This window comes from Rhipicephalus sanguineus, chromosome 5 (genome assembly GCF_013339695.2).
Source record: "Rhipicephalus sanguineus isolate Rsan-2018 chromosome 5, BIME_Rsan_1.4, whole genome shotgun sequence".
Taxonomy (NCBI): domain Eukaryota; kingdom Metazoa; phylum Arthropoda; class Arachnida; order Ixodida; family Ixodidae; genus Rhipicephalus; species Rhipicephalus sanguineus.
Genome location: NC_051180.1, coordinates 128062319 through 128350676, shown reverse-complemented (window position 1 = coordinate 128350676; position 288358 = coordinate 128062319). Strand labels below are relative to the sequence as shown.

At 45.8% G+C, this 288358-nt stretch overlaps 3 protein-coding genes, 2 long non-coding RNA genes and 1 other non-coding gene across 6 annotated transcripts; 3 read left to right on the top strand and 3 right to left on the bottom strand.

The window, feature by feature from the left end:
* Positions 1–27669: 27669 nt before the first annotated feature.
* LOC119394959 (acetylcholinesterase) lies at positions 27670–41771 on the top strand. The gene is made up of 6 exons (XM_037662254.1): positions 27670–27709; positions 29331–29484; positions 32279–32515; positions 33479–33931; positions 38332–39153; positions 41603–41771. The coding sequence occupies exons 1-6, from the start codon at positions 27670–27672 to the stop codon at positions 41769–41771; spliced, it is 1875 nt and encodes a 624-aa protein (XP_037518182.1).
* Positions 41772–61976: 20205 nt separating this feature from the next.
* LOC119394234 (probable cytochrome P450 49a1) lies at positions 61977–144030 on the top strand. Its single transcript, XM_037661521.2, has 9 exons — positions 61977–62233; positions 115013–115250; positions 117595–117785; positions 122559–122760; positions 128002–128161; positions 131580–131749; positions 140823–140901; positions 142827–143039; positions 143867–144030. The coding sequence occupies exons 1-9, from the start codon at positions 62041–62043 to the stop codon at positions 143984–143986; spliced, it is 1566 nt and encodes a 521-aa protein (XP_037517449.1). The 5' UTR covers positions 61977–62040; the 3' UTR covers positions 143987–144030.
* Positions 65926–70232, top strand: LOC119394235 (putative nuclease HARBI1). Its single transcript, XM_037661522.2, has 4 exons — positions 65926–66223; positions 66332–66473; positions 67544–68563; positions 69171–70232. Exons 1-3 carry the CDS (start codon positions 65963–65965, stop codon positions 68050–68052), a joined length of 912 nt encoding a protein of 303 aa, XP_037517450.1. The 5' UTR covers positions 65926–65962; the 3' UTR covers positions 68053–68563; positions 69171–70232.
* On the bottom strand, positions 76444–77972 carry LOC125758456 (uncharacterized). Its single transcript, XR_007416089.1, has 3 exons — positions 77499–77972; positions 76842–76953; positions 76444–76504 (listed from the first exon to the last, which is right to left on the bottom strand). It is a non-coding gene; the product is annotated as an uncharacterized LOC125758456 (long non-coding RNA).
* Positions 144031–154016: 9986 nt separating the features above from the next.
* On the bottom strand, positions 154017–154090 carry Trnap-cgg (transfer RNA proline (anticodon CGG)). Its single transcript has one exon. It is a non-coding gene; the product is annotated as a tRNA-Pro (tRNA).
* Positions 154091–211395: 57305 nt separating this feature from the next.
* LOC125758561 (uncharacterized) lies at positions 211396–217337 on the bottom strand. The gene is made up of 3 exons (XR_007416222.1): positions 217244–217337; positions 216477–216647; positions 211396–211543 (listed from the first exon to the last, which is right to left on the bottom strand). It is a non-coding gene; the product is annotated as an uncharacterized LOC125758561 (long non-coding RNA).
* Between the last annotated feature and the right edge of the window lie 71021 nt (positions 217338–288358).

Below are 288358 nucleotides of genomic sequence, written 5' to 3'. Positions count from 1 at the left end.
TAGCGAATTTATGCTTCTTGAGTCAGATTACTCTAAAACACGTTAACTGTTCGTGCGTTAAATAGAAACGAATAATTGACTATCAGTAACGATATGTGGCTAATTAGATTTTTTTCTAGTTAAATTACGGAACCTATTTGACCGTACCAACTGTAGCCATCGACATTGGAAGTGTCATCCACTGGTGTGAATTCTATGATGGCACCAGTCTGTAGGTATGTGCTATTCAAGGCATTGGTGGAGCACTTTCTGAACTCCAAATAATAAAAGCACTCTTTCGTAAAGAAGGAATGAACGGAACAACAATGCGTTCTTACCGCAGGTTTGGCCGCCTTTATCTCAAAGTTGGTGCTAGTTTGAACTCTTTATCAAAAAAAAAAAAATGTAAACTTTCAAATAACTGGTTTGACTTCCTACATCGAGATATGTGCCCTATAGTAATTTATTAATCAGGTGGTTAGCGATAGCTTTTAACTAGTAATTCATACACGTTGAATTGCCGTGTGCATAGTGTTCGCCTGCTCACGTATGCAACGGAGTGGGTAGATATATGTGTTATATGCTACTGATTATATTAAAGAAATTCTATTAACGACGAAATTGAAGCACCTTTTGTTATGATCGATAGTATCACGCGTCAGTTTCAGGACGCCGGTATGTTAGCTCTGCTAGTTCGAAAACACAGCTTGAATGTGCTTGAACTTTTCTGATATATACACCCTTATTTTAATTATTTTCTTGTTAATACGTTTCGCTGTGTTCTGTACTTATTGCTCACGTTGGGATATCACATCTAATATAATTTTCCACTCACCAGCCTTGGTTTCTTTTGGTTATGTGCATTTAAAAGTGAATAACATGGAAATCACTGAATTAACCAATCTCAGATTTGGTGAAATGCGTTGAGGCGCACTTATGATTAAATGCTTCGAAATGTAATCTTCGTGTTTTTACAAGAAGATAGTTAATAAAGCCCGATATACTAATTTAATATGCCTCTCGGTTCACCGTGTGCAACGATTAGCGTGCTTGATATTTCTAAGAGAAACCTATTTTCAGGATAGTTGCAAACAACGAAAAAGAAAATAAAATAAGAACGCGGATCGTCGTTGATTCATTAAACTTTCTGCTCCCATCAAGTGACTCCTGGTACGGAACCTTCTGTCCATGTTCGTTGTTTCTGCGGTTTTCGAACGCTCGATTTCCGCCCATGCGATTGACCAGAATGCAGATTCGCGACGACGTCAGTTGGCTTCTTGAAAAGCACGTGAATCACAACCGAACGTTCGAAAAGCGAACAAAAAGCGAACATGTCCAGAATTCCATCACTATTTACTTCATACTGCAAGGAGTTATAGCATAAAGGACCGCAGTCACCTGTGTCGGGATGTCCGACGTACGACTTTGCGTCCGCAAAGCTAAAATGCTAGTTTTTTCCTTCTACGTATTGACTGCCGCTGATAATTAGCTAATGTACGTAGTCTGGGTTAGTAATTATTGTCTCACTAACCTGATAATTCCTGACTACTGCAACAAGTCAAAATATTAATTACCATCTACTTGCGCAAAGTCTTGAGAAGATGAAGACATAACTGTTAATCTGTATAACTCTTTCAATAGAGCCCCAGAATGTGCAGCATCATGATGTACAATAATCTGATTTTGACGCACTTATCCACAATGCGTATTCATTCTTTGCCGAAAGATATGCGAGAAGGATGCTTGCAGGATCTTTAAGTTTATAAGCTAGCACCTCGGCTGAAGTATTCTGCCGAGCACGCGTTTATTCGACATTGAGGTAAGAAAAAAAAAAGAGCTAAAAAAGTGACAGTAACACATAAAACCGCTGCGCGAATGCCTAGCGTGAAGGAAAAGCTGACAACAATCCACAAATGGCAGCAATTCTGCGCCTTTGTGAGTGCATCACTTTATATGATTCAGCTTTTTTGCCAGCTCCTTAACGCCTTTCTTCTTTTTCACTCCTACTAGAAAAGCCGCACGCACCTTGAAGATGAGCGTAAACAAGCATTTTAACCTCTGCGCGCACCTCTGCGGTGACGGCGCGCCGTAATTTTCCGCACTTTATGGCTGCCCGTGGCGAGGTTCTTTACCTTTTCCTCGTTCGCCCATTCTGGTGCTCAAGACGAACGAAAAAAAAAAAGTTTTCCACATTCAGAATGAAAGACACAAAAGTGTATATACGGTTGAACAAACTAAGAAAATTACTGTGGTTAACAACGCACAAATCACATAAACGATCAAGAAACACGTCGCGTTTTGTTTTGTTAATTCTCGGTGAAACAACGAGGTACGAGGGCCAACTGTCAGTACTGACCACTGGACATGACTGGGCGCCTCAGAAACGCTTCCTATTTTGCGCATGCACGGTCGGCCGCGCAGAATAGAGGATCTCCCGCTGCGAGGGTAGCCGAGGCTTTCTTTCCTCTGCCGCCAAGTTGAACGCAACGTTCCGTGGAGGTCTTCAAACCTTGGCAGAGCGCTGTTATTTTTGTCGGAGCCCCGCGGCGTTTCAGTCGCTCACACGTTTTTTAATTTGCCGCCTCCCCGGAATATTCCCCCCGCGGCAGAGTGTGAGAAAATGTGTGCACGCTGAATAAAAAGGTATCATTTTTTTTCCTACAAAGCTTCTTGGGCAAAAAGGCATCTACGTGGTGTTAAACTTGCTTCTTACAAACTATCGCAGCTTTTAGAACATTTGATCGTTGTAAACAAACCCTTAACTATTGTAAACTGGCAATTAATGAAACAATGCGAGCGACACCCCGCGCAAGAGGATATGCGCGAAACGTAACCGCCAACGCCTCTCAGTCATTATCAGCATGCATTAGAAAGCAGTTAACGATATATTCCAACATATGTTGAAAATGTTTATGATGCTGAGTGTTCTTAAGGTGAGGTTTAGTAGCCACAGTTGAGTGTCCGGCAAAAAAAAGCGTGTGCGTGTGCGTGCGTGTGTGTGTGTGTGTGTGGTGTGTGTGTGTGTGTGTGTGTGTGCGTGCGTGCGTGCGTGCGTGTGTGTGTGTGTGTGTGTGTGCGTGCGTGCGTGTGTGTGTGTGTGTGTGTGTGTGTGTGTGTGTGTGTGTGTGTGTGTGTGTGTGTGTGTGTGTGTGTGTGTGTGTGTGTGTGTGTGCGTGCGTGCGTGCGTGCGCGCGCGCGCGCGCGCGCGCGCCAGTGGATCCTGATGCAGAGGATCGACTAAATAAGACAGTAATACGCTGGAAGTTCCTTACTGTGCGCCCTGAGAGCACGAGAAGGACATCCGCAGAGTTTTGGCTAATGCGGCGCATTGGTCGCATAATTATTAGATGAATTATTAAATTTTCAATAGCCATTTGACGTATACGCAGGTAATGGAAGAGTACAAAGTAAAAAAATTACAGCAATACCATTTACAAATGCAACGTTTATGAGAAGTTGCATTTTGAATTACCGCTAGTATTTCAGTACAAGCAGTCATACCAGTCACATAATTTGAGAACGGAGAGGCGTGAAGGTGTAAGTTACTATCACGGCTGCCTCTTTTACATTATTTTTAAGCAACCTGGAGCCCAATATTGGGTTTACAAGAGCAGTGGCATATGATTCGGGATAAAATGAGGCATATAAATAAGGAAAAAAACTTGGTTGCAGTTGAATGATCTAGGTAACATAAAAAGAGAGAAAATTTTCTGTCCTAGGACCAACACGTTCTTGCTTTGAGGCAGAAGCGTGGCTGTTCAAACGGGAGGTGTTAATCAACATATAAATACTCCAGACGTTGACGTTTTATTTGTTCGAACACACGGGTATGAGAAGCCGAGGGTAAATGTGGCTATACATTTCATGCCTGGATTTCACTATACTGTCGGTTTCAATTTATAAATGTGGCTGGTTGCACCTACATTAATATGGTGCAGCTGTTGCGTGGGTATTTCATGATTCTGGAAGTAATGCGACAACACAGACGTAATTTTGCTAAACTAACCAGATGATAATGAAAGCAGGTAAGTGGCACATCAATAAATTGTTTTCATTATTTGATAAAGTGGTGTGTTGGGTGAATCGGTCTTTCAACCGTGAAGTAACAGAAGGTAATAAAATACAGTGCAGCTGGGTGTCCTTTGTGTAAGCACGCCATACATTGCCCTCACCAAAAACGAAACGTGTTATTTGGTTATTATGTTTGTGCAACAGGCTGTGCGGTATCATGCACAGGTTTCTACTCTTCTCATGCCTGTGTCTTGTGTATGTATTTCTGGCGGTTTCGCTGATGAAGCTTGGTTGATGTTAGCGCCTGTGTTGCGTGCTCTCCTCTGTCCTCGCTCCATTCGCACTGTGCAATTATGTCAATCTTGTTCCATTCGCACTGTGCAATTATGTCAATGTTCATTATTAGTTGGTTCCGCAAAGAAGCTTTGATAATGTTTATTCTGCCCTTGTATTTTCGTTTAATAGGTGAAGCACACGCGTTCCTTCCATAGCAGGTAAATTTTAGTAGCCAAAAAACAATGTAAGAAAGTAATGAACTTAGTATAATGGCCAAAGCACTTTGCATCCGTACCAATGACGTTGCAATGACTAGCTGTACATGTTACTACTTCTAACACGCCCATTAACTTTACCTCGCCGAGATGAGGCAGGCGTCGCAACTGGACACGGGATCCGAGAACTTTTGTTGAGAATGATAACGTGATGCCTAGTGTATCCCTTCAAGATTGCCATCTCGTAAAACTGATTGATTTTGCGACAGGGAAAAAATCGAACATGGCAAAGGAAAGACAAGTGATATCGTTTCACCGCGGTGGCATCCTGCACTGTGCGCAGTCTTCATTAAGAAAATAGTATTTGCAACCGCGCATAAAATAAGCAAAGCTAGAAATGGATCCAGCTTTTGCAGCTTCATCTTTACGTTGCCACAACGTCACATAGAGAAGAAATTACAACCGCGAGTTTAAGCTTATTTAAAGTGGATGGTCAGACATTTTACGGTATACATTGAAATTCATTCAAACTATGCATTCCCGAGAAGACTAAAGGAAGCCTAAACTCTCCAAGTGGGACTGAAGCGTGGATGATAGGCCTATATCTGCTCGAAATTGCAACTTGTGACACCCGTGGAAACATTACCACGAGACGTAACTATAGAGAATATGCGCTTTGTCGTCATGGTGAAACACGCTGCGGGAAAACTCGTGTGAATTTTTCAATGGCTCCGCACTTAACGATTCATATATCCACACAGTTTCACAGTTTCACCTACTAACGCACGAGGTACATGTTCATAATACGAGAAATAGTGACACAAGAATAGTGTCTCAATCGACGAAAAAACAGGTGTCTCATTCGTCTCACTCGCGACATCGTTCCTGAATGCGAAGTGGGCCGCAAAGGCGCGCTCTTTACCGTACGCATACACGTTGCAAACGGCGACATGATAGGCGTGCACTGACGACTTCGAGCGATAAGATTGACAGACGAAGCTGAGGCGACGACACGAAAGTAACCAGAACAAAAAGAAGAAGCAACGCGATATGCCGCGGTCACGTCTCCGTAGAAGCGCCGCCGAATCGACGCACCATTAGCCGAGGAATACAACACGCGAAGCAAGCGCAGGGTAGAGAGGGCAAGGGTTGAAGAGAAGAAGGCTTTCGCGGGCAATAGCGGAAGAGTATCCCCTGGACGCTTTGTAATTAGTTTCCTGAAGGCCTTCATGCGGGGTGACGGGGATACGAACACCGACAGGGCCTGCGGTCACTTTGTTTTGTACTGATTTGCTTCCCTTTTGACACTATCCCTTTCTTTTTACTTTGCGGCAAAGGGTGCCTCCTGAGCTGACGGGCTCGCTGAGTGGGAAACCCTCGTCCAAGACGTTTCGGACGTGCGTGGCTAAAGATGTCCGCCGCGTTTCGCTCTCTGAACGTCTTGACGCGGGACGCGTCGCTCAACCCTGAAAAGGAAGACGTCATCAAGGTTGTCTCGGCGAGCGGGCGCTCGCAGGTCCGAATTTTAAAAAGGGCGCGAGTTTCCCAAATTAAGTCTATACACTCCGCGACGCCTTCTGCGGTGTCGACAGAGCAGCAAGAGAAGACATTAAACAAATTCTGTTCTATCTGTATTGTCCATTTTATTTTGTATGCACCTCACAAGAGCACAACCGGTGGGACTACGCGATATATCTACAAACAAAAAACATGTTGTGTTACTTTTTCTTAATTTAGCTACCGTCCGAAGAATAACAATGTAGTGAAAAGGACGACAGCACCTCATCACGAAACCCGGCACTTAAAAATGTTTCTATTGAGATTGTTTGGACCTTATGCCTGGAAATTTGTGCGCAGACGTTCAGCAACCCCACCTCATACTACTACATCGAGCCCGCCCGCCATATATATGCAAACCTCAACTCCTGAGCTCCGTAGAGCAAGCGTGCAAGCTAGGGCAAGAAATACGGAAGTGACTTTCCTTGACGTCCAAGCCCGTCTTGTTTATGTCGGGGCAGAGTCCACTTTACTCTGCAGTCTTCATCGTGATTTAATAAAGATAGCTTAGAACGAACAGGAAATTGCCAAGAGGAGCAAGATACAAGGTGGTACGCGAGTTTTGCTGAGAGCGACGTAAAAAAACAAGAAAAAACGGGCTCATAGCGACTTCCAGAGAAAACGACGAATTCATGTAGTCGGATTCGGTGCTAGGGATTCCGAGTCTTTTTAAGGTTTTCGTTGCGCCGGGTAGCGCGAACAGAATAGAGTAGAGTAGACCCTGGAAGCTGCGGCTCATACCCACACTGGGGGATTGGCCAAGAACCGGTTAGTTTTAAAGGTAAATTTGGAATTGAAGTTCAAACTTTGTTTAATTAATACAAAAGAGGTATAAATGAATTAGGGTTATAATTACACTAATAATAATATAGAATAGAATTGAATCGATAAAACCGATAGTTTGGGGGAAAAATAGAAATAATACTTTGGAAAGGTAAATTTTACAATCTAAATCTTTTTGAACCTTTAATAAACTCCTGCAATGCATCAGCAATCTTCCCGTCACTGTGGCCCAGAGAAAACGCCCCGAAAGACAGCACATTTTGTTCATTTAATTCTAATCTAAGCAGACGGAAAACGACACCTAAGGTATTTTTGCGCAAGGTAGAGTACCTCTTGCAGGAAATGAGAAAGTGCTTCGTTGTCTCACGTATTCCGCAAAAAGGACAATTTGGCGAAGCTGCCAGACCAGCTCTCTGTAGATAAAAATTTAGATAGGGAGTCTGACAACGTAGTCTTGTGATTGCGACTTCTATTGCTCGTGATTGACATACTTTACTATTCTACTGATGATTTAAATGCTGGAATTCTAATATGGTCGTTAATGGCGGTGCGGAAAATTCCTCTAACATCATTTTCTTCCTAAATCTAGCACCTGATGAATTTGGATGCGGGCAATACCTGAATTACCGGGCCATTCAATGGTGACCTGGCTAGCGCATCTGCCATTTCATTCATAAATAGGCCCTTATGCCCAGGAACCCACACTAACTTGATGAACTTTATGTGCAGTGGAACTAATGATTTGAACGCATCCAAAACATACGAGTCCTCGTTTGCAGTGAGGGAGGAACATGCTGATAGTGAGTACGTCAAAATTATTGCTGAGCTTATTGATGCTTCTAATTTACGTAGGGCTAGACTGGTGCCTAAAAATTCTGCTACAAAGAGCGGCACAAAATCTGGAAGGCGAAGTGAAAACGACCAGTCTAGAGTAGGAGAGAAAATCCCAATTCCACATTTTTCTTCATTTTGGGAAGCATCCATCGCTATCACTGTCTTAATTGGCATATGTTCCAGGTAATCACTTAATATAGCGTTTAATAAGCGGTATGACATTAGTTTTGCATTTTTTTAGAAAAATGTCATCAAACTGTATTTTAATAAAGTTGTTACTATTACTGATTATACACAGATCATTAATTTGAACGTTTATTTTGTCAAGAAGGCTTTCTATAACTAAAATTTGGGGCTTATGAAATCGCGGCCCATATAATACAAAATACAAGTCAGGACGTGCAATAAAAACTGTTTCGGAACGTCTAACGGGGGATTCATACAGCCTTAGAAATGTCTGTACTGCTAACAATTTAAACCGGGTCGCAAGTGAGGGGAGTCTAGCTTCCACATACAGGACCTTTATTGCAACAAATTTAGGAAGACCTAGGCATAATCTCAAAGCTTGTCTCTCGAGAACTACAAGAGGATGAAGCTTGTAAGCAGCAGCCCAGCGTATAAGATGCACCCGAATTTAAGCACTGGACGAACATACATGCAGTATATTGATATAAGTGTGTGTCACCTCATACGTAATCGTGAATGGCTGATCTTCCTTAATAGTCCGACTGCTCGAACACCCTTTGTTTCGATGTTTTCAATATGAGCCTTCCACGTCATAGATCGGTCATATATGACACCGAGATATTTTACTTTCTCTGCTTATGGAATAGGCTCGAGATGATAGGAAAGTGACATATGGATAGGGTCTTTTAATGGAAACGTTAGCACGGCGCATTTACTGACATTCAAATGTAGATGTATACTATCAAGCCAGCTTTCTAGTGCGTACGACTGTAATATTTGGAACAGTTCGGGAATATCACCTGCTGATGAAAAAAATGCGATGTCATCAGCATATGCATAAGTGGGGACATCGTCATGTAGTGGGATAGAACTCATTAGGATATTAAATAATACTGGGGAAAGGGCTGCGCCTTGCGGGACCTCTCTAGTTTGAGCGTACATAGAAGACGAGATGCCGTTTTGGAAGCAATAGAATGTTCTATTTCTTAAGAATTCCGCAATCCACGCCTGAATATACTTTGGAAAGTTAAGGTGAAACTAGCACAACCATCAATCAGCACGCACTGTCTTCGTCCTCTTCTTCCTCTCAGTCCTCTTCTTCATCTTCTGTTTCGCTTCCGAAATACGTGCGCCTATTCCTCCGGCGCGGAATCTAACAACTCTGATTGGTGAGACAACGAGTACAGAGAGAGAAAGAAAGATAAAAAAAAACAGAGACATAAAGAAATAAAGGAAGCGAAAATCTTGGCGAAAAGAAACACCTTCATGAGGCGGCGGGATTCGAACCCGCTTACCCACGATCCGAAGGAGAGCGTCGTAATCACTCGGCTATCCAGGCACGTGGACAGAACAAAGCATAGCCTTGTAGCCTTGTATAGTATAGTATAGGAAGGTGGCGAGAATGGGAAGTGAGGGTGAGGAGGAGGGAAAGTAGGAGGAGAGATAGTAAAGCGCAGCACTGAAAGAGAAATATATAAACAGAGAGAAAGAAAGGGAAGACAGAACGAGAAAGTGCGAGAGAGAAAAGAGAGACAAAGCAGGCCGCCCAGCTCCGCACTTCCTTCAGGCTTGGCGCCACCAGTGCGAAGCTGCCTTAAGTTTTTATTCTAAGTCGATGTATTGAACCACTCACGCCCCCCTCCGAAAGCTTTCTGCTACTAGCGTGGTTTTGCAGTGCCTCCAGGACCGGAGGCAATTTAAGCTTAATGCACCTCAGCTTGCTTTGCACTGCCTCCGGGATCGGCCCACTTTTGACCAAGCAATGATGTCATCTGATGACGCCACCATGTGACACCATGAGGACGTCACAAATTTTGGCGATCTGTGACGTCATGATGAAGTGAACATGTGACGATTACGTTTTGCATCACTCGTTTTGACGCCGGCCAATTTTCGCGTTTTATGAAGCATCTGAGGGTTTCGCCTTGTTTAGAAAAATTTATTGTATCACAAACGGTTAACATCAATAACAATTGAACATGACGTTTTCTTGCTAGAAATACGTTCACGAGAAAGACAAAACATAATTCAGTAACATGGGCATAAATAAACACATAGAATGACGCGGAGGCAACACGTACAATTGATTTTTAGCACATTTACACACACATACATATGTCACAAAAAGCTAGGTATATTTATGCACATTATATGGTAAAACAGAAAGCACAAATAAAACATCAATATGTACATCTTGTGTATTTACATGGCGCTTCTGCCGACACCAACCGAGACATCAGCATACCAAAACCAGGCAGGCCGAAAAACAAGCTTTACGCGTCTGTCACACACCAACACAAAGGGGCAAGACCAGTGCCGAAGGAATTCCTCTTCACCGAGGAAGAAGAGCTATAAAATAAAGTGAATGAAAGTGGACGAAACAAGACGTCTTGCCGTCGGCAAATCTATCTTAAGTTATCATCAAAAGCCTCCGTGCTCTATCTGGTTACAATGCCAGCTTGGCAGCCTACCTAAATGGTTCCACTTTGTGCCCGTACAAGAAAATGTCGTGCCAGAAAGGAAATTAAGGTTCTGCTCTATCCTTTAAGCAAACGTGTCCGCCATCAAGATAGAGAAAATGCCTCAAATCAGTGAGCCGAGGAAGCAGCCAAGGGTCAGCAACCCTTGGCCGAAGCATAGGCGGGATCCAGGCCCATCCCACCAATTGGCAGAGCACTCAATAAAGTTATTTCATCTTATCTGAACTCAGTCGTGGTCGTCGTCGCCAGCCTGTCATATCTGCACTGCAGGGTGAAGGCCTCTATTAACGATGTGCACCACCCTCCCTTGCCTTGCGCGAGCTAATTCCATTTTATGCGTTCAAAATTTTCAGTTTACTCGCTCCATCGGACACTTTGGCGCCCTAGGCAGCGCTTTCAGCTCTAACAGACCATCGGTTGTCTGTGCGTATGAGGTGCACTCTTTGCAGTGCATCGCCAAGTGCGAGTACGCGGCCCCTTTTAGTGAACTCTCATGTTCGCGAAGGCGTACATTCAGGCAACGTCCTGTTTGACCCACGTATTCCTTTCCACATGTGAAAGGAATACCGTACACTACTTCTTTTTTGCACTCAACATACCTCCTGCCATGTTTAATTTGACATGCATCCGTTTTTTCCCCGCTTTTCTTTGTGGCCAACCTTTCCACTGCCGGGCAAATCTTAGATAATCTGTTTTTGGCTGAAAAAACAACCCGCACCCCATACCTTGAAGCAACTTTTTTCAACCAATGTGAGACGTTATGCAGATACGGGATAACCACTAATCGCTCTTTGCCGCCCTCGACTTGTTTGTCTTCTTCACTAGCGCTGCTTATTGTTTTCTTTACTTCTCGGCGATTCTTTTCACAAGCCGAGAGGAGACACTCGCCTGGATACCCAGCTCCCCTTAAGCGCTTAGTCTGCTCGGAAACACTTTCATTTATCGAATGTACACATGATTTTGTGAGGGAGGATTTTATGCATGAAGTGGCGATCCCGTTCTTAACTATCTTTGAATGAGCTGAATGATAGCTGAGCAAATGTTTTACTGATCTGGAGCGATACATCCAACACGTGTGAAAGGAACAAAACTTAATCTCAAGGTCTAGAAACTGAATACGTTGTTCATTTGGCACTTCAAAGGTATACTGTAAGCCGCACCCAATTTTCTTGAAAGTTTTCAGAACGTTCACTAGCGTGCCCGTGCGCGGATTGTCTTTTACCAAAACAAGGTAATCGTCCACGAATCTGAACAGCTTCAGACCCATGCCCTCTAGCTCTTTCTCCATAGCTGTGTCGAGTTTGCTCAAAAAAAATATTACACAGGATCGGAGCGACACTAGACCCAATACAAATTCCATCCTTTTGGACGTACACTTTGTCACCCCACCCCACTAGCGTGGAACTTAAATACATTGACAGAATTTCCATAAAACCTTCTACGGACACCCCACTGGCTTTACAAAAAGCCACTTCATCATTGTTGTTTGTGATGCACTCTTTTACACTTTATAGCAAAGGACCATGCGGAACGGAATAGTATAAATCCACAACATCAATACTGAAGGCATCGCAAACCACTTCACTGTCCCCCTTTAGGTATTCTACGACTTCCATGGAGTTCGAAACTAAAGACGGGTCAAAAAACCGGAGCAAATCCAAATGCTTTTGTAAAAAAACCAGACACTAGGTGTAGCCAAGTACCCCTTTCTGATACAATTGTACAGAACGGAAGGTCTGGTTTGTGTGTTTTACCGTAAAAAATGCTTCTAACAACAGACCGTTTTCGTTTTTCACGGCTGAAGATAACCTGCTCAGGTTCAAGTCAGCTAGCTTCCTAACGGCCCGACGTTTCACAAGACTGGCCTTCTCTTCAATTCTCCGGAAATTCTTATCTATAGCGACTTGGGCCTTTTCCAAATAAACCTCCCCCGGCAAAATCACAAAGAAGCCCTCCTTATCCGAAACAGCGATACGACTACCGCTATTGGACAGAAACCTAATCACCGGTCCAAGTTTCTTTCCTATGTTTGGTCTTACATTGCTAGATGAAAACACATTTACGCAATCAGTACTGCACCTCAGTTTGTCCTCGTCCTTCACCCGACTTGCCACAGACCTCGCCACTTCCCTGCCAGCCAAAACTTTGGGACACAGAGATAATCGATATGCACAGAAAGCGAACGACAAGAGAGATAATTCAAGCATTTCGAATTAAGAAAGGAGGTGAGAAGTGTGTTAGCCAGGCGTCTGTTGTGCTAACCGATTCTGAGTTTTTTAGATATGACATGAACCAGTGCAAAATTTTTTCTTGTTTTGAGGGTGGGGGGGGGGGGGAGGGCTTAACACGTGTTTACTTGATGTATGCGATGGGTTATCGTAGTGGTGTTTTGTTGATTCACTCTGTGATAACAAGGGTGGTGTGTGGTGACGAGGATGCATGTTATGCATATAAAAGATTGTTCTTTCCAAAATAAATTTTCAGTTGCTAGTAAGCTCTCCGTCCTCTGTCCTTTCTGAGTCTTCGTACATTTTGCGCTTGTTTCATCATGAACCTATACCAACACGCCCAACTGGCAGTCATCCTAAAATGAATGAATGAATGAATGAAGGGCTGGGATTGTTTCGGCCCCTGGCTGAGCAGATCTTAACCATGCTCTTCTTTCTACGTGGCCTCCGTGATCCGCTTCCGCAGGACGACAGCGCGCGGTCAGTAAATATTATTTATTTTGGGGTTTTACGTCCCAAAAGCACGATATGATTACGAGAGAAGCCTTATTGGAGGGCTCCGGAAATTTCGACCCCCTGCGGTTCTTCAACGTGCACCTAAATGTAAGCATATGGTTCTCCAACATATCGCCTCCATCGAAACGCGGCCGCAGAGGTCCGGATTCGATCCCGCGACTTTCGGGTCAGCAGTCGAGCAGCACAACCGCTAGACCATCGGGGCGGGTGGCGCGCTGCTAGAATTGATAGCAAAGGCTACGCAGAGTTAAGCGCAGCTGAGCTCGTTCAGTCCGTTTAAATTAATTGAATGATTTCATTGACATAACAGGCTGGCCCACTCAAGGGCGCGAGGGTTAACTATCCGCGACGATGGAATACCTCTGGGTCACCCTGGAGGATTGGTACCAACCGACCACGTACAATGAAATTACTCTAAATTTCGCTATGGGTCCACCTCCAGCTCGGAAGTTATACAGGGCGCAGGCTTTGACACTGAGATTGCTGCAAACTGAAACGTATTCTAACCCTGCCTTTCTGCACAAGCGTTATCCTGATGTTTACTTAACTAACTCATGTACGAAATGTGGCGGTTTAGCCACCTTACACCACATGCTCTGTGAGTGCCCCTCGGTACGTGGCACTGATACAGCATCGGCCAGAAAGTGGGGCTCCTCTCTGAGGAGTCCGGACAATCAGTCACAACTTTGGGCTGTCCAGAGGGCTCACGATGCGGCGGTAGGTGTCGGCCTGACTGTGCCGTCGTGGGAGCGGCCCGCCGTGTGCTAAGGCACACGCCTCCGGACTTTGTTATTAAAGTTTTTCCAATCCAATCCAACACTTGTTTTCGTAGGTATATGCCATCAAGATGGCACATACCCGCTACAGAATTGTTTTCTTGCCATCTAAAACCTGCCCAATTGAACCACAAGTTCACCAAATGCAAGGGATTAGCGCCATTAAAGACACTTGAATGTAAAAATAAGGTGTCTTAAAGATTTTTTCTACAGATTCTCACGAATTTTAACTGCAGGTAGCCTGTACTGAGTCTCTTATCTCACGACAGGGAGTTGCCTAGGTGCTATTTTTCCCCCTTAGCCTTTTTTAAGAATTTCGGCGAATGAAGTGAGAATCACGTACCTTTCCCGAAACGCGAGAAGCGTTAGTAATATACTACTATAGATGCAGTTACACCGCACAAGGAGGTTTTAGAAATATTGGCTGAGCTTTAACACTTGTAAACATAGTTATAATGAGCGAAATGTATGTTTGGCTTGTTTTTGCAACTACTATGCACACAAGTGGCGGCTGCAGTAGCGTCGGTCTTGGCAAGCTTCCGTGCTTGGTAAGCTTCTCTATAATACGCTAACTTGGCCTCCATTTGATCCGGTGTATAAGCAGGCAACTTTGCCATTGTTTGAGGCTTCGCAGGCTGTCATCCAGCTATATATCTGTGTGATTGGATTCTGCCTGTCGCTTGAGATAAGGCGCACGAACAGATGGCCCAGCCTGCGCACCATCCATGGCGACTGAAAGACCAAGCGCTTAGACACTCGCCTAATCCCGTGGTACCGCAGCTGCGATGCCTTTCGGCAGCGGATCACGTGGAGTGAGTTGGAGCGAGGGAGACGCACTAGTGATGCAGAACTATCGATGGTACTATCGATATTATCGATAGCTGAGTTACTATCGAACTATAGATGGTGAAAAGTACTATCGATAGCGCTATCGATAGCGAAAAATTCGATGGTACTATCGATAGTATAAAATCAACAGCACGGACTCACTGCATAATAAACTTGGTTCCCTGCGCGCGTTGTACATAGTGAAGCCGGAGGAGCAGGCTGAAGGGCGAGAAAGTTGATATGCTTGTGTTCTTCACCAGAGTGCTTTGCTGACACATGATCATAAAGTCAAACTGTTCATCTGTAGCGGAAAGGAAGCCTTTACATGTGGTGGGACTGCGCGGCTTCAAATTGATAGTGCATTTTATGATTTCAAAATAAAAAAGAAATATCAAGAAGTTAATTGTAAGGTTTAACTGGTTACTTTTGGATACGAATTTATTTATGGATAAATTCCGCCATTTTCACTACGGAAATAATTAATTTCTCTGCCAAAAATTGTTCATAAATTAAGCGAAACTGGCAGTAGACTATCGCAAATATTGTGGCAATATGGCCGGCCAGCAACCGCATCACTATTCACACCACATATCTATAGTATTGTCACGTGGTTGTGATGCTGAAGAATGCTGCAGCAAGACTGGGAAATACGGAGCTCTTTATTTGTCCGAACTTGTGCCCAGAAAATCAACTCAAAATACAAGCGATACACACTGCGCACTGATAGCGGTGGGAGCAATCGTCAGCCGTTCAGTAATCTGATCATTGGTGGAACGCGTTGTCCTTTATACACCAGTCATCAAACCTTCCCGAGTTATCACTGGTGCTCGCGTAAGCTCTCGAATAAACTTGACTATTCGCGTCCGGCGCGTAATCTTAACAGAATGATCTCAAACAATTGTCAAGCTTCTCAAACATTACGGCGCAGTCTGCGTCAAACGTTGCTAACAGTCTTTGTGGGTGAAACCCGAATACGTCAACACGAAGCAATGAACACGGGTGGCAGTAATATCACTGGTGGTATTACCGATTGCACTATCGATAGTTTGTCGATAGTAGCACTATCGATAGTTTGTTTATACTATCGATAGTTTCAGAAAAACTATCGATACTATCGATAGTCAATTTATCGATAGTTCTGCATCACTAAGACGCACACATATGAAAGAGAAGCAGCCGCAGCTGTAGTGTCCCAGCTAGCCGACAGCCAAGAGCTTTCTCCTATTTCTCTGTGTTGTGCCTCGAGCCACATCTCGTAGTCATGTCAGGCCATTACAGCCTTACCCCCAACGCAAAATCCTACAGCGGAGTGATGGGAAGAGTTGCAGGCCAGTGAGAACCTGGAAGATCAGCTGAGTCTGATTGACTGGGCCCGCAGGGCGGCTGCTGCAAGCGGAGCCCTGCAGTAAGGACCCCCACACACTGCAAGCCAAGAACCCCCGAGTACCCGGAGCTTCTCCGCAGCAAATTTACTGTAAATAAACGTTTTCACCACCACCACCATACGGCCCTTCTTATTTTGCCAAGACCGGCTGGACACACTTTGCTTTGCGCTCCGGCGGCTCAATGTCATTGCGACAAGATGAACGACCTTGCGAGACATGGAGTAGTAGAACGTTCGCTCTAAAAAAATTTGGAGTGGAAACTCCCGCAAGATGACGGAAGTCTGGCTTGACTTTCGCCACGTAATTTCTAGTCCGGAATTTTTCGCAAACCTCCTTGACACCGCCACAATTTTCATACTAAACGTTGAAGTGCCGATATATGAGGACCTCAAAGACCGTTAAATATACCAACTGCGAATTCTGCATAATTTGGATGCCTTACAGAACAATTCGGAAAGGAAACGGAAAATGAAAACTCTTTAATGCTGAATTACATGGATGCGTATTTAACAGCGGTGTAACCTCCCCATCAACCACTTCAATTTGACGCCACATAAAAGTTTCAGTCTTAGTTCGCATACAGATCGTAACGATATTAAGGTTACTCCCTGAAATAGTAACCATAATATATGTTCATATTTGCAGAGAGCCCTACATTTAAACGGGATAATTTTCGTCACTGCTGGTTAAAAGAAATCGTCAATTTCCCTTCTTGAAAACTTCTCTGGGGATTATTAGATGAAGCAGTGAACGCCGGGGACGTGATTAATGACTGATATTATCCCAACAACAATTACAAAGAATGAATGGCAAGATTTGGTTTTTAATCGTTATCATTTCAAGAGTAATGCGATCAAGCATTTAAGCTCCTCCATCCCTGTGTTACAGACGCTATACTACCAGACAGAATATGTGCAGATCTTGAAAATTGGCGGCTTGCTCGGGCAAGAGCAAGATCACTTCAACAATCAGTAGCCCGGCACCGTGACTAAAAGGACTGCAGGGTGTTAGTAGTGCAGCACCGATTGTTCGTTTTACACGAACTTAGAAAAGTACCTAGTTTTGGACAAGCTAAAAGTACGAGATGATTTTGGAAAGTAAGCGGAAAGTTTTCCTGTCACAGTGATCTGTACTACGAGAATTAGATCGATGCCAAATTACTAAGCTGTTTGTTTCTCGTTATTTTTTTTCATACCATTTTTATCACGAAATGTCCACGACAGAAAAACAGAACCCACTTGAAGAGAAATAACGACGGCGCGTTGAGACAGGGAGGAGATGACACATCTGCGACAGTGCTGCGAGTTCGAAAAAATCACATAAGAAAGAACCTAAAGGGCTCGCTGAAGTTCGCAGTTGGCGGGCCCAACGAGAGTAGCGCGTAAATCGAGACGCTCCCGAGTGAGCCTGCTCCTTTGCATATGCAAGCCATGGAGCAAGGGGCGCGTGCCTCTGGTATACCCGGAACAGGGGCGAAAGGGGTGAAAGTGTAGGGGGGAGGGGGGGAAGGGCGCCAATTTCTGGAGCCCGCCTCTGCTCGCTCGTCCATAAACTCTACTGAGAGCGAGGAAGCGAGAGAGAGAGAGAGAGAGAGAGTAGAGGAATCAAGGAGGGAGGCGTCGTCATCGCTGGCTTTACGACCCGGACGCAGAGCGCCCCCGACTCGAGGTCCCGCTTGTAAAAAACCGGGGGCCACGTGCAGCAGCATACGCGGGGCGCGCCCCTTCAAGTCTTCTCTGCGCTCAAACCCAGCGCGCCCTACATATCGATCCAACGCCCCTCTCGCGCTCCTTCACCACCTTCAATGCCTCAGCCAGGGCCACTATATCGCCTTGGCCGGAGCCGTCGGTCGTAAAAAAGAGGAGCGCGGGCTTACAGAGCCGCCTCTCCCGGATCGTGTACAGTACGGCTCACTGGTGTGCATGACTGTTGAAGTGAGAGGCGGGGGTGGGCAGGCGTTGAAGGGGAAGAGGGATGGAGGAGGAGGAAGGGTAGAGCCGGAGCCTAGTGGTGGCGGCATCTGTTTTCTCGCCGCAGCGTTGCTGAGGCTGCCGACGTGACCTCGTTTCCTGACCGCCGCGCTGCAGAGCAGATACCGCTCGTGCGTGCCTCCGCTCATCGCTGGCCTTCCCCCGTCGTGCTTTCGGAGCCCCGGAACGCGCGAATCGATATCGAACCCCGAGAATGCTGCTGCTGTTCCTGCTTCAAGGCTCGGGCTCTCTTGTGGGGACTCAGAACAGAGAGTGGAGACCTTCGCGTTCCAGTGGCTCTTGTGGTTGTGTAGGAGTGCTGTCCTTTCTTTTCCCTTCCACTTCTTCAGCTTCTCTCTCTCTTGCTCTCTCCGTACCTTGTTCTTTGCGGAAGCTTTAGTGTGGGAGGGACGCTGGGTTGCAGAAATAAGCGTCTTTTCTTCCTTACAACCACCAACAGTGTGGCGGTGAAAAGCAGCTCGGTTTTGACACGCGCACTGGCCGCTTTACGTCTTCCGAACGAAATTGCCTAGTAAAAATGTTATATCACGACATACTTAGTTAGCTTTTCTACAGGTCTGGGAGACAAACAATGTCACAGTATGAAACGCTCAGAATATGTTGAAAATTCTAGCTTGAAATCTAGCATGACAAATGCTGCTTTTCTATTTGCTGACACGAGAAGAGTGCGAAAGGAAGAAAGAAACAACGGCAGGTCCTTTCATCAAAGTGGAGCCATAAAAGTGGCCCATGTAGCCAGGTGATCCGTCTGGTGCACTTGCTTTACGCAGTGGTATACTTTCTAACAACCCTAAAAATTCAACAAACAAAGAAAAACAGAACGCCGAGAACAATTAAGTATGAAAACCTCTATTAAAAAGATATTCACGAACGGCAAATCGCATGGATTAGGCACATAAAGAAGGAGAATAGAGTTATAAACGGTAAAAAAGGAAGGGATTCCCTTGCAAGGGGAAACGTTTCGACAAAAGCATTTGTGGTGATCGACAAAGATTTAAGACAACACGTTTTATAGAAATGCCTGTTCCGAAATTAGGCTCGTTTGGACATTGTCGGTCAGTCCCATACGAATGAGGATTATTTGATTTACAACGCAACTCTTGTATATTTGCAGTGCCCTACTCTATATTTAGCGTTGACTATATAGTAGTCGCTGATTGGCGACTTTCTATAGGTACTAAACGTCAATCTTGAAACAATCAAGTTTGTGAGAGGTCTACAGATGCACGATAAAAAATGAAAGCCATCTTTCACTGTAATACCTTTGAAACATCGAAACGTGTAGTTCACTGAAAGGTGTTGACGGTATTCTTTAACAACCTGCTTTCTGGCGACTGGTTGTTACTATTTAGTTTTAGTTTTTCTCCTAGAATTCCCGCAGCTCTCTGAAACCAACCTTGTGATATAGATAAACGGCACTTCAAGGCTTTTCAACGCAAGTGTTCTGATCACCTTTAGCAAAATGTGGCGAAATACCTTCAAGATTATCTTGTGAGAGAATCTTATCAAGAAACAAATGATTGGCTCTGTGATCATGCTTGATTTTTATGGCATCGTGTTTCTTTATTTAACAAGAAGTCAGCTTATATTGCTTCCTGCGTAGGCGTTTGCTGTGCGGCCGATACTTGCTGAGCCCACATACATGTGTATACCATAGCTGTACAGTTGAATCTCGTTGATAAAGACGCCAGCAAAAACGATAGGCAGTAAGCACGTAAGCCCATGGGCCGGCTTCATTGTTTGTCTTGCACACAATTGTGGCCTACTTAACCGAGTTATCAGTCATCTTCTATCCGTCTTTACACTAGCCTAAAGCCCGACAGCGCGCAAGAGGCAGCGCTAAATGAACGGCGTACGATCAATAGGAATCTTACAAAAAAGATTATTACAGTAAACTTGAGCCCGAATATATAGGAGACAAAATGTGCTAAATATTCACGGCTTTTAAGTTTCATCTTACGTGCACAGCGGTTGTTTAGTATTCATTTACATCAATTACCACGCTTTTTCTCATGTACGCAACGTTCGTTGTCTAGATTTAAATAAACGAAACCGCAAGCATTGCGGTTGGTTGCATGGCATTTAACGTGCAGCGTTCCTTAAGCATTGCTTTATATGTGCTTCAAAAGACGTGCGTATGACATACGTAATTATTTTGTATGTAAGCATTAGCTTATAAAACGAAGTAGTCGAGCGTTCTTGCATTAGGCCAATACCAGATTGTTGCTGTGGAAGTCATCATTTGTTTCCCACAACCAGTAGAGTTTCGAAACAGTGTAACGACGTGCAGGTTAATGTTTCGTGAACGTAGGACTGACACAGAAATCGTTGTCTTCTACGTCATTGTGCAGGAAAACAAGAAATGAAAGGAAACTCAAGCGCACCAACAGCGATTCAAAGTTTACGTTGACACTCCAAGTATTGCTGAAGAGCAAGCGGGCGTACAGAATGAGCAGTGTAAAAGCAACTGGCCGACATCAAACATAACGGTCGCATCGTGCCAGAAGCCCAACTGAACGCAAGTGCTACCGCACGTCCGTGGCTCAACATATTCCAGTTTCGTCCAGTGCAAACATCTCCACACCGAAGACGCGTGAGCCGAGTGCGAACACATGAAAGCCCACGCAACGCGCTGGGTCCTCTGCATATGAAATGAGCTTGCGCGTTTCGCTCACTCCCGCACAGAGGCGCGCAGCTCACCGTAAAGCTCCTAGCAAAGGCATCGCTGCCCTGCCGCATCGTGCCTCTGTTTACCTATAAGCGTAAACCCCGAACGTTAAAAGAAAAGAAAGAGGAATCTTGACGGTAGGCCAAGAGTGCAGGAAGAGCGCTGAGTAAACAGCCGCCGGCGCAAAGCGTGCCTCGGCTTTGTTAGCACACGGCCAAGGGGTTCGGTATGGAGAAATAGCGAGAAAGAGAGAGAGAAGGAAAGAGAGAAAGTGCAATGGTTGGAGAAAGGGTAGAGAGAATGCTGCTCAGCGAAGCGAGGCATGTTCGACCCGGTTGCCGCAGTGGCGGCGTGCATTTGCAGCTCCGCTCGCGCGCCCAGGCGCCTGTACGCGATAGCCGTGGAGCGTCCTCTCTTCCGACCGCCCATATCCTTCCGACTGCCAAGGGAGGCGAAATAACGCCGGTGGAGGAAGTGGACAAAGATCTCTTGTCAGCGTCGACCCTGTCTCCTTGTTTTTCCTCCGTTCTCGCTCTTTTTCTCTCTCTCTCTCTCAAGAAAAAGAAAACAGAAAGGAAGAGTTCAAGGGTTGGAAAAGCGACAGGATTCAGCCTGTCTTGTTCAACGCCTTCCTGGGGCCACGGTGTATGCCCATATCTGCATGTTTCCCCGCAGCGTTACAGGCCCGAGATGACCTCTGTGCCACCTCTTTCCGGGTTTTTTTTCGTGGCTCAAGAGCGTTCGTTGTGTCCAGAGGCCACCCAAAAAAAGGTGACCGCGTCGAGTTGTAAAATAAAGAAAAGAAAGGTCAGTGTCATTCATTCGCGAAGCCCGAGCTGGGACAATGCGCATGCGTGGATTTAAAGGACAGGCGCGAAGGCGAGCGAAATTTGTTGGCAGCTACTGCGGTGACAAAAGAGTGACGAGAAAAGAGGAAGTAAAAGAGCGAAAAGATCTCGCATTGTTCTCGCATGGGGGCGGCGAAACCTTGGCTCTTTCGGATACTCTCTTTACATTTATATTTGTTTTATTTGCCCGTACTAAATAGGAAGCGGCCGTTCTTCACTCAACTCTCCCGATGCAGATGACTGTATCGCGAAAGACGACCTTCTACAGCAACTCTCCTCTCTCCCAACGATCGGACAAGCGCTACCCCTATTCTACACGCGGAGATCTATTTCGAGGCTCACAAGTATGTGTATCGAGAATATGAGAGGTGGGAGATAGAGGCAGAGGAAAGCAAGAGCGCCGATGTAGCGAGCAACGTTTATAGGTATGAGGGACCTTCTTTCTTTATTTCTTTCTTCATGTCCACGGCCATCAAAATAGGAGCCATTGGGTCGAGTGGGAGGACAAAGCCTGACCAACGCCAAAGGACCCCGACCGCGCCTTCACGCCCGGTCGATTCGGGCGTCCTGCGTAGGAGCAAAGAGCGCGCGTCGTGTAGTGCCAGTGCAGGAGAACGCGGCAACTTTTGATGTCGTGGAAGGAAGTGGTGAAATCGAGCAGGCGTTAGCTACTGGCCCTCGCGTTCGCTCTTCTAAAGGAATTCAAGTGGCTGGTTTAGGTACGGCATGATCTGATACGAATGTGCGTTACTCGTTGCGCATGTTATACGTTTTTGATGATGATGATGATGATGAGAAGACGACGACGGCGATTTTCTTCTCATATGGCTTGTACCCACACTGGAGGATTGGCCAAGAATAGCTCATATGAAGTTTTAAAGAATATTTGGTATCTATTGGCCTCGAGGAGTTACGGAGTCGCCCTCTAACGGACGCGCCTCGATTGCGTGCTAGGCAGGATACCGCCGGCGCGCTCCCCATAGGTTTTGCTGTCGGCGCTCTACAAAAACACCTCGCGGAAGCCCTCCAGGACATTTCTGTAAGTACTTTAGAAATGAACTGTGTTCTTTACTGTCGAAATAATCATTTTCGACGAACAGAAAGCACAAGATAGTCTACAGTCGCTGTCTCTTTGCAGAAAACCGAGCACCCGCTTCACGCTGTCACCGCGTTGGAGACCCTTAAACTGGCTTCTTGCGTGAAAGGTAGTCACTCGCCGAGTGCAAACTATGTGAAATATCTCGTTAGAGTAGACTGCCTGTATAACCAAACGGAGCATAACAGAAAGAAGCCTCAAGCCAGCGATCGCACGGGTTCGCGACGACTGACAGTGCCTCTGCATGTATGAGCGTCTGCATGTATGTTCGTACTGATGGTTACGCTTTTGCTACGAGCGCGTTTTGGCACCGCGCTGTGAACTTTAGGCCGCAAAATATGAGAATTTGTGAGTAAACAAACAACTACTGGTGCGCGAACGCTATCAGAGCAGTTCAAAAACAAAAACTGCGGTTTCGGTGCGCATGGCAACTTTGTGATCTGCCGTCCCGACGATTCTGTGTTTTTTTTTTTCCTTTTCGGTCTAAATTCAAGTACGTTTCAATGTCATTTGACAAGTTGTCTCGCACTGCGTATTGATCGGTCTTCTCAGCGGGCAAATGCCGCTGCTTCTGTTTCTTTATTCAGCGCATTCGTTTCGTTTGGTGCTCACACAAAACGTGAGCAAATGCGACGCATTTTTATTATTATCGTTCCGTTTGCATTCCAGTGAACTTGCCGCTCTCTGTCATCAACAAATTCATAGACCAAAGCTTCACCACTTCGAGATTGCTGGTGGAAGGAGAACCAGTCTACGAGACCGAGCATGTAGTAGCATATGCGACGCCTAGGAAAAGAAAGAAAATACAGTAACGTTTGCCGGACTTGTTCTGCAAAGGTCTGCTGTGAACTAGGACCCACATGAACTTGAAATAGCGGTGAATAAAATAGAAGGTATTGCAGCAACCAGCAGCCGCAAAATGATATTAATTATTTGGCGTGTACCCCAGCAATTTTGGCAGCAGTGTCGTGTCTAACACCAACAGGGTGGCATATTTCCCACGTAAATAAATGAGGCTCCAAGAAAATACATGGGGTTGGCCGGTGGGCCGATCATGGAGGCAACGCAAAATTTATGAAGCAATGCATGCCTCCAAATGGGAAGGTTGCCCGTCGGCGGCGTCAACACGAGTGATGCAAAAAATAATCGTCACGTGATGGTGTCCCCATATATGACGTCATCATGACGTCACAGATCGCCAAAATATGCAGCGTCATTATGACGTCACATGATGACGTCTTCACACGTCATGGTCGCTTTGCATTGCCTCCGTGATCGGTCACGGAGGCCGTGCGAAACCGCGTTAGGTGCAGAGCGCTTTTGGAGGGGGGCGCGGGAGAATCAGTACAACTACTTACAAGAAGAAGATGGCTTTCGCCTGCTAGTCATCTTTAACTAATGCATAAGGGACCCTGTGCGTTTTTTAATTCAACGTATCTAAACAATGACTTGCGCATCTGCAGCCGATTTTGTGGACGCTGAGCACGGGGCCGACGATCAAGAGGTCGCATTGGAGAGTTCGGAGATGGCCTCGCACGTGGTAAAAGGTAGCGCTTTTACCATCCTGTGGCAGATAAGCATCATTTGCCGGCGGGAAGCGCGCGCGAGCCATCGTCTCAGTGCGCGCTGTCTGCTACTCACCGAACATCGCATGCCCGACGCAGTAGCAAAAGTTCGTCCCGGAAGTGCTTGTTGCACACAGGACTCGTAGCGGATGGCTACTTGCCGGTTCTTAGCTTTACAACCCATGCTTCACGCTGTTTCTTGTCCCGCGGTTACCAGTGCAGGCTGACACTGGGCTCCTTTGCGTATATAAGCGTGGCACTGCGGCACCGAGCGGTAGAGCCCCATGTTCGTCGCCTTCGGAGGCAGCCACTCTATTACAATGGTTTCAATTGAGTAGAAAATGAGAGAAGACTTCCGAATTTGAACAGGCCACAGCGCATGTGGGACTTGAAACTCGTTTTCAAAGCACGCGGCAGTGCGCCACAAGCAGCCGACGCGGCCGCTGAGACCACGTGATCCTGCCAAGCACGTCACGCCGACGGTGGCGCCGGCGTTTCCAGTGGTGGGCCTCGAGGCCAATAGCTTGACTTCTTGTTCGTAGCTCGAATAGCAACTAAGCGAGATATTGCAACCTCGGCTTTGATTCTGGCCTCACTGACATCTCATTTGTCCCACTAACAGCAAGCCTACAGGGGCTCTCTAATGAACACTTAAAATTAATAAATGTTGGCTGTAATTTCATGAACCTGAAGTGAATGTTGGAGGCGCCTGATAGCTAAAGATAAAAGTGGGCGCATTTACTTTATGTCGAAGTGGTTGGCCAATTTGAACATCTTAATACAATAGAGGGACTAACGGCTAAGCCTTAGCGATATAGTGAATGTACCTATTTTTAGCCGTTTATATGTGCTCTGCCTTCGAATAAATTGCATCAAACGATCGCTTTTGCCGTTTCTGCGGTTAGCACTCCTCCATTGGAATGCGCTTGCCGCAACCAGTGTCCTCGTAATACACAGTACAACGACACGGCTACAGTGCTGGGCGCGCTTCTTCAAAGGAATGTCGTTCTGTTCCTGCAAGGAACCACGGTATGCTATAGAGAGAGGCGCAGTCCTTCCTACTTCTACCCATGGGCCCGGGTGCCTGTCAAGCAACTGATGAAGACGAGATCGACACGCACCTCGACTCTAAAAATGGGGCCACCGCCACTCCCTGTCGCTGGTCTCCTTTGCGCTCTTTTACTTTCGTCCAACTGTATGGCGCTGCATCTTCGTTGATTAAAAGGTCAAGCTGCGTAGGCAATGACGAACGGTGCCCGTTTTGATCGAAAGAGGCGGCTCTGGCAGCGTCGTCGCACGGACTGGCGAGCCGATCGAAACGGCAGACGCCGTGTCTGTCGTGGCCCAAGGAGGTTGGTTGGCCGAGCCCCGGGCGAAATGTCGAGATTGAATGCAGCGATTGAAGGCGCGCAATCAGGAATGTGGGCGTCCTGTGTAGTGCCAAGCCGCCGGGCTGCCGGCAGCACCTATGACAAACAAACATCTGGCGCATCCACAACAAATATGGGTCGTTGGCAGTACGCATTCCTGCGTCGAAGCCATATATGATAGAGCGTCGAGGTCTTCCTCTTGACGGGCGCAATGTATACGCTCCGTTTTCCGTTTTTAGACGCTTCAAGAATGGAATTCTTGAGCTGTGTGCTTATTTTGCAGCGATATTATTGTATACGTTCAACTGTGAATACTTCGAAAGTGATATCGTCAGTACTGAGACGTGTTTGCCCTGCGGTAAATAAAAACAGGCAATTCTGAGCTTAACACGGAACGCACCCGAAGTACTGGACAAGCTTTTATGAATGGACTGTGCGCATTTTATTGCGACCGAGAGTGTGGGAGAAGTTTATTTTCACAACACTGATTTTAATAGCGAAGATATTTGTGCGGCCTACCAGAAAACTATCATCATCACATACGGGTATGTGCCACGGAAATTGTGCAAATCCTACTACTTACCAGTGGCTCACTAAGAGAGCGAGAAAGCTGCAGAAAGAAAGAGAGAGAGGAAATATATAAAGATATAATGGGAATAAAGACAAAAATAAGATAGAAAGACAGAGGGAGATATAGAAAGAGAAAGAAAGAGAAACACAGAAAGAGAGAGAAAGCGATAGGAAAAAAAAAATAGAAAGAGAAACAGAAATAAAGAGAAAGAAAAAAGCAGACAAAGAAAGGGAAGGAAGAGAAATAAAAATTAAAAGAGCGAGCGAGAAAGAAATAAATAGAAAAGAAGAAATAGAAAGAAACAGGTACAAAATAGAGACACAAGAAACAAAGAGAAAAAAGAGAAGAAACAAAGAAAAGAAGTAATGAGAAACAAAGAAGGCCACCCAGCTGCGCTGTTCCTTCAGGCTTGGCACGGCCAGTGCGAAGCATCCGAAAGGCAACGGAAGCTGCGAGAAGAGCCAGAAGCGATGGAAGCCCTACGCCAACGCCGACGTGTCCGTACATCTCTGAGAGCAGCGAAAGCTCGGTTCTGGAGTTTGGACATACGTGTCGTGACTAACCTAGCTAAAGCCTAGCGACAACCTAGAAGCAACCACATTAGACTTGATAACTTTCCAGTTACGCTGTTTCAATCCATGCGCGAGTTGGTGCTTCGGCTTCGCCATTTTTTTGCGCTTACAACCAACGACGTCGACGCCGGAATTTCTGCGACACACGCTATTTAACGCTATCACGATGAATCTGATTTTTGCACAGTCGCCTTCGATGTACCCTTCCTTGCCATGGTTGGTTGGTTGGTTGGTTGGTTGTTCCTAGAGGAATGGCACAACCATCGCCTCCTATATAGGAGGCGATGGCACAACCCACCCCGGGGGATCGGCCACGACTCGTGCGGCAGTAGGATTTGTGAATGAAAAAAAAAAGAGGATAATTCTAAAAGATAATTTGATAATTTATAGATAAGCGAAAATATTATTTGTGTTTACGGTTTCCGAATCGAATGCTAAAGAGATAGAAGAAAGAAATAATAATCAAAGGGAGAGAAAGAGCTAGGTAAATAGAAGAATTAAATAAATAATTACCGATAAATGAAATAAATCGAATAAGTATCTACTAGAAATATTAGCATGGCAGTCTTTTTGACTCTTTTACCATGTATTCTCATCAAAATGAAAAAAAAAGAGGAAAGAGACGTTGACAATGATAACGGGCAATTAAGCATTCTCCTTAGGCGCAAATCAAAACAAATTCATGCATGTTACATTTACATTAACCACCGGCTTATTGGTCAATTTTTCATTGTGCGCAGCAGCCAGTATTAAGGAGCAAAGAGGCAAGCAAGCGAACAAGCAAGCAAGCAAACGTGTTATGTGCCATAGTATAGACAGCGTCATCCCCATGATAATTCGCACGAGCTATTTTCGCGTTACAAGGAAGATAAGAAAGAAGAAGACTTGAATCCGATGCGGAGGTTGAGAAAGGGGTCAGAGGCCGAAAACCAGTATGGGCGACCCCAACGCAAAGCTCTACGTTTGTCTCGTCTGTAAGTTTACTTTTATTCTGTTGCCATTTGCTATGAACAAAGAACATTGCCTACGTAACCTCTCAGAAATGTCGTGACATTGCTGTTCTCAGGTATCAGTTGGCCTAACAGCGGCGGGCAGAACATTATTTCCCTGTGTACGCGAAATGTTCGCCGGCCCAAAAGACTATTAGGCCTCTTCTTCGGCCCACGTCGGTGTATTTGTATGCTTACTACGAAGCATACACCTAAACGCGCTAAGGTAGGCAGTTGTAGCCTTGAAGAAGACGAGTCCGCTTGTCGAAACGATAGCTGCAGCGACACCCCATGTTCCACGGATTTTTCGTCGCTACTGAGCAGTCTCGTACACATAGAAGGCGGAATTTCAATAACTATACTATATTTTTCGGGATGTTTGACGTGCCGTGTTTGATTAGCAGTGGTGAGGCGGTAGCTTTGTGAGAGACTCCTTTCAGCTCCCTGCGCCATTTGTCAGAGCAAGTGCGCGTCTTGCCGAGTTATGACGACAGTTTGTCCGTATATACAGAGCCTGTTTTCTGAGACAATCACTTTTGGTGACAGTGTCGCTTTGCGAGACGTAGAACCTCGAGTGTTCAACGATTGAAGCGACTACTTCACCTCCTATCCTTAACCAGCCGCTCAGCGCTCGCCGAAAGAGACAATTTAGCGGTATCTCCAAAAAGTGATCGCCACAGAACACTGTCCCGGAACCTTTGTACATTTGCAGCACCAGGGGCGTAGGCCGAAATATTGTTCGGGGCATGGGGGCACCTCCTTGATCTGAATGGGGGCCGGGCAGGGAAGTGTGGTGTAGTGTCATTTTGTGTTCTGTATCCCGTGGGAGAATACATTTCGGGGGGGGGGGGGGCGGTGTGCCACCCCCTGGCTACGCCACTGAGCAGCACATATACTGCATATGTTACTCCGCCGTGGTGGTACAGCTGTTATGGTGATCGGCTGCTGACCCAAATTTTCGCCGGTTCGATCCCGGCCTCGGCGGTCACGTTTCGCCGAAGGCGGAATGCTATAGAGGCCAGCGTACTCAGCGATGTCACTGCAAGTTAAAGGGCCCCAGATGGTTGAAAATTTCGGAGCCCTCGACTACGGCGTGTCTCATAATAACATCGGAGTTTTGGCGCGTTAAACTCCAGATATTATTACCACATGTGGTCGTGCAAGTGAGCTTGCATAATGTTGGTGAGAGTACACTAACGAGCGTCTACGCCGCATACACATGGGACGGGTATTACGGAATGTATATGCTCACAAACATATGGATACGCACAAGCTTAGTGGCAAACGCACGCACGTGTTTTTCAAAGAAGCCTCCAGCCGCTTCGATTCGAACACTTCGTTAGATCTGTTAGTTTGTCCTTCCTCCTTATGCCTCCAGCTAGAATTAAAATTCTATGCTTTGTTTGGGCAAGAAACTGAAAGCATATTTGAGGTTGGGAGTAGGGGAATTAGGGATGTACGAATATTTAAAACTTCTAAGTCGAATCGAAGGTCCGTTGTAGAATGGGCATTTTCGATAGTTCCCGTTTTATGCAATTGTGTCAATGAATTGACACGCACTTTCCACTAATAGTTTCCCTTCATGCGTGCTTGGTTCTACGTGCAGGTGCGGTGTTGGTCATAGGCGTGGCGTTTGTGGTGGCCTACTTTCTAAGCGCATCGCCACCAGTCGAATTTCACCGGCTGATAAGACCACGGGAAGTGACGGCCATGACGAGCCTGGGAGCGGTGACTGGTCTGCGCGTCTCTGTGCTCAACAGGTACGCTTTACCTGCGGCTTTCGCTGCCTGTGCCGGTACAGTGCAGACACACTCTTGTTCAAATGGTTTCAGAAATTTAGAAATTTAAATGATTACAAGTTGACTTTCGCTTTACTTGAGTGTTCATAAAGCAGGCGTAAACAGACTGCGGGAGGTGCGCTCAATGTTGTCTATAACTTCTATTTACACCGTCAGTTGACTGTCCGAATTGTTGGGACGTCAAGATTTCAAAACTCGTACGCAGCAATGTTTCAGCTGTGTAACTCGGTTAATAAATAACGTAGTATCACAATTTAGTGAACTGCGTCTGTTGAATAACCTAAAGCGGGCGAAACTAGTGTATTGCACGTCGCTGTGAAGTATGTACCCCTAATTTTTAAGGCGACCATTGCAGAACATTCGTAAACATTGTAACGATTTCTCGTAACCTGTACACACCTAAAATTTTCTTGGTGTATCGAAGATATTGAGTTCACGAACTGCGATATCTGTTTTTGGGACAGACATAAGCATTTGTAAACTCTCCCGTCCAATTTGTTTTCATGTTAACGATTGTTGACAATATATTTGTGACGACAAAGATCAAAGCCTAAGTTCTGCCTACTACAGCTGTCATAGGTCTGCAAAAAAAAAAGTGCAGCTCACTCAGACTCACTTAAGAAATATATATTGCACTTAGGACTCACTCGCACTAAGACTCACTAATATTTTTTTTTCCATGAGACACACTCGGACTCAAACTCACTAAAATATTACTCAACCGGACTCACGCAGACTCACGGCCCGATTTGAGTCAGGGTGAGTCTGAGTGAGTCGGCTCCTGAGTGAGTTCGCTGATCTATGATAGCTGCTTACGTTTCCCTCGGAACTGCAGGAAATCCACAAAAAATTGGTTGATTCATGGGTTGCGTGGTGAGAGAAATTTCGCGTTTTACGTGCGTTTTAATGAACAAAAAACTGCCTCTGTCCAGAGCTGCTTTTTAAGAAGAACTTTCGAATTGCAACTGCTGGAAAAAATGCTGCGAACAGGTTTTTCTGCGCGCAGCATTCTTTCCATGTTGAGAACTTCTAATTCGTTTCATTCTTTCCTGATGCCAGGGCAGCTCTGCTGCCCTGAGCCGGACCTGATGCGAATGGCCTTACTGCTAAGTAATCCCCGTAACACTGTACTTTTCATATCTCAGGTGTAAGGAGAAGAGTTCGACTGTCCCTCCCTCTCTCATTGCCGATTTCTTATTTGCATGCCGTCAATTTCGACATGCCTTCAAGCCAGCGTACGGTGGTACACTTCTTGTTGAACCATTAGATGAGGGTCGCAAGTTAAGCTTACACGCATACACAGCTCCGCAATAATCGGCTACCAACTGCATAGTGCAACTCGTCCAGCCTCTTTCGTTTGTACTGGTGTTAGACCCCCCCCCCCCCTCTCCCTTCTCCCTTTTATGGACGCCGCCTTCCTCACCACCACCGCCACAGCCGGTAAGGCCACCATAATCATCATAATCAAGATCAGCATATTTTATTTTTGTCGCAGGACGAAAGCCGCTCCCAATGATGTCAAATCGCTCCAGTCTTGTTACGATGCTGTGCCTGCAATTTTCTCACGCTACCTAGTTATGTGCACTACACTAATACGCTTTAATTTCTTTGGTATCCTATTTTTGCATTAGAAGAGCTCATTCACGCTAGCGATTGAGAGAGTTGGTGTGAAAGATTACAAGTGGATGCCAAGAGGCGACTCACGGCGACTGATGTGAACACCCCTCTTAGCACGACGTGCTCGTCGCTATGCGCCGGCACCCTAAGGTTTCGCGATTAATGCCCTTCACGCCTGCTGGGGTAGTTACCTCCTCGTAAGATAAACATACGCCCAGTTCCTGCTCATTTGATTGGTTCTGAGGTATTGTGACTGCAGTCACGCGAATGAAACATCGAGAACCGAGCGACTGACCGAAAACAGTCACTTTTCGAACAAAGCGACGGTGTGCAACCAATAGCAATCGGTCGCTTTGCGATGTACTTATTTGCACGAACTTTGTGAATCTGCAGTATCAGTGATTCTAATAGACACTGGCGTAGCCAGGAAGGGCGGGGGGGGGGGGGAGGAGCGTCAAGCTTTTCCCCCGAAATTTTTCAATTTTGTACGTGTATATACCGTGAAATCTCGGTTGATACGATTCTGCATAATAAGCTTTTCCGCCTAATACATCTTTATTTTTATTCACGGCCACCGTCTCATGAAAATAATTCATTTTCATGCAGTTATTACCGTCATATTTTCCCCCTAAATTGGATAGTACGACCACGAAAGAGGATCTTGGCCTATATGCCTAGAAATCCTTCGTTAATTTTTTGTATACTAGCTTCTCTCTTTTTACTTTTCGGAAGACTTTATTCCTAGTCGTTGAAAAGAAGAAAGTACAGCGCAAATTCACGAGCTACTTCGATGTTGCTCAATAAAACTGAGTTGCTCACGGAGCATGCACACTTTCCTCCTTTTTGTTAACCTCTTCGGTTAATACAATTTTTGCATAATATGCTTTTTTTTCCGGTTCCCGTCAAAATCATATCAACAAGATTCAACTGTATACAGGCACAGATACAAACGTGCGCACGACCAACAAAAATGCGTAAAGTATGGCTGAAACCCCCTCCCCCCCCCTCGCCCCCCCCCCCCCCCCCCCACACACACACCTGAAAAAAAAATTCTGGCTACTCTACTGCTTGTAGACCATTATTTATGTGCCTTATCTCTTGGTGGAAAACTCTAATGACCAGAGAATTCTTCCCGCAGAGACGTGGCCGTGTTCTACGGCGTTCCGTACGCGGACGCTCCTATGGGCACGGATCGTTTCTCGGCGCCGTCTCCCGGCACACCGTGGAGCGGCTACCGCGACGCCTCCGAGAGGGTGCGCGACCGCTGCTTGCAGCCCACCCTGTCCTCGCTGGTCGACGACAATGCGCAGGGATACGTCGGCGCCGAGAACTGCCTTCACATGAACGTGTACGCGCCGGACGGAGCCACGAACAGGTCAGCGCTGCGGTGTCGCTGTTTCATCGCGAAGATATAATACGTATAATTCCCGTAGTACATATAGGTTGAGACCGCACGACAGGTCAGTGACGATGGCGTTGGGCTGTTGGGTACTTGCTCACGGTTTTGATACCTGCGGCAACGGTGGCCGCGTAACAATGGGTTGCATAGCAAGACTTGTGTTTGGGCAAGTTGGTTCATACTTGATACGGACATACGAGCGCTATGGGACGGGGACATAGACAAGATGCACATGAGCGCCTGTCGTGAGACATCAGCGCCTGTCCTGTGTGCATCTTGTCTATGTTCTCGTCCCATAGCGCTCGTATGTCCGTATCAATGGGTTGCAGATCGCAGAGATAGTAGTGTGCCGTGCTCTACTTTTAAGAAACTCGAGGTGGGTATTTTAAGTTTATTCGGATCCATCCTCTACTATATCTCCAACAGCCCACATTTGAGTTTGGTCGCTATATTCAACGAATAATTAATTCAGTATAGGTTTTAAGCATTTGCCACACATTTATTTTTAAACTTCGATTTGTGACAATCACTACCTTTTTTCTTATGGTCAGTCTTGGTAAAGACGCCCTCTGCGCATCGAGGACGTCTGATACGCTATTTTTACTCCAGTAATCCATTAATCAGCTAAGTCACATTGAAAACTTCCAGTATTGACGCACTGTAAGCGCTTGTCATGGATACACTGGAACATCCTGCAAGAGAGACGACATTGCTCTCCACGTGACAAGCTCCTACGCACACCGAAAACACACGTGTGAACCTCTACGAAACAAATGTCGCATAAATGAGAGTGGTCCCGTATCATCCATCGCTGTAAAAAGTTATCCATATTATTGCAGCACATATATCATATCTTTTCAATGCATCCAAAAAATTAAATTTAAGAGAAATGGCGCTGCTCACGATGACGACAGCTGATTGGACTCGGGTCTTTCCCAGGTCTGTGATGGTGATCCTGCACGGCGGCGAGTTCCAGCGAGGCTCGAACGACGACCCCATGTATGACGCCCGCTTCATGGCAGCCGCAGAGGACGTCGTAGTGTTCGTTCCCAACTACAGGCTCAACGTATTCGGCTTCCTAGCGACGCCCTTCTTCGGCGTGCCAGGGAACCAGGGCCTACGCGACCAGCACGCGGCGCTCGAGTGGGTCTCGCAGAACGCCGCTGCTTTCGGCGGCAACGCCGCCTCCGTCACGTTGGTCGGAGTGGACAGCGGCGCCGTTAGCGCGGGCCTGCACCTCCTGATGCCGGATAGTCGCCGGTTGTTCCATCGCGTCATCATGCAAGGTGGAAGCCCGTTCGAGGCGGCCGAGCGAGCGCCTTTCGCGGGAGCGCAGGAGATACGGGAGTACGCGGCTGCAGTCTGCGCTCATAGAAGGACAACTCCCACCGAGTGAGTATCTCTTGACAGTTGTTATAGAGCCTCGTTATAAGTAGGATTGTAGAAACTTCGAATATTCAATCCGTACACTCAAAGGCAAAAGGGTGTTAAAATGGCTTGTGGTTCGTCCCTTTGGGGACTAATGAGGCAGCCACAACCACTAATCCCATTAAGGACTAACGCCATCGGATCCAACAGTTAGACCCCATGCAGCTAACTGTTAGAGCCCACAGTTCACCACAATGAACTAATACCGTATTAACTCGAATCTAGGCCGGCCCCGATTCTAAGCGGACCCCCGAAATTCGCAAGGCCAGAAAAAAAAAAAAAAAAACATCTTAATCATTGTACTCGAGTTTAAGCCGACCCCCCCACCCCCCCTTTCGCACACTGTTTTTTCGAAAAGAAAACATCAGCTTAGATTCGAATGAATACGGTATTTATTCCTCACATTTACACTTTACCGGGCTATTGTAAGTCCTCGCACATCACATCAATGGACCAACATTTAGGTTTTGGGACGTTAAACCCCAGATATTATTATTATTAATGGACTAACATTTAGTCCTCAAATTTGGACCTTACCGGGCAACCGTTAGTCCCCACAGTTGCGCCTTGCCGGACGAACGGTCCGTCCACTGAAATACTCCATTCGGATCAACTTTTTATCCCCAGTTTAAATGATCCTTTAATCCCCAGGGATGAACTTCAAGTTACTCTCCGCAAATTAAGGCTTAATACTTTTCTCTCGTGTTTCTTGTTTTTTTTTCCGCGGTGAGCAACAAATGGTGCGGGAAAGAACACGCGAAAAAAAGTTTATTCATGCGTGTATCACTGCATTCGCAGTCAGTGCGACAACAAAAGACAAAAGTGAGACAATAAAATGTTTTATTTTTCTCTATACATCAAAAAGTTTCTGATTTCTGTCACTGAATTCACTGTAAAATGACCAATACAGGCCCAGCCGCTTTGTCATATAGTATCGTACAGTCCTTTTTGTGACGCTGCTTCAACGGAAGCGATAGATGACTGGCATTGCACGTGCCAGCGCACACAGAATTCTTCACGTTGTGGACAACGGCTGCATCCTGTAGAACACAAAAAGACTGTAAATAGTTAGTTATGCGTGACAGAGAGGATAAAGACGCACGCACATGGCAAATACATGCTAGATTAAATAAAACACACACGTCTGAAATATGGCATGCAAATAATTTCATCTTGATGCCATACATCATCAAAGATGCATTTCGAGCCACATAGCGCAACAGCTCAAGTGCGGCAGCGCAGCCATCAGGCCGAGGCGCCGCCAACCGCCGTGCCGCCGGCGAGTTTTTTGCGAGCGGTGTCGTACAGCTCGAGCAAGCCTGTCAGCCGCCGCAGTCGCCAGCGAACCTCGGGCAGAAGAGCGAACGAACGCGTGGCCGCCGCCACGAACGGCGGCGAGCTGCTTGCGAGCGAGTGACGGGGAAGCCGATGGTAATGGCGGCCAACTTCCACAGAGTTCCGCAGCGCAGCTAAAGTCGGCTAGCTAAAGCCCCCCACCAGCCCATGCCTGTGCACTTCAAGCGCACGACACACAACGGAGCTCGTCGCCGGCCACCGCAATGTGTTTTGGACATGTCGCAGCGCAGTGACGAGGCCTCTGCCCAATATCGCGAGCCCGCAACTCATGACCGCGGCGAACCCTCGATGAGCGAGAATCCGGGCTGCCGACGGCAATGGCGGCCAATTTCCAGGCGGTCACAAAGCACAGGCGAGCTGACGTCCAAGCCGGCCTTCGCAGTGCATTTCGTGCCCGCGATATTCAACACGATTGAGCCCGTTGCCGGCAAGCGCGATGCGTTTCGCGCACGCGACAGGTACACTCGTGAGCAAAAGTCGAAGGCCCACGGAAGCGCTAGCCGAAATCGCTCTCTACACCGTCTTGTCGCGAGCCTTCTACTGTCGAGAGCATTGCTTTGATAAAATAGCCGTCAAGGGCATTACTTTAACGTAATTGGCCCGAGCAATGTTCTCGACGGCAGACGGCAAAGTTATACGAACGGCAATGATCCCTATACTTTTGCTCACTGGTTACGGCAGGATAAAGAATGGTCACTTACTTGTGAAAGAATCCAGCGCCGATTTCTGCCCAGAGTCAGATTGAAACCATGGATCCGATAGGCCTACTGTCTTCTCAGCCGCCATTCCCAGCCGGTGGCCACGCATTGCCGTGTCTACGCCGGAGATTACTGCGCGGCGTCGCGACGTGTCGAGGCCAGCTCCAGAGTTCATGGGTGCGGCGAAGCGTAAAAGCAGCACCACACGCTCATCCACGCATACGTGTATATTTAAGGCACCACGGCGTAGTTTCTGGATCATCGAACTCTCCGAGCACGACACAACTGCCAACACGCCACCACATAACACAGGTGGAAAGACTGACCCAAGAGCGAGAAGGACGGTTAGTTCCGTTGACAACGGTTTGCACACGGAACGTATGTCTGCACACGGCCTGCATCTCCCGCGCGTTTGATCCCTTTGCAGACTAACTGGTTTGTACACGACACGCGTTCCTCAGCGGTTGTTCCTTCGCTGTCTATCGGTTCATCGCGCGTGCCCATAGGCTCCGTTACTTCTATTTCGGGTAATTTTGCCTTAGAGTGTATAGTTCGGTAGTAGATTCGATTCAAAACACACTTTTACTACTAGAAATATCCGAGTACCAATATTTCCATACGTAATTTGAAATCAGCACAGCATGCCTGTGCTAAATTACGAAAAATATCATGGGCAAATAGATAAATTGGTTTAATTTCTCATATTCCCTCCCCTCTTAGTGTTCTTTTACAACTGCTGTAGCAGTGTTCTAGTCCAGTGTTCTTGACCAGGGCATGGTATTGTGTAATGGGGCTGAGCACGTTGTCGAAACAGATCGCGGAAGTCACATTGAAAAAAAAAAAAAACGCGAAAACAATGGGAAGCTATTGCAAAATTCAGACGCAATGTCCAAAAATATAGAAACCGAGCAGTGTTCTGCGTTATTATAAGTTGAAGCACGTGAAACGAAGATCGTGCCGATCAGTTGTCATGGCTCCTTCTAATTGAGAATGCACGCTCAGACGAATAAACTATGTCGAAAAGACTAACACATTAGCGATAGTGTGTCTAGTGGGTGTCTGTTTTCGTTGTTCGGAGATTGTGCGCTCCAAAACAGTGTCGCTGCACCCCGAGCACACAGGGTAGTTAATAACCCTTTATGAGAACGCTAAATACCTGCATATGTCGTACTGTCGAGTAAAAGTGTTGCACAAATCATAAATTTCTCGTGTGCTATTTGCTGAACAACAAACTTTGCAAAAGGAAGTTAGTAGTTGTGCTATTCGTACTCGAAAGTATTACAAACATATTCTATTCGATTCGCACAAGAGTCCCGGGGCCGTGTTAAAACTAACGTTTCTTGACAACTATGTATGCCTCACCGCGATGTCGAGGGACAGAAGGCTAAAATTTCGCGTTGTTGTCGCTCGCTTGTAAACAACTAAACGTATTAATCTATAGTATAGCAACTGTCAAGCTTTTGCGGGCACGCTTCAGACGCGTCTTTTGTGTAACGCCCACTTCGCTTTATCACCGCCTAAAGCGTTCTTTCGACCATTGTAGCACAAAATACCGGGTTTTAATTCATGGCCGCCGCAAATGCGCTTCGCTTTACAGCACTCAAATGAAAGAATGCTTATGGGCGCACGTTCAAATGCGCGCGTTGTCAAATCAGCTCCGAAGCCTTTTACCATGCCGTCTCATGTGCGGCCTTTTGTCGTGCAGTCGCATGACCAGCTCAACGTTCATACAGACGATCCCCGGATTCGCTTTTTGAAACGGGAACAGCTGGCAGTGCTATTGACTTTTTGAAAACAAGGCATGAGGAGGTGTGCAGACAGCTATACAGATATAATTTATGTATCAAAATTGCTAGAATACGACTGACACATAGGTTCAGGAACGATAGGCGTCACTTTTGTATTGGAGTACAGAAAAACCACACAGCTCCAAAGACGTCAAATTGCAGGAAGTAATGGCTCGACATATAGTTAAGCGTTTATACCGAAGCGCACTGTACAAGCGCATAAATAAATATTGTTTTTGTTTCGTAGAGAGTGTCGAGAGACTGGAGTGTGCTGATTCTGCTGAAACATTTCCTGGAAATTTTGCACATATGTCACCCGTACAAAAGTTACGCAGCCCGCGCAAGGTTATGATGACAGCACTGCCCATGTATGCACGAGCACGCCATTGAAACAACAAAAGGATAAAAAAGATGAATAGTTTCAAATAGTTTAAAGGCATTAAGATAAGTCCTGAAGATGGTAGCTTGAGCAGCTATTCCCTAAAGTTCCGCATTCATTTTACCCAACTTACATTTGTAACAGGAACCCTCTTGCCAACGTGACGATTCACGGGAACGACACGGCCGATGACGATGACGACACACGTTCGATTATCGAGTGCCTGCGAGCGGCCTCGCCGTTCGCTCTCCTCCACGAGGTCGAACCGTTCGACGGCGTTAACGAGAAACAATTCGGCCCCGTGTACGAGCCTTGGGGCAAGGAGTCCGTGCTCGTGGCCGGCATGCCAGCGGCCGCGGCAGAAGGCCCGGGAAAGATGGACCCCGCGCAAGAGCTGCTGCCGCCGATGAACGGGATCCAGCTTCTGATCGGACACACGGCCAACGAAGGCGAATACTTCCTCGCCCAGTTCTTCAAAGACTGGTCCCTGGCTCAAGTCGGCCACTGGCCCGAGGGTTTCGTTCGCATCTTTGCCGAGCGCCTGGTACTGCACTTCTTCACCAGACCGAGCTTGGGACCCGCTTGGAGGCTTTACTTTAGCGGCAGCGGCTACTCGAACGTGGACCGCTACGCCCAGGCGGCCGACTTTCTCGGCGATGCCAAGGTCGCGTGCCCTTCCGGGTTCATGGCAGACCTCGTGACGCGGCGCGGGGGCACCGTGTACCGGTACGTTCTCAGAGCCACAGCAAACGACGTGCTTCCTCAGAGCGAGGGCAACGACACGGTACGCGTCGAAGGCGAGCACCCGATTAACAGCACCGAGTTCTACTACCACAACCCGACGCACTACTTCGACGCCTTATTGACGCTGGGTGGCGCGCAGGCGCTCGGTCAGAAGCTGCCCAAGAAAGTGCTGACCCAGAGCTGGAACCTGATGAGCAGGTGGGCGGCGTTCGCCAAGACTGGGTAAGTGTCTGTTAAGTGAAACGAAACGGAGGTTTATGGGTAAATGTAGTCTTAAAGGGATGTCTCTGAAGGCGACGTTTCGGCAAAGGGACTCGTTTCCACCGGAGCATGATGCAGCAAATGCTTTTCTTGGCGGCCTTTATGTAGGCTTAGTATACAGCTCTCTCTTTTCTCTGCGGCCTCATTATTTTTGATGATGTATGAAATGTATAAAAGGAAAATAAGCCAATGGATAAGCTGTGGTGAGGGGAGTGAGTGTACTCGAAGAAATAGTAGAAAGGCAAGGGGCAGTTTTGATCGTGAAGCCGCCAGTATGGATGCGTTATTACAGCGAAAGCTGTTATGAGATCATTTCAACGGCCGTTTTTGGCGCCGCAGTTGTCCGCTGCCGCCGCCGCCGCTGGTGTCCGTAAGCACTATCGCACGAAATAAGAAAAAAAAAAGAAAATAAGAAAAAAATTCCAGGATGGAACGAGGTTCGAACCTGGGTCCTCTGCGTGGTAGCCCAGTGTTCTACCTCAGGGCTATGCCGGTGCTTGAAACTGCGTTGCAAAAAGACCCTATACAGTCTTCATGTCGGGAAGGAACCACATTAAAGGGGTCATGAAGCACCCCTTGGGCTTGTTGAAAAAAACACATCCTGCGGAAAGCTGACACGGCCATGAACTGCTCTGCCAAATATTACAGTCGTGCGCGCCGCGTAATTGCCACAAGCGGAGCGCGAAGTTGTCGTTTCCCCAGGCACCCTCTTTTCAAACAGAGGCCGGTTCTCACTCTCGTCGGTGGGCGGGGCGTCTGTCCGTTTACGTCGCGGATCTGTCCCTTTACGTCGCAAGAGACATAGCATGCTTATTGGCCGATAGCCGACGTAAATCGAGAGCGGCGTTCGGATCAGATGCGCTTCTTGCCGCGGGGTGCCGCCACTTGCCGGCGCCGCACTCCTCAGTACACGGTAGCCGCACTCGCGCAAGCGAATCACAGCGGGAGAGCGATCGCGTTTCATGACGCGCGCTGACGTAACTTCTTTCCCCCATGCCATCCCTCCCTGTCTAGCTTCCAGTGCGCTCGTCGGCACGAGAAAAGAGAGAAAGCGCTGGGAGCGTGCGCCAAACCCCCGTAACTCCGCTGATTCTTGACGGATTCGAGAAATTTTTGCGGCAATCGATTCGGGAGGCAGTACACTCCGATACTGAGATCATTAGATCATTACTTGGAAAAGTGGTTCATGACCCCTTTAACATATGTAATGTAGTGTGGTAGAAGAGTAAAATAACAACCAGGCGTCACACAAACGCGAATTCTGTAAGCGGGCGTCACACAATGCAAATTGCTCAACGAGTGGGTTGTTGAGTGCTTCCGACCCATTACAAAGGCCTCTACGATAATTCTTCATCGTCATCAGCCACAGCATCAACAAAGTGCACATAATGCCTTACAGGTGTTTAGCGAGTACCACGGTTCTTCGCAGAATGACGAAAAATTGCATAGTGGCTGCTTCCCTACTTCACAAAAATTATGATGATTTATAGCGTAGTGGGTTCCTGGCAAGTGCACTTCTATTGGTTGCCAAGGAAGCCCATAAGGCTCCCATGATCCATTTCCTCAGGCTCTCAATAAAGTTAATTCCTTCTCTCTCTCGCTCTCCGTTTTTCCGGTTAACGTATGTTATAAAGCGTGGTATGACAGTTATATAACGACCGGGCGTCACACAATATGAATTGCGTAACTAGTGGGTCATTTAAAGCTTCCAACCCATTACAAAGGACTCAGCCATCAGTCTTCATCGTCATCAACCACCGCAATAACAAAGTGCACATAATGCCTCACAGATGGTTCCTCGCTTCTCCGCAGAATAACGAATATTGTCGTGGTGGGTGCTTCCCAACTTCCCAAAAATTATGATTTGTGTCGTAGCGGGTACGTTGCTAATTTACTTGTATTAGTAGCTACAAGAGAGTTTATAACGGGCTCTAGAAATGCCGCTCTTCCAGCTTTCGCTGTGACTGTGCTGCGCTTTCCGCGCAGGCCTGGCGTTTTTTTAAATGTAAGCGTCCCTAATGAAAATTTATTCTGTAAGCTAGATAATTTCGAGTATGCAACCCAAACTACCCCTTGCTTTAGGCGTCTAAAATGAACAATTAACAAGGTAATTAGCGAAACCTCCGGAATTACGAAGAAAGTCGTACAAATTGCTCGTTATCGTAAGGCTGCCAATCGGGAGACTCCAATGCCATCAACATAGTCACCGTGAATTGCGAAAGTCAGACTTTTAAAGTAAGTCGCATTAAAATGCTACACCTTTTATACAGCTACACCATTCTGCCTTCACAGTATCGGCTACTCTACATACACTGCATTAACGAGCTCGTGGATAAATAATTGTTCAGAATAGACGTGCGATGACGTGTTGTAGGGCTTTGCCTTCATGCTCATTATCAATATCGTGCAGGTCTCCGAATAGCGGGACCGGTGAGCCGTGGCCCAGATATGACGCGAAGACCAGATACCTGCTTCGCTTCACCATGAACGACGTCACGGCCGTGAGGATTGAAGACGACGCTAATTGCAATTTTATGATGGGGCACAGTCGCTGGCGCGAGCTGGCCAAGGCAGGTTGACTGCCATAAAATAATTCAGCGTATTTCATATCACTAATGACGTTACACCAACTAAGTTTGTAATGTCACTTACGGAAACAGTTCGACCATGTTAATTATTTATTCGTGTTTGACTACTTTCATTCGTTTACTTTTCCACACGTAAAATGTTGCACCGAATGTGTCCGAATTTAGTAATAATGTGTACTAATTATACCCTGCTTGGATAAGAAACCCTGTTTTGAATCTTTTAAATGAATGAATGAAAGAATGCGAAGGGATAAATTTGGAATTATATTTATCCTCCTTGCAAAGTGCAGTCGTTGAACCAAGTTTCTAAAGCTTGGTTATGTTTGCTGTGGAAAAAGAGGGGATCATTGGTTTGCAAAGATTTAGCTTTATTGCATGTCTTGGTTTAGGCAAGGCGAGACTTTTGCTTCCGAACTGAGGGATCCTGTCGACAAGCCTCCGGCGTTGAGCTGCACCATGTATCATGCGCAGCAGCACGTTGTACCTGCTTGCGGACAGGCATGCGAGAGCACTTTATCTTAAGTACGACTAGCGATTCGTTGGAGTTCTACGGCCGGCGTTGGAACGACCCACACAATGATTGCAGAACGAAGCACGTGATCGACGTGCTGATACGCTGGAGGAACGTCGACACGAACTCATCGGCGAAAACGTTGCACCGCCTCACGTGCAATGGGTATACAGTTTTGTGCGGTGATGACGCATCTTAGAGACGCTGGCGTGATCTTGGCTGAGCTTGAAGATCAGATTCACGGAGCGAGGCGTTTATTGGGTTTGTACCAGGAGGAATAGACCTATTACTCTAAAAGTACAAAAAAGGAAAATACACGGAAGTCTGCTGAGGTCAACAGCTTGTTGGGGTCTTCATCTACAGCCTGACTACAGGGCAAATGTCTCTGCAGGGCAAGGTACTCTGCCATATTTTGCCAATAAACCCGGTCCTGTGCCTGATGCGGCCCCATTAACCTCGGAAACTTCATTATCTCATCTGCCCCTTAACGTCCTACCCCACTTTGGCGTGCTTGCTTTCTCTTGGAATCCAGAAGTACAATCAGATTTGTTACACAGCCGTAAATAATTCAGTGCTCTGCTTTAGCTCTGGATATCCACTGATGGATTGCAAGAACGGAGAGCAATGAGGCGTGCGTAATTTCTCAAGGCCGTTACTAGACAGAGCATTCTAACAATTAAGGAAGCTTTGACACGCATAATGTCATCCAGTGCACCCCCAAATGAACGTGCAATAAATGTTCCAGTGTCTGTACCACGTTGCTAGCGACCCTCTCATTTAAAGACCGGAGAATTCTAGGACCGCACTCGGCCTTTCAAAGCTTTTTACCCGTAAGTAATATTATTGGTTGTGTACCTTTGGCAATGTGGAGTGCCCAAATTGGTTGGCATTCCTTCATACGGACAATTCCAGCTTAAGCCTCCAACGAGACCAGTCATGATCATCCGGACACCAGCTCAACGCGGCATTCCTGGCAACGAGATCAACGGCCACGTGGTTAGCGATATGACCCACCGAGCCGACACCAGGGAAGCAGAGTCCGAGCGCAGGCATCTTCGAGTCACGTTCCATGACATCACATCACACCACATTACATAAGCTCACCTGCAGAACATACTCTCCCACACACAAATCACTACCTATAGAGAGCTGAACAGATCACTTATAGCTGTGCAGGTCAACACATTTCCACACTCAAGCAAAAGTATTATCATAGCTCCTACACAATTCTCTCCGTATTGCCGTTCCCGCGGAGACACCCGGTCCCTTCAGCATATGACAGGAAGCTACAGAACCTCGCAACTAACCTCACAACAACCCCCCCCCCCCCCATGAACCCTTACCACACCAATGAGCCTTGGTCACTTTCAACATCGAGGATCAGCTAAGGCTGGTCGCGAGGACCCAGAACTCTGCTCGAGCTCAGGGCATCCTGGCATAAGGACGTCTCTCCTAAGCTACCTTCTAAATAAATAGACGGTGAATCTCTGTCTGACTTGTTCTGTGGATAAGGGCTCTTGCTCATAGCAGTCAGAGATGGCTTAATAGCATGCAGCCGATTGCTACGAAAAGAAAAAAGAGTATATTAAAAAGACAAATGCATATCTTACAGAAATACTTCGAGATACATCACAGGAGAAATCGGCGCATATTCTATCGTTTCTAATTACAATAACAGTCGCATAAAGGACAAGTCCCTTTGCTGACAGGAAAAGACTGCGCAGGAGTCTGCTTCACTAAGCTTCCTGTTCGCAAACGCCGTCCGCCATTAGTTTAGTTCAAAGTTCTTAGATGGAACGCTTTCACGCTTGACGCCGTTGGCATGATGCACAAAGTAGAGCCATGACTCATGCCTTAGCTGTTCGTTAAAGTTAACGATAACGACGATAACGATGATGAGCGGACGCTGCACTGAGATGGTGCCGAGAGAGGCTGGGCGAGGCCGTCCAGTACGAGTACGAGGAAGAGGGAACGCCGGGGATACTTTGGGGAAATCGGCAGAGCTCTCCGGGCAGCCCTGCGTGACGACAGATGTCAGCGCGATCGCTCGTATGGCTGCGAAGTTCAAGCAGGAAAGGAGGGACGGGACGGGGTAAGAGAGCGAGACTGCCATAACGACCGAGCTGATGACGTTAAATGATGATGACCCGCGTGTGCCGCTGCGAGCCAGTGATGATGGGGCGAGCAGGGATCGTAATGACAGCGCCAAATGCGCCTCCTGAAGGAGTATGCCTCAGCTGGAAATACATTTACTACCATTATTTTCCTTTCGCTTTCTTCTTTATTTATTTTGTGTACTTCCTGACGGTCCGTGTATGAACAGTGTTGTGCCCGCTGCACCACCGTAGCACCCCCTAAACTTTCCTCCGCCTTGTCGTGAACACCTATTCGCGCCCTGCTCAGGCGCATCTTCGTCTTTTGGTGCTTCGTAGCGGGAGGTTCTAGCACGACGATGCCTCTATATAAGCTCGCATTCAGGATTATTGTTGCGGAGTGAGCAAGAGTTTGGTCGAAGCATTTAAATTACGCTCTTACCACCCTAATGATACTTCTTCTGGAAGATGAAGAACATACGCAAACCACGGACGGTCGAACGAGCGAACGAAAAAGAAAGCTGGCACTGAGGACAATTTGTTGAGACGAGCAGCCTAACGCCTTTGGTACCAGAGCGTTGGCGAATGGCAGTGCTTTGTGCAGCGTTTGCTACCTACGGGGCAGACCATGCAGAAATACCGCCATTGCAAGCATGTTCAGTACGTTTAAAAAGTCAAACCGACGTGAACGTGAATATTTCTCTACTACGTAGGCACATGCAACGTAGCCAAATGTGTCATGAGCGGAGGAAGTTAAGAATATGCACGGTGAGTACGCTAGCTTACAGAGTACTAGACACTTTACAACAGGGGGCTGTACCGTTATATGGACATCCACGCCTCTCGCAGTGCGATCAGGATTATCAGCTGCGCATTCAAAGATGGTACATATATCGAGCAGGGACCCGTGTTCGGCAGACTACTTACAAGGTAGCACGAGGTGTGCAGGTAACATGGTTCGCGGCACATGGTCAGTATTGGGGGCCGAGTACAGGGACAGCTTTTACGGTACCTGCACGCTGGACTCGCATTTCTTGGCATCCACGGGATGACATTTGGCAATCTACAAAATTGGGGGACGCTTAAGCATCGCCTTTAGGAGTGGAACGCGATAGCGATATCCGGCCCCATCCTCATCGTGCTCTGTTTCGCTTGTCATTATGTTCAGTCGCCCGGTCTCGCACACACGCACGCACACACACACACACACACTCAACATACCTATACAGAGATAAGGGTTTCCGCCCTCTTCAAAAGCACTTTTATGACAACGTGTAGACACTACGTGTGTGTAAGAGAATGCGCGCACTAATGTGTATGCCCTTTGTAATGGGTGCCATGCTTTAAACCAACAGCAATTACGCGCGTGATACTTTTTCGAAGTTGCGATGCACCCACTACGTGTTCGTAAGGGAATACGCGCAGTAATGTGTGTGCTTTTTGTAATGGGTGGCCGGCTTTAAACCACCAACTCGTTATGCAGCTCACATGGTGCGACACCCGATGGCAATATACGCTTGCACGCCGTTTTACTGAGATATCACATCTCGTAATGTGACACTTGTACACAGGACGCGTACGTTTGTGAAGCATTAAAGTTAATTTCAGTGTGCAGTTCCAAGCAATGGAGTGGTTCTGTGATAGAAAACCTGCTTGCCACGCAGACGGCCTGGGTTCGTTTCTCACTCGAACCGACATTGTCGTTACTATCTCGTTCTCTCTTCACCAATTGTGCCTTGACGACCCACATTTTGGCGCCTGCGCAGTGCTTTTGACTCACACCCACGGCTTCTGTGACACCTATATATACCGGTCGCGATGGTCGCATTTCGATGGAAGCGAAATGCCAGAGGCTCATGTACTGTGCGATGTCAGTGCACGTTAAAGAAGTGTAGATAGCTGGGCCAGATCTTCCTGTGTGCGTCGTCTTGATTTTTGCGCTGTTTACTTCCACGTTAAAGAAGACGAGATGGTCGAAACTTCCGGAGCCCTCCACTATGGCTCCCATCAAAATAATATCGTGGTTTTGGGACGTTAAACCCCCACGTTTATTGTTGTGGTAAGAAGGATCGTGTGAAAATTTATAGGTTTGCGGTTTTACAGTCTATCTCAAGTTTGTGCAACATCATCGATGGCCTAGAAACGCACATGTCGCCACACTGATGAATGGAAAACGGCTGTTCTATATTTATGCGTAGACAGCACCTTGGTTTGACGCAGCAACGGGCAGCATTTGCAAACTTTGCAGTGTAGGCAATTAGACGATGTCTGAGCCTTCAGTGACGCCTTGTGATCTGTTACTCGGTTGTTTAAGTGCCTCCTGTATTGACCGATACAACACTTTCCACAAAACGAGGGAATTATATACACAGCGCCATTTGCACAATCAACCAGGCTCATCTGGGTGGTTTGCCTTTATGTGGCGCTCGAAGATACGTGACATCACGATGGTGACATTTTTTTTTCACGCATAAAGATCCGTGTTTTTCAAGCAATATTTAGTTGAATGTTTGCGCCTTTCTGCTGTATACGTGTCTTTTTTCCACCTCATATTTTTTGCGATGCCTTTTTCCTTAACTATGTCACACCAACTCGCAGCCTCAAGATCCTGCTGCACTTAACCGAAATTTTATTTTAAAAAATAATCGAAAACTTTTTTGTGATGGTACGTATTGTGTCTTGCTAGGCGTGTTCTTTTACGTAGCAAAAACTTCGTGACTTCCCTCCCTGGTTCCCAAGCCGCGGTTACAGCTTCCTGTCATTGTATGAGCGTGGATTATCCTTTATAACGCGCTACTGACACTCGTTTCGCGCTTTGTTTCTGCATGCAATCCAATGAATTAACAGTGATTGAATAAAGACGCCTTGGTCAGTTGCTTCGCAGCCGCTGGGGACTGAGGGCCGGGGGTTAATTGGTGTATTCATGTGGGAGGTAGTGGCCAAGTACTACACCAGGGTGGCCAATCCTGCTCTGGTGAGGGAGTGCATTGCTGGCTGTGGTCGCCAGTGAGGCTGCACCCCAGGCCTTTTACACAATTCCATCATCACGCGGATTTTTTTTTTTTTAATCCGGTTGGGAATTGTCCGGCACCTCAAATGCAACAGACAAAATAGAGCTGGCGGAGCTTTCGAAGTTGATCAATAGGCGTAAAGTAGCCGACATAAGAAAGTATAATATGGAGAGAATTGAGCATGCTCTAAAGAACGGAAGAAGCCTCAAAGCTACGAAGACAAAACTGTGCATAGGCAAAAATCAGATGTATGCATTAAGGGACAAGGATGGCAAGGTCACAACCAATATGGATAGAATAGTTGAGGTAGCGGAAGAGTTCTACAGAGATCTGTACAGCAGCCGAGACAGTCAGGATGATAATGTAAGAAGCAGTAATATCCCAGAGGAATCTGACATCCCACCAGTATTAACAGGAGAAGTAAAGAAAGCCCTAAAGGGAATGCAAAGAGGCAAAGCCGCTGGTGAGGATCAGATAACATCAGACCTGCTGAAAGACGGTGGAGAGATTATGTTAGAGAAACTGGCCACCCTGTATACGAAGTGTCTCTCGACAGGGAGGATACCAGAATCTTGGAGGAATGCCAACATCATCTTGATCCATAAGAAAGGGGACGTCAAGGACCTGAAAAATTACAGGCCCATCAGCTTACTGTCCGTTGTCTACAAGGTATTCACAAAAGTAATTGCTAACAGAATTAATAGGACATTAGAGTTTAATCAACCAAGGGACCAGGCAGGATTTCGTACAGGCTTCTCAACAATAGACCATATTCATACTATCAATCAGGTGATAGAGAAATGCGCGGAATACAACCAACCCCTATACATAGCCTTCATAGATTACGAGAAGGCATTTGATTCGGTGGAGACATCAGCAGTCATGCAAGCACTGCGGAATCAGGGCATCGACGAAGCCTATATAAACATAATGGAAGACATCTACAGCGCATCCACAGCCACTATAGTCCTTCATAAAGAAAGCGACAGAATCCCAATAAAGAAGGGCGTACGACAGGGAGACACGATCTCTCCAATGCTATTCACCGCGTGTTTACAGGAGGTTTTCAGGGCCCTAGATTGGGAAGAATTAGGGATAAGAGTTAATGGAGAGTATCTCAGTAACCTGCGATTCGCTGATGACATTGCATTGATGAGTAACGCGGGAGACGAATTACAGCTCATGATTACTGAACTGGATACGGAAAGTAGAAGAGTAGGTCTGAAAATTAATATGCATAAAACTAAAGTAATGTGGAACAATCTTGGCAGAGAACAGCGCTTTGCGATAGGTGGCGAGACGCTGGAAGTTGTAAAGGAGTACGTCTACTTAGGACAGGTAGTAACCGCGGAGCCGAACCATGAGAGTGAAATAACTAGGAGAATAAGGATGGGATGGGGCTCATTCGGCAAGCACTATCAAATCATGAATGGTAGTCTACCACTATCTCTCAAGAGGAAGGTATATAACAGCTGCATCTTACCGGTACTTACCTACGGAGCAGAAACCTGGAGACTTACAAAGAGGGTTCAACTTAAATTGAGGACGACGCAGCGAGCGATGGAAAGGAAAATGATAGGTGTAACCTTAAGAGACAGGAAGAGAGCAGAGTGGGTCAGGGAACAAACGGGGGTTAAGGATATCATAGTTGAAATTAAGAAGAAGAAATGGATATGGGCCGGCCACGTAGCACGTCGGCAGGATAACCGGTGGTCATTAAGGGTAACTGACTGGATTCCAAGAGATGGCAAACGCGTGAGGGGGAGACAAAAAATTAGGTGGGTAGATGAGATTAAGAAGTTTGCAGGTATAACGTGGCAGCAGAAAGCACAGGACCGAGTTGATTGGCGGAACATGGGAGAGGCCTTTGCCCTGCAGTGGGCGTAGACAGGCTGATGATGATGATGATGAATAAAGACGAAGCTGGTGATATAACAGCGTGTAGCCAATATCAGTTAACACTACTCAATGCTAACAACTTCTGGTAGCATTCAAGTAGGTACGAGACAGTGCATTGTCAACGTGATCAACCCACATTTTCTTTCGACGCACACGATGAAATTCCGGGATACGTGTCACATACGGCGTTGCAGTAAAAAAGACTTGGAAGGCACGTAAATAATTTTTATGGCGTGTTAGTAAGTGCGGGACTATCTCTTCTCGCAAGGTTATGTGGCTGAGTTTAGTGCCGCGGCGCCGTGGTGCTGAGATCGTATAGACACTGTGCACGTGTTATACAGATTCTTATGACGGTAGGATCTACCATTTTTTTAGCTACGTAGAAACTTCAATTAGCCAATGCTACAATTTAACGGGCCGAATTGTCTTTTTCTTTGGGCTTGAAGCCATTTTAACCACTATGGGCTCAAGTATATAATGTATTTGTCTGTGCCGAACCAGTAACCGATATCATTTTGGTTAGGCCGGTTAGGCCGACTAGGCCGGCTAGCAGTTTTGCTTCAGCTAATTTTGGTCATTTCCGTTTCTGTTCCGGCCGAAATTCTGGGTCTGGAATGGTTTGCGTTTCCGGTCCGGTTCGACACACGGGTTTATGGCTCTTTTAGATAATTCAAATTGCTGTATATGAGCTTTCTTGCGCTTGCAAAAGAAGAAAAGCCAGAAGCCGAGAAAATAAAAAGATTTGACGGTTTCTTTTCGCCTCGGGTTTAGTGCTCATACATATATATGCATAATGTTGAAGTTGTTGTTCGCAGCGATTTCAGCAATTCTACTATTCCAAAATGCTAATTGTGCGGCCACACATGTTACCGGTTGGTTGGAATATTATTTTACTTTGGGCCCGACCATCCTTTGGTACAGACCATCTTGCTAAAAAGCCAAGGAAGTAGGTCATAAGGACTTGAGAAGTTGAATGCCATCTAAACAGCAGTCCTACACCGTTCAAGCGTAGCTGTGCTGAACGAAACATCTCAGTTAACTGATATGGCTTCATTTCGAAGAGAGATCAAGTGGCTCGAAAATAAACACATGTGGCTTTGTTTTCCTGCTTTACGTATTAGTATTAGGTATAAGACATGCTTTCAATTGACCTCCTCTTCGCTAGTGTCATATTTAATAATTCTTGTTGAGTTACGCAGCGTTTCACTTAGCAAGTAGCAAGTTCAATTAGATATACTTGTGGGCTTGCTGATACTGTGTATCTCGACATGTCTTGAGAGTTTCCGCAAAAGAACGACGCGAGAAGAGACGAGGACGCAGCTTTGGCCTTGTATACTTTCACGTCCTAAGCCGTTTATTTGCGGAAAACCTCCACAAATGCACGCAATAAGGACCAGTTCATAGAGGAATTATATGTTCCACAACATTCCAGGAACACTCTTTGTTCAGAATTTTTTAGATGCGAAGCCTCTTATAGCGGCGGCATGTCCCGCAGCGTCGGCGTCGGCGTCCGCACTCACACTACGCATGCGCAACTCTCCTCCTTCCCTCTCTCCAACAGCTGCGCGTTACTCTATCCCCTTCTCTCCTACCACCTGTCTGCGCTTCCCCTGCGTTCTCCCTTCTGCTTTCGCGGCGCATGCGCTACTCTCCTCCTCTAGTCTCCTCTCCTTCAAGTGTGAATATAAAGCGGGTAGAGCGCTGCGCGCGTTCAGTGAAGCGCTTGCTTCGGTTGACTCCACTTGACTTCGTTGATGCTTCTGATGAAGTGTGTTGGAAGCAACAGTCCCGTCAGTTAGTGGGTTGGCGCAAGCAAGCGTAAGCATCAGCCCACAAACTAGTAGCAACGCTACGTCCACTGAAGACAAAGCTGCGCAGCGAAGGGCTCGCGACGCTGAGCGCAAACGCCTGAAGCGAGCTGCGGACCCTTAGCATCGTCACCTCAATTACTAGACGCTGCTCACTAAAGACCTTCGTTAACCGATTCAACTTCGTCTACGCTATTAAAACAACGGAACCCCCCCCCCCCCCTCGCCCGATGCTTCACATCACCTCAGGGTTCCCTTCGGGAAGATGCGGTTTAGATGCGAATCATCTTATGGCGGAGTTCAAACGGGTGCTGGTGGTGTGTGGCGTGACCACCTTCACTGCGCATGCGCAAGCCCTGTCCGCTCGCCCTCCCCACTCACCCTCTTCCCCTTTCCCCTCTCCACTTTCCCTTTCACCTTCCCTTCTCCACTTACCCTCTCCACTCCTCCTCTGTAATGCGGGCTCGACATGCCGAAATTCTCTCCTGCGCAACACCGCGATGAGCGCCAGCGCATGCGCGTCCCCTCCACCTCTCTCTTCTCTCCTATGCTGCCCACCTTTCGCGCGCCTGTCGACCGCGTTCCCCGCTCACCCTGTGAGAATTAACGGCCAGGTTAGAGAGAAGAAACGACGCGCGCAGCGTTCCTCCTCGCGTTCCACGACGCGAGGTCGGTAGCATGCCCGAGCTCGGTAGCATGACCAATGAACGCCAACGGAACGCGATCGTGCATGTGCTCCGGCTTCGCATCGCCCCATGGTCCCCTTTAGCGGGAGTTGGTGTAATTGTTTTGATCACTTCAAGTCTCCATCATCGTCTAAATTTCCTGTCTTGTTTGTTTTTTACCGTATATAGGTGATCTCTTCACTGTTCACTAGCACGATTTATATTTCGTAGTTAAAGTAAATGTCATTGATTGAACCTTTATGCATTAATGTTTTTGTTGTTTGTTCCGCCAACCAAATAAATAGGGCTGGGCATCAGTAGCAACTTCGTTTGCGCCTTTCTGAAAGCGCCTGCCAAAAAAGGACGCCGATTATTTGGAATCGATAGCGGTTAATAGATAAGCTAATCTTCACTTCGTACACTATGGGAGAGCAGTAAGGTGTCCGTCACTAAGTGTACCGTCACACATCAACAGCTGTGTGTGTTTAGAAAAAATTATTGTATCACAAACGGTTTACATCAATAACAATTTAACGTGACGTTTTCTTGCTAGAAACATGTTCACGAGAAAGATAAAACATAATTCAGTAAGCAGCGAAGTTGTTCATTAAAGTATAAGCACACCTAGAGTAACTAATCCTGAGAAGCCTCTATGCTTGATCTGGTTAAACAGCAGAGTTCGGCTCCCTACCTAGAAAACTTTACTTGAAGCTTAGGGAAAAAATGTACTGCAAAAAACAAACAATGTTTCCATCTCATCCTTTAAATAACTGAACAAAACGCCTGCAATGGTACCGTTTCAATGTCTGCAATGAGTTCATCAGCAAGAAGGAGCACGTTTGACCTAAAGTTGAACTGAAAGAAGCACTGAAACCATGCGTGATAGAGGTCTGGTGGGAGACATAGACAGGGTAACCTCAAGGAGGTTTAAAAAAAAAATTTGCCGCGTATCTGCGTTCTTTGCTGCAAATGTCATCGAAAGACGATAGTCTTTGCCATTTATGTTTTGCCTTGCCTCAGACAGCACCTCCTCTATGTTGGTTCGGCCGCATCTCGCTGGCTTTGATAAAATAGAGGAGGCGCTGCGTGAGATATGGACGCCATCTGGCAGTGGCGTCGGGAAACATGAGCTTGTGCAGAACCTGGAGCCACTGCCAGGTGGCAGCACCATATCGTCGGGAGAGGGCTTTTTCGTGCATAGCATCGCATTTTAAGCGCAGCCTAAGAAACACTAGGGTCTTTAGAATTACGTATCCATGTATTTTCTAGTAAAGAAACACACCACCTAATACTTACGTATTGATGTTGCGCCTAGGATATGCGTAATATTTGCTTTTTGATCAACAGTGTTCACAAGTATGAACGCAGCCACCAGTTCACGCTGGCTGGGCGTTCAGCAAGTGCTTAAACTTTGGCCGGGTGGCTGAATCGTGTGACAGACAGCCCGACAGACAGAAACACAGGCAGAGAGACCAAAACTTCTGCGTTCAAGTATCCTAAGAAAGACTATCGTCTTTAAAATGCTGGAGTGGAAGCTCTCGCAACGCCTCGTAGGCCAAAGTGAAGCCGGCTTTGGTGCAAAGATCTTGGAAACATGCTCTTTTCTGGTGGTGCCTACTTTGAGATCAAATGGCTTTGATCTGTTAGTGTAAACACTACGTATATTATAAAATAAAAGACCGTCGTTGCCAACAAAAGTAACCCATCCAGAGGAGTATTAGCGACTCGATCTCCAACAAAATTAGCCATGCCTTCGAGGCTTGCTTACGGAAACTAGTAATACAAAGACACAATTGGAGCACTATCTGACCCGTAAAAGTTGACATGTTAGACTCGTCTAGCTTGCGAGGAAAACGCTCGCTTTCCTTCGCTGAGCGCCGATGGTTTATCGTGCCCCTAATAAGATGGCGGCCGCAGCAGCCAACTTTTTCTCTGGTTAGCTCCTCTGATTAGCTTCCCTTTCTTTACCTTTCTCTCTTTGATAGGTGCTAGGCGGCGCAGTATGTGGTTCTCACGCATAGGCCAAATTAGGATTGGTAGTACCAATGCATGAACAATCCATCAATCGACGAAAAGGGTCCCGCAAAGCGATCAGTCGTGATCTGCATTGATATACACCTTTCATTTATTTGACTTTATTGATTAAATCATTTCGCCTATTCGTTTTAAGCCCACCGGTGCCAGCCGCGCAGAAACCTTGAAATCGTACTAGAATGCTGACCATGAGCAGAAACTGCGATGCTGCCGCGATTGACTTGTGGGTCAGAGAAAACCATTTGTCTATTTATTGTAGCCTGTTCTCTCGAGTCCTTATTAATGCGAAAGCCACCCGAGTCAACCGCTTCACATCTTTTTTCCCATTGCGCCCCTGCATTACGAAGCCAGCCTTATAATACGTCACGCAGCGAACCTTGGCAAGCTAATTTTTTGTGAAGATATTTTCTGCGCATTTTTTTCTGTTTTTATAGGCTCTGCCAGTACTAGCAAAAATATCTGGTTTGGGATAGTTTTAAATCGATGTGCATATGTTCTCTGTTGCTTCACTAATTTTAGCTGCAGAGTGGAAGCGCTAGAAACACCGCGTGCTCTGATGCGGAGTGTGTTGAGCAGACAATTTTTCGCTTTTTCACAGACTTACGCAAAGAAAGGACGCAGAAAGACACGACGAAGCTGCGTCCTCCTGTATTCTGTGATTTGACGCCACTTCTTTGCGCCACACCTCAAGGTATGCACGCAGTAAGCGCCAGTTGTTGGCGGCGTTCCATGTTCAACAAAATTTCAGCAACGCTCTTTCTGGGCGATTTTTTTATCAATTTAAGTCTTCATCATGGCCTGATTTCCATTTTTGTTTTATACAACATGTTGTTAACGTCCTCACTAGCAATTCACGTCAATTCAGTTTTGTAGTTAACAAAGTAAGCGATATCATTTATCCAATCTTTACGCACGCGTGTATTTTGTATTTGTTCCACCAACCAAATAAATGGGGCTATGCATGAGTATAAGCTTTGTTTAAGCCTTTCGGAAGCGCCTACCAAAAATGCTTATCATTCAAGGTGGGTGAATGAGTGAGCGAGCGAGCGAGTGAGTGAGTGAGTGAGTGAGTGAGTGAGTGAGTGAGTGAGTGAGTGAGTGAGTGAGTGAGTGAGTGAGTGAGTGAGTGAGTGAGTGAGTGAGTGAGTGAGTGAGTGAGTGAGTGAGTGAGTGAGTGAGTGAGTGAGTGAGTAGCTATGTAGGTCGGTCGGTCGGTCGGTCGGTAGGTAGGTAGGTAGGTAGGTAGGTAGGTCGGTAGGTAGGTAGTGTTGTGCCTCAGCACAAAGGCCACAATGTCGCCGACTTTCCAACAAAGAGGGACCCGGGAAAACGGCGTCTTCGCCCAGCTGGCCCCGACAGCTGACATCAGTCGTCATGCCTTCACGCTGCTTAACGACTGAGAGCAGCATTCCTGAGGGCAATGGAAGGGACAGACAGTGGCGCTTCCAACAACTGCAACTGGAAAGCCATCAACTGCAACTGGCGAAGCGATGAACTACAACTGACGAAGTCAACACCTGCGACCGGCGGACGGTCAACAGGGCAATGGACGGCTAGACGATTTAAGGCCGTGCCGGTCCGTCGATCGAGGGGAATCGGGGGGGATCGGAAAAAAAAAAACGAGGTCGAACCGAGTAGAACCAGCCGACGTGGTCGGGCTGGCAGTCATGTTGACTGAGAGCGAAAACTTGTAAATAGTCTGTACATAAAATCTTTTCCTTCTTCACCTTGCGATTACTGACTACTCCGAGCACGATGCACACCCGTGTTCGTACCGGCCACGCAACCCGAGTCCCAACAGCGGTTCCGGAGGTGGGATGCAACGACGCGTATTCCCAGCAGCGAGCCTGAGGGACGACATCGGAACATAACGGTGGCGGTAGCGAGGGGCCACGCAACCTCATTCATAACAGTGGTGGCAGCGGTGGGATGCCACGACCTCGTATCCTACGCTGAGCACCCGAAGGGCCCTACCTCATTCCTAACAGTAGGTAGGTAGGTAGGTATAATATATCTGGGGTTTAACGTCCCAAAACCACCATATGATTATGAGAGACGCCGTAGTGGAGGGCTCCGGAAATTTCGACCGCCTGGGGTTCTTTAACGTGCACCTAAATCTAAGTACACGGGCCTCAAACACTTTCGCCTCCATCGAAAATGCAGCCGCCGCGGCCGGGATTCGATCCCGCGACCTTCGGGTCAGCAGTCGAGTGCCATAACCACTAGACCACCGTGGCGGGGCTAGGTAGGCAGGTAGGCAGGTAGGTAGGCAGGTAGGTAGGTAGGTAGGTGCCATAGCCTGCCGTTCTCAGAGCGAGGCACCTAGACGAGGTTAATTTTTCCACTCCTCGAAATGAATCGCAGCGAGCTGTCATATACAGCTACGACTTGTTTGTAAGCAACTCTGTCAAGTGTTATGCACCTGTAGCGACGTCGAGGCGCGTAGGCTCCACCGCCTCTGGTGCAGCAGCTGCAGAAGCTGCCTCGGACTACCACGCAGCTCGGACGCCGCCAACGTGTTTACAGGGGCCGGCCGCGAGAGGGGACGTCGCAAAGGCTCCCTGAGTGAGTCTGAAGTCAATACAGAAAAACTACGCAGACGTGAAACAAGGACCAAATTTGATAACCTTAATCAAACTACAGTGACCTCTATCGCGAAACATCAAGCAACTTAACGTCAGTGTCATTGAATTATGAAGTGTGATCGGCGTCGTTGTAGTCAGACGTACGTTTTAGTTTGTAACAAAAGCAAGAATGAAGCACCTGGTCCAGCAGGACGTTCTGAAGTAGGGTGCAGGCATGCACGGTGTAGAAATACGCGTACAGAGCTATGAAGGAGGTTCTAATCGTTACGGTAAATACCCGCGCCAAAACAAATGGGCTGGGTTAGGTATTCCCCCAAGTGGAAAAGGGTGACCTTAGCGAAACGTTCCTCTGTGTAAATACAGCTGCGATAACAATGAAAACAATTACGCGCCTTGGACAAGGCTTTTACTTACCTGTCAGGCTCGTTAAACGCGGGTCGCGCCTCTCCTCGTATACGCTCAGCTAGTGACAGCGAATAAAGGCGTACAGCCCGGAAATAGACTCGACACATTTCACGCGTGCCATTTGTCTGTGGAATTTGAGAGGCATGGAGATTCAAGCACACGACAGCCTGCACAGCCGTGTCCGAGGCACCTGTGTTAGGTGTGCCATCGGAACCGCATGCAATTGTAAAACCATCGCCTTAATACCCTTATTACACGGGCACACTAACCTACGACGAAGCACAGTTAACCGGAGTAAACTACAGTAAGAGCCAACTGCAACTGGCACATGTTACACAGAAAAGTTGTCTTCAGTTTGGGGCTCTGAAGGAGGTCACGTGATGCTCCCGTACGCGAATAAAAATATAAACGTTTAGCTGGTTTGTATATTTTTTTTTCAAATAAATGCTTCCTGGTTGCATCTGCAGTCCCCGAGCATATTCCATGAAGTTTTTTGAAAATATTTCGCATAAGTAGTGGTCGGTCTCGCACTTATGGGCGAAGTCACCTTGCGGTGGGTGCGGAAGCCAAGACAATCCGTTGGTTGATACGTTTCGTATCGCCGTGCTTGGTGCGTGGTTTGCTATGACGGACAATTTCGCGTGTCGGCGTCTTCGTTGTTGAGGAAGCCCAGTGACTTGCTTTTGGGAAGACGTTTCGGCCTCCGTTGGCGCCTGGCCGCCGACATGGGTGCCGCCATTTTGCTAGTTAGCTTCCTTAACTGAGGCAGTCAACCTCAGTTCGGAGGAATCACGGATAGTGGGATAACTGCGGTTAGGCTTTCCGTCTAGCTACGTTTTAGGGTAACTGAGGCTTGTCGTAAATGAATTTAGCGTGCTCGCCGCTGCCTGCCTCGGTGGTATACGGTGTTTACGGTGCTCGATTGCAGACCCGAAGGAAGGTCGCATTTCGATAGAGGCGAAATGCTAGGGGCCAGTGTGCTGTGCAATGTAAGTGCACTTCGTACCTCTCGTGCAACAACACGATAGGTACAAAATTGTGGAGCGTTCCACTACGGCGTGCCTCATAATCATATCGTGGTTTTGGCACGTGAAACCCCAGATATCATTGTCAACATTCACTCGCGGCTGCGTAAGTGAATCTTCTACATCTTTTGTTCACGTAGGTACATCAAGAATTTTCTGAGGCGTCTAAGGCATTTGCAGCTAAATAAACAGTGACAACCGTGACGAATTCTCTGGTCGATTCCACGAAAGATCGAAAAAGGGTGTATATTTGATGTTTCCGATTTTCCTGATAATTTTGCATGTTGTGCACATATGATTGCACAGCACGAAATCGCAGTTCTTTTTCAAATAAAAATTTTTTTCAACACAGCAAAATTCGACAAGTGTCGCCGGTTGACGACGACCATTTTACGATGAGTGCGTTTTCGTAAATTCGGAACCATGCTGGCGGCTACTCAAGCTATATATTACAAATATCTTTCTTTTTAGCGGAAGTAGAAGTAAAGAGGAAATAGCTCTTATTATTTTATATACTTCTGAGCAAATTATGTATTTTTAAAAATTCACGAAAAACGCTGCGTTTTTGAAAATTAGTCAAATTTGGGACGCTATGGCTACTTATGTGAACATCTTAGCTTGCTCATATTTGCAGTATGAATAGGCCTTTATGTGAATAATGAACCTCTGCATTTGTATTTCTCTAATAATTTTCAAAGTAATAAATTTTCATGCTGGAAACACCAAAAAGAGAAAAGTGCTCCTCCATTCAAAAATCTATAATAAAAAAAACCCAATCTCAATTTTGTTCAAAGTCCCGCAAAATGTTCTGAAAGGACTGCAGAATGATATTATGAAAAAACATGTTGCATCATTTTTATTAGAACAAAAGCAGAAAATGTCAAACATTGTGTTTCCAGAGCGTGGTGGCCACTGCGTAAAGGACATCTCTACTAACAAGAAAATACAGTAACACGTCTTTTTTCTTCTCTGAGCTTCGCTAAACAGCAGTAATGATCTATTGTCGGAAAGTGGGAACTGTTTTGTAAAGAAAAAAAAGATCGTTCCAATTGAATGCATTTGCGACACCACTTACATTCCTCGTCGACGGGCAGCACGGACATTTTCATTCCTCTGGATAATTTTTTTTTAGTAAATGCGCTTATATAAAAGTAACGAAGCTAAACGCGAAATATGTGTAGCTGAGTCGATCATGCATTGTAAGAATGTGAGAAATCGCAAATGGCGGCAGTGGTGAACGGCGAGTACCGCAGTGCAACCTAAGCACAGCAGCCACACATTGTTTGCCAGCCTTTGTCGCTCTGCACGAGTAAAAGCTGGGGTGGCGATTGCGTTGGTTACACGATACATTTTTCACCGCTCGTCGCTCTCCCGCCCGGCCTCTGGATCCGCACCGTGCGGATCGTGTGGCGGATCGAGTGGCCCGCGCTACAAGCACTCGTGTAAACGGAGTAGCATGCGTTAGGCGGACAGGTGCAAAGGGCGGCGCGATAGACGCACGCCTGAGCAGACGACAGCAACGAGCACGGCTGTGCCAGTCAGCCAAACACCACCTGAGATAGAAGTTAAGCGTCCAAATTGTGCTTCACTTTGATGCGATCACTATCCTACGCTCTGAAGGTGGCTATGGGTAGGCGTTATGCCTCATGGTGCACAAAAAGACTGCCTCATGGTGCACAAAAAGAAAATACCGCTGCAGCGGAATTTTCGTTACGTAGAAGATGTCGGATCGAGACTCTTTTGCGGAGGGTCATGAAGCAGGATGCGCGCTCAATTCAAGAGGGAGACCAGATCTGCCAGCACTGCTTCAAGAGAAAGAAGGATATGCAAAACAAAGCAGATGCAATGCAAACAAAACGTGTTTTGTCCGCGGCCAGAACTGCTGCCACCAATCTTCATGTAATCGATTCTTCTTAAACTCTGCATTGATCACATAAGGTTTTACAACGTACACATTTGGGCCAACAAAAACCACACCTCTTGGCGACCGCTCTCCAGAAATTCATTTCCATTCATGAAGAGACCTTGGCTTTTATACCAATCTCTCAATTCTGGCACAGCACATCATCATAAGAGACGCATGGAGGGAATCCGTTCTTTAGCACTCAAGATATGAATTATACTCAACTGAAATAGATGAAAGAAAAGGAGGCAACAACTTAAAGTGCCTACTGTGGACTGAGGGATGTCTAACACTGGCGTGAAGTCGCAAACCACGCGAATGCATTTAATTGGAACGGTCTTTTCCTTTACAAAACAGTTCCCAATTTCCGACCATAGATCATTACTGTTGTTTAGCGAAGCACAGAAAAGAAAAAAGACGTGTTACTGTATTTTCTTGTTACTAGAGATGTCCTTTGCGCAGTAGCCACCCCGCTCTGGAAACACAATGTTTGACATTTTCTGCTTTTGTTGTAATAAAAATGATGCAACATGTTTTTTCATAATATCATTCTGCAGTCCTTTGAGAACATTTTGGGGGACTTTGAACAAAATTGAGATTGGGTTTTTTTTATTATAGATTTTCGAATTGAGGAGCACTTTTCTCTTTTTGGTGTTTCGAGCATTAAATTTTATTACTTTGAAAATTATTAGAGAAATACAAATGCAGAGGTTCATTATTCACATAAAGGCCTATTCATACTGCAAATGTGAACAAGCTAAGATATTCACAGAAGTAGCCATAGCGTCCCAAATTTGACTGATTTTAAAAAACGCAGCGTTTTTCGTGAATTTTTAAAAATACATAATTTGCTCAGAAGTATATGAAATGATAAGAGCTATTTCCTCTTTACTTCTACTTCCGCCAAAAAGAAAGATATTTGTAATATATAGCTTCAGTGGCTGCCAGCATGATTGCGAATTTACGAAAACGCACTCTTCGTAAAATGGTCGTCGTCAACCGGCGACACTTGTCGAATTTTCCTGTGTTGAAAAAATTTTTAATTTGGAAACGAACTGCGATTTCGTGCTGTGCAGTCATATGTGCACAACATACAAAATTATCAGGAAAATCGGAAACATCAAATATACACCCTTTTTCGATCTTTCGTGGAATCGACCCTCTGCATATGACAGTGTGCTATGCTGTCCCCACCGTTAACGTGTGCATGTTCTGACGTAAAAGTCGTCGCTATGGTTCCACACCGGGCTTGCACGAAAGAATGTGGGGCGAGGCAATAGAGTGACGAACTTTTGCAAAGGGAAACATTTTTTTAGGTACAACGGGACGCGCCAACCGCTCAATTTTCAGCACGTAGCCGATGAGCCGTCGGCGGAGGCTAGCTCTCGCGTTTTACAGGCGTGACCCATTTTCTGCCAGCGTGTTCATCAGCAGGAAAGTGACAAAATCGTATTCTGACATTTTTGTGCCTTTTTACGCAATTGACCACGATACAGCTAGTAGAAATACCGATTTTTACTTCTTTGCACTACGGTAAACATCACATGTCCTGCTTTGTTCTGTTTCCAGTTGGCAGCCTTCATGAGCGCACATGGCTTTGCAAGCTTCCTGTTCCCGTTGAACTGACCCTTCCTGATCAAATGCCTGAGCGACATGTTAGTAAAAAAAAAAGAAATTAAAACTGAATGCCTTTGAAAAAAAATTATTTTTTTGTTGTACGCAACTGCGCTTCATGCGACAGATGTGGCTAAAGAGAGAGAAGATTGATTCTGCTTGTTAAGTTTGTTGGAAGGGAGGAGGGATTGCACAGCTTCCGGCATCCAACATTTTAAAAACTGCGACACAAAACGTACAGGTGCGCACTTCACAGAGAAGCGAACAACAGCAGGTGGCGTATCCGCGCAATTACTATATAGAATCAGGGCATCAACTGCTTTGGCTCACTGCAACTGCGGAGTTCATACTCCTGAGGATTTCTCTGGCTGATATATGTTTGGACAGCTTTATTCTTCGCTCATACCACTACCGGGAATTACAACACCGCTGAACCATTGGAGACGACCTTGCAAGCGGCAGTATCGGCATTGGAAACAAGCGCTGTGCATAGGAGAAGAAACACTCGAGCTTATCTGATAAGGCCGGCTATGGACCGGAGGTAACCTCTCTGATAACTGCGTGTGCATGCGAGGACATCTTCCGCGTGATAGTGGACGCCAGCCCCTCGTGTGAATGACTCTGCGTCGGCAGGAACCCTCCGGCCGCAGGCTCTGGTGTTGACTAGACGAGTCGAATTTCTCGAGGGACGCCGCTTTAGACTCGGAATGAAGCATCTAACTCCATCGTTACGTGCTTGGCGCAACGCAGCTGCCCTCGCCAGGCCTTACTCCCAAACGGTTGCCGCTTCGGTGGACGATGTAAAACCGACAAGTGTCAAGCCTAAGCCTTTCAGCGATGTTCCCAGGGTGCCCTCACTGCCGTTGGTTGGAAGTTCATGGATGTACTGGCGTCTTGTGGGTAAGCATTTATGTTTTCGATTTTTTTTTTTTGACTAATGAGACATAAGTCGAAGTGTCATGGCACCTGTAGGTTGCCTAAACGTGACCTGTTCCCGCAAATACAAACAAGCGGACAAACCAAAACAATTACTGCGTAGAATTCTCTTATGTAAGTTATTCCTTTCGTCTAACTCGATTAACGTATGCGGTCACCACCAGTGCACCACGATTAACAAATGGCGTTTTGACCAAAATGAACCTTGCCGTTGAGGATGCTTATCATTCGTGGTTTTATGTGAGCAAAATGTCATAATACCATCCAGGAGTATATTTTCGTGGTGTATAGTATAAGTTGTCAAGAAAGCTATTCCATCAGTAAGAGAGTTTATTTTACAGCGCATAGTAAAGCTGTTTTAGTGCACATAAATATGTTTTTCCGCAGTTTGTTGCCTGTGTATTAGAGCACTGACCGAGGCCGTGTTTGCATGAGCGTCCTCAGATGGTACGGGTAAAAAAAAAGGATAAAGAAAGGTTCCCCATGTACAATACACTCCCACCACTTAGGAAATTCAGTGTTATAGAATGTACGATTGCGCTGCATGAGTATACAGATGTCTTACGGTAAACACTACCTGCAATAGCCTTTCATTTCTTGTGCTCACATTTGGCCCCACGCAGTGTTTCTGTGGCGCCCGAATAAAACGCCTTTAGCATTCCTGCGAGATATGCACGTGAAAAATACTCTGTAACTAACTATAGCGTCAGTACTGTTGATGAGCGTGCTGTGTGTATTGTTCGTTGTGAAGGTATATAAATAAAAATATAAATATAAAAAAAAATAAATAAATAAACAAATAAATAATATATATATATATATTGTCACGTGGTCGTGACGTCGACGAAGACCGCAAGCGACGTGTCCAAGATGAAACTCTTTATTTGGCCGAATTTGTGGCCGAGAAACGGAAAGTTAATTTGCAGCAATACACACGGTATGCACTGATAGCGGCGAACAGAGCGTCGGCCGTCGATCAACAGACAAGCGGTGAAGGGCGTCGGCATTTATACACGTGCCGTTGAATGTTCCAGCGTTATCGCTGGTTGTCGCGCAAACTGTAGAGTAAGCTCGAGTGTTTGCGTCTTGCGCGAAATCTTAACAAAACAATCTACAATAATCGCGAGGCTTCTCGAACAATGAGGCGCAGTTTGCGCTGAGCGTTGCTGACAGTCTATGTGGGCGAAAACCGAATACAGCAAAAGTGATAATAAAAACGCACGTGGCAATGCCAACCTCTGAAAAAGCATCGTCCCGATGCTTAAAACGGAACACGGGGGGGGGGGGGGCAATGCATGCAACAATAACAACAATAAAGCAAGAAAGTACAATAAACAAGCACAAGCAAGTACAATAAAAATAAGCACGAGCAAGAAAGTACAATAATAAAGTAAACGTACAGTCCTCGGATGCACTAACGCACGTAATATGGCTTGAGGCGCACGACATGGACGACTTTAGGTCGCGCACGGCGCTGCTGAGAGTTCGTAATGCCGTCAGGGTGTGATGAGTGAGTGTAAGACCGGTACGACGGTGCGGTGTACTCGGTGCTGTGCTGTGGTGTCGCGAGTGCTGCAAACGCGGTGGTGTGACACGACAGAGGCACCACACAACAGACACGTGCGGCGCGTTGAAAAGGACGACGTCGGCGGGGAATGGCACGTGTAAGCAGACGAGGGAAATCGGCCGAGAACCAATGAGATGGTGGCACGGCAGACGGAGGAGGACGACGGGCTCGAACGCGAGGCAGTCGGACTCGGAGAGCCCGGAAGGAGGACACGCTGGTGCCAGGGTCAGTGTCGTCGGCTTACGGAGCCGAGCACGAAGGGCCCGACAGCGTCTAAGGGTCTCCGGACGTCCTCGGAAACGGGCATTCGTGGGTACGAGGCGTTCCCGCGGTCCGACCAGCTGGTTCCGGTTCGTGTGGAGCAGACGTCGCCGTCCCGGTTAAGGGAGTGGGTTCCTGCTGCCGGTTGCCTGCCACGGGACGAGCACGAGTGTCTACCACCAACCTTCATGCCGCGTACGTGGACCGGGAGGTCATCGGCATCCTGTGCCTGAGGGTGTTGCCTGCTCCGATCTCTGCGACGACTTGACTCCTCGTCCGCTCCACGAGGGCCCTCGCCGCCAACGCAAGCGCTTACCAACGAGACCGCCGCTCACGTCTACTCAAGCGTCGCTATAACCGGTGACTGTCATCCTTTCTTTGAATGGTCCGCGGAACCGTCTTTGATTAGCAACATGGAGCAACATGGAGGTTGGCGGTAGGCACTCGGACTCGTCCCGTGGTAGGCAACCGGCAGCAGGAACCCGCTCCCCCAACCGGGACGGCGAAGTCTGCTTCACACGAATCGGGTCCAGCTGGTCGGACCACGGGAACGCCTCGTACCCACGAATTCCCGTTTCCGAGGACGTCCGGAGACCCTTAGACGCTGTCGGGCCCTTCGTGCTCGGCTCCGTAAGCCGACGACACTGACCCTGGCACCAGCGTGTCCTCCTTCCGGGCTCTCCGAGTCCGACTGCCTCGCGTTCGAGCCCGTCGTCCTCCTCCGTCTGCCGTGCCACCATCTCATTGGTTCTCGGACGATTTCCCTCGTCTGCTTACACGTGCCATTCCCCGCCGACGTCGTCCTTTTCAACGCGCCGCACGTGTCTGTTGTGTGGTGCCTCTGTCGTGTCACACCACCGCGTTTGCAGCACTCGCGACACCACAGCACAGCACCGAGTACACCGCACCGTCGTACCGGTCTTACACTCACTCATCACAAGAGTCCCCCCTCGATGAGTTTTTTTTCGTAAAAAAAACTTAGGTCTTGATGAGTGATGCCTCACAAAGTAAAGCGTCTCGACATGCACCCATGGCGTAATGCTAAGCACATCTCCAGCATAGTGTCCACTACGCAGTTCAGCTAAATACACTTAAAGGCAGAATAAACATTTAGAACAAATACCTTGGTATAATCCAACTCATTTCACTACATAGGTAAAGTACTGCACGAAATATTTAAATGAAAAGTTCACAGGCGAGATGACGAAAATCCAAATATATACAGATATATCAGTCCGTTGCCCAGAATCCGAACCCAGAAAAGCCACCGGTCAATGACTTCGACGCTTAAGTGATAGCGTCCCACACGAGACGCACGGCACATATGTTGCACTCGGAGCAAACCACCAGCGACGCTTGGAAGCGTTTCCGACCAGGGGTGCTATCGCGGAACGATTCTATTCCTTTTTCTATGCTTTTCGCCGCCATTAGTCGTCTCTGATTGGTCGAAGGGAGGCCATGTTATTTGTCAATCAAACAACCATAAAAAAGCGTGACGTCAAAATGACGTTTACACACTCATTATGCAGAGAGAAAAGGCATAATTTTTAGCATCGCCAGAGAGCGGGTCGTTTGGAAAGGCATCGAAAATGGCGGCTCCGCTGATCGGGATGGCGGTTGCGCTCATGCGACGCCGGCGACAACAACGCGAGCCCGACGATGCGTTTGACATGACAGATGACGAATTTCGGCGGCATTTTCGACTCTCGAAGGAAACTGTGCGATGGTTGTGTGGTCAACTGGCCGAGGAACTGGAAGGGGTGCGAGCGACGCGGCTCTCAGTGGAACAAAAGGTGTTGTGTGCGCTGCGCTTCTTTGCGACCGGGAGCTTCCAAGGTTCCGTCGGGAGCGAGACGACGATTCACATGGCGCAATCGACTGTGAGCGAATGCGTCAAACGCGTCGCTCAAGCTATAGTGAAAGTGGGCGCGCAAAATGGGTGGGTGCGCTTCCCGACGACGACCGAAGAAAAGGCGGCCGTGAAAGAAGGCTTCCTTCGGCTCGGCGCCATTCCGGGAGTGATCGGCTGCATCGACGGCACCCTCATCGGCATCAAGGCGCCTAAGGGACCCCGCAAGGCTTCGTTCATGTGCAGGAAGCACTTCTACGCCCTCAACGTTATGATCGTGAGTTAACCTCCGACTTGTTTGCCTTTCGTTTTACTGCGCCCGCGCCGGCCTCTTTTGTTGTGTTTGCTTGCTAACAATGGGCTTTCGCCGCGCACGCTTTCCCAGATCTGCGATGCGGCGATGCGGATCCTGGCCATCGACCCTATGCGACCGGGGTCAGACCATGACTCGTTCGTCTGGCAGACGACCTGGCTGCGCCGACGGTTCCTGGCGGGGCGCATTGCAGAGCCAGGCGAATACCTGCTTGGTGAGATTAAAACGTTTTCCTCACGTCAGCCTCACTTCGCACATCAATGGCAGAAGTAGCTGAACAAGTAGCTGTGGCTATGGCACTACTGGATCCAAAACGCACCACCGTTTACACTGACTCACGAGCTGCCGTCAGGGCTTTTCAGTCGGGTCTAATCTCAAGAGAGGCCGCGAGGGTCCTTAACGGCAGGCCCTTGCAGGACGTAATTCACCACATTGTCTGGTTTCCGGCTCACATGGGTCCGGACGTAATACCGGGCCAACCGAACCCCAACGAGATCGCTCATAATCGTGCGCGAGGATTCGTATGCCGCGGCGATGTGGGGCCCTCTAATGGTTCGCAACAGCTCGAGTTCGGCGATCCCCTAGTCACCTTTCACGAGATTACCTCGCACTACAGGGGGATTAGACGGGTGTTTTCATCCCCTCACCACAAACTCGGTAGAGCACAATCTATCTCGCTGAGAATGCTCCAAACGGATTCGTATCCTTCAAGGAGCTTCATGAGTAGGATACATGCGGAGATAGATTCAACATGCCCAGACTGCGGTGACGTTAGCTCGTTGAAACACATGCTCTGGCGATGCCCTGCGTTGCAGGACTACAGTCAAGAATCCTGGTGGACCGCTGCTATCAACGACCCCAGCTACGACGTCCAGCTCATGGCTGTCCGGAAGGCCCGTGAGAGGGCGGAGAGGCTCGGCCTCCCCGTCCCGACATGGGACTAGCCATGAGTTGGATGTGTAAACATCTCATGCTCTTCCCTCCGGACCAAATAAATGTCTTTTCTCTCTCTCTCTCCTCACGGGAGAAGTTGTGTTAAAAAATTTTGAGACCCCCCTGGGTCCTGCCCGAAGGTTTAAAAAAAAAAGTAGTAGTGCAATCACTGTGCGACTTCTTTTTAGAAGGATGTGGCCCAAGTGATCAGAACAAATGAATAGAGCACTGCACTAAGGGTCTCGACAATTGTTGCAGCAGTGATGTAACATTATGGCCTCTGATGTTGACTACTAACGTTATGCTACATGGGTATACGTAGCATAGTACACTATTTCCGTCTTTGTGCAGGTGACAGTGGCTACCCATTGGAGCCGTGGCTCCTCATCCCGGTCTCTGGTGATCCTTCCGAGCACAGTGCCGAAGGCAGGTTCAACGCTGAGCACATCACCATGCGCTCCATTGTGGAGCGGTGCATTGGCATGCTTAAAGCCCGCTTCCGGTGCTTGCAGCGTTACCGCACCCTCCACCACGAGCCAGAGCGTGCTGCTGACATTATTGCAGCATGTGCTTCCCTTCACAATCTATGCTTAGGTGAGGGTGCCACTGAGCCGGTTGATGAGTTTGAAGGCATTGAAGACTTTTTCAGCAGCAGCAGCAGCAGCACCAGCAGCGAAGATTCTAACGGGTCCCCCATCCAACAGGGTTTGACCCGAAACAGGGCCACAAGAAGCTATTATTTAAGAGGGCGCGCAGTACGGGACGGTGTCATTGCGCGCTTTGGCACCACCCGTGCGCAGCACTACGAGTACTTGAGGAGGGTGCGCCGGCGGTTGCGACGCCAACAGCATCGTTGGTAGATGCGTAATGGAGCAGTTGGAGTAGTGTGTATTTAAGAGATGTCAAATAATTGATTTACACATATTATTACTGCGAGGATGTGTGACCTCTTTCAGGCATGGTACAAGAATTGTGATGAAAAGAGAACATATGCATTCTTGCAGAAAAGCCAGTGTAAAACAAAAGTATGAACATACACTGCACTGGAGCGTGGTCATATCCATACAACATTTCATGTGTTAAGCTTGCTGCTGAGGGTGGTATAAAAGCTGTGTTGTTTTTTACGCGCCAATATTTTGTCTGGCGACTTCTTTTCACAACTGTGTAATGGGTGAAGCAATGTGGCTGAATTGTGTTGCATAGCATGCACTGCAATGTTACTTTTTTTTTTTACATTCGAAAGTTTTCATTGCTTAGTAACGAAATGTAGCCCCTTTGATGATGCTGCTGCTGCTGCTGTCGAGTATGTGCCATTGCCCTGTAATATCCACTGAAATGCAACCATGGTTTTGTTTTTTTTACATATGAAAGGTCTCTCGTTTGGCTTGGCATACGAGCGATTGTGATGTAGCTGTTAGAATTTTTGCTGCCGTGAATGAGATGGCGAACAACTTGTTCTGCCTGTAGGTATGTTCTGCATTTCTTTTGTCCCGCCTGATTTAAGAAATGTCAAATAATTGATTTACACATATTATTACTGCGAGGATGTGTGACCTCTTTCAGGCATGGTACAAGAATTGTGATGAAAAGAGAACATATGCATTCTTGCAGAAATGCCAGTGTAAAACAAAAGTATGAACATACACTGCACTGGAGCGTGGTCACATCCATACAACATTTCATGTGTTAAGCTTGCTGCTGAGGGTGGGATAAAAGCTGTGTTGTTTTTTACGCGCCAATATTTTGTCTGGCGACTTCTTTTCACAACTGTGTAATGGGTGAAGCAATGTGGCTGAATTGTGTTGCATAGCATGCACTGCAATGTTACTTTTTTTTTTTACATTCGAAAGTTTTCATTGCTTAGTAACGAAATGTAGCCCCTTTGATGATGCTGCTGCTGCTGCTGTCGAGTATGTGCCATTGCCCTGTAATATCCACTGAAATGCAACCATGGTTCTGTCTTTTTTACATATGAAAGGTCTCTCGTTTGTCTTGGCATTCGAGCGATTGTGACGTAGCTGTTAGAATTTTTGCTGCTGTGAATGAGATGGGGAACAACTTGTTCTGCCTGTAGGTATGTCCTGCATTTCTTTTGTCCCGCCTGAGATAGCTGTATGCTGTCGTTTTGCAGTGCTCATTGACATCCATTCCTGTTTGTCTTTTCACTCCCTATGGAAGCAATGAAGCCTCCGATCGCACAAAAATGCAACGCACACAACACCTTCCGCTCCTTTAGAAGTGTCGTCGTTCACTCCACTTCCAGTTCCTATGTCAGTTGACCACACAACCATCGCACAGTGTTCAAGAGACAGAAATGCTGTTGAAATTCATTATCTGCCATGCCAGAGAACATGCCTCACTTGAAGTGCAGTCATATGCAGAAAAGTGAAATTACCAATGAGCATAACGTGAACGTAAAGTGCCTGTACTGGAAGAACGGTACTCAGTAACTTGGAATTTTCTAGTTACAGCACAAGTACAAGATGCAAAGTGTAGTAGCAGTCATAGCATGTACACAGGGTGTGTCCAGATATTAAATTTCGTTTTGATGCTTGTGCTGCTTCCAATACTTCCCGTACAAACCCTGCAAACGAGGAACCCCGGTACGTGCACCCTAATCGCGTGACAAAAGGAAATATTTCACTGTTGATGAATGCACACAACCTGTCCATACTTGTAAAAAGAGCTGTGTAATGTGTCTGCACAGTTTGTACAATGCAAGCCAGCATCATATGCGCAAATAAAAGCCCTCAAAGTTGATGTTTTATTTCTTGCATAAATATTCATTCCTTTTTTTCCTCGAACAATTCATTCAAGCAACACATTCTGTTTATACAATAATGTAACTACTGTATGGAAACTGCATTGGATGTCACACAGTATGGTACATCTTGTAAGAACAGTAGCTTGGAACACGATACCATGAACCGCGTTTGCTTGTAATAATGCACCACTAATGGCAGATAACGTTTCACTGGTTGTTCCTTTCATGCAGCTGATGACAGAGCACACAAAAAAAAAAACATCCAAATGTTTACATGCATCACACTACATGAGTAATTGACAGTAATCCATTAAAAAAACACTGTTAAGTTGACTTTACGTAACAGTGTCCTACCACCAGTATGTGGTCACGGCTGTATCTCCTACGTCAAACAGTAAAAGTACTCGAAACATCGCATTCCTGCAATGCAGGGAAGCATACAGCATATCACATTGCCATGACTTCCCTCCCGAAGACAAAGTGCAAAGGTATGCTTTGTTGATATCACACAACGTCAAACAATGTTTCTTAAGTCTATTGTGTATTGCCACTAGTAAGGTACATATTTTCATGAAAGTTGCTCATCTGGAAGTCACCTCAATTGGTATTTAAATGCATACAAACTATTGTTTACTGGCAGGAATGATTGCGCCTCCACATGCAAAAGTAAGCACTGAGTGCACATTTTTTATAAATGAGCAATATTGCACATAAAGGCTACATTCAAAGTGAACCACAAAAAAAAAAACACTAAAGGGATCACAGCCTGTATCCAAAAATACACATGTCACAGTAAAAGAGAAGGCATGTGCAACTCCCATAACATTGTGTTAATCAAAAAATAAAAAAAGCATACAATGAAAACAAAGGAAACATGCATTCACCATGTGCCGAGTTAATGTGACGCAAGGGACAAGTTATGAAGCCGTCAAACTACACAGAATGAACAAAATATAAAAAACAATCTCACTTTCCTGCCTCAACACATTACATAGATGAGACTAGATGAATGCAGGGAAGGAACACAAGGAAGGAATTTTTGTCACAAGATTTTTTTTTGTGTGCGACGCTTCTTACACATTTAGCCTATGAAGACATTGCACTGAAGAAAGCAATGTTGCCATTTCGTGAGACAGGATTAAAATGCAAAAGACTTGCCATGAGGCATCATAAGTAATGTAGAATTAGAACAATGAGACACCTTTCAATTTGCCGTCCACTGTCAGCTGGTGGTACAGCATTGCAGTTTGGACACTCCTGCTGGGCATTACAGTAGATTCCTGTTAAACGAAAGCTGAAGGGACCAGGAAAATATGTTTCATTTAACAGGAGTTTCGTTTACTGAGAGATGAAAAGGGGTGCAGAATTCAAGCACAAAACCAATCATGTTAGAGGCAGCTGTTCCATTTAAGCAGCAGTTTCATTTAAGAGATTTTCGTTTATTGAGAGTCTACTGTACTAAAATGTTGCAGTTGTGCCTTAATGAAATGGTGACATAAAGAACTGTTGTATGTTACAGATACTGGGGCTTCATACCATCAGTGGTAGATGGGCAAGTGTGCCAAGAAAAAAAAAAGTGACAAAAATTCCTTCCTCTGTAAAATTTATGCTAGAAGGATCCGTTGATGGTTGGTACATGTGTTGAATATACTGAGTATGTACAGCGCAATGAAACGAAGGCAAGAGAAACACACAAACGACATAGACTGGCACTGACTTCCAACTGAATTATTGAAAAGCATGAAGCCCGCTTTTACGCATGTGCACATCTTATCAGCAACTGAAACGAGTCATGGGTGAGCATACATCTCTCTGTCACTTAGATACACGCTTGGCGTAATTACACACTTGATACCGGATTTCCTAATGTGGGCTGCCTCGAAGTGCATTTACACTTGTTGCAGTGATATGCAAGATGTCCGCCTGAATTGTTTTTTTACAAAAAAAAATACTCTTGTGCTCTGATGTTGAAACGTAGCCCGCCGGCCCAATGTACTCTTTTCCACAGCTGAGTGGCATCTTGTATAGCACGTGAGGCACACAGTCGGTGTAACGATGAGCATGCTTCTTCGTGCAGGATTTTTTCTATTCTTTGGTGAGCATAGGGCAAATCTGACCTAACTTACAAGGCGCAGAAAACACCACTTTGACGTCATACCTTTGGGTGATCTTCTTAAGATTGCGATGTGGTGTGAAAGTGGTGTTTTCTGCGCCTTGTAAGTTAGGTCAGATTTGCCCTATGCTCACCAAAGAATAGAAAAAATCCTGCACGAAGAAGCATGCTCATCGTTACACCGACTGTGTGCCTCACGTGCTATACAAGATGCCACTCAGCTGTGGAAAAGAGTACATTGGGCCGGCGGGCTACGTTTCAACATCAGAGCACAAGAGTATTTTTTTTTGTAAAAAAACAATTCAGGCGGACATCTTGCATATCACTGCAACAAGTGTAAATGCACTTCGAGGCAGCCCACATTAGGAAATCCGGTATCAAGTGTGTAATTACGCCAAGCGTGTATCTAAGTGACAGAGAGATGTATGCTCACCCATGACTCGTTTCAGTTGCTGATAAGATGTGCACATGCGTAAAAGCGGGCTTCATGCTTTTCAATAATTCAGTTGGAAGTCAGTGCCAGTCTATGTCGTTTGTGTGTTTCTCTTGCCTTCGTTTCATTGCGCTGTACATACTCAGTATATATCAATAAAATTTAGGCGCTAGGAGGCTGAGGTGGGCGAGTGACTAGTGCAGCCCCACCGGCCAGGGCCTCTAAAAGTTGCTGCAGCAGGCGCTGAGTACAGTCATTCGCCCTGCGCTCTTGGTCGAGGCGCTGCTGCTGAACGTGGCGCAGCCGGCCCACCTCTTCGGTCAGGCGGCAGAGCTGGTTTTCCAGCCGTTCTTGGCTGGCCATCTGGGCCTCGTGATGCTGGTTGAGAAAAAAATTCATGTATTTACAAGAAGATGGTACCAAGGCCTCAGATTATAATTGAATTGTTCCTGAATAGTAGTATTTTCAGTGCATACTATTATTGACTTTGATTGCACCAAACAAACATGCATAACAATCGCTGTGACCATCTATGCTTGTTTGTTTCACAACATCAACACATTAGGCCCACAGATTGCTAGCATAAACATACGTGACGTGAACATGAATAAGCAAGTGCATCGCTTAGTGGTGGCACTCGTAATAACAAATGTTAGTGTTTTTTGTCCCAAAACCATGACATCACTATGGGAGATGCCTTAGTGGAGGACTCCGCAAACTTCAACCATCTGGGTTCTTTAACATGCTCCTAAGTCTAGGTACATGGGCCTGTAGCATTTTCTTTCGCCTCCATCGAAAAAGCGGCCACCACGTCCGGCATTTGATCCCGTAACCTGTGGGTAAGCAGTGAAGCAACGTACCCACTAGACCTCCGTGGCGGGTGGTAGCACTTGTAAACATAATGATTGACTTCCTCAGCGCCTCAGTGTTTGGATGCAAGTACAGTAAAACCTCATTAATTCGAACTCGGATATTTCGAAATCCCGCTTAATTCGAAGGGTTTCTGCGGTCCCGTATTTTCCAATGTAAATCTGAGTGGATATTTTGAAGCGGCGGTCAGCGCCAGCCCGGTTAATTCGAAAACTTTGGGTGCCTTGTGCCAATTCCCGATCCCGATTTCGCCGCAACTCCGTGGATGCGACGGCCATTAGGAGCCACAGGGCAATGCAGTGTAGCGATATTAATGTGTGACAGTTGAAGCAACCCAGCCTCGCTGGTGCTAGCGCAAAAAAAAGTAATAAAGAAAAAAAAAACGCGGTCTCGTGGTCAGCTACAACGTGCGCCTGCGGAAAATATGACGTGCTTCACTGCAACACAGCGGTGACACGCGGGCAGCATGTCGCATGCTTCTCACAACGTCAGCGCGTCATGATTTACCCATTTCTTTTTTGGAAAAGAAAAGATAATAAAGGACGACCTGACGGAATTCATGATGTATGCAAACCTCCGACTGGCGGTTGCTCCGGCAATTCGCGCACTTGCAATGCTGGCGGAGTTCTTGCCTGTAACGCCTACTTCGAAAACTCAGTTCGAAAACTTCAATGATCATGTTTTCCAGCCAGAACAGATCGCGGATTCCGTCACACTGGCCATTATCATATTCTTTATTTTACCAGAAAGAATGGGCGAATGGTCGCATCATGACGCGCTGACGCTGCGAGGAGCAGGTGAGCCCGCGTGTCACCGCTGTGCTGCAGTGAAGCACGCCGTTTTTTCCGCAGGCACGCATTTCAGCTGACCACGAGACTTCTTTTTTTTTCTTTCTTTTTTTTCTTGCGCTGACAGCAGCGAGGCCCGCCGTTTTCGCGGGTTTGCGGCAAAAATGGGACCGGGTATTGCTGGAAAACCACCCTTGGAGCCGCAAACTAGAAGGCCAAACGACCACCTCTGATTACTTTCAGTAATTCAAAGTTCCCTGCATCCCGCTTTTTGTATGTTTCGTTAATTCGAAAACCCGCTTAATTCGAAAGTTTTTCACAGTCCCAGTGACTTTGAATTAACGAGGTTTTGCTGTACATTTTGTTATTGTGCAGAGCACTACCAAAACTAAGTGTACGCATGCAATGTCAATACATGGTGCCGCAGTTTAAGGTGCAGTCCAATTTCTCAAGTGCTCACATTTCAATGTAACAACAGAGTAGTGTTTTGACCAGCGAGTGAATGGCTACACACTGATGTGAAACAGCACTGCAGAACGGCACAATGACAAGAACACTATAATGGAATGATCTTCAACAGTCTATAGATCATGCGCACAACAGGTTCACCTAACACGTACGACATTCCCAAATATGGCAGTAGTGTGCGCTTTACATATGCACCAAAATATTTTCCAAAGTTCAAGCAATAAGGAAACTTAATCCATTTAACATCACGTTCAGGCATCTGTAGGTGCTGCCTTCTTCCATAAAGATGGGTAAGAATGCTATTTGCCCTTCTTTTCTTGAACTGCTTGTGTAGCCTCATTTAGGCAAGTAAGGGCCTAAGCAATACCACTAATTGCATCATGCGAAGGTGTACAAGAAGTAATAAAACCATTAGAGGAGTACTGTACCACTTTTCAAGTAATAACTGATTGACCTCAGCACTGATGTTTATTGTCTTGCGCTTCAAGCAGCGATCTGTCGCACGCTTTAAGCGCTTTCTCCCTCGTCTCATACCGATGAGTGTTAGAAATTAACAGGGAGGGATGGCACAAGGGCAGAAGCTACGTCATCGTGTGTCATGACCTTGAATGCACGTCAAGAAACGTGCCTGCACTGCGATTCCAATGCTGCAACGCCGGCACATGGTGGCATACTGCACCAAGAAGCGCATCTGATTGAAACACCGCTCTATTCAAGTCAGCTACTGGCCAATGGAAATGCCATATCTTCTATGTTGAATAACAAGCACCCGCCACTGAACATAGTGAGTACCTGCCTCTGGACGAAAAAAGGGCGCCCGAAAAAAATGGCAACAGCGTGATTCGCTAGCAACCTCAGCGTGCCTCATACAACTACAAAATGTGGCTGATGTGTTCACAGTAGTGAATGTTTGTAGAATGCCTTGTTTCACCATGCCCGAGATGTGATTCATGACCTCTTTAAATGTAGGTTTTAAGGTCGTTTACCAATTTATACATTCTATACTACAATTTCACCTACACCACTTACATGTGCAAACAGGTACAGTCGCCATGGAGAAATTATTAGCACAAGTGACTACACACTTGAGCAACAAAATTGCAAACACCAATGGAAATGTCGGTGTTACCATGGGCCAATTTTAGCTGGCCACTCGTGCTTTAACAGGCAAGCCGTGCCTGCTGCTTTCTCCGTGTCATGCTGGCGAACAAGATGAGCAGTATTAATGCGATATTGGCAACTTGTGCTACTCTTGTTATGCCGTGAATGTGCATGGCTGTAGTTATACGTACACGCCGGTTTTGCTCCAACATCTTGTGGTGGAACTTGCGGTCTGCCACGGCCCTCGCATCAGCACACTGGCCCTGCCGCACGTACTCAGCCGTAGCCCGGCACACAGCTTCCTCCAGCTGCCTGGGCTGTCTTCGGCGGGGTTGAGGCTGTGGTCCGGGCTGCGGCTGCGATGGTCCAGGCTGCGGCTGCGAAGGTCCGGGCTGCGGCTGCGAAGGTCCGGGCTGCGGCTGCGAAGGTCCGGGCTGCGGCTGCGAAGGTCCGGGCTGCGGCTGCGAAGGTCCAGGCTGCGGCACTTGTGGCTGGAGGGGTATTGGTTGCACTGGTGTGTGTGAAACAACAAGAAGAAATATTACTCATTTACTGTTACACCACTCTGAAAACATGCCACTTTACTATTCTAAAACTTCAACCTGGAAACCTCATTTTCACGTACACATAATTACGACTACATGCTTCCCTGTCATGAAAGCATGAATATCTAGAACATAAGTTCTCACAGCACAAACACATAGGTTGCCTTACGGTCAACGTCGCTCGGCCCCCGTTGAACTGCACGGGAGGTTCCCACCTCGACCTCAGTCTCCTGCATTTGAGCATAATACGTTGATGACACATGCTGCGTATCGGGTGTAACAAGCATCGTTTAAGCAAGCTAGTTTCGAATGCATAGCCGACCATCGCACAAGCTTCATGCATAAAAATGACAACAATGAACATCTTCACAATCTCGCTAAAGGATTCATCTTTCAAGATCACGTAAGCACGTTAAAGTACCATGCTTGTGCTCTCATAACAAGTCACAGTATTCTGCATTTAAAAGTATGGACTGTGGCAATGGAACAAATTTCGGCAATCACAATGCCCACTTTTATCGCTATCTGACTGGCACGGACATGATTAGCGAGAGAAAAGGTACGCACCACGTCGGGAACGGGGTAATACTCTGGCGGGGTGGTGACGACTGCGCCGGTCCTCTCAAGGATGTCCAAGACGCGGCCGTCAACGCCGCCAACCCTGCCGCCACCCGTGGCGCTGCAAAATAAAAAGAAAACACAACCACAACGTGAAACGACAATGAAGGCGCAGATTATTACAGAGCTCACTTTCTCTCGCTTGCCGATCTCGCGAGCTCCTTGCGCGCGCCGCAGACCATTTTGGCCCAGTGGTTACGCCATAGTTGTGGCGATTTAACCGCGGGCCCCTGCTGATTCAGCAGCGTGGCGATTTCTTGCCACAGCTGCTTCTTTCGAGCAGCAGTCATACGCGGGGAGACCTCCGTACAAGATCTCCCCAGGTACGGGTGCTGCTCGAGGAACTGTATCAGCATGTCCCTCTGAACTGTTGAAACGCGCGGTCCTTTCGCAGACATTTTTTTTCCCAACCGACTTCCCACATCAGCCATCCCGCAGAGGAAATTTAAGAGGCAAAACCTTCCTCTACGCTGATCGTTCTACCTTGCAAAAATCGTTCTCATTTTCGCACTCTCATTCTTTTCCGTATTATATTTTTAACCTAACAAAAATAATAAATGCGCTACACTAAGGTTTAAAAAAAAAACGTCCTTGCGCTACACTTACCTTCGAAATCGAAGCAGCAGCAGCAGCTTTCGCGGATCGGCATGGTAGCTTGAGCAACGGAGTACTGTCGATGCACGATGCAGCGCACCGCGTTCATGAAGTGACGCTTTGCGGTGGCGATGCCCCAACAAACGGTACTCGCTGCTTCGTGAGTTCTCAATCGCATCTTGTTGACTATGTAGCGCTTCACAGTCATTCGGATTTCTTCTCCGTTGCGTCGCTACAGATAAAAAAAAAGAAACTCGTCAGACGGATGCATGCAGCCGAGAACACACACCACGGCACGACACGTTTCTACTCACCTCGGTTCAGCAGATTGCGCGGCTTCCGGAAAGATCGCAGAGTCTAATACTCTTCTTAGCCGACAGTAACCATCCCCACCTTGCAGTAATTGCGACGTATTACGGGCGACCACACACACACAGCTGTTTCTTTGACATCGGCAGCCATTTTCTTTGCGCTGAACGACACGGCTTGGCTGCACATATGGCGCAAATACGGCTACGACTCAAAATATAGAGATACTTGTGTTTCCTTTGATTTAAATACCTACCATTTTGATGTGTTTCATTTGTAAAACAATTTTAGTTTATTAAGCATACGACATTAGTTTCATTACATGCTTTCTTATTAAATAAAATAACTATACGGCCCCTGAAAGCGCGAAGAAAAGAAAAAGAAACATCCGGGCAACACAGAGAGCTCGTGATTGGACAATTCAAAAAACGTTGCGCGTTCCCGCCCAGCGCTGACGCAAGCGAAGACGTCACGCGGAAAAGCATTGGAATAAAAAATAGAATCGTTCCGCGATAGCACCCCAGATGTCTGTCTGCTGTTCCGAATACTTAGACGCGTACGCCCAGCTGAATCAAGAGACCTAACGCAGCAAACACTGAATTCGAACCGAACGCGTTTTCCCCAAGTGCACTGACATAGAAGCTTCCGAAAGGCCCATTCAGAAACTGTAACGCCTGACTTAGGCCCATAAGCAGAAAACTCATCCTGCGTCTCAGAGTGCCTGTGTTCTTCCCTATGCAACTGCGCAGATGTGTCAGCATTGTCGTTGCTCAAAGAGTAACGAAGTGGCATCGTGCTTCCATCTGCCGATTTACCTGGGGGTTCCTCAACACTATCGACCTTGCGGCTTAGGTCATCCCGCAAAGCCTTATGATCCTGTCCAGATGACCCTACCTGCGACACTGCTTCGTGTGCTTGGACAAGTGCTTCCACTCTCTCTTCCAATTCTCTCTGATATGCCTCATTTGCACTAATCGGTGAAGTGAAGCTGCCTGCATTCAACGGCAAGCTATTTGCATGGTCCTCCACCTTGCCCGAATCATCTGATGCCGCAGCGTGCAACACCCTTGGCGAACCTGCGTCAAACTCAGAGTTGGCTCCACGGCACTCGCCGTCTTGATACTCAAGAACACTTAGCGTTCTTTCAATGGAATTATTCTGAGGTACCCTTGCCTCTCCAATGCATGTGCTTTTCCTCCTAGAGGTTGTAAAGCACAGCTCATCTTTAATGGAACTCTTCTGTTCCTTGCTCCCGAAGCTGTGATCTGCTTCGTCAAGCTCAGCTAGGCTTTTCCTAGTTCCATCGCTGCCAGTCTCTATTCCATCCTTAAGCCGGACACCTGGCTCTAGCGAAAGGTTGTGGTGAGATTCCAGGTCACTCTTATTCAAAGAGTCTAACCCACCCTTGCAACTACCGTTTCGAGCGCAGACCTCAAACTCCTCCTCCTCATGGAGGCTATCCGACGGCATACCATGGCTCTCTGTATTTAGCCGCGTCTTTGAGACATCTGCAAGCTTTTTCTTGAGTAGAAATGTTCTCTGCTTCAGTTCTTCAATTTCTAGTTCATCGATCCGCGCTCTCCTTTCTTCTTCCAGTTCTGCGGCCTTCTCTGCGTGCGCTCGAGCTTCTTGCTTTTCAGACCACTGTTTTAACTCCGCGCCCTCTAACCCCATGCGCACGCCCAACGCTATGAATTCCGCCAAACTCATCGCTGTGACTCTCTAGTCGTGCAAGTAGGAAAAATGGCTTCGTCCTGTCCCGTCCTGTCGTAGCGGACGCCAATTTGTTACGCAGGTTTAGTGTTGTCAGATTGTTTTAATTGAGGCAAGGCCTCTGACCGGGAAAGGAAGGAGCCATTTTAAATGCACACAAAAAAAAAGAATTAACTTTATAGCACACACGAAAAAGAGAAGGAAAAAAAATACAAGTAACTGTAACCAATAAAGTCAAGCCCAACCTACGTTAACGCTATAGCGACCGGTGCACTAATCAAAGACGGTTCCGCGGACCATTCAAAGAAAGGATGACAGTCACCGGTTATAGCGACGCTTGAGTAGACGTGAGCGGCGGTCTCGTTGGTAGGCGCTTGCGTTGGCGGCGAGGGCCCTCGTGGAGCGGACGAGGAGTCAAGTCGTCGCAGAGATCGGAGCAGGCAACACCCTCAGGCACAGGATGCCGATGACCTCCCGGTCCACGTACGCGGCATGAAGGTTGGTGGTAGACACTCGTGCTCGTCCCGTGGCAGGCAACCGGCAGCAGGAACCCACTCCCTTAACCGGGACGGCGACGTCTGCTCCACACGAACCGGAACCAGCTGGTCGGACCGCGGGAACGCCTCGTACCCACGAATGCCCGTTTCCGAGGACGTCCGGAGACCCTTAGACGCTGTCGGGCCCTTCGTGCTCGGCTCCGTAAGCCGACGACACTGACCCTGGCACCAGCGTGTCCTCCTTCCGGTCTCTCCGAGTCCGACTGCCTCGCGTTCGAGCCCGTCGTCCTCCTCCGTCTGCCGTGCCACCATCTCATTGGTTCTCGGCCGATTTGTTTGTTTGTTTGTTTGTTTGCCCTGAGCTTCCTCGTCTGCTTACACGTGCCATTCCCCGCCGACGTCGTCCTTTTCAACGCGCCGCACGTGTCTGTTGTGTGGTGCCTCTGTCGTGTCACACCACCGCGTTTGCAGCACTCGCGACACCACAGCACAGCACCGAGTACACCGCACCGTCGTACCGGTCTTACACTCACTCATCACACAGGGACAACCTCGTAGTCGAGTGCGCCGAGGCGTCGAAGTACCCTGTATGGTCCGAAGTATCGTCAAAGAAGCTTCTCACTAAGTCCCCGTCGGCGTATTGGCGTCCATACCCACACACGGTCACCGGGTTGGTATTGTATGTGGCGTCGTCGAAGATTGTAGCGCCGGCTGTCATTCGTCTGCTGGTTCTTGATCCGTAGGCGGGCGAGCTGTCGTGCTTCTTCGGGGCGCTGTAGGTAGGTGGTCACGTCGATGTTTTCCTCGTCGGTCACGTTTGGTAACATGGCGTCGAGCGTCGTTGCCGGGCTTCGTCCGTAGACCAGCTTGTATGGCGTCATCTGCATCGTTTCCTGTACGGCCGTGTTGTACGCGAAGGTCACGTACGGAAGGATGGCGTCCCACGTCTTGTGTTTGACGTCGACGTATACATGGCCAGCATGTCGGCGATGGTCTTATTTAGGCGCTCGGTGAGGCCGTTGGTCTATGGGTGTTACGCGGTGGTCCGGCGGTGGCTTGTGTGACTGTATTCCAAGATCGCCTGAGTTAGGTCAGCCGTAAAAGCCGTACCTCTGTCGGTGATGAGAACTTCTGGGGCGCCGTGTCGAAGGACGATGCTCTCAACGAAGAACTTGGCTACCTCAGCGGCACTGCCTTTGGGTAGGGCTTTTGTTTCGGCGTAGCCGGTGAGGTAGTCGGTAGCCACGACCATCCATTTATTTCCGCAAGTCGACGTTGGGAACGGCCCCAGGAGGTCCATCCCGATCTGCTGGAAAGGTCGCCGAGGAGGCTCGATCGGCTGAAGGAAGCCTGCTGGTCTTGTGGGCGGTGTGTTCCGTCGCTGACAGTGTCGGCACATCCTTACGTAGCGAGTAACGTCGGCGGCAAGGCGCGGCTAATAGTACTTTTCCTGCATTTCGCGCAAGACGAAAACTCTAGAATAAGCTAGAGTGTTTGCGTCTTGCGCGAAATCTTAACAAAACGATCTACAATAATCGCAAAACTTCTCGAACAATGAGGCGAAGTTTCCGCTGAGCGTTGCTGACAGTCTTTGTGGGCGAAAACCGAATACAGCAAAAGTGATAATAAGAAATGCACGTGGCTATATATATATATATATATATATATATATATATATATATAAAGGAAAAGTGCTAACATAGGACCTGGAAGTAAAAGTGCAAAAAAGTCAGGCACGTAGGAAAAATCGTACAGACGTTTAGGCCGCGGGACCGGCCTTCGTCGGAGTGATGGAAACATGCGACGGTAACGTAATATAAAATGAGCAATGACGTATCATAGCGCTGTTAATGGCTGACAAGTGGTTGTTCTTGTCCTGTCACGCGCACTGTTTCCCCACGTGCTTTTAACAAGCGCATAAGCAAGAAAGTCAAACATGCCATTTAATATCAACACGTGCACGTTAGTAAGAAAATCAAACTTGCGACTTAACATTAGACGTGCCAAGCAGGTATGCAAACTCCTTGTCTGTTAAGGAAATCGATGCCATGGCTAACGCATGCGTCTCCTATTCTTTGGTTTTCTCACTGATGCGCACAGGTTGATGGCATGTTGATGGCATGTTTGATTTTCTTGCTTATGCGCATGTCGTCCATGCTCAGCATTGTTTTGCTGTGTTTTTTTTTTTTCGAAATATGTCTCAGCTGCGAGACAGCGATCGTCCTGTGCACTCTGTTTTTTTACGTCTTCGTATTTTAGGGCAACATCAATCATGCCAGTATTCCAGATAGCCCAACGTTCCATTCTGCTACATGTAACGTACTCAGAACCGCAAGAAATGTATTTTTTCTTGTTAATCTTCACGTTGTGTTCTGCGCAAGGCGTTCGCAACTTGGACAGTTCGCCACCGTGCTCCTCGCACCGTGCTCCTCGCGAGTGTTTCCCCAGAATACAATGTCGTCCATATCAACGGCTACTACACAGAGGCTTGCTACTACTCCGTGCATTATCGGCTGAAGAACTTCCAGAGCGGTGCTACGCCGAATGGCATGTGCAAAAACCTATATCTACCATACAGGGCGCTCACATTATATATTCGTGAGCTCGGCTCGTGTAACTTTTCTTGCCAGAACTCCGACGACGCTGCCACGGTGGAAAAGTACCTCGCTCCAGGTAGACACGGGGCTGTCTTCTAAGGTGCGCATGTGGCAGTGCTAGCTCAGGATAGCCCTATTCAAATCTGACGGGTTTAAGCATGTTCGCATATTTTCCTTTTTAACCACCAACTCCACGCGGCTTGACCAAGACGTTGACTAATACTGACCTGTGCGATGACCCCTCACATTCCATTCTTTGGAGCTCTGCTTCCGCACGGTCTTGAAGGGCAACAGCGACTTCTCTTGCTGGTTTAACAGTACCTTGAACACCACGCTTTCGGTGCTTGTGGTACGCAGCACCCCTGAGTTTTCCTGAACCTTAAAACGTCTTCAAATATTTGAGGCATGTTGCAGCCAGCCGCCTCTACTGAACTTACGCGGACTACCAGGCCCGGCAATTCAGCAACGCAGCCACTCCGTGCCACCAGGAACTCCGGCTTGACGATGAAAAATAATCTTTCGGTGCACTGTCCTTGATGGCTAATGGGCAGCTCGATCAATTTTGATGCAATTCTTTTGTGAACGAAAGATGGGCACAGAGTAGCCGAGCATGACTGTGCAGACTAGGAAATTATGTGACTGAACACCCCCTCGGGCATTATACAGCAACTTGTGCCGGTGTCAATCTTGCACCTTACGTGCGTGCTTGCGATAATGACTTCCGCAGAACAGCGATCAGCCCGACCTAAGTGTTCGAAGAAGCAGTTCTTCGTCGTGTGTTATCCGGGGTTGTACGCTTCGTCATTCGTTGCGCCGTAGTGACAGCGGCATTTGGCATCACCGTGCGAAATAGTTGCGGGCTCTGCCTTTGTTGCATTGATTAGTCGAAGCGGGACAGTTTACAGTCTCGTGTTTATCGAAACCACATTTAAAGTAGGTGTTGGCTTTTGCTTTGACCGTATCTATTCGGCCAGAACATGCGTTATATATTTTATTGAAACTTTCCTTGCCTCATGCGCTTGTACACATTTCCGCAGCTTTCTTGTGAAACAGTTTTACCACTGATTCCAACAAGTATTCTGCTGCGCAGCCTTCGGTCTTTTATAGTTCAAGTTCGCACTGCTGTGCAAGCATCCGTAGCTTCTCTAACAAATGGTAGAATGACCCTCTTGCTGATTACTGGAGCCAAAGCGAGATTAGTTGTATGCGAGGTCAGTTGTTGGGTTGAAGTGCAGCTCATGGTTTTGGGTGAGAATGTAGATGTTGTGCTTGTTGTGATATCATTCTCGAGCATGAAAGTGAAGAATAATTGCCTTGCTTCTTCACTGACTGCCATCAGGAACATTGCAGCTTTGACCTCCTTTGCTAACTCTTACAGCTTCGTTGACGCTGCATATAGGTTTAACTCAATCTTCCAGACGGTGCAGTAGTGAAGGACATCTCCCGTTGTCTTCTTCGGTCATGGGATTAGTTATGACGCCATGCTTGCCAAATTTTGGCTGCGGTTTCTGCCTGGGCTTTTTCAGACTACAGAGATGCACTGTCGATACGAAGGGCTGTGCTGAACTACCACCCACATCTGCCATCACTTAACACAGAGCATGTGGGCACAAGGAAAAACATCTGTACTGTGAAGACAACGAGGTGTAATGTCCGCAATTATTGCTTACCAAACGTTTCTCAACGGACTTCTTTTGCTGGGGTACAACCAGAAGTTAAATAGGAAGGAAGTTTAGAAAAGACAGGAAGGGGAACTGGAAGTGAACGTAAATCCATAAGTGCGAAACCGGAGGGTACTTGGTCGAATGAAAGTGGCACAACGGAAGTTAGGTACGGCGTACAGTCCATATAAGGTTAGCCAGGCTAGACCAACGGCACTGTATGGCCTTTATGGCAAGACACCAGCAAGATCAAGCTTGGGTAGCCACGGTCACGAAAAAACAGAGATACTCAGAAAGCTTCGCTTTGGAACCTACGTTTGGTAGAGCGACCAGGCTGCTAGGCGTCTCCATCCATTGTGACTACAAATCGGTTCCCACTGGCGCCAGATCCGTAAAAATTGAAGCACATTGTGCAACACATGGACCAAGACACAAGAATGGCCTGCATCAGAATGCGTCGGGTTTTTATTATACTCATTATTAATTTCTTCTAAATCATATTGAAGGGAGAGTTGATACCAGTTTGATTGAAGACGTCGAAGTTGCGTTCCTGCTGCTCTCTTCTATTTTACAAAAACCCCTAGCGTTCACACAACAAGCATCCTTCTGCTCATTTGAGTTCCACACCTTATCATGACAATCAATATGCAAGTATAGGCAATTCGCTGACGTATCCGACTAAACATAGAGTGACAACATTAAACACAAATGTTCTATGACCGTTATTTAAGAATATGCAGTTGTCTCGTATTTCTATCATTCTAATCACCTTGGTTTCACGTTGGAGCAATTTTCTTCTCTGTCAGTTTTCTTTAGTGCAGTGTTTCCCCCGGTTGGGAGGTCATCACGATGTCGTATAATTATTTTCGTCTTAACGTGAGGTTAGCTCATTGTCTTCCGCGTGCGCTCAATGAAAAACTGGCGAAAACAAATGAATGGTATATTTTTAGAACTCGAATGTAACTGTTTCCATAATAGACGTGTACTGATGGCCTTACGAGAGTATATTGTTAATCACTAAATTGGCCTGCAGTTACTTGTTTTCAAACGTTCTCTCTTGGCCCCCGCAAACAATAGGTGATTGTTGTCTGTTGTGCACAATATACGGCCTTTGTACAAACCCATAGGATCAAACAGTGAAGAGATATAACTGCCTCAAGAAATTACGTCGACCATTCTCGCGTGACCTACGGCCTAAGGGGACACCCCACCTTAAGCTGAGTATTATAAGTCATCCGCAGGTCGTTTGAGCGGCTAGTGTAAGCCTGATACAGCTTTAATTAATTGAGGCACAGGCATTTTGCCGTGCACCATTTCGAACTGCTTTTTTCTTTCCGAAAGAATGCCTAAATATTCGAGCCGCATCGGGATCAAAAAGCGATCTGCCTCAATTGCGGATGTTGGTTAAGATCTAACTGTAGCCGTAGCAATAAAACTTTGTGATGAAGGAAGGAAAGTACACGTCTCCATTGCTCTCCCAGTCTATTGTTCTCTATTTCGACGCCGAGAGGTCAAAACGGTAATATCAGGTTGCTTCGTGGGTTTATGTAGGTAGATGGCTCTTCGTCTGCGTGATGAGTTAGGCTATGTTAAAGAGCAAGATTTATTTATCAGTATGTATGTATGTATGTATGTATGTATGTATGTATGTATGTATGTATGTATGTATGTATGTATGTATGTATGTATGTATGTATGTATGTATGTATGTATGTATGTATGTATGTATGTATGTGAGAGGAGGAGGTTGACTAGCAAGAGTATTCGCCTGCCGCAATGCGAAAACTCATACTAAATTAATCTATGTATGTATGTATGTATGTATGTATGTATGTATGTATGTATGTATGTATGTATGTATGTATGTATGTATGTATGTATGTATGTATGTATGTATGTATGTATGTGTATGTATGTGAGAGGAGGAGGTTGACTAGCAAGAGTATTCGCCTGCCGCAATGCGAAAACTCATACTAAATTAATCTGACCAATACTTGACCAAAATGAACATTTTAGAAACAACGATATGCCCGTAGCTTAATATACTTGTTATGCGAGCCACATGTTTGATGTTATTAGCCTGCCAGGCATAAAGGTATATCCATGTGGCACAATGGTCGCAAAAAGACAAACGTCCAATTTATTAGCACTCGGTGTCAATCGACAAGTTACAAGAATCACTTGAGACAGCGCAATCGTGCATCAACCACCTCTACAAATAGAATTTGGGCACCTTCTTTCGGTTTGCATTAAAATTACTGTTACCTTTACTTTAAAAACACTGTATCTAGTTGAACTGGCATAGCGACGCTGACCGATAGGACAGTCCGCCGCTTTCATCTTCCAGGGATTATGAGTAGTGGTAGCGATAACCCTTACAAAAATGGATTTAGACAGTCTATAGAGTGTCTGTAGTCTTCTTGTAGACGAGTTCGCCTTTATGTAGATTTAGTATTTTGCCTAAAGAAAATCATTTGACAATCTATAGACAAAAGTTTATAAATCCGTGTCATTATTTGTCTAATTGCGTTCTATAGATTGTCTATAAACAAAAGTTTTAAAAAGCGTATGGTTCTTTTTTTTCTATTGTTAGTCTATATACAATCTATAGACAAAAGTTAAGTTGATGAAGTTTGTGTTTTGTCTAATCCCAGTGTATAGATTGTCTATATACAAAAGTTGATAAATTGGTGTTATTTCCTACTGTCAAATCCCAGTCTATAGACTGTCTAAAGACACAAGCTAAAGTGGAGTTATTTAATTTTTTGCTGAAAATAAGGTTTTTCATTGAAATTTTATCAGACGTGTGTACTTTATGCAATTTTGCTACCTTTTTGTTTATATAACATCTAAGCATGCACTCCTTATTGCCGCATTGGGCCCTAACTGTAAAGTATGTTAAAAAAGAACTAAGGGGGCTCATTAATTAATTGAACCACAATGTGAAACTGAGCAGGAATGCGTTTTTGTATATCTCATTAACACATTCTGGCGCACATGGCACATATATATTTCCCCTCGTAACTCGCATGCTCACATTAGAACTAAAGATGTTTCCAGTAAGTATGTCGCACTCGATCTATGGCTCACCGACTGGATGTACTGCAAGGACTGTGTGGTTCTTTCCGCCTTCGTTGCTACAATGCAAAGGGCAATGTATTTCGTGGAACACTGGAAATCGCAGCTTTGAAGCGGGACGATGGGCAAACAGTGAACAGAGTACAGCAACTCTTTTTCAAGACACAAATAGCAGGGCCCACTGCAGTGCTTTCATTTTTGTTACTATTCAATATACAGTATTTCGACATTCTTTTCATATACGAAGCACTGTGCCTAGAAACCAATTTTGTTAAAAATATTTTGCGAATTAGCTGTGGCCCTTTCGCTAGCTCATTATATTTGTTCATTTTCACGACATTTTCAGAAGGTAATATGTTAATTAAGATGTTCTTCAACAAATATGCATTTTTCTGTTTTCATTACGATGACGTGCAATGTAATATTAAATCGTGTTTCAGTAAGCGATTTCAAATTGATAATGTGTGTATGCACTTGATTACATCTCCCGCTTAGAATATATTAATTTAAATTAACAGGGAACATCAATAAGAAAGAACTTGCAACTGAATCGCCCTAAGGTCGAGGCATCGATTGTGACACTGGCTCGGTGCAAATTTCAAAGAGATATCACTCGGCACTGCGGACACTTGCTGTCAAAGGCTCAAGTTTTCCACATGCTTGTGAGCATACACACAGACACGGCCGTGAGGGCAACAGCTGTTACAGATAGTTGTAAAAACGGACCGTTCGTTACATATCCTGTACACGAATGGTCCACGAACGGTATGTTTAAACAGCAAGCACTGGAAATACAATTGAAGAATCGCTCAGAAGCGGCCTCCCCACTAAGAAGTTGCTTTTTCGTTCAGGCACTGCCGTGAAGGCCAAACCCCATATACGCGAAAATGCACGCGACAGCGACGAGCTACGCGACATAGATCGCCTTCGGGCAAGCGGTCGCTTGGATGGGCAAACCCCATTCACGCGACGCCCTCGGCGAGCGATCTCCACTGTTGCTGGCATGAGGGCGTTTACTCGTACCAAAAGTGGCCCATTCTCAGCGGTATGCAATGTAAAATACGATGTTTTGTTGCATAATGGCACATAAAATGTTTATCATTGTCTTGCAGCATTTTTCTCGATCCCATCACTGCTGCTACGTGCTGCCAAGCCGCGTCGCAGACGGCGCGGGTCCCAGCGTTCGCGTTCAACAACGTCAACATTGCGCTCGTCGCCGTTGGTCATGTTGATGAACGTTGTTGTTGATGTGCGTCGATAAGAAAGTGGCGGCAATCAGCAATACGTCACTGATGCATCTTATTCCGGTGTTTTGCTATTGGCTGCTTGAGCACAGCACTTCCGGGTGACGAGCGACGGACATGCGACGGATTCCAAATCTGAAAAACCGAGCGATCGCGCGAAATCGACCACGCAACACGTCGCGCGAACGGCTCGTTTCGTCGCTCATAGCATCGCTCGTCGCTGTCGCGTGAATTTTTGCGCATATGGGGTTTCGCCGTTTCGCCTTGAATCGTGAAGGCGTGCGAGTGAACACGATAAGGAAGGGGAGAAAAGCGAGAACCGGTGCGGCAAACGAACGGAAGAGGGCGCGCAGCTGCAACTCAGTTTCAAATCGCTCGCTGAGCGAGAGCCAATCAGTTCAAACCATGGAGGAAGGAAAAACTAAGGAGAGGCCCTATCGTATCCCAATGCATTGCGAAAAGTGTGGCGGAAGTGACGTCAGATTTATGGGGCAAACAAACCGGTATGGGGCAAACAAAACAGCAGACGCCCCGCGGCGTGCTCTCCGCGGTGGTTCGCTTCTGCTCGGATTTGTAGTCCCGGCGTAAACTTAGCGCGTATTGTGCGGTTCGCACGCAGTAAAATGTTGCAAGCAGACGTTTACCAGGCTGTTCGTGCGTGGCAGGCCCGAGCGCTGCGTGCTGAAATTCTTCGCGGAGCGCTTTTGTGCAACAGTACAGAAAGTACCGGTACGTGCCGTAATCAAAAACATTCAGCCTTTGCCTCATCGTATTCGAACTCACCTCGCAGTGACTTACGCGTTCTGCTGGGCGTTAGGCCTTTCTTTTCCTTTCTCGTAGCCCGATTTCCAGATCTATTGCCCGATTAGCAGTTATTTGCTCGTGTATATGGAGTGAGCGCAGTAGCTATTCGGCGCAACGCCAACCTATAGTTGACGTAACGTCACGTCGAAAAGAAGACACCGCTGTATCGTATACGCGATCGTGCACGTAAGGTTTGTAATTCCAGTGCGCACGCAACGAGCGCACACCGCACTCCGTACAGTCACCGCACAGCCCGATAACAACAACAAAAGTTTATTGCCATTTCGCTTGCACGGCACAGCCTCTAAAACGTACGATGCCTTCAGCGCCAGACGCCAAAAACAAAATTTCACGTGTGTTCCGAGTTGACACAACGAGTAAGAAGCAACAGAGCGCACATCCGAGAGCTCCGCATGCAAATACCATGCCTTAGTGATCAGTACTGAAGCGAACGTATACGTACACATGAAAAGTGACAACCGGTACTGCCCGCAGTGCACGCGATTTGCACAGGGTATACGCAACAGCTGGGCATTGCGTAGCTTTCCTAACGAACACACAGAAAGAGCAGCACGCGTGAATCGACCACACCGCTTGCACGGCGAAAAACAAACTAAAAAAAAAGACTGCAAAGTTTCGCGATGCGCGCATGCGCTTGCGAACGTCGCGGCGGAAGTCGCGAAATGTTTCGCTGCGCCTTCGCTAGGAGGCGATGCGGGTGTTTGCGATGTGGAGGCTTCACGAATGTGACGTCAGGGCCTCTCCTTAGTATTCCTTCCTCCATGTGTTTTCCTCTAGATGGACATAGTTGTCCATTTTTAGAGCTGTTTGAAAGTTCGTGTGTGCATTTAGCGGCGATGGCTGCACTATCCCGGCGTTTTTCGACGTAGTTTGATGGCCTCGCGAATGCGCCTACCGTATGGGCTCGTTTTCGTAGTGACACCTGCCGAACAAAATGCGTCGAGACTCCTTTCACTACATGACATTTATGTAGTGTTTTTGTCCGAAGCAGCTGAAAGCAACATCGTGGCTTTGTGGTAAGACACCTGCTTGCCACGCGAACGGCCCGGGTTCGATCCTCATTGGGACCGAAGATTTTATCGTTTATTTTATTTGCTACTTTCTCGATTTTTCGCTCACGGATGATTTTTCGCTCACAACCAACGGTGCCGACGCCGACAGCGGAATTTCTGCGACACGAGCTCTCTAACGCTACCGCGTTAAAATCTTTGATATAGACCAATTACGTCCATTCTTTGCAAAAACGAGCGCGGCACCGTAGACGGCGACGCAGCTACAAACACATAGCCTCTGAGCAGCATGGCGTATGCATGACCGCGCCGTGTGTGTACATGTGTCTCTCTATCTGCACACCCGTCTACTTTTATAAAGTTGATTTGCACGTTAGTTAACTATAACCATGCTTATAACAATAATTGATGGGGTTTAACATCCAAAAACCACGATTATGAGCGACGCCTTAGTGGAGGGCTCCAGAAATTTTGACCAACCGGGGTTCTTTATACGTGCACCTAAATCTAAGAACACGGGCCTCAAGCACTTCGCGAGCCCTCAAGCAAAGCGACCGTCGCGGCCGGGATTCGATCTCCGCGACCTGTGGGTCAGCAGTCGAGCGCCTTAACAACTATATATTTAGACCACCGTGGCGGGTAACTATGCTTATTGAACGATAACGTATGTTGCATTTTCACCATAGAAAGGGTACGGGGCGACCAGTAATGTTTAAAAGCAGACTCAATTTTACAGTGACAAGGCATGTGCACGTCATTTCATGCAAGGATGCCGCATTGCATACAGTCAAGGAAGAAGGGCAAAACAACACAAGGCCCGCATAACACAACCATAGCATCGCGCAATGCAACGCGTATTCTTCAGGCTGTTTTTAGCTCTAATCGACGCACACGGCAGCTGCTCCGCGCAAGTGTGTAACGAACACCACAGAAGGCAGAGACACTAGTACAAGGCATACTTTCGTATCAAACACTTCCTCTTGCACACCATCTCTATTATGGCAGCTCGCCGCTCGGGCAATCTTACCTACACAAAGTCGTCATGCACAGTCACGCGATTTGGCAACGTTCTTGAACTCACCGAAGAGCGATATTCGCTGTGGCGACAGTCTCGTCAAAAGGCGCGCGCTTGTGATCTTGTTCAAAGCTTCGCACTCGTTGGGGCTACGACAACACATGGCCGTCAACGATTCCATGTCAAACAACGATGCGTCCGTCCCGACACGCGGTGTAAGTACGTGTCCATTCCACGACTTCCAGCGACGATACCGGCACGTAATATTAATCAACGTGGTAAAAATACATGCACGCAACAAACTTATTTCGGCATTACACACTGCGCTGCAAGAACTTCTTTTACAACAACCCTCAAATGCGTCAACTGCCTGAACGGCTTAAACGTCAGTGCGCCTGCGCGCCCCCTGGTTTGAACCATGGAGGAAGGAACACTAAGGAGAGGCCCTGACGTCACATTCGTGAAGCCTCCACATCGCAAACACCTGCATCGCCTCCTAGCGAAGGACCAGCGAAACATTTCGCGATTTCCGTTGCGACGTTTGCAAGCGCATGCGCGCATCGCGAAACTTTGCAGCCTTTTTCTGTTTGTTTCTTTTTCGCCGTGCAAGCGGCGTAGTCCATTCGCGCGTGCTGCTCCTCCTGTGTGTTCGTTAGGAAAGCTGTGCAATGCCCAGCTGTTGCGTATACCCTGTGCAAATCGCGTGCACTGCGGACAGTACCGGGTGTCACTTTTCATGTGTACGTATACGTTCGCTTCATTACTGATCACTAAGGCATGGTATTTGCGTGCGGAGCTCTCGGATGTGCGTTCTTGCTTCTTACTCGTTGTGTCAACTCGGAACACACGCGAACTTTTGTTTTTGGCGGCTGACGCGCCGTACATAACATGCGTTGAAGGCATCGTACGTTTTAGAGGCTGAGTCGTTCAAACGAAAGGGCACTAAACTTTTGTTGTTGTTATCGGACTACGTGATGTATGTATTCTGCGGTGTGCGCTCGCTGCGTGCTTGTGTTGTGTGCGCACTGGAATTACAAACTTTACGTGCACGATCGCGTATACAATACAGAGGTGTCTTCTTTTCGACGTGAAGTTACGTCAACTATAGGTTGGCGTTGCGCCGAATAGCTACTGCGCTCACTCCATGTACACGAGCAAAGAACCGCTAATCGGGCAATAGATCTGGAAATCGGGCTACGAGAAACGAAACGAAAGGCCTAACGCCCAGCAGAACGCGTAAGTCACTGCTAGGTGAGTTCGAATACGATGAGGCAGGGGCTGAATGTTTTTGATTACGGCACGTACCGGTATTCTGTACTGTTGCACAAAAACGCTCCGCGAAGAATTTCAGCACGCAGCGCTCGGGCCTGCCACGCACGAACAGCCTGGTAAACGTCTGCTTGCAACATTTTACTGCGTGCGAACCGCACAATACACGCTAAGTTTACGCCGGGACTACAAATCCGAGCAGAAGCGAACCACCACGGAGAGCACACCGCGGGGCGTCTGCTGTTTTGTTTGCCCCATACCGGTTTGTTTGCCCCATAAATCTGACGTCACATCCGCCACACTTTTCGCAATGTATTGGGATACGATAGGGCCTCTCCTTAGTTTTCCTTCCTCCATGTGTGTGTGTAACAATACACATTAATAAGTATGCACTTAGTGGTTGAAGTGCGCACTAGGGGCCGTATTTCGCTATCGCGTTCAACTCTTAAAGGCGAAGCTTAAGGGTCCCCCAATTTTTAGTCTGTCTGTCGTGGATCGTAGCTCTTGGGTGTGTACAGACACAACCAAATCAATCGATTAGCCAAGGGGAAGCATAGCGGACTTTAATTGTTGGCTTTAACTGTAGTGTAGTAATAATGGCCTAAATTGAAATGGAATAAAGTGAACGGAAAATCGCCCTTTGCGTTGAGAGTTTGTCACGTGGCACGCGATCTTTCCATGAGGCGGCAGCTGACCGATAAAACGTCGCATGCGAACTTGAGGCATAAGTCAGCCGGGGCAAGGACTTCGCGGTGAATGAAAGAAAAAAAGGGGATTTTTGGTGGGCCTCGTTTCTTTTTTATACACAACCAAAACGATCGAAAAGATCCCCTTCTTTCGTAGATTCAGCAGGGCGTCGCCCCGGTAGACTTAAAGCATCAAGTTTACATGCGATGGTTTATTGGTCAGCTGTTATTTGGTGCTAAGACCCCGCCGCGGTGGCCTAGTGGTTATGGCGCTCGACTGCTGATCCGAAGGTCGCGGGATCAATCTCGGCCGCGGCGGCTGCATTTTCGATGGAGGCGAAAATGTTTGAGGCCCGTGTACTTAGATTTAGGTGCACGTTAAAAAATCCCAGGTGGTCCAAATTTCCGGAGCCCTCCAGTACGGCGTCTCTCATAATCATATCGTGGTTTTGGGACGTTAAACCCCAGATATTATTATTATTACGTGGTGCTAAGATCAAGTGCCACGTGATGCCCTCTGTCAAAAATGAATGTTCCAAACTCGCCACCTGGGCTACGTGCGGTGCTGGCTGAGACTCCTAAGGATAACAAGTACATAAGTACCCAACGAAGTAAACGGGGAAGCGCCAGACGTGTAACTAGAAGGTTGTGGATTCACATCCCACCGAAGGAAAGGGTGAGTTTTCGTCCACTGTAATCAATTTCAACGTACGCCATTATTACTACACTACAAGTAAAGGGACACTAAAGAGAAACAATGAATCGGTTTAAATCGATAAATTGGGTTCTGAGAACTCTAATGTCGTTAATTTCGCCACCATAGGTTTATTAATAGAGGAGAAAACCAAGGTCAAAGTTTCATTTTTAAATTTCGCGCCGAAATCTTCCCGCGTGACGTCACTGATTTCAAAGTGTATTTATCTTATTCTGGCGCCATTTGCTCAATAAAATTACCCCAAACTTGGTATGTCAAGTCTCTGGCCCCCTCAGAGGACAATGCACTTCATTTTTACTGATTAGGAACTACGTAGTCCCTAGTAGGCGCCGTCAAAACATTTAACGTCACGGCGAATGGTGTGGAAACTTCAAGGTGGCGTCGTCACCCACATTTTGTTTTTGCGTATTTTCGTGTTTACTAAGCATCTTTTCGCAGCAAGCGTGGTGGTTTTGGTATCGTGAAAGAGTAATTTACTAATATGAGAAAAATCGTTTTGCTCTACACTGCCCATTTAAAGACGACAATTAATGTCCGCTATGCTTCCCCTGGCTTAATTGTCTGTTCGATTAATTTGGTTGTGTCTAACAAAGAAACGAGGCCCTCGAAAAAATTCCCATTCGCTCGTTCATTAGGTTTGTACACGAGGCTTACTGTAAGGCAACTCATTTGTCTGAAACACGTTTTGAACTGGTAGTAACAGTAAGTACACACATACAACTACAAACTTAATTCATTCGAAGTAGCACACTACGTATATGTAAATTATCGTTGGTGGATGTGAGCTTCAGTTCAATTAAAATTTTTAAGCGAGTTCATGATCTCCTTGTTGCTGTATCTGTGTGAGAAAAATTGGGGCAAATATTGGTCCTGCCACTCCATATTTTCCTTGTTTGATGAACCATACATCGTCTGTCTAGTAAAAGTTCTATTAACGGAGAAGTAGCTTCGTTACATTGTATGCAAAAATGTGTCTGCATTTGTTTTTCGCGCATGCTTTGTCGTAAGCTTTTACATTTTTGTATCTTTTCCTGAATAAAGCTCTGTTGTAAGTCAGCGCTTGTGCTTGTCATTCTTTTCTGTGTGCTTTGCCTCGTTTTCTTTTCCAGAATTTATTGGGATAAATTTATACATCACTAATCTACAGGAACTGCCTCTAGGCAATCTGTAGACCACAGTATATTTGTGAGGTAATAAGTCCGTAGACACTCTATATACTGGGTCATAGGAATAGCCTATGGATAATCTACAGACATTTGTCTGTGGATATTTTATAGACAAAAGTAAACCAAAGTAGATTTATATGAGCCTATAGACTTTTGTTTATAGACATTCTGCGGACATCGGTTTAAACGCATGAATTTTTATTAATCTATAGACCTTCTATAGCCAATCTATAGACTTAGACTTTCTTGTAGACTGGTCTATAAAAACGAGTGCGGCCACTATTCCATAGACTGTCTATAGACCAGTCTAAAGAACTCAGCTATAGAACGTCAATTGATTTTATAGACAGATGTCTACAAACTTTATATAGACTATCTAAACATATTTTTGTAAGGGAAGTTTGCTTGATGCAGTGAACCCCCTGATAAGACATTTACCGGGAAATGTAGCGCGTAGAAGGTGTGCAGGTTTCTTTCTTTCTTTCTTTCTTCCTTTCTTTCTTTCTTTCTTTCTTTCTTTCTTTCTTTCTTTCTTTCTTTCTTTCTTTCTTTCTTTCTTTCTTTATTTCTTTCTTTCTTTCTTTCTTTCTTTCGTTCTTCTTTCTTTCTTTTCTTCTTTCTTTCTTTCTTTCTTTCTTTCTTTCTTTCTTTCCTTCTTTCTTTCTTTCTTTCTTTCTTTCCTTCTTTCTTTCTTTCTTTTCTTTCTTTCTTTCTTTCTCTTTCTTTCTTTCTTTCTTTCTTTCTTTTTTTCTTTGCTATTGCTTAAAACCGTAGCTGATGTGATCTCTTTTCAATGTGACGGTTCTTGTTATTAGTTCATCAGTTGCCCCATGTTCATTTCGGTCACCGCCCCCCCCCTCCCTTATATGGACTGCCGCCCATAGGTCGGCAAAAAATGTGGAGCTCACTCAGACTCACTCATGGAATATATTTTGCCCTTAGGACTCACTCGAACTCAGACTCACAAAATTTGTCTCAACCGAAATTACTTGCACTCAAACTCACCAAAATATTAATTACTCGGACTCACTCAGACTCGGACTCAAGGCTCTATCTGAGTCTGAGTGAGTGTGAGTGAGTCGACTCATGAGTGAGTTTGCCGACCTATCCTGCCGCCACAGTGAATTTAATATAGTTCCCTTAATTTTGCAACCTGACGCATTTATCATAATACAGAAAATAGCTGAAGGATCAAAGAAGAATCCTCTGGACTAAAGTAAAACTCGCTTAATTGTTCCCATCTAGGACTAGATTCAAGTTCTTCACGCATGCACCACACTGCTTATGTGGAATAGATGGCTTTCGAATAAACGCCCCGTATATCACGTAAGTGATATGCGCGTAAAGTGATAATATCATGTGTTTTACGAGCCAAAGTCACGATATGATTATGAGGCACGCCGTAGTGGAGGGCTCCGGAAATTTCGACCATCTGGTGTTCTCTAACGTGCACTGACATCGCATAGTACACGGGCGTCTACCATTTCGCCTCCAGCGAAACGCGACCACCGCGGCCGGGATCGAACCTTCGACTAAGTGATATGCCCGTGTGTTGGAAATCATGTTAAATTTTAAAGAGGAGCAGCGCCTACAAAAGACGACGGAATGAATCAGTGACTGTTCTGGAAGTGTTTGTACTAAATTTTCCACCAGTGGCGGATCTTAAATTTTTTTATTCAACTATCGAGTGACCGCCCATCTATTCGCAGAAGACAGTGTAAAAAGCGACAGCTGAGCAAGGTGGCTGCGGCTATGAAACAGCAGCAAGATAAGAGAGCAGCGCTCTGGGACAACATTGTATTGTCTTGTGGAAGAACGCGTCCTCTCACTTATTCGGTGACACACCAACGTCATTTCGCCTATCAGGCTATCACTAAGTAACTGTGGCTGTACGTTACGCAGACTACTTTAGAACTTGTACATAATAAACCATATTTTAATGCGACCATATATACTAACTAAAAGAAAACAAAGACATCGAAGGCCGAAATGATTCATGCCACGTGTTTATGTAAATCCCATCATACGTGTACCAACGGGTGATTTTACACATCGGAACTTGCGTCTTGGGATGGATGTTAGAAGACGATCGTGTAATTTCGTCTTACTGCATCGCACACTTACGCACCAGTTTCTAGCACTGTGTAATGGGAACTGTCCCGTGTAATTTTTTAGATGTGAAGCATCTTATGGCGGAGTTCAATCCGGTGGTGCTGGTGGTGCGCGGCGTGACCACCCTTACTGCGCATGCGCAAACCCTCTCCACTTCCCCTCTCCACTCCCCTCTCAACTTCCCTCTCCCCTCCCCCTCTCCCTCTCCACTTCCCTCTCCCCTTCCCCCTCTCCCCTCCCCCTCTCCACATCACCTCTCCCCTTCCCTTTCCCCATTTCCTTTCCCCTTATCTCTCCTTTCCCCCTCTCCACTTCTCCTCTCCCCTTTCCCCCTCACCACTCCACCTCTAGAACGCGGGCTCTACATGCCGAAACTGCTTCGCATCGCCTCATGGTCCCCTTTAGCGGGAGATGGTGTGATTTTTTATGTTTATTTCAAAGCTGCCTTTCCTGAAGCTTATCCCACATCCCTTGTGGATTATATTCACCGGGGCAGTCATATGTCCGTGCACTTCCTTACTACATTACAAATGACAAGTGTGTGGCCCTTATCTTACGAGGCATAGGACTACAATTCCGTGACTACAACGCTGCAGACTTCAGACTTTTTCTTATAGTAGATGTCTTTGCCAATACTTTCCAAAGAGCTTCGCATGGTCAGGTACTGCGCGTGATAAACTTATCAGATAGGAGCTCTGTGTTGAAATCAGGAAATACAGGCACTGGCCAAACGAAAAGATAAAGATAGAGAGCTGAAACGTTTTGCTCGTAGAAATCACACGACTGACATAGGATTCAGATTACAGGTCTCCATTTTCCAAACTGCTGTCCACACAGGACTCTTTGAGAAGCTTCAGAGTGCGTATTATGATATTGGGAAAGATGACGGCTTTTATTCCACTAACGTCACACCTTTTTAACGATGGATCAAAATTTATGCTGGATTTACTAGAACAAAACCTCGCCCATCAGTTGATCAACAAATAGTGAAATCACAGTTATAGTATGTAATCGTACTTCAAGACATGCCAGAAAAATGTATGATATAACTGCCGGAAAGCCGTGCTTTAGTGGTTGAAAACAAGCTGTAGAAACCTTTGTTGGCACAACGACTGACAAATCGACTACCTTGGATAACTAATTTCGTTGCAACGGATAAACCTGCTCCTGCTCATTGGTAAAGTAAACTAGTACTTTTTGCCTGCAGTCTTACAATTCATTAGAGCACTCTTCTGTGCCAACTGGCAAGTGTTGAATATCGGTTGGGAAAATTCGCGTTGCATAGGCGGTAAAAAGCAATCACGGAAGGCAAAAGAAAAGAAAACCTGAACGGGTGGGTACAAACTACCTACTGTTGATTATTTCGTCAGGCGAAACCTGAGGCTGCGCTAAAAATAAATTCACCGCCGATTACGACACTACCTAATGCGAATTCTGGGCGCAGCTTCGTGTTGGGGCAAGGCCAACGCTGTTTGAAGTAAGTTCTGGCTTTGGGCAAGGTATCGATTACGCCATTTCAGTTTTTGTGAAGTAGGACAACACCCACTACGCCAGTATTCGTCCCTCTGCGGATAAGCGAGGTACCCGCTACACATCTGTAAGGTATTATGTGTACTTTGTTGATGCTGCATGTGGCTGATGACGATCAAGAAGTATGGCTGAGCACTTCGCAGTGGCTGGGAAGCATTAAATCCCACATTCGTTGTGCACTTAGCATTGAGTGATGACTGGTTCTTATTTTACTCTTGTGCCATGCAATATTACATAGGTCAACGCGATTCCTAGCCCGACATGACGCCTGTATAGGGTCTTTTCGCAAATGAGTTTCAAGCACCAGCGCGGCTCTGTATACATGTTTGTGGTGTCTTGTAACATAATTCTGATGTCCCTGTTTGTGTGACGTACAACCGAAAATAAAGAAAAAGAAACCAGCGCGGCTCTGCGGTAGAATACTCGACTGCCACGCCGAGGGCACGGTTTAAATTTCAGTATATTCTTGGCATTTTTTCTCATTTTATTTTTACATGTCTATCGGATCCTCCACCGACGGTGACATCGACGCCGCCAAATCCAGGAACGGGTGCTTAAGTGCTGCGCTCTAAAAAACGCCAGGCCTGCGCAGAAAACGCAGCACAGCCACAGCGAAAGCTGGAAGATCGGCATTCTAGATCCGTTCTAAACTCTTTGGTATTAATACAACTACGCAGCAAGGTACCCACTACGCCATAAATCATAATTTTTGTGAAGTTGGGAAGCACGCACTACGCCATTATTTTTCATTCTGCGGGGAGGCGAGGTACGAGCTACCAGTCATGGGCTCGTTAACAGTAAAAAGTAACAGTGTTACAGTTACAGTTACCTAAGCCAAAAAAGTAACTCTGTTACAGTTACAGTTACAGAGTTTCCAAAAGTAACCTGTTACAGTTACAGTTACTGTGAAAAAGTAACGCCGTTACTTTTCCGTTACTCTATAAAGTAAGTACTAGATCACAAAACAAATTATAGAATTTATTTATTCAAAATGTGCGAAGGCGTGCGGATAGTCGAAATTGCACGTGGTAAAACCCTAGACGAAGGAAACCTTTAAAAAGGAGGCACAACAAAAGCACTCGTTGTGTACGCCTCAATTTATCGCATCAATAAATGTCCCTGGAGACTAGAAAACGAAAACGTGGTTGATGCTCTGGAACGACGGCAATATACTACGGCGTTTATTAACGATGCCCAGAAATGTATGCGAATAGGAGCAGGGAGTGCGTCAGGAGTGAAGACAACGTCGGTTGTGCATATTCCCTGTGTTCAAGGTGTATCAGACCCTGTCCGGAGAGCTCTGCGTCCCCTGGGCATACAAACCGTTTTTAAGCCCCGTCATACATTGAGGCATGTGTTCGCGCGAAACCAAAAAAACCATACAGCTGCGGAAGATCAGAGCCAATCAGAGCGGGGTCATCAAAAAGTACAATGTGGGGATTGCGACGCGACTTACATCGAAACAGGCAGAAAAAACGGAATATTGCTAAAGCAGCCCATGCAACGCGTTCTACGATGGGCCTTGCTCAACACCGCTGGACAACAGGGCATAGTTTTGACCTAAACAATGGGACGACGCTGGCTTGTGAACGAAGGTAGGTGGGAAGAACACTCCTGGAATCGTGGTTCATTCGCCGCGACGCGTGGGCTTGCAACAACCTGAGGATGCAACCTCCATAGAAGACGAAACGTCTATGTCATATTGTTAATAATTGTTGTGTTATGTCAGAGTAAACCATTTACAATCAGTTCCAAAGAGGTTTTAAAAAATTGCTTTGCTAGTTCACGGTATTGCTGGCTCTTAGCAGCTTCGCACGATGCACCTTTCTAGCCGCCTGCCAAACAGAATTAGATCGGATTCAAGGACGAAGGAGACTTAGGCGTTCTTATGCTCCACCGGTACACCAAGAACAGAGCTACAAGCTCAAGTGACAATATTTATATATATTCCGAAAAAAAAAACGGACGTGAACTTAGCAATCTGTTCACTTGGAACATGATTGATTTGCGATATCTAGTTTAAAAGTAAACTTGAAGTTGCGTTAAGGACCAACCTCACACCTCGGCCTTCTGCAGGGAAGATAATAGCAAGCTCCTCTCCTAACCGGCGAGGGGAGCCCTATTGTGGAATGTTGAAAGGTGTGTACAGGATATGGTAAAGAAGGAAGTTCGAAAAAGTGCAAAGCGTTAAATGTTGCAGTTGGATAATTTTTTATGAAAACCGATGTAACTGTAACGGTATTTCCCGTTACAGTTACCGTGCAAAAAAGTAACAGTGTTCCAGTTACAAGTTCCTCTAACTTTAAAGTAACTAGTTACAGTTACAAGTTACTGAAAAAAGTAACTAGTTACCGGTAACGCGTTACTAGTAACTAGTTACTGCCCAAGACTGCGAGCTACACATCTGTAAGGCATTATGTGCACTTTGTTGATGCGACGGCTGATGACGATGAAGAATTATGGCTGAACCCTTTGTAATGTGTTGGAAGCTCTGAAGGACCTACTGGTTACGTAATTCGCATTGTGTGACGTCCGGTTGCCATTTCACTCTCCCATCACGCTATATAGCACAGGCTAACGTGAGAACGAGAGGGATGGGAAATAACAATATTGAGACCCGTTGGAAATTGATAATGGGGGCCTTAAGGGCCTTCCAGGCAAAGAGTACAAGTGCACTTGCGAGGGACCCAATATGCTATAAATCATCATAATTTTTGTGAAGTAGGGAAGCAGCCACTAGCTATTTTTCGTCATTCTGCGAAGAACCGTGGCACCCGCTAAACAGCTCTCACGCATTATGTGATTTAAGAGGGTGTTGAGAGGAGCTCGCTGGTACGGACCCATCAGAATACACAGCGCTTAATGAATACAAACACATGGGGCGAGAACGAGGACGAGCGCTGACTGCGAACCAAGGGTTGGCAGTCAGCACCCGTGCTCGTTCTCGACCCATGTGTTTGTGTTCATTAAGAGCTGGCATTCTAATACATTATGTGAACTTTGTTGATGCTGTGCCAGATGACGATGAAGAATTATGGCAGAGCCCTTTGTAATGGGTTGGAAGCAATAATGTCACTAATCCCGTTTATCGGGTGGCAATCGCCGGACAGATTCCAAGGGCTGGCGTCTCGGTCCTCCGAAACGCACCACGAAAGCGCGGACAACTTAAAGGGGCCCTGCAACACTTTTCGAGCATGCTCAAAAAGCGCTGCCGATCGGTAGTCGAGGCTCCCGAGAACACGCGAGCCAAATATTATAGCGATGCGCACGGCCTGGAATTTACAATAAATTCTCAAAGTCAGCTGAAAATCGCTCCCTTTTCTCTCGACAAATGATGTATTAGTCCGCAAAATATGACGCGATTGTCGGCAGTTCCACCATTGGCTGATGCTATAATCATGATAACACCCTCATTATTACTTTCGTTGTTAATTTTGAGTTCAATAAGTAGATAATATGTATGTTTATATTATGTTATCGCGTTAAAAACACCGAACAAACATTAATATTAGCACTTCCGGTCTCACCGACACCTCGTCTGCTCGTAGTTGCGTGGTTCCGTTTTCTTCGCTATGCGCAGTGCCGAAAACGTGAATATTTCTGTGCTTTTGACCATCGCCGGTTGCCGTTGAGAGTGGCAGCCGTTCGAGTGTTGCCTCGTCCGCTGAGAACTGCATCGTCGGCACGTTCTCACGACCGACCGAGGCAAGGGCGCAGCGTGTCTCCGATAACAATGCTGGCGTCCGGTAATGGCGGCGCTTCGGGGTCGTCTTCCAGTGCCGTCTTACGAGGCGGTGTATCGGAGTATGGGCCGAAACCGATCTCAGCTGTCATTCGTTCCAAACGAGCGCGCAGGTTTGCTTCCATGGTTGGCAGAGCGATGAAAACACTACGGCGTTCGAGGTGCACACCCAACATTACCAAACCGACGCGCAGTTTTCAAGCACGCGCGATACACAATGCGATCGACTCCGCTCGACGAGAACGACGCAAGCCGACCGGAAGTGGCGGCACAGACCACGTGGTTGCGCCCAGACGTCAGAGAGAAAAAAATTAAGAAAAAAACTCCGCCGGCGCTCTTGGGTGGAGCCTCGCTCCTCTGCGCTCCCTCCGTCGACTCGCTGCCTAGCTTTCCGCGTGCTCGCGGCGTTGAGTTGAGGGAGAAAGCTGCGGAACGTGATCTCTATAATTTGGTAACACCACTTAGACTTGACGGATTCGAAAAATTTTTGCGGCATATTACTCGTGAAGAGTCATACGTCAATAATGAGACTATTCCAATATAACTAAGAAAGGTGTTGCAGGGCCCCTTTAAAGTAGGTCCTTTTAGTGCACCAGCGAACTCCGGTTGTGGTCCAAAGACCGAGTCAGAGCCAAAAGTTGATAACACACACAAAATATATCCTCAGTTAAGGCAGTACAAGCATCACACAAACATGCACACTCGGCTGGTACTAGTTACAATACACAATATAAATTAGATGGTGTTCAAAACAGCACGGACAAGACAAACGGATCACGCGCTACAAATGCAATCTCATGCATTACAAACTATTCAAGAACAGTTAAAGTCCTGAATATTCAACAACGTATCCAGTGCACAATTCTTGGACGTAACTTGAATGCTTCTCTTCTAGGAAACACTCCCTCAGACTCCAGCGCTGATCGTCGTTGTTTCCTTCCGTGGTCGGTCCCGAATGCTTGTCTTCCAGGAAACACTCACGTAACTTGTCACTGCTCACACGGCGTCATCATCCGATTCTTCCAGATCGACGATCGACTGACCGCACAACATCATAAACACTTGTTCTCTGGCTGACCGAAGCACACTCAACATAACTTCAGCCTCGCTAGATCGACTGACTGCTCGCTGGTCGTCGGTGCATGCATTTATCTCCTCGATACCGGGTTCCAGAAGCGTCTAGTGTGTTCTTCGGCGTACAGCACAGCCAAAGGTAGGGAAAGGGCGACATTCCTCTCGTCGGTTCGATTCGCAGTGGCGTCACTCGGCGTAGCATCATGCTTTCCTTCGCGATCTTTCGAGATTTTGCCGGTCGTTGGATGCGAGACTGCTGGTTACCGGCGGCGGTTTCGATTGGGTGAGGAGGATGCGGTGCGTCGGCGTCTTTTGACAGTTATTTTTTTTTTTCGTTGCGCGCGTTTGTTGAGCGAACGGCTGGCGCCGTGGTTTCGCGCTGTTGTTTGAAAGCGGCGGCGCGCACGCCTTTTTAACGCGCTCGTTTGTGACAATTCAACAATACACTCGTTGCGCAATTCGCGTCGTGTGACGCCTGGTTACAGAATTCGCGTCGTGTGACGCCTAGTTGTTATTTAACTCTTCTACCACTGTGTATTACATAGCTGAATGTGGTTCCTTCACGACATGATGCCTGTATAGGTTTTTTTTTTTTTGCAAAGGAGTTTTAAGTACCGGCATGGTTCTGAGGAAGAATACTGGGCTGCCACTCAGAGGGCCCAGGTTCGAACCCCGTTCCATCCTGGAAATTTTTTCTTATTACGTTCTTTTTTTCTTATTTCGCGCGATAGTGGTTACAGACACCGGCAGTGGCGGCGGACAACTACGGCACCAAAAACGGCCGTTGAAATGATCTCATAACAGCTTTCGGTTTTTATAAAAGCGTGCTAATATGGGTTTCTATTCTCAAGAAGGAACAGCCTACCAGACGATGAGCCCATCTGAGCGCGCTTTGTCGGCATGCGATTACCCTCAACCTGCTTTCAATTTGGCACGTCATACGGCGCTGACGCACAAAAATGACGCCGCTCGCTCACGCTAGTTAAAATTTGGGCTGCTGTACATGCATGACGTGCACAGAACTACTCAACTTACACAATGACGTCGATGGGCCTTCTAAGACTACACTTTAGCTCAAAGTAAAAAAAAAGGAAAAAAAAATCAGGAACGCTTACTCTATCGCGAAAATGGAGGCCAGCCAAGCTTGGCTAAAGCGTGCCTAACGTCCTTCTCTTCTTTATTTTTTTACTTGTTTGCTTACTTATTTATTTATTTATAGGTAGACGTCGTCCCCGCAACGCTCTTCTTGCGCTAAACTGGCATGGCGTGTTCCATGTTCTTTCCAGCGTTCGTCAGCCCATGGCCGTGGTCAGCCTCAGTTCAGTTTAGTTTTCGGGGGTGTCACATTCATGGGGTGTTACATAAGGGGTGGAATTACAAAATAAAAGACAAACCGTGAAGATTCCATTAACATTGCAGGTGATCAGTGATACATTCTTGGAAAGTAGATGACGAGGCAATGGTGACAATGTGATGACTCATAGGGAAGGCCGTTCTAGTCTGAAGCTGCTCTGAGATATAATGAAGCAGAAAACGTGGTAGTGTGCGATGGCGGGCGGGCAACCTGAAGTGTATACCTGGTGCGGTGGGAAATGCGTGCTGCGACTGTGATATACGGGGCTTGATTGAGAGAAGAATACAATAACTTGAGAAAGGATACGGCTAGCAATGCGACGACGATAAGAAAGGGTCGATAGGCGGGATTCAGCTTTCAAAGGTGGAATGCTTATGTCATATGAATATGTGGAATGAATGAATCGAGTGGCCCGATTTTGAGCGGCTTCCAGTGCAGTGATTAGATATGCTTGATGCGGGCTCCAGGTGGCAGATGCGTATTCTAATTTTGGTTTTACAAGTGATTTATATGCGAGTAATCTAAGAAGTTGTGGGGAAAGGCGGAGGTTACGTTTAAGATAACGGAGCTTTTTGTTCGATGCTCAAATGATGTTAGTAATAAGGAAGCGCCATGATAACTTGGAAGAAAGGGTGAATCCAAGATATTTATACGATTCTACTAATTCGATCGATGATTCGAATTGGAAATAAAATCTGGGAAGCGAGATGCATTGCAAGGACATGGGATTGCATTTAGTGTGGTTGAGTGTCATTAACCAAATATTGCACCAATTTAGTACATTGTTAAGGCCACTTTGAAGTATGTGTTGGTCACGACAATTAGTAATAGTGTGACAGATTAAACAATCATCAGCGAACATGCGAATACTACAGGAATCATGCAATGGTAAGTCATTCTATATATTAGGAATAGGAAGGGGGACCGAGAAGAGACCCTTGTCATGTAATGACAGAGCATGTCTTGGGTCAATCAGGAAGGCCTACCGCCTAGCCAATTAGCTAATCAGCCGGGTGCACGTGCTCGGGGAGCGAGCAGAAGATTACGAAAATAATTAAGAGAGCGCGTGCCGGCTGAACAACGCGCATCATGGTGATGATAGTTTTTTAGTGACACCGCACGTCTCCGCTGTTAAATAAGATGGCTTTCGCCTTGTAGTCGTCTTAGGTGAATACATAAGGGACCCTGTGAGTTTTCAATTAATATCTATCAAATAGTTTAGCAACGAGGCGACACATTAACGTACCTATGCATCAAGCTACGTACATACCCAAATATCTGATCATGAGGCAGAGAATTCACGCATCAAATGACCGCTGTCTAAGCATTCTCCGTTAGATTCAACCTACCCTTTATGAAAATGAGTCTTGAGTGTCTAATGTCGACTAAGTGCGCTCTTAAAGGGATACTGAACAAGAATTTGGAAAATCTACGAAAACACTTACATTCGACTCGGACGACACGACTGTTCCTGTAAACAGCGTTTATTTCACGTAATTTCGCGCAGTTAGCCGTATTTTTAGTGGATTGTGAGGGCGCGGCGGCTGCACGCCAGTGCGCTTGTCGACGGCCGTGACGTCGAATGCTCCAGCAAGAGGGGGGCAACCGGCACGCTCTTCCCTGCCCTGCCACTTCCCTTTCTCCACCTCTCCTCTCAAGAACCGAGGGTGGCTGGTGTGGCGCTGAGCCTAGTCCCCTTTTCCCCACATTGAGAAAAAATAGCGCTTCTTCCTCAAAAACCGCTACAACTACCGAGCGTGTCGCGAGAGCGCAAAGATGCAAGGTGCGAGTGACAGTGGTTCCACGAGCGGTGATTGCGGCTCCAAGTTCCACAGGCCTCCAAAACGGATGCGCCAAGTACAACCATATGCGTGTGACCCCTTCTGCTTCGTCCAGCGACAGCGAGGACGACGAGCCAGACGAGCCGCCATTACTCAACGTGGGTCGGCAGCCGGGACCAGCAATTTATACAGTGACTCATAATCACTATCCTCGAAGAGATCGTAGCACAAAAAGTCACGCTTTGAAGGCACCCATGTTGGCTGCGATGGGCGCGAAGCGCGAATCCATATCCTTCGAAGGTTCGGCTCTGTTGGAAAGGCATGACAGGGCTTGTCTCTCTCGACGCTGTTTTTCGCACACCCTAGCGCAGAACAGCGGTGAGGCATTCTGCGTTGCGCCAGGTGCTTCACCGTTCACAATACATAGCAGCGTACAACACAAACGGCAAATTCGTAGACGTGGGCGCAAGCTCCGCTTGAGAAAACAAATATACGGCCGAGAGCGCGGCAATGGAGTCGTTGGCTGCCGGTTGAGAACACGCACGGAGAACACCTTCCCGACCGGGAAAACACGTTTTGAGAGAGACGCGCGGCAGCGGGTGGCGGCTTGCGATGTCGATTGGTAAGCGATTTTGCAGCGAGCTCGGTTGGCGAGTCAGTATCCGCCGAGTTTCGCGTCACTTCCTCTCTAGTTAGCGGCGCGGCCGCTAGACGCGCCTGTTTGCGAAAAATGCATTAAATTCATTATTTTCTGCTAGTCTCTGGCTGAAATGAAGGTTGTTTCAACAAACTTCAGCACCCAATCTTTAAATTGGGCCATTTATCTCGGCGCCGAAAATTTTGTTCAGTATCCCTTTAATGAGTCACTAGACAGACATTAGACATGCAAAGCCTAATGTCGTTTAACATTAAGTGTACATCTGAGAGTCAAATGATCATGTGCATTTTAATTTCTCGTGACTGAAGTGTTCAGACTTTCAGTTGCCGTTCCTAATGTCAAAACGCGCATCACAACAAAGAAGTTAAATAGCCTTAGTTGCCACCGTAAAATCAGTTTATCACAATAGACGGGTTTGTCTTTCAGAGACTACACACAATAAACAATTTGTGTTGCAATGTACACAAATATCGTGTTTCAGTAGAATGCGTAAATATTTTACATATATCGCCCATGCACCGGCGATCGACGAATTGCTGACGACCCCAGCAAGGTTCATTATATTACCTGCCGCATATATAGAAGTAAGCATTTCCTTATTTTTAAAAGGCATGAGTCGCTCACATATGCAAATATGAACAGATATGATCAAGTGACACTGCGAACACTCGCTCAGGGGCCCGTGTTGCCCATTTGTCCAGTAGAAATTAACGGAGGAGAGTGGGGATTACCCGCACGGCGTCGCGAAGGATTTTGGGGTGCGGAGAAGAATTGGAACTGTGGACAATGGGTGACCTACAGAAAAAAAAGTTCGTTATTGTTGTGATAAAAATTAGGGAATGTTCTTATGCATGGTTCGTATTCATGGTGCACTTACATGTATGTCCAAAACAGAATGTTGTTGGTTGCAAAGATACGCGGACAAGCGTTTTTCCCAACCTCTAACTACTGTCTCTATCTCCTCGCTAGTTGCAACGCTGGTCAGAAGCAGTCGACAAGCAGTTCGATTTGGCCCAACGTCGCGTACATCCTCCTCCCACCCTGCCCCCCTCGCAATGCCGTCTCCACGCGACTGTCCTCCGTTCTCCACGGCGTCAACTCCTCTCTCCCTTCGCTCCTTCCTTGTCCCATTCACCTCCTCTGTGTGCAACGTTGGGTGTCGCCTATCACACCCTACCCATTTCCTCCTCCCCTCATAATCCCTACCTCTTTCTATCCACGGGAGAGGGCAGTAACTTGAAACAAAAAAGCGTTTCTTTTGAGTAAGGACTCAGAGATGACCGTCGTCTGGGATGCGAGTTTGAAAACTGCCCATTTTTAACTTCTTTCATTCCCCCAAAACAAAATTTATAGTTGTATAACAAAATCGAACAGCCATAACACATTCCCAACATGCACACACGGGTGTAAAAAAAGCCATAAGTCATTTTTTTATGTACAGTGACACGACACTACTGCCACCTATGGAGTTATCTTAATGTAAGCAAGCAGTTGCGACAGGTGTTGTATATTTGCGGACAACTTTTCTTGGCAATGAAGGGAAGGCTAGAGAGCCGAACTACGCGTGTGCTACAGTAGAAGATTATAGTCCCACAATTGCGTCCGTGTTTTCTGCGTGAAAATAAAAATAACAACATTGCTTTATTTTCTACGGGGCGCTGTTTGAAGAGAGGGTCAGCGCGCACCAAGGAGATATTTATATTTGTTTTGAGTTATGCAGCGTCATTTCGCGTTTTTGCACTTGTGAAAACGTCGCACCTTTTACGTGCACCTCACAGTCAGAATGGTGCCTTCGTCTTCAGGTGAGCGCTCATCACCCTCAAGCTTTCCCGACGACTCGCCGAGGGAGCTTCTGACGAATTTCACTAACAAATGGCTGTGTAAGCCTGCGACGGCCGCTCGAATAATGAAATGGCAGTCACAGGAGGTACGGAAGGTTCACAAACCAAAACTAAATTCGAAACGCGCGCCGAACCGGACTATTTCGCGGAGCAGTACATGTGCAGTAGCTCTGCCCCCGTAGCCTTCCCTTCATTGCCAAGAAAAGTTGTCCGCGAGTATAGTACTTGGGGGCGCTTTAGTTGTTTGACGGGTGCGCGGTGCGCGCGGTTTGTGTGTGTGTGCCATGCTGTGTTCTACAATGCTTCGTTACCACGTTTATCGATTATGCACGTTGGTTACGTGATTTAATATCAAGTGTACATTTCAAGACGATCTAGGTCCTACACTCTAAGAAAAAAAAAAGAGTCAAAAGAGGGTCATGGAACCGTGACTCTCTTCGGGCGTCCATGTGACCCCTTTTGGAAGGTACAGGCAGAGAAAAAGAGTTAGCATCTCGGAAGGAGTCACTGGACGCTCCTGAAGCGCGTTTCGATTGGCTTCCGTCATGAAAGAGCCGCCGTATACGCCATACTTATCGCGCGCTTGCCCTTTGGCGCCGTTGTGGCACCTTGCTTGCTTTGCTCGCCGACGGAGACGGGGTTGGCGCCGGGGTGCACTATCTGCACTATCACCCGGACAAAACATAAATGTTGTCATGCACTGTGATACTTCTGTTTCAGGAATGTTATCAATGTCATTGGCCACGAAGCACAAGCTTGGCCGAGGGTCACTTCAAATAGGATATTTCATACTCACAAGAAAGCCACTCATAAGGACACATCAGAATGAGGGTGGCCAATATGTTTTTGAATGACATTACAAGTACATTGCAAAATTCTAAAGGGACACATTAGAGCCTCAAATGATTGATATGTCAAAAGTCATTAGACTTTCTTTATGAACTCGTCTCACATTTTCATAAGGGCTACTGCACCAACGCGAACTTTGGAAGGACAGTTCGCGACGTACCACCAGCTTTTGGCAGCAGCACATTCTAACACAGTGTGACCCATTGTTTGTTTGGTCACACTTGGCGTACGATCTCTTCCAACTGCTCATAGCTGCGAAAAAAAAATGGGCTGACTGACCAAAGAAAAGGGGTGGGGTAGCAGGTAGAAGGCATTAAACCAGGCTCTTGTAGCCACAGAAGCTTGCGTGATTGGCTATCTTCGTCGGCCGCTGTCATTTTCAGCGGCATGGTGGCAAGATCGAACATACATTCCCTATTCAAGGGAAACTTCAAGTGCCTCACAAGCGTTGTTGGCCTTGTAAGTGTGACAGCAAAAAAAAAAAGGAAAAAGAATACGAGCGATAAACACGGCGCCCGCGAATGCGAAGGAATGCGGCCCTCCTAGGTTCTCCAGTCACATGCGTATTCGTATGCGCCGTTTTCCAATAACTCATGCTCTCTCGATAGTGTGCTTGTCCGCGATCAGCCGTTTCTGATACAGCAGAGCGATTGTTTAACGAGGTCATCGAGGTGACTTGTCATTTAACGTTGTCACGTTTCATTGTTGCCTCGGTATGAACGCATGACCGTCGTTGTTTCATGTAGCAACGGAAGTGTACAGCAGCTAAGCACGTGGACGACATTCGAATTCCCGGCATGAAGAAAGGAAACAGCTAGGAGAGAGAATTGCGCAATGAGAAAGAAAGAAAGAAAGAAAGAAAGAAAGAAAGAAAGAAAGAAAGAAAGAAAGAAAGAAAGATAAGATATTGCGCAGCTTTGCTTGCCCCCATTTTCCCAATAGGGCAATGGCTTCTCAATTTTTTTTCGCTGTGAAAAGCATTTCGAAGTTCTCTTCCGTATTATCCAGTGCAAAGCGATTATAGAATATCAGCCGTTTCCTTGTTAAAAGCATGCGGGCGCTCTAGTATGAAGTTAGCTTCTCATGTTGAATACAAGTTCATAATCGCTACATCCACAAGCTACACATTGTCGCGGAAGAATTCGCGCAAGTCTCGAATACTATGAATAACGCTTGTATGGTTTTGAAAAATAATGATGGCTCCAACCCACGCTGCGAAGGTAGCTGGACAGCTAAGCTGTATCAAACACCACACATGCTGATGGGGGCTACATTTTATTATTACTTTTGAGTAATGGTGGTTATAATCGCTTTGTGGTCGCTGTGGTAGACCGTGATTGGTTCCGCGACCATTTTCAGCAAGACGAATTTGTTCCTTTCGTCGAGCACTGTATTTACGCTGTTCTTCTGGTGTCCCTAATTTCCCTGGTCCATCCATGACAGTCTTAGAATGAACAGAATGTGTTGCTACACGTGGTCTCCTTTTATATATGAAAGCGGGGAACACACGCGTGGAGAAGGAAGGGCCGTTTGACGTTATTCGAAGCCCTTGTATAAAGTGCAAAGCAGCTGCAAATTAATGTTTACCGGGAACGCGTGGGAGGGTGTTCCCATTGTTCACAGGCGCCTTATTTCCACATTGGACCTTTGATGCTTGTTTTGGGGTTTTCTTTATTGAAACGAATACTGAGCTCTATTCTGTATGCCTGATTGCAAAGAAAGATATGCCGTTTGCCTTCAGTTGTTAAAGCGCCCCTAAACCACCCAGAGGTCGAAATTTAGTTGCGGCGTTGCAGTTGCACACGAGTCTATTCGCAATGCCCATAGACTGTCGTGCCGCCAAGCGGAATTCAGGAGCGTCCTCTCGAGGAGGGTTAGTAGACGACAAAATGGCAGCACTACGTAGTCGCTCCCTTGTTCGGCTGTGCTAGCCTCAGTGTTAACGCGTTGGGAAGAAACGAACACTAGGACTTTGCATGTTCCCTGCATCAGTGAACAAACCGGGCCCTCCGTGACACGAGAAATCTGGTTCGTTCTTGCGAGACGCGAAGTTTTCGTGAAAATATGTGGCAACTCGCGCTTTCAATGCTAGCCCACAGCGTACACATACTATCAGCTTCGCGAGGCTTTCTGTAGCCACGTAGGTTAGCTAAATGTTATCGTCTGACATTTTCAGTTGAAGCTCACCCTGCTTTACTTGCACATAGCATTCGTCAGTGTTTCTTGTAGTGCATGAATCCCATAACATTGCACGTACGGAGGTCGCGCGGGCTCGCGATGTGCTCTTCAATAACTTCTCAAGTCGGTGATACAATAAAATAGGGTCTCTATGTTTTGTCAGGAAAGCGCTGTTATGAATCGTGCGAGCGACGTTTCAATCATTCGAAGACGCGTCTGCTCCCCCACGCCTTTCGTGGAGCGAACGTTTTCAACGCCGTCCTTCACCAGTGTGTTGGTTTCATAGCCAGCGCTGCGCCGCTTGTTTTTGTACGTTTGTTGATAGGTGGCAGCACACTGCAAGAGATCTGCTTGTTGACCGGTTTGAGAGCAAAATATGTTCTTCGCGCGTCCGCCTGCGTTCGCGCTTAAACCCTTAAACGTCTCTCTACTTGTAAACATGGTGACGCGGAGTGGTCGAAGTCGTTCGGCGGAGGATATTCTTCAGATTGCTTTCAGCAGTGATGTCGAAAGAAACCATCTTGACGACGAGGACTTTTCACTGGACGTAGAAGGCTGTGAAAGCACCGAGAGTGACAGCGACGATGAAAGATCAGCTGCTAACTCATGAGGGGCGAGCTGCACTTCACGTCCCCTCGTGCGGTAATGTTCTTTCACGCTCGTAAGTCACTTTGATTGTATTTAATATATAATATCCTTGAGCGCGATCAAAATAAAAGCATAGTTCTTCGTGTGCATTGCATGTAGCACAATTATTGTGGATATTATGGAGCGCCGCTTGCCGCCAACACACTCGAGCTCGACCAGCGAAGCGAAATGGTTAGAGTGATGGAACGTGCAGTCACGGCCACAATCCCCGCCTCTCGGCTAACTTCTCCTGTACTTCACGGGCAGCTTCCGAACGGCATTGTTATTCCACGAATGTTTCGCATCGTCAAATTATTCGACGTTGCAAAAAGCATACGTGTGCATTCTTTTCAATATTCATGTTTCGATCGTGCTGATCGAACCTGCAACATGCGAGTGAAGTGAGTTGCACACGGCTAGAGTCTCAGCATGGCTGTGACACAAGTGCTACTGAATGGGATATTAAATGCTCGTGTTCCGTTGAAGAAGTAACTCCGCGTTCCTGACTGCGCAAGTAATGACGACGGCGTAATATGTTTGCAAACCATCACCACGTTAAACGTGCGGTCCCGTGCAGCAGCGATGGCACTACTCGCTGGCGGCGTACTACTGCGGCAAATCCGTAAGTCAGGCTCGGTACGTACTGCCTCGGAGTGCCGGTCGGCTCGTACGTCAGTTCTAGTTCATGCAGTTTTATGTAGCACGCACAGGATTTCGCGCAGCATCGTTGATGCACGGGAACTGAGCGGAAATATAACCTTTCACACCGCAGCAAATAATTATAGGTGGCGAGTACTTAGCACTTTCCATGGTTTGGGAAAGTATTTTGGTCTCATATCCAATTCAGTGCAGCTCATGACTTCATCCGGTTAAAGTGGCACGGGCCGTACGTCCGCACGTCCTATCTGTTCCTATGCTAACAAACGGGTTGACCCTCCTCCGGGCGCCATGTTGAATCGCACGGCGCGCCACCTATAGTTCGTGGGCATTGCGAATAGCGAACGCGTTAGTCGACTCGTCTGTCCAACTCTCCGAATGCCCTTCCTCAGCGTCCTAAGTAAAACGCAAGGAGCGCGCGTATCTGCTAGCAGAGGAGCACGTCTGTTGGTGGTTTAGGGGCCTGGCGTTTCTGCCCACGGGAACGGAACCGTTGCGTGGTAGAGGCATGCAGCTTCGCTGTAAAGCAGGCACGATTGCCCCGCCACGGTGGTCCAGTGGTTATGACGGTCGCGTGCTAACCCGAAGGTCGCGGGATCGAATCCCGGCCGCGGCGGCTGCATTTTCGATGGAGGCGAAATAGTTTGAGGCCCGTGTGCTCAGGCTTAGGTGCACGCTAAAGAATCCCTGGTGGTCGAAATTTCCGGAGCCCTCCACTACGGCGACCCTCATAATCATATGGCGGTTTTGGCACGTTAAACCCCAGATATTATTATTAAGGAGGAATGATCGAGACGAATATTCATCCTACCAGTACTGGTAAGAAAGAAATGAGATGACCTAAAGTATGTCGCGATTTACTATGAAAGAGCTGTCAGCCGTTCGAAAGGATCGCAGGACCAGCTTGAGCGTCAATGGAGCCAAATGTACTTAGGGCGCAGCTCGCCTACGTTACCGGTTAAAACCTCGGTGGTCGACCGGGTTACATTTCAGATGTCGGCTGCCTAGCCCAATAGCTATCATTTTAAAGCACAATAAAGAGGTAGTGCGACACGAAGTTTGCGCTTCCATCTTATCCTCTAGACAAACATATTCGAATACAAGACTAATAATGTGCTTTGAACGGACGGTGCTGTTTAACACACGTTTGCACAGCACGACTGGTGAGATGGTTTGCTTTTTGAAACTTTGGCTGGATGTAGTGGTACCATGAATATTGACAATAAAATTGGCCGTACGATCTGTACATGGAGTTTATTGAGACTGCAATGATTTCACATCTCCACGCGCGTCTTTAACGGGCTATTCTAAACTCAATACCTCTAAACAAATGCACAGGAAAATACCACCCGGACCGGCGCCACCTGGCGGCTGCGGACATGTACCGTAAGTACGGTCCGGTGGTAGCCGAGCGCCTTCCAGGCCGATACTCGCTGGTACACCTCTTCAGCGCTGACGACTTCAGGACGCTGTACCAGGAAGAAGGCAAGATGCCCTTTCGTATGGGGGCTACGGCCTTCAAGAAGTACCGCGAAAGCCGACCTCAGTACTACGCGAACATCGGTATCCTAAATTTGTAAGTGCAGCTGTTTGATGTTTGACTTGGTGATGACTCCGCATTTTTATGTTTTCTTTCTTTCAAGTCCAATTGCTTTTCTTGGCCCATTGGGGATTTTAACAGCGAAGTTGTTCTTGGTCGAGCCTTTCATGTCCAGGATCCGTGGTAACACTTGTGGCCAGCATAAACGGGTATGCGCCACAGATATTGGGTAAATTCCACTACTCACAACTTACTCTGAAAAAGAAGAAGGTAACAGTTCGCCCAACAAATAGCGTGCGCGTTACCCTAGTAACGCCACTGTCACGTGATACTTTGTGGTTATAAAAGGCGATGGCTATACCACCACCTCAAAGCTTAACAAAGAGTGTCAAATAAAGATCAGTGATACAACATATCTGAAAAACTTGCAAAACGTAGAAATGCGTTAACCTGACGAAGGGAACGCCACAAGCTTCACCGTTTCATCGGTGTCCGCGAAGTGGAGCTGGTTGAATTTTTGTTAAGGTTGAATTTCCATAGCTCATTCAGACTAATGTCTTTGTATGGACCTTTGAACCTTTCCTACGGTATAAATCAAGCTATCGGGCTCATGAGTAATCTTGACTTTCTGTATTGCAGAAACGTTTCAAATCACATGGACGCTGAGCATCTCGATGCACGAAAACAGCTCAGTACTTTTATTCATATGAGAAGTACGGACTGCTGGGCGAGTTGGTAACTCATCTTAATGCTGTGGTGCGCGCAAACACGAAAACACAATTGCGTCGTGTCTTGTTTGCCTTCCTTCGTGTTTTCGTTCGTTCGCGCACCACAGTATTAAGTGTTATTCATAGTTATATCAAGTATGCGTCCAAAACACACTTGACATGCTGTGTCTTGAAAATGTTTTTACCGAGATGCAGCCTCTGTCAATGTGTCTTGTTGGATTGCATCCACGGTAGTTGACATCAATATATGAATTGCGAATATTTAATTTCTGTTGTTTCATTTCAATCGCGGCCTAATTCCTCTCTTATAAGTGGGCCGTTAACGGAACTGGATATCTATGATATAGTATGAACGCAATAGGCTGAAACTGTACAGTCGAATTTAAAGCTTTTCAGCAAAATAGACAAGTTTCAGTTTATTTTATAGTATTTTTTTAAAAGCGACGTTGGACAAGCCTGTCACTGTGAGCTCTTCCTTTTAAGTTTTAGTCCGCGCATCATCGAACAACTGGCATTCAGGACGGGCTTCTTAGCAGATAATGGTTTGAATTTGAACAGACAACGCAACAAATATACAATGAAAAATGAAGTGCACAACAGTCTCTCGAGTTCTATGTCCACTCTGTTTCTATTCCGCTGTCAGTTGAAATAGTAACTCCTAATGCCTTCTACCGGATTTGCCAGGACGATCTGCATTCAAATATGGTACTGCATGTCCATGTACTACAGTGTGTACCAAAGATCAGCGTCAAACGCGAACAAATGAGCTTTTGAAAGTCATGTTCACACTTCACGAGGTGCCATGAACACGCAGGCTATTCTCTCTCCTCGTATAAGTAACGGCAACGCTACTCTTTAAAGCCACACTTACCCAGAATCTCTATCATTAAATTTCACGTGTAATTTAAAGATTAACAAATTACTTTGGCAAAGTACAGAATACGGGAAATACGCGTCTGCATCTGCTCCTGGGCCCTAATCCAAAATACATTTCGTTGCTAAGTGGGAAGGGCGTTCGAAAATTAACTTGAGAGTTCGAACTAACGCGGTTCGCATAGGAACCACAATTGAGTGAATATAGTCTGGGCCGTCAGCTGCTCTGTGTCCGGCAACAAGGAAAAGCTGTGAAACTTTCTGCGGTTGCATGACTTACTTCTCATCGTGTCCTAACATTAGTTCGCTAAGAAAGTGATGCACTTGATACTCATTTGAAGATTAAACAGCTAGCAACAAGGCCAAATAATTTACTTAGATTCCGACAGGAGACTCCGAGGTCGCGAGATCGAATCCGGGCCGGGGTGGCCGCATTTTCGGTGGAGGAGAAAGTCTTGATGCCCATGTACTTAGACTTTTGGTGCACGTTAAAGAACCACAGGTGGTCAAAATTTCCGGAGCTCTCCACTGCGGCGTCCCTCTTAAACATGTCGTCGTTTTGAGACGTAAAACCCCAACAGCTATATATTATATCATGAGGGAGGCCGTCTAAGGCAAAGTAATCCTTGCATGCTAGCCTGCCCAACAAATCATACCAGAACTTCAACGTTTGAATAAAAGCGAAGTTTGGAACGTTAGATTTCCCAGCGGTAATTCTTGCGCGAAGTAACGTTGCAAAAAAAAAGGAAGAAAACGTGACCGATATTGAACTCTCGCAGGCAAGGCCAGGAGTGGTACAAAGTCCGTTCGAAGACGCAGCCGTACACCCTCCGGCCGCGCACGATCATGTCCTACGTGCCCGGCATGGATCTGATTGCCGAGGACGCCCTGCAGCTCATCGATAAAACGAGAGATGACAAGAAAGAAGTGGACGACTGCTACACGATACTGTACAGATGGGCGCTCGAGAGTGAGTTCCTGTCAAATACTAAAGGCGTGTGGGGCTGAATTGCGGTAGTCGATTCATGTGCCCCGTAGAAACTTCGCATGCGGAAATATTCGGAACAGCTTACAGCAAGTACCTAAAGGATCGACCTGCTTACAGAAAGAATCATTGCCATTCCAAGCTGCCCTATTAACGTTTTGGAAGGAAACATGCCATAACCTAGACGTATCTGTATATTTAATTAAAACGCACCTTCCACCTTGAAACTGTATAATCCAACGTAATCATTGCAGTTTTGTTTTGCCTTACCCGTATTTTTTCGGATATTTTTGCTGCGTCCTCTGAATTGTTTCATTCCTTAAAACTTTTGCTAATATGTCGCTGTGTAAATTACTTAAACGCCTTGACGAGGATGACGAGGACTGGACGATTATGACGCTACTAGAAATTGCATAACAATACAGATATGTAATTTAAAGTGATTTTTTTGTTTCTGTGTTGTTTTCCACCTGTATATTTTCACCCTCCCCCTTTTGCACTTGCACTTTTTTCTTTGTATGACCCCCCCCCCCCTTAATGTAATGCTCTATCGGGCCCTTAGGTTACTCATATAAATAAATAACTAACTAAATAAATAAATAATTGTTGTGCAAGCTGATGGCAATGCTTTGTTACATAAGCAATCAGCACAAGGAATGCACGAGAAAGAAAGCTGATCACAAAACACAAGCCACGCGCACAACACGTCTTTATGCACGTAGGCATGCGCAGCGAAGGCATCGGAAATAGGCATTATATTGAGGTCCATATTAGCGAAAATCTATGATCTTCCAATCAAACAAACTGCCTAATTGCAATTGGCAATGGTGTTAGTCGTGTACTGGCGTGCCCGCTCCTGCAGACACAGGCACACCTTAAACATTCTACTTAGACAGCCAGAGAACTAGCTTGGACGTGCTGCGTAACCTGTAGTTACTGCTCCTGCGTCAGTTCATAATCTAAACCAGTCGTCATTTATCCGTACCATATCGCGATTCAGAAAGTTGCGCAAATACTTTTGTTTTGGCTTTATTTGATTTCGACTTACCGCACAATATCTCAGAAAACACTAGTTACGCCACGACATGGCGGTAACAAGACAGACCGCTTCAGTTTAACAGGGTAGGAGTTTTTGATTGATTTTTTCTACACATCCACTACCACTATTCTCATATCCGTACCAACATTCGGGCTTTACCATGGGGACATTCTTCACATTCGTGCTCTATGTCGGAGCATAGAGGCAGGTGGCTGGCTGGCCATGCAAATTACTTGAAGAAATGCTGATCGAAGTGCGATACATTTGCTGAACATGAGTCAGAAGCGCAGCAACATGCCTGCTCGTGTCTCCCCATGAATAGCCAAAAGGTGCAGTGGGAGTACTGAGCATTCTTCTAGTATACTATGCTGTTCTTGAAGGCTGGCTGAAAGGGGTACGCTAGGGTAAACGGGTCCCCTTGGTTTCAGCATGATATCTCGGGAAATATTCCATATTTTATTGTGCGATTTTGCCTGATTAATAAGAAAGCCTCTGGCCTTCACTACATACGATTTCTACCCTGTAGTGTTTGTTACTAATTTGTATTTAAGTAGCAAGCCTATACTGGGATGTAAAATGAAATGTACCTTTTCTAAGACGCAAAAAGCAGTATGACTGTGAAATCTGGCAAGCTAATTTCACTTGATAATGGCAATAACCTCTTGCTCTAAAAAGGAGTTCCTACATTTATCTCACAAGACAAAAAGTGTTGTCCTCACATGTCACATGCCGTAAGAGAGACTTTCCAATTAATAATTTTCTTCTTAATTACAAATCCCACTGTTTTTAAAAATTTAGGTTCAGGCTATCAGGGAGGGATTTAAGTATACTCTGAGGCAATTGCAGCGCAATCGGTCGAATAATTTTCCAGAAAGGTACATCAAGCTTCGGAAATGGTCAAAAAACTGATCTACAGAAGAACGCGCCTTTATGTTCCAAAACACGCGCGGAAAGTGCTCACAACGTAAACCAATGACTACGCTACAAAAGCATTACTGTTGCGAAAATTTCCAATCAAAACTTATGTAAATGGGATGAAATGAATATATTGTTACAAGCCGTGACCAACAAGCAGGAATGCTCCATCGAGTCGATGAAGACGACGATCGCAATAGCGCTCGCGTTGTTGTTGTTGTTGTTGTTGTTGTTGTTGTTGTACGCGACCTAAACTTATTTATCACAAAAAAGCACATAGATACAGAAGTGATGATGGAAAACAACATGTAAACAAGTCCTTGCATCTGTTAGAAGGCGCGCTTTTAGTGCCATTCTAAATGGCTTCGAGCGCTTCTATGCGCTCGCCAATGCACGGCTTTGTTCCTTAGAATGTATTTCGTTTTTTAGTAATGAAATAAAAAAAATCACTTCTTTTTGCGTCTAACATACCCCCTTAACTTGGACATTTCTGTGGCACAGACATGAAAAAAAATGCTGGGAACAAATGAATAGTTCCCGTAGGAGCTCCTGACCAGGAGTATACGGGGTAGCAAAAAATTTAATTAATTATGGTATTGTGTAACATGACAACTGACAGGAATACAGTACCACGTTCTGAATGAAGTGTAGTTAATGAAAGCACCATATTTAAAAAAATATCTTTTTACTTGCGAGGTTATTGCGAGATAAATCCTGTTTCACAGTTAGTTGAAAAATAGCATGGGACAGCCCCAGCTGGCGCCTCACGAAAGATTTACAGTTGATAGCTTGCGCCCAGCTGTTCTGGTTGTGTTTTCCTGTGCCTCCGTTAGTGTCCCCCCTGTTACGCCCATGCAGAGCAATACTCCGCAACCTACGTCAATGCAAGGAAAGTTCAAAATCCTATTTCACTGCAGGTGTAGTTCATTCCCAAACTGTTGAGTCCTTGCCATTGTTCAAGTGTTAATCATGGAAATAGGCTCGGCAGTAAAGGCAATTGTGAGTCGCAGGACCAAGCCGTTTTCAAAAAGTCGTTAAAATCTCGGAATGCAAGGTGAAGGGCATTTAGTTTTAATGAAGAGCTCAGGCTCGCGAAGAAAGTGGGCTACTGAGTCTTTTTCAATACTGTGACCAGTAAGCCCACCCTCTTTTACTGCCGGTGCCAAGCCGACAAACAGTTGCGCAATCTGAATATCCGGGCTTATACTTTAATTTTTGCTGTAAATCACGGCATGACTTTTATTCAACACCTAGTCTGTGCCAGTCAAGTGCTGGTGAGTGCGTGTTCAACAAACGTTCACTATACGCCTTCTAAACAAGGCGGCCAAGTTGGTGATTTGAAATTACAAGGGTAAGTTACAGAATTCACAAGGTGCGGACTTTTGCCGACGATGCAGCGTGTAAGCGCTCCTCAGGCCAGCAGCCACGGCATCTCGCGGCGAAACTTCAAGTTCCTCACTATTCGACCCCATAGTTTTGCCGCTAGATGACGCTAGCGCCAAAACAGATGACGCCGCAAAGTGATGCCATATATTCTCATTGCGTTTTCGTTTCTAAGAGTAAGCGAACAGTTTGCATTTTTTTTTCTATCTCAATATGCACAAACACGTTGCAGAAATCATCCCTTGAAAATAATGAATTAGACCTAGGGGACATATGTCTGACAAGGAGTATTCGGAAAAGACGAGTCAAGATTTCAATAGGTTTCGTATTTTCGCGCGACATAAGCTGCATTTTCGACAATCGTTCAAATAATTTCGCTGGTTCATGCGGTAGTTGCAGTGGAGATCGATTAAGACGCATTAAAAAATTGCTAAACTAGCTGCTCTGCCTTAAATGACCGAAGCACGGCGGCAGTTTGATAGCTACAGCGATCCTTAAGAGTAAAAACATGCTGCTGACTGCAAGCAGTGAACTCTGCCATAAATGACATAATTCGCAGACGTATTTTTTAGATAAAGGAGCAACGAAACAGTCTCTTTTACCTGGTTAGTTCACATCTATTTGCGCAGTGTCACTAATGTAAGCTTACAAACGCTCACCTACTAGTTCCGTTCAATTGAATATCAACCCCTAACTGTGCACAACATGTGCAATCATAAAAATAAGCAAGCGCCACAGGCAGTCATCAAAATAATTAGGTGGCGCAACCTTGAAAGAGACATCCCTAAATAGGCACCTCACAATAACTAGGCAGTTGACATAGCGAGAACCAACATACAATCAAGCCAAGGAAAGTATAGGGGACGTTATTTGTAGTAATTATATAAATATGAAGAAAATGTCTATTGGTGAGCTGCCAGCTCGTAGAAAGCTCAATTGCTACGTGACGGCAGCAGGGGAATGTTGGGTGTTACACACCCGCCGCCATGCCTACGGGGGCGGCGCGCTAACACTTCCAGGTTTGAATGCACAGATATACCCCATAAAGTAGACGGGGGTACGAGCGCCGCCGTAGCTCAATCGGTAGAGCATCGGACGCGTTACTCGTAGGTTGCAGGATTGGTCCATGCCGGCGGCATGTTTCCTTTTCATTCACTTTAGTTTCTACCCATTTATATCATAATTACTACAAATAACCTACACTATACGTTCTTTGGCTTAATTGTCTGCTATTTCTAATTAAGGTTGGGTCTAACAAAGAAAAACGAGCCCTTACATTTCCCCTCTTTCGTTGATATTGTTATTATCTCACCTAAAACATATCCAGAATAACTGACTTCGCTGCATTGCGTTGTGCTGGGGAATGTGACAGACTGCAAGATGCCTTGGGATTTCTCTTCTTTTTTTCCAAAATGCACTAGGCGTGATGCTGGCATCCGCCGATACCCGAATAGGCTGCCTGGCGGATCCGCTTCCTGAAGCATCAGACGGCGCGGCTTTCCTGCAAGACATGAACGACGTGTTCGGCTGCCTGCAGATCTTTGGGTACCGCTTCCCGTACTTCCGCTACTTCCGCACGCCTACCTGGCGCAAATTCGAGAAGTCCATGGACGCATTCACCCTGTAAGTAACAGCAGGAGACGTCATATCGGAAGCCGCGAAACCGTTCTGGTCATTGAATCTTTCTTAACGGCATATAGACCGATATTCTCATGAGGGAAAGATTTGTTGTGCAAGAATTGGATGTTAAACTGCGACTGAGGCCGTCAAATACGATGGCTTCCATTTCCCTAGAAACCCTTTGTAGTGTTGTGTTATAGATGGCGTTTGTGACGGGGCGATATTATTGAAATGCGTGTTTGTAGGCAGATACCATTCCAATAAGCGAAAAAAAGTCGGACTGCTGTTGTTGAAATTTTCATGCACTACAAATGGCTCGCGCTGTCCTGGAATATAGTAGTCAGTGGGCACGCAGACTGATAACATGAACTAGCTGGCGGTTAAGAAGCCTGAGTTTACCTCAACGTACCATGCGTATTCTTCTACCTAAACCACCAACATATTCCACAGGACACATACACAAGTAATGCACAAGTCTCTTCGAGAACAGTGAGGAAAAATTAGCTTGAACTGCCACAAATGGAGAAAATATGAAAGATGGGTAGTGAGATCATTATAAAATTTCTCAGTAAACTCGCTCTGAAATCAGGAATTTTTACTTTGCCTGAGCTTTAAACATGAACTACATTGTATTATAACTTCTTGACATCAGACCAACGCAACACAATGAGGTATCCCGTGAAGTTCGAGGAATGGAAGTATGAACACAGTTTTTTAAATGTAAAGATGAACAGTTCAGTATGAGAATAACAAAAGTAGCTCTTGAAAATAATAAAAATTCTGGTATGTCAAACCAAAACCACGATAGGATTATGATGCAAGCCGACGTGGAGAACTCCGCATTGATGTAGACTACAAGGGTGTTCTTTAACGTACACACAAGTATAAGTACATGCTGTGGGTCGGCGTTTCACAGTCATCAAAACTGGGGCACCCTGGCATTGAAATAGAACCCGCGTCATCGACCTTAGCAGCGAGGTGCCTTAGCCGCGATGCTACCCCGACGGGTTCACATTCATAGCAGGCCATACTTTGCCTGCCGCCAACTTGGTGTTTCTGGCAGTGTGCGTGCGATTATATTTGCCCCGAAGCTGTCGTCGACTTTAAGAAAAAAAATCCAGGAGTCCTTCCCCAGTCGGGAAAATGGGGCAACCGAACCTTCACGTGTGCGTACCTGACCTACTGCTTTTCTTTCTTTCTCTCTTTCTTTTTTCAGTCGCACTGCGCAATGCTCTCTCCTAACTGTTCCCTTCCTTTATGTCGGCATTGCAAGCTTTTTGCACCTCACGGCATTTTGCAGTGCCTCTGAGATCGGCCCCTCCTCCCGTGTAGGGTAGCAAACTGGGTGCGACGTGGTTAACCTCCCTTACTGTTCTTTTCCCTGCTCTCTCTCACTCTGATGCCGGGAATAGGACCTTCATCTTCGTGCACAGCAGCGCAACACTTCAGTTGCTGCGCACAACAACGAGGGTCGTGAGTTCATATACAGGCAACAATGAAATGTGGCAACGTAAATCGACAAGTCACCATGATGAAATCAGGTTGCCATATCAGAAACGCCTGATCCCCGGCAAGCCCACGGTCGAGAGAACATCAATTATTACAAAACAGCGCATACAGATTGAGCATGATCCGTCCTTTAATATAGTGGGCGCTGGACCTTTTATGTCTCGTTTATTGTCTGTAGGTGTTTTGCATGGGCAAATAACGGACGTGCAGGGTACGGAATTGCACGATCAAGCCTGTTAAGACAACACGGCGCGTAATTCACAGGTATCGCGGTCATACTTTTCATGTCTGCTGGCCTTGATGTCCCCGTAGAAAGCCACGACTTCGCTGTGCCTACAGGTCTATATTTCACGATATCTACAGGTGGCGTCAGTTAGAAATTTAAAAGGCAGTTACATTCTCTGAAACAACAACCACGGAGGCTTAATAGGGCCCTCGCGCGGAACAAGTAGAACGATACATAGTGATATTGCCCGGGCCTTACTGTGTAGCGAAGCAGCGGTACTCGGGTCCCCCACAACGCAGGCCCATTCCTCGAATGTGGGTACTTTATGGCATCCATATTCTCCGCGAGGTGTAGAAGACAATGCGAATCTTTATTTGCGTCGCTATCTTCTGTAATGCTTCAGCGGCATTGGGGAAGCTTGTACTAAGTTGCGCAAGGCTTGAAACAGCAAAACTGGATGATTCCGTAGTTTAATATGGTTGCTTCTAGGTTGTTGCTCGGTTTTGGCTAGGTTAGTCACGACACGGATGTCCAATCTCCAGAAGGGAGCGTTCGCACCTCTAATATAGATCTACGGGCACGTCGTCGTTGGCGTAGGGTTTCCACCGCTTCGGGCTCTTCTCGCAGCCGCCGGTGCCTTTCCCGTTCCCTAGTATGGTAGCTTCGCACTGGCCGTGCCAAGCCTGAAAGAAGAGCGCAGCTAGGTGGCCTTCTCGAAACGTGGGAGGCAAAGCGCGCCTCAGAGGATCTGGACCAACAAGGACGTCTCATCGCCAGGGATAAGGTGGCAGCGAATTTCTCTCTCTGCTTCTTTCTCTCTCTTTTTGTGTTTCTTTTTATTTCTCTTTCTCCCTCTTTCTATATCTTTCTCTGTCTTTCTATCGTTTTATGTCCTGACTTTCATTATTTATCTCTATCTTTCTCTATCTCCCTTAGTGAACCAGTGGTGAGTATTGGGGTTTACCCAACTTCTGTGGCACATACCCGTTGATAATGATGATAGTTTCCTGGTAGGTCCCACAAATTTCGATTAGCTTCATCAACTTCGCTTTTAATTTGACGAAGCCGGCGGCTGGGGCGCAGCCGTGAATACAGGCGTGAATACAGGCTTGTGCGCAGCCTGCGTTGGCGGCTGCGCGTAAGCCGCCTGCTCTGTCATATTAACAGCGAAGGGAGCACCTGCATTCGCGTTGGTGACGTGGTGTTGGTGACGTGGAGGTCGTAAGTGAATAACTCAGCCAACGACTCATGCAGACCACGCCGAACCTCCTTTTGGAGTTGTCTAAGTGGTAAGTCAGCGTAAGGTTTTATTGTAGCTGGCCGCGCCCCGTGGAGTGTTGTTTTCAAGCGTAATCGATATGGCGCCTTCCATATTCCTTCAAGCATTCGTGAGCATCCGGAACGGTCTCATGGAAGGCGTACTCCGCAACCACCGAAATGCGAGTTTGTCGCAAAATTATCACGAAGCTGAAATTTCCTGATATCTCTATTTCGGTTCTACACTTGCCCTGCAGAGGGCTCGTGTTACAAAAGTCACATTTTCGCTGCAACGACGAAGCAATGAATGCGATCGCAACAAATTGGAATGTCACACGAAGAAGGGCAAGTAGCTTAAAATTTGTTGCGCGCTGCTCAAACACGAAACAGGGCGCATGGATACAACGCACAGGTATACACAGATATACACAGGAGGAGCGCGAACTATCAACTATCACAGTTGTTATTTCAACTAGCCCCTACTTCGGCACTTCTTCTGAGAGCTCACACCTTTCGCAAACACAGCCGCTGCAGTGAGTGAAATGACCTTCGTGCGGTCTATAGCTTGAACGCAAACTTTGCGGTGAAAGCACAAGACGTACAAAGCTCCCCCTTGAAGACATCAGCGCCGAGCACGGGTGACTACGCCCTGTATGTCAAAGCGCAAGTCGGAAGCGCACATCCCAACTCCGGCGAAACACTAGAGAGATTAAAATTGCGGACCTAGAAATATCTAAACCACCAGGGTGCATGCGCAGAACCGAAGCCACTCTTGGGCTCTTGCGCTCGCGTTGTCCCAAGATCCAAAAATCGGAAACTATATCTTGGGCCGCCAGCGAGACGACGCAAACGCAGCGCGGGCAACGAAGTAGCATGGGCCGCGTGTCGCATAATTTTAGTTTCACCATGTGCGGCATCCTGTGCGTTTTACCCAACGCCGCCTGCGTTTGATCCTACTCTCAAACGCTGCTGCTCCTCCGAACAAAAGTGGAGCCTAACCAACGCAGCAACTAGTGGGGCGGCGACGGCCATTAAAGCTCGTCCTCCACGCCTTCTCGCAGGTGATAATGAACCCGCTGAAGCACCTCCGAGCTCTGATTACCGCTAGCGGTAAATGGCGTATATAAATGGCTCGCCGTCAGTATGCTAAAGGGTGTATACTGCGTGGTCGCAGGTTCGAATCGCGATGACGTACTTCGGAAGATTTTCCTTCTGAATTATTTTTATTTTTAGCTTACACACACACACACACACACACACACACACACACACACACACACACACACACACACACACACACACACACATATATATATATATATATATATATATATATATATATATATATATATATATATATATATATATATATATATATATATATATATATATATATATATATATATATATATATATACGGACACATATACATATACGGGACATGAGGGCGATGGCGATGGCGACGGCAAAAAACCAGCTGGGTATGTCTACATAATTGCTATCGCGATAGTATATTAGTCAAAGTTTACTTACTGTTTCTTTTTGGTGTCAACGTAAGAGAATGCTTGCCTTCAGTGTCCATTCAGGGTTGATAATGCACAATGAAAGCAGTAACACTTGCGATGTACCGGTCTGAACATAACGAAGATACGTTAAACGTGAGATGGTTGTAGTGGATTACTATGCTCTCGATGCTAAGTCTGACGGTCATGGTACAGGAATTTTTCGAGTTCAATCAACTAGTGCCTTTCGTAATATGCTTTGCCCGAGCGAACGTTCACATGCGGAGTTTATAGCTGGTGTTTGCTGCTGATGATATGTCGCTTACGAGAGAAAAAAGAATGGAACGAGAAAAAATTACACTGATGCTCCGCTCTCGCTCTTCATTGGTAACATCGATGCTTTGTTTGTTTCAACATGACTGCTCTCCAACTACCTCATCTTCGAACACTGCTACAATGCATGACCAAAGCTTTGTGCTGCACATACGTACACTTGGCGAGAAGAGTTCACGGGACATGGTCTCAACGGAAAGTGTGAATTTCTGCCCGAATAATACATCAGTCTTTTAATTAGATGAACAACTTTACGTCTCACAAGAACTGCTAGAAGACGAAGCTGTTACTTAAAGGCTGCTCCTAGGGTAAACGAAAATTTAGATTTCTATATGATCTCGTGTCCCGCGAAGTTCTGTAGCCGATTGCGCATTATCACGTTATAGATTATAAGCGGTTTCACTTTCCGCATTTCAGGCGACTTTTCAAGCACATCCAAGAGGCCGCGAATCGCCTTCAGACGAGACAGAGTGATCAAGAGTACACTATCCTGGAACATCTCTTGGTGGAGAAGAAACTGGGCTTCGGCGAAATACTTTCCTTCATGAGCGACTTCATAATGGGCGGCGCTGACACGGTAACACAAATGGATATTTTCCTTGTAACCATGAGGAGCCCACACGTTCGCTGTCCATATCATTTGCACCCTAACTCATATAAAGTGCGTCAGCATAGCAGAACATTATCTTTGTGACTCTTTTAATGAAGCGATTGCCTGTCTAGCTTCATCGTCAACGCGAGGGAAAAATTCAGTTTGCCCCCCCTTTTCCCGTCAGGGAAAAGGGGGGCAAAAGAAGCTCGGCGCGTGTGTCTGACGTACTTTCTTTCTTTCTTTCTTTCTTTCTTTCTTTCTTTCTTTCTTTCTTTCTTTCTTTCTTTCTTTCTTTCTTTCTTTTTTACTTTTCTTCTTTCTTTCTTTCTTTCTCTTTCTTTCTTTCTTTCTTTCTTTCTTTTTTTCCTTCTATCTTTTTTTCTTGTCTTCTTTCTTTCTTTCTTTTTTTCCTTCTAACTTTCTTACTTTTCTTCTTTCTTTCTTTCTTTCTTTCTTTCTTTCTTTCTTTCTTTATTTATTTCTTTCTTTATTTCTTTCTATCTTTCTTCCTTTCTCTCTTTCCTTCTTTCTTTCCTTCTTTCTTTATTTCCTTCTTTCTTTCCTTCTTGCTTTCCTTCTTTCTTTTTGTTTTCCATGGCATTGCGCGATTCTCCGTCCTGCTTCTTTCCTCTACACGGGGGATTCGACCTTCATCCTCATGCTCAGCGGCGCAACACTTCAATTTCTACTGGCAACAACGACGGTCAGGTGTTCATGTAGACAACAATTAAAGCTGGCAGCGTGAAATGAAAATTCATGTCGATGAAAGATGATATTGTCATCTAACAAACGGCTGAAGGCCCACAAGCCCACGATCGAGGGAGGATCAATTATTGGAAAGTGGCGCATAGAAATGCACATGGCACCGGCGTACTTCCGAGGGTCGCATTTCTGTCGCAGGCGCCGGTTTTCTCGAGTACGACATCGAAATATGAGTCGTAACATGCTTGGCTTGAATACAGGGTGTGTGGCTGCCTCAGGAAAAGCAAACAAAGCCACGGTGAACAAGGCAGTTGATACGTCATGGCCACGTGATTGCAGTCTTTGAAATAACTGGCGTTACAATGTTCTGTGAGAGAGAAATTCATTTTTTTCGACGTCTTGATCCCCTTCTTACGCTAGGCTGAATAGTTTTTCTTGACTCAGCTTCTTCCATAAGCACAGTGAGACCACTTGTTTTTCTCTGGAAATGTGTGCATTATTAGAACGAACCTTGAGCTGGATCTCAGACGAACGCTAGATCACGAAATAAGTCTACGAAGCTGCCATACTATGCCATTTACTGAAAAAAAAGCAACGGTTCTTTGAAGACGCTGACCTTTTTTTTTACTGCCTGCTTAGTTGAAGCTTTTGCAAGTAGTAGAGGCACAATTTAATTAAGAAGTGCACTCATGGTTGCGCAAACTATATCGTAATAGCCAAAGGAGTGACGAATATTCATTTCTCTGTAAGCCCCATTTAAAACTCCCAGGATTCCTTATGAAATCATCTAGGACGACTTGAAGGTGAAATTCATCTTTTTCTTTTCTGTCGACGTTATGATGGCGTCACAGGGTGATGTCACTAATGGAATCAGATCACACTGAGGCCATTTGAGCTTTGTTACGGCGACCGCACAAACGCACATTCATTTAAATATGACTTTTGACAGACTTATTACTTAGCTTTTTTTGCATCATTCGTGTTGACGCCGAGGCCGGTCTCGCAAGGTGTCGTCATTTACGCCTAATCTCAAAGACGCCGACGCAGGCGGTGAATTTTGATGAGGAATCTAAGGCTTTCGCCTTAGAAATAATAGCGGCTCCAGAAGTGATACTTAATCAGACAGAGTGATTTTTGCTGGGTATGTTTGCAAACCAACAGTTGATTTTAGATGCGTGACGCTTACGCGAACCTCTTCGTGTTTTGCTGGCCGTGCCTGCGACTGCTCCATTGCCATGAATGCCCTGACCGGCCTCTGACTGGAGTTAATTCAATCTCTGACATCTCTTTCCTCGAACACAGTCACATGACGCGCTAACCATTAGGCCGCCACAACACGCATGCTTCTTGCGCACCAGCATGATCTATAGCTCGTTTCTGCACTGCTCCTGATCTTGGAGAGGTGCCGTGGAATGCTGCATCACGACACAGACGAGGGCCAACAGTTAGCACTCCGGGAGCGGTCTCTACCTACATGACTTCGCCAGCAGAAGTCAAACATAGAGGGGGAAGCCGGCTAGCCCCGGTGGCTGATGGCCACTGGCGGAGAGGGCGAGGAGTCGTGGCAGCGGTGAGCGGCGTGAGACAGTCGAAATGGCACCGATTGCTTCGCGTCGCACATTCGTTCTGCTTGCCTGCGCGTCAGAAGCCGCGTGGGCGCTAGCATATATGTGCTTCGAAAAAAAGGCCGGGTACTCCAATCAAATGGCTCCAGAACCCAGCTACCCTCTTTAATCTCCTATAGGTCGAGTAATAATAAAGGGTGCTTTGCATTTTTCGCCTCGCGGGACGTCAACAAAGCCTGACAGATCAAGAGAAAGTTGAGAAACGGAAGCGTCGCGCCGATCGAAAACGACTTGGATATATATCCAAGCGAAGCTTCGCTGTTGGTAGGTTTCAATAAGGTACGGCATATCTGCCCCCACTCTTTTCAGTAATCTCTATACCTAGGTAGCTAGCCCATCATTTGGAAGTAATCGACAGTTGTCCAACAAGGAAACTGCCACGTCTGTAGTCCCTCATTCAACAGAGAACATGTCTTCAGATTCTTAGACAACTTCTGTCGTCAGAACATTGGCTTCCAGCTGAGATGCACTTTTTCCAATTGCTGTCAAGTACTTTAAATCCTGACTCTAAAGGGAACTATTTGGCTGCCCTCGGGAACACAGCTTCAGTTATTCGGAAGATAAAATTCTACTTAAGAAATATATGAGCTGCCCATCTTCTTGGCTTCTCGCACTCGAATATTGGTCCCAGAATATTTTCGTCTTTATTTGACGCTTATCCGCAGGGGTACACATAAGTGTTGGCCGTATAGGCAAATAGCTCTCAATGGTTCCTACTGCGGAAATTGTGACGTTTTATACCCAATATATGCATTCAGTAACAAACTGTCGCTGCTTTCTTCGAGAAAAAACTCTTGAGATATAAAAAGAGACTGGCTGCAAATATAGCCATGGTTCTGTACTATTTGTTGCAAAGCTGCATGAATATGCAGCTGCGATGCACTCAAGAACATGATGTTTGCGAAAAATAGAGCTAATATGACAGTCCTCTGAGTCCCCTGTAAGGTGCGCTTGTAAGAGAAGGCTTTTCTGCATTCGAAATGTACCTCAAAGGAAAAGAAAAAAAAGAGTGCAGTTTCAACGGTTGGGGCCTTTGCTACGTGTATGATTATTATGCCTCTCTTTTCTATTCTCAGACTTCCAGCTCTGCTACATTTTGCGTCTACAATTTAGCGAGAAATCCAGAAGCACAAGAAAGAGCACGCCAGGAGGTGTTGTCCGTAGTGGGCGAAAACTGTCGAGCTGTGGAACCTCAGCATCTCACCAACTTGCCATATGTGAAAGCTTGCCTTAAGGAATCGCTAAGGTAAGAGGGAAATGAGCAGATTCTCTATAGTTCCATAAGCACATTCTCTATAGAAAGTTTGGGCTAAGGGGAAAGATGAGTTTGAACAAAATGTCAGCTAACGTTGCCTTTTTAAAGTAGAACTTTCCCATTTCATGTATGGGTAGTTTCTGAATAGAATTTGACGTCAGGTTTCGAGAAACACATCCAGAATGATCTCCAGAATGTCTGAAATGTGGACGCCGATTCGCAAATACGGGTTTTGTTCCACGCTTATGCTTAACAAATGGTGACCGCACGGGGTGCCTCACGAAGAAAATGCTTGCGACCAGTCACGTCTATAAAGCTCATGAACATACTTATTAAAATATTTCAAAATTTCAGACGAAAAGAGTAATGTGTGGGCCCGGCCTCTAGAGAAATGCCCGTGAGTCGCATGCGGGCCGCGTGTTTGAGACCCCTGCTCTATAGAATGTGTACCTGAATTGCGCATGCTCACAAGTGATTCAATCTTTGTGTATCTAGCAAATACACTGGCGGAACAACCACAAAGAATAACGGAAACACAGCCATTGCTTCGCTTTAAGCTTCCTTTCGCATTCTGTAGAATGCACCGGCAGGACAGTAATGAATGCCCAGCAACTGCCCAAGTCATTGGAAATCTTAATATGAGCAGCGTTTCCTGCAGATAAAGGGCAGAAAAAGGCATTACGTGTTGGTGGCTTTAGATCTTTTTCTGTGCACAAACAATATATAGACGAAGATAGCCTACGACTCAAGTCTTTAAAGTACATTTGAAATCTTGGGAAATAGGGCGCTCCTCCATTCATTACAACTTTTATGCTAACGGTTATCATGCTACAAATGGTTATCATGCTACCACACTATTCCTTCGCTTTTTAAACACTGAAAGTTACTGTCACGTTACTCAGACGGCTCGGCACACGGTGTGGCCATTTGCCAGACAATGCGTCAGCCTATATTACTGAAAACAAACAGGTCTAACCGATATCTTAGTAGATATTAGGAGAAAAAATTACGCCATTCCCCGCTAAAGGGGACCTTGAGGCGATGCGAAGCCGGAGCACTTGCACGATTGTGTTGCGTTAGCGTTCGTTGGGCATGTTACCGACCTCGCGTCGTGGAACGCGAAGAGGAACGCTACGCGCGTCTTGTCTTCCCTCTAGCCTGGCCGTTAATTCTCACAGGGCGAGCGGGGAACGCGGTCGACAGGCGCGCGAGAGGGGGGCAGCGTGGGAAAGGAGAGAGAGAAGGGGAGGGGACGCGCATGCGCTGGTGCTCATCGTGGTGTTGCGCAGGAGAGAATTTCGGCATGTCTAGCCCGCGTTTCAGAGGAAGAGGGGAGAGGGGGAAAGGGGAGAGGGGGAGTGGAGAGGAGGTGTGTGGAGAGGGTATGCGCATGCGCAGTAAGAGTGGTCACGCCGCACACCACCAACCACCACCACCACCACCACCACCACTACCGGTTTGAACTCCGCTATAAGATGCTTCGCATCTAAAAAATCACAGCATATCCACGGAGTGAATGATGATGAGTGGGCGAAGCTGCGGAGGTTCATCGGTAAACCGTGAATCGTCCGTGAATTCTGCCCAGTACATCATCACCGACGTGAGATCGGGCGCGTTTATACTAAAGGTTCGATGAGTTATGACGACTTGCAGCTCACTTTAATTTTACATATACGCTGTGAATTTTCATTGTTTAGAAAACCATTGCTTTAGAAAACATCTGGCGTCTTTCGTTAAGCAGCTGGCGTCTTTTCGTTTTGCTTTAGAAACATCTGGCGTTCTTTCGTTTTGCTTTTAGAAAACATCTGGCGTCTTTCGTTGGTTTATTTCATCAATCAACGGCGTTTTTAACAAAATTTTTATTGTTTAATCACGCACAGGAGAAATCTCACCAGGCACTACCTTGGAGGTAAACAATGGCTGCTAATGGGAATGAGAGACAGAAGAAGTCGGCTTTAACTAACACTTACACTTCTACTAACGTTTTCCTACTGTAACATGCCAATGGCTGCTTATGGGGAAAGAGACAGAAGAATTCGGCTTTTAGTTAACGCGCACGCTGCGAATTTTTTATTGTTCAACAACGCACAGGAAAAATCTCCCACCGGCACCACATTGGAGGTCAAGATCTGGTACTAGCGTTACGACTGGTTACGCACTACGACTACTACGACTACGAGGGACGAACGGATGCCGCCTTAAGGAGCTTCGCCCCTAAAATCTCCCACCGGCACCACCTTGGAGGTCAAGATCTGGTACTAACGTTACGACTGGTTACGCACTACTACGACTACGAGGGACGAACGTGTGCCGCCTTAAGGAGCTTCGCCCCTAAAAGTGGACTGTGCATATAACCGATGTCCCTTAGGGCGCGTTCACACTGAGACATTCGGCGGCGAGAGCGCGCGGAATCCGCTTCGGCGGCAGCGAGATCCGCCGGAAAATCCCTTTCCGCGTCGATCGGTCCTGGACCGATTTTTGCGGCAGCTGCCGCCGGATTCCCTCACCGCGAACCAATCGGAACGCGAGTAGAACATTCGAAAATGGTGGCGTGCTTGTGATATTGCAGTCGTCGAAGCCCGCAGCAACAGCGAAGTCTTTCGTTATCATCCTGTAGCTTTTGACAAGTGCCAAGTGTTGTCACGATTATCATCTTTGCAATACACCATCGCGATCTCGCAAAACGGGTAGCATTATCTCGGCTCGACCAAGCTTCTCGCGGCTTGCAAATCAGGGCGAACCAACCACGACTGCTTGCGTCGTTTCTTGTTCGGCGAACGCATGTTTCTCCTCGTCAGACATCACCAGAAAGTTCCTTTCCAGCAGGCCCAGCAGTTCCACGACCCTGCTCCTGTTTATGCGCTTCGCCATAACGAAACGCTTACACAACGCAGAGCGCGTCGATGCCAGCGTTCCTTCGCGCGAAGGGACGATGACAACTAGGCGCCCTAGTTTCGGCGGTGCGGTTGCTAAGCGGTGTGAACAATGTTGAATTTCGGCGGCGCGCGAATTCCGGTCGCTGTGGCCGGCGGATTCCCCAGTGTGAATGAGCCATTAGAGCGTCGGAATCGATACCAAGAGATGGAAGGCGCTGTCTAGGACGGTAAAGCATTAGGCGGAGCGAAGAAAAATGAGAAATTTGCACGCATAAAGTGGAATCAGGCAGGGTGGGTTAGAAATTAAGAGACGCCTTCGTCCTGCTGTGGACATAGGCTGACGACGACGATATTAAGCTGATTACAAATATTTTTTTCATCTTGATGTCGAAGGCAATCGCTTAAAGGATATAATGCAACTATAATTTCTTCCTTGTACAATTTTTATCGTGCAGCTTGCAAGTAAAACTATACGGATAGGCTGCCAAGCTCAATAGTATAACCAGATCCAGCCCGGTGGCTTTTGAGGATAACTTAGATAGATGTGGTCATATATATTTGGCTCCATCAACAGTGCTGGTTCCCTCTCCGGCTCACGTAAAGGTGCGTAAAGGTCACCATTTTGCTCACCTAAGCCCCATAGTCAAAAGCACGTTACTGAAAATCGATTCTATTCTTTTACGAGAGCGTTACTTGGCAGGCATGTTGTGCGTGCGCGTGTACCTCGTTAACATATGGTTGATGTAGGTATGTATGTTACATTAACTTTTGGTAGCTGATGTTAACTGACAGTTCTGTCAATACAAGAGAAGTATAGAATTGTGACTGTAGCGCAGCTGAAAGCGTATCTACACATGCCTGACTCGGCTGCTGGCACCACGAGTACAGCAGATAACAGCAGACGTCATATACACATATTTGTACATATATAAGTAAGCTAGTTGAATAAAGTATAATAAACAAGAGTAATTCAAATATGTACAAACACAATAAATTTATTCCGAATATTTTGGTAGAACAGCAACAAATCAATCAATTGAAACTACTAAGTCGTAAAATCAATGAAATTATGTAGCACTTCATAAAAAAAGAATACTTTCCGGGAAAGTACTCTTGTGATTTCTTATGCGAACAACCAGTACGAACCGCTGCACAGAATAGACCCGACGTGTAGCTTTCATGTGCCGCAGGGATTAACCAGACAAGATGAAACTTGCATTCACCGGCTGAGACTCGACGTTGCCTACACGAAATACTTCAAGCACAAGATCAGGCAGTCGGACTCACCCACGTGCACCACATGTAACTCTCTGGAAGACCTAAAGCACGTACTCTACGACTGTTCCCATTACGACGCACAACGACAGATTCTGAAGGAGGCCCTTCATTTGCAACGCGGCTCGAGCTTGGAGCTGCGGCACCTTCTCGGCCCGTGGCAAGACAACAGTTGTGCGATGCGCAGCACAAAAGCGCTTTTGGCGTTTTTGAGGAACACTCAGCTTAACCAAAGCCTGTGAAGGACTCTTCTTATGTATATATGTGTGTTTGTGACTGTATGTACTATTTGTGTGTATATGGTGTATATGTGATCATTGTATATACCATAATCACCCGACACCTGGAGTAGCAAGCCAGGCGACAAACCAGGCTAACCCCTCCGGGCACTTCATTAAAGAATCTTATCTCTCTCTCTCTTCTTCCGAATGTTGAAAGAGTTGCACAATGTTTCTAAATATCTGATAACGCATGTTCGTCATTAGGGAAATTGAGTATCTGTCAATGTAATAATTCATTTTACGTAGTTTGTTCGTGTTTTCGCCTCAACAAAGTTACTAGATCTTCATGTGTAGTTACTTTTGGCATTGTTGTATAAGGAAAACAAGTTCTCGTGGCTACTGTTAAATTCCAAAAACAAATTTCCGATCATTTTTGTTCGTACAGATTCCTGTTATTCAACATACGGTCCTATTAAAAGTACTCAGAAGTGTGTTCACACTTCGAATGGTCGACAATATAAATACACATTTTCGGCGTCCTTATGGGGCTTCCATATTAGTATTTCAAGTTAGGTCCTAAACAAGTGAATCATAGTGGAGTCTGGAGTTAACAGCAGAAAAGCACAGCTCACGCTTATGTATTAAAGGCAACAATGAGCGATATTTACTTACCATGCCGATTAATTTCGCTCTATTACGGTTGATATAATTAACATGATGAGGCCACCGTAAATTATCATCAAAAAATACTCCCAAGAACTTGAACTCGCAAACTCTTTCAAGTGATTGCTATTGAAATAATAAATAAGAGTCAGAATTAACTGGCTTGCTGATTGGAGCGAAAACCATATGCTTTGTTTTGTTGATATTGTCACGGGGTCGCGACTTCGACGAAGCAGCAGTCGAAGTGTCCAAGATGAAACTCTCTATTTGGCCCAACTAGTGGCCGGGAAACGGAAATTCAAACTACAGCAATACACACTGTACAGTGATAGCGGCGAACAGAGCGCCGGCCGTCGATAAAACTGAACCGCGGCAAGGCGTGTCGGCATTTGTGCATGCGGCGCCGAACATTCATGCCATATCGCTGCGGCCGCGTAAGTTCGAGAATGAACTCATCTGTTCGCGTTTGCGCGCTCAAGCATAACAGACGATCCTAAAATAATCTCGAATGTCCTCAGCCATTCTGGCGCGGTTGGCGCAAGTCAGCAGCTACACGTTTAATGGGCCGGTAACATAAATCATACAAAGAAAGGAGCATGTGTGACAATACTTAACCTTAGTTGAATAGCCGATAACCATCCAGTTATTCATGAGAGGAAAAAGAGTAGAGATGTCAGAGGAGATAGAAGACATTCGTGTCGTCGGCATAAAATACGGTATCTGGAGTCTCTGCTATTGCCGTGATATCATTAATATAAAGAAGAACAAGTGTGGTTCGTAAAAGTAAACCCACCTTGAGGGACGCCACACCTAATACCTGCAAGACCTTATAGACCTTATGCAAAATTGCTGCCATCTGTCGGAGGTTTGACGAAGCTACCGATGCGACGCCATGTTGGAGGCTTGTGTCCGAATCATATTGTTGTCGCTGATATAACTTCCTGCTCGTATCTGCTTTGATAGCAGGTAATCGGTGCGTAAAAGCGTCAGACGCGTGTGTAAGGGTCAGTACACGTTACCGGCATGTACTAGTTATTACGCTGACAGTTATTACCTGTGAAGAACTGCCTCATAACGAGAAGAAGGTACGCTTGTCACCGAGTCACATGTAAGCCTGTCGTTGAGAACGAAGCTTTGCGCTAGATTATAAGTTTTGTCTGCGTGTTTTCAGTGCAGCGAATAAAGCGTTGTTAGCTATCGGAATATCATGCGTGTAGTGTAGGATGGTTGGGACGAGGCTTTAGCGCGTGTTACGGCTAGGGACAGCGATGACGGTAAGAAAGTTCTGTTGACCCATTTTAAAGCGTATTTCATAAGGGACAGCCTACGTCCACCCGATGTATTGTGCATCAATTTTAAGTAAAACGGTGCCCTCTTCTTTATTTTTGAAATAAAAAATATTTCGCTGCTGTAGTCACCGGCGTATGCTATGCAATGTATTACGGCACGATGAAAATGTAAAAAATGTTCGCACCTCATGCACGCGAAAAGTGAACATGAAAAGTGTTTGATTGCTCCAAAAAGTAGGTGCCGATTAGATGGATTTAATTGAATATCCTTCCAAATGTGCTCGTAAATAACACGATACGCCAAGAGTATTCGCGTTCACATCGTTGCTCTCTAGGCCCCGAAAGCGACGATGCGAACGCGAATACTCTTGGCGTATCGTGTTATGTACGAGCATACTTTGGAAGGACATTCAATAAAAATACCAGCTTATCGGAACCTACTTCTTGGATCAACTAACACTTTTCATGTTGTCAACAGAAGCGCAGGCATGCGCGAGTAGCCGATGCAGCTTTGGAGCTCGTGCACGAAGCCGTTTTGTTCCTGCCTGCAAGCTAACGGCGCGAAAACTCTCTCGTTCTCACATAACACGAAAGATTGCTCTCTGATGAGAGCCGATGCTGTCATATACCGTATCTATTAAGCACGGCCGAACTTAAATATCGCGTTAGTCATAAGCAGTAGCCAAAGCAGCGGAACGATGTGCTGCTTCTCGTTGGCCGCGAGGAAATCTAACAACATGAAGGTTAGTTTCCTGGAAACTTTTTTTCAGCATCCCGATTTCCTCAATCTGAGCAACGCGGCACGCGAAAATATGTCGGCATGGCCGTTCCTATCAGCCGCCACACGTTGATACGTATATACGCACCGTGTGTGCACACGCGGAGCGCGCTTAGCCTTCAACATGACGGAAATGCTCACGGCGGCCGCTAGATGGCAGCAGGTGTTAGGCCAACATGAAACAAGGAAGTTTTTTTTTTTTTTTTCTTCGAGCCTGGTGGCAGACATGTCACCGCCCCGTTACAAAGGGGACGCTCATAGCATCCATCCATCCATCCGGTGTGATGTTCACTTTCACAAACTGCGCGCTCTGTGATAGGTAATTACGCAATAATTCCAATGCAATACCTCTGATAAATATGTCCTGCTTATTCAATCAAGTGCCTCACTGAAGACTAAAAATGCCTTTCGTGTAATGTTTATTTTCTATATTCGTAATAATTTTATCACGTACTTCGAGTAACACGGATTCAGCGGATTTATCACTCTGAGAGCCGTACTGACTTTTTGGTGTGAGGTGGTGCTTCTGCCGATGTCCAGTTACTCTAGAATTAGGGCTTTTTCGATAATTTTACAGAATACCGGGAGTATCGGTATTGACCTGTAATTAGCAATGCGATCAGTGGTACCACCTTTATGCCTGACGACGACCCCAGCTATATTCATGTTATCTGGAAATGTGTCGTTGAAACCACAAGGTTTGTTATGTCATAAATAACATCGCACAATGAGTATGCAAGTGCCTTAATTGGTGCCACTTTAATACCACCATAGCCACAAGAGGAGATATTTTTAAGTTATTGAGCTACTAAGCTAAAATTACTAAACCTAAGTTTTATTCCATAGCTTCACTGTATACACACAATCCATTAGGACCAGCTTATTCCCCGTCATCCACTGCCTTTGTTCACGGAGCAAGCGCGCGTACGCCGTTCTCGCACCATACTTTGTACCACCCCCTGAGCAGCAACTGAAGACGTACCCTAACGCGCCTGCGGATGAAGCGGGAGAAAGCGAGCAGCGAGCGTCGCGTGAAGCGCACGTGACACGCCACCTGGCATTGACGTCACCATGGAGCCGGCGCGACAAAACGAAAGCACCGGGCGCGCGCGACGCGAGCGCCACTGGGAAAGAAGGAGGCGTGGCGGACACTAACAAGTGACGTCAGCCCTCCCTTCACACTCTATCGAGACGATGCGTTAGTGTATGGTAATGAGTGAACTGATGAGTGAAATTACACTGTCCTTTAGTCAATATGTGTCATCTTGATGGCCCATACACAGTAGAGTACAGTCGGCTCTTTCTACAGAACTCATTCAATTAAGTTTCATTAATAATCCTGACATTTATTGGCCCCTATACTTACTAAACCCGTAATCCGATATCGTATCTATGCTATACCTCTTGTAACTATGAGTCATTAACTCGTTTGTATATGAGTTTTATTTAATTTGGGATCTACAGACACTGCAGCAAATGTCAACTTCGGAGGGTGGCTATGCGGGCTTTTTGGTTTGTCATACATTTAGGCGTTGAAAGGGATAAAAGGAAGAATATGCGTGCATTCTTCATTTTGCCCCCGTCTTTTTTTTGTGCTCAACCCCTAAAAGTATGCTTGACTTCTGGTAGGGAAGTAGCGAACCGGATGTCGATGAGCAAGAAACATAATGTCGCTGTGTGCTGGCGCCGTAACAAAGTAAGACTGACGACTACTACAGAAAATAATACGAAGACGAGATGTGTAGTTGTAACAATGGGGTGACTGCATTGATTGCAATAAACGCGCCAATACGTTATTTAGTGCTTTTTAGATCCACCGATGGTCTGCTTTAAGCGAAGTTGTCGATTTTTTTATTGGTCTTACCCAGCTCCTGATGATCTACTCATATAAACAAATCGAATCACATGAACTAGAGCAGGGCCACACCAGCTCACCTTACGGCATGAATATTTTGCCTGCAGGTTAAACCCAGTTCTCTCCGGCGTCTTCCGAAAATTGGACCATGATGTCGTCATGTCCGGCTACACCATTCCAGCAGGCGTGAGTAGACAGTGATTGAAATCCGTTAATGTTTCATTCTCGTCCAGTATTTACCGCGTTCTCAGTGCACAATACGTAAAGCAGTGTTTTGTGAAGGCCAAAGCGGGCCGTTGAAAGGAATTGTGGTTTTTCCCAATTTCTGACGCAGAAACTAGCTGCCAGCCATGTACAAGGGTGGTTGAACGTTCCCAGGCCGCGCCGCCATAGAAATACATGTGATAGAGGCCTGCGAACTTTTGAACCCCACTGTACCTGCTATGCAACCTCTTATGAATGAGGATGATGTAGAACAATTTTTGAGAAGTTACATTGGTATATCCTGCATGAAGGAAGGGAATTTTGGGGACTTGTTTCTTTTTTTTTACCCCTTTAACGAAAATCGGGAGATAATGAAGAAAAGAGAGGTATAGGGGACGTTAATTGCACTGTTTTGAGTAATTTCGATGTAGGTGCGAAGAAAGTAAAGCGGACAAAAAGATTACTTGCCGCCGGCAGGGACCGAGCCTGCAACCTTCAGATTACGCTCCCGATGCTCTTGCCAATTGAGCTGCGGTCGTGCCCTCGTATGCATTATCGGGTATTTATGTGCATGAAACCTGGGAATGTTAGTGAGCGTCACTCGTAGCCCTGACGGTGAGTGTGGGGCACTCTTTCTTTTTGCCACATGGCGTCATGTAGTACGTGAACCTTTAACGAGCGGACAGCTAACCAATAAGCCCTCGCACACTACCTGAAGGCGTCAAGTCTGCCGCAACAAGACCCTTGCTATGAATAACTGAAGGAAGGGAATTTTGAGGGCTCGTTCCTTTTGTTTCACTCAAGCTTAATTAAAACCAGCAGGTAACAAAGTCAAAGAAGGTGTAGGGTATAGGTTATACTAGGCAAATCCTGTCAGCTCTCCAAAGGATTATATGGAGACAGAACTTGTAATCTTCTAAGGGACGTCAAGTTGCCTTGGAGTGCATGGTCAAACGAATCCATGATTTCTCTATTGTGGTAGCTTTATTTGAGGTCAAGCCGTACGAAGTCGGGATGTTATTTGGTTATTGAGTATGAAAAAAATCACGATTTCACCGCGAGGGCGTTGCAATGAATGCGATAGCAACAAAGTGTAATGTTATACGAAGTAAGGCTGGCAGCTAACTCTGTTAGATCAAGTCTCACGTAACTCTATAAAATGCTGATGTAAGAAAATATGGCCGCTCCAGGGAGAAAAAGCGGAGTTCGCACAGTCTCTTCGCTTCGAGTGCGTAGATCGTCGAAGGTTACACGAGCCGCCCGCTGATGCCTGGTGAGATAACGCACGCGCCAGCGATCACGACCGCGCATTTGAATCAAAGCAAAGTTCACAGTTGCTGCTAAAGCGATCCTTGACCTCCCCCCCCCCCCCCCGCGTCTCATCACGCTCCTTCAAGACGGGCGGGGCGTTTCTTCTCTGCTTGAACAACATTCCACGGCAGGCCTCGAACGCGGCTGGATGTTATCGCATGCTCCCTGCGAGCGACGGAGATGGGCCGGCTCATTTGATCTCTGCTTCAGCGGCATTCGTCGTCCCCACTCGCGCGCTTTTACCCACGGGTTGAGCACACGATGCGCGTGGAGATGCTATCGATTTGGACATTATACGGAACATGACGGCGACGCCGACTGCAAAAACCCGCCTACAATGCCCATATAATTGCTATCGAAATAAAAAGTGGCTGGTTGGATTTGACAAAAGAACGTCGTGCGAAGCTGAGAACGTTTATCGCCAACTAGCGTAACTTTTAGCATGTAAACGAGCACGTGCGTGGTTTTTCGGGAAATATATATTGCACACGGGTAAATTTTTCAGTGAAAACTGGAATAAACCGAAAAACGACAGAGATTCCGGTTGTTGATTATGCAATGCGAAAGAAACAGCATGCGATGAATAAACCTTTCAGACACCTGTGTTCACGGAAAACTACGTTGCCAGTCAGCTGGAGGAGAATTTCACCAATGCGCACACCTTTCTGCCCGAGCGCTGGCTCAAATCCGAAGAGCAGCGCGACGACTGGACCCTTCACCCTTACGCGTCCTTGCCCTTCAGCTTCGGCCCACGCATGTGTCTCGGCCGAAGAATGGCAGAACTGGAAGTCTGGATTCTCCTCGTTAAGGTAAGAAACGATGATGTTTGGTATTTTCAGTTCATGAATTCTGATTTCACTGTTGAATTGACTCTCATTATTTTGTGATAACACCATGGAATCGAAATATAATGTTTACAAAACAGGGTGCCCGTTTTAATTTTACGAGCCGTAGAAGCTGCTCCTAATGTTCGCACTTGAATATCTACCACTAGCGCTACTAGGGGATGTCAGTCTTCGAACTTCCTTTTGTCAATGTTGTTCGACTGTTCTCATTTCCCCAAATTTCGTTAATACCCATTCTTGCATAACGAGTGTGGCTGTTCCCGTTATTCTTTGCATTTTGAGCAACCAATATCTCATTGGTCTGATCCGTTCCTAGAAGCGGTACTGACGAGATTTTTACGGCTTGTTTTTTTACTAGGCCCGTAGTACTAGTTTATAGCCCGCGTTTTTGCCCTGTTCATTTTCCCTGTGTAGCTATAGGACAGGACGCCCATACTCTCGAGCATGTCAGGGATCTTGCTCGATGCCTAAATGCATGCTGCCGCTTTTGAATAATGATGCATGATCTGCGTCAAAACGAGAGGGTACAGATGTACGAAAAACAAATAAGACATGTTGGACGCGGCGCCACGTCATAAATTTTTGGACGCGGTAACCCACATTTGTGTAGTGAAGGAGAATTTTATAGCGTTAATACTGACAGACCGGTTCTGTGTTTAAGTAACAACCACTTTTCTGAGAGCTTGGTGACTTCTCATAGCCTGAAAACTGACCTCTCTCCACTCAAAGTAAATGAAAAGACCACGTGTTTGAGGCTCACGTACTCATTATGCATGCGCTTCTCTCTGCAGCTGCTGTCAAAGTACAAGATTGAGTACCATTACGAAGACATTGGATTTGTCGGCAAACTAGCCAATGCACCGGACAAGCCAGCGAGGTTCCGGTTCATCGAACTGAAGCCCGAATCTTAATATAGTACTTCGAACAACTTAATTATATTTACACTATTATCTTTTATATTTGTTGTGTTTCTGAGAGCCTCAGGGAAGTGGCCCCGATGTGCTGTTTGTGACGTATACGATATCTCTTGATAACAAAAATTTTAAATTTAGCAGGATGCCAACGGCAGCGAAGTGTGAAATGCAGTGGAAGAATGATAAGTGGCCTGTAATGCAGTGTTATTTTTCATTCGTGTTTTTTAATCAGGACACATTTAAGCTTCAGGCAGGTATGCAACACTATGACCTACATATCGCAAACAAGGGAACATAAATATGCCAACAGGGGGCGTGGCAATAAAATAAAAAAATTGGAGGACGCTTCAGCTTCGCGATAGGCTTCCAAAGCAACGTTCAGCGGCGCCACAGCTATTCTCGTCACTGGGAATACCCACGGCGCGTCTTTCGCCACACCACTGCCGCCCCCGCTTCCGCGCACGCGCAGACCTCCGGAATTGCATCTGTGGTGCGTCACAACGTGAGTATTCCTGACTAGCAGAGCTGCGGGTCGAATGAGGAGCGCATGAGCGCACGTGTCCTTGCCACCGCCGCTGCCAAATCAGGCGACAAACCGCCTTCACCGGCAGCGTCTATCCCCAGTAACGCATAGCTCGGCCGCTCGAGCGTCTCCCACAAACTTGAGCTTTGGTTCCCTATAGCGTAATCGGGCCGCATGCGCATCGCCTTCTCCATTGTTAGCCTCGTTTCGGTTCTTGGTGGATGGCTAAACCTTGCCGCTAGGAAACGAACGACCGTGCACGCGTAACATTGGCCATTTCAAACTATCCTAGAACTCTTACTGAAAGTATGGTTGCGCGGTGCCCACTATGCCATAACTCTTCCTTTAGCGAATCAGCGAAGGACCCACTGCGCGTCCGTAAGGAAGCACGCGAACCAATGCAGCTGCTCACTTTGTTGATGCTCTTGCTGCCGATGATGACGGTTAAATATGTCTCAGCGCTTTGTATGGGGTGGGCCTTTAAAACGCCCGCTCGTTGCACAATTCACATGTTTAGACGCCTTGCGCGACTCTACGCTTCTGCCACGCAATATTACATACGTTAAGGAGACTCCTTCCAATACACGACATTCATATATAGTGTTCTCTTCCGAACCAATTACAAGCAGTGGTGTCGCACTGTGGTAGAACACCTGCTTGCCACGCAGAAAGCCTGGGTTTGATTCTCACTCGAACCGAAGCATTTTATATATTTATTTGCATCTTTCTGAATTTTTATGTCACAGACAACGCTTATTTTTCGCCCACAACCAACGACGCCGATGCTAACACTGGAATTTCTGCGAAACGAGCTCTTTCACGACGTAGCGTTAAAATGTTGATGTAGCAAGGATGCAAACTTTAATATAAAAATATTGAAGCTTGGTTTCAGCCGTAAGAAAGCCAGGTGCTTAGAGGGTCAGAGTATAAAACGGTGGTCTGACAAGGAACGGGAAGCATGGTTTTTCTCACTGTAGTTGGCAATGCTTCATAATATTGTGACGGAGACGAGAGGTAGATAGGGTGCGTATTCACGAAGGTATGTCCGCAGACACACAAGATGTCTAAAGAGCCACAAGCGCAAGTGCTTCACACTCACTCGTCTTCTTCGTCACCTAAGAAAGCACTGTACGAATTCATGTTCGTATTGCCCGTTAACAGCATTATTCGCAAAATACTGCGGGGCGTTTAGCAACATGAGTTAATATACTAAATGATATCCCAACGATCGCACCAGTCGGCTACTGTATCTAAACCAGCTTACAGAATTTGTGAATCATAAATAGTACCGACCATTCTAAATACAACTCTATCATCGAAAAGCGTCCTGAATGAAGACTGTATGAAGGCCGTTAGCGGAGCTGACACCCCGACTCTGCTCTCCCGACTCTGCTCTCGTTAGCGTTCTTCAAAAGAGCGCCGCTCCGTGGGCGTGGGCGGCCACCCATAATGCGTGGCCGACCCATACTTGGACACGCGCAACCTCGCCAACGCAGCGCCTAGACTCGGAGGACATGGCAAAACGCGCACGAAAAAAGACCGACTCCACTGAAACTATTTGCACATTACGTGGCGTTGTCCTTTGACCAATCGACGATATCAGTAGATGACGTCATCATGATTCATCTTGGAGTGAGCTCCAAATGACGTCACAAGTTTTTACAATCTGTGACGTCATGATGACATCATTATGTGATGTCGTCGCTCCCTCGGAAGAGGTACCGGGTGTTATTCTTCTGTTCGCCGGCGGACACCGCAAAACCAAACAGGTGTACCATTTACAGCACCCGCTGTAAAAAATAAGAAAATCACAGCTAGTATATAGCTCTATGTTATCGTGAACTCGCGCAATCACAACGACTGTGCGCGCGCGGCTTTGTACACTGAATGTTTGGGCAACTCATAAAAGGCGTTTATTAGGAAGGCTTGTATTATGCTATCCTGGACAAATCGCCCCGGTGCACAACGCGGCGCCGAGGCCTAACGATTTGATGCAATTTCATGAAGATGCCATGAGCTTCTGCATACATTAAGCGATTAATCATATTGCTTATAACTTAACCAACGAGGGCATTTGAACCGTAAACTTCTGCAGGTAATGGAGCCGTATTTCATAATACGAAAGATGCCTTATATTACCATTTGAATGGACGAAACTCAACAGTGTAGACCTATGCGCTCGTTGTCCACGAAGTTAATGAAGATAAATGTGTGCCGTTGCAATATGAACATACGAGGTAAACCGTTTGATGTACAAAGGCGCCTGTCAACGACAATTTGAGGTATGCTTCTTTAACTTAATATCATAAAACAGGCATCTGTAACAGATAACTGATTGAAGGGATACGCTTGCTCCGGAGTCACCGCGGTGGTCCAATGGTTGCGGTACTCGGCTACTGACCCTAAAAAATGCCTGTTCGATCCTGGCCACGGCGGTCGAATTTCGGAGGAAGCGAAATGCTACAGTGCCGTGTACTCCGCGATTTCAGGGCATCTTAAAGAATTTCAGGTGGCCGAAATTATCTACAGCCCTCCCCTACGGCATCTGTCACAGCCTGAGTCGCATTGGGACGTTAAACGCCACAAACCAACCAAACAATCAGCTTTCGGAAATTGTCTACATCAGCATGCCCGGAAATAGGCCATTTCTACTGCAACGCTACCGGCGGGCTTGACAGCGTACAACTGCAACTGACGCAGCTGACAGGCGTCTTAAGACGTGTTCACTCTAAGATATTCGACGGCTGAATCAGTTCGGCGGCAAAGCTATCCGTCGAAACAGAACTGTCAGCACTGATCGGATCGGACGCGGACGGATTTCCGCGGCAGCTACCGCCGGTGGCTCTCGCCTCGTGCCAACCGGAGCGCGTTTCACGAATTACAAGAATGGCGGCCAGGTGCGATGCCATTTTACGTACCCTGTCGTTGAAGTCCTTCGTGAGATCGAACACGTTCGTAAGCCTCCCGTTCGTTTCGACAAGCGCCTGGTGAAGCACAATAATTGTTGTCGCGAGTAGCAGCCTATCTCAGCTTACTTTTTGCTTTTGTTATCCTCCTCGTCGCGATCTCGAGGGTAAGGTTGGCAGTTTCTCGGCGTGACCAAGCTTCTTACGCGCTTGCAGAACAGGACGAGCCCACAATCGCCGCCGGGGTCGTTTCTTCTTCGGCGAATGCTTCTTTCCACTAGTCATGCATCGCCAGAAGGTGGCTTGCAAGCAGCAGTACGACGCCTATGCAGGAGCACGCGAACTCTACGCGAGCGAGGCGCCACGGTACTCTGTTACCGCTGTAGCCACGGAAACATCTGGGATATGCGGTGCTTGCTTGTTGGATAGCGCTTCACACCATAGTTTCCTACAATATTAACTAGAGGGAACTCTGGTGTTGCGATCGTTCAGCCACCATGGAAAATATGGGTAGCATATAAAATTGCCTAATCTTCGTGCTTGCGGCTTCAAACACACTGGTGGCTTTGTTTGCTGTTGTGTTCTCGCTTTTGTTTGGGATAAAAGAATGGATTATTGAGAACTTTGTGAGCCGATTTGAATGGGTGAGCCTACAAAGGTCAAGGTGGTGAAGTGGAACTACTGAACGTTTGCTGAACTTCTTTCGACAAAGCGGCTGCAGGCCACAGAGAGCCAAACGGAGCTGAAAGAAGAAAGCATATGCAAGTCCATGTACTACGATTCCCATGCTGGCTGAGGCGTCATGCGTTGCAGCTTCCATATACACTCGCGCCAGATTTCCCTCTGGTGTATTAAGAATTTTTATGCTTTACGCCGCAGATTGCGCGGAATCGCTTTCTAGCATAATGTCGGCGTTGTCATAGAGAAATTCAGACTACGTAAATAGAGTCATGGAAACTACGTAAGTAGAGTCACTGCCATAGAGTCATGTGGCCGAATTAGAGAGCAAGGCAATCGAGAGAGAGCTGCCCCCACTCATAAAATGCACCGGGACATCAAGTGGTACCACAAGTTTCGTTCTCAAGTTTCGATTTTGGTTCCGTGCGCTCGCAGTTTGAAATTCCTACGTCGTTTTGTTGTTGTTGTTTTATAGCTACAACCAGTCTCTGGGTAACATTAGTGAATGACCAAGGCGCGAATTTTTTTTTATCGTGAGAATACACGAGATTGCAAGGATTATTCACGAGCCCTCATTGCAGCTGCCATCTAGGCAACGCGCAACTACGGAAAATAGACGGAAAACATCTTGTTATGTTTATTTTCCACGGTAAAAGAGACAACATAACCACACAGTAAATATTCATTGAATGCAACCAACCCTCTTGCGTTGTAGCCACACCAAAGTACACAGCGGTTGTTGCTACGCGAAGCTCCACTGGTCTGCGTCAGCTGAAAAAAAAATCACAGCATATCCACGGAGTGAATGATGATGAGTGGGCGAAGCTGCGGAGGTTCATCGGTAAACCGTGAATCTTCCGTGAATTCTGCCCAGTACATCATCACCGACGTGAGATCGGGCGCGTTTATACTAAAGGTTCGATGAGTTATGACGACTTGCAGCTCACTTTAATTTTACATGTACGCTGTGAATTTTCATTGTTTAGAAAACCATTGCTTTAGAAAACATCTGGCGTCTTTCGTTAAGCAGCTGGCGTCTTTTCGTTTTGCTTTAGAAACATCTGGCGTTCTTTCGTTTTGCTTTTAGAAAACATGTGGCGTCTTTCGTTGGTTTATTTCATCAATCAACGGCGTTTTGAAGAAAATTTTTATTGTTTAATCACGCACAGGAGAAATCTCACCAGGCACTACCTTGGAGGTAAACAATGGCTGCTAATGGGAATGAGACACAGAAGAAGTGGGCTTTTAGCTAACACTTACAGTTCTACTTCTACTAACGTTTCTTACTGGAACATGCCAATGGCTGCTAATGGGGAATGAGAGACAGAAGAATTCGGCTTTTAGTTAAACCGCACGCTACGAATTTTTTATTGTTCAACAACGCACAGGAAAAATCTCCCACCGGCACCACCTTGGAGGTCAAGATCTGGTACTAGCGTTACGACTGGTTACGCACTACTACGAGGGACGAACGGGTGCCGCCTTAAGGAGCTTCGCCCCTAAAAATCGAAAGAACGTGTCACCTTAACACTTGGGTCGTATGGGAAAACTATGAGGCGACGCGTAAGGGCACAACCGTTTAGCGCGTGGAACTAGAAGCAATCGCAATTTTCTTCTACGGACATCGCATTGTGAGGATTGCTCTATGCTTCCGTGATATAAAGCATTACATTACACGACCTTATTCTATGCTCCTTCAAACCCACCAAGACGCATATCTAAGTTCCGGCATCCGCGATAGAATGCCACGTAAACAGCCCCAACCGGTACGTAATTACAGACGAAAACTTTTTACAAGAGCTCGAAATAAATGCGCAGGGCGAAACCCTTAGAACTTTCGAGGCACGCGGTACTTCGCGCTTCGGCAAGCTATCTTGCACCAGGCGTTCTAAAAACGTGAGCGACGTGCGTGATCACTTGATCGCTTCAAACGCTTGTTGCGTTTTCGACACGCTAGTCCATTTGTTTGCACCGAATCACTAGGTGAGCGAACGACGCGAAGGGGGCGCTTGTTGGGGAGAGACTGTTAATGTTCTCGTTTTCCGCGTGCCGAGCGATGGCGTGCCGGACTGAGGACCGTGGCGGGTTGCTGGGAAATTCCGCAAGGCACCTCCGGCATGTGGGCGACGGTTTCCAAATCTGAAAAAAAAAAATCACAGCATATGCACGGAGTGAATGATGATGAGTGGGCGAAGCTACGGAGGTTCATCGGTAAACCGTGAATCTTCCGTGAATTCTGCCCAGTACATCATCACCGACGTGAGATCGGGCGCGTTTATACTAAAGCTTCGATGAGAGTTATGACGACTTGCAGCTCACTTTAATTTTACATGTACGCTGTGAATTTTCATTGTTTAGAAAACCATTGCTTTAGAAAACATCTGGCGTCTTTCGTTAAGCAGCTGGCGTATTTTCGTTTTGCTTTAGAATCATCTGGCGTTCTTTCGTTTTTCTTTTACAAAACATCTGGCGTCTTTCGTTGGTTTATTTCATCAATCAACGGCGTTTTGAACAAAATTTTTATTGTTTAATCACGCACAGGGGAAATCTCACCAGGCACTACCTTGGAGGTAAAGAATGGCTGCTAATGGGAATGAGAGACAGAAGAAGTCGGCTTTTAGCTAACGCTGCGATTTTTTTATTGTTCAACAACGCACAGGAAAAATCTCCCACCGGCACCACCTTGGAGGTCAAAGCGTAAGACTGGTTACGCACTACGACTACGACTACGAGGGACGAACGGGTGCCGCCTTAAGGAGCTTCGCCCATAAATCCGAGTTATCGCGCGATATCGACCGCCCGACACGTCGCGCGAACGGCCCATTTCGTTGCTCATAACGTCGCTCGTCGCTGTGCAGTGCATTTTCGCGCATATGCGGTTTGGCCTTCTCTGTCCACGTGCTACGTTAGCCGTGCAGTGCACGCGCTTTTTCTTGTTGCTTCCGTTGCTTTCTGAACTCGTTTTTGAAAATGTCGTAGTGGTCAAGTGTTTTTGCGCTGCGGAAGAATGGGCAAGTGCTTCGTGCCCTTTTGCAAAAGTTTCTACAAATATTGCAAAGAGAAGTACGCGCTTTTCACGCCGCCTGCTAATAAAGAAAGGCTTCAGGCATGGAAGCGTACCATACCACGAAAAAACCGCGTGCTGCAAAGGACAGATCGTGTGTGCTAAAGACATTTCAATGAACGTGATAAGAGTGAACGTGAGAAGAGGGTGCTATTTCTTCTACTAAATACTTCAGGCACCGTTGCATTCGTCATATTCGCTATATGCACACTAGTTAACTGGAAGAACTTCAACAGTAGGCGCAGGCTCCGGCCACTGTGCACACGGTGACGTTGCGTCCGCTTGCACGGGTCGTAGAGTGCCTCGATGCGCGCGGTTGTTAAGGCAGCCTACCATGTCGAAGTTGGTAGCGTCATCTCTCGGGCTTCTTGCGAAGCAGAACATTATCGCGCAACGGGTAGTCTTGGTGTTCGTTCACCCAAAGTATTTCTTGCACCGTGCGCCGAACTATCGTCATCTGATAACGCGAGTGATAAAAAAAATGCGCATCTGTGAAATATGAAAATCGTCGCGAATCTTTCATAAGTTTATGCCGAAGCACCTGATTCCTAGCTACGGCGCATTTACAACATGCAACTTACCCTAAGCCTAACTACGCATTAGCGCGGGTAACAACCTTACTACGCAGTACATCGAGGGACACACAAGTGAGGGTTCTCACCTTAGTGTCGTCATCTGCAGCATACGACACCGTATTGCCGTGCTGAAAAGCACCATTGTCACTCAAAATATCGCTCAACACCACGACTTCTCGGAGTGAATAAGCAAAAATAGATGCCGGCGAAACACGCATGAGAGCCGCGCTCGGCTTCTATAAGCGCCATAGCTCGTCTGGCGATGACGTCGATGACGTCGTATCGCCGGTGTCGCTTGTTAGCGCTATCTTTTTTCACAAATTTTCAACTTATCGTGAAGAAAATGTCGTTACACGTGGAGGAAACAAATAAAAAAAACGAAGAAGCTATACATTTGTGTTGCATACCTCTTTCTTTTTTTTTTTTCTTGCGCTACTTGCGCCACCTGAACTCGTCTTATGTTTTCCGGGATCGGGGTCCCCGTGATTTGACGCGAAAATCTCGAAGGCTATTTGGCGAGAAGGTTGCGGGGAGAGGTCGATCCGCTTATCGATGAGTGTCCCATCTTGTCTTGTTTCCCTTTCTCTGTGGGGCTGTTTTCAAGCAGTGTGAACGAAGGGGAATCAAACGGCAGATTCCCCAGTGTGAACGAGCCTTCATCAAGAGCGAAACCATCGATTGAAAAACAGCCGTGTTTCACGTTTGTGCGAGCGCGTCGCGTTTAGCGAGCAACCACAGCTACAGCAAGAGCTAGGCCAGACTTCCCCCGATTTGGCTTAGCATACGCTGGTGTACTCTTTCTCACCCTACTCCTTCTCCTTGCCACACTGTGACTGTAATCTGTCGAAAAGCACGATGCGCCCGACCGACCGACGACGCGATATCGCTGCAACCACGGTCTATTTTCGTCTTTACCGAAGAAAACGTGGAACGAACGACGAGGCACACACTGCGAACTATGGAAGCTTCGTTCGAGTGGGCTGCACTTGTCCGATCGACATTACTATGCTGTCGCAAACATGGTGTGCTTGTCACCGAAGGGGAGTACAAATGGAGGAGTCGAAAAGAGGCGTATGCCCAGCGATGCCTGGCTGTCTTGAAACATCGGCACTCGTCTGAGCTTTCGGAAGACCACGCTAGAAGCTGCTTGGGACTATCTTCATATCAAATGAAACGAACGTGAACCGCCGATGCTAGCAGATCGAGCTATAAAATATGGTGAGTTCTTTCATGTAGTAAAACGCCTCAGCACGTCTCTGTAGTACCCACCGTATAGTAGTTTACCGGGTAGGCTGTCGCGTTGCTAAGCTCGAGGGCACGGGTTCAACAGCGCAAATCGAGAATCGGCCACGGCACAAATAGAGTTGTGGCACATAAAACCTGAGCAGTTATTATTATTATTATTCACCCGTAGTCTCTGTCCCGTGCTGTCATTCCTGTGGTTGCGGTAATCATTACTCACGGTTGCGTTAACCAACTTGGAGTGGAAGCTGGCAGCATTGTTATAGGATTTGACACATACGACGTTCAGCTCATTATAAGATTACGTACTAGTGCAGCTTTTATGCGACATACCTCTGGATGGTTGCCGATACGATGTTTGTCTCGGCACTTGGGCACCGTAAACGGGGAACACGATGTTTTCTTGCAGATGCACATGATGGGTATCATTATCACCCAGGAGCCCGGGACCCAATGCGAAAGGATTAGCGGCATCGAGACGAATCGATCATTTATTATTCGTTAAAAATCAGTTCTGCGGAATCCCGCAAGGTGGCGGAAGGGTTAAGAAAGGGAAAATTGACAACCAACCATGTGGTTTCGTGCTACAAATGGGTGGTTGTCTATTTTCCCTTTCCCTTTCTTCTTTATTATTCGTTGTACAGTATTATGGCATTGACAATGTGCAAGCATGCATTTATTAAGCGAGACTCTACAGTGCCGCAAAATAGAGTAGGCTCGACACATCATGTGGGTTTTCCAAGCGAATGTAATATTATGTGGACAGGCGCCGGGTGTAATGCCAGTAATGGAATCGTGTACGAGTGATAACGATTTTCTGTTCACGAGTTTTCGTCGCGTTTAGCTAAATGGCAGGCATTTTCTTGAGCGGTCACGCGAGCAGCATTGAAAAGCGCACGCTTAGACCAGACCGTCATTTAATGAAGAGGAACAAACCTTAAGAAAGGGAAAATAGACAACCACCCGTTTGTAGCACGAATCCACAAGGAAATCCATACGGATTTCTCAGAAATAAAGCCTCTTAGTTGCCGAAAAATTCGTCCTGGTCCGGGGATCGAACCCGGGACCAACGCATATCCGGGGCGGTCGCTCTACCAATTGAGCTAACCAGGAAGCTAGCGATTGGCAGCGCGAGGGCGAATTCATCGACAATCGAAGCAACTGGACACATATTGCAAATTAGTTCTGCGAATCCCGCGGGATTCCGCAGAACTGATTTGCAATATAGGAACAAACCTTCTTTAGCTCTGAGCGCTGAGAGCCAATAATCAGCAAAATCCGTGCAGTGAAAAGTATGCAGATCTGTCGCTTATGCATCATTCTTCCAGCTCTAAATGGTGAAAGCTGCCATATCTTAGTCCACAACTCGAAACTTCAATACCCCCGCAGCGGCATTTCTATATCAGGGCTGTCTAATTTGCTTACACCTATCTCCGTCCCCCTCTCTGGCTCTCCTTCTTTTCTTCCTTACCTATCTGTATCTACTTACACCATCTGCAGTGCAAGGTAGCAAGCTGGATATTTATCTGCCCGGTTAACCTCGTGGCCTTTCCTCTCTTTATCTCTCTCTCGTTCTTCAATATTGCACGAGGCCCTTCCAAAGCTTGCATTTACAAGCCATGTTCAGTCGCTAGGCCAGCTAAAGTTGTCTAAAGCTAAATTTGTTGAAGCAGTATCTTATCTGGAATTGTGCTGGATTACTTAGGCAACTTTTTGCTGCGAACACTGTGCTGTAACTCAAATTTTATTGAGCTATTCTACTTCATTCATCAATTGGCAACTGACCATCGTCGGGGCAAAATGGGTTCCACACGAGGTGTAACTTCTATAGCGTAGAAGATAAAAAGATAAAGCTAACACGTTTGATAATGAAAAGCTCCATGCTGAGTCAGCTGCTATCAACTAGATTATTTCTAGACTCGCATCCACGTTTCAAGCAATCGTACATAATCTCGGCCCCAGCTATCATAATTCGGAACGGCCAATGCTAGGGGCTGCGGGCTTGCTTAAGGCATAACTGATGGCGAACCAAAACGCGCGGCCAGCACAACAGACATGCGATGAGGACAGATCGCACATTATCGTGGTTGTCCGATCCATGTGATCAGCCCCCCCCCCCCCCCCCCCCACCAAAAATGGCTGCCCCCTGCACGCGATAAAAATTCTTGTCTATATAGTTCAACTTAAGATAGGCTTAAGATAAGCACAGAGAATATATAAGAAGGACCTCAAGGATTGGAACGAGTGCCAACTTGCAACTGAAGAGGTAACAAGACACCGCTGCCTGAGAGCTAACTGATGCGTGACATTTCAAGAAGAAGGGGCAAGAGCACGGCAGCGTTCCGTTGTGATCCCTCTGTAGCAGGGGTCTCAAGCTCACCTCATCTAGCGGTCTGCAGTCCCGTGAGGGCCGGGAGAGGGAAGAAGGTAGACGGAATTTGAACAAAATATCAGATAACGTTACCATTTGAAAGCAGGCAATTCTCATATGTCATATATGGGTCACTTCTGAAGGGATATTCATGCAAGGTTTCGAGAAACATATTTATATCGATCTCCAGAATGACTGAAATCTAAACCCCGATTCCCAAATGTAGTTTTTGTTCCATGCTTTACAGCCTGGTGGCCGCGTGGGGTGCCTCAAGAAAAGAATGATTGTGACCAATCACGTCTATGTACCTCATGAACAAACATATCGAGAGTAAAAATATTTGACGAAGACCGTCACGTGTGCGGCGGACCGCGTGTTTGAGACCCCTGCTCCTATAGCACCGACCAAAAATTTTTACTTTTTAGAGGCGGCAATACCGTTGAAGGTGTTGGTGTTATTTGTTTGTTGCGTGTGTAATATGTATGCGCATGAGCTATAGTGCGGCGTAGACTCTCGCGAATAAATAAGCTTAAAATTGGTTCTTGTCCGGTCCTTCACGCTTGTTTATATTTCTGCGTCGCCTTCAGAGCGAAGCTGTCTTATAACCTTGTCACACGGGTAGTCTAACCTATAGTGAACTATAACCAACTTCTATATACGTTCTAGTTCACTATAGCCTAACCACAGTTAAGTACGACGGCCGCTAAGTCTAACGGCTGTTGAAACTTGTCACACGACAACCCTAACCGCAGTTAATCAGCTAACGACCGTTTTCGTAAACGGAGGTAGGCAACCCCTGTTAGCGCCGTAAACTGACAACACTGACAACAAAATATCGAGCCAAAAGCGTGTCCGCTGGACCGTTGCGACGACGGAGGCGTTGATACGCATTTGTGAAGATATATTACCGGCTTTGAGGTACAAGCTTGTCCGTGCTGCAAAAATCTCGTGTGCATTTCACGAGGTTGATACACGGCTGCGTTCGTTCATTGAACAGGGCTTCACGCTATTTGATAGACGCGCATCAAAACACGCTGCTGACGCGTCCGTAATCGAGCGTCAAGCCCTGTACAAGGCGGTGTTATTGGCCGCGAGATCGACCGATAGGTGGCGGCAGCGTCGCCGCGTTAGTGTGGAGAGGCGGTCGGAGGCGCGTATACAAATGCACACAGCGGCGCTTCGTTGTGAGAAGTTTGAGCCGATTGTCGGCGAATAAAATGTGTTGATTGCTGCGCTGCTTACTGGTAATATATACACTCCTCATTGTTGAATTGATGCATGAAGATCATCCAACGTTCCTATTACTAGTGAGATAAGCGCAATCTGCAGATGAAAGGGATGCTCGCCCTGGATGACAGTCTGCGCTTACGCACTATAGTATATTGTTGTTTTCTCTGTACGTGTTTAGCTTGTGTTCTGTGTACTACGCACTGCAGTAGCCCGATTGAACTACTTAAGTGTTTATTCTTGTTCATTTGTATACCAGCCCATATTCCTGTGCAATGAGTTCAATAGCACTGTTCACGCGAATACGTATACGCAGGTAAGAGTTTAGCACAGAGCTTTCATCGATTGATTACGTGCACGACAGTGATGCCACAAAGGTCCGGTTATTTTGTGGAATAAGTGTCTTTTTTTTTCAAAATAATAATATCCGCTGCCTTCCATCAATATATAACAACTCCACACAAACGCTCAAGATAATGTGAAAAAAAAGGATGAGGTTTTGCGTGAAATTATACTACATAAATGTAAGGCACGCCGTCGGGCTAAGAACACGGGTGGTTCTGCATAAATTTCGCCCCAAGTTCAAATTGCGCGCGGCAACACCGTTTTATCACTGCCGTGTCATTCCATTGTCTGCCTTTTTTTAGGGACAGTTTGAGTACCGAAGTCTCAAACTTCACTCGATAGAAATATTTCGCTGTAGCGGGACCACGACCGTAAAATAAAAGGACATCTTAAGCGCAACTAAAGCTCATCATGAACTACAGTGCCGCAGTTATACACCTAACAACAACGCGAAAGTGTATGAGCCTCGTTTTTGTTTACCATGGAGTCGCTAAAACGCTGCATTCACACACAATTTAATGCTCCTCATGTTTGGGACTATGCCAAGCGCACTTTACGATGTGCTTGAACCAGAAAGCGGCACCAGCACTGAAATGATTCTGTCGAACGAAGGGTACGACACCAATACCTCGAAAGTCGCACTCGCTGATCTTATTACAATGCGCATGCAGCCGAGCAAGCCCATTTGTTTTTGTACACAATGTTAGGTATACGTACGAGCAGTTAAAATCGCGCTAACATGACAGAACAAACCGCCCTTTGAGAATGTGCAGGACGTACGCGCACATGCAAACACGACGTGGCTAGCAGACGACGCAGGGAGCAATCCGCACTAGGCGCGCTTCAGCCAGTAGCCGCCAGGCGGCGACTCCGCTCGATGTCGCGGCCAATAGCCGTGTTGCACGTACGCAGCCATGTATCAACTAAGGAACGCTTGGAAGCGCTGCAAACGCGTGACAGCGCCTCTGTCTGGTTTACGGTAACTGTGGTTACGTCCGCTAACTGCGGTTGGGTATAACAGCGGTTAAGCTTACACGTGTGACAAGGGCATTAATCGAGCCTGTGCCGGCGTTGGCGTTCGTTTGTCACGGGAATAAAGAAACAAGTAAAACGAAATAAATTTTCTTGGCGAGGCGTGGTTCGAAACCGGGCCCTCCCGTTTCGAAGCCAAGTGTGGATGTACATCCACTGGGCTGTACAATCACACTTGCCGAACAGGAAAATTTGGGGAGGGGCGAAGCATGTAGGGAAGGGTGTTTCAGCGCCACTAACGGGAAACCTGTGGAGGGGCGAAGCATGCAGTGTGCGGCGGTGTTTTCCACAGCAAAATCACTGCTAATGGGCAATGAGAGACAGAAGAAAGATTACACACAGAGGTCCGCTGTCCGCTTTTAGTTAATGTGCACGCTGCGAATTTTTATTGTTCAACTACGCACAAGAGAAACCTCCCAGCGGCACTACATTGCAGGCCAAGATCCAGTGCCTATACGGGGTGGCCGGTGAACGGTTGTGCAGCGCGAGCAGTCAGTTTTTTCGAGAAACTCGCTAGCAGGCGCTGCCTGCGTCGGCGTTGTCTCACGCGAGCGAGGGCGCTTTCTCGTTCCTCGCAAGCTGGTAGTTCAGTGTTAATCGCAGACAAAGCGTTTCCATAGTCAACGCGCGTCGTTAGCCTTCTCTCACCGCACGGCGAGTGGTGAGGCGGTGGCGTCCTCTCTTGCACTCAAGAAAATGGACAGGACACGACGATGCAAGCAAGAAAATGGGTCACGACGATGCACCGCCGACAAGCCGAGACCCTAAGGTGCTTCGCCCCTAATATACGGAAGGCATATGAAAACGTTATGCCGGCGCTTGTAACACATTTGAAAAGTTGCACACTTGCTATGGGCGCTTCATTTAATTATTTTCTCAAAATTAAGATAAATACCTAAACGTAGTGGTACTGTCAGTACAAAAAAAAAAGAAAGCAGTTTATATTTTCTTTAAACACTTAAATTAATTGTAGTAACCAAGTCAGAGCACCTGGATGCGTAATATAGTGGTAGCGCACACTTCACAGCATTCCGGCTGTGTCGGAGGCAAATGACGTGACAGGAGGAGTGCACCGACGCGCCACTGCCTGTGTCGGCAGGTCACGTGATCTCGCTTTGGCCAGTAAGGGGTAAAGTGTAAGCGTGCATTTCAAACCTATTGTCTGATTTGTGACACCTCGTGATCTCGCTAGCCAATCACATGCATTCGCGCGCTTACAGCTTCGCTCTACGACGGTTCGATGTCTGTGCATGTTAGAGAACCCCAGGTGGTCGAAATTTCCGGAGCCCTCCACTACGGCGTCTGTCATAATCATAGGTGGTTTTGGGACGTTAAACCCCATATATTATTATTATGTGCGACGGTTTTCGCCATAGTGTTAATACAACACACTCTAGTAGAAATGCTGGGCCGATAAAGCAGCGACCACAAGAGCACCGGCACGTTGGTGCATTGTTGCCATTGCGATTCTTTAGAGAGGCGCTAAAATTAGCGTTATACAACGCTGACAATACTCGCAGTATCAATCATGAACGAGCATTTGCACGTTTTACAAACGTGGGGACATTGGAGTTTATTTTCGAGACTTTTAGGAAAGATATCCAATGGCTCTTTATGCAATTTACTGCGCGCAGAAAAGAAGGTTTGCAGGCAGCTTTACTAGATGGTGCCAGCATATCAATATTCAAGAGTGCGTCAGTGGGGCCGATTGCACCGGAATGCGCGTAGTGTGGATCGTAGTGCTTCGTTGTCTGCATTTTTTCTTGCCACGTACGAACAACTGGATTTGATGTTACGGTGTTTTTAACCGGGGATGAAAGCTTAGCGTTGCACCTCACTATCATTCATGTCGTGTCAATTTAGGTTTGACTGAAGCTTTCGGCTGACATCTCACTCACATTCGCCACTTTTATGCTGTAATCACCCCCGACATTTATCTGCTTTATGGCTTTCTGCCCTGAAGTAAGGCAGCACCGAGTCGAAAAGAATTATATGGATGCAGGTGCCTGTGAAATGTCGCGTCATGCGAGGCGAGGCATCACGAATCTACGGCCCACGTTCCTTGCGTAGAGCTGTGAGTCCGTCGAGGGACCCTTGTGCCAGCGAACAGAGGAGCTCCGTTAGCTATTCATTATTGGTAGTCGTTATTGCTGAAAACAATGCACAAACAGCTGTAAATTTTTACCGGTGTCATTTGGGCCAGGTGTACAAAGAATATTACACTAAAGCACGGCTTCACGCACCAAAAAAAAAAGAGCGTAGCTGGCATAAGTTGGCAGATTAAGACAATACTACCGTCAAATCTAGCGAGCGTCTCAAGAGCTGCAACGTCCGTATCGTTCTATCATGGCAGTGAAGGCACCGCCCTTGCGGTCACACGTTCCAATGCCCTATGTCGAGGTCTTCCTCTATACTCAGTATATTAACTCTATGTTTCTCACGGCGTGGAACTGGTTGAATTTTTTTATTGTTTGCATTTCCGTTGATTGGTGATTGGACATAAGGAACTGAAGATACAGTTGCATTTTGAATATGCGTGTTTGGTTTCCGGGAGGTGGTTTTACAACATAAGTCTACGCCGTGCGGCCATTCTTCTGATGCTCATTGTGTGCGGGTGCATTCTAGGGCCGGCGCTACTTTCATATCCGCCAACTCTTTTGGCGAGCAACATCTCTGCTAAAAACACAGCGCAGGCCAGACCATTGCCTGCCACTATCAGTAGAAAGACAGAGCGGTGATGGTCGAAATCCAGTGTCTCAGCCTCTCCCCGCTGAACCTTGGGGCAACGCGAGAAGTCAGCTCCCAACGAGACGGTGTCGTGGTGCCACTTGCTCACTACACCCGCCTCGTCCAACCACTTCACCCTGCGCCATATAAGAGAATTAGAAAACAAGTAAATTAAGGGTATGTGTCTTGTAATTATGAAGAAACGCTCTCGTAATACCCGCAGTACTATCCTGAGTGTGCGAAAAGTTGCACAAGTTGCACTGCTGCCCTCTCTCAAAGTGTAGACATGTGTACGTACCTTCAAAGTCGCAGGCAAAAATATATAATTTTAGTGTTTTTGCGCGCTTAAATAATAGTGTAATTATGGGACACAGCGCTGTAGGGACGGGCGGAAGGTTTTTGACCTCTTGTGGTTTCTTAACGTGGAGTTAAAAACTTGGAGGACGCTTGAGCTTCGCCTTCAAGAGTAGAACGCGACAGCGTAATCGGGCCCCATTCGCATCGCCTTCTCAGTTGTTAGCCTGCCTTCTGATCTCGGTGCCTGCCTCAACCGTGCCGTAAGGAAACGAATGACTGTGCGCGTAACATTGGCCGTTTCAAACTATCCTAGAATGCCTACTGCAAGTGCATTTGTTAAGTGGCCCCTACGAAATTATTCTTCCGTTTGAACATTCGCCATGTACCCACTAAGCGGGCGTAAGGTGCCATGCGTACCCTCGCACCTTCACACTTTGTAACGGGTGGGTAGCTTTAAACCACCCACTCGTTGCACAATTTACAAGTTTTGACGCCTGGCGCGACTCTATGCTTCTGCCACGCAATATTACATGCGTTAAGGAGACTCCCTCTACTATATGACATTCATATCGTATTTCTTTCCGACGTATTTTCAGGCAGTAGCGTAGCTCTGTGGCAGAACACCTAATTACCACGCAGATGGCCTGGGTTCGATTCTCACTCGAACCTAAGATTTTTATTATGTATTTTATTTGCATCTTTCTCGATTTTTCGATCGTGGACAAGATGATTTTGCGCTGACAACCAACTACTCCGACGCCGACACCGACACCGGAAGCTCTGCGAAACGAGCTCTTTAACGCTATCGCGTTAATATACACACTCAAGTTCTTGCACTGCGCAGGCGTCAGAAAACAAAAAGCACATTAAACAACTACTGTCCTTATAACTAATGGCATTGTATTTGAAATCGATCTGGCGAACTTGAAATTTCAATGCGCGAATCTTATCGTGATCACCAGACTGTTTCTTGTTTATGAAGTCTTCCTTACATCTCATTATTACAGCCGCTGCCCTTGAACGGCAGTGGCCCAATAAGGTGAATATGGTGACCACTTAGATGATTAATTCGAACGCGGTTGACCCTGGCAGTTCACAGGATACTTACCGTTTTCCCCACTTTTTCATCAGTTTCCTCACAGCGCTCCGCTTCCGACTGTAGTAGACGACCAGCGGATTTAAGAAAAATCGGTGACGGGCAATATAAAATTCGTGGTCAGGGTAACGCTTGCATAGAGAGGCCAGCTTATACATAGCCGTCGTCCGGTCGCTGAGCACAACCGCCTTCCCCGCCGCTACTTCGTCCAGCACGTCCGCAGAGTAGAGCTTCCGGTACGTCAGGAAGGAGCCGGGCTTCAGCATGCGGAACATCTGGCGATCGTAATCACGGGGTGATATCTGCGGAGGTGAAGTGGGAGTGGACATTGCAGCTAGAAGTATAGGACCATAACTTCATTAACGTAAGAGATAACATCAATTGCAATACATATATAGTGATTAGGTTTCCTTCGCCAGCAAATTCAGTTTTTGTCGCTTTTCAAGGAACCTTCACCGTTTATTCTAGGATGCCGTCGTCACATTAGTCACGCACATCATCACATCGCCAGCTGCTCCGTTTCATTTGGTTTATGAAATAGCCATTCAAATAATATTTGAAGTAACGGATTCATAAAGGCCTATAGGACGGTATTATCTGGAGACGGAAAAGCAAGGTGCAGTCATAGAGGCTTAAGGCTACTCCTTCGCAGTGTAGCTGATCGAAGACTTGTGCTTCATCTATGTTGGTGTGGCGAAGTCCGTAATGCCAAGGCATTGTCGATATGAAAGGTAAATAGAAAGGGACGCAGGAGGTAGCGCTAACTTTCTTTTGCTTTGAATTGTAATGCTCAGGGGTTCTACAAGAGTGAGAAAGTGAAAACATCTATTAAGTAAAAAAACCCGCAGCATCTATAGGCTTCTAAAGCAACGTCGAGCGGCGCCACTGCTCTTATCGCAACTGGGGGCATCCACGGCCACAAAACTGCCGCCCTCGCTCCCGCGCACGCGCCAAGCTCTGGGATTGCTTATATGGTGCGTCATAATGTAACTATTGCTGATTAGCAGTGCTCTGGGCCGAATCAGGAGCGCATGCGCGCACGTGTCCTTGCTGCCGCCGCTGGCAAATCCGGTGACAAACCGCCTTCGCGGGCAACGTTTGCCCCCAGTAAGGCATATCTCTGCCGCGTGGTATCAGAGCTAGCGATGCCGGTATCAGAGCTAGCGATGCATCTAAGGATATTGTGGGTACGCTGTCATGCTGTTTTCCTGGAAGCATGCTTACGCACTCTTAATCATGGTTAAACACTTAGCGAAGAAAACAAATTATTAATGTAGATGCGCTGAGCGAAATGCACAAACGAGAAACGTAACAAGGGACTGGACTAGTGGTGCGCAACACTAGTCCTGTCATACAAACTGCCCAAATATGCCGTACCAACTAGCCCAAATTGAAGCTTTGCTGAAGAAAACAAACCTTTCTGTGCGTATTTCGCATACAGTCACCGTTAGGCCGATTTAATTACGATGTTTCACTGTTATCATGCGGTACACGCCGACCATACTTGCTCAACGAAGAGAGAAATGCTGGTGAGCACCATTATATTTGTAATATAGGTGTTGGAAAATGTAAGGTTTGTCAACAAGTCCACAAAATTGTCAGAACTAATACCTCAGGTCAGTCATAAAAAGTTTGTCAAATTTATCAAACATTTGTAAAACTCACCGACAAAAGTTTTGGATACGCTGTTCCTGCCATCATGTACGCATTCAAATTCCTGCGTTCAGCCAATTCCGCCGGGGAATCGACACGTTGTCCCGTCTGCTGGCGCACGGTGAGTGCTGCCTTCATTTTGGCGGTGAACAGGTTGGCGATGACCAGCATTGCTAAGCACCAGAAGGCGATCACAATGCGCGAGGATGTCTGTCGAGGCTTTATAGAAGCAGCTGCGTGAATGAGTTCAAGAAGCGAGCCTTATCGATTGTGTGGAACAAGCCATTGGATATATATATATATATATATATATATATATATATATATATATATATATATATATATATATATATATATATATATATATATATAAGAGCGGATGTACGTGCCTTCTAGAAACACGCTTGCCAAGAGCCAAAACATGTTCTCTTTTAACCTGAAAAGAAACTTGAAGCGAGAGCCTGGTGCCAGGGATAAGATGACTGAAAACGCCACGAGTGATCCAAAAAGCAGCAGCCATACCTGCAATTATAAATTTCAGTGGTGGTGAAGCCAGGACCTTAATTTCGTTATATAATGTCTACACATGCATAGCACAAGCTGAAGTTTCTACTCTGTGTTTGTCTTGAACATTTTACTGCCAGCAACCTGTAAAAGAATCGTCACTCAACTGGTATAATTTTGGGCAGCACTGCTCATATTTTTAACAGTATTTTAGCTTCTCATTACGCAAATGTCGGAGACATTTCTGGCGAACAAAAACAAGAGCATAACGCCTATGTACGTTGATAGCTGAATCAAACGCTAAATTGTGCAACTAGAAAAGAAGTTCATACAGTTGCACAGTGGCCCGGCAATTTTCTTGGAAAGGTGGTTTGAATGCGTCCTCCAGAAGGTTTAACATAGAAAAACCTTGCCGACTTCGTACACAGCACCACGGCATGGAATGCCAGTATATGGGAGAAAACTGAGAATAACACATGTAAAAGACTCTCATAACTGAATAGAAAGGATTCTGCGTACCTTTTCTTGCGCAACCACCTCTCTCCACTAGGTAAGCAAAGCGAATTTCCTGTGATCATCAGACACCTGATCGCTCCTGAACTTAAATTGATGCTTAGTATTTTCGGCAGCACTACTATTCTTGGGGACACAAACGAAACAAGAATGAAAATTTTGTGTGCAGAATTTCTCACTGGGTTTACGATCCCTTATGTTCATTAAATCAGCTTGAGTGGCTTGAACAAATTACGTATTGAAGCATGCAGACAACTGGCGAGATGTGGCTGAGCGTTATAATAAACAACTAGGGTAGTCATTTTAATGTGCAGATATATTAATTTATGTCTTTAGCGCAGTTCGTTATTTTGACTTCATTGTTAGACATCTGGAGTGGGCGTTATTGAAGTAGTGGAATCAGAAGACTTCAACTCTTTGTTGTAAATTGCTCAATTCGGGAAGGCAGTTAAAGCTGAAAGTAGGCCAATCGACTTGAAATGGAAGGTGAAAAAAATCGAAACCCCTTTTTACGGTTTCGAGATATTTAAAATTGACGAACGGTATGGTACGCACCCCTGCGCCAAACACGGAGAACGAGCTGGCGATGCTTGTCTGTTGCACACTGTCCTTGCCAAAGGCTCCCACAATGACAAAGTCTTCGTACCACACGGGGCTGCTGGGTTCGGCCAGCCCGTTTCGCTCGGCTGTTGGGCTATACAGCACGAAGGACACGTCGCATTCCTGGGCATTGCCGAAAGTACATTATGTAAATAAAAAAAAAAACGCCACGCCGGCGCTCAACGTGCAGGATAGTCAAAGCGAAAGCTCGCGACAGCGGCCTTTCTAGAGCCAGTTCCAAACTCTCTTGAGACACATAATACAAGTGCCCATGCAAGATACTAAACTTGAAGGCAACTGAATATAAATAATTTTCCATACATTTCTAGAAATTAAAAGAAAAACACAGAGAAGAAAAAGGATGGTTGAAATTTTCACCCCGAGGCGAGCAACGCCTGCCGGAGATCAGGCGGAAAAGCTACTTAAGAAATATTAAGGGAAGAAAAGAACACGATATTAATGAGAATGAAATTAAATAAAAAATGGGGCGTACAATTAGAGAATAAGTACAGAAAGAGTGTCAATCAAAAGAAACATTTAGAGGACACACTGGAAAGCAGTTCAAACAATGAAACACGCACATGAGTCACTTACTACGTGGACTGCAACGACAGGATGATGGCGCGAAAAGACAACAACGAAAACAGGCAATTTTCATTTAAATAAATGCTGCGGGCTAGGCATAGCTGCATCTTTATCTTTATCTTGCCTTGCACGCTTTCTCGCAGCACAAATGCTGCCGCCGGCAGCATTTGTTATTTTATTATTTATTACTTTATTAGGGTCCTGAGAAACTACCGCCCGAGGGCAAAGCCGCAGGCTAAGTCGATGGTCCCGCCCACGTAGGCACCGGTAAGGCAAAGCCTTTCCCGGTGGCGTGACCTCTCCGGACGTTCAGGAGTTGATCTTGGAGGACTTCACTGGATATACGACGACTCCAGTTCTGCTCACTGTTGAGATCCGAGGCCCTGTGGTTGGGGCACAGTCAGAACATATGTTCACATAGACAGGGAGTGGGTCCGCAACGTTTACATTCCGCGCGAAAATCCCCGTGAATATTGTTAAGCGCAAGGGGTGTGGGATAGGATTTGGTTTGAATCAATGTTAATGTGACTGCCTGAGCTTGGGTGAGCTTCTGATGAGGGGAGGGGGGAGGAAAGAATATTTTGCCGTCCCAATAGTGTGAGGTGATCTCATGAAAAGTACTAAGTGGGTATTTGTAGGAGCCGCAGTCATCCTCGAGCAATTTCTGATCTGGTGCGCGGCATGTGAAGTCTCGCACAGCAGAGTGGGGTTGCCCGTTAGGATTGCACCGATTGGAGCTGACCGAGTGGCCCTGATGAGCCGGAAACGAGACTAGGAGTGCACTATCCAGTTTCTCGCACGCCGTGTACATTTTTACTTTATTGATCATCGGCTTTATTCCCGATGTAAACAACCCGATCACAACTCTCTGGCGCTAGAAAACAAAGCAAAAAAAAAAAAAAAAACAGCGATGTCAGTCTGTCTACGTGATTACGTAGGCAACTGTGAGCGGCGCGAGTTTCCAACATTTTGGCCATTTGGACATTGTATTTCAATCGCTGAATTACGAGTAAATCTGCAATGAATGCTATGTCCTACATCCGAAAATTGCGGTCTTTCGCGTGAGATATAACATGGCGCCGCCTTGCTCTGTAGTCTATTTGTTCCGAAGACTAACTTATTTGCTTTAAATACATGTTATTAAGCTTCTCGCTAGGTATTTATTACCTTGAAGGCTGTTTTCGATAGTCTTTTCGGCTTTTGATGTCTTTTACCGTACTTGCTGTACAAAAGCGGCTGTGCTAGCTAGATACGGACTTCAATATGTTCTTTCGTTCATGGCATATTATACTTACACTGGTGCTGTTACTGTCGTGGAAAGAAGGCGGGAGTCTAAGCTCCGTCTCGCGACATTGTCCCGCCTTTTAATTTACCAGTGAAGCTGTTTATCAAATCGTTTCTTGTGAGTCGATCCAGAAAACTGCCATCATCATAAACGTACGTGACCAGAACGGGCTCTCGGCGCTAAATGAGATCTGGACTTGTGTATTTATTGTCCCCGGGACTCTTGAGGAGAAATAATAAAGGCGCAAACAAGCCACGCGCTTATGTTGATGTTTTTCTTGCTCCTTATTTTATTTTTCGTCTAAAGCGCCGTTTAAACAATGTTCAGTCCTTCGTAGAACATCCCAGAAGATCACGTTCTTGATGCCAATAAAACGGTGTTCGTTAACTTCTGGTGCGTCATGGAGAAGACGAATAATGAAACGTATAGTTGTATGACTTCTTCCGTAATTAATCCAGGCGCCAACAGGCTTTTAGCTCATCTCCAACTTATATAGGTTTAACAACGAACGGAATCGTTCCGCGGAGGAGCTCCACAAGGACCAAGGGGTGCTGTAATTACGCTGGTTATTCATACCGGAGCAACCACTGAGGTCGCGCTGCCGGAAACACCTATTTCTGGCTCTTTTTATATATCCAGTAACACTAAAAGGAGCCCCAGCTTCCGCTGTCCCATATAATGCGGCTCAGGAAAACTCTACTTACGTTTCTGTGAAGTTCTCCAAGAAAGCCAGTCCAGGAACCGTTGGGCAACTTGACTCCCCACATGTTCATAGGTCGAACTCTTGTCTCATAGCTGCACGATGAGAGAGGCGTTTGCGAATTCGTATTTATTTATTTATTTATTTATTTATTTATTTATTTATTTATTTATTTATTTTACGTGCGTACACAATATACCCCACAGGTTCTAAATTAGGACATCACGTGAAGAGGGTTACAGGGAATAGGAAAATAAATTAAGTGTACGTCAAAGGTAGCCGTATAGTGGGACGAAACGTCGTTGACAATGGAGAAAACTCGGGCTTTTTCGTTAGTTCTATAGAGGTAAATCAATTCGATATACCCCTAAATCACATGGTTATTACGAGTTAGTTGGTACTTGTATAGGCGGCATTAGTGGAACATATGAGTTGAACAAGTAAACAACAAGACATCTACTTCTACATTGTGCTTAGTTCCTTACGCATGACGTGTACACTAACGGCGCTAAGACGGGGAGGGAACAGTGGCGCTTTCCTTCACCGCCTTAACGCTATCAGCACGACGCCAACGCTATTGCATAGATGGGATGATACTTGTCACAATGAACACCACAGCGTTCCGATTGGACTACGCAGGGAAAAGGGAACCAGGAAAACGATATATAGCTACTAGAAGTTGAGGTTGAAGTTTATTGGCTTTCTTTCTCATACGGAAGGGCTTTGTCAAAGTAAAATCCGCTTACATGCAGTGAATAGGCGTGGTGGCGGCCACTCTCTGTGCAGGGTTGGCAGGTTTGACTACTTTGTGCCAATTTGGGGACCTTTTAGACAGCTGGCGACAGAAAAAAAATTGGCCGCGTATCTGCGTGCTTCGCGGCAAATGTCGTATAAAGACGATAGAAGAGGTGCTGCGTGAGATATGGACGCCATCTGGCAATACGTCGGGAAACATGAGTGCTGTGTTGCGGGCTGGTAGTCCCGGCGCAGCAGCAGGCGAAGACCGGCGGTGACCAACGCGACCGGCGGGGACGCCAGCAAGCCCGAACACGCGGTTTGGCGCGAAGCGCTGAAGCAGAAGAAACGTCTGCACTCAACGAGTACTCTCCACACACTCTTTTATTTACAGCTCGCCTGGGTAAAACAGGAATGCCAGAGCGGTGCCCACAACCGGCAGCCTGAAGGCCGCCCACAACGCTGCTTTTTCATTTTTTAAAATATTTTTTTACCTTTTTGGCCTTCTCAAAAATAAAGTTTTTCACCACCACCCCATGGCATTCGTACAGTGCAATACAGAACCGAAACCGAAACACAACAATGAGCTCGTGCAGAGGGCACGGAGGAAGGCAAGTCTCAGCGCAGTCGCATTTTCAGCGCAGCTTAAGAAATTGGGTCTTCAAAATTACGTATGTATGCATTTTCTATTAAAGGAGCACACCGCCTAATAATTACCTAGTGATGTTGTGCCTCAGATATGCGTGACATTTACTTTTTGATCGACAACGTTCACAAGTATGAACAGCCGTACCAGTTCAAGACGGCTGGCCCTTGGGCAAGTGGTTCAACTTTGGCCGAGTGGCTGAATCGAGGGACGTGCCGACAAACAGAATGACAGACCAAAATTTCTCCGTTTAAGTATCCCAAGAAAGACTATCGTCTTTAAAAACGCACTAACTACTTGGCTACATGACTGCTTTTAGGAGCTGGCTCGCCAGGTTCTTAAGCTGGGGCGAAGTCCCGCGCCATAACCTGCATCCATTGCTCTCGCAAGCTTGGCTCAGCGCACGCTCGCGCGAAAGAGAAGTCTTCTTGCTCTTGTTCTTCGAGCGCCTTGATGACAATCTTAACGCAGAGAGAGAGAGAGAGAGAGAGAGAGAGAGAGAGAGAGAGAGAGAGAGAGAGAGAGAGAGTTGTTCGTAAAAGAAGAAATGAAAGGGGGCGCTATTTTCTGCCTCCCGTCGTGGGGGCACGGCTCAGCGCCCAATATTAACGCAGACAAAACCACATAAAGCATAGCCAACTGTAGTATGCGCACGCTCGCGCGGAAGAGAAGTCTGTATCCTCTGGTTTTTCTAGCGCCTTGATGATGATGATAACGCAGGCAAATAAAAATAAAATGGCCCTAAAAATAACTCGGACAGCTATTTTTAGGGCCACTTTGTCGTGCGCGCCTCGAGGGCAGTTTTCAAACTGAAAGAACATTAGGAGCATTGCGTCTGCAAGTGTCGACAATGAAGAATCAGACGCTGTTAGATATTTCTTGTATATATAGTACATCAATTTGTATATAACTGTAAATTGTGTATATAATTATTCAAACTTGTAAATTAATAAAACATTATATATATATGTATATAAAACAACGTGTGTCACGTCTTCTTATGATGGTACAGGACTTGTACGGAAGATTTACGGGTTTTGCGGATCTTCTCCGAGCCAGCTCCTCAATCGTCATTCACTTCGTGGACATGGCGCAATTTTTTCGGCTACTTTTATTGCGATATCAATTATATGGACAGCCTCGGCTGGATTTTGCCGTCGCCGTCGCCGCCGTCATGTACCGTATATGTATAAGTATGTATATATATATCAAAGTCCCAAAGAAAAATAATTCAGAAAAATGCTTCCGAAGCGCGGAATCGAACCAGCGACCTCACGTTCCGCCGCGCGTGTCGCTAACCACAACGCCAAAAAGCGCAGCTCCTTCAGGTAGCTAACGGCGAGCGTTATATACACACCCTTTACCGCTGGCAGGACTCAGAGACGGTAGGCGCTTATAAGCGTTTCTTCATTACCAGCGAGATGGCGCGAGGAGCGCGACGGGCGCATTTAAATGTTGTCGGCGAGCTCGCTCACTTCTTATATTTGCGCAGGGAGAACCTTGCCCTTCCTCTGTCTGCTCGTGCGGTTTTCTCGTGGTGAGGGGAAGAGGGATGTTTCGAGCTTTGACCGTGATGTCCGCGCTCATGTTACGGAGCGTACGAAAGTCACTCTAGCTCAATGGACGCCGCTAAACGAACAAACAGAAGATGATCGCGAACTATCAAGTGTCACAGCTCGACCTTGAAGCACGCTAGTTTCCTTCGCTGCTTCGGCTGCCTTTGCAACAGGAGCGCTGTTCAAACTGAGTATACATTGGCGAACCTCACTTCGTATAGCATTAGTTTCTTGCTATCGCATTCATTGCTTTGCCCTTGTGGCGAAACTGTGACTTTTTTGTTGCAACGATTTGAATCAAATTATGAACATCTTGTGACGTTGTAGCCGCTGGTGTTCGAGTATGTGGTGTCAAAACATGGCGGGCAAGGTGTGGTTTCATCTCTCAAAATTGATTTTGACACTTGCAATACATAAAAGAAAATACTGTTGAATACGTGGCTGGGACTCCGGAGAAAACTGTTGCATAAGGCCTCATTTTGCAGACGAGGCTATTACTGAAGGCTAACTTAAGCTGAGATTGGAAGGGAACAGGAGAATTGAAGGCGGTCTGGGGGGGGGGCTTCCTGGATGCTGCGTACATATTGTCTCAAAGGCATCCCTGTGGTTGTGGTAGTATCCTGGAACCAAAGCTGCAAAAGTGAGCGCGATTTCCGAAGTTATGTCTGACCCTTACTTGCAAGGCGACATAGCGAGAAGTCGTTTTCTGACTAACGAATACAGGCGACATGATAAAAAAATTTGCAGTGGTTCTTATTTCTACGCAGGATTGACATACGGGCAACATTAACATAATTCTGTAACTATAGGTTTAACTGGTTTAAGTGATCAGACTTCGTCATCCCGCGAGAAACGATTGCTTAAGTGACTTCAATTTATGCTTCATTCCCAGCAACTGTGATTGGGAACATACTCATGCAGTACTCATTTTTATTGAAGCCACAGGGCTGGTAGGTCTAGTCCTTTTAAGGACTAGACCTTGAAGAGAGTGCCATTTCTGCACCATCACAAGAAACTTCCTCATTATGCACGAAATGATTGCTAAAGCCATGAACTTATGATTTAATATCAGCAATTATGATTTTTAAGAATTCTTTCTGTACTTACATCTCCACCAAAACACACTTCCATTTAGTAATTTAAATAAAAACGTTGCATTCGTTTACACACACGCGCGGCTACTTTCGGCTACTTTCGTGGCCCTTGTCTCAAGTTGGCTGCTTTTTGGCTACTTTTTCTAATTTCTTGGCTATAATATGTGTTTTCGACCTGGCAACTCTGTCGTTGCGGCTTCATGATGGCACAGCAAAACTAGGTCGCAGGTGCTATAGGAACTGTTATATCTCTTCCGGAGAGCTTACATCCGATGACACAGCTGATGAATGAAAGCAACGACTTTTTAACCGCGTAGAAAGCCGAAGCTTAGTACTATTTATCAATAAAGTAGAAGCAGCAAATGTCAGTGTGCGAGATATGTGCAGCACCTTTGGTGCTGCTAACACTTGAGATAACATTTCATATAAGATTTCAGAACCAAACGAGTATCGCCTCTCACTTGAAACGCAATAGATTGTACAGTCCAGAATGAAAAGAGACGAAGCATCACCTCATGTTGAACTCCCGCGCGGTGTGCCAAAGGACATCGATAAGTGATGTCAGGAACAGGTACGTTCGTATGGTTCCATTCGGGAAATAGTCAGCATGTGGTAGATGCTGCTCGGAACATAGTGCGGGCAAAAAAGAAAAGCTCACTGTGTAAGCGAACATTGCCCCTTGAACATGCATACATACATGAAGACATGAAGACCAGAGAGCCCTTTTGATATAATTTATGATGTTCTTGGTCAAGATTTTATTTGATAATTGCGCTTTGATTCTAGGTATTTCATTTCTACAGGCATACAACTTCAAAAAATATTGGTAAAAAGTTAGCTGCTGCTCACGCAGCACATATCATTCTGCCCTCTAAAATCTGATGAACAGAATAGACGTGTGTAAGTGTATTGAGAATAGAAAATGGTATAAACTATTATCTAAACCATCATGATTATGTCATTTAAAGATAGAGAGGACGTGTTTCTGCAGATACTCAACAACTTTTGAAAACGATATGTAATTTCAATACGGGATTTCTTGCACGTAATGCCATCCAGAAACTAACGAGTGATAGCGAATTTCATTTACGCGCACTTCATTGTGCAATCTGTAAATATTCTGAAGAGATGAAAAATCCTTTATTAGGGGGTGTCGCTAAAGCGAACGTTTCAACAAGCAGACTTATCTCTGTCAAGAGAGCAAGTCTGCTTGTGAAAACGTTGACTTGAGTGACACTCCGCGTTCAAAGAGTTTTCATCTCTTCCAGCTTATATCTTCCCCTGATTTTCTTCCTTATCTGAAAACAGACTTTATTTCAGGTCGATAAATAGGAAGCAATACAATCCAGAACCACTGTTAACACGGGCAGGCTTCGTAAAACGAGTGGCCGTATTTACCTAAGCTGATTATTTCTCCTCACACCGTCACATGGAAACAGACACATTATGTATTTTTCGTATTTAAGTTTGCAGTTCCTGGGTTAAAAGGACGAAAATAGACCGTTTCACATAAATTAGCGGCATGCGTTTTAGCTAATAAAGAAGCGCTAATTAATCTCCTGAACGACAAGCATCTGTGCTCTGTGTAAGATCTGCCATGTGGCTGTATTGGTTAAAAAAGGGCAATTCGCAGTTCACTCGATCAAACGCAATACAATGCTTCGTTAGCATTAGCACACACTTTCCCTCCCGACCTCAAAGAAGCAATTGACTTTTCTTGCATTTTTATTTATTTGGATATGTGTTTTCAACCACTCTCCTGCGTAACGCCTTGATCATGTGGGTACAATAAAATAAATAGAAAATGCTTGTCTTGCAACTACGGCCTGACATTTTAAACATTGCAAAACTGTCGCAACAACAGCAACACCAGCAAAACAAACACGTAATAATTATATCACGTTTTGCAGTTAAAAAGAAAAGACTAATGTGCTCTATGGAGACAAATTCATATATTGCTCCAGAGCGACGTTGCAGTGTTGAAGTCCCACAGTGGGGAACGCCATAATCTAATGAGAACCGTAATAGCACTGACTTTCAAATTTGCCTTTCTATATGAAGCGGAAACCACTGGTTATGTAGGGCATAACAATCTTATTCAATCAAACTGTATGCAGCGTTATACTGTACAACATCAGTCATTTGTAGTAGTTTAGCCAAGCTTTTTAGTTTTTGCTGCAAAGTCGTTACTGTTCGGAGTACCCGTACCCCTTCTTGTGAAACGTCTACTTATTCGCGCACTTGATGTACGGGCTCACACGTGTCAGGCGCTTGGCTCCGAGATGCATATTTGTGTATTTCAACTGCTCCATTCAAATCACGCTGTAGCAAAACAGACGTATATGGCCTTACGACTTTTTGGTGCTGTTAAAGTTGAAATTGTGGTACAAATACCTCACCTGCATGGTTGTTATGCGCAAAAGTGGCCGACCGTAATTCGACATTTTTGAGCACACTGCGAGAAACCAACACGTGCTACTCGACTGCTGCTACGGATCTAATAACTCCCGCATTTAAGTGATACATTGCATCACAGCAAATCTCATCAATATATCTGTAGTAGCCTGCTCGACCAGCTGCATTTCATCTCATTGGTTGTTCAAATGCACAGACGATATCGGCTTGCCCTATTGGTCGTCCTTCTACGGGGGACTGTCATTGTATCGGTACCAATAGCTAATAGTACAATGCCCCCACACGAGTTCCAGCCTTTTCAGACAGCTCAACAAATACGGATGATCGAAGGATAATGTTGACACTCGTTCGCAGTGTACACACTACCGTGCAATTATTAACGCACATCTATACTGGATATTGCTGTCCAAAACAAAATGTCCTTGTTCCTGATCATAATTCGTTAGGCAATCCAGTTTTCTCAGTTTTTAAAAAGAATTGCCATTTAATTTTTCTTCCTTCAATACGATATAACTAACTATAACAATCGATATAATAAAATAGTGAAAGAAACCTGCATAATATCCGGTACGAAAACAAATTCCACACAATCATTGAAAATTTGATTTTTTTTGCACAAACAAGTGGCAATTGGGCGCCACGCCACTTCATGCACTCCTATAACTACAGTTGTTTATTATATTAAAGGGAGTTTAAAATAAAGCCTAAAATAAACCTAACTTTCCTGTTTTTAACAATGATATCGAGCGACAAACAAATTTGATGCAATACTCGAAATGTACCAGGAGACATCAAAACTGTAATGTTCATTTGTTTGCGCCTTATGCCTCTACGACCAACTACATTTCATACTGATAAAAAAGTCATTTGACTCTTTTGTGAGTCTTCTCTTCCCACATATATAACTCTATTTAAAGCGTCACGTGAACTCTCTTTAGAGATCATTATACCTAATTTGACTCACGAGTGACATGAGAAGGCCGCATGTTAATAACTGTTTTATCGCTTTCTATTTTCTAAATGTAATTTTAAGGGCTGCCCGCTAGCCACAACTTTCAGTGTGCCTAATATAAATGTGAACCAGTCTTTTACGTCGGTCTCATCGGCACCGCTGAAAACCTTGGGGTCCCTCAGCCGAGGAACTCCGGTGCCGGTGCCGGACTGGGTGGACAGGGCCGGTTGCTCGACGTTGGTTGTCATGATGGGCGGAAGTGTTCTGCTTCGCAGCTCCAGGTTCAGTTGACGGGGATCCTCAGCACCCTCCACCAATTGAGAAGAGGTTTATTGGCGGTGCGTTCCTGTGGTGACGCTCTGAACAAACACAGCGAGTCGGGGCAGAGCACCGTCCAGAAAGATGCCAGCGACCAGCAGCGCTAGGCGAGCGTTGGCGATACTGCTGACCGGCGACGCGTCTTCTTCTTCACAAACGTTACTAATGAGGCTCAAAATCAAGACACTGAATGAGTCAACAAATTTTATCGTGCGTATACCATCAATGGACCACTTCTGCTGCCTGCAAAGCAGATCTATCATAAGTTAATGCGGAAAAAGCATGCTTCACATCTTTTTCACATAAGGACCAGTTTCTTTTAAATGCCCTCAGCCGAGATGTCTCCCCTGAAACAAAACAAATAATAATATATAGATGGTAGTCGGGGCCATCTTCAAGAACAAATAATGCTTTACAAATATTCGAACAGCACCGCTGAGTTCCACCTTTACCAAACAGTTGCACATACACGACGAAACATAGAATTTCTTGTTTTTGTTTAATACACGCAATCGAACACATTGAACGTTCTATGTCCGAGACAGCCACGGTCGCAAAGCAATTGTTTTGACGGGATAGCAATTTTGCTATATCTTAGAGCACGTGGCACGATACGTACGTTGTGTACCCAATCGCTGCTGAAATCTGCTGACTTATTAATAGTTTATTCAGTGCTCCAATTTGCGTGTCTTTCTTATAGAGGCATTAGTGAAACAATTATTGTCCGCAGACAGTACTAACTGTATAACGGGCCGCTTATCTGAAGTACAACGTTTATTTCATCCCCGGGTATAAGTTGGGCAAACAATGTGTATTAATCAATGTGACGTCTATGATTGGGTATTCCAGTGAGAAATGAGGCAGTTTGGTTGTTTGCTATCTTTTGTGTAAACTTCTGCCTGGTCTCATAAAGCGATCGTGCTTGATTGCTTTGCGTAGAAAACAAACAGTTCCACTCGTTGGATCGTGCTTTCGGCATTCGCTTCAATTCTCAAGTGACATCCTAAATCCCCCGTTTCGATCCGCTGTCTTCGAACTGCTCATCTATTACTGCGTAAATATAAGAAAGTAGTCAGTCAAGGCTAATTATGTTAGAAAAATTGCAGGGTTTGCTACAGCTACTTGGTACGTGCCGCACGAGCCGCAATAACGATCTGCTATGTAAATTCGGTGGGGAGAAACGCCCTATAATGTCTCAGTAAATATAGCGGGTTGGGGGGGGCGCTATATGAAAGCATAAAGCAACTAATCTGCGTCTTTCGTAGACAGGGTGTTACTAAGAAAGTCCCCAGCAATATTTTTTGCAACGTTTCTGCTTAAGGAAAACACTGGGAACTCATTGTCCATTCTGAAGGAGCATAGTTTGATGCTTCCGTTGCATTTCTTGTCAACACCTTAAGGACAGTAAAAACTGGTAAAAACTTGAAGTAGGAAACGAAATTCCGTTTCGCTGCAAGCAATCATCGTTATTGCATAAAGCAGTCAAATGTGTAGGATTTCTACCAGAAAATTAAGATTTTGCGAGAAGAAAGTATGTATTTCTACATAAAACTGATATTGAAGTTTGTCACCGTGTGCCCACCCGAGAAGCTGGAAAGTCTAACATAATTGTTCAGTTCAAGAGCGTACAGAAGAGGGACACTGTCCTCGAGAAAGCGCGGAAGGCTAGGGTGCGAAATAACCAAGTTGGAATTCCTGATGATGCCAGAGTATTTGTTAACGAGCACCTCTGTCCGGCGTTGAAGCGTCTTCTTTCGCTTGCGTTAGCAAGAAGGCGCGAATATCAATGGCGCTTTGTCTGGACGCGAAATGGAAAAGTACTTGCGCGCAAAACTGAGGCTAGCAGTGTAATTCACATTGCTTCAGAGGCTGACCTTCAAAAGATCGCGTAGAATACGGTATACTAAATCTTGAAGTATTCTTCTTCCTTTTGGCTGCACAATGTATCGAGAATTTAGCCTGCCATCTGAAATTTCCCTGCCTTCACACGTGAGAAATATTTCTGCGCTTTATGTGAACTCACGTTCACTCGCTCATAAGCAAGATATTCTAGCTATGTTTCTTGCTGAGTTTACTTTTTCATTTGACGTTATTATGTTCTCTGAAACATGGTATCAAGAACACAGTGAAATGCTTATCATAGACGGGTAGCCACTTTTTTGTTAATCGCGCAGGACAACGTGGGGGTGGTGTCGCACTGCATGTTAAGCGCGGCATACAGTGCGATGTGCTTGAGGAATTCACCTGCAACACGCCCCATTATGAAGTGCTCAGCGTTAAATCGGACAACATTCTGTTTGCCGTGATTTACCGACCACCTACTGGTAACATATCTAACTTCTTAGAATTCACTGAAAAGCTTTTAGAGCATGCTTCTTTTCACAATTACAAAGTGCTTCTTGGTGGCGACTTCAACATTAACATGCTCGATGATGGCACTTCGACCCGTGCAACTGCTAACCTTATCGATTCACTCGGTTTCTGCAGCGTTATCACAACACCTACTCGTGTGACGGCATCTTGTCAATCTGCTCTCGATAATTTCATAGTTAACGCTGGTACACAGATTTATACAGCCGGGGCCATCAGCTATGATATCAGCGACCACTGCCCAATATACGTAATATGCTCATTTTATGGTAATGAAAAATGCTTGCCTGATACCACGTTCAGTTATAGATGTCTATCTAGGGAAAATATGCAATATTTTCGCGCACTTGCACTGCGCACAGATTGGTCCTCACTATATAACAAAAAAGATGCTAGTGAAGCATATGGCGAATTCCTGTCAATTTTCACTCGTCTTTATAATTTATCTTTTCCACTCAAAACAGGCAAAGTAAAGAAACGTATTAGAAAGCCTTGGGTGCAGCCTCTACACCTTAAGATGATAAGTAAGAAAAATAGGCTATTCAATAGATTTTTACGCACGCGTGAGGAAAGCGATCTCGTTGCATTTAAGAAGTTACGAAATGAAATAAATAAAGAACTGCGAAAGGCTAAAGCCCACTATTATGAAACCCTTTTTGCTTCGGTACAAAGAAAAAATCCAGAAAAAACGTGAAAAATAATCAACGACGCCATAAGACAAAAAATATGAAACAGCCTTTTCATGAAGTCACCCTAAACAATGAAAAGGTGACGGGCGTCGCTTTAACTGAACGCTTCAATAATCACTTTGTCAACATGATGACGTCATCGGATAGCGCAGTCACTGGCACTGTTGTTAAAAGATGTATGCATAGCATTTTTTTCGAGCCGACTGATGACACAGATTTGTCGTACTTTTTTGGGCATAAAAAACAGCAATGCTGTTGATGCAGATGGTATTCAAATCAGACCAATAAAATTTGTTATTGACGTCATCGCAATGCACCTTGCATTTGTGTTTAATCTTGTTCTAGAAACTGGCCATTTTCCGACTGCTATGAAGAAAGCTAGGGTTTGGGTGATTTTTAAAGGAGGTAATCGAAATGACTTGGGGAATTACAGGCCAATTTCTATTCTGTCCGCCTTTTCTAAGGGTTTAGAAAAGGTGATCTCAGCTCGAATCAAAGATTTTTTTGAAAAGAATAACATTCTGTCTGACTGTCAGCACGGATTCCGCCCAGGCAGGTCGACAGAGACAGCGTTGTTATGTCAAAAGGAGCTAATAATTGGTAACATTGATGCAGGAAAACTAACTTTAGGTATATGTATAAACTATAGCAAGGCATTAGATCGTTTAAATCATGAAATTTTAATTAAAAGGCTGGACGGCTACGGTATTCGTGGCGTGGCAAACTTGTTGTTTCGATCGTATCTCTCTGGGCGGACTCAGTGCGTTGCTATCGAAAATTTCTGTTCCTCGTATCGCGAAATTAAATCGGGTGTACCGCAGGGTAGCGTATTGGGACCGACCTTATTTAATGTCTATGTAAATGATATTGCTGAAATTGTTAGTGATGCATCCATTGTGCTGTATGCTGACGATACAAGTTTGTTTGTCTCTGGCCATGAACTTAATGATCTGTTGCAAAAATCTCGCAGTATCCTTTCTAATCTGTCGGCATGGTCTCGTAATAATGCTCTAACAATTAATAGCTCAAAATCGAAGGCCATATTATTCAAGGCGAAAGGCAGGCATTCTTGTTTCAATCAAGAATTATTCTTGGATGGTGCTCCCATTGAAAGTTTGAGGAAATACAAAGTATTAGGCGTTACGCTTTCAGAAAACATGAACTGGACCCATCACGTTGAACTAATCTCAAAATCGTTGTCATCTGCCGGTGGTGTGTTGTCTCGCTGTCGGCATTTTTTTTCCTGAGAAGGTAAAATTGCAAATATATTACGCCTTGTTTGAATCTCGTCTTAGCTATTGTGCGCTTGTATGGGCCACCACCACAAAAGCTAATATTCGTGCACTTCTTCAACTGCAAAAGCGCGCGCTTCGCCAAATAGCCAATGTACCCTATTTTCATCCCAGTGCACAGCTTTTTCAAAAACATAATGTAATACGTGCAACAAGCCTTTACGAATACCGACTTTTATGTTCATTTTGTTTCGGCTCCGACAATATCAAATCCTTCTTAAAACATACGTCACGACTTGAATACAAGAAAAGTGACTCGCGCACACGTAGCCATGACAGGTGGTCCGTACCATACAGACGCACAAATTATCTCATGCAGTCACTACGACATAGCCTACCATCGTTGTTAAATAAATTGGAAGGGAAAGATTAATTCCATATACTTTGACTCGCAAACAAATTAGAGAGTACTTTTGTAAATCGGAATGAACACTTAACAAAATCGTTACTACATTTTCGCATTTTCTGTTGTAATGTCTGTTTCGCGCTCAGTGTTTCAATGTACAAAGTATCATCATATTGTGCATCATAGTCATGTTTACAGCAGTGCTTTTCTTAGTGTTGTAAATTCCACTGTTTATGATGTATGGCAATGCATTTTCACATTTCTTCTCACTAAATGTATTAGATTTCTATGTTATGTTTAAATACCATGTGTTCGTAGGAAAATACAAGTGTTATTCAATATGTTGCATTTTTGTTTCAATTGGATTAAAATGGTGTATTATATTTGGATATATGATAAACATGTATATATGTGCTGGTTTTAGTGCTACTATTGCCATGTGGGGGCCTTCAGGCACATTCAAGCTGTATTGTGCAGCTTTTCGCCCGAAGGACCCCCAACAATTGCGTTGGAAAATAAAAGCATTTCTGATTTCTGAAACCGAAGGGCTGCTGCACTCCGCACCACTGTCGTCGAATTTTTACTCTCACTTCATCTCCAAGAGAATAAACTCTACAATCTTACCGTTTTATTTACTTTTCTGCCCTAAAGAATTGTAAAAATGTTGCAGATTAGAATAAATTTTTTCCGCATACGAGGATGGCCTCACGGCGTACAATTCGCTTGGCGACAGGCGTCAGATGCTAGTCAAAAGGCACTTGCTGTCGACGACGCTGAACTCACAGAGTCACCAAGTTCTAACGCGATAGCGTTAAAGAGCTCGTTCCGCAGAAATTCCTGTGTCGGTGTCGGCGTCGTTGGTTGTGAGCTAAAAATAATCACCTTGTATAAAATATATAATAAAAAACTTAGGTTCGAGTGAGAATCTAACCCGGATCGCGTGCGTGCCAAGCAGGTGTTCTACCACAGAGCAACTCTTCTTTTTCTTTCTTTATTGCCTATGTACATACATACAACAGTGACAAACAAATATATACCGAACAAAGAACAAAAGAAGGAAATAAAATATGCACAAAAGGTCCAGCAAGATGTACGTGAATGGCTTCATCAAGTAGAAAGCCTTCTACAGATGAAGCAATTTTAAGAAGCCTGCAAACCACAGAGGCACTCCACTGCTTGGAACTGCCCTGAAATTAACGTTAATGCTTCACAAACATACGCGTCCTGTGTACAGGTGTCACAGTACGAGATGTAATATAGCAGTAAAACGGGGTACAAGCGTATATTGCCATCGGGCGTCACACCATGTGAACTGCATAACGAGTTCGTGGTTTAAAGGCGGCTAACCATTACAAACGGCACGCACATTACTGCGCGTATTCCCTTACGAACACGTAGTGGGTGCATCGAAACTTCGAAAAAGTATCACCGCGTAATTGCTGCTGGTTTAAAGCATGCCACCCATTACAAAGCACATACACACTAGTGCGCGCATTCTCTTACACACACGTGGTGGGTACACTGTTGTCATATAAGTGCTGTTGAAGAGGGCGGAAACCTTTACCTTTACTATAGGTATGTCGTTTGTGTGTGTGTGTCTGCGTGCGTACGTGCGTGCGTGTGAGACCAGGCGATTGAACATAATGACAAGCGAAACAGAGCACGATGAGGATGGGGCCGGATATCAGCACCCCCCAATTTTAGATTTTTTTTCGAGCATGATTGCGAGCGCGCACTCGCACCACGAATGATGGCACCTTGAGGTGCCACCACGAATGCTGTCACTTTGAGGAAAAACTAGAAAGCTCACAGTGTCGCTTATGCATTCGCCAAAGACGACTCGAAGGCCCACGCCGTTTTCTTCTTTTAACGCGATAGCGTTAAAGAGCTCGTTGTCGCAGAAATTCCTGGCGTTGGCGGTGTCGCGGCGTCGGCGTCTTTGGTTGTGAGCGAAAAAGCAGCGTTGGCCTTGAGCTAAAATGGGAGGTAATTGCAAATAAAGATAGGAGCCGGAGGGCGTTTACAACTTTGGTATTCCATGCGGCACAGTTTAGGTCTCCACCTAGAAGCGAAGGCAGGCTAGCGATTGGGAAGGCGATAGTGTGCATGCGTGTGTGTACGTGCGTGCGTGCGTGTGTGTGTGCGTGCGTGTGTGTGTGTGTGTGTGTGTGTGTGTGTGCATGCATATGTGTGTGTGTGTGCGTGTGTGCGTGCGTGCGTGTGTGCGGATATCACTGTCGCGTTCAACTTTTAAAGGCAAAGCTTAAGGGTAAAGGTTCCCCCAATTTTTAACACGAAAGTGTTTTATGCCGGGGTCCACCAATACTTCAGTGACGTATTTCCGTCACGGAAATGACGTCAAAAATTTACACGATCAGACGGCAAAGAAAAAAAAGTTCCGTCATCGGGCATCAAACCCTCGACCTCTCGGTCCGCAACAACAGATGCCGGGCACGCTATCCACTGCACCACGGTCACTTTTTTTTCTTTAATTCATGGAAAGATGACCCGTTACAGCTGTGAACCACACACTACATACTTCGTCACATTAGAATTACCTTAACATGCAGAACACCCACATTGTTGCCTACAGTAAGAGGCTGTTCAAAAGTTAGGCAAACAAACACAAGCGTCCAGAAGTGCAAGCCACTCCGGAACGGGCTCAAAAGTCCCAACAACACTGCACACTTGAGCAGCTTCCTCTCGGAAGACAGATCCACTGCGCCACGGTCACAGACTCTAGAGGCTTTACAAACACGCTTTTTATATCTACCACTCTCCCTGTCGGCGGGGTTGTGTTGACCTGTGGGAGTGGTAAAGTTAAGCAATTCGTCATTACTGTGGCCTCCTCGATTAACACCTGCAACGCGTTACACGTCCGTGCCATTCGGCGCGTTTTCAATAGAAGTTTAATCATCTCGGAGGCCATGGTTCAATTCTGTCAATGCGTTAACATACCGCGAGATGGTGATCTTAGCGCAAGCGTCGTAAAAGCGTCGCCCTCGCTCATAGTATCACGCTAATCCAAACCAAAAATAGCTCTGCGACGCGCGCCTGCCTCACCCATGGCTGTTACACCGCGTTCCGCGCTCACGTGCTCGCCCCGAGAAAAATCGCGGCCGGGGGGCGGCACGACGCGCTTTGCGTTTCCCTCGAGTCCTGCCGTGGTGTTCAATCACATTTTAACATGCCGCGGGATGGCGACCAAGTTCTGCGTCCAATATACGACGCTCTTCTGGCTACACACCTCGTTCTCCGATTACGCTTTCACCGTTAACTACTACAGCTACCACAAGGGTTTGTTTAATCATTTAACATGGACGTTAGTCGTCGGGATGGAGATGTATCACCAATCATTAAAGTGGGTGCATCCACGTTAAACGGTGCTATAGCTGCCAGACATCAATATACATTGTGCAAACTCTCTTATATCAATGTACAGTAAACATTCAGTTACTTCTGTAAGGGCACGCTTTACTTTCGTGTTATTCCGATTCCTATGACGGAGGGATCAACCATCTTTTTTTTTCTCACGGACCCGGACTGGGGTTCATTTATTTTTTTAATAAAGTTGTTCTCTCTCTCTCTCTCTCTTTTCTTCTCACTAAATTGTACTGTCCCTCCAGGGAACTTTGTGCACCAAACGTGGTTTAGCACTGCCTGCGCAATCGGAAGCATTGGAAGGTTTATGCACCTCATGTGTTTTTTCTTTGCATCCGGGATCGGCCCACCATTGACCAAGAGATGGTGTCATGTGATGGCGTCATAATGTGACGTCACGTTATGCGTCGTCATGGTGACGCCACGAACTTTGGCAGCCCGTGGCGTCATAATGACGTTGTCACATGATGATTTTTTGCATCACTTGTGTTGACGCCGACGCCAGCGGTCACTATTCTGGTTTGATTAATCATTAAGGCTTTCGTCATAAGATATGTTATGGGCTCGCAACATTACCTATCAGCAGAACTCGTTCTAATATCTGTTGTATGATACAAATAGGCACGAAATAGACGCGCACTTACAATACAACGACGATTGGCGATTCTCAAAGGATCTCAAGTCGTCTTGTGACCTGCATGAAGGAAAAGGAAAAAAAAAGGGGGGGGTGGGGGTGTTGGACGAGCCGGTCTAGTCATCCGTCTTTCCTTGCAAGCATGTAAGGTTCCCACAATATAATTCGGAGCGCCGGACCTGTGGCCACTCGTCGGCGGTGCATATCCGCGGAAAAATAGACATGATCTGCGCGTGCGCGGCATCCCTAGCAAACAAGCCTCGCTTCCTAGTGTATCTAGATAGGCGTTGCCTTGCGTTAAACACCACGCTGTTTGTCCCTCTTAGCGCTGCGGCAACACACCCGGGGGAATCGGGGCCTGTAGGCTACAGCGTGCTCGCGTTCTATGCAACGAAATCTCCAAACGCACGCGTACTATCTGTGGCGCAATCTTAACTTTCAGTTGTGAACTTTTCATTAACTGTTAATAATTAGTGAACGTAAATTAACTTTTAATTAGTCTTAATTTGTGGTGTGACCAGTCTTAACGCGCTATCGTGATTACTTTTAATTGTAGGTAATTGCGTTAATTTAATTAGTAATACACTTTAGCACGCTTTTATAAAGGTGTCGCCTGATGTGTGTGTTTTGCTTTTGTTAATTACAACTAATTTCATTATGTAACCTTGGGCCCTTTGAATTCGTCTTAGTTACTTGTTGCTTAATTAACTTTTACATGCTTTATTGAACTTGAGAGACGTAGTATGCCTCTTTCTGATTTTTGCTACTGCAAGTGTTGTGGATGACGGGCGACCGGACGGTCACATCCCGCGTCTAATGAACCAATCGCTTTCAAAGGCACCGATGCCGATTAACGCACATGCACGGGTGCGCATGCTCCACCGCGTGCGCAAGCCCTCAAAGAGCTTATGTGAGACCGCATCCGCACAGCCCCCCTGTGAAACGCTAAAATGCACCCAACTCTATTCTTTTGGAGGAAGGCAACACCTATCTAGATGCACTGGGGAGCGAGGCGAACTTGCTAGGGATATCGCGCATGCACAGACTGTGGCACTACTTTTTCACCGGCGCGCTCCGCCGACGAGCGGCCACCGCTCCGGCACTCCAAATTATTTTGTGGGTACTTGTACTTTAACTGAGCTCGGCTTTTGTCCTTTGAACGTTAAATAGTATTTGCAGGTGCTAATTCAACATAATAAAATTTAACGTTCATTTCGGCCCATGCCTATCTCGTCGGGATTACGTCCTCAGCATGTTATCGTTACATAGGTCGTCGTCAAATGTTCATCGCCCTCGTCGTCTCTCATCATGTGAGATATCACGACACTAAGCACGTTTTCGTAGGTCAGCGCCATTAAAGCACTAAGCTTTCGATTGACTTATACAATCGGCCCATAATGACTGAAGCCTCCAAAATCAGAAGAAGGTGTTCTAGGTCGACTTAACTTTAAGATAACAGCTTAACGTTGACACTAAATTGTAAGTGGGCATGCCATTTTCTGTGTTACGTGAACAATGCGATGTTTCTGCTACATACTCGTCTTCTAATTTCACGGTAAATGCTCGAGCGATAATAAGAATTTGCTATCATCTAATGGTATGATATCGTTTGTTTTAAACAGCTCGAACTATCTAAAAATTTCATAACGCTTTCTCATAGGAATTATGGCGTATAAAAGTGAACATAAGTACGCAGCATTGAGCTAAGACATTGACCCTTGAACTACAGGACAGTTGATTAAAAAACATGGTCTTGAAGGCAGCTGTACCGTAGCTTTGTAACTACAAATATTTCTTGTAATAGCATTGGCATTTTTAAAAACATCGCCTGTTTTGCGGCATGGATTACGTATGTCGCTATTTCATGCCATCCTTGCACGCGTGTTATGTGCCACTGCTGTTATGGCCATTATGTTATGTGCCAATTTAGGTCGATCGGCATGCGCAACTGGCCATGTGCCGTTTGTTGAAGCGAAAGCGTTATATGCTTCATCAAATGAAAAATCTGGTGGCATCTCGGAATGGTACAAAAAATAGCGCAGCTCGCACTAAGTCACGCAAGGCTGGATGATAGCAGAGCTTGTGGGCACGTTTCAACTTCTCTCGTTAGTCATCTTTACAGCATACTTAGTCGAGCGCGTGCCGGTTCATAACGATGATTTTCTATCTACGACAGACGGCAAACCTCGACCCTAATAGCTCTGCTGCAAAATTCCTACAGCGCGTATGTGCCACAGAAATTGAACAAATCCCACTACGGCTTTTCTTGTTAACCATGTGTACAGAATGCTTGGGCGATGATTGAGTGCGTGCCGGTTCATGATGAAGATAATTTTCTATATACAGCAAACGACAAACCTCAGCCATAGCAGCTCTGCTGTAAAAATACGTGACCTCTAAAGCGTCGCTGGAAACGCGCGAGCTTTGCGTTCACTTCGCCATCGCGGCGTTTGCGAGACTATAAATAATAAAAAAAGACTACTTCTTTCAAGCGTCGCTGGACGCGCGATCGATTGATCAATCGATCGATCGATCGATCGTTCAATCAATCAATCAATCAATCAATCAATCAATCAATCAATCAATCAATCAATCAATCAATCAATCAATCAATCAATCAATCAATCAATCAATCAATCAATCAATCAAAACTTTATTTCACCAGAAATTTCTGGATGGTCTTCAAGGCTGGAAGTTGCTCTAGTCAGGTTGACTGGGTCCGTGAAGACCCTTACATTGGAAGCACACGACGTTCACAGCACGAATATTGGAATTTTGTTCTTAGGACTGCAAAGGAAAGCCGCGTTCACATGGCAGCCCACTCACGGGTACGAAGTAACATATAAGGGGCGCGCGAAAGGAAGCTCTGAGAATTAGTCATTAAAGGTAAATTTGAAAGCCTACGGAAGGAGAGAGAGAGAGAGAGAGAGAAGCGAAGAGGAAAGGCAGGGAGGTTAACCAAGCTTTGGCTCGAAGTGTGTAAGTAGAAGTGCATATGAGTATACGCACAAAACCACACATGAAATAGAATTAAGAAATGCAACAGGTATTTTTTTGTACAAGTCTTTAATAAGTCTTTCTATGCACGTCTTTCAAAGGACATAGACGCTTTCGCCTTCAAGTCATCTTAAGTGCATAAAAGGCCCGTACCTTTTCGTGGGTGTTTGCAGAAAACTTGGAGCCTTATGATATATATGCACATGAGCATGTACCATTGGTAAATTACCGAACAGAAAATTTGGGCCCTTGAGCACGCACAACTAAGCATATGAGATAACGGACATGTTTCCACATACGGTCAATGTTATACAATCGACTGAGAAAAAATGAAACATGCCTTTCGCCTTCGATTCATCTAAAGTAAATGCAAAAGGGACCATGACTTTTTATCTTTAGGACTGCAATGAAGAACACTTGAGCTTCACCTTCAAGAGCAGAACGCGATAGCGTAATCGGGCCCCGTGCGCATCGCCTTCTCAACTGCTAGCCTTGCTTTGGTTCTCGGTGCATGGCTCAACCGTGCCGCAAAGAAACGAATGACTGTACGCGCAATATTGGCCGTTTCAGAGTATCCTAGAATGCCTACTGCAAGTACATTTGCGCAGTGCCCACTACGCCGTAATTATTCCTTTTGCGAATCAGCGAAGGGCTCACTACGCGTCCGTAAGGCAACACGCTAAGCTACGAAGTCGTTGAATGCTTACTGTACATTATTATAAGAGAGCTTGCACAATGTCTATTAGTGCTTGGCAATAATAGCACCGTTTAACGTGGATGCATTTCAGGTGAGGAAGGGAGGGCAGCTATCATGTGATGAGAGAGAAAATGAAGTGACACTTCTGCTATGCAAATCAGAAAGGCTTCTTTTTAGGTGCGCTTTGTGGAACAGAAGAACAATATTATGGAAAAGATATAGGGAAAGGGAAACACGGTGGCTACCTGCAGCCAACGTAACGTGCAGCTTGCTGAGAATGCCAGCATTCAAATAATTTTGGAGAATATTTGGAATCATTGCAGGCAAAAAGGTTGTGAAACGAAATATTGAATATATGGTGGCGGGAAAAAGAATGCAAATCATTTCCAACAATTATTGCTGAAGAAACGACTTAAAAAGGTTACGAAAGAGTGAAAAATACGACGTAGTGGGCTAGCGTAAGTTGATAGTCAGGCGGGAAGAAACAAGAAAGAGTCAATAGGGCAACTGCTGCAAAAACATTTACCAGGGCTATTCATGTACATGATTTTCTGTTGTGTATGAGGGAGAGGTAGAGGAGCAAGAAAAGGCAGGGAAGTATTTATGGTGGAACTGTGGCATTAACTCTCCTTGTGTGCAAGGCACGCACAAGTACAATGTCAAAATTGCTGATTTGCCTGCGCTGCTGCACCGCATAGAATACGCCGTATAACGAAAACGCAAAGATATCGTTACGGTGAGAAAGGAGAATATCTTTACCGAATATATACGATAATCACAGCGATTGACAAGATAGCGCTTAGACCACGGAGTCCATAAAAGTCGTTTTCTTTTTACTCATCTTATCATCAACCACTTTAGCTGTTACAACACCTTTATGTATTACCTGCTGGCATTTAGGAAATAAACGTAAGCAATTATATTATCATTAATCCGAAAGTTCATGTACATTCGTTTAATTTGATCTCGTTCGTGACGCCTAATATTGGGCTCTATTTAGACATACTTTTGTTCGTAGGGTGTTCTTCTTCGCTATCTACATAACTGATATTTCTTGCCGACTAATAAGAGTACCTAGTGTTGTCATCGATAAGCTCTTAAACATGCGATGTGTCTCGTTTAGCGTTTTGATTTAAAAGCGTCCCGTAAAATCTAATACGAAACGACAATGAATAAGCTGTTAAAGAGGTGCTACTGTACTACACTTCGAAGCATTTGTATTTATATAAAGAATAATCATCATCTCACAATGAGTGACAATCGAGGTGCAGTGTTCTGAGACGATCGCATTTGGAGATATCGCAAAAATGTCGCTTTCAGTTGCCTGGCTGAGGGAAGGGAGGGAAGTAGTCGACTCGTTCATTGGACACGCGAGATTCTACATCACGCAAAGTAAAGCTGTCAACCAGTGTGCTCATACACATATATCAGATGAATTTCTTTGAATACTTCCTTTTGAATCTGTTCAACCTAAGTGATAGTATCTGAATCAAAATATCAACAATCAAAATGTCAGTCAACAAGTGGGCACGGCGAAAACGCAAGACGCGGACCATTAACCATGTGTCCCGCATTCTTGTTGCAGATGGCTTTGCTACCTATTGTCGCTGCTTCTTGGACATCGCCGAACCATACATGCGGTTCGTGTGCTTGGGGAACAAGCGACAGCTTTACCCACTTTGCAATCGACTGGACCTCATGTCTTCGACAAGATATCGGCAGCACATGCGTGACATCGGCCAGTTCAATGCCTCTAAAGTAACAGCTTCAAGTTGGATTCTTCAGTGGGCACGGCGAAAGCGCAATCAGTGTACCATTGACCATGCTTACCGCATTCTTTTTGCAGGTTAGTTGTGTATGTTGTGATGACGAAGAATGACACCGGGGCTCTGGCGCGCGGACAGCTAGCGGGAAATAGAGGAAGACGAAGGGCAGACAGAATAGAACAGCTGGCCCAGGAACGGGTGCTGTGTCTGTCTCTCATTTCTTTACAGTGGCGCAGCCTGCGACGAAAACCGAACCTTGAAGCTGACACCACGCGTCCTCGGGGGCCCGGCACCATAGTGATGAAAGAGGTGTTATTGTTGTGCCGTGCCCACGGACTTTGATTGCTTTAGCGCACGAGTGTTACCATGTGTGCAAATTGTTACTTTGTGGTGATGTGGAATTGAAACCTGGCCCTATCAGTGCTGAAATGCTGCAGACGCTGATACAGAACCAGCAGGCTATTATGGATGATTTGGCAGAGCTGAAATAGCTGTTGGAAGCCGCCAGAAAAAGCTTTAGCTCTTTCTCGACCAAAATGACCAAATTAGAAACAAATAGAAGAGAAATAACACGGAAAGTGGATAACTTTGAAACTGTCAACAGTTTTGTTGAAAAACTTCAGCAAACACCCATGTTGCAGCAGGAAAAGCTTAGAGAGCTAGAAGACCGGACTCGGATGTCGAATCTTGTGGTGTTTGGCGTAAATGAGCGAGCGAAATAAATTGAGGATGTTCTACGGCAGAAACCAATCAAGGAAGTGTTCGAGGATAGGCTTGGCGTGAAGTGTTTGTCTGTTGCTAGAATGCATCGCTTGGGAACACACCATGTAAAGTGACCTGTAATTCTGTTTGTTTTTTCAAAATTATGCGGAAAAACAGGAAGTGCTACGTGACTGCAAAAATCTTAAGAGAACAAAAATTTCGGTGCAAAATGACTTCTCTGCTGAAACACTAGGGAAGCGAAAATTGCTATGGCAAAGCGCCAAAGCCGAAAAAGAGCAAAGCAAGAAGGTTGCTCTCGTGAAAGATAAACTGCGTATTGATTCCCAGTTTAATGCATTGGACAATCTTTCGAACACGCGTGTCGTTGACCGATCTGGAAAAGATCTACACAAACAGCGTAGCTTTCACCATCTGCATTTAAGAACCTGCTGGTGGTCTCTTTGAACCTCAGAAGCACTGTGAACAAAGTGGACAAATTACAACTATTGATTTTGACTTACGACCCTCATGCGGTTGTTATCACTGAGACTTCGTTGCATGATGGTGTACGCAATGATGAAATTATGCCAACCTTCCCCCCCCCCCCCCACCCCCGGCTATCATATGCACGTGACACGTGGCGGAGGACTTGGAGTTATTTCTAAACTCGGTATTGATGTATGTTTATAAATCAGACTGCCGACCATGAAAGCCTCTTTCTGAGCGTCACTGTAAATGGTGTAACATTTATGCTTTGTGTTGTTTATAAAGCCCCTGAAATATCAAATTCTTTTCTTGAAAAACTTTACGACCATCTTATTTTAAACCGCACACGACACGTCATCGCTACAGGGGACTTCAACCTTGCAGCTAACAAATGGAGCAACTTAGCTTATTGGTAATCTAAATGGAGTGATGTTATTGTAGACGCAATGTTAGCTCTGAACCTTGACTAAATTGTCTATCAACCTAGGCGCAACAGTGCTGTCTTGGACTTATTTTTTGTAAGCGATATATTTTTAAATGTTGTTATCAGTACTTCAAATGGAGTGTCAGACCACAGCTTATTGTTTTTCTCCAGGCCTTATCGATGTTCTGTAGTGGGCGCGAGTACAGATTCAGAGACCGTCAATGATTTTGATCGCGCTGATCATACATCAGTCACAGATCATTTAGACAGTGCACTAATCTACAGCACGCACGATGATGTCCATGACTTGTGGACGCAATTTAAAAGTGTGGTCATGTTGCACATTCAACATTTTGTCCCATTCCGGAAGGAACGCAAAAACAGTAAAAACACATGGATATCTCAGGAGGTTATCCACATTAAACACTGGCTCAAGCGACTTAGAAAGCGCAGAAATGTAACATACGAAACCTTTGATGATTTGAAAAGAAGTTTGGCAACTAAGGTAAATGATGCTAGGAGACATAACCGTCAAGTCACTCTCTTCATTCATTAAAGAAGATCCTGCTAAATTTCCGAGATTCTAGCTCAAACCAATGACACAGTGAATAAAGTTATACTCAACGGGAAATACGAATCTGACGACTTTTAATATCGCAGGCTTTTAATGAATATTTTCACAGCGTCTTCACTTCTTCAAGTGCCTATGTACCCCTACCAGCTATTCCTAACGATGTGGACATCCGTATCGTCCCAAGGGAAGGCGTTTTATTTCGCTAAGAAAACTGAGCACGAAAAAAAAAAATACGACCAGACCAATACCAAATACGTTTTTAAAGCGCTATTCCACAGAGATAAGCGATTTCTTGGCAGATGTATTTAATAGATCATTGTGTAGTTGTGAAGTTACGGATGGCTGGAAGATTGCATGTGTTGTGCCCATCCATAAGAAGGGAGATAAATCAATAGTTTCTAATTACAGACCGATTTCTTTACCTTTGGTAAGTTGCAAGTTACTAGAGCACATAGTGGCTCACAATATTCAGTGCTTCTTAGCAGACAGTGATATCTTGACTCCTTGCGAACATGGATTTCGGAAGGAATTGTTCACGACAACGCAGTTAGTAATAACTATCAATGGATTTAGAGCAGTTCTAGATCGATCGGGGCAAATTGATATACTTCTACATGATTTATCCAAAGCGTTTGATAAGGTTCTGCATAGTAAACTACTTCTAAAATGATATAACATAAGATTGCCGCTTTGTCTTATTAAATGGTTCGAAGCTTATTTAACTATATACAAATCAGTTCGTTTAAATTAAAACTAGTGTATCTAGAATGATGCTAGATCCCTCGCATACTACCTTCAGGTAGTATGCAAGGGATTATTGGTCAGCTGCCAGCTCGTAAAAAGATCACGTGCTACGTGACGCCGGCAGGCAGAAAAACAGTGTTCCACACTCTCCGCCATGGCTGCGATCGGCGCTGACTAACACTCCTAGGTTTAAATGAACATATACACCCCATAAAGGGGACGGGAGGATTACCGACGTCGTAGCTCAGTGGTAGAACATCGGATGCGTTATTCGAAGGTCGCATGTTCGGTTCCTGCCGGCGGCAAGTTATCTTTTCGTCCACTTTACTTTCTTCACATTTATATCCTTACTACTACAAATAACATCCCCTGCACTTTCCCTGGCATTATTGTCTGTCAGTTCCCATTAATATTGTGTCTAACAGACAAAAAGGTGCCCCTAAAGTCATCTTCTTTCCTACAATGCTCAATGTTAGCTCTGGTATGCGACAAGGAAATGTTTTGGGGCCACTATTATTCCCAATATATGTAAATGATTTAGTGCGAGCAATCCCTGACTCAGGGTCTATTAAACTTTTTGCGGGTCATTGTGTTGTCTTTAAAGAAGTAACTTGCTCTGAAGACCGTGATCCATTACAGCAGACTCTTCGCCACATTGAATGCTGGTTCGCAACATGAGACATTGAATAAAACCTTGACAAAACAGTGCTCATAAATATAACACGAAAAACAAATCCTTGTGTGTTTACCTAAAATATAAATGGATCCCCCATTCATTCAGTAACACAGTAAAACTATTCAGGGATCGCTCTTTCTACTGATATCACGTTACGGGCACACATTTCGTCCTTTAGCGCTTCAGCTTTGCGGAAACTGTGTTTTTAAAAGGAAGCTTGCAAAGGCCACTGTGAATGTTAAAGTGCAAGCGTATGATGCTATTTTTACGCCTAAATTGCAGTATGCGTCCATTGTATGGGATCCTTTCACTAAAACAAAGGTATACAGAGCTTAGAACGGCTGCAGAAGAAAGCCATCAGATATATATTTAAGAAATAAGAAAAATATATGCACCAACTCCACTCATGAAAGATGCAATACTATAGAAAATTAAGCGAGTTGGTACATCGTCATGCGTAAAGTGCCGCAATGCACTGCTTCCGCGGCAGTGCATTGACGATACAATGATCCTAACACATCACAAACAACAGGTCGCCAGAGAAATTGTCGAAGCTGTCCAAATCAGAAGGAAAGGAGAGTCGTGTGTCAGCAGGCCGTCGATCACATTGAGTGACATTGAATTTGATTATCTGACTAACACTTGTAAAAATGATTATATTGAAAATGCGAGTTGTCCAGTTCATTTCTGTATTTTTATTTTTATTTTTTTCTGTGTTTTTTTTTGCCGACGTGGTTGTGATAATTCTAGATATTTAGATTGCTTCCTTTCCAATAAAATTTCAGTTCAGAGTCAGTACTAGTCCTGTTTGCTTCTTCTCTTTCGTCCGTCGTGTCCCGTGCTCGCTGCACTTTACGCATTAGGATCATGAAAGCTCATAACTTCCCCACATTGGCTGTCCGCAGAAAAATCAGTCAACTCAAATTCTTGCTCAGTACTTTGGACGGAAAACTTAGTATGTATGCACCTTCATATTTAAAGCCCATTACTAGGAAAGCCAGGCGCAACGCTCACAGACACACCCTACTACACATTTTTGCCAAAGCAGAGGCTTTCAAACAGAGTTTCTTTCCCCGCACTGTTTCGGAGTGGAACAGTCTACCTCAGTCCGTTTGCGAGGCAGACAGTTTTGATGAAGCCCTTGAACTACACTTGTCGTTTTGAATATTGCATCACTGAAGCTGTTATATTACTTGTCGTGCGAGTGTTGTTGTAAACTATTGGTGCTGTTTTTCATTTCTTTGTAAAAAATGGTCCTAGCGAAACTGACATATTGCATGTGGTGCCGGTATTGTTATAAATTATTTCTGTGCTCTTCTCCGGCATTGTAATTCCACTCCTGCCTGGGACATGCATGTCTGCAGTATTGGGAAATAAATAGGAAATAAACTAACAAATATACACATCACCGCAGTATTTTGAGAACTAGCTTCGCAAGAATAATTATCAGGAATGATTCTTTATTTCGGTAATACCATAAATTGGGAAAGGTGGTTTCAGTAACCCATGTAAATATTGAGGTAGCATTGAATTAGTGCATGCAGGCTAAAATTAACATGTTCAGTGCTCGTGAAACGGAGGAAATTGTAGAGGTTATGGCGCGTCTTGGTCGGAAATGGTGTCACGTCTTAAGCTGTCCACCAAAGTGTGTGTCCTTCTTCGCCGTGCAGCCCATCGATTCTCTCGAAGAGTAGCGACAATTCCGAACCCGGTGAGGCCTTTAGCTAGTAACATCTCTCCTAAAAGCGCAGCGAAGGCCACACCATTGCCTGCCAAAATTAGGAGAAAGACCGAGCGGTGGTGATCGAAATCCAGCGTCTCCGCCTCTCCTTGCTGAACTTTGGGGCAGCGTGAGAAATCAGCTCCGTGGGAAACAGTGTCGCGATGCCATTTGCTGATTACACCCGCTTCGTTAAGCCTCTTCACCCTGAAAAAATGAGACAAGGGAAGAATCCTGTTTACGTTATAGTGGCAAATCGACCCAATACTCCTGAAAGCCAGCGGCATCTATATCAACGCTAGGGCTCGAGCTATCGAGTACTTCATACTCAACAATACTTAGCGCAAAAACTACCACAACCACGAATCAGCGCTCACAACTGATTTTATTTTAAATGAATAGCTTATTCACAGCCAACACATGGTGAATTTCGAACATGAGCATGCGTAGTACGTCTACGCGAAGTGGTATCAACGCGACCACTCTCAAGGTGGCTTGATTATTAAAACCACGCCACCTTGACCGTGATTTCGAAAATCACGCTTCGAGCCGAATTCAAATGCAGGAATTCTGCATGGCAGTCAAACATTCCAACAAAGAGCCACGCCAGTGGCTAAAGCTGATCGGGAAAAAGCACTACATAGGCGTCATGAATGGGTAACGTCACCTGTGATTGCAGTGTTGACTATCTCCTTGTATACCAATCTAATAAACATTGCATATGTACATCGTTGACTCCGCAAGGTAAAGTCAAACGTTCCTCGACGCCGGTTGAATATGCAAACGACCGAAACTTACGATATTTATTGATGTATTTATTAAACCGAAAGCCTTAGACGCCTCATCAAACGCGAAAATTCACCATGGGTGTAGGCGTCCCGCGGCGTCCGGTACAGCACGAGTGATGCAAACGATCATCACGTGATGTCGTCACCATATGACGTCATCATGAAGTCACAGATTCCTAACATTTGTGAAGTCATCATGACGTCACAAATTCTGACGTGACGTCCCGTGAGGCAACGACACATGATGCGGTCATCACATGACATCGTAGCTTGGTCAAAGGTGTGCCGGTCACGGAGGCAGTGCGAAATCAGATGAGGTGCTCCGATCCCGGAGCTAGTGCGAAACCATGCTAGGTGGACGATGCTTTCGCAGGGTGGCGTGGCAGGATCAACACATCTATCGAGAAGAAAAGGAAGATGGCTTTCGCCTTCGAGTAGTCCTCGGTGAATGCACAGGGGACCCTGTGAGTTTTTGATATGATATATATATATGACTGACTTATGATATCATTGAAGTACAGGGTCCTTGATGTAGTTATTGCAAATATCTCGAGGACCCCATGCAGAGGGTTTTGCATAAGGGGTGAGAGAAAAAAACAAGTTATTTATTTTTACAAAGTGTGACTCAAAGGCATTTTTTAAATGGGCATGGTTTACGTGAAGGACGATGTCTGAGGGAAGATTGTTTCAGTCGATGGCAGTCTTGACAAAAAATGATTGTAGGTGCGTGGCGGTGCGGGCACGGGGAGGGTATAGGGCTTTCTCATGGCTGATGCGTTGAGAGATGCGGTGAGCGGAATCGATGGGAGAGCAGTTAGGCAAAACATGAAAAACATTATGATAAAGCGAAAGCCTTGCAATTTTGCGGCGTGTATGAAGAGTCGGCAGACCTGCTTTTTCTTTTAGGTTAGTTACACTTTTAGTGTACGAGTGATCAGAATAAATAAATCCAACGGTGCGGTAATGTACTGCTTCGATTACATAGGTCAGAACGCGTTCAGGGGGATTCCAGACAGAATAAGCACACCCTAATTTGGGTCGGATTAGTGTTTTATATGCTAGTAATTTCACCGGAAGAGATGCGTGTGTTAGGTATCCACATCATCGCATTGTAGTGTGCACTTCATTTCCATAAAACAGACGTATGTGCGCTCCGATGTTATGTCTGACCATGAGGTACTCGCCAGTCTAGTCGACGGGCCTGGTAAGCCCAGCACAGGCTTCTACTGTACGGCTGCCACGCATGAAATGAAATCCCACAATACGCGGGATATGCCGGAATCTCTTTACAGAGATATGGCAGTCCGTTTTAACAGGAAGACGACTCTTAAAGGGGCCCTGCAACACTTTTTGAACATGGTTAGAAAATGCTGCCGATCGATGGTAGAGGCTCCTGCGAACACGTGAGCCAAACATTACAACGCAGAATACGGCTATAGAATTCGCAAATAAATTTCAGTCAGCAAGAAAGCGCGCGCTCTTCTCTCGACAAATGATGCCATAAGCTCAATTTGGCTTATGACACCAGTTCGACTCCGGCCATTGGCTGACTTCAGCATCGTGAGCTGCATAGTTACCACGGCCGCCAAGGGGTGCCGCGACGTGCACACGAAGGGCCTGCGCTACGCCGTATAGCGCTACAATTACACCAGCGCGCTCGTGATCGCATCGAAAAGGAGCCACGCGTTCAAAGGAAAAGAAAAGAAAGAGCGGAAAGTCATGACGCACACTAACGTAGAGACGTAGCTTATTGCCCTCTTTCTCGTCCCAACTCCCCCCCCCCCCTCCCCACCAGCATTCCTTACATTGTGTAGCTTTCAGTGCGCTCGCTAGGACAAAAGGAGACAAGAAACAGCTTGAAGTATGCGGCAAATCCCTTTAAGTTACTCCCCTTGTACTTCACGGATTCCAAAAATTTTCGTGCAGTCGATTCGTGAGGTAGTAAACTCTGATAGTGAGGTCATTCGATAATTATTTGAAAAAGTGTTGCAGGACCCATTTTAGTATTCTTTTAAGAGGGAACGTAATCGGTGCATGAAAACTAAATGGGACTCGTTATTACAGCTACTTTCCGTCTGTGCCATTGACAAGGTCAGAAATTACTTTAACAAGCCACGGCTTAGATTCTTGCAGTAAAGATAGCTGAATACGCAATTATAATAGGTTGCTTACCTTTTCTCCCATTTTTTCATCAAACGTATCACGGCGTCTTGTCTGCGGCTGTAGTAGACGGCCAGCGGATTCAAGAAGAATCGCTCACGGGAAATGTAGAACTCATTGTCCGGATAATGTTGGCAGAAAGAGGCCAGCTCATACGTTGCCGTCGTCCTGTCGATGAGAAGAACTGCCTTGCCCGCAGCTACTTCGTCAAGCACAGGCAGTGAAAACAGCTGTCGGTAGGTCAAGAAAGAGGTCGGTTTCAGCATGCGATACACCTGGCGGTCGTAGTCCCTCGGTGATATCTGCGCATCGAGTGATAGTGTGCCGTGTGGTTATGCGGCGTCAATATGTGATCAGATAGTCTCATGTAATAAACATTAACCACATAACCACATGTAATGAACACTTAACCACATAGCCCATATACCAAGCCTAGGCTCCCCCTCTTTGAGTCATGGTAGTCCACGGCGAGGATTTGTCGTAGTGGTTTATATTCCAAGTATCTTCTACTAAGTAAGAACACTTGCAGCAAGCAAACAAGGGCATATACAATAATGCAGGCAATGACAATAGTATGATATATTGTAATGCCCTTCGGCCTCTGCAATGCTCCCGCAAAATTTGAGCGTATGATTGGCACCGTTGTGCGTGGCCTGAAGTGGATGACTTGCCTGTGCTATTCGTATGATATTGTTGCGGTGAAAAGAACGAGGAAGCTGGCCCCAGATTAGAGGAAGACGACGTCTCTTACCGCGGCTTGAGCACCAGCTGTATTTATCGTAAAATACCAACTCTGCACTCGTGTGCCTGTTTTCTTCGTGCAACATTTGGTGGAGGTGCTGGGTACCAGTACGGAACTTCGCAGCGGACGTCATCTGCCTGCCGCCTCCATGGCACACCCACCGTCAACTTCGATGCCAGCCGTCTTCCTCACCCATCCGCGGGACCCTGGGCCGTTTTGTGGCACGGATAAGACTGATGTCGAGGAGTGGCTAACACTGTACGAGAGGGTGAGTGACAGCTACAGGTGGGACCCGACCCTCATGCTAGCGAACCTGATATTTTATCTTCAGGGAACTGCGCGGCAATGGTATGACACGCATGAAGCTGACCTAACGAGCTGGGACGTCTGTAAACAGAAAATGCGAGATCTGTTTGGCAGACCGGTCGGTCGTCAGCTGGCCGCAAAGAAAGAACTTGCGGGCCGCGCTCAGACGTCAATAGAATCGTATGTCGTCTACATACAAGATGTGCTGTCTCTCTGCCGCAAAGCTGACGACAGCATGACCGAGGCAGACAAGATCGGGCACATATTAAAAGGTATTGCCGACGATGCCTTTAACCTCCTAATGTGCAAAGATTGCTCCACGGTCGATGAAATCATCAAGGAGTGTCGGCGCTTCGAACAGGCAAAGGGCCGTCGAGTTGCTCAAGCGTACGACAGATTGCCGAATACCGCCGCGACCTCTTCCTGCGAAGACCCACCACGGCTCGTCCAATCGACAGCACCTGAAGACATCACGCGCCTTATTCGCCGTGAGCTCGAGGCCATGTCTCCGGCTCCAGTTCATTCGGACTTTAGGAACAACATGCCCTCCATCTCCCTCATACAAGCTGTTGTTCGGGAAGAAATCGCAAGTTTGGGCATGCCATCACTCTGCTCGGTCCGTTACACGAACACTTACCAGGTTTCCCCGGCCACTCGCAGCCAGCCGCAAAGTTTTGTTCCGCCCCGCCGCAATCCAGCCGAGTGGCGCACCGTGGACGATCGACCCATCTGCTTTAATTGTTCCCGTATTGGACACATTGCCCGTCACTGCCGCAGTCGCTTGTCGTCACCTCCACGGTGGTCGTCTCCTAGTCATTACCACCAGCCGCCGGACAGTCATACTTTCTCGCCCTACACGCCGACTCGGAGCATCAACGTCGACAATGTCCCGCCAAGGTCCAGCCGCTCCCCGTCTCCGCAAGGTCGTCGCTCGCGTTCACCTCTCATTCACCGCTCCTCGTCCCCATCCACAACCGGCCGCTTCACTTCGGGAAACTAGGCGGCGCAGCTCCCGGAGGTGACGCTGCAACTAAGACCCGGCCTTCAAATCCTCTACCGACCCTGCCTACATGCGGAAACTTACTGGACGTGGAAGTTGATGGTGTTCATGTCACATCTCTTGTCGATACAGGGGCGCAGCTTTCAGTTATGAGCGCTGCTCTCCGCCGAAGGCTAAGGAAAGTTCTGACACCCGCCGCTATGAGCACTGTACGAGTCGCCAATGATGGCACTGCAGCTGTTCTAGGAATGTGTACAGCACGTGTTACCCTTGGTGGCCACTACGCCATTGTTTTATTTACTGTACTCGAACAATGCCCGCACGACCTCATTCTCGGCATAGACTTTCTTTCGAAGCACTCAGCCCTAATTGACTGCTCCGAAGGAGTTGTGCAGCTGGATCTGCCGTTCTCTGCCGACGCCGCAACTTGTGCATCACTCCGTTTATGTTCTGCTGAGTTCGCTCGCCTGTCCCCACAAGTTGCTACAGCTGTTCTCCTGACGCCCTGTCCTCCCGTCCCAGATGGCGACTATGTTGTGTCGCCGCTCACCGACGTGGTTCTGACGAGAAATATTGCCCTGCCAAGCACCATAATCCAAATCATCGAGAATCGGGCGTGCGTCCCAGTCGTCAATTTTGGATTTTCTACTCACGTGCTTCCACATGGCATCGCCATGGCGCATATCACCCCTTTGGGAGAATACGAGATCTCTTCTTTGGCCACTGAATCCCTCTCCACTACCAGCACACCTTTGCCGCCTATTACTTCGTCCTCGTCGACTGCGGACAGCATCTGTAAGATGATTGCCCCTGATCTTCCTGCAGAACAAACAAGAGCTCTTCGTCACCTGCTGTCATCTTATCGGGATATATTTGACTTGAACGACCGCCCTCTCGGACAGACATCTATTGTCACCCATCGCATCAACACCGGTGACGCGAGCCCCATTCGTAGGAGACCATATCACGTCTCCGCTGCGGAAAGGGCCATCATACAAAAAGAGGTCGACAAGATGATGGACAAGCACATCATTGAACCATCGAGTAGCCCGTGGGCATCCCCGGTGGTCTTAGTAAAGAAAAACGACAACTCGTGGCGCTTCTGCGTCGACTACCGTCACCTCAACCGGATAACAAAAAAAGATGTGTATCCACTGCCCCGCATAGATGACGCCCTTGACTGCCTTCATGGATCCAACTATTTTTCTTCAATTGATCTCCGTTCCGGCTACTGGCAGATTAGCGTTGATGAGATGGACAGGGAAAAAACCGCCTTCGTAACACCAGATGGTTTATACCAGTTCAAAGTCATGCCTTTTGGTTTGTGCAATGCGCCAGCTACATTCGAGCGCATGATGGACTCCCTTTTGCGTGGCTTGAAGTGGTCAACGTGCCTGTGTTACCTCGACGACGTGATTGTCTTTTCGTCGACTTTTGAAAGCCACCTGCAGCGCCTCAGAACTATCCTCTCTGTGTTTCACGCTGCTCGCCTTCAGCTCAATTCCTCTAAATGTCATTTCGGGCGCCGCGAAATCACCGTGCTCGGACATCTCGTAAACGCAGCAGGAATCCAACCTGATCCCGAGAAAGTTCGCGCTGTGCGAAATTTTCCTATTCCTTCTTCGACGAAAGATGTCCGCAGTTTTATGGGCTTATGCTCTTCCGTCGCTTTGTAAAAAAGTTTGCCGACATCGCTCGTCCTCTGACCGACCTTCTCAAGAAGGATGCCTCTTTCTTCTGGGGACCACACCAAGAGCAAGCATTCTCTACCCTTATTGAGCGACTTACGAGTTCCCCGATTCTCTCGCACTTCGACCCTTACGCGCCCACTGAAGTGCGCACTGATGCAAGTGGTCATGGCATCGGCGCTGTCCTCGCTCAGCATCAACAGGGCCACGACCGTGTCATCGCCTACGCGAGCCGCCTTCTCTCCACGCCCGAACGCAATTACTCGATAACTGAGCGAGAATGCCTTGCGCTCGTTTGGGCTGTCGCGAAATTTCGACCATACTTGTTTGGTCGTACCTTCCGCGTTGTAACTGATCACCACGCACTCTGTTGGCTCTCCTCTTTGAAGGACCCAACTGGACGACTTGCACGTTGGGCATTGCGTCTTCAAGAGTATGACTTCTCCATAGTGCACAAATCTGGACGCATGCATAACGACGCTGACTGCCTTTCTCGCAATAGGGTGGATCAACCGGACGACACCGATGCTGACGTGGACATCTGTACTCTGTCCCCATCCGTCTTTCTCCACATCGGTGACGAGCAACGACAGGACCCTGTTCTTCGGAGCCTTATGGACCGCCTAAGCTACGCGCCTACCGACCCTTCTCTCCGGATGTTCGCCTTGCGTGATGGAATTTTATACCGCCGCAACATTCAGTCCCGTGGCCCTGAGCTGCTACTAGTCGTTCCCAAGCATCTGCGACTGGCCGTGCTCCAGGAACTCCACGACGCTCCTACTGCTGGACATATGGGCTTCACTCGGACTGACGATCGCGTGAGGCGCCGCTTCTTCTGGCCCGGTCTCTATCGCTATGTGCGTCGCTATGTTGCTTCTTGTGACCTGTGCCAGCGCCGGAAGACGCCTGCTTTGCCTCCCGCTGGTTTGCTTCAACCTATTGAAATCCCTACAGAGCCATTCTTCCGAGTGGGCCTCGACCTACTTGGCCCGTTCCCTATTTCTACCAAAGGCAACAAGTGGATTGCCGTCGCCACAGATTATGCAACAAGATATGCCATTGCGCGTGCGATACCGACCAGCTGCGCTACAGATGTTGCCGACTTCCTACTCTACGACGTCATCCTACACCACGGCGCCCCTCGCCAGTTACTCACGGACCGAGGCCGTTACTTTTTGTCGAAGGTCGTCGATTACCTGCTCCGTTCCTGTTCTACCGAACACAAGATCGCTACCGCGTATCATCCTCAAACGAATGGGCTCACCGAACGCCTGAACCGCACTCTAACTGACATGCTTGCCATGTACGTTTCCGACGATCATCGTGACTGGGACGCCGCTTTACCGTACATTACTTTTGCTTATAATTCGTCCCGTCACGACACCGCCGGATTTTCGCCATTCTACCTTTTGTATGGCCGCGACCCTGTCTTGCCCTTCGACACGTTGCTACCCTCTGACATACAATTCTCAGCGACTGATTACGCCCGCGATGCAATAACCTTGGCCGCCCATGCCCGAGAGGTCGCTCGTCATTGCCTCACAGCATCGCAAGTTTCTCAAAAGCGACGCTACGATCATCGGCACCGAGAACCACAATTTTCGCCTGGTTCCCTTGTCCTTCTCCGGACGCCATCTCGTCGTGTCGGCTTAGCGGAAAAACTCCTTTCTCGTTACTCTGGTCCGTACAAGATATTGCGCCAACTGTCTGACGTGACGTACGAGATCGCACCAGCCGACGTGTCTTTGCTACCTCAGGTCACAAGCGATGTTGTTCACGTCGCCAGACTCAAGCCTTATATACCCACATTAAGTGATGTGCCATGATTTGCACCGGGACGGAGCTAAACCCGCCGGGAGGGTGATGTTGCGGTGAAAAGAACGAGGAAGCTGGCCCCAGATTAGAGGAAGACGACGTCTCTTACCGCCGCTTGAGCACCAGCTGTATTTATCGTAAAATACCAACTCTACACTCGTGTGCCTGTTTTGTTGTTTTTTCGTCAACCTTCTCTCAAGACCTACAACGTTTGGAGGAAGTGCTGACATGTGTTGCTAACGGTGGTCTTCAGATGAACGCAAAAAAGTGCGATTTTCCCAGCAGCACCACCACTTGTGACATAGCAGTTGACACGCCTTTAATGTGCCTTCAAGGCTTGGCGAACCGATCACATCGGAGGCACCAAACACTCTCAAGATGTGTGCCCACAAGCGAAGGCGATGAAGAACACCATGTGATGATAATCATGTACAGATGATGAAGTACCTAATAAATGCCCACAACATAAAGACTAAAGAAGATGTAGCGTTTTTTTCTGAAAGCTATGAACCGGATTTTATTAACTTCAAAATGGCGATTCGCCAAGCTTGTTCGCCTGGACACATACTTCTGCAATCATTGGAGGCGCGGGAAACAATGTAAAGTGCACAAACCACATTGCATGCTTTGTTACGATGTTAAATGGGGAACGTTGCTTAGCAAAGCAACTACAAAGGTTGTATTTATTCACTACTGATCATAATACACAATGGTAGAACGAATAGGCAGGCATTGAAAGTGACTGCGGTCGATGTAATAATTTATATATCAAGCACAGAATATTGTAATATCGAACACATTACCTTGTTATGCAGATTAAACGAAAAGCAGCCCTTTCAAGTGAACCCTAAAGAAACATGATACTATTCCGTAGTTGAAATTATGATACGTTGTTGCTTTATTCCTAGAACCAAGGGTGAGTTCGCAAATGTAACTTGGACAAAAAGGTGGTGCTTTCGCATATAATCAATGCAAAACGAAACATACCTTACTGCTGGTTGACTGGGCTGTGCTATTAACAATGGTGATACTGCTGCGCTTTAGATTTTACTGTCGCCCCTGGATCGAACGTCTTCGTAGCACGAGTGCCGTCTACAGTAAGTGCTATTCTTATTTAAACGCACATGACTACAATAAACGACATAAAACGCTATGGCGCGACAGTTAAGATGCCCTGCCTCATGTCTTCCGACCAGTTTTGTATCTTTAATTTTCGGTAAATTGCTCTACTGGCTTATTCAGGGGGCCATTTGCACTGGAAAATGTCTTCTATGTGCGAACAAGATTACCAAGTCTTATGCCCTTATCCTTTATTTTATGATTGATGTTTTCTGTTTTGCATTACGGTTTTTTTAACTCGTTTTATGAACTACATATAGGAGGTATTTATTGCGGCTGCTTGCTGAACAATTCTGAATTCTTATTTTTTTTTCAAGTATCGCTATCATACTGACGCAATTATTTCATTCTTTACTTGACTTTCTATTTAATTAAACTTCTTCTGTCCCTATAATTCATATAAACTTGCTGCACGCAATTACATTCTTCCCTTTTTACCTAACAAAGTCAGTCTCCATCTAGTCAGGCATTCGTGGCATGAATCAACGCACCTCCAAATTGTCTTTCCATAAAGCACAGTGTATTCTTCACTACAGGCTCAGCTCCCTCGGTATTATTATATCTAATAACCCAAACTTAGTCACTCAGTGTGCAACAGCAAGCTGAAAAACAAAATTCTCAGGCAAATGAGAGTTCAAGGACAGCTAGGATCTCTCCAAACTACTGCACGAACATGGACACAAGGGCGAGCAAATCACTGTAACTTTTTACCTAAGGGTATTGTCCTTGCTGCTGCCTTTTTTCAGCTATGTACCTTGACCCTGAAAGAATATGCAGAGCAAATTTTGCTAAAACGGTTGTCTTGCCCTATCAATGCTTTCTTGTTTTCAGCACGTTTTACCCAACGCTTTTATTAAGTATATAGCTTTCTCGTTATTCTTCTCTTTTATTCGAACTACATTAATCAGGAATTTATTGCGGTGGCAGGCTGAAAAATTCCAATTTTACTTTTCCCATAAACACCGCTCTCTCTGACAACTTCGTTTAATTTTTCACTCGCAACCTAACACGCCTTTCTCTTTTGTTCATGTTGGTCTGTTCATCTAATTTATATAAGCTTGCACAAAAGTATTGCATTCTTCTCTCGTAATGTAACAGAGCCCGTCTCCATCTGGTCATGCTTTTATCGCATCAGGCAATGTGCCTCTGAAATGTGTTGCTCTGCAACATTGTATCTCTTGTTACAGGCGCAGTTATCTCAGTGTTGATGCCATGACCGCATGCGGTAATTAAACTGAGTCAGCCAGTGCGCAGTAGCCAGCTGTGGATAAACAGGCCTGCGCGCAACGCGCTGACAGTCACAGCGAAAGCTCGAAGAGCGGCCTTTCTAGAGCGTGTTCCCAACTCTCCTGTGGCATCTAGTACAAGTACGCATGCAAGGTATCCGCTACGCCATAAATCATAATTTTAGGGGCGAAGCTCCTTAAAGCGGCACCCGTTCGTCCCCGTCGTAGTGCGTAACCAGTCTTAACGCTAGTACCAGATCTTGACCTCCAAGGTGGTGCCGGTGGGAGATTTCTCCTGTGCGTTGTTGAACAATAAAAGATTCGCAGCGTGCGCGTTAACTAAAAGCCGAATTCTTCTGTCTCTCATTCCCCATTAGCAGCCATTGGCATGTTCCAGTAGGAAACGTTAGTAGAAGTAGAAGTGTAAGTGTTAACTAAAAGCCGACTTCTTCTGTCTCTCATTCCCATTAGCAGCCATTGTTTATCTCCAAGGTAGTGCCTGGTGAGATTTCTCCTGTGCGTGATTAAACAATAAAAATTTTGTTCAAAACGCCGTTGATTGATGAAATAAACCAACGAAAGACGCCAGATGTTTTCTAAAAGCAAAACAAAAAGACGCCAGATGTTTATAAAGCAAAACGAAAAGACGCCAGCTGCTTAACGAAAGACGCCAGATGTTTTCTAAAGCAATGGTTTTCTAAACAATGAAAATTCACAGCGTACATGTAAAATTAAAGTGAGCTGCAAGTCGTCATAACTCTCATCGAACCTTTAGTATAAACGCGCCCGATCTCACGTCGGTGATGATGTACTGGGCAGAATTCACGGAAGATTCACGGTTTACCGATGAACCTCCGCAGCTTCGCCCACTCACCATCATTCACTCCGTGGATATGCAGTGATTTTTTTTTTGTGATGTAGGAAAGCACCAACTATGCCACTCAGCTCCCATTTGTGGATAAGTGAGGTACCCGCTACAAAACCTGTGAGCCATTTTGTGCACTTTGTTGTCGCTCCGTGTGGCTGATGACGATGAGAATTATGACTGAGCACATGGTAGTGGGTGGGGTGCTTGAAACCACGCATTCGTTGTGCAATTGACATTATGTGACGCCTGATTGTTACTTTACTTTTCTACCACGCTATATTAGATATGTTAACCCGATTACTTGCCCGTCATAACGCCTGTATAGGGCCTTTTGCAAAGGACGCCTGTATAGGGTAAGCTTGGCTCTGTGGTAGAATACTCGACTGCTACGCAGAGGGCCGTGTTCAAATCCCATCCTATCCTGGACATCTTTATTTATTTCATTTTTTTCTTATTTTGCGCGATAGCGGTTTCGGACACCGGCGGAGAGGGCGCACAACTACGGCATGTTGTGATATCATAACAGCTTTCACTGTAAAATGCTCTTTAGTCAAATGGATAATCAAGCTCCGCTGAGCTCGCACCACTCGAAATTGATACGTGAACCCCGAAACAAGACTAACGAAGGATTGTAATCTTTTCTCCTCCGTGTCCTTGCTGCTCCTTTGCGCCATGCTCTGAACTTTATGACTAGAATAACATAATCGACAAAATTTTATCGTTCTTGCCGTGCCACTGCTTTCTTGGTTTCATCAGATTTTACTCAACTCTGTTATCCAATTTCTGTAGAGCCGGACAGCTGAACACGAGTTGTCGAGATTGATTCCCACATTTCGAAAATGATATCTGCTTATTCTCTCTTTGCCACCTTCAGAGAAGGTACAAATGCCGGCCTATTTTGACTTAAAAAGCACCAGCCATCGGCTGATGTCTGTCATTGTCCGGTATTGGCGTTTACCGTGAGTCATGAAAATTCATTTAATCGTGAATTTTTTAAAGTTTTCATTTGCTTTTCAAACGAAACCACTTGTTTGTGTGAAACGCCATTAAGTTTATAACGAAACCTCGATTTCAAAGAAAGGTAAAAAGTATAAAGACTGAACACTGACGAAGTTAATATGCGATGGTGCGGCGAAGGTGCTGCACTGCGCGAACATGCAAGCTAGCAGGGAGTGGAGTAAAACCCCAGGATTCTCAAGTGATTTTTTTCTAATCAAAGAAGCACATGCCATGGTAGTCGCAGCCATTTAGCTGAACGGAAAAGAAATACCGCAAAAAAGCGTTTTTAATTTTTGCTTCTTACTTCGTGCATAAGTGGTATATGCTAAGAGTTTATTTTTTTTAGCCGCTGGCATAGTTTCACACCTGTGGCGCGAGTTTTTCGGGCATAACATTAAAAGTCTGGCCGGTGCGTTCTTTGTCCCTCTACAGATAGGCTTGTTGGTAGGCTAGTTCATTCTGATTCATAGTGAACAAATGACAAGGACGGAAAGGCGACATACGTTTGCGCTGTTCACTACGAATTAATTATTGCAGTTTTTAAAGAACAGCAGCATACCACGTGGTGGCTCAAACGGCAACAGTTCTATTTTTGAATAAGCTCACCGACAACAACTTCGGATACGCAGTTTCAGCGGCCATGTAAACTGTCATGCCGGTGCGCTCAGCCAACTCCGCTGCGGAATCGACACGTTGATTCGTCTGGTGACGAACGGTGAGGGCAGCCTTCATTTTGGCTGTGAATAGGTTGGCGGCCACCAGCATTGCTAAGCACCAGAAGGCAATCACGATGCGTGAGGACTGATTGCGAGGCCTCATTGCCGTAGCTGTAAAAGAAGGAAGTTTAAAACGCAGGTTTTACAGGTGGTGAATTGCCTATTTATTTTTGTCTTTACGGACGGCAACACGGCTAAATATTATCTGCACTCGACTATGACATTATATCGATGTCCGTCAAAGTGCGCAACCGACAACAAACTACAGCATAGCTTGCATATTGATGTATTTCCACTTGTTGAGGAACTATACGTTTGCCTTTCGTAAACAATAATGCTACTGCTGCAGTGGCTCGAAAACACGCTATAGATGTCGAACGTGAATTATCCTTTGAACAGGAGAAGCATCGTTGGGAAGCGGTTAACTAGAAATTTAGGCGTCGGCCGGGATGAGAACTCCTGAAGCGGCACTCTGGTCACATATGGAGTCCTAAATGCAAATCATGCATGTATTTCTTGAAACCAAAATGATAAATACAGGCAAGGTATCTATATCTGCGCTTAATTGTGTTTATTCTGCACTTGTTCACAAGGAAGCATGAAAACAATTAAGTGCGATGCAGCTGCGGATCCCTATTCTATTATAGAGACAAACAGAAGTGGAAGAGCAAAAAAATTCAAACAGATGATATCATATTATGCGCAGGTCAGCGTGCTTGCTTCCATATGTGCATTCCCACTCATTCGCCAGTGACGATGTTTAGCTAACCTTCCTACCTTTTCTTCATTATCTCTCCCAGGCGTTGTCCTGATGTCAGAAAATTTTGAGTTTTCATAGCACATTTTCACACACAGTAGTATATTCGTATCTATAGTATCATATCATATATTACAATAGAAAAACAAACGAAACCATTCGGAGAAACTCTTATCGACGTTTGTTTATATTGTACCAAGTAATTACCGTATAGGTTCTCCAAGTAACTGAATATCACTTTTGCCATGCATTTAGCAAATCGTTTCTGCACTATACCAAGTCTACACAACTTTAGCTCTTACAGTGAAGACGTATAGGTGAGCAGGTTTATTTTTGTACAGCAAGTTAGTTGGTGTAAGTGTAGCTGTTACTGCGATATGTCCTACGCAACTTGCCACGTAAGGTATTGCTTTTTAACGCAGTAAACCTTTGCGCATTGTACTTGCTGGGAGGTTCTGTTCAATTATACAGCTCACTTTTCTAACAATGCCACCGAAGCTAAATTTATGCTTACGAGTTGCTCAAGCTACGGGCAATCTTAGCAAAAAAAAGATGGCTGATCCCTCTGTCATAGGAATCGGTATGACACGAAAGTGAAACGTGTTTTCACAGACGTAGTTGAGCGTTTGTTGTGCATTATTTCGCCCCAAGCGCGAATGAATGAATGCTACAGCAACAAATTGTAATGTCATGTGTAGAACGGCGAGCAGCTCTAAACTTGCAACGCGCTTCTCAAGCAGAAAGGACGCACGGAATGAACATACACAGGATGAACGCGAACTATTTGTCACAGTTCTAGCGTATTTCTGTGTGAGCAGCGCGCTCCTTTCGCAAAAGCGGCCGCTGCAGTGAGCGAGGTGACATTCATGCTCCCAACGCAAACATGCGGTGAGAGCACAAGACGTACAAACCACCGCCATCACGAGATAAGCGCGCGCACGAGCGACCACGCCCTGTAGAGGCGCACGCTCATCCGCATGGGGCGACGACCTTTAAAGCTCGCTCTTCGAGCCCTTCGCGCCATGTCACTAGTGATATCGAAAACACGCTGACGTACCACCGATCTCTGAGTACCGCCACCGGCAAATGGCGTATATAAATAGCTCGCCGTTAGCATGGCAAAGAACGTGCCATCTGTGGTCGAATCGTTTCGCACTACGGAGCGAGGGGTCCAAAGTTCGACTCCCGGTGACGGAACTTTTTCTTCGAGTTTTTTCTTTGCCATCTGTTAGTATTTATATTTTACAACGTCATATCCATGACGGAAATACGTCAGTGGAGCCGTGGTGGACTCCGGCATAAAACAGTTTCGTGTTAAAATTACAATTTAGTGAAATGAAGATGGCGGGAAGTCACATTGCCTTGCTTGGATATGACGTTCTTCGTCATTGAGATAGATTTACAGGGGATAGAAGTACAGGTTATGTGTGAAATCTTAGAAATACTGACAGACGTTTGCATACCCCGGCCCATCTTTCTTAAAAGTGGCTTTCTTATATTTGGCGTGTTAGCTTTGACATTGAGTTTGGAAGAGGCAGGTATGGTCACTGAGAAGTGTGTCGTGACAATGCAGTCGCATGAATCCTCGTTTCGCAAATTAAAGCACAGCGCGACGGGACGTCCACACACTTCCAAACATTTCTGTTTTAGCGTATCCTCATGAGCTTCCGCAGCAAAGCTCACTTATCTTTGTACTAATGTTAGTGGGAATCAGAAGTACTTGCCACTACTGCTAGCACAAATGAGTTTGTCGCAATGTAGAAGCGCATACATCCTAGTGCTTTGCCTGTTTCTGCATGCGAATGATTATTTTGATAGCGTCATCAGGAAAGCAATTCTGCTCCTTCTGGCCTATTGATTAGTCCGGTGCGAGAAAAGCGTTTTATTTTGACGCTTTGAAGCTTGGACATATTTTTCACCAAGGCGTTTTTCTTTTGGCACCTCCTCAATCGATGCACTGTAGATTATGAAAAATCAAGAGCATTAGTGCTGAATAATATTTTCTAAAAAAGAAGCCAAGGGCACAGGTGCAACCTTTGCAACTAGGAGCTAATGCTAGCAGAAAATGACATAAAAGCGTAAAAGAAGAAAAGCACGTGCCTTCAAGAAACACGCTTGCCAAGAGCCGAAACGTGTTGTCCTTTAACCTGGAGAGAAACTTGAAGCGGGAGCCTGGAGCCATTGACAGGATGATTGCACACACCACGAGAGATCCGAAAAGAAGCACCCAGACCTGGAGGAATTTTGTAAGATGACGATGGCAGATAATGAGCACAAGCTTTGTCGCACAATGTCGTACAACCTCGATGATAATAAGCTCTTGCTTTGAATTCCTGTCGAACAAAAAAAATTACGGCAGCTTCGCAGTAGTGGTGCCAAGCCTGGTGAAAGAGCGGAGCAAGGTGGCCTTGCTTGTTTCTTTTTATATTTGTATTTATATTTACGTTTATGTCTAGCGTCCTTCATCGCTTTTCTGTTTTCTACCGCAATAGAAAGCGTACCGTCTGAAGTGTCCAAACTTGCAGCGGTTTCTCTGGAAAGTGAGTAGAAATTTTTAAACCAGAATTTTTCGTTGTAGTACTTGCGCGAGAACAAACGGGGACGAAGAAAGGAGACACACGGACAAGCGCAATCTAACAACTGATTTATTTTTGAAAAAAGCGTTTGCTTAAAAGCCCAACATGATCTGCGCGCTTCCGCCAGAGAGCACACATCATCCGCGCATACAACAATCAATGGACCGCAATTCCCGAGATCATCGCGTCCACACACACACACGAAGCACCTACATCGACAAAATGAAAAGGGAACGTCATTAAAGATACGCGGACAGCAGCGAAATCTCCTTATCTAATAAAGCAACAGACGGATGGCTGATGCACTTGTCTTCTAGTCTATTGATCCAAAGCGCCTCAACTATTTCCCTCGCAGTCTTGTTCCGGTGTTTGAACAGAATGCCAGTGCCTCCAGGCTGAGGTATGCAGCCACATTCTTTACAGTGCATGGCCATATGTGTATTAGGGCGACCTTTTAGGCTGGACAAATGCTCCCTTATTCTAGTGTTGCAGCAACGTCCAGTCTGCCCCACGTACGCATGACCACACGTTAAAGGAATGTTATACACCGCATTAGTCGCGCATTCCACAAACTGGTTCTTGCTCGGATGTTTGATATTGCATTCTTTTTTTGTTCGTTCCTTGCATTCGAACATCTTTTTCACCTTGGCACACACCTTTCCTATTTTGTTATGGGCTGAAAACACCACTTTCACTCCGTAGTTTTCGGCTACCTTTTTAAGTCGGTGTGACAGGCCGTGTACATACGGAATAACTGAAACCTTAGAAAATGGTTCATTTTTTCTCAGGTTAGCACCGCTTAAGTCATCTTCCTGTTTTAATTTCTTCATTAGCCTAGTGCATGAAGCCTGGAGAATGGTGTTTGGATACCCGGCTTCCCGCAAGCGAGCAACTTGCTGTAAAAACACGGTGTTCACAGTATGAAAACATGACTTTCTTAACGCTGATGTGAAACAAGACATTACAATACTATTCTTAACAATTTTGGAATGATTAGATGCATAATTCAAAAGCGGCTTCCCCGCTCTAGGCGAGAACTGCCAGCACACATGCCCTGGTTGAAATTCTAACTTGATGTCAAGAAACTGCAATTTGCTGCCTACAGGTACTTCAGACGTAAATGTCAAGCCTTTTCCCCGAGAGCTGAAGGCATCAACCACCCTATTCTTGAACCCTTCCTTGAATGCAAGAATGCAATATCAAACATCCGAGCAAGAACCAGTTTGTGGAATGCGCGACTAATGCGGTGTATAACATTCCTTTAACGTGTGGTCATGCGTACGTGGGGCAGACTGGACGTTGCTGCAACACTAGAATAAGGGAGCATTTGTCCAGCCTAAAAGGTCGCCCTAATACACATATGGCCATGCACTGTAAAGAATGTGGCTGCATACCTCAGCCTGGAGGCACTGGCATTCTGTTCAAACACCGGAACAAGACTGCGAGGGAAATAGTTGAGGCGCTTTGGATCAATAGACTAGAAGACAAGTGCATCAGCCATCCGTCTGTTGCTTTATTAGATAAGGAGATTTCGCTGCTGTCCGCGTATCTTTAATGACGTTCCCTTTTCATTTTGTCGATGTAGGTGCTTCGTGTGTGTGTGTGGACGCGATGATCTCGGGAATTGCGGTCCATTGATTGTTGTATGCGCGGATGATGTGTGCTCTCTGGCGGAAGCGCGCAGATCATGTTGGGCTTTTAAGCAAACGCTTTTTTCAAAAATAAATCAGTTGTTAGATTGCGCTTGTCCGTGTGTCTCCTTTCTTCGTCCCCGTTTGTTCTCGCGCAAGTACTACAATGAATTCGTTCCAACTAGGCCGGCTAGCAGTTTTGCTTCAGAATTTTTCGATCTCCGTTCGGTCTTCTTCTATTGGCGTTAAACATGCCCACAGCACTGGTTGGTGGACGCGATGACGATTGTAGTGCCGGTAAAAGTTAAAACCGAAAGCGCATGTGATTTCTGTAGGATTACTTTATTTTCGCTGAATACTAATGTAAAGAATGTAACAGTCGTTTTCAGCGCACTAGCGGTTAAATGAAGCCTTATTATACGATTACAGAACCCTTGCTTTGCTGTAATCGCAGTCTATGCGTTTATTTTAGCACTGCTGCCGCAATTCAAGTCAAGTTGATTCATCAAAAATACACGATGAATTCACGCCTTCACAGCGCAGCAGATGTGAGACATCCTAACAACAATACAGTGGCACAGTACGACCTGCGCGGAGGGCCGCATGGCGTAGCGCATGAGTTGAAGCAGATCAAAGTGAAGACGGAGCTGCAAGCAGCGCCACCGGGCGCCTTTATGCGTTCGTGAGGAAAAAAAAGCAAAAAAATACTCTCTGACGCAACCGAAAGCTGCCTCAATGCGTAAAATACAGTTTCAAGTTATACATGTTTGCGTTTAAGCAAAATAGGTCTACCTGCGAGGATTTCTTATCCTACCAAGATTGACCACATCGCTGTTGGGTGACGCTAGCGGTCATTCTTTCGCGATTTTCAACATCAAATTAAAAATATAATTCCATTTTTATGGGGCAAAAGCATGCTCGTTGCCGCCGATGTGACGAACGATCTTCCCATTTTTACCACATTCAGAAAATCTTCTCCGAGCGGTAGACAGTCCCTTCATATTTTTCTTTCTTTCTTCCCTCCCTTTCTCTTTTTCTGTTTACTGTATGTTTTTTTTGTACCCGGTGCTTTCTATTTATTTATTTCTCTCTCTATCTATTTGTTTCTCTTTCTCGCTCTTTCTATCTTTATCTCTCTTTCTTTCCTTTCTTTCTCTCTCTCTGCTTCATTCTCTCTTTTTTTCTCGTTCTGTCTTGCTCTGTTTTTTATCTCTTTTTCGTGTATTTTTCTTTCTCTCTCTTCTCACTCTTTCTATGTCTTTCTCTGTCTTTCTATCCTTCTTTCTTTCTCGCTCTCTCACTCTCGCTGCTTCTTTCTCACTCTTTCTTTCTTTGTTTTTTTATTATTTATCTGGTTCTTTCTCTTTCGGTCTTGCTCTGCTTTTTCTATCACTTTTTCGTGTCTGTTTCTTTCACTTTCTTTCTGTGTCTTTCTCTGTCGTCCTATCTGTTTATGTATTTATTTCCTTTAATTTTCTCTAATTTTCTGTTTCTATTTCTTTCAATCTTTCTTTTGCTCTCTCACATGTTTTACGAACTGCACTTCGCCAAGCAGACTTCTCGTTCAACGCTCGCGCCTGCTGTACTCGGTAGTGGGGTTTGCCCAATTCCTGTGGCGCCTACCCACCTGTGGACTTCTGCGGACACCAAAGTTTTTACGGCTGGCTTAAATAGCTCCGCTGTTACAAGCTGAAAACCAAACACCTCTTCAACATAGACGCAGACGCCACTGTGTTGAGCTATCTTTCTATTGAGCAAAGACTGGTAGAAGACACTTCAATAAATCTTGTCGCTGCGTAAGTTCGTGAAGTATATAAAATGGTAGAATATATTAGGCTAATAGTGAAAGCAGACCAAGTCTCTCTCAAGGCGGTCTCTACTATTATCATGGCATTGGGCTACGCATTTTTTTAATGTCACTGGGTGCGTACGCATCCGTCTAAGACGACTGAAAGGCGAAGGTCATCTCTTTCTTCTATGAGTCGATTGTGTCGATCCTTCTCCCAACTACCCACCCTTCCACGCTACCCTGAAGCTTTCTACACCTCACGTGGTGTCGCACTTCCTTCCTATTCAAGCGGTGATGTCATGTAATGACGTTACCATCTGACTTCACGTTATGTGATGGCATAGTGACGTCATGATCACGTCATACATTTTCGCTACCTGGACCTCACGATGACGTCATATGATGTCATTTGTAATGTCGTGGCTTCTTGCACCATTTCAAGTCCACGCCTACGGTCGCTTCTTGCGTTTCATGAGGCATCTAATGCTTTTGCCTTAATAAAGTGTGCAATGGCTATACATATCGTTCATTTTAAGACAAAAAGTAGGGTGTACTTACAAACAGGGAGGAAGGAAGGAAGGAAGGTTAGTGCGCCCCACATTCTGCATTAAGATGAACAAATACCAACTAGCCCATATGGCTGTTTCGCTGCAGTACCGATAGTGTAAGACTTAAACATTTCCAGTACAACCATCGAGGACTGTCCGTACGTATGCACTAGCGCGTAAATTTGAACCAATTGTTTAAACGTTAAAAAGCAGCTGTGAAAGTTCCTGCCATTTTTAATGCATCAGCCCATATTCCGCATGTCAACATACGCTAATCAGTTTAGATGAATGTAGCGAAATTACAGAAGATGTAATTCTTTTTACCTCCTGTTAAGCACAGAGAACGTCCCCTACGATGAGGTCTTCGTCAAGGTGACAGGCAAGACACTTTTGTAGATGTTCGCTTTGTCACCACCAAAATCTCAGTGTTAAGTTATTTCAAATTTTCTGCTGACTACGACTGCTTGGCAGCTCTAGAGTTTCGAATGTATTAACACGGTGAGTGTTGTGCATTGCCTACTTTATACTCTGTGTCAAATCTTTCCGTAATTGATGTGCCTTTCTGGTACAGGACATAGTTTGCAAATAAGAACTTCATATGTAATATCTCAATCGTACACACCTCTGCTCGGAAAACTGAAAATGAACTGGTGATGCTGGTTTGCTGTACTACAGCGTCCTTGCTGAAGCCTCCCACAATGATGAAGTCTTCGTACCACAAAATGTCGCTGGGTTCGCCTACCTCATTCCGCTCGGCAGTTGGGCTGAAGAACATGAAATTGACGTCGCATTCCTGGATGATTCAGAGTGCGCAATTTTAATATACCAAAGTGCGATCATTGCAAAGCTATTTCTATGACATTAGAACAGCTACTGTCACATGCGAATGTTCAGCGAACGGTTTGTTTACAACGTGTCAACGTAAAGACGATATTGAAAGGCGACGACGGTGATGATAATCGCAACTACTTAAATGCGAAGGTAATAGACTCCTCAAACGAAGTTAACAATTTTTTAAGTCTTCAATTACACTGTGTAAGATGGAAGTAGCGGTCATTAAGAGCGAACAAATAAATCATGATACCTTTATATAACGAAACATGACGCGTTTTTGGGCTAATTCCTTGTGTACGTATATTGTTTGTAAGTAGTTATACAATATACGTTTTCTGTAACAATCGCCACTACTTTCTCCTTAGAAGAACGTGGTCGCAGCACGCACTCGACACACGGACAGGAGAAGACATAAATAAGCGCGTGCGTCGAGTGTGCACTGCAACCAGGCTATTATCTAATTATCATCCAGCAAGCCCTGATTGTGACTCTAGTTGATTACTTCTCCGGTCGCTGAGATAGCCCTATAGTGTCTTAAGAAAAAACATGGCTTACGTCTCTGTGAAGTTGACCAAGAAAGCCAGTCCAGGAACCGTTGGGCAGTTTTCTTCCCCATCCGTGAATAGTGGGAAGGCTTGTCCTGTAGCTGTAAGACGAGCGCAGTTCAACACCCTCCCATTTTTTATACAATATTGTGTGCGTAATTATCAGCAAGGTGAGGTATTGGGATACAGACAGGCAGCTAAAGAACTTTATTATTATCCGTAGGCGGCGGTCGACCCCCTTTAGGGATAGTTGGTCTTGCATATTCACATCTTGTAACTGTGGCGCAGTTTAATGAACGTCCGTAATCAGTTATTTACAGAACGAATGGCATTTATTTTTTAGTGCTGCCTGAAGATTGCTGAATAGGCTAAATAATTCACTATGGTATTGAGCGCGAACACGAGACACAGGACAGGCGAGAGAACAAAGACGCATGTCCTGTGTCTCGTGTTCGCGCTTAGTAGAATAATGAATGACTTGTTTCCAACTTGCCCAGCTTCCAACCTTGTCGGGCTGAATAATATCATTTGTGCAGTGTAAGCATAGCCTTGCAACCGGCAGGGAAGTCACTAAACAAAGTTGCCGATTACTGAAAGTGAGGTGTGTTTTAGCAAAACGTAGAAGACATGACGACTACAAGTCGGTCATATCTTACGCTATAAGGCTTGATTACACCATAAGTAAAAGCGTCAAAGCACACCGTGACCCCAAATCCGTGAATACAACGGTCATAATCAGACAGTGTAAAGCAGGGGTCTGAAATTCACCTCAGCTAGGGGGCCACCTTCACGAAATTTAGCCCCACAAGAGCCGGGACGATGAAGATGGTGGGAGCGGGAACGGAGGGGGGGGGGAGGGTGAGTTTCAAAAAAAATTACACCATCTCCCGCTAAAGGGGACCATGAGGCAATGCGAAGCCGGAGCACTTGCACGATCACGTTCCGTTGGCGCTCGTTGGGCATGCTACCGACCTCGGACATGCTACCGACCTCGGATCGTTATTAACGGTGTCATTAATGTTGTAGACGAATGTGAAACGGTTAACGAAGGTCTTTATTGAACAGCGTGTAGTACTTGAGGTGTGCACTTTGCTTTGATGAGGATGGCTTTGTGGTCGCTGAAGTGAACCGTGAGGTTCACTTCAGTGACCACAAAGCCAGTGGGTGCAGTGTGTGGATCTTGAAATTCGCGCTGCGCTCTACCCGCTTAGAGGAGGAGGGTAGCGCTTGCGCCGCGAGAGCAGAAGCGAGAACGCAGGGGAAGCGCAAGCAGGGGCTGGTAGAGAAGTGGAGGGAGTAACGCGCAGCTGTTGGAGAGAGGGAAGAAGGATAGTTGCGCATGTGTACCGCACACGCACCCGAAAGGCCGCCAGGGCTCTGACCGCCCCGAAGAACGCACCACAGCCAGGCAAAGCCGGGAAGGATCAGGCGAGCGCCATGACAGCACTCCCCACTACCCCTCCTTCATCCCTGTCAGGAAAGTCGGCCCAGGAGACAACCGCGGCCATCTCGCCGCCAGCCTCGTAGCAAAGGCACCCAGAGAGCCAGAAACCCTCTCCTCAAAACCCGCTTCTGAAGCCGGCAAGCAGCAGCAACCGGGAGGAATGCTGTACACAGCAGGAGAGAAAATCGGCCGCGTATCTGCGTGCTTCGCTGCAAATGTCGCCGAAAGACGACAAATTAGCGCTGCGTGAGATATGGGCACCACCTGGCAATACGTCGGGAAACATGAGTTTGTGCACATGGCCTCCGAGATGGCGGGGGCGCGGCGGATTTCGCGCCCGCCATCTCGGAGGCCATGTTGTGCAGAGGGCACGGAGGAGGTTCTTTCCTTTCTCCGTGGCAGAGGGCTTTCGTCGGCGTACGTAGCGTGGAATTTTCAGCGCCGCCGCATTTTCAGCGCAGCTTAAGAAACTAGGGTCTTTAGAATTACGCATCTGTATTTTCTATTAAAGGAACACACCATGCACCTAATACTTACCTAGTGATGTTGCGCCTCAGATATGCGTAATGCCTGCTTTTTGATCGGCAATATACACAAGTATGAACCTAGCCACCAGTTCAAGATGGCTGGGCGTTCGGAAAGTGGTTCAGCTTTGGCCGGGTGGCTGAATCGGGGGACAGACAGACCAAAGTTTCTGCGTTTAAGCTCCCCGAGAAAGGCTACCGTCTTTAAAACCCATTCGCTACCCCACAGCAGGAGAGTGAGACAAGCAGCAGCGGCTCCCCCCCCCCCCCCCCCGCCCGTTTGCCTGAGTGCGGGCTAGCACACCGCGGGACATGCCCCGAGCAAGAGAAGCTTCGCATCTAAAAAATATGACATAACGTTCCCATTTGAAAGAACGCCTTTCCCATATCCCCATATATGGGCCATTTCTGAAGGGAATTTGACGTGTTTCTAAAGACATATCGGTATTGATTTCCACAATGACCAAAACCAGGACGCCGATTCTGAAATATAGAGCTTTCGTTCCACGGTGATGTTCCAACTCAGTGACCACATGGGGTACCTCACGAAAAGAAAGAGTGCTTGAGTCCAGTGCCGTTCCTGTAGCTTAGCCGAACAAAGCACTATTAAGCGCTATAGGCAAGAAAGTAAGGCAAGTACTATTTAGCAAAGTTACAAAACATTATTTCATATGAAGCCGCGGGCCGCTAGGCCGCGTGTTTACAGATGACGGGGATTACAGATGATGTTGTTCAGTAACCCACATCGTCACTTGAGAAGAAATGGCAGTTAGTAATGCTTCAAGGTGTTCTGTTTCGAACAAAAGGTCAACGATTCAGAGAACTGTCCACTGTACTAAGCGATAGCTGTATGACGCTGCCTCTGAAAAAGATTCTCGAGACTACTATAATTTTCATATTCGAAATAGTACATGTCCAATGAAGTTAGAGTTTCATGGTGCGATTCATTGCGGAAAAGTGGCTATCTAGCGTTATACCGAGTATCGGTGGCACACGTTCTCTAAGGATACGTGAGACTAGGTTTCATGACATCGGTTGTTACCTTCCGTTAGAACGCTCCTGAGAGTGCCCTAGAAACAAATAATCATGCACGCCCAACCATATATCTTACCATCAGATCAATGGTGTTTCTGCGCCAAAATTCTTTACTGCACCTAGATATCGATCTTGCTAGCCCCTATCAATAAGTTTCCCTCGACAACCACCTGTTGGCGTAAACGCTTTACACTACACATTCACCTGATTAGGTCTTTGTACTTGGACATGGCATAGCAGTTGTATAGTCCATAAATATAGAAGTCGCACAGGTTAAGGTTACAGTGTTCGTCAGAGATAAATAACTGAGAAATGGGTCACTCGTTGCACCGTAGAAAAGTAACCAGAAATGCACACATTGCTGTAGTTTTATGACTTCTTGAGCAACTTTTCACAGAAGCATTCATTAAAACACGTCCCTTGTAAACATGTGTGGTACAATATCTTACCTGATATTGAGCTTCCGCGCCGTATCCCAAAGGACATCGATCAGTGACGTCAGGATTAAGAATGTTCGTATAGTTCCATTTGGGAAAAAATCTGAAACGGGTAGATGCTGTTTTCGATAGAATAGAAAGAAAACACAAATATGACCTTCTTGTCAAATCTCGCAATGCACTTTCCCTATATCTCCATTATAGTTTAGATGTAATGATATTCATAGTTGGCACTTATGAATGCTGGTTTTAGGAACGTGAATTTTAGAGGTGCACAATATTCGAGAATTCTTTCTGAGGCTCATGTAGACGATATACGCCGTGTTTCCCTATACACACCACAACTTTCAACGCGATGGCGTTAAGGAGCCTGTGTTGCTGAAATTCTGGTGTCGGCGTTGGTTGTGAGCGACAAATTGAGATAAATGCAAATAATAAATAATAAAAGTCTTAGGTCGAAGTAGGCATCGAACCCAGCCCTCCTGCATGGTTGCAACGTGTTTAACCATAGAGTCATGCCAGTGGTTGAAACTCCTTCGGAAAAAACCATTACAGTCGTGACGTAAACAATATAATAGCAAAAGACCAGTATGGATTTTGCAAAAACAAATCTGCTGAGTCTGCTCTACTCAGCATCAAAGAATACATTCTAGACAACATTGAAAACAAAATCTATACACTAGGAATATTTCTGGATTTTAGAAAGGCATTCGACAGCATACAACACGATCTTCTTTTACGAAAACTTCCGTATTACGGCATTCGGGTAGCACAGCTCAACTAATACAAAGTTATCTTTCGTCTAGAAAACAATATGCCGTTGTAAATAATACACACTCTCAAGTTGAACACATTAGGTATGGTGTCCCCCAGGGATCGATCCTCGGACCTGTCCTATTCCTGCTGTTCATTAATGATATCGTAAATATCGAGGGACACAAGAAAATAATATTGTACGCTGATGACACAAATGTATTTTTCGCAGGTTCAAACGTATGTGAGCTATATAAAGAAGCTAACGTTTGGATGGAAGAGCTAAATTTATGGTTAAACGCAAATAAACTTCAACTGAATATTGCTAAAACACAGTACATGTTTTTCAAGCCTAAAGGAGTAACTCATATACCATGCACTCCAATTTACTTCCAGAGCACGGAGATTCAGCGCACAAAAACGATAAAATTTCTAGGAGTTCTATTCCAAGAACAACTTTCTTGGTCTCCACACATTGACGCGATAAAAAAACATCGTTCCAGGAGAATCGGCATTTTAAATAGACTGAAATACTACGTCCCAACAAATGTCAACCTACAAATTTACTACGCTCTAGTACATTCACGACTAATATACTGCTCCTTGGTGTGGCTCACAACGACTGCCACAAACCTTAATTCTCTGTTGATATTACAAAAGCGTGCTATACGTGCAATATCTAACACTCCCCTTTGCGAAAGCGCTCGACCATATTTTAAAATGTACAAAGTATTGCCTATGAAACTGTTATACAGACATAAGCTTTGTCTAGAGATATTACACCAGTATAGACTAAATACATCACTATTCTTGGATACATATTATGTGAAACAAACGCCATACGAGCTGAGAAAGAGCTTAATATACAAATATAGATCACGAACGAACTACGGTGACCAACGATTAGCTTTACGAATTCCAGACATATTAAACAAACACCCAACTATACTACATATACTGGAAGATAGAACTTCAGCTAGAGCATTTAAAAAAAATAACAAAAGAGTTTCTAGTTGAACAAAGTGATGCTTTTCTCGATTTTTAAAATTTGTTATTCATTGATGTTTTGTACTCGATACACCTTGTTCATTATTGTCCCTTTGACTGTTGTTTGTTTGTTATACTCTAATTTGTCTTGTAGAGCAACTCGAAATCCTAGTCAAGAAGTTTCTTGTTAATTTATTTGATAAAAAACATGCATTAGTTTGTATTTGCCACCACTCGAATAAGGACTCTGTTTATATTTCTATGCTTTTAGTCACACTTCTGGTAGTTTCTGTTCCACTATGGTACCCGTGTAAGATAACACGTGATATTGTAATTTTCTGCGTACTGTACATACTGTATGTTTCTGCTTTGCTGCCAGGGTGGCACGTCAGGCATTTACTTAGCCTTTAGTCGTGTCCCCCAAGGCAATCGTGTTCAATTTTGCCTTGAATAAAGCAAACCAAACCAAACCAAACCAAACCAAACGTAGAGCAAGAATTCCTGTTAACACATGTAAAATCTCACTGGATCTCTAATACATCCGTATCAGTCGACTTGAAGGCGAGAGCTATCTTCTTTTTCTCTTTTAAGTCGATGTTGTGAACCTCCAGCGCCCCCTTCCGAAAGCTTTTTGCAACTAACCTGGTTTTGCAATGGCTCCAGGATCGGAGGCGTTGTAAGCTTTCTGCACCTCACGATAATATGCACGGCCTCCGGGATCGACCAGCCTTCGAGGCACTGATGTCATGTGATACCGTGACAAAGTTTAGCTATATGTGACGTCATGAGGACGTCATATGATGAAGTAATCACGTGATGATTTTTTGCATCACTCGTGATGACGCCGCCGACGTGGGACGCCGACGCGGGACACCGGTCAATTTTCGCGGCCTTCGCCTTAATGTTGCGTGGCAGAAGCGCAGACTTTCTCCAGGCGTAACATCATGTGAAGTGCGCTACGAATGGGGTATTTATTGCTTCCCAACCATTACAAAAGGGCTTAGCCACAATTCACGGTCATCAACAGCCACAGCATGAACAATGTGTACAGTTACATAGGTACGCCTATTGCCTTACAGACTAGCAGTGGGCACTTCTGTTATTCGCAATGTGATCAGTTATGGCTTACTGGACACTTCGCAACCGCACTTGCAGTAGGCATGCATTCTAGGAGTTTCAAATGGCCATTTTTTGCGCACGCACATGTTCCTTTCCTCGTGGCACGATTGAGGCGTCCATTGAGAAGCTAAGCATGGCAAGCGAATGAGAAAACGATGCGAACGTTACACGATCACGCTATCGCGTTCTACTCTTGAAGGCGAAACACAAGCGTGCCCAAGCTTTTTTTATCACATGGGTGCAAGTACGTCGTTAGCCACATTCTGCCTACGCCACCTTTGTTTAATGTTGTAGTAGCGGATGCTAATACTGTGAACAAGGCCACCTTCGGCTGCTGCTTATCCGCCAGACTTATCCAGATGGTTTTGGATCTATGGCATTTCGTTGCTAATGCCGAGGGCATGAGTTTGATAGTCGGTCATGTTGGTCGCATGTGCACTGGTGACAAACACAAACACTTAGATGTAGGTGCACCCTTAATGGTGAAAATTAATCTCGTGTACCCCAATAACGCGTGCCTCACATTCGTATCGTCGCTTTGACATACTAGAATGTATATACAGCCGCAGCTATCGGCAATAAGCCTGTTAATGATGTGAAACATGCCCCGGGAAATGCGAAAGACCGTAAAACTTGCATATAAATTTTCTTCACTTCTCCAAACGCTGCGAGGACTGTTGAACGGTGTGCATGCTAAAACGCAGGACGTGACACCGTTTGAAATGCAGGGAGGCATTTACTTTCGGCCACCGCATTAATTAAAGATTGCTGTCAATCGGCCGCCTCTTTTATTGCCCATTGCTTGGGACTGTCAGGCTTCCTTATTTTACATTCTCTGTCTTTCCCTCAACTGCGTTTCAGTAGAGTTTCTTTCTTGTTTTTCGTCGCTCTTGCTAAACATCGCAGAGGTGCCGGCGACTCCTGCTGAAACCATGAGTATATGATCACCAGTGAGGCTTATTTATTTAATGCATATTCTTTCATCTGAACGTTTCCCTATAGCCTTGAAATTATCGTCTTGCCACCTTATTCACGCACGGACTAGGTTTTTTTTCATACCTTCCAGTTTGGCTCATATTATCTCTAAAGAATTGATAGCTCCCATGTTATGACCAAATGAGACAGATTTAATGTGAAATCACCTTTTCTTGCCTTCTCACCGCACATAGACAGCTTGGCTGTACGACCAACTTCACAGAGTGGATTCGTCGTAGATTTGTTAGAGTTATTTTAGTGTGCTCAGTCATAATAAAGTGTGGTACACTGCAGAAATAACAACACCAAATAACTTGAATAGTTATGTCAGCTTTCACTACTCAAATAAATTTTTAAAGCGTTAAAAAAAAAGTTCCACATCATATATTGTTTCATAGCTTGTTTTCTTAAGGTCTCATAAGCTAGGATATTCTACCATTGAAGAGTATCTCGTAGTATGCATATTTTAATTTCTATCAAACAATGTGCCTTGTGCAGCCAATTGATAGATATAAGTGAAACGAACGCGTGATCAATTTACTAAAAGGTGACAGTTTGTGCGAAGTGTTCGAGGTTTTAGGCAATGGTTGCGGTCTGTCTTCGTATTTTGGGGACACAGCGCTCCAATGATATCTACGCTATATATATGCCGATACACATTCCTTGTTTGGAACTCATACCTTGTGACGGAAGGTCAAAGTATGAGAGTACTTCATTAGTGATCCTAGGGGATGAACAGCTTCAGATAACTGCTGGCAAAAGGACACACAGTTTTACGTATGGGCGCTACAGTAATCACTGCAAAAACTCGTGCAGCCAACGAAGAGTCACACTCTATGTAAATGAAAAGAAGCAAAAGTGTATTCTCTTAATAAAGAGACAAAATTCGTACGGACTTTCCCCAATTAGTGTGATTAGAAACAGAATATCTATACGAAGGACTCACTTGCATGGTGTTTATGCGCACTATTGTTGAGCTGTAGTTGGACATATCTGCACTCCCGCTCATGATGGAACGGAAAGCTTTAGACTAGTACGTTGATACTCATAGCTCACGTTCTTAAATGACTGCTTCGACGGAAAGCGCCACTCATTGTATCTCTGTAATACTTATCGCTTGCCTCTTCCTTCATCTTATTAGTAATTCCATAATATTGCGACAAAACATGTTCTCTAATTGGTCGCACTAGCATCGGCGCCAACCGGAAGCTACCTGCTGCTCTGTCAACAGTTACATGGCTCCGAGACTGCGCAAATACGACGATCGAGGGAATGATGTCTGCAAACGTTTGCTATGGGCGCATTGTCAATCCGCGAATAGGAAACATAGACCCTGCGTTTCGTACCGAAGACCGAAATAGGCTTTTCCATTCTGACATAATATAGCTGATGTCGAATAACTCGCACAATTCTCAACGGCGCCTGTTCCAGATTGAAAACAAAATAACTTCGTCGACCTACAGTGGCGTATAGAAATAAACGAGCGTTCGACTGCGACGCAATAAAGTAATTCCGCAACGACGATGAAGACCTCTAAACATTTCTCTTCGCACGAACATTCATTAGCTCTTATTGCATTGCCGTTTCGAAACATTTACGTATACAGAGGTTTTCATAATCCTGTCACAATGAAATATAGCTTAGGGATTGCGTTTAGCGCTGTAGTTTGTTTTTAGTGGTACGTTTCGCAATTGGTACTTTCATGTTCACCTCAGAAAATGAACAACGTTATCGGGTTCAATCTTTTTTTCCGACATCAAGTAAATGAGTTCATTGAAGCATTTCTAATGACGTGCACAAACATTTGTGACGGAAGTGAAAACACTTCTCATCCTCCCGTTTGTGGCGCTTAATTGAAAGGATATCCATGTTGGTTTCTCAGAAAGAGAGCTTCGTAGTTAGAGAAAACTTCGTCCTAGTTTGGTCTGGACCACGTGACCAAAGCCTTTAAGTGTGGTCGCTCTACCAGCTGAGCCATTTAGGAGGCTAGCAGATTCAGCGACCACCCCAAGAAAGCGTTGGTCCCAGGTTTGAATCCTGGACGATAGCCAGTTTTTAAGGCGAAATTTCCTTAGATGTTTCATCAAAAGCAAAAATTGACAGTCTTCCTTCCGCGGCGTCGGCGTCAACATGAGTGATTAAAAAAATTGTCATCACGTGATGACGTCACCAATGACGTCACATAAAAGAGAAACTTGTAACGTCATCATGACGCACACTATGACGCCACAGGATGACATCACATATTCGTCGCTTGGTGAAAGGTATGCGGATCACGGAATGGAATAACGTTATTGAGGTTCTTCAAGGCGTGAACTAGCACGTAGCGGGCCGCTCCCACGTCGGAACAGATGGGCCTAGCGCCTCCGCCCCGTCACGGAGTCCATGCAAAACTACATGACGCGCAGAAAGCTTGCAATGCCTCCGATCCAGGAGGCAATAAAAAGCCGCGTTAGGTGCAGAGAGCTCTCGGTCACGCGAGGGCCAATGCGTCGACTGAGACGAAAAAGAAGATGCATCTCGCCTTCTAGTCGTCTTAGGCGGATACATAAGGGACCTTGCGAGTTTTAGATGCGAAGCAGCTTTTGCTCGGGGCTGTGTCGGTCCTTCCCTCATGCGTCCGCTCCCCCACGCGCGTGCGCCAACTCTCCCCACTCTCTTCGCGTGAGCGCGATGAGGTGGGAGGAGGTGGGGTGGAGAAGGTGGCGGGAGCGCTGCCTCCACTTCGTTTCTCTCTCTCCGCCACAGCTGTGCGCTCGTATATAATGCGGCGCGCGCTCGCTCCCGTGGCGCTCTTCTTTGCAACGGCGCTATAGGCCTCCAACGCTCAAGTTTGCGCAGCGCCGTCCGCCGCCCCAGCGGAGAGAGGGGAAAACTCCGGTAGCTCGGACGGGTCGCTCTTGCTTGGTTTTCCCATCGCGCGCGCGGAGAACGTGCTCCCCGGGGCTTTTATCTCGCATTTTTCACGCTATGGGTGCCGTTCCTTCGTCGTACTCGAAAGCAGGCACGCAGTCCTGCTGCATTGTGAACTGTCACAGAAGTTTAAAAATGTCGAAGAGCCGAAAACTTCCTGTCATGTTCTACCGTTTCCAATGCAAGCAGTACGAGGAGCAGAGGCGTCAAGAGTGGATTATGGCAGTTCGCCGCGATGCTTTCGCGGTCTTGTCACCTTGAAGCAGTTTTTGTCCTACACAGTATTACGAACTATTAACGGGGAGAAACGCGATGATCGTGCTCATTTGAAAGGGAAGTGCGTTTGTGAACCGAAGTTACAACAAATAGACAGCCGCTGTACGTTTCGAGATTGCGCGCTGGCTTTCCGAGTCAACCATTTGTAATGTTACAGCAGCGGAGCATTTGGGCTTATTACACCACAGTTTAAATAACGTACCGTGAGTACTAAGTGTTTAATTCAGCTGATTGCGGTACATTTCCCGTCGCGGCTCCCTGTAAACAGAATTAAGCTGTATGTTTGCACTGAGCGTTTATATTGGCCTTGCATGCGACACGCCATGATTGCTTAGAAGGCTGAAGTGTTGCGCTGCTAAAATCGTGGTCATGGGTTCGATTCACGCATACAGCAGCTGCATTTCGATGGGAGCGAAATGCACTAACACCGGCGTACTTAGATTTACGTACACGTTAAAGAAACCCAGGTGGCCGAAATTAATCCGAATTAATCCACCACGGCGTGCCTCGTATTAATGTCATGCGTTCGGCACGTAATAAAAAGCCTTGCATGCCGCTTTGGAAACGAGCTGAAAAAAGAACCAAGGTGGCAATTAAATTTTCGATGGCTTCGCGAATTCAGATGCGCTTAATATTGGGCACAAATCTCGGCATAATCATAAACATGCGCGATCCCAGTGGGTATTGTATAGTAATACAGGGGCGTAGCCAGAAATTTTTTCGGGGGGCGGGGGAGGGGGGTCCAACCATACTTTATGTATCTTTGTGCGTGCGTTTGTATGTGTGCGTGTACATATACGCAAGCAAATTTGAAAATTTTCGGGGAGGGTTTGAACCCCCCCCCCCCTTGGCTACGCCCCTGTATAGTATGATGCTGACCAAGCGAGCTGTCGAAACAACCAAAGCGACATTCGAATAAGCGAACACGGTGCGTGATCAGGCGTCGATATTATTCGAAATGAAACACGCCTCTGCAAGAAGCATGCATCTCGAAGTGAGCATGAAATATTTATTTATTTTTTGTTTGCGTATATCCTTATGCTGTCAAAGGGAGCTCTAAAAAAAATCCAAGGCGACATTAAACTTGCGATCCGACGTTGTTATCATTCGATGCAAACCTCGGCAAAAGTGAAACTCCCACGAAACTGAACACTGCGCATTGCGATGCAGCCAGTGACTCAACAGGGCAGATGTAAATCTATGCTCTTCACACTGGGCTCATAATAAATTTAAAGCCGCACGACAAACTTGGCATCCAAGCAATTGAAAAGTTATCAATAGAAAACGCACGCGAAAGCGTGCTGGATGTTTGCTGACAGCTCCGAGTATACACGACTGCCGCAACGAATGTGCGTTTTACCGGTAACATAATTACAAAACTCGCGCAGTCACCTCCCTACTCATGTCAAAGAAATGTGCCCGTTCAGCATCTGCACGCACGTAGCGCTCGCACAAACAGCATCGCCCTTGACGACCTGCTCAGTCCCGAAAAGGTGGTCGATCAACCGTCCTCCTCTGGTAAGATTCCCACCGTTAAAATGTTTTTTTCCATCTCTGGGATCTTTCTAAACCTTCAGAGCAAGCGACACGTGAAGCTGCACGTGCACGGCGAGCAGAGAACAGCGCGTGCAGGGTGCCTCAACGTGCGGAGACAGCGCAGTCAAAAGGCTGGTGTGGGGACAGGAGCGACCGGTTTTCGCAAGAAAGGCGGCGAAACGCGTGCGACGCAGCGCCCCCTGGCCGAGCTTGGGAGGCCTATGGACGCTCGCGAAGCTGAACGTAAACGGCAACGCCGGCAATCGTTGCACTCTCCTACGCAACGGCGCCATGAACGCTTGCGAACCTGAACGTAAACGGCAACGCCGGCAAGCGAATCTCGAAGCGGCGAAGCAACGCGAAGCCGAAGCGCAACAGAAACGAGCTTGGGGGGGGGGGAGGAGTAACGTAAGCGGTGCACAACACCTACACAACACCACACACAAATGAAACATACACAGAAGCATACAAATGAAACAACAATGAAAACACAAGTGAACACCCAGCGCTCTTCACATCCCCACATGGTTCCCTTTATTGGGAGATGGTGCAATTTTTTTTCTCACCTGCTAAGCTTGTACTTCCCTACGGATGGACTTAAACGTTTTTTTTTCTTTTGTTTTCTGCCTACTTCCACCTGGCGGGCTTCCTCAGAAGTGATTTGATATGTTGAGGGTCTGCGTTCTTGCCCTCGTAAAAGTTGGCTGAACTCCTGTTTAGCCTGGATGCTCAACAAGTTCAAATAGGCCCAAATGCGTAATGATGTAAAAAAAAAAGTCACAGTTTCTCCGTAAGGGCGAAGCAATGAATGCGATAGCAAGAAACTAATGCTATACGAGGTGAGGCTCGCCAATGGATACTCTCAGTTTGAGCAGCGCTCCTGTTGCAAAGGCGGCCGAAGCAGCGAAGGAAACTGGCGTGCTTCAAGTGTCGAGTTGTGACACTCGATAGTTCGCGCTCATCTTCTGTTTGTTCGTTTAGCGGCGTCCCTTGAGCTCGAGTGACTTTCGTACGCCCCGTAACATGAGCGCGGATATCACGGTGAAAGCTCGCAACATCCCTCTTCCCCTCACCACGAGAAAACCGCGCGAGCAGACAGCGGCAGGGCAAGGTTCTCCCTGCGCAAAAATAAGATGAAGCGAGCGAGCTCGCCGACGACTTTTAAATGCACCCGTCGCGCTCCTCGCGCCATCTCGCTGGTAATGAAGAAACGCTTATAAGCGCCTGCCGTCTGTGAGTCCTGCCAGCGGTAAAGGGTGTGTATATAACGCTCGCCGTTAGCTACCTCAAGGATCTGCGCTTCCTGGCGTAGTAGTTAGCATCACGCGCTGCGGAATGAGAGGTCGATGGTTCGATTACTCAGAGAAGTGTCGTTGCCATATTTATCGCTGCATGTTTTCTAGCTTCAACGTGAACGGCTACATGTTGCTAGAGAATCCCTTAAAATCTGAAGCTACAGTAGTCCATTGAATTTCACATGGTTAAGACTCATTGTCCAGTGCAGCTCAAATTTCGTGAAATAACTCATTCAAGCTGCACTTACTTCTTTACAGCGCAGCTTTCTGTGGCCAGGTTCTGGTACATCGCGTCCGCGGACAGAACGACGCGTAGAGCAACAATTTTCGGCATTCCTCGCTTCCTCGCCACAGGTTTCCCTCTCCCGTCAACCCTTCACCAATGGGGTCCCTCGCCCCCTCGCCACCACCGATGCCTCTTTGACAAGTGTCACGATACTCGGCGGCGGTGGTTGTCACCAATCGTTGCGCCCCTCTTACACGTGACGTAGATATCGCTTAGCGCCGTTATCAGCAGTTGTCCATTGGGCTCGCGTCGTTCGCTCGGAGGAATAAGGGAGGAAACTGAAGGAGCGCGAACGCGCACAGAAGCGCTGATAGGAGCGAAAACGACGTCAACCCGATGCAGCAGAACGTGCAGCCGCTGGCTTCGCTGGCTTCCATATTCGCAGTGGCAGAAGTTCTGTGAACATTTTTTTTGTTATGTATAGGAGATTCTCTCGACCACCTTTTACTTAGTGGAAAATACAATTGGTTGTATGCTGTGACATGGATATTGGGAACAAAATAGTAACTGAGACCTGTGGAATTAGCCCTTGCGTGTTAATTATAATAATTAAAGCATCAAAGTTACGAAAAGCCTCGACTGAAATGACGGAGCAACAAACACGTTATTGACCACCAGATGATGGTCAACACTATTCTAGAAAACGTATCGCTGCATTGATGTCCGAAATATCCTTCACTGCTCCAGATGTGTTCCTAATGATTTGCAGCATTGATTGTAGTAGCAGCGGGGAAACAAGCAATATTGTTGTTTGCAATCTGCTCTGGTATACCATTTCTCTTCGGACTTCCATTACGCTATCAAGCTCGATTGGTGTGTCTATCGCAGAAAACACACACACTTGCTCCTTTCAAACGTACTGTCGTTGTTCCTTTGAATTGACCTTCAAAAGCCAATGCTTCCGCGTGTTGTCCTTGACTGGACAGTAATTCGTTACAATATCGATATCAACAACATAAAGGTACAGAGACAAATGTATTCCTATATCTAGTTACCGTAGGTCACCGGAGTCCCCAGCAAAATTAATAGGGCGTTCTTGTTGAAACGAAAAGTCGAGTTAGTGAGCGAAGCCATAATTATCTGGCTTGCTTGTGCGTAGATCGAATAAAGACTCCTTAATTGCCAATAATCTAAAAATTTGTTTCCGCCACAGAAATTGCGTAGCGATAGCTTTTTATGAAAGTAAAACGTTTCCTGCTTTCTTTGCTATTTCTGGTATATACATATAGATATGGCACCGGAGAAATGAAGAAATCAACGAAATTGACAGAACGCTTCATCATTGGTGAAATAAGGTTCAGTACCGAAAAACATTGCAATTATGTACCAATTCAGAAACCAATGATCTAATTAAATGTTCAAAACTGGCAATTTTGGAATTTGTTATGTTAGAAGGCCGTCGTCGGATTCAGTTATATTGCAGGGGACTTTAATTTTTTATATAGCTGTCTGTGAAGCTGTGGTTTGGAAGAACAGAAAGGTGGGCGAGTTTGTAGTGATCCATAATGGTAGTTGTGATTGCAAATCACAAAATACGCACAAGAAGAAGAACTAGACAAGACGAGCGCTCTCTTCAGACTAAAGTTTCATTTTCAGAAAGCCGCCAGGTTTTATCGTATACCAAAAGGCAACAGCAACAAGGAAACGCATGTGCGCAACAACAACAAACTAACAAATGATGAACAACTATCAGCTAAAAGATAAAAACCATAGCAAAAAATGTTGCAGTGGCTTAGCTCGGCTATGCCAGGATATACGTATCGTTAGCAAAGGTTCAGCTGATTATTCTTAGCTTTTCGTGTCTCCGCAGCGCGTTTAGCCTTCTTCTATTCATTCTTCCTAAGCTCAACCGCCAATTGCCAGGCAACTAGTTCGGTATCCGATGAGTTAAGCTTCTCCGCTCTTCTGCACCGTTGAGCAGCATTTGCACTCTCCTTCTTCATGGCTATACCACACTGGCAAACGCCAGTTAGAGGCGCTATCAAGCGGCTCCAGAGCAGTGTCAGACGGCGACTACACAGCGAAGGCGAATAGCGGCGCGCGCGCCGACGTCAGTGCATCTGCCACGGCTACGACGTCTCTGGAATGCGCAGACCGGCGGCGGCGGAGTGTGCGGGAGGTGCCGGCTCCGGTGCGCCAGCTGCGTGACGTCACTGATCCTGGCGCATGCGCAGCACAGCCCTTGAGGAGGCGCGCGAAACTGGCTCGGCTAGGCCAGTGTAGCTAACGCTACAAAAAGCTGTGGTAAAGAAAATACTGGGAAGCACGATACTCCCAAATGCGAACGTGATCGAAGCTCTGCGACTGTTTTCAATTGACGATATATTGATGCAGATAATTTGTGAGATACACTTACGTACGTGCAGGTACAGAATACTCATTCTTTAGAATTATTATTGACTTTTCTTTTCCAATTTTTACTTTCATTTGCTCACATTTTTTCATATTTAAAAGTTTTCTGTTCCGCTTCGGCGGCGTGTGTTGCAGTTACAACTCCTCTTTATTTCTAGTGGCACGAGCAGCGAGTGACACTCTTTTTTTATCTTCTGTGCACTTGCGGTCGAGCAGTTACTTCCGGTTTTCCAAATATTCAGAATATATCTTTAAAAAAAAACTAAGACAGCTTCGCACTATTGGTGCCAAGCCTGAAGGAAGTGCGGAACTGGGCAGCCTTCTTTGCTTCTCTTCAGTTTTCTATTTCTTTCGTCCTCTCTTTCTTTCCTTTTCTCTTTTCCAGGTTTTTTCTGTCTTTCTTTCTCTCTTTAGTTCAAGTTATTTCTATTTTTCTTCCTATTTTGCCCTTTTTACTCTCTCTCCTATTTCTCGCTTGCATCCTCTCTATTTCTATTTTTTTATACGTGGTTTTGCCTGCATTACGCGAAGCGACCACAGCATACGACAGCCCGGGCCCCTAAAATGCTCCGCACTTATCATCATCAAGGCGCTCAAATAACTAGAGGAAGAATACTGCTCCTTGGCGCGAGCGCGCGCTCAGTACGCTACAGATGGCTATGCTGTTCATGGTTTTGCCAGCGTTACGCCAAGTTACGACAGCATACCATGCATACGATGCCTTCTTTTAGATGCGAAGAATCTTATAGCGGAGCTCAAACGGTGTGCGGCGTTTGAGCTCCGCTCCGGTGTGCGGCGTACCGCATTGGTGGCGAAACGCTTGGGCGTCAGCTTCCAATACGGGACGTACCGGGTTCAATCCCCAGTGCCGGCCGCCCACCCAGCGGTTTCAAATGGGTACAGGCGGGCTTCGTAGTGGCGCTGCAATGCCGCTGTGGCGCGGAGCTTACGACGCTTGGAGGATTCACAACCCGCTGCACGGGTTGAAGATGTGCGGCGTGACCGCCCTTACTGCGCATGTGCAAGCCCTCTCCACACACCTCCTCTCCACTCCCCTCTCCCCCTCTCCACTCCCTTCCCATTTCTCCCTCCCCTTCCCATCTAAATTTCCCATCGCCACTTCCCCTCTCCCCTTTCCCCTCCCTACTCTCCCCTCTCCCTCTCTCCACTTTTCCCCTCTACATTCCCTCTCCTCGTTTAGATAAAAGGCTCGCGTTAGGTCGTACACACGCTCAGTCACTGCGCCGGTGTCATGAGTTTCAACGTCGGCGCCAGTTACAGCAATACCTTAACGCCTGTCGCGATCGCGGAGCAGCGGAAGGCTCGACGTGCCGAAGCGCAACATAAACGTCGGCAAGCAAACCCCGAGCTCCTGGCCAGGGAAGCCCAGCGCAAACGGCAACGTCGGCGGGAATCTCCTACAGATGAAACGCGGGCTCGACATGCCGTAACGCAACGGCAGCGTCGGCAAGCAAACCCCGCCGTACGCAACGCCCACGTCGATGCCAAGCGTCAGCGTCGAGCGAACGCGTTGGCTAGGACAGACGACGCGAGTCCAACGCCCGTGCAGAACGCCTCGCTAGACAACTTGCACACCCGGGCGTCGACGGTGCCGACGCCCGGTTCCAGCGCGAATTCCTCGACTGGAGCTTCGGGCACAGCTGCAACGTTTACGACCGACTTTGGTCCGGTAGCATGCGCAACACGCGCCATCGGAACGCGATCGTGCAAGTGCTCCGGCTTCGCATCGCCTCATGATCCCCTAGAGCGGGGGATGGCGTAATTTTCTGTCAGGATAAATAATGAAAATCAATTGATTGAGTTCATTGAAAGACTGTGAGAAGCTGGGATTATTGCGGCAACTGGCGGAGCCGATCAACCACACGTTTTTTCCTGTTTCTACGAGGCCTCAAAATCGCAATTTGCAAGCTTTATGGGCAAAAGGTATACGGTGACACATAATCTATCAAGTTGCTCATCTTCCAACTCTACTCGGCAAGACCATGTTAGCTAGCTTAAAAGACGTAAAGAAATCGCACCGAAAGTTCCACAATAACTCTTTGTGCTGTCCTTGCGCAAAGTGTTGTTTTGATATAGATACTAAATTTGCACATTTACCGGAGCAAGCACTGGGATTTTTAAAAACTGTGTACTTGAAGAGTAACCAAAAAGGTCGGCTCCATTGAGAAACCGCTCTTTGCGTCTGAATTTATTCCATGTTTGAACAGTGGGGCCGCATTATGAGGCGGAGGAGGATGAGGAAAAGAAAAACGGAAGGACAGGGTATTTAGCCAGTTCTCAGGCCGTATGGCTACCCTGTGCTGGGAGAAGGGGTAAGGGGAATAAAATATGATAGAGAAGAGATGATAAAAGAAGAAGAGAAAGAGAAAAAGAACAGTAATGCGATAAACGATACTACTTAAAGTTTCTGTGAAACCAGTGGTCCGCAAGAAGCGCAACAACGCTCTCAAAGCCTTCCGTGCCGAGGACGGTTTCGGCCGGTGCCCCAAGACCCCTTCCTCCGACAATGGGCGATTGTCAAGTCTCTCTAACACTTTTGCCAGTTCTTCTCTTGGTGCACTGAAGCGAGGACACTCACAGAGAAGATGGGCGATTGCCTCCTCGCAGCTACAGTTATCGCAAGTCGGGCTGTTCGCCATTCCAGTTCGAAAAGAGTAAGCATTCGTAAAGGCCACCCCGAGCCACAGGCGGCACAGGAGCGTCTCCCCAACTCTAGTTATTCCCGACGGAAGACGAAGCTGTAGAGTTGGGTCTAAGTTGTGAAGACGGGGGTTGGTAGACTCCGTCGAGTTCCACTATGCTAGTGTCAGTTCACGTGCAAGTGACCGAAGCCTTATAACGGCGTCCGTTCTTGATAACGGCATAGCTGCATAATGGAAAGCATCATGAGCGGATCGGGCGGCTTCACCTGCACGGTCATTTCCGTAGATACCGCAATGTCCCGGTATCCACTGATAGGTTATGTTGTGCTTCTTCTCTATAGCGCGGTGATGAAGTAGTCTAATGTCGGCCACTAACTGTTCATTTGGTCCATAATGGTATGGTGACATAATGCACTGGAGGGCTGCTTTCGAGTCGTAGAAGGCTGACCACGCCTGTGGCCGTTCTTCACTACGAGTTCTAGAGCAGCACGGATGATGGTGAGTCATGCAGCCGTGGATGATGTTAAATGCGATGTCTTGAATTTTATGGTGACGGATTTCTGGGTATGACCACTGCCCCTGCTGAGCTTGTAGAAGAAACTGAACCGTCCGTGTAAATGTGAAGGCGCCCACTGTTGTTTTCATGCAGGAACCGTAGTGTGGATCGTTGTAGGGCGAAATGTGAGGACTGTTTTTTTTTCTTTTGTATTTCGGGAATGGTGGTCAGGGTTTCCAGAGGGTGGTAAACACCACAACAGAAACGGCGGTCTTGCTGCGTGCGTGAAGTTCGCAGGAATCACTGTGCGATGCGAAGCAATAATACCGCTGAACGCAGAGTGTGGCCTAGAAGTTGGAAGTGAGGGGAGGTGGTGCGGTGGAATCCGGGCAGCATGTCTTAATTGTATTGTTAAGGCATCAACACGAATGTATGTTGTGATTGGGTGATCACGAATGATGACGACAGTCGCTGTCTGCTGAGGACGCGCATCTCGGAAGCCCGAGGCATATCCTCAGTGCTTGAGCTTGAATGGACTGGAGGACGGGTAGGTGTGTTCTTCGGGTCCTGACCGGCACAGGTAAGCTGTAGCGCATGAAGCCGAGGAAAATTTCAGTATTCAGTTGAAGCATCGCTCGTACAGATGCACCCCACGATTTTCTCGCAAGAAACCTTAGGACGTCGGTGAACTTGGCGAGTTTCTTTTTCAAATAGGTGATGTGGGGGCTCCAGGACAAGGCACGATCTGTTATTACTCCCAGGAAACGGTGGGTCTTCTCGTAGCCGATAGTGCACCGAAACACATTCGGCGGCAGTGTTGCTTTGCGTGACGTAGACTCTGGCGTGTCCAATGATTCAAGCGCCCATGTCTCCAATTTTCAAGAAACGCCTAAGAATACCTTTTTAGGAGCTGCATATGCCGTGTTGTTCGGCATTGAGACAACTGCTACGAAGCGGATGGACAAGTTTGTGTAAACTGGGTAGTAGCATACGTGACGCGAGCTTACCACGCATGTCGACTAGAGTGGTGCGCCTACATGGTAGTAAAGGCAGACCTAACGTCGCGACTCGCGTTCGATCGCATATTATACTTTTTCATTGTGAGATTGCTAGTTGAGGAATTTCCGCTTGTAATGAGTGTGCAGAAATATGCATAGCTTTGCTTAGGATTCACTGTTAGGAAGCCTATATATACACACGCCTATGATTTTTTCTCGTTATCTTTATCAAGCCCAGGGCACTCGAAGGAGCATGAATAGATAAAAAAGCTCATGGAGCCCCGCAATCTTCTTTTCTGGGGCTTAAACATCGCCCTCAAGCGCCGAGTTACCATAAAGCAGAAGAAAAAAAGGGGGTGGTTATCATTCCCCGCAATCTGTTTGTTATTTGAGGGAGCCCTTCTTATACGACTAATGTTTGCCCCGTGCAGACGCAACGCGGCTGCGTAGGTCTGACGGCCTTTTATTTTTTTTTTGTTTGCGTACGAACCTAAATTGCTGGTTCATAATAAAGTTTATTCCTCCTCCTTGCGTGCTGATGCCGAACCAAATGTAATATGCCACGCCGCTCTTGGGACATAGGTTTCATATCGCCTCTATAGATTGCAAGGATAGTTTACACATTAGAATGTCGTTCTCGAAGAAATGATGGCGACGCTTGCAACAATAATGATACCTCAGGTTTCATGTGCCAAAATATCGATATTGCTACATGCATATTTAATGTGCTCGAGGGGACGATGCGCGCGGGCACCAGACGACGGTCCCAGTCGCCACGCTGCGATCCTTAACAGGCGACCACGTCACTACTTTTACGCCGTACGTGTGCTCAGACCCTCCACCTTGCCCGCTGGATGCCACATGCCTGAATATACGACATTACGCCCCATGATCGCCCTGGACGCAAGCCTGAGCAAGCAGGCGCGCTATGCCGTTTTTCTGTTTCCTACCGGACATATTCGACATCGAGAATCGGCCACCGGGCCTGACTTCACCTGTAAAGCACCGCGTTAACACTTGCGATACTGTTCCCAGTCACCGCTGATCATATCGGGCGTCTGCAGCAGAGCGTAAGGTTATTAAAAAACAAAAACAAAAAAAGACGAAAGCTTCCACTCAGCCGCGCAAGGCTTGAGACATAGAGAAGCTGGCCGAGCACTGCACCGCTCGTGCTCGGCTTTCCGGAGGCTGGATCCTGACGTAGAGCTCGCATACACGCAGCATTCCACTCACGGTGATCGGCAATAGCTTCTCGTCTTCTCTTGTTCTCCCTTTCCCAGCCCGCGTATACTGGATCTGCTCGTCGCTGCCATTGCCGTTCTCGTACAGCGATAAGCCTCGCCTCACGATGCGCTTCTTCTTCTGCTTCCGGAGTACATACTTTCTTTGCGCTTCCCGTGGCTGTATCTGATAGAGCGGCGGAAGCGCGGTGGAGCTCCGTGGCGCGAGGTGTCTCCGTCGCTTGGCGCGGCTTAGCGATAGCTCAGCTGCCTGGTGGTCGCTACATCGCATGCGCGGCTTGGCATGACATCGCGAGGTCAGGCCTCGGAAAGTCTCAAGTTCCAGCCATCGCCGAAGGGGGGCGAAAAAATCGACCCCGTCGCACCTAATAAAAAAAACCTTAGTGGCTCCGTTCAAATCTGCCCTCGAGGACGCGAAAAAATCCGCAAGAGGCGCCGTAATAAAAGCAATATTTAAGAGAAATACAGGTATCGTTTCCGCATAACAGTGCTCTTTCTTGCGTAACTGAAAGTAATGTTTGAATTTCTTGCACGCTCTTGTGAGGAGTAAATTTGTTGTTTAGTTATTGAAAACATGGATTGCCACGTGACTTCTACCATGGATTCCTCGATTCAAACGTTTTGGCGGTAGATTTTCGGTCCCGGTGGCACGTACGGCCACGACTTTGTAAGCTGTGGTGCAAACTTTGTAACTCGCGGTCCAATGCTTGTGGTGTTCGCCTGCTGACCCGAAAGTCGTGACTGTGGAGACCGCATTTAAATAAAGGCGAAAATCTGCAGGTTTCGTGGCCCGTGCCATGCCGTGTATGCTCTATACTGAAGACTTCCAGGTGGTCGAAATTGCCGGAGCCCTCAACTACGGTGTCCCTTACAATGACATCGTGGTTTGGGAACGTAAAACCCTACAAATTACCGCTTTACTTTGTTAGCTGCAACACAGAAGTGTGTGCAGCATTTTAGGGCAACATGAGTTTAAGTGTTATTGAAGCGGTAGGTTGAAGTGGTGTTTGGTGGCGAAAATTTGCCCGTATGAGAGAGTGGCGTTCGCTGTAAATGGCATTAAATTTGCCGAGCGAGAGACGTGTAAGTTTATGAGGTCTTACGAGCCAAAACAAGGCCGCCGTAGTGGAGGGCTCTCAAAATTTGGACCATATTGGGTTTTTTACCGTGCACTAGCGCATGCACACGTGTCTCTGACGTTTCGCCTCCATCGTAATGCGAAGGCTTAGTAGTGTGGTAAACTCTAGGTAGAGTTGGGTCGGCCAACAGGGCAGCTCTTGGCTGAGCCCCACAACAACGCTGTCGTCTTCATCCAATGGGTGTAATTTCGTCGCCCGTGCCAAAGCGACATTCTCATACACGTGACCATATCAAAATGGCAAGCGGGTTCTGCTACACACATACTCATTAATTAAAACGCAGAATTCTGCAAAAACGTCTCTCGTGGTCGGCAACACCCGGCTGTTCCTCCCCCACTATCAAGCACCTGAATACAGTTTGCTTCATTTAATTAGGGGTAATTTTGTATATTTAATGAGTGGCACGTACGTATGTCATGTCAGGGAAGATGAAATGTAGCCTAATATGGGTTATGTCTTGACACGAATGATGAAATAATTAAATATAACCGTGGTTAATAAACTTCGCCATGTGTTCTTGAATATTACGATAGTCTGCGTGCCGTTCTTATTTTTGACGTTAAGGAGTGTAACGGGGGTGTGTCCATGTACAGCAGACGTTCCGCAAGGTAGAGGTACAGCGGCAGCCATGCATTGGCATATTTGCCAATGTGACCGCCGTTGAATTCTGGGCATCGCCATGGCAACGCTGGATATCTCTGCCTTGTCGCTCACCGCTGACGGCCGGCGCGCGGTAACGAGCAAGCGGACTGTCGCCGTGACCAGTGACGAAGCGCAAAAAGTGCGCCGCTGCGCTTCGGGTGCAGCAGATAACGTGCAGAATATGCGCAGTTATCGTCCGATGGTTGGCAGCTGGTTTGCTGCTCCCCGTTTTCTTGCGAATTGTATTGCTAATGTTGCCTAAAATACGCATGAAAGTTTTTTAATTCACCGATGTTATCAACATGCAATTATGGTGGACAGTCGCTGTGCTGCTGTATGGTGCCGCAGGAGCTCTGATACCGGCGAAGGCATCAGTTTCCACAGGTTCCCCGACGATGGCAGGTAGTACACATACTTTCAAGCTCAGCGTTTTTCTTTCTGCTTTGTGACCTTGTTAACATATCACACTTCGCTGTTCTCGCTTTTGAGTTGTATGCTAACACGCGTGGACAAAGCTGCGTGTGTTTCCTGAGCATTTTCGAGCTTCTGTTTGTGTTAACGAGTACGGGTCATTTTTTTTTTCTACTAAGCGATTCAGCGTTGTGTGACAGGCTTTCTGAAGTGATGATATTTCTCTTTGCTATTCCACTCCTTCTTGATATGTTTGTCATGTGGGTAGAATGCGGTGAGAATAGCCTTTCGACATGATCATTCCCTTCTGAAGATATGAGAGCATAGGTTGCTTATTTACGCATTCCGAAAGTGTCGCGTCTAGTAGGATTTCTCACAGCACCTCTTGCAGATGTTGCACTGGTGTGTCTATCAGCTGTGGGTTTCTTCTTTGTGCACTGGAACGGAGAACAGCACACATGCTTAGTCAAAAGTGTGCAAATTTTATTGCCGCATGAGCGAAAACACCCTCAGAAATTGCAGGCGTAAGGTGAACCTCACGAAATGGGCCATGCTTGTTTGCCAAAATATCAGCCAAGCAGCAGAGATTAATCAGTGGTCCCCAAAATAAAATTTTAAAAAATGTGAGCATTTTCAGCGCATGGTATATTTCCTTTTCTTATGCGTGGATATTTTTTTATTTGTTAGCATTTGCATTCTGATGCTTTCATCCATATCAAAGTCTGTGCAGTTATGTGCGTTAGCCTAGATTCTGCACATGGCAAGGGCTTGTGCTTTCTGTGCGCCCATTGCTTTCGTCACTGATGGTGTGCTGATGCTTTTGTGATCATTGCTGTATATTTGTATTTATCATGCACGTGTTAAAATGCTCATGTTTTTTGCCATTCTGTCGACCTCCGCTACATTGTGATTTCTTTGCGTAAACCTGATTGGGTGTTCTCAGCCTGACAGCAATATGTTGTAATAACAACAAACCCGGGGGTTTTAAGGCGTACTCGTTGAAAGCAAGTACTGAAACTGTAGCAAAAAAAAATGCTGATGCTTTACGCCGTCCTACAATACAAGTTGCTTATTGTGAGCGCTAGCTGACGGTGGAAACGGGCAACAAACGCCGTCTAATTTGTTTTGTCTCCTTGAAGTACGGCGAAGAATGGTCGTTTACGAGCTCACGTTATCTCAACAAGGGACTTTTACCGCTTGCTCACTGTCAATAAAGATTATTGTTCGTTCTACTCACTCTTGAATTGTTCTTACTGGTGCCAGTTGCCAATGTACGCCTTTCGATTCCATGTAACCTTCGTACGCACAGGCACTGCGTTCCGAAGGGCGCTTTGGCATGCTGCTGGGCGTATCGGCGCACTTAAAACAGGCGGGCGAAAGATAACGAGACATCCATAGCCCTACCCGAATCCCGGCCTCTTTCGTCCACTTCTGTTTAAAAAGGATAGCTATAGAATAAAGAACCAACCGAGGCACCCGCGTATGCGCATACGCAACCGGTACGGAATAAAAAAGGCAGCCATTTGCTTTTTTCTACCTAAACAAAAAACAATAAATGTTTTTTTCCGCTTCCTGTTTACGCAGCGCCATCTCTTGGGTGCCTTCGGTAGTTCCATGCGCTACCGCTGCTTATCTTTCGTACCGTTGTCAAGGCTACAGTTTCCCTTCTCTAAACTGGTTCTTTATTCTATGGCGAGGTTACGCCGGGCGTCCTGGCAGTTGCGGCGTCGATGGTTGCCATGGCTAAGGTACCGCTGGCTTTTCGTGAAACGCGCACGTTTTTAGGGCACTGGGTAAGTCCCATACGTCCCATGCGTTTTTGGCCATTTTGAGGTGCCGTTTTCTCAGTGACTAAAAGGGACACCCGCATAATACATGTATCACATTCTTCCAAATTTTCCACTCTTTTAACTGAAGCATATTTAAAGCTCACGAATATTAGAATTTTGGTGAATTTTTTACCACTAGAACCTAAATTTTGAGTTAATTTGCATCTTTGAAAATTTGTAACGCAAAAACTCTAAAGTCTACAATTTCAATTCTGCTTCAGTAGTTGTATGCATTTATGCAGAATGTAAGAAAAAATAATCAACTCGTTATCTTGGAATACATAGTAAATAATGGTACCTACGTAATAAAAAACATGGTTTTGAGATAACCGAGTTTATAGTTAGAACACAGCTGAGAAACGTACATACTTTACCACAAACACCCTTCAACTATTTTATTTAGTGCTTGGTAATCATTTCCAAAGTCAATTTCTCACTTTGGAGCCTCTCGTCTTGCTTGCCTTGCTTTTTTGTGAGCTGTCGTGGAGCTCTATCCGCAATGTATTGTCGATTGTGGTCAACTTTTTCCAGCAAATCGATTGTATTTTGGTCAGGCTTCAATCCTAATTATTTTATAACTATGGCTCGTGCGATACTGCCATCATTAAACAGAAGAGCAGCATCCGATGTCGCAAACCTTGAGACTCTGAAGCCTAAACAAAGACAGCAAAGACTGTGCGACACAATTCCATTAGCTCAACACTTGCACGGCACAGTTTCCTTGCGCAATTTGGTCTAATTGCATTAGAAATAATATTCGTGTCCGTTAGAGGATACCCGTCGTCACCCTGCATGCGATTCACCTCGAGGACGCGGAAGAGGCTGAGAGGTTCAACAAACAAGAGCTTGCTGGTTCAGCGTTCATCACATCAGTACATCGCCGGCATTTATTTGCATTTACAAGAAAACTGTGATGGTTGCCAGGAAATTTACACTTGCTGAAGACATCCTTTACCCTGAGCATCTCAACTTATAGACGGGCACGAGAGACATTAGGTTTAATGAAGCTAAGAGCTGAAAGCGTGAGAACAGACGTGCTCCGAAGAACAAGTGCGAATAAAAAGGCCTTCGGAATGCCTTAGAAGTTACCCGATTATTTCCTTTACACCGCTGATTCGAGACAAGCACTTTGGCTATCGTACGCGAAGTCTTCTTTTTTTTTTTTAGAGAAATGGACTGTAAGCATGGATCGCATTCGAGGGGCTTGTACTTGGGTACGTGTTAACTCACTACTTGCTTTCGAAAAAACTGGTTCTCAGCCACCAAAATAACTTTTAAGAAATGCATGAATGTGGGAAATATGTACAATGGGACAAGCTTCCCAAATTGCAAAGAAAAAAGAGTGATTTTCTTTTTCAGATTCTGCCTTACCCGGAGCCCTTAACGGCTGCCTAAAGAGCTTCTCTTAAAAGTCGACAATATGGCTAGCCAAAGACATTATTAAAACCACTTCAAGCCCTTGGCAGTCGCTTGTTGTGCTTGTTCAAAAGAAAGATGGCACGTGGTCTTTCTCTGTTCATTACCATGCTCATCTAAAACAAATTACCAAAAAGGACGTTTACCATTTACCACGTATTGATGATGCTCTTGATTGTCCTCCACGGTAAGTGATACTTTTCATCAGTAGGCCTTCGCTCTAGTGATTGGTAGATTATATGGACGAGAAATACCAAAAAAGACAGCGTTGTGAATCCCGATGGCCTGTAATAACTTAAAATAATGCCGTTCTGTCTATGCAACGCCCCAGCTGCTTGGAGCGTATGATGGACTCTCCGATTCAAGGATTCGAATTGTCAACATACCTTTCTTACGTAGACGATGTCCTTGTATTAAATGCGAAGCATTTCTTAGCGAACCTCAGGCACTTTGGCCGTTTCTATCTATCTATCTATCTATCTATCTATCTATCTATCTATCTATCTATCTATCTATCTATCTATCTATCTATCTATCTATCTATCTATCTATCTATCTATCTATCTATCTATCTATCTATCTATCTATCTATCTATCTATCTATCTATCTATCTATCTATCTATCTATCTATCTATCTATCTATCTATCTATCTATCTATCTATCTATCTATCTATCTATCTATCTATCTATCTATCTATCTATCTATCTATCTATCTATCTATCTATCTAGCCGCCTACGTTTGGACGCTCTCCTGGTCGTCTCCATGACTTGTAATATACCAAAATTCGCATAGCAGGCGATCAGTGTATGACGAACAAGATTCACTGGTAATGACATGAATAACGCAAAATACCTGTCGCGCACGTCATGAAACCCTTTCTCTCAGTCACGTGTGGCACATACCCGTAAACCAGAGTTAACGTCATGCGGGTATGGGCCACAGGTGATACAGAGTCTCAGCCAACACCGTAACCGCGAACACACACATTGGCAGGCAAGGAAATTGATAATAATAACAATTTATGTCCGAAAACCACGATATGATATGAGAGACGCCGTAGCGAAGGGCTCCGGAAATTCTGACCATCGGGTATTCTTTAACGTGTACTGAGATCACACAGAACACGGGCATCTAGCATTTTGCCTCCATCGAAATGCGACCTCCGCGGCCGGGATCTTACCCGCGACTTTCGGGTCAGCAGCCGAGCACCTTAACCGCTATACCACCGCGGCGCACTCAAGGAAAATGAGGAAAATGAAGACATAACATCCTTGGAAGACGCTCAGCTACAGTCCGCTCGTCCACGTGGTCTGTGGCACTTCCTGGCATACCTGATGGCACTTCACTACACTTAGACTCCTCATAGCCGCGATCACGAACGGATCCGATAACAAGTCCGGTCCAGCTGCTGGTGCGCACTGACCACGGTGATGATGACCTTGTTCAAGAACTGTCAAGAACCCCTTTACACATACACACGGGTTCGTGAAACGTACGTGCATTCTCCGTCATAACTGACAAGTAACTGCAACTTTAACGTACGTGTAGTGCGCCTGCGGGTGCCACTCGGCTGTGTATATATATCTAGGGAAGCTTTCCTGAATAAAGCTCAGTTGCGAACTGGAGAAACGGCGAAAGGCGGGCTAGTTGGTACATAACTTAAAACTTGAGAAACAGCGCAAAGACTTCCTTCACTTTCCTTCGTCCTGTCTTTGCGCTGTTTCTCAAGTTTTAACTTAGTTGCGACTAACGCCTGTCCTGTGCATTTGTGTTCCTTCTTTGTCCTGTTCGGATTCGCGCTATCTAGTAATGAAGAATATAAGCACTACATGCCAGCTTCCCGCGTCTGGTGTTGGTAACACCCATCTTGCTGTTACCATCGTTGCGCAACTGTAAACAAGTGGTTATATGATATATATGCGACTCTTCATCATATGAGTGTGCGTATACCACTTCCATATTTCTCTAGTGTCATTCCGTAAACTTTCGCTCGATGTGAAAAAAAAAAGAACGCCTCAGTCACCATCCTGCGCATGCTTCGCTTAACATCGATTCCCACGGTACGTGGGATCTGCCGACTTTTCTTCCCCTTACAATTGACACGCGTCTTGAGCGTCTATGAGCTATTCTTGACGTCTTGCGCAAGGCCGTGCTCCAACAAAGGGCGAAGTTTACAACAAACGCCGACAGATTACAGTGCCAGGTCATGTCGTCGATGCTTCCGGTGTACATGACCCGGAAAAAATTGGGGCTATAATGAACTTTCTCTTACTCCAGCCAGTCCGACAAAGATGGCCGGAGTTTCCTGGGACTCTCTTCAGACTTCAGACGGTTCGCCAAAGATTTCGCAGCAATTGCTCGACCACTCACTCAGCTTCTGAAGAAAGACGTGCCTTTTACGTGGGGTTCTGCTCAATCTGCCGCTTTCTCACACCTCATCACAATTCGAACTACACCCCCTGTATTGTTGAAAGCCGTCGCAGACTTCCTGCAATAGACCTTTTTCAAGCACACGGGCGCCCCCAACGGACGCGCAAGCGCCCATGGAAAATGTGTGTACGCCGCGGCAGCCGCCGCGACGAGCGCGCGGGTCTCGCGCTATAGCTTTCCGCTTGCGCCGTGCCACAGTGAATTTAGCAAGGTGCAACATGTTACTGCGCAATTCAATCACGAACTTCAGTGTTTAGCTGTGACAGCCTCTCGACGATTTCCATCTGTCCCACTGTTGGACCAGTTGAGCGGCTCAGAAGCGTCACCTTTTATTTATTTATTTTTTGGCGGCAGTGCGCCTAGTGCGGCATAAATGAAAAAAACAATAAAGATACAACTCGGTTGTCTATGAAGTGCATGAGCGGTCTATGATTCGCGGATGTATTTGGAATCAACGTCCATCGACACTGTCGACGAGTACAGTGTGAGGTTCTGATATTTAAAGAGTACACTAGAAAGAGTAGTCGGCATTTGGGGAAATGAGATAGGTTGATTGCGTCGCTCGCACCATATATGTAACGAACGATAAGTGCCTGCTAACCTTCGTTGGTGCTATAATTATAGGTTGGAATAATACTTAAAGCGAAAAAAGGAGCAGTACAAGGAAGGAAATTCACAAACCAGCCCTCACACACAACTGAAAGTTTGTTGCATGCGTGAAAAAAAACATATATACGAAAATGGGAGTGCGTCGCGCGTGTCATAAAGAGGCACAAAAAGTCAAACAGCCAAAGCGCGTGCTTACAGTCAATTAATAAAGTTGAATTCCTTGTCTTGTAACTACTGAGAAGGTTGACTGACACAAAGTGTGGCGTTATTTGTGACATGATATGCCTCCGAAATTTCTCGCGTTGTCTGATTAGGTTGATGGTACAAAATTGCTGTGCCTTCGAAGATGGGGTTACATTTTCATGACTGACCTAGCGATGCGAGATGAGACGGCTCCATTAAATGAATTTGATGCTCGCTGAGGCGCGTATTAAACATCGGCCAGTCTGGCCGATGTACATGTTGACACAAGAAAGAGAAATTTGCGGTTAACTTCTACAAAATTTACAAAGCAATTGACATGCCTCTGACCGCATTTTTCTTTGCCAACCGCAGACCCCTGCGATCTTAATGCAACTAATCTTATTTGGGGCGGCAAACACAATCTTCACCCCCACATCGCTCCCCTACGTTCTTCAGGCCATGCGACTTCTTATACATATGTGGAATAACTGCAATATTTCTAATTTCTTCTTTATTTGCGGATGGAGGACATCCGTGTTAATATTTCTGTGCCATGCGAACATATTTTCGCAAACCGACACAACGATACACAGGATGTCCCGCCTCTTCGATCACTTTGCAGCTGGAAATATTACTGCTCATCGTATGCGCGCAAGTTTTTTTCCAATGCCGTGCGTAATCATGACATCAAAATACAATATTCATCACATACATCATAAAACAATATTAGAATGCGCCGACGGGAAATTAAACACCAATTTCGCTGAACACGGGCTATACAGTCCGCAAACATGCTCCGCAGTGAAACTTGCAGAGCATGTATCAAGAAACTGCAAATTATCAGAGCAAGACATCTCGCAAATGGATTCTAGTTCCATCCCTTTTTCTTTAAACACGTTTAGAATGTGCTCACTTCTTTGTACAGCGCGTGACTTGTCAATTAAAATCAAATAATCATCTTTATATCTGAACACTGTAGCACCTCTCTACAGTTTGGTTAAACCCGATCACGAGCCGCTATGGCATTAAATGCCATAGCGGCTTGTCAACAAGTAATCATTGAATAAACACGAATTCGGTGTTCCAGCTCACATAGCTCACGATAGCACGTTTTGACGACATGTATCGGCAGGTGATAACTCGCATGCCGCTTAACTGCTACATCCGGTATACATCCGCTCGGTAATACCTACACTGACTGCATCATTCCTTTCGCATTTCATGCGTAGTTATACATGCAGGATTTATTAATAGTCAACCAGTGGCGACGCGTTTTTTTCCTTTGGTGCTCCCACGGCGCCAACGAGCAGCGAGCGACGGAACAGCCGGCGGGCTCGCCGTACACACTTTTCCGCGCCCGCGGGGGGTTCTGGGATTGCTTGAAAAAAGGTCTATCCTGTAAAACGAGGCACAAGCGCACTAAGTCGTACCATCCGCAAACAAGTGGCCTCACAGAGCGTCTGAATCGAATTCCTTCACGATTGCCTATTCCTTTCTCATTAGAATGGCAAAGAATCCTACATGCGATAACTGCCGCTGCGGAGAAACCTTACCGATCTTCTCTGCGAGTATCTCCGTTGCAGTGCCCCCAGAATAGAACTGTCCGATACGTTAGACAGACTTGATAATGGCCCTTTGTTGGAAGAAAGGGTTCTGGGACACTAACCGAGTCCGTCCTTAGCACAGAAGGCATTGAAAGCGTTTGGCACCTTCTAAGGACAACCAGGATCAGAGACAAATGTTAAACAGTCTCATAATCGGCTTTCATAATTGTTTCTTTTTTTTTCTTTCCTTTTTTTGTAGCGTATCTTTCTATTCTCCTTTATTCCTCATTTCTCCCTTTCCTGAACGCATGTTAGCCAATCGGTCTAGGAACGGCCTTTCCACCTGTTTCCTCCTTCATTCCTACTTGTTCACTTTGAAGATGTTCGACCATGTTTAAAACTTATAGGTATTATACAAGTTGTTCAAAATTAAGCTTTATGGTTTTCCTACAATTCAACACTGGGAGGCGCTTGAAAACCACCTTTGCAGATAAGTTTTTTATTCAAGGGGACGCAAAGTGAGACAATAATTATCGCCAGGGCCGTAGCCAGAAATTTTTTTCGGGGGGGGGGGGGGGGGGGGTTCAACCATACTTTATGTATGTTTGTGCGTGCGTTTGTATGTGTGCGTGTATATATATGCAAGCAAAACTGAAAATTTCGGGGGGGGGGGGGTTTGAACCCCCACAACCCCCCCCTTGGCTACGCCCCTGATTATCGCTGTCAGCCGCCCAGTTAACAAAGACTGAAGAATGAACTTTTTAATGAGTGCAGCAAGCGGGCATGTTTGTATTGATATGTTGCAGGCAGTCGCGTTCCTACACAGTTCCACTTGAAAGAATTCTATCATGTCTGTGCCCCGAGATATCCCGCTGCAAAGAAAGTTTAATTGCGGTTTGCATGACTATGCATGCAAGACAGCGAGCACTGGCGCCAAGGTCCTCCCCGTGTGCCGCGGCAGTTGCGTACGGCGTTTAATCAGACAACGGGTCGAAGGCGTAGGCAAAGATTATAACGGTTACCCTTTTGCTACCGGCTGGCGATAGCAAGCAATGACTGCTCGTCACATCAGGGCGGGACATTATTTATTTATTTAATACCCACAGCGTCCATACAGGCATTATAGGGGGGGGGGGGTACAGAAAAAGAACATGAAAATTGCAAGTTCACATAAGTTTGTGTAAAAAAAAGAAAAAGAGAAAAGAAGTAGATTTCCAAGACACAAAACATACACAGCTGCACCGAGCACAGCTGCGTCAGAAAAGTCATATGTATTAGAGAAAAAAATGCAGAAACCACAAAAATTGATGAAAATCCCATGATAATTAAAACAAAGTGCAGCATTCGTCTAGCACAAGGGCAAATTAACATCAAAACAAAACAACATAGCTTACAACCAAGATACCGTACAGATCATGGCGACTGCCAGGCGCACACACGTAGTCTATAGGGCTTAGCGGTCGAAAGATTCAATTATTTTTATTGCAGAAACGAACGCATCCGTTGAAGAAATTTCTACAATTGTGGGAGGAAGTCGATTCCACTGACTGATAGTTCTCGGAAAAAAAGAGTTGCTGAAGGACGATGTATTGCATTTATATTCTCTTATGTTGTGTTCATGATCTTTGCGGTGTTCATGATCATTGCGCCGATCCTCACCGTCTTGCATGCGTAATCATGGAAACCACAATTAAATTTTGCAGCGGCATATCTCGGCGCACACATTCTATAGAATCATTCCAAGTGGAACTGGGTAGAAACGCGACTGCCTCCAACTTTTCAATACACACAGGCCTGCTTGCTGCACTCGTTAAAAGTTCATTATTCAATCTTAGATATTTCGGTGGATAATTATTGTCTCATATTGTGCCCTCCCGGATACATAATTTATCTTAAAAGGTAGTTTTCACGTTCTTCCCAGTGCTGAATTTTAACGAAACCATAAAGCTTATCTTTGAACACTCGGTATTTTAAATATATATATGGATATTTTAGATGTCCATTCAAAATTGCATGGTCTAAGTATACCTAGAAAATAATGATGTTTTCCACTCAGCCAACAATAAATCCATAAGGGGTTGAACCTGCGATAAATACAAGTGGCGCTGCTTTTGCGTTCATATTAACCAAGCATAGTCCTAGGGCCCTCGCATCTTTGTCTTTTCTTGTTGCTGTGACAAGATAAACTTCTACAAATACAGCTGCCTTCATAGTCTTGCTTTCTTAAAACATCTGATATTGAAGACAAGAGCTTCAATGTGGGCTTGTAGTGGAATAATTTAATTAGCTTTGATGCAGCGCGAAACGATACAAGGACACGAAAAGGTACATAAGCGCTTTGTGGAATCCTTATGTGCCTTCTTGTGTCCGCGTGTCGCTTCGAGCTACATCAAATATGCCTTTAAAGAACTACATTGGTTGACTGTGAGCGTTCCGTAAGACTTTTAGGGGTATAGCACGACGGAGGACAGGGACAGATTAAGGAAGTCACGCACAATGGCGCTACTGACAATAATACATTTATTTACTTCACCGAACTGCGCTTCATACCTCTTTGGTGCACGATGGCCGCGTGAGCATTACACTTTAAAGTGACCAACGAAATCAGCAACCGTAGTGCCGGTAGGGTTTTCGCCTTGTCTGTTCCATGGGAGAGTGAGAGTGAACAATACTATTGTGTGTCTGGGATGGACTCGAGGGGAGGAAAAGACGTGGGATATCATCTTGCATCTCCTTCCCCGTTTCTACGGCAACCAGGAACATTCCGTGAGAATTGAATTTATACGAATGCTTCTTGCATCTGTTAACCTTAAAGACAGCATCATGATATCAAGCAGCAAACTCTTAGCCAACAAGTGATTTACACAGGACGGCAGTTTCGTAAGAAGCCGCATAAAAAAACGTTGCAGTGGCTTAGTTCGGCTATGCCAGGATAACGTAACGTTAGCAAAGGTTCAGCTAATTATTCTTAGCTTTCTTCATTGTCTAGGATTAGCTTGATTATCATGCTTACAGCTGCTCCAATGACACACACACGGTGTACGTTTTATGTGGCGCATGTATATTTATTTGGACAGGCAACTACCTCGGGATCCGATGAGTTAGGCTTCTCCGCTCTTCTGCACCGTTGAGCAGCGTTTGCGCTCTCCTTCTCCATGGCTATACCACACTGGCAAACGCCAGTCAGAGGCGCTATCAAGCGGCTCTAGCGCAGTGTCAGACGGCGACTGCACAGCGAAGGCGAATAGCTGCTCGCGCGCCGGCGCCAGTACGTCTGCCAAGGCTACGACGTCACTCCCCTGGAAAGCGCAGACCGGCGGCGGCGGAGTGCGCGGGAGCTGCCGGCTCCGCGGTGCGTGCCATCACTGATCCTCGCGCATGCGCAGCACGGCTCTTGAGGATCCACGCGAAACTGGCTCGGCTAAGCCAGTGTAGCTAACGCTACAAAATCACGGAAAAACTGCTATATGAGGGGCTATACCAGCACTCCGCGAAGGTAGCTCGAGTAACACTGAAGTATTCGACATAGAAATTAGGGTATGCGAAATGTATGTGAGATCAGAGTATAACTGGGGAGAACTGTACAAATGTTGCGTCTGTTGGTCGGATTTGGTGCCACTCCTTAAGCCTTCAACCTAAGCAAGGCGTCTTCTTCTCTCACGCTCTACCCATCGACCAAGGAGGTTAAAAAAAAAATTTTTTTAACCTCCTTGCCATCGACGCACTCGAAGAGCAGCGACGTTGCCGGACCCGGCAACGCCTTTGGCCAGCAACAACTCCGCTACAAGCACAGCGAAGGCCACGCCGTTGCCCGCCACGATTAGAAGGAAAACGGAGCGGTGGTGCTCGAAATCCAGTGTCTCCGCCTCTCCCTGTTGAACCTTGGGGCAACGTGAGAAGTCAGCTCCCAGAGAAATGGTGTCGTGATGCCACTTGCTGATTACACCCGCTTCGTTAAGCCGCTTCACCCTGCGCAAGTGGTGCAAACGAAGAATACAAATTCACTGAAACCATAAATTTAAACGAAAAAAAAATTAAGCCAGCTTCGCACTAGTGGTGCCAAGCCTGAAGGAAGGGCGGAGCTGGGTGGCCTGCTTTGTTTTTTCCTTTAGTTTTCTTTCTTTCTTTTTTCTTTCTCTTTCTTCCTTCTCTCTGTTTTTTTTCTGTCTTTTTTGTCTCTTTATTTCCATTTATTTATTTCTCTCTCTGTCTTTTTCTTTCTTTCTCTTTCTATCTTCTTTCTCTTTGTTCCCTTTCTCTCTCTTTCTCGCTTGCTTCCTCTTTCTTTCCATCTTTTACTCTCTCTGTTCATTCCTTTCTCTTTCTGCGTTTCTTTCTCTGTATTTCTCATTTTCTAATTTTTTCTATGCTATGGTTTACTCGTTCCTCTCCTCCTTTCCCTCTTCCGCATCCTCACATCTCTCCTCCTCCCTCTCACTTCTCCTTCCCACCTTCTTGCTATACTATACTATACTATACTATACTATACTATACTATACTATACTATACTATACTATACTATACTATACTATACTATACTATACAAGGTTATACTATGCACTGCTAGCGTTCCTGGATAGGCGAGTGGTTATGATGCTCGCCTTGGGATCGCGGGTACGAGGGTTAGAATCCCTCCTCGCCAAGAATTTCTCATTTTACCTTTCTTTCTCTCTCTTCCTCTATTTCTTTTTCTCTCTCTGTACACGTTCTCTAGCGCATCAGAGTCGTTGCATCCCGCGGGGGACAAATGGGCGCGCGTGTTTGGGAGTGAAGCAGAAGATTAAGAAGAGCACGAAGAGGAAGAAGAGGTTGAAGAGAGCGCGTGGCGGTTCGTGATGGTGATAATTTCTGTTTACGCGTCACGGACCAACGGCTAGCTTAAACGGATCCGCTGTTAAAAACATAATAAAGAGGGAAATATGTCGACTATTACCATCACGTAATTTTCATCTCTACCCTTCTTGGAAAACCGCCAGTGTTGTGGAAACTGTAGGGTATATTATTTTAGATGTGAAGCATCTTATAGCGGAGTTCAATCCGGTGGTGGTGGTGGTGGTGTGCGGCGTGACCACCCTTACTGCGCATGCGCAAACCTTCACTTTCCCTCTCCACTCCCCCTCTCCCTCATCCCCATTTCCCCTTCTCCACATCACCACTCCCCTTCCCTTTCCCATCCCCTCGCCACTCCTCCTTTCCCTCCCCATTTCCCCTTTCCCTTCCCCCTTTCCCCTTTCCCCCTCACCACTCCACCTCTGAAACGCGGGCTCTACATGCCGAAACACTGCTTCGCATCGCCTCATGGTCCCCTTTAGCTGGAGATGGTGTGATTTTTTTATATGCTACTATTTGTATTGACAGGAATGACGAAATACAGTGATGCACGTTCTTCTATTTTATCTTCATGTTGAGTATAGGTTTTCACAATTCTATATGAGCTTGAATTTTTATCCGCACTTGCTTCGGCAGTTCTTATAGGCCTTAAAAGAATGATGCTAAAACTTTAGCGCAAAACGAGCACAGCGGACAAAGAAACGACGAAGACAAAAAGAATTGTCGTATGTTATCGCTAAAGTTAGGTCCTGCAGCTTGTGCACAACTTCATCGCAGGTGGGAGGACAGGGCTTGGTGCTTTTTGTCCTCCTTGCGTAAGTGCTATAAAATAAGCTTGAAAATGCTTTAGCATCTACAGCCATTACGACCAGTACTAATGACGACCTCCACTGCTATATCTGTCGCCAGTAAAACGCGTCAGTGTTTCCCGCCGAGGGGGAACTGTCTCAGTGAGGTCGCGTGCGCATAAGGTACTTTCACTTAAGAGCCAGTGTTGCCCACTTTCCGATACAATATAGCTAAACTGCAGGTGAACCAAGTCCCCAACATCAGCACACTCAGTAATAATAAGGTTGAATTTCGTCGTGAAATAAGACATGTGTTTACAGAAATGTAGCCGTATTTTTCAAATGGAGAAAAAGTATTCTTTAAGTATTCCTTTAAGAAGGCAAGTATGCCGCTTATCAAAGCTTAAAGCGACTGAAAAACAATTTTTATACCTGTTTTCTTTAGTGCAGCGGAAAGCTGACCGGTCAGAGTGTGTAATCATGAAATGTTAATGCAGAAAACGCCATGAAAAAAATTTATTATTGTTTTTTCGATCTGCTGCGCCGATATCTGCTGTTTTCCGTGCATTTCACACGTATTTTGAAAATACGTATTTTATTCAAACCGTGAAAAATGTGGTCGATTCTGTCACTATAACTTATGGTTTGCCTATTTTGACCAGGATATAATCAAACGATCTGGGTGGTTGTCAGTTCCTTTATAAGGGTTTGTGATTGAAGCTGCTTTCCGTTCATGGCTTTGACATGATCGGTTATTACTTGAAAACGCGCATGACTCCGATTATTGCTCTAAGAAAAGCTGAATCCCCATTTACAGTACGAAACTTCTTACCTTTTCTCCCATTTTTTCATTAAGCGCATCACTCTCTCTTGGTTGCGGCTGTAGTAGACGACGAGCGGGTTTAAGAAGAATCGGTCACGGGAAATGTAGAACTCGTTGTGCGGATAATGTTGGCATAACGAGGCCAGCTTATACGTGGCCGTCGTCTTGTCAATGAGAAGAACGGCCTTGCCCGCGGCTACTTCGTCAAGCACTGGCAATGAAAACAGCTGTCGGTAGGTCAGGAAAGAGGTCGGCTTCAGCATGCGGAACACCTGGCGGTCGTAGTCCCTCGGTGAAATCTGCGCATTGAACGGGAGTTTGTTGTATGGCTAGATATTGTCGACAGGGTTCATATATTCTCATGCCACGAAAACTTAACAAGCTCACATGGACAGCATATCAATCCTATAGGCTTTTATTTATTTATTTGAAGTGAAACAGAGACTCCCAAAAGAATTTGTTTGAAGTGGGGGAAATAACTGATACATTGCACATAAGGTATGTAATAAAACTTCGCTTAATAACTGAACACAGGAGACTCCATCTTGTTCTATCGAACTTTTTCTTTATTGTCTTCTCCCCCCCCCCTGCCTCTTGTCTTGTATTTTAAGAAAGGAAATAACATGAAGGAAAAGAAAAAGGAAGACGTTGTGCAATAGCTGAATCAATTAGGACATTCTTAATTTAAAAGCCAGATAAAATGTAGCGTTTCTATAGGAAAAGTAGGATCGTGATTTTATAGCGAGGCTACAGAGTTCAAAAGCAAAAAGGTGAACGTTACGTAGTGAATCAAGCATATAAACGTTGACTCTATACATTTATGATTTTAGTACGGCCAGTGGCGGACCGAATGAGCAGGCATAGTAAGGAACTGCCGTATATACGTTAATTTATAAAACACAGGCTCCACAATAGCAAACACATTACCTCGTTACGCAGCCTAAGCAAAAAAAAAAAAAACGAAATACCTCCCCTTTAGCTTTGAAAATACCAAAACCCTTTAAAATTACATGTTTTAAAGCAGGATATTTTCTTCCTTTAATAATAAAACCAAGGGCGTCAGGAAATTCAACAACTTCGACTTGGAAAAGTGCTGCTTTAGCAAAGAATCGATGCGGAAGGAAACCTAGTTTACTGCTCGTCGATTGGGTTGTGCGGCTAACACTAGTGATACTGTTTGTAACACTAGTGATACGTTGTTACGCGGCAGACGCGTTACCTGTGCGTTAAAACTGGTACTCATTTTGTGCTCACACGACTTAGTAAAAGAAGACTTAAGGCATGACATGCCTATACTGTTTTTTACAATCTGAAAATGTTTCGACGAGAAGGTTAACATCGGTTTAGAAGATCTACGAAAATATTTCCATCAAACGTGGTTCTTCTGGAACGTTAAGAAAATGTCTAAAAATTGTATCCCAACATTCTGAGGTGATTCTTTAGTGAAGTTCAGCCCTCCGTTTAATTCAAATTGTTCGCTTACTGGCGTAAGCACCGATTCAAAGTCATCACCGCTACAGAAAATCGAGTAATCGTCCACGTACCGAAAAATTTTAGTAATACAACCTAAAACCTAAAACGCCGTCTAAACACTTGTCGATCTTGCTAAGGTATAAATCACTAAAAATCGGAGCAACCTTTGAACCAATGCAAATTCCTGCTTTCTGCGCTCAAATGCCATCCTTCCAATCTACCAGCGTCGACTTTAATATATGGAAAAGATTTCTAGAAAAGCCTCCGTCGACACACAACACTCATCAGTAAAAACCGTATCCTGCCCTTGTTCATTAATACAATCTTTAACACATCTTAATAAAACTTCATTCGGCAAGGAGTAATAAAGGTCTTCAATATCCATGCCAAAAGCTTTACAACCACCGCGGTTCTCCTCTGAGAGAAAGTGAACTAGCCCCAGAGAATCAGGCATGCGAAAAGGGTCTGAAAAACTGAGTGGGGTTAAGCAGTTCTGCAAGTAACTAGAAACCGCGATTTTCAAGGCACCTTCCTCTGAAACAATAGCTCGAAATGGAATCTCGTTCTTATGTGTTTTCGCTGAAAAAATAACAATTCTAAAAACAATTGAATTTCACTCAGAACTCCTTCTTGAACGTTTTTAAGATCACCCGCCTCCAAAGAGTGCATGCTACTTGATGCCCTGAAACTGTGACAGTTCTATTGAAGAAACTTACCGACAACAACTTTGGATAAGCAGTTTCTGCCACCATGTAAACTTGCAAGCCGGGGCGTTCCGCCAACTCTGCCGCGGAATTGACACGTTGGCCCGTCTGGTGACGCACGGTGAGGGCGGCCTTCATTTTGGCGGTGAACAGGTTGGCGGTCACCAGCATTGCTAAGCACCAGAAGGCAATCACGATGCGTGAAGACTGATTACGAGGCCTCATCGCAGTGGCTGTATGAAGAAGGAAGTCGAAAGCTTGAGCTGCACAGCTGGAGATTTACCCAGTCATTCTTACTTTACTTGACATCAAGGTAACAGCATTAAATATTCTGTGCACTCGACTATCGAATTAAGTCGACGTCATTACATTAAAGCGGACATCCGACAGTGAATTACAGCGTGACTTTGATATCGATATCATACATGCGTTAAGAAAAGACTAATAAACTCGTACAGTGGCTCGCCCGCACACCAATATTGGACGTGTATGGGCCTTTGAATAAAAAAGACGTCGCTGGGATTAACTATGCTTTCAGATATATGTACACGAAATAAATGTGTTATTGTCATGGCCAATGTTTTTATGTTTGTGCAAGGTTCATTGCAGCATTTTGCTACATGTGCAGAACGACATGCAGCCGCTACCTAGAGCTGCTAAGGTGTGCATGCGGCTGCATACCTTGGTCGCTTCCCCACCCTCTCTCGTATATGACGCTTATGACGCGTAGTATTGATGCAGGCACTTTCTAATGGTCTTTATTTCTGCATGTGTATGATTACTTACCCTACTTCATGAAAAAATCATTTTTAGTCCGTCGACCATATTGGTCGCACTATTGTGAGCAAAGCTTCTTTTGTGGCCTTGAAGCTGGCATAGATTTCCCATCATAATGTCTTGCTATTTGAACGCCCTCACTCAATGCACTGTAAACTACGCAAAAGATCAGCCGCATTAGTGGTTAACAAAAATTCCCGCAATAACTATAGTCCACTGAAAAAGGGGTCTAGTGCTAGCATAAAAAGACATGAAAAGCATCAAGCAAGCAAATTACGTGCCTTCAAGAAACACGCTTGCCAACAGCCGAAACGTGTTCTCCTTTAACCTGAAGAAAAACGTGGAGCGGGAGCCTGGAGCCAGGGACAGGATGATTGCAAAAACGACGAGAGATCCAAAGAGAAGTAGCCAAACCTGAAATTGCGAAAGATCATGAGTGGAAACGAAAATCACAAGTTTGCCGCACAATATGCGCAAACGTCAAGGATCAGGACGTTCCTTTTCTGCATTCTCTTTGTGCAAATATTTAACACAAAACGCCTCTTCAACTTAGACGCCATATACACCGTCTAAAGCTGCTTCAGTATTATGCACAGACTGGTTGATGATAATACACAGCATATAAAAGCAAACCAAACACTATATCTGCTGAAGCGTTATAATTAAAAGAATATGCATCTTTACAACCCACACTTTCTTTATATACTCAAGACGTTCCGTTATAGAGCTACTTCTATCAAGCTTGCCTTGATAGAGGAGCCCAATTATACGTACAACGGAAAATTGTGTCGAAAATAAGGCATATATACACGTCACTAAATGTGTTATTCCCAAGCTGTTATTGTAAAGCAGTTTTCTCATGCTAGCCTCGCTCATGCTTTACGCCTGTCTCCTAAGCGGCCATGTGTGCTGCTTGTTCGAAATGAATATGATTGTGACTGAAGTTAACAACACAGTCGGCAAGCACGTTCTTACATAAAACGCCCTATTGAAACATGCGGGAAACACGAGATTTGAAAGGTACGCCTAAACACCAACATTATGGTTTCTTCCATGTTCGGCATGTCAGCAAAATATTAATGCTCTCTTTTTTTTTTCAAATTTTCTGTTGTCAAGGTTTTTTGACGGCTCGACGGTGTCGAAAGTACCGACATGCTAACTGTTGTTTGCTTAATTTAAAATCCGTGTCAAACATTCCCGTAACTGGTGTGTCTTACTATGGCGAAAGCCTTAGATGCCTATTCAAACGTTAAAAGTGTCCTTCGTCGGTTGTGGCGACGTCAACACGAAGTGATGCAAACAATCATCAGCGTAGGACGTCATTGTTACGTCACATAGAGTCAAAATTTCTGACGTTACTACGACACCGAATCACCTGACGTCATATGATGACTTCATCACATGACATCGTCGCGTCGTCAAAGGTGGGCCGATGTCGGAAGCACTGCAAAACCACTTGATGTTCAGAATGCTTCCAACGCCTCCGATCTTGGAGGCAGTGCAAAACCACGTTAAGTGCAGAAAGCATTAGGCAATGACATTAAGACGGGGGATTGCTACAATCGACTAAAAAGAAAAAGAAGAAAAGAAAGCAGAAGAACATGGCTTTCGCCTTCGAATCGTCTTAGGTGAATGCATGAGGAGCCGTGTGACTTTTTGGAACGGTGAGACATCCTCCTAGGAAAAACTTAAATTCATCGGTCACTTGTACGCACCTCTGCTCCGAAAATGGAAAACGAACTGGTGATGCTGGTCTGCTGCACAGTGTCCTTGCTGAAGCCTCCCACTATGATGAAGTCTTCGTACCACAAAATGTGGCTCGGTTCGCCAACCTCGTTGCGCTCGGCAGTTGGGCTGAACAGCGTGAAACTCACGTCGCATTCCTGTATGGTTTAGAGTGTCCAAATTCAGCGTATTAAGGTTCGCGTACTTGCAAGTTATTTCTATTGAGAGTACATCAGCTACTTTCCCATGCAGGTGGTGTTTCATACTGGAAACATGCAAACGGTACAACGAAAAAGATAGCTCAAAGGCAGCGAAAATAATCATAAAAAGGTCAGTTATCCACATTCGGGAACACGACACTCACGATTCTATTAATCTCAAGTTTCCTTGTGTTGTTAGGAACTAGCATTCGGGAAGCGCGAGCAATAAAATCATGCTAATTAATTTCATCTAAAGTAACATATCATGCTGTTTCTATTTAACCTTCTGGTGGATTATATTTCTTTTATACGCTTTATTCAGTTCACCGGAGCAACATGTGTAGCATGAGTGTGGCAGCAGTGCAGATTTGCAGAATAAGTTTTTCTACTCCGCTTTTCTTTTACTTTCACTGAAGTGTTCTGACTTCAGCATTGTTATATAATTTAGTTAACTGAACGTGGTAGTTGCGGCTGAGAGACAGAGCGGTGATTCCACGGAGGCATTGAATTATACAAATATGTCACCATTGTTCGAAAAAACGGTATTGCCTTCTGCGCCTTTTTGGTCTTTTGCATCAAAGCAGCATTAATTTATCGGTCCCTGTAGTTATCCTTTTAAGGCAAAGGCACCCTGTCCTATGCACAGACGCCACTGACTTCAGTTATCACTTTGACTTATTTGACCACATTAAAATTTCCTTCGAGAAAACTGGGGCTCTTCGAGCACAGCAGAATGCATCCAACACAAAGGATAAAATTGAGACCAGTAAGGTTCCAATGCCGCGAAAGGTGGCAACTGAGAATCGGCGTTGATAAACTCGCTCAAAGAAACTTCAAGATTTAATTTTTACCTTTAAAACAGGAACGGGAACACTATAGCAGATTGTTTCTACTCTAGTAAAGATTGAAAGGGCAAGTTTCAGAGAATCGCGATGCCGCACATATTGTTGACTGCCGGAAAATGCGCAGGCAACACTTGCTAACCAACGACCGAATTTGGCCGCGGATGTCACAGGTACCACGTCATTTGCGGCGTTTCGTTAGAACACGGCATGAATTGGTCGTGATCAAAGCGATGAATAGGGGCGAAGGAAGGAAGGAAGGGAATACGAAAGGGAGAAGGCAGGGAGGTTAACCAGACAGCAGTCCGGTTGGCTACCCTACGCCGGGGAAAGGGAAGGGGAGTGGAAAGATGGGAGAGACAGAGAGAGGGGGGGAGCGAAAAAAAAAGGAAATGCTCAATAAATGCACTGACACGTATGTGGCGGTGGAACTGTAAAAATAGTCACAAGCGCTCACAAGCGTTCACACAGGCCCGTAGTCCTTAAAAAGCACAAAAGGGAATAGGGGCGAGGAGCTCAATAGATTAAGTTAGCTCAAAGCACCAGCAAAAAATTAAAGTGGCGACTTTCGACACCTGAAATGAATGCTGCGAAAGTAGTCGCCCATGCAATCGGTGGCGCCGCTGGCCGTCGGCGCCACCGACGGCCAGCGGCTGCAACAAGATTCACGCAGGCGCTGTGAGCGCTGTGAGTAATGGTCTTTCGTCGTGTCCGCTACCGTATGATGTAGCGCGCCGAATCATCGCGAACCAAAGCCTTCACCCGACGAAAGAGCACCGTGCACGGTGCTCACTGCGCATGCGCGAACCTCATTGCAATGGCCTGCAGGCAGTGGCGCCGAGCGGCCGCCACGCACTCCGATGTTCCCTTTAACAGTGAACTAGTGCGTACTGTCCACGCACATTTGTGACTATGTGACGGTACTCCCATTCTTGTCATAGTCCCTAGCCATTACCTATTCGGATCACTAACTTTGGTTCATAAATGAAATACCGATATTTTCTTACACTTTGTGTCTTCACAAGAAGAATGACTTACGTTTCTGTGAAGTTGACCGAGAAAACCAGTCCAGGAACCGTTTGGCAGCTTCCTTCCCCATCCGTCACTGGAAGGCAGGCTTGTCTTGTAGCTGTGTGACGAGTGCAATAACCCCGGCCCCCTCTATGTAATACTGAGTGCGTAGTTATTTATTCGCCCTACTCTTTTTCAGGAGCGAAGCTCCTTAGGCCCGCACCCCGCCGTTGCCGTTGAAGCTCCCTTCTCTTAAGCATCGCTTTAGGTTGCAGTGGCCGGTGATTTAAGAGGAAATGTTTAGGCCTTGAGCGGTTTAGTTCTAGCGCACCAGAAATTAGATGTAAAAAAGAAACTCTGTGCACTACTGGTTATAATGGTCCTCTTCACTTTCACCACCTTTATAGTGGATTGTGAAATGACAACCTTCATTTTAGCACACTACAGGCGTTTTGGCGAAGGTAGTAGCAGACGCTCTCCCCATCCGGCGCGGTGCAAAAAGACAATGAAACGCTGCGCGCACCGAACACCGCGCGTGGCGTTCCCTCGCCGCCGCCGAAGGTCCCCGCCGCATCCCCGCTCGCACCCCTGTCCCACTTCAGAGTCGACGTCAAAGCTAGGTCCTAAGGTCCGTAATATCTACGTTGATGTCTCCAACTAGTAGCCTATAAAGGGTTTGTGCTTGTAGGTGTTTTATGTTGTTCTTATATTTATTTATTTATTTATTTATTTATTTATTTATTTATTTATTTATTTATTTATTTAGAGAATACTGCAGGCCTATTTAGAGGCCCTAGTAGGAGTGGATACAAATACATTCAACTGATGCATTACAAAGTCAACCGTTCAAATTGGGCGCGGTATAGGATTCTAGGCTGCAAAACTGCACGTACGAGACGTCGAGCCACGTCAGTACGAGCTCCAGCTGCTTTAGATGCAATGCGAGGAATGAGGCGAAGCGTTTTTGTGGATCTGTGCCTGATTTTGCGCAGCCAGTGCGCACCCCTACCAGACCGGTGAATATCAAGAACTACACCTACATTGCATTATTGCTTGAAAGTGGCTGAACAAGCTCAATAACATCATTTGTGCAATGTTGAGGGCACGAAAATCACAAAACAATGTTAGCAATAAATGGAAGTGAGATAACACACAGTTAGGTTCATACAAAAAAGATCAGTGTATTAATTATTTTGTATATTTAAAATACCCATTTCGAATGCGCCACTAGTTATGTGCCCAGGCTAGGTCAATGCTCTGCAGGGGTTACATGCCGATATTGCACAAGATGTACAAAATTCTTGACTGTACCTACATATCGGTCTGATTTGTTCACTGTGTGCGCCCCTATCAACAACAATGCTCCCTCGATAACCGCCTCGTCTCCTAGACGTATTGCTCAGCACATCCATCTGATTCTACTCTGTCTTTGTCTTGTATAGCACGTAAATATAGTTGTATAGCACGTAACTATAGAAATACCGGTTAAGATTACAATGATCATGGTAGATAAACAACAATATCGCACTAACTCGCAGGTGAGAGCAAAACTCTTCATAAATGCACGCGTGGCTGTTACCTTTGTGACTAGTCGACTAAGGTTTCACACAAACATTCAATAAAACCCATTCGTTGCAATCAAATCTGGTACAACATGAAGCAAATGGAAAATGTTACCTGATATTGAGCTTTCTCGCCGTATCCCAAAGGACATCGATCAGGGACGTCATGAACAGGTACGTTCGTATAGTCCCATTTGGAAAAAAGTCTGAATGGGGTAGATGCTGTTTCCGAGTAGATTGCGAGAAAAAAAAAAGAATTTACACCTTCTTATGAAATCTGAGAATGCGCTTTGCCTAGTTCATTTATGCACTTTTGTTATACAGATATGTATTGTCAGGACTTTTTAGTTCCGATTTTGTACACGTCGATTGCGAATGTTTGCAACACTAGAAAATTATTTCAGCATTGAATTCATCTACGCCATTTACAATGTTCCGTCCTAAGAACCACAATGAAGGAGTAAATTGCTAGCCTGACTTCGTATAACATTCTAATTTGTTGCTGTCCCACTCATCGCTTCGTCCTGCGGCGAAACTGAGACATTTTTTCAATATTTTTCTTCATTTCTCGTTGTCATTGTTCTACATAAGCAATATCTTTTCGTGACTTGATTGATTGGTTGATTGATTGATTGATTGATTGATTGATTGATTGATTGATTGATTGATTGATTGATTGTTCAATACAGCCATAATCGTGAACATGCTCTTCGCGTGATTTCAACGTTCGATTTACTCGAGATAGCCATAATATGCTAGAAAAAACGGGGACCACGCATCCCACCCGCTAAGGTAATATTAATTTCCGAAGTCTTGTTTTCGGTCTGTCTTGCATCATCTGGAAGGGCAACGCAGGGTCGTTACATTGTGCCGTTTCTGATGGAGGGCGCGGCGCGCGCTGTCCAATATCTCGGTGCGCTTTGCATTCACTGTGATGTAGTCATTAGGGAATTAAATAGCTAAAAAAACAGCGTCTATAGGCCCCTGTGTTCCTAATTCTCCTCGTGTCTTATATATTTGGTTAAATAGATATGCCTGTCAATAAAAGTTGTTAAATAGCATTACACATCAGTTCTCATTGCAACGTACTCTTTAACTGTGTGATTTCAGTTTGTTTCTACAGGCCTCCAGAAACTACTGAAAAGCACTTTTTTTCAACTAGGACACTGGGTCATGTTTCACTAAATGACAAAGACTCGAAGAAAAAACGAATTTGGTCTAACATTTGTTTATTTCATAAGATGAACTATTCTTAAAACACAGAAATTAGAAAGCAAATAAAAAAAGACTACAAAGAAAAAAAAACTTTGCGTTTTCAAAAAAGAGTGAACCAACATATAGCAGCTGAACGCTTTTGATGCAGAGGATTGCGCAAACTTTGCGAGCGTTTTTATCATACCGCGATCTTTCAGGTTTCATTCTGTACGAACAATGATGCGAAAGCCGTTGTTTATGCCGTCATAGGATTATGCTAGGAGCTGGACGGTTGGAGCGTTGCTTATTTTAGTTCAAGATTCATCTGTTAAATAGAACGCTGGTTATATTTTTCTATGTACTTCACTGTGTACAGTCACATTGAAGAGCGCATCACTGTAAGAATGAAAACCCCAGAAATCTCGAGTGACTATGTCACTTTTTATATTTTACATATATTTTGAACGGTTTTACTATACTCGTATGATATATTTTTTGTCATTGAAGTGGTCTTTTGCAACTAATTGACATCTTTATGAGGAATTACAGTCTAATAAATTTACTAAAGAAATCACAGTTGCTATGAAGTGTTCACAGTATTATTCAACAGCTACTGACTGTCCTCGATTTGTCTGGAGAAAATGGATGCTCAAATGAAAACTACGCTATGTATGTCTGAAATTTGTGCCTTCGTTCGAATGCAGACCTCCGGTCGGGAGGTTTGTTTACAAGCTTAATGTGGTCGTTAGATTATATAATCAATTTTAGGAAATCGCTGGGAAAGAACCCGAACAGTTTTTGTGCATGCACTGTAACGGAGTCAATGGTAAAAGGCTTGGTAGAGCTGACAATGCGTTACATGCTGTGTACACGAAAAGAGGTGGAAGACTGTTCACTTAAATAAAAGGCTAAATGCATGTGGCCATTCCCAAATTAGTGCAACAAGAAAAGAAATCTTTACTCGAAGAACTCACTTGCAAGGTGGTTATGCGCAGTATAGGCGTGCTGTAGTTGGACATTTCTCTGCACGCTCTTAAGAACTAATGGAAATTACTGGACTTGTTACGTCTGGACTCGTAGCTTTCGCTCTTGAATTACTTGTTCTACAAGCAGCGCCACTCACCACAGTAACACCTGCTGCTACCTTCGACCTTCGTCCGATTGGTCGTTCCACTATGTAGCGAAAAACATTTGCCCTTATTGGACACGCTCATATAAGCGTCATTGCGTTGGCGCCAACCGGAAGCTAGAACGCTCATCTGTCAACTGTGCAAACACGGGGATCGAGACAGATTGTCAGAAACGGTTCGTAATGTATACATTGCCAGTGAGCGAATATAAATATATCATTATACCTAAGACTGAAGTAGGGCTCTGCATTCCGACAATTCATAAGTGATATCGAATAACTCGCACATGTCTCAGAAGTGTCTGTATCAGACAGTTCTCCGTCTGAAAATAAAGTTAATTATTCGGCCTGGTGGCGCTTAATAAAGCATTCAACTGCGCCACAAAAATGCGATCCTGCAATATGACAAACTGTACGCCTTTCTTTTGATACGAACAATCATAAGGTGTCTTTTTCTTTACTATTCAAGACAGTTACAAATCCACATATTTCCATAGCTTCCCCACCCTGAAAAATAAATTAAAGGTTTCCCTTGTTGCTGTATTATATAATTGTAGCACAATCCACGCTTTTTACTTTCATGCTAAGCCACGCAAAGGAAAAACAATTTTGCGGAATGCATTTTTTACTTCTTTTTCTTCATGAAGGAAGTGAGCTCCTAAACCCTTTAACTGCTTATGACGAGCTGAGCTCGTCATGAGAAATTGACACTTTTTTGCTTATGACGAGCTGTGCTCGTCATGGCTCTTCAGCAATGTTTCAAGATGCTTTTGACGAGACAAACTAGACAAATGTTGTTTTTCTATTTAAAACATAGATGGCAGCACGGGTTCCGTGATTAGCGCTTTCATTGAATGCGAGAGTACACACTAAACGGGGAAATGCGCGCCTTGCGTCCCCCGTGCGGTGCAAACGTGCATGGGGCAGTGCCGTGCTTTGAACTCCACTGCAAGGATGGTAGCCTCATCTAGTTTGCATTGAACTGTCGAGAAATTAGATTTTGTCCACGGGAAGTGAAATAGAGCCCGTACTTTCTGGAGTTGAATGAATATCTTGATGAATACCTGTCAAATGCCCCAGGTAAGCAGTATTACCAGGCCCGCAGCAAGGGGGGGGGGGGAGGAGTCTAGCCTTCCTACTTCCCGAAATTATGATGGAGGGGGGTGTTTTAAAGAAAATAAATAATGAAAATGTGTGTTTTTCAAGACCTTCAGCAAGTGGGCCCCCCCGGAAAAAAATTCCTGGCCATAGGACTGGGAATTACATGACGGTGCGAAATATGATGAATAAACATTTTTATAAGCCGCATAACGTTTACGCAAGCTTTTTTTCTGTTTTGAACATGTCACTGAAGAATTTCACGTCATAAAAAAATTTTGTAATATTGGAACAATTTTTTTAAATTTAATCAAGGGGTTAAGCCATCTCCAGTGATGTACACAAGAATTTGTGATGAGAGAGAAGAATTTTAAACGCACAAGTTTCTGAAAGGGAGAGCTTCGCAGTTGAGGAAAGACACCTTCTGGTCCCGAATTCAAATCCGGGATGAAAGCCATTGTGGTCTCTCTACCATCTGAGCTACGCAGTAGTCTAGCGGGTCCAGCGACAACTGCAAAAATGCGTTGGTCCCATGTTCGAATCACAGATGAGAACGAACTTTTCCTCAACCAGCTTTCTTTCTGAAAAACATGCGTGTGTCCCCTTACCTTAGTGCTACAAGCGGGTACTACAACGTTTTCCTTCTTGTGAAGCTTCCATCACGCTCGGCCTCCCACAACTGGTTTCGAATATTCAGTGTATATGAGTGCTTCGACTTCTCAATTGATTAGCCCTCGCGCAGCAATAGGCTACTATCTTGTTCCTCTGAGTAGTAGAACACGCTCAGATAAAGCGCCGGAAGTGCACTGATGTTTGCGCGACGGGGTTAACTAAACATATTTGTGTTTGTGTGTGATGTGGCGGGGGGGGGGGAGAGGGTGAGAGGGGGACGAATACATTCCTTCAACTGTAAAGGTGCACACGCGTGGTGCTCCCGAATTTATAGTTGTATTTCTAAGTTGAACATCAATATCTACATGCTGCTACGCAATCCCTTAAAACCTGTAATTCTAATAGCCGACTCAGCTTTCGCATGGTTAAGACTCGGCGCCTAATGGATCTCGAATTTTCCAAGAGAAGATTCAGGTGCAGGTGTTGAAGGCAGCACGAAATGTCGACTGCTAAAGAATTGGCACATTCCAACAGTCTTCTCTTCTGTTTTTTCATGTACAGACGAGTTTGTAGGCTACTTTTTATTTATTGAAATATAGTTCTCCGTGTATGTTTCGATAAGAATATTGTCAATCAAATCATAATTGAAACCTGTGTGTGATCGTTCCCATCCCGTGTTCGTGGTCGTGGCTTGTCTTTCCAGAGTGCTCTTATATAAGCTAAGGATCAGCTCTGTGTTGGTGCGCGAACGCTTATACCGTCAATGACGCGTGGACAGTCCGTTATGTGCATCTTGTGGCTCCTGTGAAACACCTGAGCATCTTATATTACACTGCCCCGCATTCGTTACGCAGCGGGTTTTGCTGATTGAGTAATATAAATTTCTTCGATTTAAGTGCGCGACTATTGACAATGGCCTCTTTCCGAGAGGGAGCGCTTCTCGACGTGAGCAGGCCCATCGAGCTATGCTTACTTTTATGGACCAACAGATCTGGCCACCCATTTATAGACGTCTTTTTGTTATTTTTGTCCAAGTCTTCGTCACATTTATTCTTTACTTTCCATCTTCTTTCCTCTTTCACTCCTCCTATCTTCCTTTCCTCTTTATCCTCCTTTCTCCCGAAAGAGTAGGCAGGAGCTGTGCTCTTCTATTTGACAGTTCTCAGCCAGCTCTCTTTTCATCCTTGGTTATTTGTGTATGCAAATAATAATAGTAACAATAATAATAATAATAATAATAATAATAATAATAATAATAATAATAATAATAATAATAATAATAATAATAATAATAATAATATCTTAAGCATCACACTTACCAAAGGTCTCGACTGAAATGACATAGCAACAAACACGTAATCATCTAGCAGGTGGTCAACACTATTCTTGATAACGTATGCTGCCACGTTCCAATCCGAGCTATCGTTCATCTGTATACAATGGCAGTATTGATATTAGTGGCAGCGGATAAACAACCAATATTGTTGTTTGCAATCTGCTCTAGCCTACAATTTTTCTTAGGCTAAGTATGAAGCGACACGCTTGATTTGTGTGTCTATCGTAGAAAACACGGACTTCCTGCCTTTCAAGCGTGTTGTCGAGATCTGTTTCAGTTGACCTCTAAAAGAAGATGCCTGTGTATGTAGCCCTTGAATGGATGGTAATCTGTTATGGTGTCAACATCGACATCAAAACAAGAAAGGAGATCTGTTGGTATATGAAGTATCCGCAGCTCGTCGGAGTCCCGAGCAATATTCATGAAGTATATATGTTGGAACAAAAAGTGAAATAATTCGGCAAATACGTAATTATCTGCGTAGCAAAGGCGCACAGGTAATAAGCACTCCTTCATTGTGAATAATCCGGAAGCTTATTTTCGCCATGGAAAACGCGATAAAGCGATAGCTTATTACTAAAGTGGAGGTTTTGGCGAAAATGAGGACCATACGTACATACAGCTGAAACACGGCTTAGCGAACTGATGACTATAGGGGCCGGATTTTTAGGCACTAAAAAGCTCGTTTTAGGCGCCAGATAGTAAATATAGGCATAATAAATTGTGACATAAATGCAAATAATTTGAAACGAAGACGTGCGCGAGCTCTATCTACGAAAGGAAAACAAAAATGTAATTGCTTAAGATGGCAAAAAGGCGTTAAACAGCTGAAGATAGCTGTGCAATGTGCTTTGTCCCGCACGGTTCGCAGAACACGGTCTCTTCCGTGTTCTACACGGTGAGTCAAGATTCCACTGTCGAATCAACACACTCCTTGGTGCCTTCTCGGCATCTGAGAAGGGCAGAGCACGAGCAGATAGCCAGATCGCTAAAACACCTGAAGGGAGGGATTCCTCCTATTGTCCGGGTCGAATCGCGTAGAGCCAATTTCTCCCCTGCCAGTGAATCACTGGCGTCGCCAGGGGGGAGATGGGGTTCAACACCCCTCCCCCGAAACTTTTCAGGTTTGCATGCGTATATATGCATGCATGAATACAAGCGCACTCACGAACGTACACAGAGTTTGGTTAGACACAATATTAATGAGACTTAACAGACAATAATTATTGTTTGTTATTTCTCAATAATATTGTGTCGAAAAGGAAAAACGAGCCCTTAAAAGCCATCTTCTTTCCTTCATTCATAGAGTATGGTTGAAACTCGCCCCCCCCCCCCTCTCTTTCGAAAAACATTTCTGGCTATGCTGATGCAGTGAACACCTTACAAATTAACTTACAAAAACAAAAGCCGCGTGCACATCATATTTTCCTTTCTTTTTTTGCTCTTCACTCTCCTTTCTGCTCTCTCCAAAGTCTCGCATTTGCGAACCGCGCACGCCATGTCACTGCGGCGGCGAATGTGCGTGTTCCACTTCACGGCTGCTAGCAGTTGTTTCCTGGAGTTGGTTGAACTACAGGACTATAGGTTGAACCCCATAGTTCCGAACAGGCAGTGTTGCGCGGTAGCTTGAATAACGCTCTCAAACTGCTCGCGGGAGCGCAACTTGAGGCTAAATAGTGTTAATACAAGCGCCAATTTTGAATGTAGGCATTTATAGGCATTTGTGATCATTTAGGCACAAACGCCAGAAATAGGCATTCATAGGCACTATAAAAACACTGTAAAAGCCTTTCTTAACATCTAATTCATGCCCATATATCAAAGTGGCACAATAGGAGCGCAAGGAACAAAACGGGCACTTGCCTAAAATCCATTCTCTACTGATGACCACGGTTGTATTGTTTCGTTAATTCGGGAAGTTCGTAAAATTGAGAAAGATATTTTTCGGTCCTTCGAAATCCGGAATTGTCACGGAGCGACACCCAAAAGCGGCCACGGCATTGCATTTTCCGTTAATTGATGCATGCGTGTCAGAAAAGATGGTTAGGTCAGCCCGGACGTGGAGCCTTCAATGTACGCCAGGCGCAGGCGAGGTAGATGTTCAACTTGAGCTATATATGACAGGGTGCCGACATGCAAAGACGGGGAGGGGAGTACGAATGCAGTGGTTGTGCGAGCAAGCGGAGCGGAAAGTTGAAGGCGATCAAGGCCATCATAAACCGCGAAATAACGAAAGCAACTACTGTAGTGTTCTTGTGGGAGCATTTACTGGGACAACGAACCACCGTCGCCCCTAGCATGATCCGACTGTTGAGTATGTTGTTCCGTGCACGGTCGCGGCGTGCAGCCTCGTTAAGATAAAACTAGGGTCCATTTTGCAATAAATTTATTCTTTTTACAAAGAGCCTGGTCAAAAATAATGTTCATTTCTCTATTTCTCTCTCGACTAGAGGGTTATACGCTTGTAATAGGTACTTGTTATAGGCCCCCTAATCATTGCGAAAACTTCGTTGAAGAACTTACCGATGCTATTGCTTACATTCAAAGCAAGTTTATCGCTAATATCGTAATGGCCGGAGATTTTAGCTACCCTGGTATCAATTGGCTAGGAGGAGGAGAAGGAAAAGAAAAACGGAAGGACAGGGATGTATCAATTGGCTATGTTTTACTTGATCAATTGGCTATGTTTACTATCAAGTAACACTAGTAAAGAACGGGAATGCCACAATTTCATTGACATGTGATCATTATTAGAAATGACGCAATTGATTCACGTGGTGATGCGATCCTTGATTTGTTGATTACAATGCATCCCGATCAAGCTGCAGCAACCGTCCTTGAACAGATCAATGACCACAGGGTCGTTCACTGTCTGATTAAAACAAAAATCAATAATCAACATGCTTTTAATTCATATTTTTGCAGCATTTTCGGGAAAGAAGCGCCCCTTAATATTGACAAGATGATCAATAATAGTACACCCGGTTGTGACACCTCTATAACGTCTCGCATAATTATAACCACTAATGGAGTTGAAAAATCTATCGAACGTTCACCATCATACTCAAGTCCTGGCCCCGATGGTAGTAGCACAAAATTGCTGAAGCTTACTAAGATTCGCTCAGCACTTGCATTCATTTTCCAACAATCATTAGATACGACCCAAATTCCTGAAGACTGGAAACCTGCTCACGTAGTGCCGATATTTAAAAAGGGTGGTAAGAATGATATGGCAAGTTATCATCTAATATCATTGACATCTATCACTTGCAAGCTGTTTGAACACATTTGTGTTCTCAGATAATGAGCTAAATGGCTGACAACAACATTCTATTTTCAAGCCTACATGACTTTCAGCGGGGACGCTCTTGTGGGACACAGCGTTTCGAACTATTTACTAAAATTCACGCCAACTTGCATGAACTAACAGACTGATGCAGTCTTCACTGACTTTGAAAAGGCCTTCGACAGGGTGGGCCACAAGCGTTTGTTATATAAAATGAGAATTCTTCAATTAGACAACCAGGCAATTGATTGGGTTCAAGAGTATTTAAGCGATAGGAGTCAAGCGGTTTTGATCGAAAGCGTTGTGTCCGAGTTTAAACCCGTCATGTCCGGTGGACCCCAGGGTTCAGTGTTGGGGTCAACATTGTTTTTAATTTTCATTAACGATATCCATATCGGTGTAAGTTCACCAATCCGTCTATTTGCAGACGATTGCATTATTTGTCGTGCTGTTACTCACCATAATGATTGCTAATAATTAGATAAAGACTTGCAGATATTGGGCGAGTGAAGTCATGCCTGGCAGATGAATATTAACAATAATAAAGGAAAAATAATGCGCTTTACTACTTCTAATAATTTTCTGTCGCACATCTGAGGCCACCAAGACCAAACTGCCGGCCAAGTGTTAATAAAGTTTCTTCTCTCTTTCTCTCGCACACATATATAATAAATAATGAGGAAATTACACCCATCGAGTCAGTTAAATACTGAACTGTTTATTCAACTTCTAACTTGACCTGGAACACTCATATTGACTTGTTATTGGATAAATCAAATCGGACTCTTAGTTTCCTCCAACGCACACTTCGCCAAGCTAATAAAGATACAAAACGTCTTGCCTACAACTCAATAGTTTGATCCAAAATTGAATACTGTTCACTTATTTGGAGCCCTTATCAAGCATACCTGATCGAAAGGCTAGAATAATTACAAAACAAAGCTGCAAGGTTCACCGTGTGAGATTATTCTTCCCACTCGAATGCATCTGAAATCGAAGGCAGACTTGACCTTGAAACACTACACAGCAGACGGAAGGTGTCTCATTTAATATTCTGTCATTGGTTATTTGACAACCCTACGCCTTATCCTACCTCATTAATAACGGCACCAGATGCAACGTTTCCACGCTCGGACCACTCTTTCAAAGTTCGTAACCGTTCGTCCTTACTGATCTTCGTTTTTTTTCTTCGTCATTTGGCAATCCAGGAGTCGAATCAACTACCGACAGCAATAGCTGAGGACGTAAATGCTGATAAATTTTCAGAAGCATAAAACAATTCCTGTTGCCTAGCACACATCATTAACATATTCACAACATTCTTAGAGATTCTGACATATTTTAATTATATTATGGTGAATTCAAGTTCACTCCTATGCGCTTCTAAACGCCAGTGGTTGTCGGGTAAAGTGCACGCAGCCAGAGCTGAGCAACGATTTCGTTGCGCGGGTTGTGACGTCCTTGGACAGATGGCGCCACGCTGCGTGCGACGCTAGGGCGCCTGCATTCCAGCGTTCCCTCGCACTGGGGGAGCGGGGGGGGGGGGGGGGGTGACACCCACTGACCGCGCCGCCACCATATTGGGCAAGCAGTGGAGCATAGTGTAGTGTGGTTGGTGGGGTGGACCCTTCTGAACATGCACATTATTGTGGCAAGCATCATAATCTGCTTTTACCGGTAGCTATTTCATGCTTACATATACTGTAGATTACGGTAGAAGCAGTCATTTTACTTAATAGTAAATTTGGATAAGTGCGCGCGAAACATGACGCAGTTTCGTATTTCTAGATTTCTTTTCATTTTAACAGGCAGATATTTATTGGACGCAGACCAAGTTTTCTATAAAATACTCGTAAAACGCCAGAAATACTCATACAAAAAGCCAGTAGCACACTTTGAATTTAAATTATGTGCATAGCAGTTTTCGTAATTTCTAGTTCTCGCTTGTTTTCTTACGTAGCTTTTTCCGTAGACGTTGTGAATAAACACGCCCAGCAACAAGTTTTATTATTCCAGTAAGAAGAGTGCTCTTTTAGGAATTTTTAAAATTAAGAATATAGTAGAACTGCAAAGGATTATAAACATATAAATTCGCACCAAAAACACAGACCACAGTTTGCTGAACTGTATCTGTTCGTACCCGCCATGGTGGTATAGTGGTTCAGGTGCTCGACTGCTGACCCGGATTTCGCGGGATCGAATTCCGGGCTTGGCGGCTCCATTTTTCAATGCTATTTTTTATAAAAGATATGCTATTTATTTAAAACAAGGAAAATAACTCCTACGTGTTGGAATGTTCTCAATGCTTCGGTGTATTTCAAGTGCGACATTGTCAAAATGGGTGTGAATGTTGTTTGGCGACAAAAGGAGCTGCTCGGTTTCCATTTATTTTAAAATGTATTTCCTAAACTAAATCTTCTTCGAAACGCACATCGGCATTTGCAAGCGCTTAAATAGCTCGCTACCAAAGCTTCACTGTGGGGCTTCGTAATTCTCGCACATTGCAAATTTGCAACGGCAGCTGGAGGCGACCCACGCTATGCCCATTTCTCCAAATCGCAGCACCGGTCTGAACGAACGAGTCCTTAAAGATTCGCATTGACATACTTTTCATTGTTATGCCGCAACACCCCAACAATAACACCCCAACAATAAACAATAATTTCTAAAGTGATTGCAGATAAACGCTATTTAGAAAGTGTTCGAAGCAGATTAAGTTGAAAAAAAGCGCTTGTCCTAAATATCACTCCTGCTTCAAAGAAGTATACTGCGTTGAGCACGTATCGGCGTCAGTTTACAGCAGCTGATTACCGATATCTCGTCCGTTTAGCGTTTGCATGAGGCCTTCATGAGCGGTGCAGTAAGTGTATGAATCTCGCCCTCCGCTATCGCTTTTAGGTAAGCATGATCACATAGGTTTCATTAGTTTCTCTCATGCTTCAGATTCCTCACAATCGTGACACATGTATGTGTCCCAGACAAATTCAGAACAGTCTTTAGCGAGAAAATATAAGAACAATTACTTATTAAGCAATGTGGCGATGGTGTCACCCTAATGTTTCGTAAATAAAGCGAAACACGTCCTTTTTTTCGGCGCTCAATAGCAGACGTCTACGTGTACGTTTAAGTGGTTCGTGATACGTGTTTTTGAATGCACTAGATATTTTAGACCTTCAGGACACTAAAACTTCTCTTGGTGTTCACAAACGCATATGGAACCATAAATCCCAGAGTTGCCTTTGACCACGAGAAGAAATCAGCTATACAGCATTTTTGTAGCAATATTTAGTACGGATTGTATGTACCATTGAAAGATGCGATTTGTTTACTCTGTTCCGAAACAATTGATTCGTATAACTATGCTCTTCCAGCTAAGTAACATTCTCTTAAATCCAACTCTCATTTAGTTAATATCTCTAAGCAGTACCAATCGACTGTTTAAAAATTTATAATTTGTATTAAAGGCACTCCACACGCTCAACGTGTTCACCACGACAGATCCGTCTTATAGCTTTCGTGTATCATCGCGGAAAATCGAAAGAACGACTGGAGATCACGGAACATAGCAGTTCTGGCATTAATAATTGTTTCTAAAAAAAGGAACGTGTGTGTCGCATCACTTAATATTCAAATGGTCCCCGAGCCTAAGTTGGTCTTTATCCTAGTTTTTCACCCATGTGAAAACGTGTAGACGTACATTTCTATGCGGCAAAACCACTTCAGTGCAGGAGCAGTAAGGCAGAAAATTATTTTTCACAGCACAGCTTTTCACGCATACTTTATTGCATCAATGTTCAAATACAGTACAATCTCACGGCAGTCAGCGACATATCCGAGTTCGTCATTTTGAATGTTTAAGGTCGTTGAGGGGCGTGAAGCACAGTCGGGTTGGTCCATTTGGAATCATGTAAATTTTCTCGTAGAAACCAACGTCTGGGTAGTGGTGCTGAATTCTGTACTTTAGCAAGATCTAGAGCAAAGAGAAGGAAAATGTGCTAATGCAGTCGAAGTACGTAGCTGCCATACAGTAAGATAAAAGACAGCGTTATCATAAAGTGCTTTTACTGTCACGACTGCATAAGATCTCGCAAAACAAGAATATAGGATCAGCTTTTGGTCTCTACGTCCGGTACAACAGTGGAACCTTCAGGAATTCATCCACCATTCTTTTGTGCACTGTCGGCAAGTAATGCCACGCTTGTGAAAACGTCTTCTTGCTGAGTAGTTTACTGATTAAGGAGATATTCATGACAATACGGTGCAGCTTTAAGCAAGGCGGCATTGAATGGAACGAGTTGTTACCAATCTAAGCGGACGCAAACCATCTTGCTTGCGCGTGATCTACATTCACAACCAAGAAATATGTTCTAGGGGATTATTAGCTGACAGCAAAAGGGGTCCACTGATTAAGCATTTATGACTCTTTTGATACCAGAACAATGTTACAAAGTAAAAAGAAGTCCTTGTTCGCCACTTCTTGCCACATTTCAGCGGAGAGAAGAAGAGATACGCTTGATGTTACAAAGTAAAAAGAAGTCCTTGTTCGCCACTTCTTGCCACATTTCAGCGGAGAGAAGAAGATATACGCTTGATGCCGGTTGCCGGTAGATCGGGGGGGGGGGGAGGGGGGGAGGCTGAGGCAACTGCTCCTAGATGGCGGCCAGGAGCCTTTGGGCTCTGGTGGCATCGTCGGCCTAGTGGATGGATTTTTCCTCCTATTCTAACGGGCTACCCAGAGCAGAACCAGAAGAGCAACTACAAGACCAGAGGGTGGCTCTACAGCTGACGTAAGACCTTGGAAACCAACATTGGTTCGTGGATAGAGCTCGGGCGGCAGCACAGGGCCATGGCTACCTCGACTGAGGAGGCCATTCACCTTTGACTCAAGCCTGGTCGCACAATAAAATTCATTTCTATCTCTCTTCAGCGTGGCTGTTAACGACAGCATATGAGCAATAAAGAATAACATATACGAAATTTTCTAAATGGCAGATATCACCGTTAAAGGTGGAACTGGAACACAAGGGAAGCGGATGCAGGAAATAGCAGAGTGATGACACACCCCGTGAAATAGCACGTCATGGTCTCGAGCTTTGTGTTTGTATTGGCGAATACCCATGGTTCCGACTTGATGCGTCTACTCGACGCGGTCACACCCCTTATTAGAAACATAACCACATAGTCACCAATCACGTCTAATTATCGCATCATCTCATCTACATTAGCATGGCTTGTTAATTCTTCTTCGGTTGTTATTACACCAATAACAGGCGTCCACAACCAGTTCTATTCTGTTACGATTCCCAGATTAGTTGAAGATGGGGATATTACTCAAAACATTTGCGACAAGTTACAGTTACTTAACGGGGAACTTTTATGGCTTAAAAAACTTGTTGTTTTCAAGCACAAGTATGTTAAAGTAGGTATAATACTCTTTTAGTAGTTAGGACGAAGTGTGACGCAAAGTACGTATATTTGCCCTGCCTAAAAAGTATATCTTTCATACCTTGGAAAGAATAAGAAATATTTCAAACTCCGCTATTCTCCTTCCGAGGCAAGGCCTCTTCCCAGCGCCGAAGGGCAACGAGGCTGAAGGCTGGTGAACCCAGCCACCACATTTCTCCCCGTTCGATAACCACCGCTCAGGCCGGAACTCTTCTGGCTTACTGAAGTTTTCCTCTAGTTGACTGGTCACGAGGGTTTGCAGGTATATTGTCGTCTGCAAAAAAAAAAAACGAAAAAAAACGAGGGATAAAGACATCAAAAGAAAGCATTTGAATGAACAATATGGAGCTTTCTTCGAAGAAGCAATCCCATGAAACTTATGATTGCCACATAAATGATGGAGGTAAAAAGTTGCAGTAAGAAGACTGGGCGTTCACAAATGAAAAGGTCATGTCATGTCCCGGTATTTCTCTAAAAGCTTGACGGAAATTAGGAATCTGTATGCATATGTTGCTTCTCTACAGGGTTCGTCTTGTGCATCTATTTCTTTATACTAACTATGGCTATTGTCGCGGGGAGGTTATATCTTCATCGTGAGGCCACCTCGTTGTCCCCAGTTCTTTCATCACGATGGAATGAAAAAAAAACTTTCTGCTAATGACAACTGCTACTGAGATTCGAACCCATTTTACAGCACCAGTGTCGACTTGAGTGCCGGACGCTCTTAACGATGGGCCATGATGCAGCTTCTTTTGTTTTCTCTCTTTATTGCATTACTGTAATATCAGTAGCACATGTCAAGTATAATTTGCATTGGAATTACACATACGCAGCTGCCCACAAGCACACAACAGCACAAAATGCAACACACGCGCCCAACAAGCAAAACACTTTTGCGTCGGTGGGGCCCGAACCCACAACCTTCGAATTATGCATCCGAAGCTCTGCCAAAGAAACCAATGACATCAGTGGAACGCCCTCCATAGTAGAGCATCTTAGAGTATCGTTGGTAGAGCATTCGTAGAGCATGAGACATGTAATTCGGAGGCTCTAGGTTCGGGACCCACAGAAAACAAGGGTGCTATTTCGTCCACTTTAGTTCAGTTCCATTCATGACCTAATTAGTACACTACAGGTCAAAATAATCAAATAACGCTGTCAGCACCCCTCCGTGAAATCCGCCAAACAGCGAAGCTGATGCCGCCCTTCGCCAGGCTATTGCCTTTCTATTTCAACACGAAAGTGTTTTATGCCGGGTCCACCAAGACTTCACTCAGGTATTTCCGTCACGGATATGACATTGTAAAATGTGCACTAACAGATGACAAAGAAAGAAACTAGAAGAAAACGTTCCGTCGCTGGGAAACGAACCCACGACGCATGGTGCTAAATGACTCGACCACAGAGCGCACATTTTTAGCAAACTAACGCCGAGCTATTTATACACGCCGTTTACCGCTGGCGGTACTCTGAGCTCGGTGGCACTTCAGCGTGTTCTCGTTATCACCACAGAGATGGCGCGAAGCGCGCGCTTTAAAGGTCATCGCCCAGCTCGTTGCGATGCACGCGCCAATAGTCAGAAAGACTGCCGCTCCGGTGTTCCAAGTAATGCAGTAATCGCCACCATTTTATCTAGTTCTGTTTCCCGCCAGAAGTGCAACAACTGAGGGCGCCCTTGGCGCTAGGGTCGATGGCGAGTCATAATGAAAGCAGCCAATGGCAACCGCGTGGAGTACCCCCTCTCCGATTTTTTCTTTGCGCCAGCAGACGCGAGCAGCCGTGCTCTGCGGCCACCATATTGGCCGCGATATCGAGCGGAGTCGCCGCCTGGCGGCTACTGGCTGAAGCGCGCTTAGTGTGGATTTCTCCCCGCGTCGTCTGCTAGCCACGCAGTGTTTGCATGTGCACGTACTTCCTGCACGTTCTCAAAGATCGGTTTGTTCTGTTATGTTAGCGCGATTTTAACTGCTCGTACGTATACCTAACATGGTGTACAGAAGCAAATGGGCTTGCTCGGCGCATGCGCATTGTAATAAGATCAGTGAGTGCGAATTTCGAGAGGGCTGTGTATTGTTGTCGTACCCTTCATTCGCCGGAATCATTTCAAAGTTGATGCGGCTTTCTGGCTCAAGCACATCGTAAAGTGCGCTTGCCATAGTCCCAAACATGAGGAGCATTAAATTGTGTGTGAATGCAGCGTTTTAGCGACTCGGTGGTAAACAAAAACGAGGCTCATGCATTTTCGCGTTGTTGTTAGGCGTATAATTGCGGCACTGTAGTTCATGATGAGCTTTAGTTGCGCTTAAAGGGGTCATGAACCACTTTTCCAAGTAATGATCTAATGGCCTCAGTATCGGAGTGTACTGCCTCCCGAATCGATTGCCGCAAAAATTTCTCGAATCCGTCAAGAATCAGCGGAGTTACGGGGGTTTGGCGCACGCTCCCAGAGCTTTCTCTCTTTTCTCGTGCCGGCGAGCGCACTGGAAGCTAGACAGGGAGGGATGGCATGGGGGAAAGAAGATACGCCAGCGCGCGTCATGAAACGCGATCGCTCTCCCGCTGTGATTCGCTTGCGCGAGTGCGGCTACCGTGTACTGAGGAGTGCGGCGCCGGCAAGTGGCGGCACCCCGCGGCAAGAAGCGCATCTGATCCGAACGCCGCTCTCGATTTACGTCGGCTATCGGCCAATAAGCATGATATGTCTCTTGCGACGTACAGCGGACAGACGCCCCGCCCACCGACGAGAGTGAGAACCGGCCTCTGTTTGAAAAGAGGGTGCCTGGGGTGGGGAAACGGCAACTTCGCGCTCCGCTTGTGGCCATTACGCGGCGCGCACGACTGTAATATTTGGCAGAGCAGTTCGTAGCCGTGTCAGCTTTCCGCAGGATGTGTTTTTTCAATCAGCCCAAGGGGTGCTTCATGACCCCTTTAAGATGGCCTGTTATTTTACGGTCGTGGTCCCGCTACAGCGAAATATTTCTAACGAGTGAAGTCGGCGACTTCGCTAATCAAACTGTCCCTAAAAAAACAGACAATGGAATGACACGGCAGTGATAAAACGGAGTTGCCGCGCGCAATTTTAACTTGGAGCGAAATTTATGCAGAACCACCCGTGTGCTTAGCCCGACGGCGTGCCTTACATTTATGTCGTATAATTTCACGCAAAGCCTCATCCTTTTTTTTTCACATTATCTTGAGCATTTGTGTGGAGTTGTTATAGATTGATGGAAGGCAGCGGACATTATTACTTTGAAAAAAAAAAAAGACACTTATTCCATAAAACAACCGGACCTTTGTTGCATCACTGTCGTGCACGTAATCAATCGATGAAAGCTCTGTGCTCAACTCTTACCTGCGTATGCGTATTCGCGTGAACAGTGCTATTGAACTCATTGCACAGGAATATGGGCTAGTGTACAAATGAACAAGAAGTAAACACTTAAGTAGTTCAGTCGTGCTACAGCAGTGCGTAGTACACAGAACGCAAGCTAAACACGTACAGAGAAAACAACAAAAAACGTCATTTAGTGCGTAAGCGCAGACTGTCATTCAGGGCGAGCATCCCTTTCATCGGCAGATTGCGCTTCTCTCACTAGTAATAGGAACGCTGGATGATCTTTGTGTATCGATTCAACAATGAGGAGTGTATATATTACCGGCAAGCAGCAATCAACGCATTTTATTCGCCGACAATCGGCTGAAACTGTTCACAACGAAGCGCCGCTGTGTCATTTGTATACACGCCTCCGACCGCCTCTCCACACTAACGCGGCGACGCTGCTGCCGCCTATAGGTCAATCTTGTGGCCAATATGAGCCAGTGTAAGCTGCCTGCCTTGATACAACGTTCTGTGATCTTCCGTTACATGAAGCGAGCTTTGGCCAGCGTGTGCAGTTTTTGTGGTGTTTGCGTGTTGTGCGCTCTTGCGGCCGCGATGTGTAACAGCACGTACCATTCGTTCATCATGCAACGATGCACGGATACTTCAACACCGAGTTCCTCAAGATTCTTCCATGTTCCGAAAAAGTAAGGGTGAGTATGCGGTTTGCTTTCGCAGCCACAAATTTATAGCTTCATTGCACTTCGACAACAACATACCGATTCCTGTGACGGAGGGATCAGCCATGTTTTTTTATTCTATCTCGAACTTTCACTCACAGACAACGCCATTTTTTCGTTCACAACCAACCAACCGCCGCCGATGCCGAAACCGGAATTTCTGCGAAACGAGCTATTTACCGCTATCGCGTTAAAATAGACGTCGCGTCAAGCGATCGCTTGACATGCATCCAATGAAGTAAAATACTTATGCACCGCGCTGGAGATTTACACGTGCGAAAACAGCACCGAAAAATCGCCTAGCAAGCAGACGAAGCAAAATTAGAGCAACGTGATAAAACATTTCCCGGTGATATCTGGTACTTCTTGCTGAGCGACAAGAGCGGCCATAATCTGAAAGTGCTCAGGCGAGCATCTTATGCATTGTTAAGCATGCGCTTGTGTTGTTTGCTTGCTTTTCAAAAATTCGCTAATAGGAGTATCGCGTAAGAGGAGTAGCTGGAGCCACATATCGGCCCCAACGTCTCTTTATGTCCATTTATTAAGAAAAAAAAATGGGTGTATAGGCGTGAGTCAGAAAAGGAAGTTTATTCAAGCAATACACGCAAGCGTTACAGGCGTTTATATGCTAAAATGTGGCGATTTATATCTGCATGTCTTTTACAGGTGCTAGGCGTAAATTATTGCAAACTGCAATAGCGCACCGTAACGTAACTGTACAGGAGGAAACACGGTTTATTTGACATCGTCTCTTGCTAAATAGAAAAAAAAAAAGAACAAAGAAGTTTCAGGGAGAGGTGGGGTGGAAACTTATTTTCTTTTACTTTCCGCAGCATGGAACAGTGAAGGAACATGGAGGCTTGAAAAGATGATAAATCCTCGTACAATCATTTCGCAACGCTTCATTCCTTAAAGTTGACGAGGGATGCGATGCAGACTTTCTGAGAATACTTCCTCAGTCGGTTTCCTTGTAGCGCACATAAGAGGCAAGACAAATGTAGGCGCACATGGACACACAGGGCGCTAACTTTCAACAACGGTGAACCAGGATACACTTGTGAACTCGCCTCACGAGTCACAGCCCCGTGATCATAGTGAACAAACCGAAAAGATGCAGTGAAATCTTAAAGGGGCCATGACACCCAATTTTCCATCACAATCTGTGTTATGTGAATTAATCCTTATGCATTCACAAATAAACTGGCGAAATTTTAGCGCATTTGGTCGAGCACTTAATTTATAATCGAATATTTTTATAAACACGCGAGCGGCCCGAGAGTCGGGCAACCCAGATGCACTCGCGAGCCCTGACATAACAAGCAGCTAGCTATACAAGCCTCTGCATTGCGGCGAACGATATTGTTCCGTCGTCAGCTGCACGTGATATCGAGATATTTTAGCTTTCTTCGGCTTGGCACTGAAATTGAACGATTTGCAGCGGCTGAAACTTTGGTAGAAGACGACGGCTCCGTTCCGTGCTCCAGGTGACGTCACACGCGCCATAACAAAATGGCGGTCGCCGGCGGTGGGAGGGGTTTACAGCCGGCGACTTCTAGGTCTTGTTTTGCACTGAAATAGTCTTTTACGGCCCACTTTTGAAATCCGCTTAGGCATAATAGTCCCTCTGCTTCTAGTTTTCGCTGAAAACCACAAATCTTTGGGCGACCGTGTCATGGCCCTTTTAAGGCCTGCCCAAATGTTATAATTCTATGTCTAACAGTGCCAACGACGGCTTTCTGATACACATATCTCCGAGCGCAGCAATCTGTTCTGCTTCTCTTATCAGTCTTGTAAGTTCACATTCGCTACTACCTGTTATATTGGTGGACTGAAAGAGGGGAACATTGTTGCCGATTACAATGGAGTGCGAGGAAACCATCACATGAGATTTTGGCAACTTTATTCTTGTGTTTCCGCAATCTATCATTGACGCACCTTTCTGATTGACCGACGTAACACTTCCCCCACCTTAAGGGGATGCTGCATATCAGGGGTCGGCAACCTGCGGCCCCTGGGGCTGTATTAAGCGCCCCCGGCACGATGTCATTATCCCCCTCTGCTTCTCACTTCCTATCTGAAGGCCGACATGGCAGGTCGAACGCTAACAGGGGTTAGACAGGAACAAAGAAAGATCTCTTGCCGTGGGTCCCCTTAGACATACACCACATTCACTTCGTTTTTTTTTTTTTTGCACAGGTCCAAAAAAGGGGAAAGATTTGAAAATACTAGGTCAGGGAAGGGCTTTCATCCAGTAATATCCAAGTGTATGCCAAGGGTGACTCCTCCCCACTCCCAACACAATGAGCGACTTTCCTCGTTTTGTATGTTTGTAATGGCGACTCTGCTCAAGTTACTTATGTTTATAAATTGAAACCTTGTGACATGCGTGCTCAAAATAAACTTTTCTATTGCAGTTTTATACATTATTGTCGATTCGCGGAATTTTTTCTCTGCTTGCAAATCCACCCCCCCCCCCCTACCCTTCCGAATGGCCGTCCGGCCCCCACCGTGTAGGCTTTATGAAAAACGGCCCTCTGCCTGAAAAAGTTGCCGACCCCTGATGCAGATTACCAAAATCTTACATTCAACGAACTTATTTCTGTGTTTTACTTGGCAGCTCGGAGCACTTTCCATCTCTTGTTTTGTTTGCCTACATAGGCTGATTAGTCTATTATGCGCTGACAAAATCACATCGGTGTTACCTCGCCGTGCGATTTTCTTTATGTTGTGCGACAGCCGGTGGATTTATGGAATTACTGCCGGTCGTTTTTCTTCTGGTCACAAGTCTCTTGTACACTTTCAGAGTTACGGGCTCTTACACAGACCCACAATATATAGGAACGAGGTACACGCTTATAAAAACTGTTTATTGGTCGACGTTTCGATCGGAGACCGATCTTCATCAAAACGAAATTTACCAGGCTTCGATGCGCTTGATATCATCGTCCTCCGAGCCGAGAGAGTGAAAGAAAAGCTAAAAAAAAGTAAATACAAAAAAGAACAGTAAAAGAAGAAAGAACACACAAAAAAAGAGAAGTATGAAACCTGAAGAAAACGAAAAAAGAGTCGCCAACACACCACGTGCACATACTTGGACATACGAACAACACGTGTTTCCCGAAAAAAAAGAAGAAAAAAAAGAAAACTACGTAGATATATATTTCGGATATGGCGTCGAGAAGCCGTTGAAGAACTCGATACCGTCGAGGTGATTAAAAGAGGGCTTTATTTGACACTGAGTGAGGCCATTAAGACCCTGCTAGTAGTTCTATGTCCCCGTTTTCTCTCGTGCTCACTGGTACTTCTTTGTCCTCTACTGTCGGCTCGCTGGTGCTCGCGATGGAAACAACATTCCCGGCCGCGCAAATGAAGTTAATTACAGAGTTCCAGCGGGTATAGCTTTTGTATGGGCCTTGTCACAATCAGACCTCCTTGCTGTTTAACCTTGCACGAACGGACATGCCCATCTGAACTTCTAAAAACCTGAAGGATTCTTTCAAGTTTCCATAGTTGTCTAGGTGACGCCTCGGAATGTACGACAACGATGTCACCTTCCTTTAAGTCCGTGGCTCGTTGATTGCCTGCGAAATGTGCACACCTGAGCTGCAGCAAATATTAAATGCGAAGCATTTCTTAGCTAACCTCAGGCACTTTGGCCGTTTCTATCTACGTATCTATCTATCTATCTATCTAGCCGCCTACGTCTCGGCGCTCTCCTGGTCGTCTCCATAACTTGTAATATGCCAAGATTGGCGTAGCAGGGGATCAGTGTATGACGAACACAATTCACTGGTCATGACATGAATAACGCAAAATACCTGTCGCATACGTCATGAAACCCTTTCTCTCAGTCACGTGTGGCACATACATGTACACCAGAGTTCATGTTATGCGGGTATGTGCCACAGGTGATACAAAGTCTCAACCAACACAGTAACCACGAACACACACATTGACAGGCAAGGAAAGTTATAATATTAATAATTGTTGTGCTTTTATGTCCCAGAACTACGATATGATTATGAGAGACGCCATAGCGATGGGCTCCGGAAATTTTGACCATTGGGTGTTCTTTAACGTGTACCGAGATCGCACAGTACACAATCATCTAGCATTTTGCCTCCATCGAAATGCGACCGCCGCGACCGGGATCGAACCTGCGACCTTCGTGTCAGCAGCCGAGCACAGTAACCGCTACACCACCGCGGCGGACGCAAGGAAAGTGAGGAAGCTGAAGACAGAACACCCGTGGAAGACGCTCAACTACCATCCACTCGTCCAAGTCGTCCGCAACGTGGACGACGTGGATTACGCAAAAACCTGGGTCAATGCTTTCTACAATAAATCTGCTGAGAAAACTAGGCCTCTCATCATTATCGGTGACTTCAACATTGATTTATCAAGACCCAACAATGATTGGTGCTTATACTGTGTGAAAGACGGCCTGGATGTGGACAAGCCATCAAAAGACCTCGCTGCCACGACCGCGACAGAAGGCATCACAGATCCTTTCATCGTAAGAGGCATCCAGGATTTCCACCAGCTTCACAATATCTCGCACTTCACTACACTTACATTCCTCATAGCCGCGATCAAGAACGGATCCGATTAACAAGTCCGGTCCAGCTGCTGGTGCTCATTCTTCACTGTGATGGTGACCTTGCTCAAGAACTGTCAAGATCCCCTTTACACATATATATACGGGTTCGCGAAACGTGCGTGCGTTCTCCGTCATAACGGAATAGTATAAGCATAACAACTGCAACTGTGACTGTAACGTACGTGCAGTGCGCCTGCGCGTGGCACTCGGCTATGTATATATCTAGGGAAACTATCCTGAATGAAGCTTAGTTGCGAGTAACGCCTGTCCTGTGCATCTGTGTTCTTTCTTTGTCCTGTTAGGATTCATGCTATCCAGTATTGAAGAATATAAGCTTACCGCGTCTGGTGTTGGTAACACCCATGTTGCTGTTGGCATCGTTACGCAACTGTAAACAACGGGTTATATAATACATACGCTACTCTTGAACATATGAGTGTGCGTATACCACTTCCACGTTTCTCTAGCGTCATTCCGTAACGTTTAGCTCAATGTGAAAAGTTACGCAACAGTCACCATCCTGCGCATGCTTCGCATCACGTGGATTCCCACGGCAGGTGGGGTGCGCCGAATTTTAAATGCGAAGCATTTCTTAGCGAACCTCTGACACTTTGAGCGTTTCTATCTACGTATCTATCTATCTATCTATCTATCTATCTAGCCGCCTACATCTGGGTGCTCTCATAATAGCCCCCTTAACTTGGTGTAGGCCAAAATTTGCATGGGAGGGTAAGAGAATTTGACGAATATGACTGTCGGGTCATTACATTGATAACGTGAAAATCCTGTCGCGTACGTCGTCAAACCCTTTCCACTGGACACGTGTGGCACATACCCGTTTACCACAGGCCGCGGTTTACGGGTATGCGCCACAGGTGATTGACAGTTTATATCTACCCAGGAACGGCGAGAACAGACATTGGTAGCTTAAATGCGAGAGCGTTAAGAAAAACCAACATCGGCAGCGTTGACCGGACGAATGGAAAGAATGAAAATTAGGATCCCAGCAGGAATCGAACCCAAGCATTCTGCTTGGCAGTCAGGTATTCTACCACAGAGCCACGCCAGCTCTATAAACTGGTTTGGAAAAACAGCCTACGCAGGCGTAATATCAATGCAACGCGTCAATTGTGGTTGTGGTGCTTGCTATCTAATTTTACAGAAAATCAATAAACAATACGTGATACTCCTACGATGTGTACTCCTACGATACAGGCATCATATCAGATTAAAGTCTGTGGCTCCAGTGTTGGCTCCGCTTTTGTATCAGTCTAATATACATTACATTTGTATTCCTATGATTCCGCAAGCTATATTGAAGCATTGCTCGACCCCGGACGAATACATGAATGAAAGTTACGTATGATATCCACATCACCGCACCGTAAAGTGCACTTAGTCCGCCAGAACGACGCAGTGTCCTCTTCATTTCTTACGAGGCTGGGCGATGGCCTCATGCTAACCGAGGATGATGCCAGATTGATTGACAGCCGCTTTGTAGACTAGGCCACGTAGGCCACATACGACCAGGTAGTGTACGAATACGACATGCGCCATCCACTGATGTTGGTCTACGTAGCACTATCCTGGCCTACAAGCCTCGACGGCCTATACCTAACCTACGCGAAGGGTGACTTCGGGTTCCGAGATGTCGCCGGCTCTATGACCGACGCATGACCGACGCATCCATGAATTCCAACTGCTGTACTATACCTCATACTTCACTACACGTGGACCCCTCGTCACCGCGATTACGACCGGATCCTATAACAGGTCATGACCAGCTGCTGGTGCTCACTGATCACGGAGATGATGACCTTGTTCAAGAACTGTCAAGAAATTGTTCCACACATGCATACGGGCTCGTGAAACGTGGCTGCGTTATCCATCATAAGAGACAAGTACAAGCACTACATATCAGCTTACCGCTTTTGGTGTTGGTAATACCCACTTTGCCGTTGGCAGTGTTACCGAACCGTAAACAGCTGGTTATATAACACATATGCAGCTCTTGAACATATATATGTGCGTATGAAATTTATACAGATCTATAGCGTCATTTTGTAACTTGTCGCTCAGTAAAAAAAATTACGC

Bases quoted from the DNA above. Each gene is read 5' to 3' on its own strand.
- LOC119394959 (XM_037662254.1), top strand. From the start codon at position 27,670: ATGGGCGACCCCAACGCAAAGCTCTACGTTTGTCTCGTCT. The intron at 29,485-32,278 runs GTACGCTTTACC...TTCTTCCCGCAG, and splicing joins CGCGTCTCTGTGCTCAACAG to AGACGTGGCCGTGTTCTACG. The intron at 33,932-38,331 runs GTGAGTATCTCT...CATTTGTAACAG, and splicing joins AGAAGGACAACTCCCACCGA to GAACCCTCTTGCCAACGTGA.
- LOC119394234 (XM_037661521.2), top strand. From the start codon at position 62,041: ATGAAGCATCTAACTCCATCGTTACGTGCTTGGCGCAACGCAGCTGCC. The intron at 128,162-131,579 runs GTAACACAAATG...TTCTATTCTCAG, and splicing joins TAATGGGCGGCGCTGACACG to ACTTCCAGCTCTGCTACATT. The intron at 131,750-140,822 runs GTAAGAGGGAAA...TTTTGCCTGCAG, and splicing joins TGCCTTAAGGAATCGCTAAG to GTTAAACCCAGTTCTCTCCG.
- LOC119394235 (XM_037661522.2), top strand. From the start codon at position 65,963: ATGGCGCAATCGACTGTGAGCGAATGCGTCAAACGCGTCGCTCAAGCT. The intron at 66,224-66,331 runs GTGAGTTAACCT...ACGCTTTCCCAG, and splicing joins ACGCCCTCAACGTTATGATC to ATCTGCGATGCGGCGATGCG. The intron at 66,474-67,543 runs GTGAGATTAAAA...GTCTTTGTGCAG, and splicing joins GCCAGGCGAATACCTGCTTG to GTGACAGTGGCTACCCATTG.